At 42.6% G+C, this 286,026-nt stretch overlaps 6 protein-coding genes and 1 long non-coding RNA gene across 22 annotated transcripts; 3 read left to right on the forward strand and 4 right to left on the reverse strand.

Annotated features, from left to right (window-relative positions):
- Nucleotides 1–2,380: 2,380 nt before the first annotated feature.
- ARNT2 (aryl hydrocarbon receptor nuclear translocator 2) lies at nt 2,381–98,602 on the reverse strand. 6 transcript variants are annotated; one of them, XR_009208280.1, is made up of 21 exons: nt 98,474–98,602; nt 74,085–74,196; nt 68,380–68,427; nt 65,329–65,373; nt 62,564–62,777; nt 60,414–60,627; nt 43,119–43,221; nt 41,064–41,129; nt 40,583–40,668; nt 33,385–33,461; nt 31,306–31,440; nt 30,472–30,546; nt 26,313–26,464; nt 20,469–20,541; nt 20,188–20,311; nt 16,164–16,263; nt 13,507–13,645; nt 12,963–13,128; nt 10,365–10,501; nt 4,888–8,095; nt 2,381–4,475 (listed from the first exon to the last, which is right to left on the reverse strand). XR_009208280.1 is itself a non-coding variant. In XM_040077155.2 (20 exons), exons 1-20 carry the CDS (start codon nt 98,502–98,504, stop codon nt 7,997–7,999), a joined length of 2,196 nt encoding a protein of 731 aa, XP_039933089.1. In that variant the 5' UTR covers nt 98,505–98,602; the 3' UTR covers nt 2,381–7,996. The 6 variants fall into 6 exon arrangements, 3 of the variants coding, with proteins under 3 accessions (XP_039933089.1, XP_039933090.1, XP_039933091.1); XR_009208282.1 differs by having other exon boundaries at nt 2,381–3,995; nt 4,521–8,095; XR_009208281.1 differs by having other exon boundaries at nt 2,381–3,990; nt 4,357–8,095.
- Nucleotides 98,603–108,632: 10,030 nt separating this feature from the next.
- On the reverse strand, nt 108,633–113,809 carry LOC120758929 (uncharacterized). Its single transcript, XR_005703069.2, has 4 exons — nt 113,682–113,809; nt 111,277–111,376; nt 110,396–110,512; nt 108,633–108,694 (listed from the first exon to the last, which is right to left on the reverse strand). It is a non-coding gene; the product is annotated as an uncharacterized LOC120758929 (long non-coding RNA).
- A 1,085-nt stretch (nt 113,810–114,894) lies between these two features.
- CTXND1 (cortexin domain containing 1) lies at nt 114,895–160,504 on the forward strand. Of its 5 annotated transcripts, none has more exons than XM_040077693.1 (4): nt 114,895–114,945; nt 115,065–115,123; nt 151,879–152,053; nt 156,832–160,454. In XM_040077693.1, the coding sequence occupies exon 4, from the start codon at nt 156,886–156,888 to the stop codon at nt 157,063–157,065; it is 180 nt and encodes a 59-aa protein (XP_039933627.1). In that variant the 5' UTR covers nt 114,895–114,945; nt 115,065–115,123; nt 151,879–152,053; nt 156,832–156,885; the 3' UTR covers nt 157,066–160,454. The 5 variants fall into 5 exon arrangements, 4 of the variants coding, with proteins under 4 accessions (XP_039933627.1, XP_058278398.1, XP_039933622.1 ...); XR_009208307.1 differs by lacking the exon at nt 114,895–114,945 and adding an exon at nt 133,650–133,838 and having other exon boundaries at nt 115,016–115,123; nt 156,832–160,504; XM_040077688.2 differs by lacking the exons at nt 114,895–114,945; nt 115,065–115,123 and adding exons at nt 125,019–125,512; nt 133,650–133,838.
- A 6,145-nt stretch (nt 160,505–166,649) lies between these two features.
- Nucleotides 166,650–184,405, reverse strand: FAH (fumarylacetoacetate hydrolase). Its single transcript, XM_040077043.1, has 14 exons — nt 183,798–184,405; nt 181,463–181,573; nt 180,762–180,883; nt 178,991–179,040; nt 177,404–177,494; nt 176,773–176,870; nt 176,485–176,537; nt 174,972–175,071; nt 174,164–174,294; nt 173,334–173,409; nt 172,719–172,765; nt 171,623–171,724; nt 170,508–170,625; nt 166,650–166,866 (listed from the first exon to the last, which is right to left on the reverse strand). Exons 1-14 carry the CDS (start codon nt 183,984–183,986, stop codon nt 166,787–166,789), a joined length of 1,368 nt encoding a protein of 455 aa, XP_039932977.1. The 5' UTR covers nt 183,987–184,405; the 3' UTR covers nt 166,650–166,786.
- Nucleotides 184,406–186,660: 2,255 nt separating this feature from the next.
- ZFAND6 (zinc finger AN1-type containing 6) lies at nt 186,661–223,024 on the reverse strand. Of its 5 annotated transcripts, none has more exons than XM_040077045.2 (7): nt 222,844–222,984; nt 220,019–220,109; nt 197,945–198,114; nt 196,777–196,888; nt 194,596–194,696; nt 188,216–188,329; nt 186,661–187,624 (listed from the first exon to the last, which is right to left on the reverse strand). In XM_040077045.2, the coding sequence occupies exons 3-7, from the start codon at nt 198,093–198,095 to the stop codon at nt 187,476–187,478; spliced, it is 627 nt and encodes a 208-aa protein (XP_039932979.1). In that variant the 5' UTR covers nt 198,096–198,114; nt 220,019–220,109; nt 222,844–222,984; the 3' UTR covers nt 186,661–187,475. The 5 variants fall into 5 exon arrangements, with proteins under 5 accessions (XP_039932979.1, XP_039932980.1, XP_039932981.1 ...); XM_040077046.2 differs by lacking the exon at nt 222,844–222,984 and adding an exon at nt 222,372–222,405; XM_040077047.2 differs by lacking the exon at nt 220,019–220,109 and having other exon boundaries at nt 222,844–223,024.
- A 27,520-nt stretch (nt 223,025–250,544) lies between these two features.
- On the forward strand, nt 250,545–252,553 carry BCL2A1 (BCL2 related protein A1). Its single transcript, XM_040077642.1, has 2 exons — nt 250,545–250,964; nt 252,449–252,553. The coding sequence occupies exons 1-2, from the start codon at nt 250,545–250,547 to the stop codon at nt 252,551–252,553; spliced, it is 525 nt and encodes a 174-aa protein (XP_039933576.1).
- A 3,208-nt stretch (nt 252,554–255,761) lies between these two features.
- On the forward strand, nt 255,762–279,784 carry MTHFS (methenyltetrahydrofolate synthetase). Of its 3 annotated transcripts, none has more exons than XM_040077398.2 (4): nt 255,762–255,902; nt 259,711–259,975; nt 278,518–278,784; nt 279,631–279,784. In XM_040077398.2, the coding sequence occupies exons 1-3, from the start codon at nt 255,762–255,764 to the stop codon at nt 278,739–278,741; spliced, it is 630 nt and encodes a 209-aa protein (XP_039933332.1). In that variant the 3' UTR covers nt 278,742–278,784; nt 279,631–279,784. The 3 variants fall into 3 exon arrangements, with proteins under 3 accessions (XP_039933332.1, XP_039933331.1, XP_039933333.1); XM_040077399.2 differs by adding an exon at nt 258,843–258,948 and having other exon boundaries at nt 255,875–255,902; nt 278,518–279,784; XM_040077397.2 differs by having other exon boundaries at nt 278,518–279,784.
- Nucleotides 279,785–286,026: the final 6,242 nt, after the last annotated feature.

Genomic DNA, 286,026 nt, shown 5'->3' on the forward strand with positions numbered 1-286,026 from the left:
TCAGCAATTCCAGTGCTAAATGGAAAATAACTGTCCTGTGATTTTATTTTGTAGACTGAAGCCGCTTCCCATCAGGGCCACACACAGAACTGCACTGAGCTCCAAGGGAAGGATCATCAGCCACGACTGGGGGAAGGCTCTGAGAGCCACCCAGAACATGCTTGGGATGACAGAGTGCACCAAAGCAGTTCAGCCTTGCACTGCTTCGTGTTTTTAAAAACGTTGCAAGTATTTGAAACCTCACCTTCCTAACTGAAAAGAGGCACTTGTTATTTTTAACAGGCAGCAGGACACCAAAGTGTTGGGGGATCTCTAACAAGGGGTGTGTGTACTGGGGAAAGCTCCAAAGCTGCAGGTGGGGCTGTCTTCTGTCCCCAGGCTCTGTCTGCACAGTCGTCACTGCAGTGGTGTGTGTGCAGCCCTTATACTTTTGTCTGCTAAAGCCATGGCAATGCACTTCTGCACTGCTGCATTGTCCAGGGTGAGCCTACCAGTGACATTTTTTCCAACTGGGTCCCAAATGGCACATTTTGTATATGAATATTTAGTGCCAGTCTATAAATAGAAGATAATTTTTTCCAGAGCTAATGAAAAGATGCCCTAGCAACCCCTGGATATGATCCCAAATCCATTAATACAGCTCAAGCAACTCCATTTCATTTTATGTGGGACAGACCACGAAGTTTGAAGAAAGATGCTGCCAAATATTTTCAACCAGGAATATGCTGAAACTTGGTAAAAAAGGATGGAAGAATTCATCCTGTATCTGTCCTTGTTATATACAACTTGGAGAGAAACTGGGAAAATTAAATGAGCAATATTTCCTGAACCATGATGGTATTTTGATAGAAGTGTGGCTAAGAAATAGCTCCCATGGAAAAATAAGGAAAAATGTATTTCTATCATCATAATGAAAACCTGACCTGTTGTTATGATTCATTAGTGCCAGCTGATAGAGGCAAAGATGGTGAGTGTGGCAACACAGTGAGCCTTAGCTGCATTTTTTCCCTGCCTGCCAGCCTGGCTGGATTTCTAGCACAGTGTCCTACTGAGACCACCAATGACCATCAGTCACCAAACACGTGGCTCCATTCCACATCCAGCATCTGCAAACCCGGATTCCACACCAAAATCAGAATCTCCCAGCACTCCCACACCCAGCTGTCACCACGGTGCCCAGAAGTACACTTGGTTTAGCACGTGAGAGCACAGCTCATGATGACCCACATGAAAGGAGTGCTAGGAGGGATCTTAAAACAGCCCAACCACACTGTACCCTGCTTGGCATGGGTGCAATGTGCCTTTCTGTTTGGACTACGTTCTTCAAAAGCAACTACAAGCCTATTAAAAAGCACCGGAAAAGCAGCAAAGAGCTGCCAGGGTGAAAGCGGCTGCAGTTCCAAACGGGGCTCAAGGTCTGGCACATGCCCGTGCATCAAAGATGTTCACCAGCACTTGAGCAAATGCCAGAAGAACATCACTTCATTGAAAACCCAATTTTCACAGCGAAACAGCAAGAATGGCCTATTTTGCCTGACCAACCTGTGTCTCTGGGATGAGCACACACTGAGCAGAGCCCAGCAGAGCAGGGGGGCTGGCGGCTGCGTCTGATTAATCCCATCCCAGTGCCCCAGTTCCCTGCCACGTCCCAGCAGAGCCCACGCCTCTTCTCCACAGGCAGAGCCCTAAAAATGGAGTATGAGCTGTGGAAACACCACCTACCCCGTGCCAGGAATGCAGGCCCTGGAGCACAGTGTCCTCAGCTCCTGCCATGGCACAGTCACCAGCTTTTTGGATTTATGAACAAGGTAAATCCCGCTCGCAAAGTATCAAGTCAGGAAAGAAATAACAATATAAATGCAATAAAGACCCAAACTGAAAGGCAAATGTGCCTTATGTAGCCAACCTGAAAAGGTCACCAGGATGTTTGTGGCAAGGATACAAGTATTTTTAAACAATGAGACCAAAAGGTAGACAAGGAAACCACCTTGATACCACCCCAGGGAGTGAATAAATACTGCCCCAGACCATGAATTAGCTCTAAACCAATTGTGTTCTAATGAAACCCTCTACAATACAGACAGCAATTCACACACCTCAGCGTCATGATTAGAACAGGCTGTTAATTAATGTTTTTCTGGAGCACTTTTAAAAGTTGAGCTCTCAAACTATTATTCCTCACCTGCTCCCTCTGGACAGGCTTTACAAGACAGATAAAAGGGGAACATCCTGTCCCCAACCACACAGCACTGGAGGAGATTTCAAAGACAAACATCAATGCCTCATCTTCTGATTTTTGGCATGGATCTTGTAATTCAGCGTTATTTCTTACTTGACAATTCCCAACAGTGTATTTTACTTATTTACAGAAAGCCAGGAATTAACAACAGCTCATGACATTTTTATTTTAATGAAATTTAAAAAGGCAGTTATTAGTTATACATACACACAACTGATTCTGTACTTGTTAGTCATAAATATAGAACATTCAGAAGTACAAAATACACTTTATCCACAGCACAATTTCACATCAATATGAAGAGTTTAAACAGATACGTAACCAAGTGCCTAACAATGACAGAAGCCCATTTTTGGAGTTGTTTTCTTTTTTCCCCTTTCCCCTTCTTTTTTAAAGACCATTAATCTACACAAAGTAATCAGTGCCCACAGTCATCAGTTTCATGAAATGCACTCTAATGGTTTAGAGTGGGAAAAGACTGACCTTTTAAAGACAATTAGATGCCATCACCTTTTCTTTGCTCCATTAACAGCAACAAGCCCCAGCCCACATTCTCTTCTTCTCACAGTTAACAACTGTGAAAAATGGGGCTCTGGCAAAAATCACCTGAAGCCAAACTTGAGCACTGCCAGGAAGAGAGAAAATATCTGAACTAGAAATTAGTCCACTCGATACCTTGCAAACAAAGAGCAACAGCAGTATGACACCAGTAAGGCATTAATGACAAAATGGCTGTATTATTCTCGAAAAAAGAGTACACCTATGTATAAAAATATATGTCATAGCAATTGGTAAATCCAACACTATTTAACACTGTGCCAAAAGTAATTACGAGTTAAAAAGGCAGTTCTGCAAGAAGTATTTACAGTTTCATACTGTACTTCAAAAGAAAAGGCAACAAAGCTACAAATGGAACTATCTGGTTAAAGCATCACTGCAGGTACTGCCAGTAGCACTTGTACAAGTAATGTGATGGAGTCTCAGATTGTTTGACTGAATAAATGAATACAAATATTTTAGTATCTAAAACTGTCTCAGTCTACATGTCTGCTCCTTGAAATAACTAACCCAGACCATCTTTTGCAGTTTCCTGCTCCATTAGTTTAAAACCCAAAAGATTCAGTTTCAAGAAACACTGTGTTTGCAACAGTTCAATCAGAAATCACAGCTTTATTTCCAGCTTAGGAAAAAAACCACAAAAGGAATGATAAATCCACCACCTACGAAGTTCTGGAAACTGGAAGCCAAAGTGCCAACAAAGCTACACTGACAGCACGTAATAAAAACATCAGCATTCCCAATGCACCTTATTAACTGCAGCTATAGGATAAGCAAAGTCGCTTTAGTAACCCAACACAAGGTACAGCACAGCCAAGGCTACACAGCTCTGTCAGCCACAAGACGTGGGGTGGTGTTGGGGAGCAGCAGCACAGACACAGCGGGGCTGGGCAGCGCCAGCAGCACCAGCAAAGCCTCACCTGCAGTGCCAGCAAAGCCTCACCTGCAGTACCAGCAAAGCCTCACCTGCAGCGCCAGCAAAACCTCACCTGCAGCGCCAGCAAAGCCTCACCTGCAGCACCAGCAAAGCCTCACCTGCAGTACCAGCAAAGCCTCACCTGCAGCACCAGCAAAGCCTCACCTGCAGTGCCAGCAAAGCCTCACCTGCAGCGCCAGCAAAACCTCACCTGCAGCACCAGCAAAGTTTCACCTGCAGCACCAGCAAAGCCCCTCACCTGCAGTGCCAGCAAAGCCTCACCTGCAGTGCCAGCAAAGCCTCACCTGCAGCACCAGCAAAGCCCCTCACCTGCAGTGCCAGCAAAGCTTCAACTGCAGCACCAGCAAACCTCACCTGCAGCACCAGCAAAGCTTCACCTGCAGCACCAGCAAAGCCCCTCACCTGCAGCACCAGCAAAGCCTCACCTGCAGTACCAGCAAAACCTCACCTGCAGCACCAGCAAAGCCTCACCTGCAGTGCCAGCAAACCTCACCTGCAGTGCCAGCAACCCTCACCTGCAGCACCAGCAAACCTCACCTGCAGCGCCAGCAAAGCCTCACCTGCAGCACCAGCAAAGCCTCACCTGCAGCACCAGCAAACCTCACCTGCAGCACCAGCAAACCTCACCTGCAGCACCAGCAAAGCCTCACCTGCAGTGCCAGCAAAGCCTCACCTGCAGTGCCAGCAAAGCCTCACCTGCAGTGCCAGCAAAGCCTCACCTGCAGTACCAGCAAACCTCACCTGCAGCACCAGCAACCCTCCCCTGCAGCACCAGCAAAGCCTCACCTGCAGCACCAGCAAAGCCTCACCTGCAGTGCCAGCAAAGCCTCACCTGCAGTGCCAGCAAAGCCTCACCTGCAGCGCCAGCAAAGCCTCACCTGCAGCACCAGCAAAGCCCCTCACCTGCAGCACCAGCAAAGCTTCACCTGCAGTGCCAGCAACCCTCATCTGCAGTACCAGCAAACCTCACCTGCAGCACCAGCAAAGCTTCACCTGCAGCACCAGCAAAGCCTCACCTGCAGCACCAGCAAAGCTTCACCTGCAGCACCAGCAAAGCCTCACCTGCAGCACCAGCAAAGCCTCACCTGCAGCACCAGCAAACCTCACCTGCAGCACCAGCAAAGCCTCACCTGCAGCACCAGCAAAGCTTCACCTGCAGCACCAGCAACCCTCCCCTGCAGTACCAGCAAACCTCCCCTGCAGCGCCCGCTGGCTCAGAAGCACAAAGCCGCCAAACTCGTTGGCTGCTCCCTCCTCACTGGCTCGGGCACAGCAGCCCAACGCCGTGGCCAGCAATGGGAGAGGAGCAGGGCAAGGGGGGAGCTGCCAAGAGTAAAGCGCTGGCTTGGGATGGCACAACAGGAACGGCTCACAAGGAAAAACCCAAACCTGGCCCTATCCAGACTGGCCCTAAGAGAGCAGCCATCACCTTTCCCAACCAGAAAAGCAGGAGGAGTCCACAAGGTGAGAAGCTGTCTGTGCTCTGATCCCTCAGGCGTACTGACTTCAAAAAACAACAAGAAAAAGAGAGATGTGCTTAAATTTTTCTAACAGCGCACTTTGAACTGCAGTACACGGGAAGCCTTCTCCAGTAGTAAAAAACCCACAACACACTGAGGAAGTTATCATTGCTGACGTCAGGAGAAAGAAAATAACTGTAAAAACCTTATTTTTAAATTGAATTCAGGAAGTAAAATAAACTATAAATATACTTAGAGCAGATTGTTGGGTAAAATAAAACACAGGAACAGCACTTTTTTGCTGAATTCATTATTCACTTTATGGAAAAATTTATAAAAATTTCAGAAGAACTGACATTTATTGTGTTGAGCACCTTATGTGCAGAGACACAAACTGCTCACCTACTGCTCCCTCCCTCACAAGCAGCCCCTTTCAAAACCCTGCACAGACACTGAGCAGCTCACTCACTGGGGCAGCATCCAGGCACCTCTTAGAGACACCAGTGAACTTTACTCTGAGGCTGCAGAGCTTTCCCTTTCCAATTCCATGAGCAGTCATTCATTTGAGCAGCGTGAGGGGAAAGGGAGATGGCTCCAGGAGAATAAACATCCATGTATTTAAAAGAAAAGTGCATAAGCACATGGCTTGCTCACCTAAGATGGTATTTTCCTGATCTCTGAGGGAGAAGAGATAGGAGGCTTTTTGTTCGTTCTCTGTGATTTGGTGAGGCAAGTGCAGACCAGGAGATCCGAGGCCCCTCTAACACCACATCTAGAGATATACAAAACTGTCCTAAAAAAAAAAGACTCCCTAGCCCTACTCGCACGTAGGGCAGAGATTGGTCCCAGATTTAGTAAGAGAAATAGTAAGAAGGACTCTTGCTGGCTCCTGAACACCACATGCTGATCTGGGAGAAGGCTGGGACAGCAGTGTCAGATGGGCACAGCCCCACCCGTGCCAGCCGTGTCCCTGGGCCAGGCTCACCTGAAACCTGCATGGCCAGAGCGGGCTGTGGGGCAGGGCCTGCCTGCTCTCCAGGATGTTATCCCAAAACCACGGGCTGTGGTGGTGTGCACCGTGTCCCTACTCAGAGACACCCCGGAATTCGAGAGGGGCTATGAGAAGACAAAGCTTAATCCTGTGAAGGTTGAGAATTGCTGCACACACTGAGATTTTCTGGATGGGGGCTATGCCCTGGGGCTGCTCTTTCAAGGCCCCTGAATGTCCAAAAGCTGAGGGAATCTGCCTCCTCCTCCTCTGCAGGGGCTGCCTACCAACAGCCAACCTCAAATGTTATGAACAACCTGCATGCAGGACCTTGGGATTTTGTGAGTGATTCCTTCTCTTCCCATCCCAGAAGAAACAATCAGGATCCAATCCTTACAATCCAACCTCTGTAACTCATCATGCATATGAAATACTGAACAAAAAGATTCCTACCGCATCTCTGATGAAGACATATGGCAGGAGATTTGCCCAAGAGGAAGAACTTACCTCTGTGGAAAGCCAAAATGCAATGTGGCATTCCGAGCAGTCAAGAGTCCTCAACAAACATGGTAAGCTGAAAATCCCATATTTAACGGAACAGGGTTAACAGGGTTGAACAGAAGCATTTGCTTGGGAATCCAAGCAAAAATTCAAGTTATCACTCTGTATGCAGTGGACAATAGTCCAGTCAGTATCTATTACCAACTCACTCTAAAAAAATTATACACTACAAAACCATCTCACTGCTCCCAGCAAATGAGCTTGAATGATTTCCTAGTAACAGGCCACCACCTTGCACTGTTAAAATGTGAGGTTTCACAGTATAAAAAAGTACTTCACAGAAAGGTAATGCAGCTAAAATAGAAAATGCAATCTCAATGTGTTTACAGTAATTTTTTAAGAGGCAATTTTTTTGGGAAAGCAAGAACAATAATAATTAAAGCAGCCAGTGAGAAATGTACAAGGTTATAGGCCTCAATTCAGTGCAAAACCAGACTAATAGCTTATGTAAGTAAATGTTTGTTCTGAATAGAGAACCACCTGAATTAAAAGTAAGAACACCTATGTGAAGTGATGGAGACTCCCACGATATTCAAATCCTTCACATACATCATCAGCCTGTTCAGTACACTCCAGAATGGACCCTTTGTAAAGGCAAAAGAAACCAGTACAGGAAATCACTTCATACAGCACAAGATATACATAAAGTACCAAAATGTACACACATTCAAGTTTAAGTTAGAAAAGGCAGAGCTGAATCCTCTGGTGCGAGAGGCCTACATTATGTTGCTTAATCTCAACATTTAAAGTGACCTAAAACCTACAAGAATCAAAGAAAACAGAATATTGTGTCTGCTTTCACAAACTTAAGCTTAAAGCAAGGCATCAAAATTGCGTGGTAGGCACTGTAACGAGACATGACCTTACCTTTTCTCTGTTAGTCTTTGTTACTTTATCTACTGAAAAATTACCATTCAAAGGAAATATTATGTACCATTCACATTCAAATATTTGAGACTCAGAGATTTTTTTTTAAAACAAGCAAAATTTTTATCTCTGAGGTAGATGACAATAAAATAAAATAAAATTAAAAAAATTGATCTGTCAATGAACACTAACAAGTGCTGGAGCTCCTCTGTTGGCACTGATGCACCCCAAGGAGGAGAGAGCAAGCCCTACACTTACTACCTGAAATGTGAGAAATGTGTCTTCTGGTTTAGTAGCTTCTACAGGAACGCAACACAGAAAAAGCAGCGCCAAAATTACACTGAAATGGCCTTGGAGAAGAAGAACTTCCATTTCTGCTTTGCAAGCTACTCGGAAAATGGTGGAAACATGCCCAGGTCAGCAAAATCTTCGATGTTGTAATTGCCAGTACCCTGTGTTGGATCCCCCGGCATCGGCAGCATGTCCTGCACGATAAGGAAAAATCAAAGTGAAGTCTCACTTGCCAGCACATTATCCAGACACAAACTGTTTCCTGTTCATCTTTTCAGTGTAAAACCAGAAAAGGCCAAGTTTAGATAAATAAGGTGAAAACCAGACCTGTGCAGAGGGCTGGGCTCAGGTCTATGGTCTTTTTATGTTTTGCTGGAGTGTTTCCGAACAAGAGGTGGGACTTAAGCAGGGAAGAAGTTCTGGATTGCTCCTCTGAAATAAAACACATTTGAGCTGCCTCTCACTCCTCCCAGACTGAAACAGCTCCCCTTGGAATGGGGGCTACATACGGAGAGGAGCAAACTCTCTGGTTTTACTGCATGGGGAGTATACAACATCTCACACACTGAACCTCCAGCTGTGTCAGGATGGATTTGGGCAAGGTCTCACTTCCTTGCCAGCACTCTCTAGGTGAACACTTCTCTAGGAAACGCTCAAGGCTGGACATCCACCCCAGCTAACAAGGTGCCCAAGCAGCTTTCATGAATGTACGGAGGCAGAGGAAATTGCAGGAACATCTCAGGAGAAATGGGATTTTGTGGTAATTGCTCTCACGTGTCTTGAGCCAAGTGAGGTCTCTGCAGGAGGCTTCAAAAAACACTCATCCGGAGACTGAAGCCACAGGGAAAAGATATCCCTTGCTGGGAAAACCAGAGTTTATGCTTGCTTTTCCTGTCAGTCCTTACAATAATAAGCTCTTACCACAAAGCCAAGTCTTGCCAGGGATGGCTCATTATCCTCACAATAAAACAGAACCAAAAAAACAAATAAGAAAGCTCATGGGATCTGCTCTGTGAAAGAACTGAGAGCTGCTGCATACTGGGAAGTTCCTCCAAAATAAAGACCAATTAAAATCCATCTGAAATCTTCACAGCATCCTTGTCAGTGTGGTGAGAGAGACTATGAACACAACCGGCAGTGTCTGAGCTGCCAGGGCCAGCCTTCATTTTCTGACCAAACCTTGGACTTATCTGACGTTTTCCCACATTTTCTCCCAGCCAAAGGGAAGCCTATCTGCCTCCTCCTTCTACATTTCCATCTCTGAAGGCATTTCTGATGCTGGGGCCTCTGTGGCAAAGTCTCCTCAGGCACAGATCCAGCAAGGTCTCCTCTTGAGTCTGCCTCTCTCCTTAAGCCCAGCTAACCCAGGGCTGACTTGGAGCACAATCCAAGCAACTTCTTGGAGGCCTTTAAACTCATCAAAGTTTCTAATCCCATCCAGCTATTATTCTAATTCCTAAATGCACACTCATCTCCAAGAGCTCTGCAGATGAGCCCAGCTCTCCTTTTATCCCATGGTCCTCCTTTCCACTAACTTCATGAGAAGTTAAGAAACAAGCAAGACACTGCTTGGAGCCCCAGGTCTCTGCTGGCCACCAAACCATGGTGTCACCAGCTCCACTGGAACTACCCTGAATATCCCCTTGGATAGCAATTAACCTTTGCTAACACAAAGAGATGCAACAGACCAATCTTGCCTGGGCCATGGGCTAAGAGCACGCAGACAGGCAGTTATTCCAGATGAAGTGCTGGTGTTTGATCTTGTGTGAAAGCCATGGTCCATCCACACAGGAATATTCCCATGCTCACAGCTCTTCTGCAGCGCTCTTGCGAGTGGCTGCACACGAGCCCAGCCTTGCAGGTGAATTTAGTTTCCAAAAGACAAGGACGCACCCCACTTCTAAACCTTGCCTGGGGCTTGAACTGTCTTTCCTGCATTTATCTGCATTGTTTTCTTGAAAACTGTATTCTTCATCTAATTTAAAAACCAGTTATACAAGGACAGATATGTTATTAGGCAACTTGACTTTGCCACCTGTAGTCAAGACTCAGAATTATAGGTAATTAGGTAGTTGAAGATGGTTGTTTACCATCAATCTGATTAAACTTTGAAAGATCATTGTTCACTGTCTTCTGTGCAGTATCAGACTCCTTTCCTGCTTGAACTGTCAAAGAGAATGACACTGATATCTAATAGAACTTGAGATGTCAGAGGCCAACACCAAGATAAGGAAGACACTCCACTTGGGAATGCTTCATGGCTACAGAACACGAAAGCCCTAAGAAGAGGGTGCAGGGAGAAGGGAAAAGAGCGTTCTACATCAGTGAAGATGCTGTTGTGTGGCAGAAACCCAAAGCACCTCAGTAGCTAAGGGCAGCTAAGAGCAGTGCAGGCCCTGCTGCAGCCTGACTCAGAACTGAGGGGTCATCAGAGGGACGGTGGGCTCCCTGACCCCTGCTCACCTGGAACACCTCGGTCTGGTTGGGCTGTGGGTGTGAGTGCTGGTCCCCGCTCTGCTGGTTGTGGTGTTGGCTCTGCCACTGCGACCACACTTCGGAAGGTCTCCCCTGGAACTGCCCGCTGCTCTGGCCACCCTCAGCTGGATGGGGGAAGAAAAGGCACAAGTCAGAGAGCAGCTCCTCCAAACATCTGCCTGCCTTGGGGCAGCCTCCATCAGTGCCTGCATTTGCAAAGGAGCCTTGGAGAAAGGTCTGAGTGACACCAGCCCTGGGAGGGGGAGGCTGGAGGGAGCTTCCGCCCCAGAGAGAAGCTCAGGGCCACGGCTGCACAGCCATGAACCGCCCAGAGCAAAATGCGGTAACAGTGAGTCAGGCACTGGAAGACAATTTTTAAGCATCCCCCCTTCATTATTAAATCAATAATAATGAGTATTTTTCATTTCATTTAAAAACCAAACTTCACTATCTGAATGCTGTTTCTCTTCAAAACACTGAATTCTTGTGGAGCAGTGGGTGCAAAGTTTGCTACTCATCTAAGAAGCATGTAAGCAGACCCAGGATTTTTTCCAGCAGATGTAGAAACAGTATGATCAACAGACAACAGCCTTGCTGATTAGACACAGGCATAGCTGGACTGTCTTGTCCTCCAGTGATACATCTGCAAAGTGATTTATTTAATATGCAGTTCATAGCAAATTATTATCCTGTCAATATGGTGATACTTTCCTAAAAGTCTCAGGCCATTTACATTTGACAGAGTAACATGAATGGAAAAGCTTAATTGCAAATACACTTAAAATGATGATTTCAAGGAGATTAATGTCTTCTAAATGGTGTACCAGGAAAAAAACATGTTGCCACACATTAATTTGGTTACCTATTACACATACATTTTTCATGAGTACAGTAACAGATTAGCATTTTAGAATTAGCATTTTAGAACGCTTGCCGTCAGGCTTATGCTTTTCCTCCAAACATTTCTTTCTCTTTTTTCTAGTTAATGTTTTTCTCTATAACTGCTCCAGCTATTTTTGCCTGTTTCCCCCCCACAGCAGAGGATCAAGCTGTGCATGTCTGGTTCTTCCTGATCACCAGCATCCTCTGTCAAGGGTGCCAAATTTCCTGTGCCAAACTTCCACACCTGTGCTAGGCCAAGTCTTTGATAGCCAGGCTCAATCATGTCAAATCAGCCACTACTCACACTCATGACTTCAGAAAATACAGACACACATATTTAACCAAATCCCTTTGGCTATGAGCTAAGCCATGCAAAACAGATAAAGGGAAGGTTTTACAGGAAAATAAACGGGCTGTAGTGATGCATTTCTATCACATCTGTAGTAGATGATTACAGTTCTTCCCTCACTGACATTACTACAACCAGTAATTCAGCTGACTCAAAAACCCTGCAGACATTTTAAGAGCCAAAATAAAATTAATCTAAGTTACCCTTTAAAAGCAAGCTGCAAGTTTGTTTTGTTTTTCTCTTCCCCCCAGAACAACACATTGAAGTTAGCTGAGCGAAGCAAACGATGCTTCTTTTCAGCAGAACAGCTCCTGCCAGCCGGCGGTCGAAGCCGTTCCTCTCCATGAAGGCTGGGTTATTAATAGCACCCAAACTGATGTAGGTCAGGAGATGTTTCTCATTAAGTGAAAGGGCTCTTGCCAAGTAGCTTAAGCCTGAAACACAAGGCTGTCTCATAAACAAATGTACAATGCCTGGTGGAAATGGAGGGAGGGATAAGCTGTGTGGGAAGAGCTCCACCTCAATGCCCCTTTTTCTAGGCACAGGTCAGCGCTGGCGGGGCCCGTGTGCCACAGGGCTGTGCCAGATCTGCTCCCCAGGGAGAGGGGCAAACAACACACACTAGCACACTGCTACCCGTGCTTTTTGGGGTTGCACGTTATTGTCACCCAGTGACATTTTTCATGGAATCCATTATAGTTTTCACTCTTGAATGTTATTCTTCGGGTGGAGCGCAGAAAACTTACTGAAGGGTTACCTATCAGGTCACAGTCTGAAAGCAACCAAATCAGAATGTAATAGGAAAAGAAAACCATTTCAAAACATGGCACCTACTCTGACTAGGTTAGTAACACTGAGCGTACAAAATAAAACCTGTTTTCAGCCAAACTCCAACATGCAATCTCAGTGCAAGAGGACACCACCATGAAGAAGAAGATAAATGAAAAGAAAAATGGAAATTTGTGCCTTTTAGGTGTTCTCCTGAGAAGTAAAAAGAAATTGAACCAGCTGACTACAATTTGGGAGGATGGTTATTGGTGATATAAGCCAATTTTCAATTTTTCAGGACACCATTTAGTGGGGAAAAAATGAAAAAGTTACCATAAAATGATAATATTCTGAAGCGTGTTGGATGTGGACGAGATGCAGCATGGAGGGAACAGGTCAGTTCTGTCCTCTCTAAACAGTAGCCAAAAGCAAAACCCTTTCACACCACCTGGGCTTCCCAACTGACCCACCAAAAGAACAATAAAAGCCAATTTTTACTGATTAAATATTGGAAGATTTTTAATGACGTTAATGCTGAAGAGTTTCATTTCTACGTGCATCTCTGCATTACACCACTTAAAACTCACCAAAGCCTGCACTTCGGTTTGCTAAGCTGGAGTAGGCATTCCCACTTGGAGAAGAGGTGGCTGGGCTGGACAGGGGGCTGTATGACGATGGATCAGCTGGGTAGGTGTGACTTGTTCCAATGCCAAAGGGGGACGACTGAGCCTTGCCAGACTGAGATGGAATTTGCTGAGGAATAAAGCGTGAAAGAAGGAAGAAGTTTTATTGTTGGGGAACAGCACAGCAAAATCACTTTTTACAACATAAAACAAAGAGTAAATAAACTCTGTGGATGACAACAGGCACGTTTCTGCTGTCTCAGCTGTATTTCATTTCTGTCCAAGCCAGCTTAATGCTGCAGAAGGAACAGACTACAAACCAACACCTTATAAACCAAGGACCACCATCCCAAACCAAGTGCAGTTACACAGGGGGCAGCTGCTCACACTGCCACAGCTCCACCCCAACCACAGATTAATTACATAAATGCGTTTACTAACACTTTTCTGAAAAGCACAGAGTGCAGATTTTTCATGACTGTGAAAATAAAGCACTTGAGACCAGTACCTGTCCTGGGAACGGTGGGCGATTTCCTGTCCAGGCCACCTGGCTCTGGTTGAGCTGCCGGGATATCTGTGTCAGGTTCTGGCCGGTGGAGGAGGAAGACTGGATGTCGTTGACACCAGGCACGTGCACCACAGATGAACTAAGGGTTCAGAAGAGACAGAGCCTCATTTGTAGGGCGTGTTCTCAATGTACAAATTGTATCCCAGATAAAGAAATACTGACAATACAGTAAAACTAATTATTCAATCTGTCTCGGTAAGAGAAATTACTGAAAACCATCACAAAACTATGAAACATACCGGCATTCTAAATGTCAGTCCTAAGAGACACAGCAGGCAAAATTATTTTGAATTACACTTCAGTAATCTTTTGGAAAAGGCTTCTAAGAATAAAAACAGTCTCACACATGGTGCATACACACTTAGCCCCACACCAGTTTAACATTTAAAGCGTTACAAATCCGGCTTACAGAGAGTATTCAAGCAGGTACTTCATCACAGATTTGTGATTAAAGACAACAGCATTTAAGCATTTGTTTAAATGCCATTCTAAATTAAGATGGGCACAAAATATGATACTTTTAAGCACTTCCTTATTTGTTTCCTGCCTGGGAAATGAAGAATTATGTGCTACATATTTGAAATAAAGACTTTTAATGTCTTTTTTCACCAACTGATAAAAGAACAGTTATATATGCAGGCAAAAGAATAATCAAGACAGAAAGCTAAACTCACGTAGTAACTTTGAAACACTAATAATAATAAATAAATAATATTTTTAAGGAACTTTTTTATATGTTAGGTGTTTTCCACTTACTGAATTTCACTACAGAGAAATACCCAGAAATTCCTAATTATAAGAAAAACTTTAAGAAGGAACTGCTCCACTTCACCATTTTATTCTCATGGAAGTCTATACAACCACAAATTGTGACTGTACTTTTATATATAAAACCATATTTTTTACACGTCACATATAAATGAATAGAAATGAAGACAGCACACAAAACTACTTTTGTGGATCCACTGAAACAGCTTGTTCTTTTCTCCAATCCCTTCCCTATTGTTTATTTTCACAATCTTACAGAGAGAGAAGAGAGCAGATTGGGAAAAGAAGTAAACAAGGCTGAGCGGAGAGAAAGCAGGAATCTGAATCCTGGGGAAAGTTTGACAGAATCCCTCCCAGAGTGTAAGCAAAACGTGGCAGGCATTTGAATATGGGAGTTGTTATTCTGGATTTCTTACTGCCTAAAAGCAAAGTGTTTGTGTAGAAATTCTTTGTAGAGCTTTCTAGTTTTTTATAACTATGTTTTATTTTTATTTTATACTATCACGGAGTCTCCAAAGAGGGAAATGTAGACCAGAAAGTCTATCTAAATCTGGCAGGAGCACACAGCAGCTGCTGGGGAGGGCTGGCACCACTGCCAACACCTTCTCAGCTGGACTGGAAAGTCCCATCATCTAAGGAGCCTGGTCTGTATCTGGAACTGTACTTTGAAAAGAAGATTCTGCAGAACAGTGCCTAGAGGCTGCCCAGGCTGTGACTGAACGGGCCAGGCTGGAGGCTGTACAGAGGACAGCTCACCGAGAGTGGAAGTGCTGGCAGAAATGCAAGCCATTCCTTGATGTAGCAGAATAGCAGTAGGAAAAAAGCTACAGTTAAACATCAGGAATTAGCAAAGGAAATTAAGAGAACACAAGCCAAATCCTCCGATGGCAAGTCAGTCACCCAGTAATACACAATATCCAATTAAAAGACAATTTAATTTACTGTCATATCTCCCCAAGTTATACTTGGTTTTAATTTGACAATTTTTGAAAGCACACTCACATGGATCTTATTTCTCTTCACTGAGATTATTAGCAATTACAACTTTAAGAGCATTGGTTTAAATAAAATCAGTTTGCCAATGTTTTCTGTCAGAACTGAGTGGCTGTTCCTTCATTTTCAGAGCCTTGGCTGGTTTGAACAGGAGACTGAAACTCCAGTAAGACAATGGCGAGCTCACAAGGCATAAGGTAAACATGATTGCTGTACCACTCTCCAAAAGCAACTGGAATATGTATTGCCAGCTGGTAGGCAATGACACACACTTAGAATAACTCAAAAATGCCTTGGAACATGCCAGACCACCACCTCACATGGATTTGGAAACTGCCTTAGAAGAGTATTCATGCCCCTGTTCCAGTCCTCACCTGGGACTATGGAGGCAGCATCCCTCTGCTCCTTTGATACCCACATCAGTGCCCTTCAAGGCAGCCTGCAGGAGCAGTCACAGCTCTAAGTACAAAACAAATCTTTGCACCTTCCTAGCTTGGTTGAATGTTCCTCAGATCTCTGACCCTGTCCTGTCACTTCTCAGAGTTATTTCCCTTCAGAATTTGTTGCTGTTTCTTAGCTTTTTCCAATTACAATATCACAGCAAAAAGGACCTACTTGCCAGCCAGTATTTTTAAGAGAGATACCCAAATCACCTCAGCTTGTAAACCCAGTGTAAGTGCTGAAACATCACCAGCAGTGAAGTGTACACAAAGTAAAATTCATTAACGTAAAGAAAGCTCTTGCACATTGGCTTAGTCTTGTTTCCACCATACCGAAGGGGGACAGTCCCCCTCTCTCAGACAGAAACTGATACATTCAGGATCTGCACTAAATACCTGAAAGTCTTTCCCGAGTGTCCTGGCTGAAATGGGCTTCCCTGTGAGTAAAGCTGCTGGTTTCCTGCTGTGGATGCAGAGGCCATCATTTTTTTATCTGCTACAAGAGAAAAACAAATCACAAAAAAAGAATTAATCTAGGGGATGAGATAATGAAGGAAAAAAATATTTAAAGACAATTGCAATGTTTGTTTTCTTCCCTTCCTCAAGCTTCATGAAGCAGCCCTGTGGAACACATTAGGAACGACACAAAATGACAATTCAGTGTGAAACCAGAGGTACAGCTGGTTTGTGTCTCCTCTATACTCTCCTCACAGGCTGTGCCACTGTTTGCATGGAGCGCTGTGCTGGTTGTGCCCTCTGTGCCCACACAGCCCAGACCTGCTGGAAGCTGCTCCTGCTGGGACAGAGCACAGCTCCAGCGAGGTGGGGAGTGAGGGGTGTCCCCAAGCACAGACTGGAGAGGGGAATAAAGCTTTTCTGGCAGAAAGGTGTGAAGGTCTGCCCAGGGGATGGAGGGCCGGCACATAAAAGGAGACTGGTCTGAAGGGGGTGTGATGCTCAGGTGAAGATACACTCCTGGCACCAGGGAGAAGTCCTCCAGCCCCCCTGCTTTTAGCACAGACTGCACTGAGAGGGCAGCTGAGGGCCCCCACCCTGCTGGGTTAGAGAACCCAAGGAAGGGTGTCCAAGAGCTCTCTTCTGACCAGCTGACAATCTGCTTCCTGGGACAGCCCAAGGAGCACCCACCTCCCCGACAGCCTGGTGGCACTGCCTGCTCATCTCGGGGTGACAACATGCATATCTGAGTTGTGCCAAGGCAAAACACAGGTCTGTTGTGGCATTTCCTGACCTCATGTGGCTTGGGGGAGCCAGGAAATAGGATGGAAACATCCCAGAGGGTGGAAGACAAATGAGTGTGGTGAGTAACTTGCACAAAGAGATGCAATTAGCTTTGATAGCCTACCCTTAATGTGGCAACTGGAGATCAATCTCTAACTGAATGAAACGAGATCGGGTGAACAACATCTACTGGTCTCTTAATTTAATTTTCTGGTACTGGATTATTCCAAAGCCCAGGAAAATTTCACTACTACTTCTCTAAAAATAATTTCCAAGTCTGCTACACCACTCTTTTTTCACTTTCTCTATCTCCCTTCCAAGTGCAAAACACCCCGCAACTCACTGCTGGTTTTGCAACCATTTGCTGCTACTTACCTGACAGGGCTAGAAATCAAGTCTGCCCCCTCATTTTCCTTTTTGCTCTTTTCAGATTCCCACTCACTTCACAAGATGCTCTCTTGGACAAAAGGCCCACTCAAACCGCAAATAACAAGTATTTCTTAGGTGTTCAAAAATTTTTTAGCTTTCCGTAGCTTTTAGAGACCTTCTGAGTGTGACTCACCAAATACCTCCAACACACGCCAGCTCTTCTCTGTCACCTAAGTTGTTCTTACTTCATTTCCTATCAAGAACCTAAGCTTGCCTCTCAAAAGAAAAAAGTCACCTCAAATTTCTTCACAGGAGCTTCAGAGAGAGAGCGTGGATGCCACTGATAAAAACTGGAATTACTTGTCCTTTGTAATGCAGAAATTTGTAGAAATTCCTCCCTGGCTGCCTACTGCCCAGCACAGAAACCAAGGTTGGGCTGCAAAACTATGCTCTCATATTTAACAGAAAACAACAGGGAGTAATGGGGACAAGGTATAGAGAAGGTTGTGTTTGTACTAGGAAGAATTGAGAATGGGTTGGCAAATCTCTGAGAAGGAGGACAGATGAATTGTCTTTTTCTGCAGTAATTGCAGTTGTTCTTGCATGAGTTGCCCCATTTTCTAAGGCCACCCTTTGCAGGGACACCGAACTCTCAGGGCTGGAAGAGACTGAGCCAAAATCCTGCGGGTGCTTTAGATATTTGAGAACAATTCATCAGAAAAACTGAGAGTGCCCCAAATGAACTGGAATTCCTCAAGTGCAGCAGAGTTGCCATGGCAGCTACCAGGGTCTGTGCCACAGGATGAGGCCAAGACAAAGGGAACAGCTAAATTAATAGCAAGCAGCTAATTCTCCTTCCTGAGTTACCCTGAATGCTCTTTAGCCTCTGAATCTGGCCCACATCTCTCCCTGCTGTATTCCTACCCAGGATTTTTCACACAATTCTCTGCTCTCACCTTTGGTACAGCACTGGGGTGGTTTTTTTGGTGAATTTTATGTGTTTCTCTCTAAACTCTACCACTGTACCTGTCAATGATGTCCCTTACCCCAGCAGGACCGGGATTTCCAATGTTTCTGCCTCTTGACTGAATCTCTCTCTAAGAACTGCATCATCCCATGCTTCAAATCACTTGCATGAAGTGGTAAAGCCAAGCTTCCTCTCCCAACTTCTGGGGTTTTAATTAAGTGTGGCCACTACATAGCAGCAATCTCCCTGTGTCAGCCCATGCCTTAGAGAATGAGATCGGGTATCAACATCACGCAAATGTCTGGCAGGCAGCACGCAGGCTTGTCAATATTGGTTTTGGACAGGGTATCTCATCCCTAACTGGGAACCATCCTTTATCATTCAGAGGAGACCTTGATCACAGCCCCCATGAGAAATTCAGAGAGGGAGAATGTCCCAAAAAAAGCACAGCCTGTAAATGGATAACAATGAAAAGAGAAATGGCATTTCCAAGAACATAACCTCCCAGCTACCTCACAGCTTGTGACATCCTTAACCCTAACCCCTCCCCACAAACAGCTGAGAGCTGCCTGAAGAACAGCCAGTAAGGCAGCCAAAAAGCAAGATGCTCTTGTTTGGAAAAACACATTCTGCTGTTTAGGGCTGGAGTCTTGCTACCTTCTAATGGACCCCTTTTATGGCCTCAGCTGTTGACACTGTTCGAGTAAACAGACAAGGACGAACAGGAATAGCAGAGAAGTTCTAGCAACAGGAGGACAGATTATCAAGTACATATTACAGTTACAGTGTCTTCTCCAATTGAAAAAGCCAATCCAGACATAAGAAACCAACAGTGAGGTCACCTTCCATCACCCCTGGAGTCAAACCCTGTGGGTCATTTCCTCCGTGCACTGCATGATACTTGCGTTTTGATTTATTTAAAACAAATGTAAAAATTCCTCTTTTTCAGTGAGGACAGTTAAGAACAATAAACAATCAATGAGCTCTTCCACAAGTCATGGCATTGACGAGTCTGGTTTCCTACAGGTATATTTCAGATGCTCCCTTCAGCTGCCAGTCTTAGTGGTTTCTGTCTGTTAGGGCAACAGGCAGCACAGGCTGGGTTTGCTTTGAGATAGCTCCATCTCTCTGACTGACAAATTGGCTGTTACCTCTTAGAACAGGGCTGGGAAATCCTTTGGTGAGGGCATCAGTACAGACTCTGTCCTAACTGTAATTTCCAAGGAATACAGAACAACACATTGTTTCTGAGATGCCTATCACTCTTAGAAGAACTTGCTAACAAGTTTAAAAATTTGTGGGAAAAAGAGCAAGGACTCCTCACAACCAGGTAACATGACTGGAGATGCTTCAACTGACCAGAGAACAAATATATTGTTGGCAGCATATGACTGAAAGCATCGATACAAAAGCTGGTGATTTGATAAAAAACTGCAGCCTTTCTTAAGACTATACAGTAACTTTCTTGTCTTTGGAGAAATATGCCCCTATTCAGAGAAATAAATTTACACATGCTGTTTAAGAAAGAAAATATACACTTAGAAATGGAATGTTCTGCTCAGTATATTTAAGCACTGCCTAAGGTGTCCCTGTGAAATGAAAAGAGAATCAAAACCAGGCAGCTCTGCTGACACAAAGCCATCCTTCCCTCTGAATTTACTCCTGTCATCTTTAGGGGAAACACCAACTAATGACAAATGCTAGGAAATGTCCCAAAGATTGATGCTGCTTAGAAAATTCTCTGCCATGCAGCAGCTTCTCTTCATTCTCTTGAAGCTGTGCTCTACATCATGTAACCAAGCTTAACACAGTATTATAAATAAAACATCAGGGACATTCACTTACAAGCAGTTATTCCAGCAAACATCTCAGCAAATCTAGGATCTCTCTCTTGGGAGAAGATAGCATCAGGCTTTTCCACAGACTTTCCACCCTCGTGAACATTAGCTGGTATACTTGGAACAGGCACCTGTGGAGATACACAGAGGAAGGTAATTCCCTCTGCTGTGTTTGACAAAAAGGAATTCAGCGACAGTCACAATGTGCTTTTAGTTTTGCTGAAATCTGCTGTTGTTTTACATCTGAAATGATCAGAGGCACAGAAAGAAAAATCTGAGAAATTTCACCTGAGATAAGTCATAGGATGACAGCCCATCTCTTTGATGCACTTCGAGTTCTGCTTGCTGTTGCTGAAGTTGTCTGCAAGGGAGACAAAATGACTTTCTTACAAAAACCAATTAAGATACAAAAAGGAATAGTCATGGTCTCCTATTTTACACTCCCAGTGAAACGTGTCTCAGATGATTTACCAGATCCTTTCCTGTGAGATCCATCTGTTTTTACAGCTTTCTCATTGAGAAAACCTGCACCACAGGAACGCAACAGGGCACAGGAAGAATTCTGCTGTGACAGCACAGAAGTGTAGGTGGGTAAGGAATGGAGGATGGAACACAATCTCTTTATAAAGGATTTAAAAATTCACTATTCTTAATTCATGGTCTTCCTCATGTTGATGATGAACACACCACACGCCCTCCTCTGATTCTGCTGAAGGAAAGGGAAGATACCTCATGACAGCACACCTCAGCAGCTGGAATGTTATCCAGATGTTTTCCACCTCTGATTAACAGTCACTTTCTGTTGCTTGGTCACAAGCAAGAAAACTTCTGGCCTGGAGATGTATGTGTAGAACACTCATTTTTGTGAGGCTCTTGGCTCAGTTAGCAATGAAGATATAAACCCCCACAATTATGCCAGAGCTCAGAGATTAGAATAGGATTGGAGTTGAACTGACAAAATACTTGGATTTGATACTTGTAAATGATCCTTGACAGTGGTCACAGTTTGTGTATGTTTCTGGCTTCTTTCTGGAGGAAAAATCACCCAGAAAACGGGAAATTACAAACCATGTGTGTCTTTCCCCAGAGACATACTTGGACAGGCAGGAATAGATGAGATTTTGCAAAACACCAAGATCATAGATTTGAAACTCTGGAAAATTTAAATGTATTTTTAGCCATAGGCTTAAATTTTAGATTTTCCTCCAAATCTTTTAAATTTTTAATAGATTCAAATGCCAAGGGACTGAGATACAAACTTGCTGACAAAGTCAAATGACAAATTAGACACAAACTGGTGTAAAAGTGAGGAATCACTCAAACAATCTACTGAAGCAAGTAACAGATTTTATTATCCCTTTTGAAGCAAGTAACAGATTTTTCTATTAAAGCTTTTCCAGAAGACACTCTGGTCAGTTTTTATGCTCCGTGACAAAAATCTGTGTCCTGCAAGAAACAGTAGGTCAGATAAAGTGGCCAAAAGCCTTCTGCAAGCCTTAAGGTGTGAGAACACATAATACAGGGAATAACTTTTGTCCTAGCAGTAACATGGAAAAAAGGCAGTCCTCCATGCCACTAGAGAGCCATGGATTTTCCGTATTATTTTAGCGAACAGAAAATTCCTAAAAATTACCTCTGGAATGCAAAGACATTCTTTGTTCACAAGCATAAAATGCAAACTTTTCCAAGAGAACTACAGGAGGCAATTTAATCGTGGGGAAGTCTATGGGGAAGTTTCTAAATATCACCCCACGGACAATAAACACCCATTAAATCCCGTTGTTAACGTGAAAGCTCATTACACTGTTCCATTTGTTTTTATTACCACCGACTTGGTGTGTGTGTCAATAAACAGCACATTAGGTTCTCCTCTGTTCCTTATAAAGAATGTTTTCTTGATTCAGCCCTATATGTACAAATGAGCCAAGCCAAACAGCACGCTCCCTCGTTATTTGTTTTGTAGGCACTTCTCTAACTTAGTGCTCCTTTGCCCCTCTCTATCTTTCATCTCTAATACTCATTAAGCTGCAGTACAATATAAACACCACATTGCGTTAACAGCACTGAACTTTGGGAACAACCTCCCCAAATCCATTTCCTATAAAATCCAAATAGTTGCGTGTATCTTTACTGAACTCTGTGCAAGTTATGCTGCACTTAATTAAGATCGAAACGCAAAGCCAGGGTAGCATCTTCTGTTGTTGTTGGCTGCTACTGCATAAATAATTTAAATGGTGCTTGAAACCTGAAAGAAACTGTGCAGCAATTCATGGAGCAGCTGACCAGGGAGAGCTCAGCGCTGCTGCTGTGGCTGCTTCAGACCCTGCCATCTCACCAGCCCTTCTCACAGCCAACACAGGCAGGTCCCTTCAGTCACCCAACTGCTGCACAGCACAAATGAAACACAACAAGGGATGATCATCAGTTTAGGCAAAACTCAAAGTTGCCTTCTAGCTTTGAATCCAAAAATTGTCCTTGGTTTCACTTTCATTTTCAGGGGTTCAAGGAGTAAATGAACAATTTCTTGGCACTGCAGGATACCCAACACAGCAAGTGAGGCACTGCCTGGGTCAACACTGGATTCTGTCTGTACTGACCCATGGGTTCAGTATGAAATTGGGAAAGCACTTGGCTTGGACAAGGAATGGTTCAGCAAATCTGAAGGCTTGGACAGTTACTTCAAATTTACTTTAGTAAATATGCATGGAGGAAAAAGGAAGATAGAGCGAAGCTCTTCTGACATTTGAGAGGATGTTAAACTCTCTCTATGAAAACTGAAGTCACTGGTTCCCTTTCCAGGCATCAAAGTAAACAAAAAATGATCTGAACTTTAAAATTAACAAGCTCTTTGGTGGGAGAGAAACAACAGTACTGCACCCCTACCAAGCTATTTTTATATAATACAGGCACATGTGCTTCCCGTGTCTGGTTTGGACAAAAGCAGAGCAGCAAATCCTTGGGGCTGTGGTTGTAAAATCCTCTTCAGAAATTGTCAGCATCTCCCTCTTTTAGCCTAGAGCTTCAACTCAGCCCTGCAAAAGGGTCTGTCTAACACCAGTATCAGACAGACCACAGATGACACGGGGAACACAAGAAAGTCTTTACCATCACTACCACCAACTGGAATTTCATCAGGAGAGCTGATCTCTTTAGTGTTTTGGCCCAGGAGACTCAAGAGCAGAAAGCATCTCTCCCACAGGCTGATTCATGCAGCAGGCTGCTTCCAGCAGTGACCTGTGCCAGCTCTCTCCAACACAAAAAGTCTCGAGACTCAGTACAACCACAGGACTCATAAATTCACACAGTGCAGCACAGGATTTGCGGCTTCCAAAAGTGAAACATCAGATATTCCACACAAGACAGAAAAATACATCTCTTCTTTGTTTTGATGTATATACATATAAATATATATACATATGAGACCTTTATATAACCTGCCATCACAACATTATTTTATTCAAACACTGCTCTATCTGTGTAATAAATAAACACTGATAACAATTTTTTTTTTCTCTTTGGATATCAAACAGTCCCAACTACACAGGAAGACGTGGTCAAACAGAGGACTCTTCAGCCCAACGCAGCACAAATGTGAAATGTTAAATGCTTCATTTCTCCAGGAAGTTTCTCTTGGATGACTACACCCAAGTGAAACTGAGAGAAGTTTTCTTTTTTTTTTTTTTTCCCTAAGAACTAAACGAACATTTGAACCTAATGTTTCCTTATCCTTCTGTACCTAAAGCAAGTTTGCACATTTGACTGTCTGAAGCTCCAAAGGAGAATCTTAATTTAAAAAAAAAAAAAAAAAAAAAAAAAAAGAAAGAAAGAAATGGAACAACCAAACCAAGCCAATGAGTAACAGTAAAAATCAATGAATCCCTCCACAACTGGAATCATCACTGCCCTCTACAGTCCTTTGGGAAAATGCTGTTCACTGAACAACTGAGCTATTCCATTAACGGATGCAAGCAGATGTGTATGTACTGTGGCTTGAAACTATCCTCAGTTAAAAACTGATTTAAACCCAGACTTTTTGGCTACATTGCCTTTACAATTTCATTGCTGAATTTTTAACTACTTCAAGCCTGTTTTTATGGGGCTGCCTAGGTTACCACAGTGATAGGCAGATCAAATCTGCCTCTGTGCCTTCAGCTGGGCAGAGCAAGGCATCCCTGCCTGGTCTCCATGGGAAGCACCTTGCAGGAGCCAGAGCACCTTCCAGGAACACATAAGGATGGCCACATACACCAGGGCTGGTGCCAAACCACCAGTCCCAGCAGAAGCTTAATGAGAAGTTGGAAATCACCAGCTACGCCATGACGTACAACTCTTCAAGGCAGCTAGGAAATCAGGAATCAAAACATGACCCCAAGTGTGGGGGAAAAAAAGAAAAAAAAAAAAAAAAAAAGCCATAAACAGGCAGGAAGTGCAGTACTTTAGTACTTTACAGTAAGTCCTCTTTGGAAATCTGAGAACTGGGAGAGAATAAGGGGAAAAACAAAACTGGTCTGAATAATGCATTCTTTCTACTATTCAAAAGCAGGAGTATAATGGGCTGTATCTTGCCCATTTCAGAACATTTTCAACATGACAGGAAAGAGGGAACATCCTCTGTCAAAGTAGCAGCAGGCAACTTCCATATTAGGTCAGCATTTCTGGGTTGCTATTCAAACCTAGCAAGAGAGATGGAAGCAAAGCCAGGAGCTGGCACAGTCCAGTTCATCACAGCGGTGCCAAGCTGAACTGTACAGTGCAGGCTCAGAAAAAAAACATTCCCAGAGTCAACACAACATAAGCTCCAGGTCCACTTTTTCATCCCTGGCCTCTCGGGAACAAATCACAATTAAGCCAGCCTGGGACAAACCTCAGAAGATGTTTTTTACTTTGCAGCCTGTTTTTGTATACACAAATTATTTGGAGAAGTATTGTGGAACAGCAGAAATGTGGAAATAGCTATTTTGATGCACAGTGCAGACAAGCTGTCTGACTTCAAGACACATTTGCCTGTTTTCAATGAGCTTTACTATTCAGTTTAAGCCCAACTTTTTGGGTAAGCAGAAAAAAAAAAAAAAGAGGAAAACAATTGTGACGCTGGGTTTCATGTAAGTGAATGTACAGGCCCTTCCAGGTATGTGCCATGTCCAAAGAAACAAGACAAGGAACACCCAGAGGCACTTCCAAGCTCCAATGCCAAAGCCCCAGGGGCTTGGTTTTGCAGTGGAGCTCTCAGCAGGCACCTCCAGCAGCAGACTGCTCGTTCAGCATTTCCGACACATGGTCTAACAGGCTGAGATCTCAAACCCAGTAATTTCCTCTCAGCTAAACACTTGGCAAAAAATCTCTGGTCAGACCAGAAGCAGATTTAGTTTTAAGAACAGATTAAGTTTATACTGAAAGAAGAAACATTTATTATCTCACTATATAAAGGAATCAAGGCCAGATTAGGTTCTGCAGTTACTGGCTGAGGCTCCAAAAGCATCTCTGCTCAGTCCACAGAGAACAACCTCCATCATACTCTGAGTGTGACCTCCTCCTAAGAGGCCAAATGAAAGATTTTATTAATTCCAAGGCAGGATGATTTCCTTTCCCTCTTAAGATAAGGAGTTGGATCACCCCCTTACTTGGGGATATTCTATCAAATCCAAGCTATCAGGAACCCTTCCCAATCAAACCCACTAGGAAATAATTCTGCCAGCTTCATTAGGTCACAAGAGTAGACACAGCTCAAGCAGAAGAGCCCAGAACTACAGAATGGTATGATCACAATGAACATGGACACGGAATTTTCTTTTGGCTCAGGAGTCAGGCTAACCTTCCTCCAGTATCAGGACAGCTGTTGTGCTGCTGGAAGCTCTGCACTAGTTCAAGGCAGCCTGGACCGAGATCAATGGCCTTGTCTAATGACATAACAGATAAGTGACGTTTCCCCCCAGCGCAGCCAGGCCCTGGAAGCATCACAGGAAAATGACACGGAGAAACAGCTACACTGGGAGATCTCCTGATGCAGCAAAATCCTGTTACAGCCTACACTGTTACAGAGAAACAAAAGGTAGCTCTTAAAAAACTGGGATGTGCTTTACAGCAAAAAAGAATGGTTACAATTCCTTCAAAACCACTCAGGAAGGCACATACTTGACGTTAGTGTTGGTGCAGATGATGTATTCGATCTCATCAGAATAAGGATTCTGAAATGTGAAGCTGCTGGTTCTGATCAGCATCCACTCCCGGTTTTTGGTGCGAAAACGATACATCACAGACAGGACTTGACCTTTCAGTTTCACCACCTGCAAAGCCATTTGGAAAGGTTAATAACAGGAGATTGCTATCTGCTGTGCACATGAATAGTCAACAGCAGCAACTGGTGCATTTTAAACCTGAATTCCAGAAAGCTACGGGCACAGCAGAGGAATTTTTAATTTGGAGAGAATACGCAGAATCCTATCCATGTTTACAGTTATCTCCTCCAGAATGAAATCCTCATACTTTGTCATGTAAAATGCCAACTTCCAGCCTGCTTATAGAAAAAATACAGATTCAGGACAATCATCAGGTTATGCTGTTATCCCAATACAGAAACTTTAAGAATGTTTTAATGTGAAATACTTACAGAGAGATTGACAGAAATCAAACTGAGGATCTTTTAAATGTTTATATGTAAACCATAAACCAATCACTGCAGCTAAACAAAAGCCTAAAAGAAAAGCCATTTTGAGGTTGACTGCTTTTCTGCTTGGATACCCAGCTATGCAACTAATATACATGATAAACCAGCATCAAAATTTAGGACAATACTTAAATACTCAGGTGTTTATTTTTTGTTTTTAGAAGCCACCAGAGGTTGGTTCCCCCTCACACCAAAGGAGGAAGACTCTCTAGGACGGCAAATTGCTAACAACAAACACTTGCTTCTGGCTTTCAGAAGAAAAAAGAGTGAGCCATGTTTGAAAGGAGAGAATGCCACTGCCCATTTCAATAGTATAAACTCCTTGCTTGCACAAGTTATTTGTTTCGTAACTAATAATTCAGATGTCTGGGTTTGGTAGCTGAAGTTTTGTTCAAGTCAACAGTTGGGCACCAAGTGAGGATGAAGAAGCAGGCAACTAAAGTACACTCAACGCAATCTTCTCACACTGCCCTGCAACTGCATTTCACGTGTTATCCAACAATCTGGGGTTAACCCAGAAAAAAACTTTCATGGTTTTAAGTCATTCAGCTGGCACTTACCTGGCCTATCTCTGTTTATATTTTACAGCTTTTCCACCACACTATCTCAGGGCTGCCTCAAGGAAGGAAAGGGAAGGTCTACTGCAAATAAATGCCACATCTTGTGGATTCTTAATCATTAACATCTGGAATTTACTTTTTATTAGCTATTTACAGCCTATATTCTCTAAAAGTAGAAGTTCCACTATTTACCCTCTGTCTTTATTGACAAGCAATTAGATTAAGAAAAATGTTCCAATCCTGTTTTTTCAGAGGTTTGCACTTCAAATTAACCAAGTGGATATAGGACTAAATGGAAAGAATGCAAATAGAAGACACAACAAGCTTTACTAAAGCCCAGGGAAGTTCAAAATCTTACTGAAGTAAATGACTTTTGGTCAGTTTTGTTGGGGTTTTTTTAAATGCTTTTACAGGGTTTTTCTGAGCTCACTGAGCAACATTCTTTTATCAGCAATTTTCTACCACCACACCCAGGGCAGAAACCAGAGAGCTGGTGGAGAGTGTGCAATCTGAATAGCATCCTACTGGGTATCCAATAGCCGTATGCTGGACCCTTTGAAATGAACCTGGATTTGTTGGTCTTAGCCTTGAGACTATCTTATTCTAGCCTGATTTTTCCCACCCTGATGAATGAATTTATCTTCCCAAGGAAATAAAGCTCTGAGATAGATACTGGCAACTGACCAAAAATTGCAAAACCCACCCTCCCTCCCTCTTCTGTTATGCACCAGCCTGGCTCTGATACTGTCAGCAAATCAGAAGTGTCAAGTTTTCAGGTTTTAGGAAAAAAAGAAAAAGGAGTTTATTTGAAATCACAGTTACCTTTTTAATTAAGAGATTTCTAAGTCTGAACTAACAATAATAAAACAAACTGCAGTGATCTATTACCCTGAAACCCTGATTAAGCAAACAGTAATTCTTTAATAATATATAAAGCAGAGAGATTGCTGGTGGGAAAATCCTGAACTGTCTTAAGACAGAGCACACAAACAAACCAGCACAAAAAAATTCAAAGCTAATGATTAAACTCTACTTTCTTATATTCTTTGGAAATAAAAACCACCTGGTGCAACGCTTAACTGTTTACTTCAGTCTTTTACTGCATGATGGGAATAACAGCCCCAACCACACTGCTACTGTACTGAACAAAAATACTCCCAAGAAGGCATTGCCTGCTAAGGAAACAACACAGTATTTTCATAGATTGGACATAGATTGAGCGAGCAGGAACATTCACTTCTAATTGCATTTTCCCCTGCTGTTTTTCTGTATGACCTTAAGCAAATCATGCAGGTCCCTGATCCAGCAAATCACTTATGCACATGCTGACAGTGGAGTCCCCAGCAGCTGAGTTCAGGGACACACTGGCAGCCTCCCACAGCCTGATGTCCCTCCAGTGAACACAGGGAGGACCAAGTCATTAACTGCAATATTTGCCAGTCAGCCCTGCTGAGAGCCAGGCAATCCCTGGATGGATTCACTGCACAAGCATCCTTGACGGGCCATTATCCAGCAGCTCTCTGTCACTGTCTCTTGGACAGATGAGTGGAATCAATCATTTGGGCACCACTGAAAAACAGCATATGTGTTCTCACCACCCCTGCGCCGCTGACAGCATCAGGCACCAGCGCAGGGAGCTGAAGCAGCCCCACGCTGGAAGTCTCATGCAAGAGGAATTAGTGCCTCAGTTTCCCAGCAAGTCCATCCGTGCCAGCACCACAGCAGCAGGAAGGTGGGGACAAGGGCAGGCAGGAGAGAAGAGGGGAAGCAGGAACTGACTCCTGGTAACAGAGCTCTATCAGGAGGATTCAGCTGCAGCATCACATCCCCGTCCAAGGTGGGGCAGAGGAGATGTTCTGGGTGTGGTGACCTGTTTAAAGCACTGAACTCTCACCGCCTGTGAACCAACATCTCCAATTTAAAAAGGTTGCTGTCTGCACTCAGTCTGTGCAAGGGGACTGAAGTGGAGGCACAGTTAGCCACGGGGCTGGTAGTTTCTCTTGAAGGGAGGGGATGGTGAGAAACAGCTTAGGAGGACTGATATCTTACACTATCTCCAATGCTTCTGCAGAGACCATAACCTCAGTTTCACAATCTGTTCTAGGGACACACCATTTAGCTGTTGCTCCCCAAAGGCTCTGTCTGTGCGTGCCATGCCTGAACAAACAGTTTGCCATACAAATTATTTAGAATCACTTCATATCCACATTTCACAGCTGAAAATACATCTCAGCATCCAACTCAAGATGGATCAACACAACTTGGTTGGCCATTGGCTGCTGTTAGAAAATCTGGAACGACTTAGATCAATTGAGCCTCAGCAATTTGTCAAACATCCAGTGCTGGGTGTTTGGTAGAGCAGGAAAGGCACTGAAAAGCCCAGCAATAAGGAGGCAGCTCAGGGAAAGCCCTGCTAATGCAAGTCCCAAACCAAGCTGAAACAGCAAGCTCTGCAATGGAATAAATGTCACTGATTCAGCTGATGTAAATGGTAAAAATGCATCCAAATGCATCCAAAACAGTATCTCTTCCTTTATCTTGTATTTCTTTTGTTACTTCCATACTTATCCATTTCAATTTCTAATAGAGAAAAAGGGCCAAATTACATGTTGATGTAAAGTGGTGTAACTCCATTAAAGTACATGAAAAAGCAAATCATCTAGGCTAGCACAGAACTCAGTTACAAACAATCCAGTGTCACAGAAGGGTGTAACTACTTGCAAATCAACAACCCATCTTGGAAGGTAAATCAGTTTGGTTACCACCTAACATAGTGGGGTCACTACAGGCATCTCCAAAACAGTTCACCCTGTGCAACAACAACAACAAAAAATACAACTAGAAGATTTATTTCTGAAAATACTGTCAACCCATACTGCAGTTTAAGTCACCATTTATTATGCAGTTTAAACCACTGATAATTGACCAACAAATTGTTTTGCATCTTGCTACTCCTTCTCCTGCATAACAGAACAAAATACCTTGAACTATAAAATAAAAAGTACTTCTGTGGTCAAAATAGTAACAAAATGATAAAGTGTGGAACAAAAAAAGCAGGACACGGCACCTGTTGGAAACTCTCTCGCAAATGGCTTTGATCTTCAGGATGGCAGAATTCTAAAATATCTTTCCCCAGAAGATCCTAGAATAAAACATAAAGCTATGTAAAAAACCCAAACCACAACACAAATCTACGTGCAGACCTGCAAGTAATTCTTGCAAACACAAGATCTATCACACTTAATGGGAATACTCAGTTAATCAGGGATGAACCACACAAACAAGGTTTGTAGGCATCATGTCCCATTCTTTTACAAAAAAGTTTAAGTGGTTTTCTAACACCTGTGAAATGGTGTCTTGAAAAGGTTAGTGTCATTTTATGGCACTAATTTTTGTAAAAATACAATAAAGCAATTAAAAAATTATTAATAAGAAAATGAACAAGGAACTACTTTTGCCTCTAAATTGCAACTGTTGAAGTTATCTGAGGGAGAGTTGTGGTTCATTTACTATTCTACTCAGCTCTGTACTAGCCTCCTGTTAAGAAGAGCAGATGAAAGCCTAAAGGAAAATAGATGCTGCAAATTATGTTTGCTTACTGTTCAAGAGATTGGCAGAATCAAAAGTCTATGAGACTAAAACTCTCCAAGCACTGTTAACTTTCTATCACAGAAATGTCTTTGCTGGAAAGCTGTGCACGGTTCAGAGCACTCTGCTGTTAGAATTTGAATCAGATCTAAAGGTATAAAAAGATAAGTCACACAGAGGCACGGACAGCAAAGAAAAACGAGCAGCATTTAGTGCACAACATATGAATTATCAGCTACAAATACTTCATGTTTGCAAATGGGATTTTCTGCATTAGCTCAACCCATTCTCCACATTCCCAGTGGCCACGGACCTGGGGCTGGTAGCCAATGACACTGATGCACCTTGGGTCCACAAAGGTGATGACTCCATCGGAGTTGTGCCTGGACAGGAACTCCGTGGGGACCGACATGCCATTCATGTCCATGCACACGGGAGAGCTGGTCACCTAGGGACAAGCAAGTCCACACCACAGTCACCTCGGGCCAAATCTGACCCCACAGCTAAAGAACACAATCTGCTGGCAGACTGCTAACAGCTGAAGGAAGTAAAATAAAACCACAGCACAGATACATGACAGAACAGCCTTTAGCCCAGTTTGCAGGGCAAATATCTCACCCCATGACATCTATAGAGGCTTAACAGCACAGCAGAGAAATAAACACACCAGAAGTTCCCAAGAAGGTGGGATACAGTGAGGATGTAAGTCCAGCTGGATTCATCTCACTATGCAGCACATCAGGCATCACAGTTCCTATCTCTAGCAATGAAGAATGAATGACTTGCAGAGGACAATGCAGTCCATTCATTTTAGGATAGGAAACAAACCCATTGTCTGTAGACCTAACCAACAGGACTGCTCAGACTAAACACTCACGTTTCAGGTGACATGAACGTCACCTGAATCACCTGCAGGACCTGAACAAAGTCCTCCAGAGGCTGAAGTAGGGGATATTAGACCAGCAAGTGGCTGTTCATAATGAAAAACACAGTTCTCTAAATACTTCTCAAATCTCACCCTATGTGTTTTCAGCTCTCTGCCTGAAATCTGTGCTATCAGGCCACTTCATATCCATTCTTTCCCACTGGAGGTACAAAGGAGACCATTGATTTTCTTACAACTTCCAGAGCTATCTCTGCTAACAATGCAAAATGAGCGAAATCTCATTTTTTTGCTACCTTGGAGCTGATTAGCCAGTTAACCATGTGCAAGATTTCAACTTGCTGTTACAGAGCAAGAGTTTTGAATTTGTGCACCCTGACCCCTTTCTGATTTAACCCACCACAGAGCTTCCTCTTGCCCTCCCTCACATACCACAATGGCTCTTCTAATATAACAGATACTTTGACATTACTTGGAAATAGTTTCTCGTTGGAAGCTGTAACACACGAACCCCCATAACTTCCTTCTTTCCATTAGTGGAATATATTCCTCTTGATTACGAAGGCATGATTAACTGGAAACCCATTCTGCAGTACTTCTGTAGCTCTGCCATGCCATGGAGAGCCACTCTGCAGTGCTAACACTTGCTGTTCACCTCGGGTAAGATGGGTTTGGCACCTGGGAAAGGGTCATTCCACCTTGTCAGGAGGAGTGATCCCCTCCGAGCAGATGGCAGCGAGTGCAGGGGATCATGCAAGAGGCTCAAATATGTTCACCCATGGCAGAATTCCCAGACCAGGAAGATAAAAACTGTACTCCCTGCTGTGGTGAAGGAGATTCACCATGACTGCTTTAGCTCAGAGCTCTGAACTCAGCTCAGCAATGCACAAAGGAGGAAATGCACTACAACAATTGCAACCGCCTGCACAAAAAGGAAGAAAAATTTTATTCTCCCAGTTCCTCCAGCTCACATCTCATCTGAATGCATAACATAATACATGCTGAGAATAAAGCTATGATTTCTGAAGTGCCTCTTGACGGCTTTATCTTTAACATTTTCAGAATAACTCCTGCAATCAGAGTTTTTCAAGTAGTTGATTAGTCAGAGAGTGAATGACTGGAAAAATGGCAGGGAATGTATCACTGGCTTTGGGGGTCACTTTAACCCGCCACCTGCAGCACCTGTACTGCCACGTTTCTCATCACCTCCAACACCCCAGTCCTACGCACCCTAAAGAATGGCAGGTCTGTGCACATTCATCTTCAGGAGCATCTCTGCTGTTGTTACTGGATTAAATACACGTATGCACCAAAATTACACTTTCATTTTGCTCTGCTGAGAAGTTCTAGACAAGTCATTGACTGCACAGACATCAAGGCACTTTTTAAACTGGAGGCATGTTAAAAGTTACAGTCTAGTAGCAAAACAGTGTGCAAATCTTTTGCAACCACACCAGAACAATGATCACGCTTTCAGAAACAGCTTGTACATGGAAAGACTGGCATTACCTGAAGCCTTCCTATTGCCACGAGGCAGTATTTACTACCTTGTCCCACATCAGCATCTTCTTCTGGTATAGTCATTCCTGGAGTAAATGATAACAAATACTGTTATAATTAGGAAATTGGGATAAACAGATGCTGCTGTCCTAGCTCTGTACTTTTCTAGATGCTCTAAATCATACAGAATAACCACATTTTGTTCTCTAAGATTCAGTCATTATTTTTGGGTTCAGATCAGATGATCCTTCTCAGTTGTGCTCATTCCTACATACCTCACATGTATACAAAGTACCCATAGCAGCAATTTTGGCTGCTGAAGACAAAGCAGATACTAAAATTCCATTATACACCAAGATGGACAGTAACATTTCCATGAGTTCAGCTCCACCTGTATATTATGAAACCATGGGGTCACTTAATATGGTCAGTGAATGTTCAGTTTTCTTTGTGAATAATATTTTATAATGAGCCTTAAAAACAAGGCACAGCCTAAATTAATCACTAATTCTGTGCTCATATTTAACAGCTGGTTTTACTTTTTTCTATAATGGACTAAACCTGCGTCGCTACGTTGAAAGACTGAAAAAAATGCGGATGCTTTGCTAACACTGCTTGTTCCAGTTGTGTAACAGGAGTAACTACTATAAACACAGCAATAGTTTCAAAACATACATGTGTACTATTTTCCATCGCAGTGTTTCACAAATAGGAACATTCAGATTAGCGTTGTTTATTTGCTTGCTGGCTAAGCCTTGAGTTAAGGCTATTTCCCAACTCCAGTACTGAGATATCAAGTTCCTATAAAACACTTGAAAAAACGTCTTCCAGGAGTGACACCACTGACCTAATTTAAGTGATCTGTAAACTCTTTCACAAGGATTTTTAAGGAATTCAGTCATAACAGGCAGTGAATCACTTAAAAGGCCCTTAAAAGCATTAATGAAATCAATTGCAAAGCAGCTACCATTTCTGAAACAACAGCTACTTTAGTTTTTAAATTTATAATCCCCAATGTAAATCAATCTTTGGACAGTCCAGAGGATGACAGCACACCACGTTCATAAATGACACCTCTGAAAAACAACTAAAAATGCTGCTGAATGAACTGCAGTCATCTCTAAGGATGTTTTTTTTGTATCAAAACAGCTGAATCTTATCTGTCAATCCATTCCAAACAGCACTTTACAGGTATTTTTTGGTCCTCACTGAACTATACAACAAAGTAAAATACACCAAGTATGAAAGAATGCCCCTCCCGCCACGTTTTTGTATAATATATTGGCACTTGTCCTACAATAATTTCACAATCTGGGGTGCACAATATTCTTTGCAGCCCCCTACTGAAAACTAGAATTTTATCAAGGGGTCTCAAGAGCTTTACAAAGGAGGAACATTATTGTCTCATCTAATAAGTGCTGTTTCAAGCACATAATTCTAAGCATTCTAGTTGGATAACCTTAACCAAAAGGTCCCTTTCAAATGGAGTTTTCCATTTGAGAAGGACACATTGAAAGTATATTCCCTTGACTTCAAAAGCTTTTCCAATCATTTCCTTAGTGGCACAGATTATTGCAAAAGACAGCAAAGATACAGCTGGACAGCTTCCACTTTGCATAACCTTTTTTTTCTCTGTAGCTTTCAACAATGCTTTCCTTTTTAGGAACTTGGTCCATGCTTGCTACTGCTCAAACAAAATCAAAGTAACATAAACAACCTCCAAAATTAAACCTAGCTAAGAAACATTATTTCTGACGTCACTCTGTTGACAAAGGGAGGCTGTTGTTCTAATTTTCCTCTATTTTTTTTTTTCCCCTTTTGCCCAAGATGGATTACATTGGGTCTGTATAGCACAATGGAAAATGTCTTAGTTGGGTTATGCCACAAGACACTCTGTGAATAAAAACCAACCTGCCTGGAATTAATCAATACATGACCCAGTGGATTGCTAACCCTTTCCCAAAGTGCCTAGGAAAAAAAAAAAAAATTGACAAAAAGATTGTCAGCTTCTCTGCAATGTAGGTGCTATTACTGGCAGCATTCCATAAAGAGAAATTATTTTCCTTATTCTTCAGCTGATTTTGCCAAAGATTCAACTCTGGGTATCTTTATATGTGAGGGTGCATCTGTAGATGAGATTTACTTCTGCTTTAGCACATTTCCTGTTGGACGCACTCCAGTATGGACAGGTAAATAAAGATGTGCACTGCACTTTCTACAGGTTTTTCCAGCTCTTAACACAATGTAATATTGCTCCTTAACGTCACCGTGCACCATCATTATCTCTAAAAAAAGTTATAAGAGCTTGGCAGAAAGCAGCCACGAAATCTTTAGGGGGCATCAACAAAATAAACATACTTTAGACATTCACATTCTTTATGTGTAACCCTGGGAGAAGGTTTATTTCTCAACACCAAATATACACCCCTCTCAAATAATAAATACAGTGCTGTGCTTGCCTGAGTTCATATCAACAACTGGCAGAGCTAAGCTGCAACTGAGCATCACAAATAGAACGCTGTGCCGTCAGAGGTTATATTCAATTTCCAAGTGTCTTTCATACCAGCAAACAGCTTCCCACAGGGCAACAGCATGTTGGTGTGGACATAAGGAACTTTTAATTTTCCCAAGGAGCTCCCAGGTGGCTCTAACAAGAGAAAAGCTTAATTTTCTGCTTTCTTTCTCTACCCTTCTGCCCCACATTTTCTGCAAGACACAGAACAGCGTTAGTGGATTTATGGTTTTATTTCACTAAGTTAAAAATAAATTATTTATAATTCTTTAGAAAGATGGGATTTAAGTGTCCAGTGGTCACTAGAATCCTCTTATGCCTGCCACTATTAGAATCATTTCTGATAGTTACTTGCCAGGGAAGGAGCTACACTCCGTGACTTTATCTCTCATACAAAACAATGGAAAAAGGCTTTCACAAAGAAGGCTGTGGAGAGCATACTAAGGATAAAAATCTCGTGAAGAATCCCAATAAAACTAATTTAACCATTCTTTAAAAAAAATAAATAAAGCCTTGAAAATGACAGCACTGCAAGGAATATTCAAGCAACTATTTTGTTTTGTATTGGAAGAGGGAGTACTTTGCACAAACGTCCAGATTCTGGCCAAAACTTTAAAATAACCTAACAGCTTTGGCATGCTGTGGTTTAGATGTTACCGTAAGTCTGACTTGGAAGACTAAAATGTTTCTTTTTTAACTAAGGAGAAGAAAAAGATTTCAACATTATCTGATTTTAACATCATTCTGTGACTCCTTATTTGAAGTTTTCAAAATTGTATCTATCTCTTTTCTTTACTATGTGCTTTTCTGCAGATCCTGGCTTTGATTTACAGAAAACTACCAACATCCTGACAGACTTTATCTTCTCTCTCCACCAAATCTTATGGCATGAAAAAAAGGCAAAACAAACCTATTAGGAAAATATCATATGCACCACAGAAGACTCATTTCCTTCCAGGAATGAGATATTCAGAGGGGGAAAAAAAATAGAAGAAAAGCAAATCTTGCTTAAGTTGAAAATGGGAAAAAAACACCCAGGAGAAGGTCAGCACTTCTCAGTTTTATGACTGGCTATGAACCTGAAGCACTGTCTAGGCTGAGGATCACAAGTTCCATCTATGCTGCTTTGCTGAGAACAGAGGGACAAAGGCTGGGATTGCTGCTCAGCCAGTTTCAAATAAGGGGTCCTTTAACCTCATTCAAAAGAACCCAACACCACGCTCTCATTATTTAACCAAACATACAACATGACTGCCTGGAACATCCATCTGAAATATCTGACTCCTTTTTCCTTTGTCTTCCACACCAAGTTTACATCCTGATTACCTGATTACCCATGGGGACAGAAATGTGCAGGTATCACATGCCTGGTTTTGCACCTGATCTTAATTTTACCTTTTTAGGCACAGTGGAGGAAAATGAACAGACCATTAACACACAGCCTGAACAGAGGGTGAGGCATGATGCTTCCTCTGTTTTCTCTCCCCTTTCTCAGTGAAGAAGGGGTTGAAGACAGTCTGCCACTACATGAGCCTTGCTGCCCCACACAAGTGAGAAAAACCACAAAGGAAGGCTGGATGTGCCAAGGTGTTTTCATGCTGAACACAGACCTCAGCCGTAACACAACAAACCCAGTCCTTAAAATATGCCACCAGCTGTCTGTAGCTTTTTCATTTTCATCTGTTTGAAGTACTCATATCACTTCAGATTTGCACAGACTCCTCCTTGCAGCAGCCCTGTCAAATAGTCTTATCACACCAAAAATTACCACAAAGCAGTTCTTTTCTCGATATTTCTGTATCAACACTGATTATTTTATTCAGTGTGAGACTGAAAAACTGAACAGTGGCCACAGACAATACAATTTAACCCAGAAAGAGAACATACCAAGTGCTAAACAAATGAGACTAAGTACAGACTATGGGCATTTGATAACATTGGTTCTTTTGCTTATGAAAGCACACTTCGTATTGAACATTAGGTGTATAGTGCAAATGTCACACGGCATGCTTCCAAAGAAAAGGATCCGGAGTTTATACCAGTGTCCACTTGGCAAATGAAAAATAAATGAAGATTATCTTTTTGACTGCTGAAATTTTAAACAGCTGTGATTTAGCACAAGCTCATTTATTCCCAAGAATCCAGAGACCATGCAGAGCTTGCTGATTTGAACAAAGTAATGTTATTACAGAGTAGAGAAGCCTTGGCAAATTCTATTACTGCTGTAGTTATCTCATTTGCTTTGCAGATTATGGTTGGATTACCACTGGAAATGAGAACAGATACAGTGAAGTTGTCACTTATTTACTCAAATATATAGGGGGATTCAGCCCATGGATGTTCCCATTCAACTTTGAAAGGCAATGGATACATGACGATCACCAACACAAAGCAGGGAAGACTGGGAGGGCAAAGAAACACTCATGAAAAGGGCCCCGATTCAGTTCTGTGTGCCCTGAAAAAGGCACTCAGACGTGACTAATAGAAGTAACAATTTGGATGGTAACATAGAAGACCAATGAAATTCCACACAAGGCTGTCAAAATCAAAAACATCCCTTAGGATTTGCTATAGTTTGGAGGCACTAACATTGTGGAGGAGCTGGGATATCATAAGGGAGAACCATGTGATTTTGAGGAGTGGAGTAATAGAAATGGGATGAAATCCAACATTACTAAATGCATAAGCATGCACTTGGGGAACAGTAACAGTCATAAGCTAAAGCAACAGAAATAGGATGGAACTTGATATTACTAATTGAAACATCACACAATTCAAAGCAAGACTTTCAGTTGACAAGTGAGAAAAAGGCAACGTGGAAGACATAAATTTACATCAGATGTCTTAGGATGCCTGCAGGATCCTAAGAGAAGGATGCTGTATCCTACGCTGCCAGGCAAGACAGGTAATATTGTTTGTTTTATCCATCACTGCAATCTAATCTGAAATAAGAATGCATCGTGCCAGTGACCTACATTTTGAGAAGTGAAGTGAAAATATGGACAACAGCAGAGAAAAGTCACAAGGGTAAAGGGAATACATTCTGAGAATGGAAAGTAGAAGTGGGGTGGATTGTCTTTGCAAAGTGCAGCCTGACAGGCTGATATAACCTCCTTCTGAAAACACACCAGAACACTGGAGAGACACAGAGGCACAAGGCAGGAAAACTCCCATTTCACCTTCAGCGAAATAAAAACTACCCATAAAGTAATGAGGACTGAAAACTAAAGAGGCTGTTGGGCATGGGAAAGCAGCAAGTCTTTGGAAGAGTTGAGATGGGGAGAAGACCTCACTAATGCCACCTGGGATTTGCTATGTGATTGATACTTGGCCACTGGGCACTCAAAGACCCACAAGACACTTTTAATCCCATGCTGCTGTCCTGAAGAACAGGTGGCTGAAGGACACACACTGCCAACATCAGGACCCAGTGCTGACATGAGTTCATGCATCTGTAGCTCTGCATCAGCAACATACACCCCTGCAGAGTCAGATCACTTTAAACATCCTATAACATGTAGCAAGGCTCTCATTCAAGCAAAACAAAATCTTATTTGACATACACCTTCTTGAGGAGACATCCCATATATCAAGGTTGAATTCAATTACATTTACAATTACTAACAGAAAAGTTACTAACAGAAAATTACTTCTTTTTGTAGAAGAAAACAAAACAGAAAAAAAAAATCCATTTGCAGAGTGTTTTAAAAACACTGTGCTCTCACACAAAGATAGATTGAGACAGAAGCAAAATTGAAGCATCTTGACTCCTATTAAATCCTATTAGTAACAAGAGGGGCAGTTTTCCTCTGCTTCTGAAACCGCATTTCAGCAGGAAACCAACAAGAAGTTCACATCTGCATGCTGGTGTCTGCACTCATTTGGTACAAATCACATTTTAGGACTCATAATCCCCGGATCAATGTGATTTATGGCCGTGGCATACAACCACAACAGGGCAGGACAGCTCCTGGTTTGATTCATGCCAGCAGGCGCTGTCACATTGCAAACAAACTCATCAACTCCTGCAAACGCCAAGGTCAAGTAACCCTGCTCATAATGAGGTCTGGATGAGCTCCACTGACTCCTCTTGGAATTTTTCAAAGGTGAATATTCCCATATGTAATACTGAGTTCCAGCAGGTAAATGTTTTTCTCCGTAGATCAAAGTGGTATGCCAAGACTTGATTCCCAGAAAAACAGCCTCAAAACAGAATTTATCACAAATACTGAACATTCTCAAGTAACACCATTGCTGAGAACATCCATGTGTCTTGAGCGAAATTACATGTTTTAGGTGCTTGAAATTAAGTACCTAAGTATAACCCATTACTTTGTGTTTTCTAGAGGTACACAATCCTCTGCATCCACCTTCTGAAAATGAGACCATTTTTATGTTGGTTTATCAACGCAAGTTGAAAACTTGTGGCCCCAGTTTCTGGAACCCTGCATCACTGGCAATTCCTACAGGTCCTTTATGACAATGAAATGGAGAAGGGTGTCACAGAAAACTGGGGATGCCCCCAGTGAGTAACAACAGCTGATTTCTTCTTATCAAAAGCTTCTCAAGGAGAGTTTTAATCAGTTACCTCATTAAAATTCTCCCTGATTTTCTAGCAGTAAGGAAACCTGAGCCATGTTTTCAGCTGTCCTAAGGACAGCTTGGTGTACATCACCTTCCACAAGGGATACAAACCTGCTGGTGGCCAAGCCTTGATATAGCCAGTGCAGTGAACAACAGCATATTGTGCTTCACCCTCTTTCACTGGGCCCAGGCCATTCCTGAATGAACAAGAAACACAAAAACATCACATTGATCGACATGCAGAATAGCTTTATCCTTTCAAACTATGACTACTAATGATTTACCAGTCTTTGTAAGTTATGCTGGAAACACCCAAGAATCAGCCTAGGGTTCTGCACACGGCCAGCTCGGTTGCTACTCAAGCTGTACCTGTTTTCTGTAATATTTCTCTGAGAAAGATATTGAAGATTGATTCAGAGATGGAGCTGGTGTAAAACAAAGAATCTGAGTGACACATGCAGAGAGATTTTGCTTGCAAAGGATCCAGAGTGTGCAGGACCAGGTAACACTCCTGAAGCAGGCATTAACCCAGCGGCAAATGAGGGGGCTTAGGGCAACTACAGCTGCTTTGTGGTAAATTAAGTAATGGTACCTGTATCTTTTTCTCATGGTGGTTATTCTGTTCAGGGGTAAATGATCCAGAGGAGCATTTCCACACCTAAAAGTAAATTAATATTTTAAAGGGCTCAAAAATGAATATAAATACACATGATGAAACTGCATTTTGAGATCTCTACTACCATATATAAATAGATAAGAATGGATACTTATTTTTGGCAAAAAGTTGCATTTTTGTATTTGCTCAGAATGTGCTGCTTTCACAGGCTGAGCTTTTTAGATGTGCAAAAAAAAAAATCTTCTTTATTTTAGAAAAATAAAAGAGACTAGAAAAATATACCCTTCCACACTCCCCCAGTATAAAGACTATTTGAAATTGATACCACAAGGGTCGCTAAAGAATAGAAACACCTCAAAATGCCATAAAACAGGGGTGAAAACTAGAAAAAATATGTTAGGCCCCCAAATATCCAGACAAATCAATCTCAGTGTTCCTGTAGCTTCCCTGAACAGAAAAATTCCACTGCCATACACCAGCTACAGTGTCTGTAGACATTAAGATAATGTTTGCAAGATCAAACTATTTACACTGTCAACTAACTTTGTTTAACACTTGTTCATGTGTTATTTTGTGATATTTATAAGTATGCCTAACTGTAAAATTTCAACAATCCATCAGAAACTGAGTAAACAGTTTGAAGGATGAAAGCAGTTCATTTTTAATGGAAAAATAATAACAACAATGAAAAGAAGCAACCACAAGGAAAGTTCACATTATCTGAGGCTCATCCTTCCCAGAAGATTTTCTTTCTATTCCTTTAACTTTTTTTTTTTTTAATCAGTCACTGCCAAGGAGAAGAAATGAACAACTAAAATAAGATTTAGAAATACAAAAACAGTGAGGTTAGAGGCATGTGCAAAATCACTCTCATGCACTGGAGTCTGCAGAATCAGGGTGCCAGGAAATAACTGCAATCTGAACTATTTTGAAAGCTGGGGAACAACTGCAAACAGGACACTCGGCCTGGTTTTCTTTGCTCAAACAAGTCCTCCTAACATGATGTGCATCTTGGAAGGAAGAAAAAGCAGTGTTCTCAGTGCTGCTCTGCTGGGCTGTATTTCTTCCCTCCCAGTTAAGGGGGGAAAAGGTTCTGTAGCTCTGAAGTCTGACTTCGCAGGTATAAAGCCTATAAACACCTTACAAAGGCACTCAAGAGCCACACATTCAGCACCCTCATAGGACTGGGAAAAAATCCACCACATTACCAAAGTACAGGTATCTGTACTTTATTATGTCAAATAATGTACTTTGCGTCTTTCATTCTGTAATGAATTTTACAGGGCTGTTACCAGCATTTATACTGGACATAACCTACGGATGCAATTATGTACTTTCCCTTCCTAACCACAGACAAAAACTTATTGCAATAGCAACAGGCATTTTAGCCTGTTAGCACTAAAACAAGAGAAGAGCTCACAAGCCCAAAAAAGCACTGGGAGGACAAAGCCCTTTAAAGAAGCCCAAACAATGCAAGAAGTTGGAAAATTGCAATTCAAAAACCGTCTAACAATTACTCATTTATCTAGCATCAGCCAGCTGACATCTGGTTAATTCATACCAGGCTTAGGTTAATTCCTACATAGCTGGCAGGTTTGCAACTGAATTGCTGTTTATTTTCAAGATTCTTTTAATATTCTTGGTTTGCTGAAAAAATACACAGAGCTGGGTGTTCATTACACTTGCGAAAGCTTTGTTCCCAAAGTATCGATTTGAGTAACCCTACTAGAAAAAGACAATGGCTAAAATTCCAGGGGTGAAGCTGTCATGAAGTTCTCTAGAAAAAGGAACCTACACTCCACACTGATGAGAATAACTACAGAAATCAGGTGCTGTTTTGTCACTAACTGTTAAGGAAGACTAGTTTCAGTTCCACTCCAGTTCCTAAAGCGAGGATTCTAGAAATACTTCACGGGAGTGTGTCAATGCAGCATTAGTTTGTAATCAAGGCCAAATTAGTGCAACAAAACGTCTGAAGTCTGAGCTGAGACAGGACTGGAACCAGCATGGGAATACAGGGTAAATGCATACCTCATCCTGCAAATGAAAGAGCGCCTGGATCCCATGCACATTCTCATCGAGGACTGCTGGCCTTCCTTCTTTACTGTCCCCGTCTTCAAGTCCAGGATTCGTCCTAGAAATGCCAGGGAGAGCAACTGGTGTTCAGTACACAAATTTAATCCCATTTACTAGCAATTAAGACAAGAAATTCATGAGCTGAATGCCATTAGCCCAGTTAGGGGAAAAACACCAACAACAACAACAAAAATCTTGATGCTGGTCTCACAGGGGAGGATCAGTTATGTGCTGGTTGAACTAAGGATTTCAGCAAAGCTGACTCTGAGTCTCAGGGTGATGGTTCTTTTCTTGGCTGGCCAAAGACCAGCTTCCAGGGCAGAGTCAGATGCCTGGAGGCAAACAAGGCAATGACAGCAGGCACAGCTTTTGACTTGATCTGCCTGCTCCACTCTTTACCAGAACTGTGGATAAAGCAACATTTATCAGTCCCCTGACAGCTGCTCCTCTTTCCCTGTGCTTGTGTCTATCCAAAACACTCTCACCACAGCACCACCTCAGTCAGAGCTGTCAGGATGGGGAGATGCACAAAAGACCAAGCTTTACTCTTTGATGATGAGATACAGGATTTATCACAACAGCCCTTGTGCTGGGGCCCTTTTAAAGTTGCTAAAAGACTGACATGTCAAGAGCATTTCTAAAGTGTATTTTCAGACAGATCAGCGAGATGATCTGATTCACCACACAGCAAAACAAGCCTGTGCAAAGTCCAGACCCTGCTCCCTACAACCCTCAAAAATCAAAGCTTGGAAAAGGGAGACAGTCACTAAATCAGCTCAAGAGAGGACAGGACAGAGGGAATGCATGCAAAGGTAGGAAGAGGCTAACAGATAAATTTTTTCATTTAAAACAGAAGACTGATTACTACAGACAGGTTCAGATCAGGGATTTCAGGACACTGGGTAGCACCCAGAATCTTTCTGCTTACCACCAAAAAAACTAACAGAATGGATTTTCACATCTACAGCTCAAGTGCTAGGAGATGACTACAAAACCTAGCACAGACTAGAAATGAATCACTGGACCAGATCCACAGTGCTTAAGGGCTGGATGCAGCCACAAAAGTGACAGTGGGCCAGAGAAATGCAGTGAAACAGCTGCCAGGCAATTAAATGACAGCCACCAGCACCGACAGCACATGGCCATGAGCAAATCCCATGTGTGAGGTGGGTATCTTTCAGTAACTAAAACTATACAAGCCTAAGTCTTCACTGTGGTGTAAGCAGCCAGGTTTACAGCAACATAAGGCACCCATTCTGTCCGTACTGCATTGAAGAAAACATGCAGAATACATTCAAAGTCTCCCTCGCCAGACTGACCTAAAAGTCCCTGTCCAAAAATTAAGTTCTGAAATAAACCTACTGCCAAAGACTAAGTTCAGAATTACTCTGCCTCTAAATATTTACTCCCATCCATGAATGGGAAAGAAATCATTATATTATAGTTTTAAGATAAGAAACTAGCCAGCAGCATTTTAGTTTTAAGGAATACTCCAGATAACTCCTCCTGGAGGAAAGCCACCCCTGCCAAGAGAAGGTCAGACTTCATGTGGTGTTATCTCCGAGGTGTATCTCAGATGGTTTAGAAGTCAGCAAGTCTGGGGAACAACTCCTAAAGGTGCTTCAATTTAAAACACTGGGCTATATGTTAATCCTGGTCTATGATTCAGGTGTGAGCTGGGAAGAAATCACACCGCATTTCCCAGCTCAGCTGTGCTGACCCCGGGATGTAGGATGGATCTGAAGCTCTACCACACTTAACTGCACTGGACAATCTGTTGCATTTTCTACAGCCAAAGCCACAGTCTATTTCCCCATCCCCACAAATAACCAGACAATTTAGAGAAATAAAATACCATCAGGCAGGAGGCAAACTCATTCACAAATGAAGGCATTGTACAATAAAGCACATAAAGACAGGATATATGTGCAGGATCCAATGGCAGGCCAGTCAAATCAATCCACTAAAAGCAATTTTCTCTTAGGGCAAAATAACTTTGTCATACACACAAACGAAAGGAAAGTTGTTTTCTGTGCACTTTCTTTTTTCATTCCAATACAAATTCTTGAAGATACACCAATATTCATCAAAAAGAACTGACAGTGAATGTAACTCCAACAGCTAATAGAAATTTCTCTGTTTTCATCATCCAAGAGCATCTATTTAAAAAAAAAAAAACAAAACCAAAGGTATTTCACAATTACGTGGCCACTAAGTCTAAAACTGCTGACACATGTTCCTTTGGCATGTCTGGAACCCCCAACAACAAAAGTCAAGAGTTCTTAAATTTAGCTTTTTGTTTGGCAGTGTCTTTGAAATATGTACCAGATAACAAATAAGAGTTCTAAATTTTGCCCTGACTTACAAAATCCCTGCAGGGGGTATGTGAGTCAGAGAAATGTTTGCTGTACTGATACTATGACAAAGCTCTCTCAGCAGCTTGTTTCAACAGTCCAGTATGCAGATGTCAACCTTACAGAGCTCCACCAATATACTACAGATTCTGAAATAGAACAAGCAGTTTGTGTCTCATCTGTTATTAGAGTCTTATGATCAAATTATATTAAAAAGAGGAAGAATTATACATCAATCATAGCCAAACACAGATATACAGAATTATGATTAATTATAGATTAATAGACTAAATCAAGCAAACTGGCATAAATTGCCCCTTAGTCACACTGGCAGCTCAGTTCAAGGAGGTGGCATGTCCTGATGATAGCTCTGTAGGATTCATTAAGTATTTCTGTCTCTGTCTGTTCCAGCATCCTTGGTCATAAATGCTCGTTTAGATTTCTCCATGGGACAAATACAAAGCACACCTGATGTTAAACTTGGAAATTATATTCTTATTAATAAGAAATATTCCAGGATGCTCTGACAACTTCTGTTAACTAAACAGTGCATGTGTGCATTTTTTTAAAATTTCTCCTAGTTTCTTCAGAAGAGCCATTTAACAGCACAGTGCCACCAGCAGCTGGATCCCTTATGAGCTTCCCCATAAACTGTTAATTGCATGTGGCTCATTTTCCTGCTAAACTCTTCCCCTCTCCGGCTCCAGACACAACCCTGGGATGCAGCAAGTGCAGGAGCACTGCTGTGACTGACACCGCTGTCTTATTGCCCTTTACAGCAGCTGCACAACCCAGAGGAAACGAGAGTTTGCTCTGCTGAGAAGGAGAAAGCAAACAAATGAGCACAATGCTGATTAAAATGGGCACATAAATCTCTCTGGCTGGTCTGGGGATAATTGATAATTTGTTGAAATCTCCCCACTATGGTCCCCATCCAGAAGGCAGTATTGCTTCAACCTGTAATAAACCAGTTGTTCTCTGAGCAGGAAACCACTGTGTGCTCCAGGACCCTGATGTCAGCTGCTGTGACAGAAAAGGGCTGGCACACAGAGGTGGGGACAATGGGCAAGTTCATTATCTGGGTAGAATTAGAAAAGCCACATAAAGCTCTTACCAGTAAAGAGATAACAGATTCAAGTACTGAGGACGCATACAGGGTGTTTTCAAAGATGCTCTAAAAACATTTTCATGAAGATCAAGGGGGCAAATGTTCACGTTGGCACTGATGTGCCCCTTGCATGTGCAAACAGCGACTGGATTATGCACAAACCTTCCCCTTTGGATCTCCAGTTGCTACTGAGAATGTTCAAACTTGTGTTCTGTGGTTGCAATGTTTTGAGATGAACCTAAGCCAAGGATTGGCCTGGCCCTACTGAAGTTCATGGGGTTTCAAATCTGGGAATTTGGCTCAAATCCACTTTCACACAATAGCACCAGACTGTCAGAAAATTTTCCTCCATGTTTACGCACTGCATGCTAAGGCTTATAGCCTGGTAATAAAACACAGTCTGTTCTTTTTACTTTTTCAGGGTTATTTTGGGCGATTTTTTGTGGGTTCTCTTTGGTGGTGGTTTATTATTTTTTTTGGTTTTGTTTGGTTTGGTTTTTTGCTCAAAACTCCATAAACATCAACACCTAATTCTACCACAAATGCTTTCTCTGCTGGATTCCCAGCTCCTGAAAATGCTGCAGTGTGTAACTAGAAAGAAGGATTGTTACATAAGGGAATTCTTCTTAAATTTCAGTGCAAGTTGAAATGGTTTGATCTAAAACAACCATACAGTGCCCACATCCAGTCTGCAGCATGGAAAAAACCCAGCTCATAGATCTCAGAAGAAATTTGGTTTGGCCTCATGCACACAAAAATACTGTTGGCAAAGTACATGATACAATTTTCCATTTCCCTCCAACTCATCAGTAGACGGACTCCTGTCTTGCACAGAATCACGGACCTGATAGGGAAACAGCCTGAATTAATATATGGACTCTCAATTTAACCTCAATACCTACAGCAACCCAGCAAGTTTCACCTTTTAGATGATAATGTCTTGTCTTACAAAGACAAAGCTAGATATTTCATAATTATTCTCAGCCACCGATTGTCCACATATTTCTTTCCAGGCAAAATAAAATAAAGGATAAACTAAGTTTGGTTTGGACAAGATAACAAAAGATGACTTTGTGCTCATCGAAAATACTCCACAGGCTGCTCAAGGAAGACAAACAGAACACAGGAATACTGCACGCAAAAATCCTTATGAAAACTAAAACCATCTTTATCTTACTATAAAACCGGAAAAAGCAAGACCAGGATGGAGGAAAACAAGAGGAAATAATTAAAAATATAAACAAAGTGATGATCAAGGTACTGTTGCTGCTGAACACGGTTCCAAATGTAAGCTCACCCTCAAACTGAAGGGTCAGAGAACAAAAGATTTCTGTAGTGATGCTCTGTATTAGAACATTAAGTCTTTAGAAATTAGCAGAAAAGATCAGTTTAAAAAATCTTTGAGTGTTCTACAGTTTGTAGAGAATCAAGATCCAGGTCACTGTTTGGGATAAACAGTCAAGTAGGAGAAAACAAGGTGAAACTTTTTGAAACTGCCATATATCATTTACACACATGCACTGACTACAGCTGAGCATTCAGCTTTACACAAGCTGAGGTGCTCAGCTGACAGACTTCCTCTTCAAAACAACAGATGCATTACAAATGCATAAACAAAATCTCTCCAATAAGACTAAATAGCCTAAATTTGATCAATTTATATTAAATTACTCTTGATAAGCTTATGCCAGAGCGATTATTCTGCATTAATTCAACAATTAAAACAAAATAAAAAAGCTTTACAGTTTATGCCTCACAACTGTAAAGGATACAATTTTATCTCATGTTTAGTGCATCTCAGCAAGTGCTTTAAGCTCTATTAAGTGTAATAAATATACATCCACCCTGTGGATTCCAATATAAAACAAATTACAGAACACATTAAGATTCACAACTGCCTTGCAAACACAGTATTTGAAGACTCTCCTTCCAGGAACTCACATTCACATAAACCAGAAGAAGTCTGCAATATACAAATAGAACAATATACATGTTAAACCACCCCCCCAAAATAAAACAAACAAACAAAACTCAAACCACATGGGCAGCCTTTTTTTAGCATTCTGGAGTTTATTATTTAAATAAAGTCAAGGCTCATAAAAGCAGAGACTTACCTACCACATAGCTAGCCATATCAGAGTACACACCAAACAACACAATGCTAATAAAGCTGTACTGACAAAAAGTGCATCCCTCTGCCCCTTCTCCAAGAGGAAAACAAACACGTGAGCAACAGGAACAGCATCAGGACTCAAAACACAGGTGAACTTAAGACCATCCTAACTTAAAATTACAAACTAAGGGCAGAACCACAAGGCTGGCAGCAGTTCCCCCGTGCACCCAGAGCCAGGGCTGATTTGCTGATTTTTACAGCCTGGCTCTCTCGCTCACATTAAGGCTACAGTGCAGTTCCCAAGCTGCTGTTTACTGTAACATTCCTCCTTCACATCCATCAAAGAGTGAATGCTCTGTTCTCCAGACTGTCTTCCCTGTGATGTAGGAGCCCCTGGTTCTGCCTGGAAGGTGTCTGGCAGCACAGGTCATCCCTTACTGGGACCACAGCCTTTATGGACCACAACCACCACCTCCATCCCTGGCTTATGGGAAACTGAGGACATGGCAGGGCTGAGGTGGGGGGACAATGACAAAAATGGACACATTCCTATCATGTGGAGATGGCTGACGCAACCTAATTCCTCCATGATATTGAAATCATGATTCTTTCAGAAATTTCAAGGACCAAGAAGCACTGAAGGTGGAAATAAGGTCTCTCCACGTATACTTCCCACTCTTGCTCCCCAGCTGGCCTGACTCTACAGAGAATGGGACCTGCCCCTATGGGATTGCACCCTACCAGCCTGCTGTACAGCAGCACTTAAACCTCTTCTCTGCCGTACAGGATTGTGTGCCTGGCAAATTCTCTGCAAGAACGAAGCCAAGGGGACACTGGCATACAAATATCCCTTGAGAATACAGTAAACTGTAAAATCAGTCAGCTCACACAGCCTGGAACAACATCAGGGACCACACAGGACTTCCCAGCTGTGATTATGCTGCACACATACCAACCAAGAAACTTGTGGGATGGCAGGGATAAAACGCAGTTGGCTCTTGCTCTTTGGCTCTTGCTCCAAAGCCAGCACTGCCTTCCACCCAAATGTTATGAGACTGCTTTAGATCTCCCAGGCTGGGGCTTCCCTGGCCTCAAGTGCTTGTTTTACCCTGCAGCAGGAAGCAGCCCCATAGCCCTGTCCCACTGCACACACCACTACATTGCAATACAGTGATAAATGTACCGACATACAAACTAAGTAACTGGCTTGGAGCACGTAATTTGCTGTTAGCAGACATCACAGCAACTTCCAGAGGACTTCCACACCTTTACTGTTATTTTAAAGGTGAGGACACTGAGCCCAAAGGGATGACTTCTCCTGCCTGCAGTCGGTCAGCAGCAGAGGTGCAGCCAGGAACAGGGTCCAAGCTCACACGACCAACAAGAGTTCCCAACGTGCTGTAGCTGTCAATAAAAATACCCAATAATATAATGCACAGTGATTCTCAGTAAGTCCATATAAATCTCGTGACACCTACATGCTTAACAGGGTACAGACAGCTCAAATTTATGCTTCCAAGAGAAGACTGAAGGCTGAGTGTCCTATTTATAGGCAGTGGTAGCCTCAGGATGCATCAGTATAAGACCTGAACCAAATTAGCCCAAAGGCCACGAAGCTGCTCAGAGGGCAGGAGCACCTTTGCTACAGAGACAGCCTGGGGGAGCTGGATTGCTCATCCTGCAGAAGAGAAGACTCTGGGGTGACCTTAGAGCCCCACCCCAGTACCTGAAGGGAGCCTCCAAGACAGATGGAGAGAGATTTTTTTACAAGGGCATGGAGTAAAAAGGACAAGGATAAATGGCCTTAAGCTGAAGAAGGGCAGGTTTAGATCAGACATGAGGATGAAATTCTTCACTCTGAGGGTGGTGAGGCACAGGCTGCCCAGAGAAGCTGTGGCTGCCCCTTTCCTGGAAGTGTCCAAGGCCAGGGTGGATGGAGCTCTGAGGAACTTGGTCTAGTGGAAGGTGTCCCTGTCCACGGCAGGGGGGAGCGTGGAACGAGACGTCTTTAAGGTCCTTTCCAAGCAAAACTATTCCATGATTATAAATATAAACCATCAAAGCTCACTCTCTTCACTAGCCTAGCTTCTCAGGGGGATTACTTGAACCTCTCTAAATATGTTAAGGTTTACATCATCTAATTGCAAAAGGCGTTGTATAAGCATTAGAGTCAAGTTATGACATTCCTACAATAGAATGAAGAGCTGATCCAATCAAGTGCAAAGCTAAAAAAAAAAAAAAAAAAGAAGTAATGCAATTGAAATGCACCTATTTTTAAATATCTGTCTGTTCCCTACTTACCAACTGGAGACACTGACCCACAAGGGGGAAATTGAAAATCTTTCTCACCCCCTCTTGTTTTTCAATAAGAAACCCCTCATGTTACACAGTTGTTTGCTTAATACAACTTGTTATTATAAAAGCTCACGAGGCCAAAAGGTCCCTGCTGTGTCTGCCTTCATGTTTGACTAACCAGACTGCATCATGTCATTCTCCACAGTGCTGGGCAAATACGCATCATTTTAATTAAATTAAAAAGGAAACTATGTGGGATTTTGAGCCTTGCTATTCAGTTAATTTTAAGGGACCATCAGAAGGGGTGGTGTTACAGATCACATGCAAGTCTCTCTGCTGATGGACCTGGAAAAACTGGACTTGAAACTGGAGCAAATAATTCAAAGCATATGTTGAAAGTTAAGTTAATAACACACACACACACACACCAAAAAAAAAAAACCCACCAAAAACCAAAAACTCAAAAAATCAACCCACAAAACACTAACAAAATGCACTGTGAACTTTCAAGAATGGTTTCTGAAAGTATGGGGCACATTTAGAATATTAAGTAAAACAGCTCACTGAAGCCCATACAGATGTGTAAGCTCTCCGTAGACATAAATACACAGCATCTATCTATGATCTCTGCAGGTGTTTTCATTTCCAAAACAAGTACCTATGACAAAGTCCATGGCTCCATGATTTGGGCAGTTGGGGCAGCCCTTCTGTCACAAAGATCAGATGTACCTGAAGGAAACCCTGACCTGGAGAAAACTATCACAGTAACACCTGCCAGTGATCCAAGGCACAAACAGCTCCTCAAAAGACAGTGAGACTTTCTAGAAAAAGGGAAGGAAACCCCAAATCTCCAAAGCACCATCAGCAGATACTCCCAGGACAGAGCAGCTATCCAAAATATCACTGGAATACGTAATTTATTCTTTTACCCTTCGCAGCTGCATAATAAATCAATACATAAAGGTTGTAAGTAGCTTCTAAACCAAACTATCTGTTTCACTTGGATGCTCAGCAAGAGGCTTTACTGAAAAGCCCTTTTGCCAAAAAAGCTTCAGCTCCCGGCATTCTATATTATTTGTACTTCATTATCAAACTCAAGTTACTGGGATTTATGCTTTGTTAGTAAATACTAGCATTGTCTGGTTCTGAAATGTGGCTGTGGTGACACACCATGCAATAGCTCATTAGAGGAAATAATGACCACAAGATGACCTTGTAAAGTACTTTGCTGTGGACAGAATTAAATTTAAACACATGAGAAGGAAAAGAGAAGGAGGAGAAAAAGGCTCAAGGATGCTGCCTGGCTGTTTTTACAGGCTATTTCTTTAGTTCAATTAAAATAAGGTGTGTGGGACAAAACATTCATTATCGGTTTTAATTCTCTTTTTGAAGACTCACAACACTTAAAAATCACATGCAAACGTCTTCACACTACAAATATAGCAAGAATGTTTGAAGATGTAAGTTCACATCCCAGGGACTGCAATAAAACAGATCAAACTGAAGAGCACTCCCCATGGGCCATGCTCCCACTCTGGTTGTGAGCTGTCACACCAGAGGCTGTTCCCCCCACGCAGCTCTGTGCAGGGTATCAGAGAGGAGCAAGTGGGAGCTGTGGTCTCAGCAAACTGGTGGAAGGCTAGGGAAGGATCAAAGATCAAGAAGTGCTGTCTTTGCTGCCGCAGAGCTGAGGATGGAGAGATGACAGCAGCATGGGATAAATCAATTATGGGTGAAATACTACTGCACACAAGGCACCCGTCCCCTCCACGCCTCCCTAGGCTGCTACTGCAACTCATCACCAATAATACAATATTTTAGTGCCTTGTATTGACTTCACTGAGACAACAAAACATTCAAAGCTCCTGTTCCACAAGGCAGATGTTAAGGCTGCATCCTCCCAGCATCTGCAGCCGTCAAAGCACTGAAGCACCTGAAGGGTTACGAGTTTGCCAGTGCCAAAACCCTCCAGACACACTCAGACTGTTTTATTGCCAATGTGTTAACCAAAGAAGTTGTTGGGGTATTTGTAAAGCACCAGTATTTCTGAAAGGGGGGAAAGCCCCACTAACTCCATATAGCTCATGGTGTTTAACAAAACAGAGGAGGTTGAGGAAATATTGAGCAATAAAGAAGTACCCACCACCCCTGAAAACCAGCAAGTGAAAGTGATCCAGTCCAACATCTGTGATAACAGACTCAAGAATGCAGCAGTTTCCCAGTGGGAAACTCAAGGTGAAGACTGAATAGAAACAGCAACCACAAAACCCACCTGCATGTGCATGGCCAAACACCTGAAAATTCACCCTAAAAGCATTCCCTAATGCTAGTCAGATGTAGTAAGGTTTGTCTCAGGAGTACTAGGCTAAAGTTGTCTCCTTGTTTCAGTAAAAGCATGTACTGACCTCTTTAAACCGCCATTATAATTACCAAAGTAATTTTATTTTAAAATGCTCTTTATTATCACTGGTTTTCCCTCCAGTACTATCCACCCAAATGGAATGTGTCAGCAGCAGGGAGACCACTGGGTCACTGTGTTTGTGTAGGAGTTGCTTTTGAACTGCTTTATACATAGTTGGCTTCTCCCAGTATTTTGGATTTTTCTTCCCCCTCCAGAAACAGTCCTACAGACCAAAGGAAAACAAAATTCTCTTGGAATGCTTGAGAGATTAAATGTACCATACATTTAAAAGTACAAATTTTTTGAGAGCAGACTGTGTTTTTTCTTATTTCTGTGTTACTGTCTAGCGTGTCAAAGGGCAGGAAAGGCACTCTAGGATGCCCTACAGTCACAGGTTGCTTATTCTGCACTAATTCATTTACTTGCAAGCTGAATGGGCATTGAAGAAGCAGGACATTCATTTCCTCCTTCCTGCATGTAAAAATCCTGCAGGCTAAACAGACTAAAGCCGAAAATCCACAAATTCCTATGCTTGGCACTGCCCAAGTTCTAAGGGCATCTCTGGCTGGTGCTGTGACTCTCCTGCTATGAGAAAAAACAGTCCACAAAAATGTGGGCAGGTCTTTTTCTCTGGAACAGCACAGCAATGGGCTAGTGTGGAAGGAAAGTCTCACATCTGAAACATCCTCCTCACTCTCCACAATGCCAGTGGGACCACATAACTCTACTGAAAAACAGGTATCACATGATGATTTGGTAGTTGTCAACAACAAGGCAAATCTCTTTCCAGACTTCACACTTAAAAGACAAAAAGATGCCTTGCCAAAATGGGCTTTTTCTACAGTAAAAACAGACTGGAACCTGAAATATGCTGCTCACATCAATCACTCATATACATTCTATACATTGCAGTGTGTTTCAAGAGTTGTCCCTTCTTTCTCAGGGCAACCAGAGTGTTGAAGCATCCATTTTCAGAAATCTCTCTGTTACCTTCCATGGCAGGTACAATAATCCTGACATAGTCTCCAGCCTCCAGCCCTCCAAGGAATAAAGTGGGGGCTGTGTGGGTACGTGTGGGTGGGTGGAAAATCCCATAAAAAACTGAGTCAAGTCTTGGACAGTTCTGCAAAGACATAAAAGAATTCAGGACATATCATGTCTATGGAAACTTTCTCTCCTCCCCATCCCACCAGTTTTGCCGTGTTGTTTACTGGGTGTCTGCTTGTCTTCACTTTACAGGTTGTGATGTTTCGTGGACATTCAGCGAAAACCTCCGTTTTATCCTGGGATAAAAACCACAAGTAGCTATTAACTCTCTATAAACAAAGTATTATAAAACTCATTCCCCACCTGCCCAGAGGCAACAGCCTTACTGGATCAGTCATCCTGTACTAAGATGTTAAAATCAAAAATGCTGGGATCTGGTTTTAATTCTCTGTTCTCTGACTTCCTAATCTTCTGGGCTGGGCACGTTTCAGAGACAGATGGCTCTTTAGGGTTCATGTACTTAAAAGAGCTCACAGACAGAAGTAAAAAAATAATAATAATAAAGAAATCAAGTGCTGTCAGTTGAAACAGCCCTTCACACGCAGAGTACCTTTCTGATGCATAAACCTCTGACAAATGTGCTCTTCAGAACCAAAGGCTACAGAACAAAGTCCCAAAGGAGCTCTACGACAGCTTCTTGTTTAGTCAACTGTCTCAGTAAAAATAAGCTTCTCTGAAAAAAGGGATTTTTTATTTCTCTTCTTTTTTTTTTTTTTTTTTCCCAGGGAGTGTTAAGAGCTCTGAGAAGAAAAGTATCCATCTTTGACAAGTATCTTAATGTCTACAAAAGACAGAGGAAAGAGAGATCTTCTGACAATATATATTTTGGTATAGAACCTCTGGCACAAATACCTGCAATTGACTTTTTTACCCCTTTTTAAAAAAATAAATAGGCTGATTCTATTTTTAACTGGATGATACAGCAGTTTGCCAATAGAGTGCAGAACTCAACCCATACACTGTTTTGATAATATATTACTTTTCCATTGGACATGAGTTTTACTATCACTGATGATGACAATTAAGGCAGAACAGGATTGTATTTGCCAGGACTGTGTTTTCTTGTCATGCCTCAACTCAGTCTTTGAATTTCTTTGGAGAACTTTTTATGCAAGCCAAATAGGAGTCTCATCCAACTCTTCTCTATATCAGCTGGAGCTCTAAATAATTCATGGAAAGTCAGAGTTCAAAACACATTTGCATTCACTTGGCTGGTTGTCAATATGAGAACCACCCCCTCCCTTCTAAGAAAGATCATGCAGAAATCAGAGCTGGAAAACAGACATGGCAGCCCACAGCACAAAAAACCCTGTGACGATTTTCAGGAAGATTGTGTGTTGAGAACAAAAATTATCCCTAATCTTCTCTTTCACATGGTTATTTATCATCTTTTCAGTGCTGTGGAATGCCTTACTCTGCTCCTCCACTGGTGAGCCCCTCGTCTTTGGCACTTCCCTCTTTCAAGCTGAACACTAGTTTTTTCATTTTTACAATTTGACTCTAACTACAACATCTGGATTTTGTGTCTACAAACTGCTTGGTAACAAGGGTTTGTAGCTGGATAGAAAGCTGCCTAAGCTGAAATCATCACTGGAAGACAACATGTTATTAGAAGGTTCTGGGAGACAGATCCCCCAGTGCAAATCTATGGTTGTACAACATGGAGTGATGCTTCCCTAATATACACAAACCAGAGAAAATTGTCACACAATGCTCTTTTCTTCTCAAGGGATACCTATCAGCTCAACTTTATCTGTGGTCAGTCACCATTTCCATCATACAGCTCTACTTTGTTGCACTTAGAAAATACGGCAATAAAAGATCATGCCAAGATTAAACTTGGCATGCAAGCTCTGTCCAGAAGTAACCTCAACTCATCTTTGTCAGCTAGCAAGTGAAGTGGCTTAGTAATTTTTAAATCACTTGAAAATGAAAGCTGTTCATTTTCTGGTTCTGGTTCTCATCATTTTCTCGCAGTCACTGCCCTGCACTTTCAGCACCCCCCAACTGTTCAGCTGGAACAGTGTGCAAGGACTGCTGAGGAGCCTTTGTGCCATGGCTGGGATGACATCTGCTGCTCCCTGCCTCGCCCAAGCAGCGAGGGTGAGGCTGAAGGGAGATGTTATAGCTGATTTCTATGTGCCCTGCTGCCTGCAGCCCAGGATTGAAGATAACAAAGCTGAGTGTTTCCCTTCTGCACTACTGGAGATGCTGGGTGCAGGAACAGGGATCTTACAGCCCTGACAAGCACATCTCAGACACATCATGGAATCACTGGGAGTATTTCCAGGCAGCCATACAGAAGTGTCTCTATTCTTTCATGAAATGCTTATGGAGAACTAGATTGTAGAAATCAGTCTTGCAAAGTGCTCTGGAACACCGCATTTTAACAGGACAGTCTACTACAATACTTGCTCAGTCATTTTTTTGAAAGCTAACGTAGCAGAGGGATTCTTTAAAGGAGTTTTTTTCTCTGCACTTCAATCTAAGTTCTGTCTGTTCCCTGTACCATTAGAGATTTGCTGTCTGCTCTCACTTGCACTGGGAGTGAGCCTGCACCTGAACCCAACATCCACCAAGTTCCACCAGTGCCCCCTAAGCACAAAGAGGTCTTTGCTAATGGATCCTCCCGTGGGAGCTGATCTTCATCCATATTTGAAGTGATTCATTTTGACATCTGCAGATTTTCAAGAACAAAGAGGGAAAATGAATTATCACCCTGAATATCTGCCCCATTCTGATTAATCATGCACATGACGCACATAAAGAATTCTTGGGAGCTCAATTTTTTGCCATCATCACGGCTCAGCTGCTCTTTTCTAGATCACTTCTAACCATTCATACACTTCACAGTTCAGCTTTCCTGTTGCTACAATGTGTTAGCAATTAATGCACAATAAACAAGCAGACAATTGTTCCATTTCCAGGGAATAAAATCTCCAGGGACACAAAATTAAACAGAAACTATCCATCCTTCCCCATATTCTAAGATTTCAAGGAAGAGCAAGCAATTAACTCCCCAAACACACCACGTGGTTGAGGCCACTGTTAACAGGCACTTCAATCTGACATACATTTTACACCTTCTGAAGTCCTGTCTCCTCCTAACTCTTCACTTTCTGCTTCTCCTTGGTGTCAGCACCCAGAAGAGCTTGAGAAACCTCATGATAAGGTGGGCCAAGGAGTTGTCTCTACCAAAACCAAGGGGTTTTAGCTTAGCCTAGCCTTCAGCAGGTCAAGCCCTTGATGTGACTCATATGTAGTACCACAGAAATGCCAGAGGAGGAGAGGGTGAAATGAGGTGAGGATTGCATAAGCTGTGTGACTGCCAAAGAAATGCTCATGTGAGCACAGCCCCAGTCCCAGCCTTATTCCTGGGGGCAGAAATGTGAGCGGGAGCCTGCTTCCTCCACTGGCTTGTTCTCTGTCCCTCCCCATTGGCAGTGGCAGCCTCCCAAGTTCTCAGGGTCTGGAGCAGCATCTCTGGGTAGCAGGACTGCTAAGAGGTGCTGGGAAAGTCCCAGCAATACCACACCAATGATCAGCACTTGTAAAAGACAATTACAACCAAGCGACACTGCTCGGATCTGCTGCAGGACTAGTGAAGTTTCTCCTTAGTCAAAATGCTGTCACTGCTTTGCCAGCTCAAGGGCTGAAGGGGGAGGTTATAGCATTGAGTAAATGGACCCTGAGAAAATGAGGAAGAGAGCAAAATTAAAAATCATAGCATACTGTTACACTTTCACTTGAAAATCTTCTCCCTAAGCAGATCCTGTACTCAACAGCCAGATGTCACTAAAAGATGAGGATGTTCCTACTGCCTGAAGTGAACTTCACTTGGAGCAAAAAATATTTCAGATACAGCTGACAGGCTTGTGGTTTCCATCACTTTCAAGCTCTACATTGCCCTTTGTTCTGCATGAAACATGCATTTGGAAAGCCAAGGAAAACTTGGTTCAATAAACACCAAATTAGAGGAAATGCGTTTGCCTCCTTGACATCTTTTAAAATGTCACTAAGACACACATTATTTCAGGTCACTGCAAGATTTCATTCAGTACTTGTTGCAAAGCTGCTGCTCTCAATATGGCCTGTGTTACAGCAAGGGAAATGTACCTGGCTGAATGGACTCTAGAATCACCTTTCTCCTAGAAAGGTATCCCAAAGGAGCCAGAGTGATGGTGCTGAAGTCCTGCTGCCCCCTGCTAATAAACAAACTGAGGCTGGACTGACAGTCCATATAGAAGACTGCTTCTCTTATTCCACAGCACCTTGTGAAGTCGAGGAAATAGAAGTTTAAAATAATAAATCTAGAACTTTCCCGTTATCTATATGCTCCACAAACTGACAGAACAACTTGCATACAAGATTACTGTACTTCACCAGCCACACCTTTAAAACAAAAGTACTCAAAAAGCTGAGCAGGCTTTCCTCGTGCTGGGAAAAAGTTCAGCTGGCCATGTGCACCAGATTTACAGGCCTTCTGTGTCAATCTGACAGCCCCAAAAGATTCAGCCAGGGAAAAGATTTAGCTCTATAAATACTAGTGAACTTCTCTTTCCATTGGCTACAGATCAATTCAGTGCAGAAGAAAAGCCCCTAGCTAAGGCAGGAAAAAATTCAGAGTTGGGTTTTCAGAAGTGCTCTGCATTTGTCCAGTCCAGCTCTAGTTTGAGCAGGTTAAGCCCCATAACTGAGCACTTTTGGAAGTCAAAACATGATTGTTCTCTGAGGCTCTGGAGTAATTGCTTCTTGGATAAGACAGTCAGTATGTTAAAATGTATTACAGGCTACATAATAAAAACAGAGGTTGTGCTCTTTTGCAAGTCTCGTGGTATGAAACTCAGCTGTTTTGCCCTGCACAGGTTCCCTTAACTGTTCACTTGGTTTCTATCCATCTGGATTTTCACCACAGAATTTTGCTTTGAGCTTCCAATTTGAATACATGAAAGCTCTGCCAAAACCACATCACATTCAAACCACAGGAAATCATGAATTTGGCCCTGTTTTGACATGGAAGCTGTAAACAGTGTGCAGGTTCACTCAAAACTGGATCACTGTCCTTTGAGTTATGAAACACAACAAAACTTCCAGCAAACCAGGTCAGAAATCTTAACTACCAAAGCAAAGAGAAATTATGTGACTTTTGCAAGGATCAGGCTTTTTTTGCATATTATCCCCTACATTTTTTCCTTCAGTTATAAACATAATACACAAAGAATAAAAAGGGAAGTTAAGTTTCATCCTTTCCAAGTTTGAGTTACAACAGGATTTAGCTAATTCTCACAGCTCTAACATACGCATATCCTATTAAAGACAAGGTAGTTTCCTATTGGCAGCTTTGAGCGTGAATAACTGTAAAAGCCAGAGTTAGAGAGGAAATATGAATATGGTTTAGTTTTATGTGCAACATGATAGGGAATCAACTTACAGGTAACTTACACTACTGCACAGGAGCCTCATGACTAAAATCCAGTATATTTTCAGCTGCCAAATTTTTTCCCCACAAGATTCCAATTAGCAAACCACAAGGAACTTGTATGAAAACAGAAAAGTCTAAAGTATGATTTTTGACTTCAAATTAAACACTGCTCTAAAGAAACACATACTTGCAAAGAAGTCACGAGTTCACTGAGGATGAAATTAAAACAATCTAGATTTCCAGACCAAGTCTGAGAAGAGTCCAGATACCAAACCAGTCCAGTCTGAATGCAGAGCGACATGAAAGTGGTTTGACTGAAGTCAAATGAATAGGAAGCAAAATGCAGTCACTCAAAAGAAGATTTATATTACTGCACTGCCTGCAAGAAAACAACAGTTTAATCTTGCTGAGTTTCACTTTAAGCAGATTTTTACACCATGCATTTTGAATGTCAGAAAAAGCTCTCCAGGGATCCTGAACACACAGAACCATACATCAGACATATCTGACCTGTCATAGAGTTTTCAGATGTACACAGTTGCTCTCGCAGCTTTTCCACGTCGTCTGGATGAACCTGCTCGTACAAAGTGCTGCCAAACCATTCAGACTGAGGCTGGTTTAGCACAGGAGTCACAGAGTCTGATACGTAGATCACTCTTCCCGTCTCAGCTGCAACTACGAACAGGAACCCATCTGCAGCCTCCAGGATAAGGTGTTTCAGTTCCTTCCAAAGAAAGGATTTGATTAGAATGCCAGCAAGGAAAGGGAATTAAATACATCTGTCACTGTTAGAGAATATTGTTTTCTTGTGATCTTAGTAGCTGATCAAAACCTAGACAGAAATTTTCACTGATGTAACAATACAACCAAACTTGCAGTAAGGCATAAATGGCCCATCTCAATAATAAATGTTTTATTTTCCATTATTGCCTTTCATCTGGTGATCTCCATGCACTTTAGGAAAATAAACAACTGATACTCACTGCATAATCTGTGATAGGCATCTAACATTAAAAAAATAAATAGACATTTCAGAGTACAGAAGAAAGGAACAGTTCTAACTCATGGCAAACTCATCTCTTAATTAAACGTTCTGAATAATTTAATTGGAGAGAAACCAATAAGACTTCAGTTTAGTTTGGTTCCCTGTGGCCCTGCTCAGGATTAGCTCTGTGAATTAAACAGTCATTGGACAAAAGGAAGAAAGTGTAATGGGAATGAGGAGAGAATCCCCAGCCCCTTCTTCCATTAGTAGCCGCTACACAAGAAGGTTCTATTGCTTTTTGCTTTATTTTGCCAGCCTGTGAGTATGAAGCCTCAGCATCACCCAGAAATACTCCCTTTCCTTAACAGAGCCTGAAAAACCTCTCATGGCAAAGGATGACAACTATCACTCCAATTCACACACAGAATCACAGAATGTGTAGGTTGGAAGAGACATTCAAGATCATCGAATTCCTGGAAAAGAAGCTTGAACAGCCTTTGGTGTCTCCAGTGACCACCAGAGCTTGTTAAGATACTCCACCTGGAACTCAAACAAAAAGCTCTGGACAACCTGAGTCCCATTCCAGCTGAGACAGCTCAGCAGGGTTAGTGTACGAGTGGTAGATACAACCTGATGAGGTGAGGATAAAAATCTGGCCAACTACTGAGGAATGGATAACTCATCTCAAGAAACAGACTGTCAACTTCTGCTGCTTTGTTATAGAGAAAGCACACTGATCCTGAACTACTGACTAAACAAAAAACCTCATAGCACAGCTGGCCACACTATACTGAGGATAACATAACCAGTTTTGCACGTTATTAAAAAAGATGAAAACAAAACTCTGTAATTCTGCAAGATTAAAAAAAAAAAAAAATTGCAATGAGAAGTGACTAGGGTGTGCCACCAGCAGGATGGCACAGTCCCCCCAGAAACACACTCCAGGAGAGCTGGAATAAGCAGTCATGAGCACTTAGGGGTCAGCAGCAGCTGCTGTTTTTCTGAGAAAGAAGTATTGCCTCCAGCCATAACTTCCATGTGTAAGTGCTTAAGTTCACTTCAGACCACAAAAATGAACATACACCCACTGGCCTTCTAAAACAATGAAGGTGGTAGGAATTTTCAACGTGCTCAGTAAACACAGTTTTCCTTCAAGCACTGGGTGCATCTTCCTTCTTCCATCAAGTATGTAACCAAGGAAATAAATACCAGTACTGATGGGATTCACCTCTGCCCAGTTCAGCTGCTGGGAACTCCAGCATTAAGACTAAACGATGTTTTCAACCTTCCTCTAATCCCCAGAGACAGAGACAGGTATTTCCAGACACATTTTTACTTATTTTAGAGAATCTTTGTTAGGATGGGAAGAACTCAGATCTGGAGGTGAAAATTCCTTTCTGCGAGGCAGTGAGTGACTTGTTTTCCAGGTGGACAGACCTGAAAAATTCAACTCTAAAAATGCTAATTTGCTTCTCCAAAAAGAAAGATCTGTCATAGTGTTAAGATCAAGACCAGTCACAAAAATCTGTCAGTATTCACACCTTGGATATGCAGCTAGTACCAGCTGCTACACTACAGTGAAGAATCAAGCTGAGGCTCTGCTTCTCTCAGCATTTCCTCACCCCTTTTAAGACCAAAAAAACCCACGGAAAACCAACATTTTTGTATGTTCTACCTGTTCTGTAAGAAAGGAAGGCTTGTAAGCTCCATCAGTAGATTTGTTTCCAGTGCCCCTCATGGATTTCATGTGGGAAACAGCCATGCGCAGAATGGTCAGCTTGTCAGGCTTACGAGCCAGGGCGCTGCACGTGGGCACCATGTCCGACAGCTCCGTGATGTACTGGGTCATCTTATTCCTCCTGCGCCTCTCGATCTCACTGTGATTCTCCCTGAGCATTTAAAGAAACACCAAAGCAACAGAAAAGAGATGTGAGCAGTGTAAGAATCTGAAGTGGAGGCAATGAATCACAATACTTTGTGCTTCTTTTGCTGTTTGCACCCCAGGAGAGCAAAGTGCTTTACAAAGCCAACCACTGTTATCCCTCAGTTTACAGACAGAAAAATCCAGGCCACAGACAGATAAATATGATTTGCCTATAGCTGTGAAAAGGACCTGTATTTCCTCTTATTGGCTTGGGGCCTTAATCTCTTAACCAGTTTAATCTTCTTTGGTTTAAGCACAAAAATGAAGTAGAAATATGTGAGGAGCTAACATCTGCCAACTCCAGTCAAGCTCCCAAATTTGTTGTGATGTATCTCTCAGCTGCTTATGAAAGGTGTCCTTTAGAGGAAACCTCTCACTAACAACTGGATCAGGTCAGCAGGAAACATCAGCACTGATTTATTAAAAATAATGCAGAGTGACAACACAGATCCCAAACAATGCTGTTTGGAACACCCACATCCCTGCAGGGAGTCACTACATGCCTGCAGGATCAGACTGCAGCACTGGGAACACGTATGGGATAACAGCACATATCAAAAAAGAAATCCCAATAAATAAATAAAATGAGTACGAAAGACAGCAAGTAAACATCTGGCTTGTCAGACATAGACTGGAATTTATGTTCAGGGACAATTTAGCACAGCAGGGAAGCAACAATGACAGTACTTGATGCTGCCCCAAGTTGGGCTAGGCTGCAATGCTCTCATCTTTTAGAGGAATTATATGGCTGAAGGGGTGAGTCAAATTTGAGAAATCCCAAAATGGACACCCAACCAAAATCTTTCAGAAATAAACATCTCAGAGTTCAGTTTTCCCATTCTGGAAATCACCATTGCTTGACTGGCACTAAGGAATCACACCAATATATACATCTGAAATGGTCCAAAAGGACCTAGAATGCTTCAGTGCCCAGCACTTATTCTTCTCATACTGTACCTGTCAGGTGGCAGCTAAATACAAGTACACGAGAGGTAGATGATGCTTCAGCTGTCAAAGCAGCATCTTCCACTGATTTCAATGAGGAGTGCATGGCATTGTCTTGTGGGATCGCTGGCTGATCCAACAAGATGTGAGAGGTGATCACTTGGAGAGTCCACCAGCACTGACTGATGTGATAACACAACATTAAAAGAAACTGCAACATTCTTTGGAGCTGACTGTTATGAAGGCTGACCATGAAAGCAGAAGCTAGGCTTGGCACACTTTTTGGATACTTTTAGGAATTAAGCCTTTTTTTAAAGTGCAGGAAAGAACTGTATGCTGCTTCCTGAAATAAAAGGAATTCAAGGGCTTGCCCTGCTTTGGGTATCCTGCCCCTGCACGTACAGGTGTTACACACATGAGGCACTGTCTGCAGAAACACCACTTGTTAGGACTACATGCAGAGATATTATTCTTGTGCTTATTGTGTGATATGCAGAAAATCCAGCTATGACAGCCCACGGCTGCTCAGTAAATTACAGCCAAGCCTTTCTTGAGGTCACTGTCTAGGGCACTGTAATTGTGAACTTTTCATTTCACCTGGCTGAGGACCAGCCCTTGTGTGGCTGTGCACAGATGTAGGAGGGAACAAGGGGAGTTGGATCATACCCACACCCAGCAGAACAGCTGGTGTGACAGTGCACATGTACACAGAGCACAGTGTGTACATGCCAGCTGGTACATGCAGAAATATATGGACACAGGGAAGATAAAAGCACTTTTACATGATGAAAGCTTGCTCTAAGTTCAGCACTTTCACAGAAGCGGTGGTAAGGAAAAAAAGAGAGAGAGACAAAGAACAGACATATTCAACATACATTTCACACTTACAAGTACATAATACATTTTCTACCACTCAAGTATTTTAGTACTTCTGGACATTGAAAACAGCCATTATAGAGAATAAACAGAGAGACTTTAATATTCCCTGAGAGAAAAAGAGTATCCCAAAAGTCCATTTAATTTATGATCTTAAAAGCTAGAAAGTAACAGCATGTTTATCTACTGGCTGTGGTAATGTTCAAGCAGACGATACCCCAAAAGTTTCCTGAAACTAGTTCAAATTTAAATCCTTAAAAGAAAAAGAGGGGCTGTGCACCTCTCCCAAAGTGTGTGTCCCAGGAACCCTGGCATTCACAAACTTGTGCAGAATGATGTCCTAATTCTGTCATTTCTGACCTTGTCTTTATACAGAAATTAAGAAGGGACATTAAATTTTGGGATACGGGGGAGCTGATCCAAAACCACTATGGGTTTGTATTTGTGACTTCAAGCAGTTTTGGAACCGCCAAAAGATCAGTACAAACAGCATCATATAAAAGAAAAATGGGGACAAACCATATTTGACTTCCCTTTTTCCTACCTTTCCCTTCTGTGTCAGCAGTACTTTGATCATCATCCAACCTAAAACAAAATAACCATCTTTCTAAGCTAAAGCACACGTACTGAGATTTTTTGGACACGAACATCCCCCTCTTTTCTCTCAGCAGAAGAGCTCTGCAGGACACGCCTACCTTGCAAACTTTTCCTTATCACCAGTGATTTGATCACCATCATACCTAGAAACAAAAGATAGTACATCAGTCAAGAGCGCTTATGCACTGCATGATAGCCAACACACAGCAGAAAGCAAAAAAATTTGCAACTGCAAACCACTACAAGTAACAGCAAGAAAAACAAGGGAATGAGAATGAAACAGCAAAGAAAACACAGAGTCTGATGATACTCCCAAGCCATGCTGATTCAGAAACTTAATTTGTATATTTAAAAAAACAGAAGACACATTTCAGTGGATTTAAGCAAACACTTTGACATACACTGATTTCTTGGGAAACTGAACAAGCAGCACCAGTACAGAAAACACCAGTGAGCTTTTATCCACAGCAGGCCATGAAATATTCATTGCTGTGCTGGAAGTGAACGGGATGTATCCGTTCCAGCTTGCAACCACAGCTCCCTCCATTCAGCAGAGGGCACTGATGGTCTACAGATAACATGGGAGGGCAGAGACACGGCTGAAGGGTGATGCCTTATGTAAGGGAGCCTTCAGGAGAAAAGTTCTGTAGGTACAGACACTGTACTGACTGTCATGGAGGCTGGCAAAAGGCAGGCAGGCAGGCGAAACTGCTGGGTAAACAGAAGTGAAATTTAAACTGGCTTAATTCCCTAGAAGTAAACAGGTACCTCATTCCTACTCAAATCAACAGAAGGTGGATGCCCAGCCAGGTATGTGTGGTGTTCGAGCAGCACCTTTATGGAGCAAATCCAGACCAATGGGACTAAAGCTTCCCTATTTCTGAAGCACTGTCCCAAAGATAGGCAGCAATGTGACATTTCAGTAAAAAATTACATGCTGCTCGTCCTTCTCTTTCCTAAAAAATGCACTAATCATTTGAAATTGGGTTTTGCTAGCATAGATACAAAAAGACACGTTTGTTTGAAACCAAACTGCTAGTTCCAAACCACAAAATGTATGTTTTGGAAGACACAAAAAAAAGGTAATGGTTTTTCTAGAAGTGAAGATTATAGCTGCTCAAGAACAGTTAAATGAGATTTTGTATTAGAATTACACCTTTCCAAAATGCAATTTATTACAACAGACAGCCTATGAAGGTCCCATGTATTAGCTAAAAAAGTAATACAGCCTAAATAAGCATGCTTTTCCTCTTCTAACAAAACAATAATGAACTTCTTTTTTTCTGTCTGAAATGAATTAAAACTAATTTCAAGTAATCCACCTACTCAAGTTCCTCTCAAACACTGAAGACCAAGCTTAAGCAAGTCTTGAGCCGTATTTCTTTATGTTGTGCTCAACACCAGCACCCTCAAAACATTCAAGTGACAACTTTATTCTCCCCTGGACTCTGCCCGGAGAACAGACTGAGTCCAAGTAATTGTCAGCAAAAAGACCAATCGAATGAGGAATGGGCACATTCCAGGGGAAGCACATGCACAGGCTGTGTGTGAGGATGAGGTGTCATGCAGGGATACCTGAGCTGAGCTGGAAGCCCTGAGAAGCAGAGTGTTACCTCCCATGGAGCACGGTGCTAGCACCACTACTGTGCTCCCACGAGCCTGGGGCTTGGCTGCTCGTTCTCTGCTTGACTGGGCTGAAGATGTTATTGCCTCCAACCACTGGATTTTCCCTCCCAGTCTCCCAGCTGACCTCTGCACACATGCTCCTTCAGGCACCTCAGTCAAAGCCAGCTGGGTTAGCTTCAACGCTTAAACAGCAGCTCTTTGATAACTAAATCATTTTGACTGAAACAAGCTAGGAATAAGTCATGTGAGCAATCTGGAGAAGGGAACAACTAGAAGAGGATGTCTGAACAGAGCCCTGGGTGTCCCTGCGTGGTTTTTCTGTACTCTCTAAAAGCAGAACAATCTGGGGTCTATACAGCATTTAAGGCTTAATATCAGATTTTGATCTGATACTGAAAATTAACTGAGTCTAAGCACAGCATAACATGCCTCTCCATTAAAAGCAATGGAATTACTGGCTCAACCCACCACGAAACTTTGAAAAAAACAGAATGGGGAAGGACCAACACATGAGTATCAGTGTGCCCAGAAACCCTGATGCTTGTGCAGGCACAAATCAGGTCCCATTCCTCACAAATCTTGTTCCCTTAACACGTGTCTTCTAGCAAATATTAGGACTAAGCCCTCAAATCATTAATTTTAACATGTGGGACTGGTTCTGTAAATGACATCAACCAAACAGGAGCGCTGCAGGTCTTGTGCAGTAAATTATAATATGGTGTCACAGTGTATCTTCAGCACATTTCTCTTTGGACTGACTGGAATAACCCTGTTAAACCCTACACTGACAGCTGTGTTTCAACACGGATGCTGCTACAGAGCTGCAATTACAATTTAGATAATCAGCAGTTATCCACAGGCCTCAAAGTATCTACACCCCTCACTGCAGCTGCTTGGTTTCTAATGAAAAAATGCAAATAGTGTGACCAGGGAAAAAAAAAAAAAAAAAAAAAAAAGGAAAAGTGAAAAAATGGCAATGGGGCTTTACTGTTTATTTCTAGCTTTGAATATTCCATGTTAATTAACATTTTTTGTCAGTTTTTACTATTCACTTACACCTAATAGTACATAATATAAAGCTCATTAATTTTAAAAAACAATCCACTTCTAGGATCTGTCAAACTGTCTTCACAAGCAATTAACATCTGAAATAAACTGGAAATGAAATTTCATTTTCAGTGGTCGAAAGACAACCTCAGCAATGTCAAATAACTGAAGTTCATCTACAGCAGTTGAAATAATAAGCTAAAAATTACAAGTTCTCTCATTTGATATAGCCGCAGAGTAAAATTGTGATACACATGCTGTCAGCTTTATAACCCAATAACTGTATTAGGCAGATTTCTGCCAGAATGCCTAATTTTCAGAGGAAGCTGATTAAACGAGTAACTACTGTTTGGGTCAGGCTGTTGGCAAGTTCTTCACCCATATTTATCTTGATTTTAAAACATCAGTAATGAGACAGTTGTCTTTCCCCACTGAAAGAAGTCAGTGATTTGGCCAACTCTTTTGTAAATGCTCACCTTGAAAATTTGCTGGGCCCCTCCCCATCTTCATCATCAAAGTCCATTCTGTAAAAGCAAGATTTCCAAATCAGCAACCAAGGCATTGGCAATGGTGGTGTGAACATTCAAGCCAGCTGTTCTCAACGTTGTTAGATCTGTGTTTCCCCTAGAGTTAACGACTGAGGATTCCAGTCTCACTCATCCTCTCCAGACCTAGGAGCAGCTCATCAGCTGATTTACATCCCAGACCTTCTTAGGGCTGTGGAAGAGACGAGTTCTTCCTTGGTCCAAATCCCAGCCTGCCAGTTTGCCTCCCCCAGGGAGCCACAAAAAGCAGAAACCTCTTTCTTCACTACTTACACAGACAGACTAGGAAGATTATCTTCCTAATTTAGACATCTGATTCCTGTATTAGCAGTGTGATTGTGTCATAGATATTATCACTATAAAGTTATACAATAATATAATTTACAAACCATTTCAGACATTTTTATACCTCTGGATAAATATTTATATCCCCAATTATAAGGATGTCACTCTGCCATTAAACATTAGACAATCAAGCTGATATAAAACTGTCATATACAATTATTTTATTAGTGTATTTACTTTAATAAATAAAACATTATTATGATATACACACCTTGATCAATCACTTTTAATTTGTGCAGATAGGAAATTATAGGTTTTTTTGGCAAATATTTTCTCAGATGTCTTTAACATTCTAGGCTTTCTAACCACTCAGTGTAGTAAAACTTCATCCAACTACAGATTCCAGGTCTCTCTCACTGTTCAAATTAACAGGTATAAGTCCTGTTAAAGACAAAAACCCTTCAAAGTGACAATGATATTTATCTCAGTATTAAAAAGATTCCTACCAATGACAAATTGAGATTTGTATGTCCAGAGTGCGGGAACAAAGAAGCAAAAACAGTCTCTAAAACTACATCAGCATAGAGAAGAAGTGCCAGCCAGGCACTGCCTTCCTTCTTAAATTCTGATAACCAAGAAACACTGATCCATAAAAGACATGTCTGAGTCACAGCAAGCTCTGTACAATTGGAATGAGGGCACCAAGCGAGCACAGGAATTGGACATGGCATTGGAAAGGTTACAATAATATTTTCCAGATGGTAACAGTGATTATTCATTACTGGAAGGAAGCAAAGAGAAAACCCTTTTCCCCAAAGAGCTTTAAGAAAAGCTGTGTATTTAACTTGCTTAACTTTGATGCAATCACTGTTTTCACTATAAATTGCGTCCTTGCTCACCTAATTACCACCAAATCCAGTTCCAGGGTCCGGGATCCCTCAGCTGCCTCCTGCAGAACAGCACTGACCCCCAGCAGACAGTGCCCTCACCTCTGGTACAGGGCTGCAGCCAAAGCAGGACCTGCTGGCACCCCAAATGTGGCCATCAGGGCAGCACCAGCAGCCTGAATCCCCCCTGACCTGCAGCACTCCCAGAAATTTAACATTTACACACCGTGGTATAGCCCAGGGTCTGTTCCCACATACCTGCTTCCACCCCACGTGTAATAACGTGCCTGCAGGTGACATTCCAGAAAAACCTCCTCAGTTATTTGAACTGGAATGTTTCTACCTGCACTGAAAATGTGAGTGTCAATGATTAACAGCCAATGAAATGGGAGAGCTGTTTCTTTACAAGTGGAGGGCAGCACCGGGACGGCTCCACCTGAAGCCACTCACAAAAGCATCACATCAGGTACATCCTTACTTGGTTTCACTGGCAGCTGAAAAACATCTGAGAGAAACACCCAGTTTCAAACTGGAGGAAAAGGGCTGCAGAAAAAAATTATACACCTGGGGGGGAAAACCTTTTCTTCAGGGATTTGATGAGACACTGCTTTAATCTGGGAGAGATTAATTTTGTAACTCTTTCCTTTCCAGTACACTGAGATCACACACCACAGTGGATATGTTTCTATGATTTATTTAGCCTCCAGCCAAGTACTCCAGCTAAGTGCTACGGGATGGGTTTTCCCCAAAATCAAGAATTAGCTGTACTGCAGTTAATCTAGTTTATTATTCCTGGAATACAATGCAGAGAATTAGAGATGATGATAACAGTTTAAAGCTTGACGTTGCTGCCTGCACTGTATCACCACCTCAGAGGGAGTAAGGGGGACTAACACACCTATTTACTTAGATGGTTGGATATCAGCTTCTTACTTTAGAAGATTCTTGATGGGTTAATATCCACAGGTAACACCTCCCACATTTACAGTGGGCTCATCACAGCAGAACCTGAATGCACAGGGTGTAACATTAGTCTGCACCAGACAAAGTCTTTAAATAATGCCTTTCCTTTGTTAAACTCCTTTATTTCACACGGAAATTGAACATAAATTACATTTAAAATCTCAATACTTAAAAAAATACAACAGCAAATGTATCTTTGTTCCATCTTTGTTAATAACACATTTCCTAATTTCACTGTGCAAAATGAAAAAACTCTTTGAAACATTAAAAAAAAACCCTCAGGTATAAAGTCATTGATTCCAGTGTCCTGCCTGATCCACCGTGTCTGCTTTACAGTGAGGCAAAGATAGTGAATCAGTTGTTACCCTTAGCAGAACACAACAGAACATGTAAAAATAATATTCCATCAACCTCCTCACACCCTGACAGATAAGATCTTCTGTTTAGATAGAATATACTGCACATTAGCAAAACAGTAGCAGCAGCCTCCCAGAAGACAAATGACATCATTTCAGAAGATTCAGAAAGACTATCTTTTATCTTCATTTAAAATTCCCATTAAAAAGAGGCTTTAAAAAAGAGCTGCACTATGCTCTTTTGTTTTGAAGAGACAGCATAAATCTTGTTTTCCCTCTTTCACACTGTTCACATCAATCGTGAAAAGGCCTGATGCATGAGGCACTTACTAAAATGTATTTTCCTTAAAAGATGTGGGGCTACCATAAATACAACGATAAAAACACTTTAAAAAATTTAATTATTCTCAATTAGAAACATTTTCATAAAAAAACCCCAACAAACCAAACCCAAAGTTCCTCCAACAAGGTGGCCCTGCGCAGGTTAAAAAAATTGACATGCAAGAGGATTTCAACACTGCAACAAAATTACTGTGTAAAATTCCCAATGTCAAAAATGTCAAAAGATGCTTGCCATGATTACAGTGTAGGAAGAGGGCAGGCAGGAATGGTGAAGAGCAAATGCAGCTGAGAAGCAGACAGGAATCTGTATTACAGCCTTTTAGCCAGCACTGGGGGGTAGAATGGCGGGATGAGGTCTCTTTTTCCCAGATTTTGATAGTTCTGGTTCAGAGAAAAGGCAAGACTACACCATGAACCAAACAAAACCAATGCAAGTGAAAGCAGCTCATCAAAAAAACCCCAACCCTCCCTGCCCAAGTACAGATAGTCCAGGGAGGTGAAAGAGCCCCTTATCCTCTAATACAGCAAAGCCTAAATTAAAACCACGTTAAATAAAGAACTGAGGGTGTATTAATCTAAGGTATTCATTGACCACTGCAGTGCATTATCTCATGCTGTCACTTTTTATCCTACGAAGTAGATGGTATAATTTATAGAAAGGAAAAATATTTTTCCAAGCTGTCAATGAAGCCAAATGCCGACACGGCAGAAACACTTTCTGGATAGCCAATGACTTTAAACTGATCTACATTCAAGTCCACACAGCAATTACTCTGCCAGCTTGCCTCAGCAATTATGAAAAAAGAAACAATTTTCAGAGATAACCAAAGCTGGGAAAGCTGGCTGTGTATGCTAGCTCCAGTCCTTTATGTTTGGCACAAAACACTCACTCCTAAAATGCCCAAGGATTGAGGTGTACGAGGATGTATCACCAGAACAGCAGTGAAAGGACCAAGTGTTAGTGGCAACTTTGTTCAAAGAGAAGCACAGAGGAATTAAACACAGCAGGCATTCTTTCCCTCAAGGTCTGAATACACAGAGAACATTTAAAAAAAAAAAAAAAAAAAAAAAAAAAAAAAGCACTCTCAGCTCAGGCTTGGAGAAAGGCTATTAGTTCAGAGCTATGGTGCACAGATGAAAATCACAATCCAGGTGTAAAAGCGAATCTATACTAATTTATTCACTGAATTAACATGTTAAAGACATTTAAAATAATTTGATTTTATGTTCCTTCCACCCTCCCCTCACTTCACCTTCTCACAAATGGATGACAATACTTAATATGCAACAGTTAAAGCATTTCAATTAATATCAAGTCAGTATTTAATATCAGAATATTTCACAGTCAGCAGCATCAAACCTTGGCAACAGTAAATTGCAAACTGATATTCAGAGCTGACATGGTTTGTGATCAAAAAAGAGATCAAATATCCTGCAACTCAAGTACAAAACCTTATCTATGTTAGGTAGCAATGAAAATATGTTTATGCTTTGTCTTTTCCTTTGAGTGCAAGCTTAAAAAGGTTTTCTCATTGAGCAGCTTGAAAGTAAAAATGTGATGGCTGTCAAAGACAGATTTGAGGAGTTTCTCAAACCAATTTCATAGAGTTAGCTCAGCATAAGAAGGGCACTCAGTGTGGGGAGATATTCAAACAGTTCTGTCCGAAGGAACATCCCTCAGAACAACCATCCAGAGGCTTCCAGCACACCAATCTCTCTCCACATTTGAGGCAGTCAACCTCCTCCCTTGTTAATTCACTCCAAGATTGAGACTCCAGCACTGTTACTGGAGCAGACACACAAACCTGGCAACGTACCTTGGTGAACAATCCCTAGAGCAGCTCTTACAAGGAATAATGTCTTCCTTAGGCCAGTGAAGGTTTTACTCACACTGTTGATCCTGTTAAGCCCCAGCAGTGCCTAATTTAGGACTAAATAGAAAATTAATCAATCTCTTCTGAAGAGACTCTCGGATCAGTTATCTCTGAGAAAGCATCACCCAAAGACCATTACTATTTGTGATCAACCTTTGATAAAAACAGGAGGGAGTTGTCAATACTAGAGAGTAGTTTTCTGTTCTTCTCAAGCTCTGGCTACACTTTCCTTCTAACACAGAGAATTACTCTGAGTTGCCACAGAGCAATCTGATGTGGGCAACCAGCCCTATACCACATTAGCATCTGATGCGAGATAAAACAATTTTTCTTCTTTAGCAGAACCCTCAAGCTTGTGTAAGGGCTGAACTTGATTCAGGCCCCTCTTCCAGAAGAAGACTGCTGCGCGGGGCGCTTCCCGCGAGACCTAAAATATTGTGGTCCACAATCTCTGTAGAGTGAGAGCTCACGCTATTTCTGTACCTGGAACTATAAAGAAAACATCTTTAACAGGCCTCTCTTTAAGAGATTCCAAGTGTAACCTTCAGATGAAGTTGAGTAAGTCTGCATGTGCAATCTTGCTACCTTTATTCACTTGATAAATCACTGTGAGATTAAACAGATACAGGCAATACACATTCATTACATCTACAACAGCTACAGGATCCAAACTCCATCCTGGATGCTTTGCCAAACCTGTAAATCTTTTGAAACCAGCAAAACAACAAGTCATACACTTATCAGCAAGTCTGATCTTGCAGGAAGAACAGATGCACTGAAGAGAAAAAACCATCAGTGACTAATGTCATAATGCAGTTTATGCAAATATAACATTACATAATAAACACACACATATACAGGTGCATTTTGAGTTTTACAATGCAAGTAATTTCCAGCTTCAGACCTGAAAAAAAGGGGAGATGGCTTACCCAGAGCGACGCTTTCCTCCTCTGGAAGGCATGGATCCTGCCATCCTCACTTGTCCACTCGCCATCGGAGCCACTGGCAAGGCCACTGAGCCAGGAATATCTGATGCCATTTCTGTAAGGCAGAGGTAGGGGAAAAGGTGGGGGAAATCCCTTAATCCATTACCTTTAACGAGAAAACACTGTTGGTAACATTAGAGACAGGCCCTCCCCAAAACAGAGAAAGCTTTCCTTTTTATTTCTAAGGAAAAGTAAAGCTCTCCTACTAAAAACCAGCAGATTGACAGATCCTTTAGAAACAGCCCAGCTATGTCAATAGACATTACAGTGCCTGGGAGACACAGAGAATTGCAGACAGGTATCTCTGTAATTCCACTGACCTAACGGTTCTCATTTTGAGGCTGTCAGATGAAGACCAACAACCTTTTACAACAGTTAAAGTGCCTTGTACAGAAATGCAGAGCTGAATTCCCAAGGCAAATGAAGGTGCAGATCATGGTACCAGGGTAGCAAGAAAAATAAAAGTTCAGAAACTCAGTTTGCCAGAGAGATCAGGAGTTGAGAGCAGAGATGAATTATCAGATAATACTGGTTTTTATTATTTCTATTCTGGAGGCATTCAGTGGGCCAGACTGAACTCAGAAGAGCTCAAAGGCTTCCTGCATTTCTGTGTGGTGTCTTTCAGAGCAGAACTGAGCCCAAAATCCAGGCTGATATTCATCCCTCTGCCAGGGCTCGAGGTATAGCCACAGGTTAATGAGATCCTCAAACCTCAAAACTTTGATGTGAGAAACCGCAAAAGCTCACCTTATGCAATGGTTTTCAGACTGCTAATGGCAGTTACTTCTAGAGTCTATTAATAACTGTTCATTACACTCCAAAAAAGAAAAGTGGAACATAACATATTTATACCCTTTCCCTCTATCCCATTATTAAGCATGGGATTAAAAGTGTTTTTCTTCTGTATAAGTCTTATAAACTATATGAGCAATTAAAACTAATGCACACATACTTTATTCACTCTGGAGGCAAAATCTACAGTCAAAACATTTAATTATCTTGAAAGAAAATGCATCTTCCTTCCAACTTAAAAAAAAAAAAAAAAAGCTTGGCAAGGTATCAGGAGCTACAGCTAAATATAATTACTAATGGAAAGCAAATCTGTTTAAAAAATCCTGCTATTTTTTCCCCAACAGATAAGTATGAAATAACTTCAATTACGGAAACAGGAATCCATGTTCTTTCATTATGTCTGGAGAGCACTTCCATCTCTGCCACACTTTATACACATCCATTATGCAACATTATGCATTTTAAATAATAACATTTTATCTGTTCACTGATTTCATGAATTTCTTCTAGTACATTTAGTTTTATTAACTCCTTTTCAACTAAAAAGCAACAGAGCAATCCAATATTTTTTAACAAAGTCTGCAAGGCCAAACAATGGGACCTATGCCTACACCCCCACACCACAGAAAGTTCCACAGTGGCTAAAGCTGCAGCTATGTGGAAACACAACATTAATGCACATTAGCATATCTCCAGACAAATAAAAGCATCAGCATGCAAACAACTGGTAAATCACTATTTCCAGAATAAGTACCCTCAGCTGTCTCATGCCCATAATTCACTCAGAACATCCAGACTCATCTCTCATGGATAGAACCGAAGGTCATTTTGAAATGCTCTGCTCACTCCTTTATTAAAGCAGATGGTAAAAACCATAATAAATCTACCTCCAAAGTGTCCCCGTCATTCAGAAACTCATTTCAGTATAGATCATCAAGGAGATCAGATTTTTTTAAAGTAGTAACTGTAATAAATTTCAGGTCATCTCTCAGCAGTATTTCAAGAGTAAGAACGATACTGTATTGTGATGAGAAACTCTTGTAACCTCATTTTCCTCAATCTAAACCAAAGATGATGAAAAAACACGCCAAGGATTGTATTACTCTACTTTTAAAAGTCCAAAAGCCAAAACTAATTGTTTAATGTACCTTTACAGCTCATCAAAAACATGAAACAAAGCCCCCTTGCTCTCCTTTACGCATTCCATGCTTAAAGGTGCATCCAAAACAGGTTGAGCAAACCTCATTCTGTAGAGCCCTTGCTCTCGTCACTGACAAGTCAGGGAGACCTAAACAGATAGCTTTGATCATTGTCCAATTTAGGTGGCTGTGGACAGGCAGAACGAGTTGTTTTTCTGCACTTACGTTCAGCCTTACATGTATGGCATTACAAGAAGCAAGGGCAGCTAGCAAGATTCAAGTAGAAAGGACAAACAGAACTGTGTATTTTTTTTATAAGGGGGGGGGAAAAGGTAAAAGGAATGGCCAGGCCAGAGGTTCAGTTATGTCAGTGCCCAAAAACACGGGAAAGAAAACATTTCACAACAAAGAGATCATCTGTCTCTCAGGGTATGAGCTAAAGAATTACTGGGTAGGTATCTTGATTCTACAGAAATGGCACATCAAAGACAGCACAATAAAGAAAGTAACTTCTTAGACAAATCAGCCTTCAGAGGTATCTTTACAGTCCTGGGACTGTGAAACCAAGCTCATTGGGCTGACTACTCTAAAAAGAGGCCTTCAAAAGTTTCCATTTCCAAAATATGACCAAAAGAAGAAAAAAAAAATTCATCAGGGGACGCATTGACACTCATCCACATGAAAATACAGCTAAGAGGGAGGAAAGCCCTTCAAATCACCAGACTTCCCATTCTGCAGCAGTGTGGTGAAGTTGTGACAGACCTGCACATATATCAGTGCGCAAGACACCCAATTTACCCTTCCATTTCAGAGCTTCCCACGTCAGAGACATCGCCCATGGTGTGAGCCTCTGCAGCTCTCGTGAGGTGCTCGAGGTGCACATGCACTGCTGACAAAAGCAGTCAGCTTGCCAGGCTCTCTCTCCTGACACAAGAATGAAGAGCTCCGCAGATGGAGAAACCAAGAGGCTTTGGTCTCCCTCAAACCACACAGCAAAGAAAACAACTCCAAGGACAACAGCACCACAGAGCATGAACACCCCAAACCTGACCCAGCCAGGGCAGCAGTGGAGCTCCTCACACACTTCCTTGGCGTACCAACAGTGACACCAGAGCACAACAAGATGACTTCAGGGACAGAGATGACAAAGTGATCTCAGTGCTCAGCTGCAGCCAGCTGGGTGTCAGGAGCTCTCTCCAAGCTGGATGGATGCTCAGAAATGTAAACAATAGATGGTGGCTGTAAAAACTCACAAGAGCTGAATGCTGCAAGAACATCTGGATAGAAGAAGGAATGGATCTGAACTGCTTCTCAAATTACTTTCATCTCTACTCTTTCATGAGAATATAAAAAAAGAAGTAGATCTTGATGATATTTTTACATTTATAAAATATGCCTGGTGAGGAAAGTAAAAACATCGACGTGTTATCTCAAAAAAAAGGGCCAAGCTGGGAAGGCAAAGCCAAAAGCAAAATCTCATGGAACAATCAGCGGCTTCTCTGACTAAACATCTGTGAAGTTACCTGTCTATGTATGACCTGGAAAGAAAACAAGAGAGAGAAGAAAAATGACACTCATAAACTGGAGTCTCAGATGGAAATACTGTGGTAGAGAAACATTCCAAGGAGCCTATTAGCATAAACAAAGAAAACAGAAAGAAGAAGCATGCATCAGACACAGCCCAAAAGAAAAAAATAACATAAGATAATCTTAAGAGTGTATAGTTATATAAATTTAGAGCAGTCCCAGTTACTTGTTGGAGCATAAATTAGTATGGAAACACAGACCTGCAGCATCAAGTTGGTTACAGATACATTTAAAAAAACAAAGACATGCTGGGTCAACAATCATAAAGATCATGTTTTCAGGCTTATCTAAACCCATGTCCAGATTCATATTAACACTGATGTTCACAGAAGAGTTTCAGCAGCAACAAGTGCTGGGAAGCAAGGTGTGCACTTTATGAGATTCAATGTTCAAAGAGTGGACTTCCCTTCTGCCAATGGAAATAAAACAAGTGTTGCATACTCTACCCAAAACTGAAACACGAACATAAGGGTATAATTCTCAGGAAGTGAAACAAGGTCAAGCTGAACATTCATTAAAATCATCTGTAACCATCAAAGCAGCGATCTGAACAAATTTCTTTAAAATCTTTAAAAGGTGTTTGTTAGTGTCAAATAGTAGTAATTCTTTTGCTGAAAAGATGTGTGCCGTATTTCATTTGGAGGTTAGAGAGTTCCTAGAGATCTGCCAAGGAACACAGATATGTTATTAGAACAAAACCCAGCACAACACTCACAATCTTTAGTGAACATTCCTCCAGCTGGACAACATTTAACAGTTCTTGTCTTATCACTGTCATGTCTGGGAGCAGGCCAGATCCTGCCACTACTATTTGTATTTATCTTGGGGATCCTTGAGGAGCCACATTAATCCAGGAACAACAAAAAAGCAGAATTAATCCCTCCATTTCTGTCCAGACTTCATTTCACTGCTGAACATTTGAAGTTTGGACATTACACTTTTACTTTAGTGCCACATTTAGGTCAATCCCAAAATATTCACAGATGTTTCTGAAATAAAAGATAACCTGCAAATGTACGTTAAAATACTGTGATAAAATACAGGGATTTATTCCCAAAAATCCACGTTCATCTCAAGCTGTTACATAGATCTGCAAAAGGAATAGCTGCTCTGTGTTTCACAAAGCAAAGCACAAAGAGCAAAGCACAAGCAAAATACAAGGATAACATAAAAGTGCACAGGAACCCCAGTCAGAGCAAGAATTACTGAAAAGTGCAGTGCACCAGGATGAACCTGGACTTCTCATTTTTGCTAGGGAATTATTAAATGACAGCTCTCGAGCCCAAACCTTAAATCTTGAGTCCCACCCCAGTTCCACTGCCTGAAATGCAGCTCTATCTTGTCTGTCTCTGACTCAAATTTGTGACTTGCTGAGGTATCTCCCAGAGAAGGGCAGCTCTCTTTGGCCACGTATCCTCACAGGGAGCATCACACAGCTCCAGAGATGGAGATGGAGCTCCTGCTCTGCTCCTCTCCACAAATCACAGCCATGCATCCTCCTGGGAAGCGTTGAAATGCTGTGCATGACAAGACTTTCTAAATCCATCTTACAAAAGGTCCTGCTAACTACACTATTTTCAGCCACTCGAGCTACAGTCCCCTCACCTAAATACAGCAGACATGGACAGGGTCATACAGCAGACATGGACAGGGTCATACAGCAGACATGGACAGGGTCAAGTTGAAACCCAAAACCTACTGGAGAAATGGCTTTGTCAACTCCCAGAGACTTTGAATCCCTGACATTAGCTGTGAGGACCAGTTCCAGGTTTGCTGTTCCATGTCAGGTACCATGGAGCATGCTCTCCACAGGGCTCCTTTATCCTTCAGTGTCTACTGTAATAAACATGACTAAAGTCAGATACCAACATCTGACTAAACGAGGAAATTCTACTTTTATCAATACAAATGGGACAGATTTCCAGCCACTAATCCATAGAACGGCTGAGATGTCAATCACCTCCAAGTAAATGTGGATCTAAGGCTAAACACAGAATTACAAATGTGCCCAATCCCATCAACAGCATCATAAACAGTGACTTCAAAATGTTCTTTTAAATATTCTAAGAAAGCAGATTTCAAAAACTTCTTTAGAAACTATATTTTTCATTACTCTGAAGTCATAAGGGAGTTAGATGCATCTCAGCTAAATGGTTTTGATTGCAGTCAATTGCAAGGGGGATTTTGTGCCTAGCACAGAGACATTTAAGAATAAACTATATCATAGCACTTACTTTAGAATATGCCAACACAAATACAGAGCCATCATGTAGTCAAAAACATTTCACAGAAACACTAACGTTAAAAATCTAGCTGTATATTCAGTCATTGCTTTTATGTGTTAACTACAGAGATTATAAAACAGAGCTCACTCTCAAAGAACATTTAAAAAAAACCCATTTTTCATTGTTCCTGATAACTCTGTTAATAATGTTTTACTTGCATTTCATTGCCAGACACTTTAAATAGACTCCACATCAAAAACATCTACTGTACAGACAAGAGACACAGAAAAGCAGAAACATTCTTTGCCATGCTCTCGACAGAATTACAATTACAAATAAATCACAAAATATAAGAAATCCCACCTTTTAGGACGACTCTTACAAAGATGCTATTTCTTTCCTGTGAACAAAACCTTCTCGGAGAGAAATTTTATCCGCATATAAGAAGAGTCAGAAACCTCTGGGAAGAAATGTAACAGCATTGGTATTCTGCTCAGAAAATGTCATCACAGATCTGTTTACCTTAACTGTGGACCATGATTCAGCCGGTGACAACCGTCTTGCATACTGATCAATTTATTTGCAGCAAAATTACTAACATTTTCTACTTTAACCATTTAGGTTCTGGAAAGAGCTACTGAGCCAGGAATAATATAAAAATCCTAATTAACTAAAAACATTCCCCTCCACCACAATGCCCTGTGCTTTGGGGTGTGTGGGGAGCCCACCCCTAATCTTGAAGATAAATTAGGGCATGTGGTGAGCAGTTACTAGAGAAACGTTCTCTTTTTCAAAATGAAGATAAGAGCTTTATCCTCTGCCTGCATCACAGGTGAATGTTAAGCACACTGGAAGCGGGGGGAGATGATGAGATTGAGCTGCTCAGTTGGAGGGGCACTGTCTGTTCAGCAGAGACTGGGACCAAGCATTTAAGAGAGTGGCCTAACTGGTGTTCCAAAGGCCAAATCAAGTTACCTCTCTCTCTGCCTTCTCTGCTGTGACTCTGGAGGAGATGCCAGAGGCAGTGACACACATAAGAGGTATCTACCATATGCCCCACCAGTAGACTGGAAGAGCAAGTTTTGAAGTCAAAGAGGTGAAACCCTCCAGAGTGCCTCCACACTTGACTGTTGTGTTCACACAAGCCATCCATGCCCACATGGATGCCCTGGAACCTCACTGCAATCCACACGCTTTTGTGTGCCCCACAGTTCATCAACACCACCTGGAAGTGCAAAAGAAGGTGGGATGCAGAGAACTGGCAGTAAACAGTGACAAAAGAGAGTTTTGGTCTACTTTAGGGGAATTCTTGTTGCAAGTGCTCAGCTTGAGGGCCTAAATGACCCTAAATGACCAACACAACCCATATATGACTGGACAAACTCAGAATGCCCTTTAGCACAATCCCAAAAAAGAAAGGAGTCACACCTCTGCACCGACCACAGAAAGTTATAGACTAAAAATTAAACCTGAAGCACGGACAGAAGATGCACTTGGCTACTTAAAGTTAGGCTGGGAAGAAGGGAAAGGGTAGCTTCTTCTTCATTCCTATCTTCTTGACAAATGGCATGGTGCCTTATGCCCCTGCATTTTTCCCTGGCTATTTTTCCACTTCTTATTCATAATGACCTGCTCAGCCTCTGACTGAGGCGAACTATTTCTTGTACTCTCTTTAATAAGCCAATACATCCAACTGCTGATAGGTCCTGCCAAACTATGACCATTTCCCCCAAAAGAGGTTGCTGAAATTCAAAACAGGGAGCAAAGGTTAAAAAAGAAGCCTTAATGGCTCCTGTTCTGAAAGCATGTCTCTAGCCTTGGAAAACAAAAAACCCTCTCAGAACTGAAACAAGGCTTGTATCTGCACTGTAGAATGAATGTGAAAACTGACCTGAACCTAAGCACCTGGTCTACCTCTAAAATTTAATAATCTTTCCCCCTGCACAAGCGGGGGCTTAAACTCAAGCAGAAAAGCACCCAGATCTCCACCATGGTTATGATGGACTGACACATTAGAAGAAAAGTAATTCTTACATCCAAAGTCTGGAAGTGCATGAAGGAGTGAGCCAGAAGCAAATCCAAGGACTTGGGATAGACTCACACCGAAAACACAACCTGAGCCTCCAACACTTGGCAAATGTCTCAGATATAAATAGTTACAAGTGGGAAAGTGCACATGCAAATCGGGCAGGGAAGTAGGGCAGCTACTGTAAAAGGCCAGAGGGGATGAAAATCTGACTTTGAGAGGCTATTTCAGGATTGATGTAAACATTATTAAAAGAAGAGAGGCAGGTGCTTAGCTTACATGAAGGGTCACAGTAAAACAGCAGACAACAGCAGCCGGTGCTTGAACGTGACCCTACCTGGTCTTCAGCCACTACAGACATGATATCATGCTATCATACAACATAATTCCCCATTTATCAGTCTCTGCATTAATTTGTCCTGGTTTTATTTGCATTTTGGCTGATATTACTGACATGTGGCAAAAGTACCATGCAAATCACCAAAAAACAAGGCTCCCCAAACTGTGCATCATTTCCATCTGAAATGAATGGTGATTCTCCCTCCTTCTCTGACATTTTGTATTTGCCAAAAGTAACTGCATAATTATAAGTTACGTGCAAGAAACAGAAGGTAACATTCAGCGTTATTTTCCATACTTTTTACTGAGTAGCAGACCTAGCAAATAGCATATATGGCTGTTCTGTTATGTACAACTACCCACAGCTGACCCATTAATGAACTCGCAAAAACTGTGCAAGCACACACCCAGCCTGGGCAAACAAACACGAGGAAAAAATAATAAACTCTAAGGACTTTAAAGTTTCTCAGAGTCAGATCATGCTCAGTACATTAATTCTTCATTTAACAAGTCTGTTTCATTTAGCTTGTTTTGGTTGGCATTCAATTAGAAATTCATGTACAGGACAATTTTTTCCCTTTTTAAAACAGAACACTTGCTGTATTTCATCCAGTAAAACATCAGGAGGTAAAGTGGAAGCTGCAAGACCAGCTAAAGCTACACTAAAGCCAGGCACAATAATACTGAATTAGGCAAAACACCTGCACACAGCCCTGCCCACAGTGTTAAAAGGGCCTGGTAAAATTTGTTGCTCAGTAAATAAGCGAAGAGAACAAATTCAGAGTTGCCCAGTTGGCAAGTGCAAGCTACAATAAAATTAACCCTCACGGCCAGACTATCAGTCTTTACTGTGACTGCAGTTATGGATGTGTTTTGTCATATCTGCCTCTACATTCTTAAGATTTACTGAGACTCGACTTCTGTCTACACAGAAAGAAAAGCCCTCCCATCCAACCATTCCTCATCTCCTGCCTTGCACAGCATCCAATTTCTGCTGGCTGCTCTCATGACTACATATACCTACCTACATACATGCATATACATACACACAGATACAGATTTAGATATATGTACACATACACAAATATATATATATATATATATATAAACCAGATGAGTTAAGCCTGGATTCCTTCTCCCATGACATTGCTTGCTCCCTCCTGGGGGTCCCCCTGAGCCAATCCACTCCCCAAAGGCAATGTCAGAGTGTTTCAGCCACTGTCACACGATCCTACAAACACCTCCTTCTCACCTTTCTTACCTGCCCACACCCTTAGTATTTTTGCCAAGCTTTCCTGACAGCTATCTCTGGATGCCCCAAGCTCCCTACAATGGGCCTCTGTGGATGCCAAAAAAAACTATAAAGGTTTTATGTAGACCCTGTCCAAAACCGTGCAAAAGAAATTCACTGAGCTCTACGACAAGAAGCCCCATGGCTGGAGGGTGGGACAGGAGCCAGGGGAAGCACCACACATGCTAACTCTCATTTTATACTCCTTCAAGCACCTGCTTTTGGTCAGTGCTAGAAAAGATATGCTGGGCTTGAAAAATTTTACTTTCAGGACAAACCGGCATGTTTTTACATCAGGAGCAGCAGACGTAGCATTTCTTAAGTGTGTTTCTTTCACAAAGATAAGAAAAATAGGGAATTAGCCAATTTCCGCTATTACTTTATTTCATTAACAACGAAATCAAGCATTTTCCATTGTACGTCCTTGCTCTGGATCACTGATTATTAGTTTTATACCATGACTGCTATTTGTTCTTTCCTAAACTCATTTTGTTTCCTTTCCCTTTTCTGTAATTGTCAAAAAAATATTTGCAAGCAAATTTCCTTTTATAAATTCCTATGTAACTGTTTCACAATAAAGAAATACTAGCCGTAAACTGCTCAATAGTTTATCTGCACTATGTCATTATTTGAGGCTTCATTTCTGTTCATTCATCTTCAAATTATTTCTTTTAAAATAATATTTCCACAATCTTCTATCAAGTACTCTGGCTTCTTACTACCTATCTTGCAATTATTTTCCAGCAACAGAGGCTGGTTTAGATTTCAAGCATTTTCAGTGTTTGGTCACAAATCTATTTTGTTGATGTACAAGTTAAACTGCCAATTTGTGGAAATTATTTGAAGCTGCTATTAAAATACTCGCAATGGTATACATAAGAAAAAAACTCACTGAGATCAATACTGTGGCTCTCCAGAGTTTACATCATAACAAGATGACAGCGCTCTAAACTCCTATCAATTACATAAAACATAGTCAATAGCTGTATAAATGTAAAGAAATAAAGCTAATTGGTAATAAATCTGTCCAGAACATTCACCAAAATGGATTTTAACTAAATGCAGATCAGGGGCAGCCTAGCTTTCCCAGAAATCCAATGCCCTCTCTCAACTATTTCATTTTTTCCTCTACCCAGAAATGCACAGAATTCACATGAAAGTCATTGCCAATATCACTTGTGCATATTTTCTGTTATTACAGAAGAAATCAGCAATCAGATTCTGTGAGCATGAGAGGCAGTATTTATGACTATAACTTCTGGTTCACATTTGAAGAAATCTAACAACACATTTCCTAAATAATGAGCAGAAACGTTCAAGCGAATTAATAATTTCTTGGTCTCCTCTTGTAGTTGTTTCATAAAAATATCCTTATAACACATTTTCACTGAGAAAGCACTGTTCTAAGTTCACAGGTGCAAGTAGCTGTATAATTTATCCGAAATGTAAAAATTTGAAAATGCATGGAGGCAGACCAAAAGAGAAGTGTTACCCTGCCCCTGACCTGCCTACAGCAGGAATCTCCACTGAGCCAACTCACCGAGGGGCTGGCAAGGGAGACCATGAAAGCTTTGTGCATCCTCTGTCTGAGGAAATGGTGACTGCCAAACTCCATCCCACCAAACCCAGCGCCACAGCTCTGGTGGTGGCCCATGGGCTGCCCTGCAAGGCACTGACCACGCTGGGGTGACAGACTGAGATCTTTGACGTGTTCCCACCACACCAGACCGACACGTTCGCTCCCCATCAGCTGCAGAAAGCTTGGGAGCAACGCAGTCCAATGACCGAGAGGTAAAACGTGGACCACTCTGATTCAAATTATTCACTGAAAATTACTGACTTGTGTCCTTCAAATGCCTTTATTTATTACAAAGATTTTTAAGTGTGCCTCAGAAGGGTATGTTAATTTTAAATTTCATTCAGAACAGCAACTTGCACTACCAAATACTTAATTATCAGTAAATTTACAGTGTCCTTGGGCACTGTTGGGTAATCAGAATGCTATTGTTTTCATTAAATAGCATTCTATTGATAGCACTAATGACTTCAGTTCTGCTTGATCAACAAGCAAATGATGCTTATTTGATGTTATGATAATTAATTGGCCTTTCAGGTGTTTTCACACCCCAATTCATTACTAAGAATAAAAATTTTTATGTGAAACACCTTAAAAAGAATATCAGTACTTGTCAAAAACACATTCTAAAAATAGGGTGTGGTTTAGTACTTCATCCTTTTCTCACGATTTCTAATACAACATTCTCTGCCTAAAAACTGCAGGGAAAAAAAAAAAACCCTAACATTTAACTCCTTCTCAAAATCCCAGCCTGAGCCTGATCACTGTAAATATTCAGGTCATTTTATGCCTGTCTAAAATTCTTTTAAGTCAAAGGAGAATTTCTGATTTTTTTTTTTTTTCTCTAAAGATTGACAAAAACAGCCAACCTCACTTTCCCACAGTAGCAAGAAGGATCAAAAAATATGACTCAAATGGGGTGTAAAAATGAACAGGCTGCTAGTGTGCTCCAGCTATTAATTCTCAAACTCCTTGCCCAGTTTATGAAATACTGTAGTCCAGCCTTCAGACCATGGAAGAGGGCTATGGATAAGAAAATTCCAGATTCAAACTGAACTGAGTCTTGAAAAGCTACCTGAAAAGAGTGCACCAATCTTCCCCCAATGTTCATCTGGCACCTGTCACCAATCTGGATGTGTTCAGTTTAACCTACCAACAAGGACAATCTTCAGAACATCTTCTGATGTCTTAACTAATCTGATACATCAGCCCACACTAGCAGTTACCCTCCTCTCTGCAAGGTGAGTTTCCCTTACCCTGAATTTTTCTGCAAGCTAAAAAACCCCAACACTTCAAATAAAGGTCTCAGTGATTTTTCTAGTTGTCACTGCCCCTTTACTTCACTAAATGTTTTTTAGATTATTCTTCCTTTCAGGTAATTTCACGTATATATAATTTATTTTATTTATTATTAATATTTAATTATTATATAATTTAAATTATATAATATATATATTATATATATTATATATATATTATATATATATTGCATATATATATATATGCAAATTAAAAAAATCATACAAGCTCACAAGCTTTTGGGTGCTCAAAGGTAACTGTATTTGCTGTTGTTGCTACTTTCTAGAATTTTTCATTCCCACAAATGTTCTAAATGGCACACTGCAATGTTAGGGCATAAGGGAAACCTTCATGGGCATGTAGAAAATACAAAATACTACAAAGCTCTGCTGCAGAATATTCCTTAATGTTACTTTTAGTTTCCAACACTCCCAAGAATTCATTTGTCATGAATTTTGGAACACCTTTTTTTCTGCTTAACTTCTTCCCAGAGCTTCTTTCTGAACGTATTTCATAAAACTGAACCTCAGGCTTTCTTTTTAAAATTACCAGTTTTAACGTAAAAAAAAATGCTGCTTCCATGTAGGCTGTGCTAGATTTTCAGAAGTTATTAGCAGTAATAGCCATGCTCTTACTTGCTCTTTCAGAATTACAGAATACAAGATTTCCTGGATGTTCTACCAGCGAACCACTAAGCAAGAAAAAAAACAAAACAAAACAAAACCCATACAACAAGAAAGCATTATTTTTTCTATGTCCCTATATTCACATTAAACATGATCTGACATCCATTACAAGCCACTTGTTCCCAAAAGCATACAGACAGTTCTGTGCATATATCAAATGCAGAAGCCAAGAATGATACTGAAAAACCCCTCACTGTAAACAACTGGATGTTTGTCAAAAAACAAGCTGATGTTTGTCTATAAATATTGACCAAAGTAAGGTTTTTAGCTTTGTTATTTGCTGACTGAAGAGCAGCACAGGCAAGTACACAGGACACACAAGATTAGTCTGAATTCCAAACCTGGCAATCAGGTCCCAGCTACCACAGGGACTCTATGCAACAAAGCAAACAACCAGTGGCAGCCACATGCATTTACCAAGAAATCACTACAAATACTTTATCCTAACATTTCAACATTAGAAAGAATCATGATTTCATTTCTGAAAATGTATCTACTTCCAGGGACAGCTCACTGATTAAAAGAACAGTTTGAGTTAACCCACTAACCATGTACCCCCGTATAATACATTTTCCTACTTTTTAACTTGCAAATGCAAAACAAACACTTGAAAATTATCTCATAATTTTCACTTGGTGCAATTGTGTTTTTCATATAGCTTGATCATCTCTTTGGTGTATAAGCAATGTACATTTTGCTCTCAATCTTAATACAAACTGTAACTGGATGAGAATAATGCATTTTCAAAGGCAAATTTAAGTGTGAAAAGCAGCCATAAGACAACAAGATATGAAGTTGTAAAACCTATATTAGTACTTTAAAGCTAGGTGGATTGTTGCTAGTTCAGCATTGAAATAACTATCTATCATGTGTATATTCTGCCAAGACACTTAAAAAGCACATTATCCAAATATCCTACCTCCTCTGTAAAGAAAATACAAATTAATGGTTATTCATGTGCCTGGAATAAATAATAACTGCTGTTTCCAGAGAGAAAGAAGCTGTATATTTTCCTTTTTTCTCTGTTTCCTCCCAAAGGGAGGAAAATTTTTTGCTAATCCAACATAAACGTGGAAATAAAAGTCTATTAATAAAACATTATCAATTAGCACATCACTATGGAAGACATTCTCTGCTTGTGCCAGCACAGGCATCTTACAAATATGTCATTTTTACAACCGACACATATGAAAAAAGCATCTCAAATTACGCAGTCTTATGAACAGGACTTGCAAACTGGTGGTAAGATAAATGAAAACAAAAGTCAGATGACTTAATTGTGGCATGTAAATGTCATTTGTCAGTGATTCAGTAGAAAGCCTGTAGTAAAGCTGAACCCTGTCCCACGAGCCTGCCTCCTTGCCCTGGTCGACTCTCAGACATTCTCAGTCAGCCAGTGATACACGAGAAATGTGCAGCCAGCGTGCCACAGCCAGGAATCTTCCTGCACAGCGACATTTTACTGCTCTCTGAAATACTTATTCATAATTACCACGTTCATTTTAAATTTAGAAATGACGAAAGGGTATTCTGTCCTTAGGACCACCCCTGACAAACCAAGAGAGGGGCGTAGGTGGAGACACAACGAACCCCGGAGCCGAACTTGGGTACACCATCAGTAACCTCCACACGTAACAGTCAGAGACGGAGCCAAGGCTCCTCAAACCATGAACCATTTGCCACATGCATGCCCTTCCTAGAGCAAAGTGAGGATTGGCACGCTGCCTCTGTCTCAGTCGGTTCTGCCAAGGGCAGAAAGGCTCTTGCACGCCAGAAGATGAGGCAGAACCAATTCCTTAATGTCATATCAACCTTTTCATCAGTCGTCAGATACTACTTTAGAGAAGGCATAAAGAGCCATGTGCCAGCTATGAGACTAATGAATAACTTTCCTGCAGCAAAACATAATTCAGCATGAACTCCACGTTACTGTTCTTTCCACCCACTCACACATCTCCAACTGATAGTACTCAACCAAAATGCTGACAAGTAAAACCACACACCTTTTAATTCAGCTGTTGTACACCAGCACTAAGATTTCATTTCACAGCACCATCCTATAGCTGCCTAACCTCAAATATTGTTGACATATTTACGCGACTCCTCTTTTTAAAACATGCGTGGAACCTTGAGGGAGAAACACAGGTGACAAAAGGGAACACTTTGGAGAGCAAAGATATTGAGACTGGCAGCTTCCTCTACATTATAAGCCTCAGTCCCATTTACAGTTCAGAACCAAAGAGTTCTGCAGCAGGAGAGGACACCACTAAAAGAAAATATGATTAAGTCTTGAGTCAGGAATCACTTTGGAAATGTATAATGTTAGCTTGTCTGAAGAGTGAAAGAGTATCAAGATATATTTAACCAGAAGACTAACACATCTCAGAAAGGCACATGCTCACAGAGTGTATCAGAAACAGATCAGAGAGTACAGAAAGTCCAGGAACACTCGGGTTTTATTTAGAAGAAAAACAATCCAGCATCTGTGATCATTCAAGAACCAAGTCTCAAGTATGAATAAACTACAAGGAGCCCAAAGACTCAGACACCCAAGTACTTCACAGTGATCATCAACAACAAAGAGTGAAGAAAAATTCCCTATTGCTGTCTTATTCTGTAACTATCCATAATGGAAATTTTACACTTTATTATTAAGTGTCAGTAATGGGCTTTTTTTGGTGGGGTTCCATGTAGTGTGATCTAGAACATTCTGTTCTAGTGACAATCCAGTTCCAGAGAAACAGTTTCACTTGGATCAACCCTAACTCACAGATGGCAGAGAATCCACAGAGACATTACACATTTTTAAGAACTTGTTCCAGAAAACTGTGAAATTTGGATTCTGTAGGCCTCAACACTTGGCATTTGGGGAAGATTGTTATGTTCACTTAAGATTCTTTATTCCAATAGTACTGCCCCCTCTGCTAGAGATGCAGCTAGAAAGTATTCTTATTCTTCAGTCCTCATAAGAGAGTTTGAAAATGCTCCTATACTTTTCTTAGTGATGCTTCATTTACTTTAATTTCAACAATGAAAATGCATATTTCAAACCTTCACTGGTAAGCAAAAATACACTGCAACTCCCGTTCCCACAAACCTTACTGCACACCAAATAAATTTACTTTTTTTCCTTAAACCAGAATTATTGCCTACTTTAGATGAAAATATAAAAAGCTTAGCAGAGGTACTATTATCTCCAAAACACTCAAATCTTGACATAGCTCCAATAATTTGCCATTATATTCTTATACACTGAAAATCTCATTACAATAAAAGGAAGTTTTAATTATGCACCCTTGTTTTCTACTGGTCAAAGCACTGCTTATTACAGAAGGTGCAAAACATTTTCAGGCTTGGACATCTATATGCAGAGGGCCAGGGTATCCCTTAAAGATGCTTTAAAAAAAATTAAATCCAAGGAGAACACTGGTGTCCCATACACTATGACATGAATATGACTCACAGGAGTAGCCAACAGACCACTCTTATCCCAAACTCTCTCACAGCAATCCCCATGGACTGATGCTAAATGGGCCACCTCTCAGTGACTGGCAACACAAGAATTTATCATTTCAAACTAAGCTTTTCTAGCTATCATTACTTTGAGTGTTTAAAGCCGGGCTCAAAACTGATCTAGGAACCTTGCTAGCAACTTTAGTGGACACAACACAATGGAAATCCAGCTCAGCCACAGCCTGGCATTACTAACAGCTTTTGGTCCATGAAAGGATGAAACATGAGGCAGAGGGTCACAGTAGCCAGTGCCTTTTAATAGCTAATTTTATGGCTATAATCCACTTCCCACAGCTCCTATTACAATCAGCACCTCATTTCAGGGGCTGACTTCTGCCACATGTAAGGGGTCACTGTGTGTTGGGCTGATTAACCCACATTCCCTGCGGCAGAAGCTCAGCAAATTAAAATACCAGCCTATGCTCACATACTGTAGCAGCCTGGCGCTCTTCAGGACACTACTGGATGACTTGGAGACACACCAGACACAGCCTGGGTTTACTTATTGCAATTGTATGTGGAGACTGGGGAAGGAACTCTGCAAAGCACAGTTCAGAAAACAAGAGACAATCTCTGTTCTCAAAAAAATTTAACAGTAAGTTGAGTAAGATCTGGGACTACTCCTGTGATCTATTCGTAAGTTACTTTAACTCTTCTTGCATTCAAAATAATCAGTTCTATCCCAAGTTCTAAAAGCATTTCCAGTTCAGTTTGAATTTTCCATCCAGATATTATAAGCAATACAGTTTTAAAAGATAGGCATTTCAAGGGCATTTAACAGCACCCAGACGTCCACCTACCTTCACTAATAGAAACAGCCAGCAGTTACAAGTTCCTAAAATTACCTACTTGTATGGAATTGTGTTCTGGGTTAGTACTAGGAAAGTATCAGAGACCATTTTTCAAAATCAGACCTGTGGGTTCCTCAGAAACAGGTTTTGCTTTTACCTCTGAGGAATACAAATATGCAGTGTTTTTGTTCTTCGCAGCTCAGTGATTTACTGGCATGCCTCTTCCCATAAAATATTTGCATATATCTGAGAGTCAAACTGTTCTGATACATTCTCTGTTTGCCAGGAAGTGAATGCTTCAATTCAGTATAAGTGAACATTTAAAGAACGACAGGCACCAGGACAAATGGCAGCGTAATTAACATACCAATGAAGAGCCAGTTGTTAATTACTATCCATTTTAGGCATTTTGTATGAGCAACTTACCTGAAAAACCTTTCCATCTGCATGCTGGCAAAGCCAGTAATAAACAATTGAACACCCCTTGTGCTTGATTAGAGAAAAAAAAAATTACAATTATTTTATATTATTCAACTTGTCACACGCAGTTGACATTTAGATGAGAAAAACCTGCAGCAGCCCAGATCTAAGCATTTGAAATGAACACTGTGAGCTGTTCTTGAACAAAACAACGCACACACATCCAGGGCAGATGCAAGCTAATAGAGGCTCCTAATTTGACCCAGTTGATCACACCTCACAGCACCTGCTGGGCTGCAGGGAAGGCAGCACAGTTGCTACTTGGAACAGAAAAAGTACCACTTTTCTCTAAGGGGAACTTCAGATGCTCCCTACAGAATGGCATCTGAATTTATAAGCTGTTGAAAGACTTGGGAGTAGCACCAGCACAATGCCAAGATTCATTTACATTTCAACAACACTGAGAAGTCAATACAAAGCACAGCACACAGAAAATACAGGAGTTGTGAGAAAGGTAGAGACACCTAAGTGTGAAAAGCAGGATTGAAACCACAGGACAGAAATACCCAAGATAAGCAAAATGGAAACAAATACTGACAAAAGAGAGACAGAAAGCAGAAATTTTAGAAACATTCATCAATATGTAGAGTATCCAAAAGAAAGGATTTCTCTTTCTCCCTGTGCAGATGGCTTCGCTCAAGGAAGCTCAGTGTGCTTTGGGTACAAAAAAAAGGAAATTAGATTGATCTTGAAAACAGCTTCTAATTTGTTACACATCCCATGACTACGGCCACTAATCCATGCCAATAATAAAACTGAGATCCATTTGAAATTCTGACTATCCAAAATAAACTCTGAATTAGCTCTTGCTAAAAAATCGTCATTCTCCGTTTCATCCTGCATTTTCAAACCATGTAATTTCTGCACATTAAAGGCCAGATCTTGCCAAAATCCTGTAACATTTTGTGACAAAGTAGTTCTTCCCTGAACAGACAGAAAGTGCATGGTCCAGGGGGCTTTATTCCACCAATTAATTTTCATGTGGATTTTTATTTGAAACAATGAAAAATGATTAGGGATTATTTTTCTGAAGCTTTTTCTTTGCATGTATCTTACTTGGGTTATAATCAGAAGGCAAATAAAATGTACAAATGCAGCCTCATAAAATTTTTCTTTTCTTCACTTGACAGAATGATTGATACAGATGGGGTGACAGGAAATGCTTTAGAGCTGAACAAAGAAAATACTGTCAGCAAGAAGTAAACTGTACCAATGTTTTCCAGAGCAAGCACCCACCCACAATCTCTGGAATGTCACATTTTTGCCTGTGTTGTCCAGCAATTGTAACATTTCGCATGAAATATGTTGCAGAATGGTGAAGGAGCACCTATGACTTTGTAGATTTCTTTCCCACATAACCTTTACTGAGCACATCCCTACGGTCAGAGAAGCAGCTGGGGTCGGTGTCTGCACACTTCTGCACCCAGGGGAGCATCCCTGCTCTCCCCAGAGCTGGCGAGACAGAACAGCTCACCCTGAGCTGATTCATCCATCTCGAAACACTGCTGGCCAGAGACACTTTGCTATAGATAGCCTGGAAAATCTGCCAGAGATCTACAACAAGAGCCACGATCTAAATTCCCATCTCTTAAACTCAAGCCCCCTCTTTCTCTTTTCTACTGCAAATTTTAATAACATTGTAATTTCTGCAGGTAGCACGGAATTAACACATTTTCCATTCTTGCTTGTCAGTTACGAAGCAGTAAGCCCCCCAAAATTGCTCTGAACGACACACATATCTGATCTTCACAACCATTTAAGCATAATCTCTGAATACATCTTCATAATGACAGCCCCATTTCTGTCCTCTTAATAACAATAATCACTACATCAACAGGGTTATTTTGCCTTGACTGTTTTGAAAAGGCTATTTTTTTTTCTTTTCCACCTAATCTCTATAGCAATTTTCCTTACTGCTAAGAAATACCAGCAACACCATATGGTATTACAGAAATCAGCAATATCTCTTTTGTTTTGCATTTTTATTAAAGGAATAGGGAAACATCATTCTATTGGAAAAAATATTTGGAACTAACCACAAGCTACAAATTTTAAATAACTATTTTGTGATAGAAGAGATAAAATCTTTTCTATGCCCTATACCTATATATTAGAAATATAAAAATAATGGCATTTCTTCAATGCCAGTTACTGTTCAGTACACAGTCCTGAAGGACAAAACATTATCACAGAACAATTCAAGAGGCATTGGCATCTCATACCACAGTTTAACTGAATTAAGGACCAATTCTGCAGTACAAGAGCTGTAAAAATACAGGAAGAAAAAGATCTGCAACGTAAACCTCCCATTACCTAATGAGTGCTCTAATTTTGAAGCCCTTATTTTTAAACTTTATCTTAGAATGATGACTACTTTTTTGCATACCAGAAACATCAGAGCTCATTATAGCCTCCATCTCTACAACACTCCAGGATGCTGTTAAATTGATTTTTTTAGTTTACTGGATAGTCTGTATTGTAATGAAGGGCAGAGCAGCAGCAATAAAACACTACTGTGGGGCTTTGAGTTGAATGATTTTGAAATCTAAAACAGTGAAGTAGATTCTTTTTTTTAATCATCAATTTCAAAGCTGTTTGAAATCCAAAGAAAAGAATGACCAGATTGTCAGAAAGCCAGTTCTTTTCGGGAATATGAACTGGGCAGCATCGAAAAAATTCTTCCACAGCACTCAACATCTTAGTAACTTCAGCCCAAATGTAGGACTGGCTAACAAATAATTGGGTTCTTGGAATATCTAGTTCAAATAGAAGAATGATTTATCCCCACTTAACTCCCAAGTCAAACAAACACATAGAAACCAAAACCACCTCCCAGAACCCAACGCACTTACCTAAACCAAGAGCCCAGATGCAGGGCTGAGTTACAAGTCTTTATGAATATGACAGAAAATTTGCTGTTAACTCATTACAAACTGAAAGTAAAGAGAGCTTATTTTAAAATCTTCCTTTAAATTAAAATGCCATTTTTTAAAATGTTGGATCAGCCATAGGCTGAAAGTACCTCTCACAAGCTGCTACAGTTGCAGCAGTAACGTCCTAAGCCCCAGCAACTCCTTCTCTCAAGTCAGAGCACCTCTTTCTAGACATTTCTAGCAATGTCCTTTTGAGGACGTGTTGTTCTCCATACCCTTGTATTTGGGGCTCTCTGCTTAAAAAGAAATCACTAAAAGGAGATTTAGGGATTACATGAACAACTCAGTTACTTTTTTTTTTTTTTTTTTTAATTAAATATAAAAATACAACCCTGAGGATTCATAAAATCATAAAATGTAGCCAAGAATGCATCCTGTGGGATCTTCCCTCTAAAGTAACTCTAGATAAGCTTCAAAATCTCATGATTTCTTTTGACTTGACTTACGAGTTTGCGGCAAGGAAGCCTTTCAGTTCATTTCTCATCACCTGACCACAGCAGAAAGTTGCTGCTCACCCATCAGACTGAGCCAGACTGGAACTCATCACCCCAAACCAGGTGATGTCTCAGGAAAAAAAAATTCTAAACTCATGAAGAGCTTTATGTTTTCGTCCCACCCTGGCTAATACAAGAATCACCACTTCATGTATTGCACTCAAGTTAAGTAAAATCTGAACCCAAAGTAGCAGTAGTTACGGACAAAGCTTGCATTCCAAAAATAATACGTTTAAAACAGACAAGGCACTAAGTTACTTTGCTGCAAGCGGTAATTTACGAAATGCTTGTTACACCTCCACAGTTTTTTTGTTCTTAAATCCCATTTAATATGCCAATCTTATTTCAGGAGGAAATAAATTAACTGTGATGCTTTGTGCCAATGCAGATGAGCTTCCCACACACCTGTATTGTTTCACACTTCAGTTCGTCATCCAGAGTACGAGAAACCAACACAGTACTCCCAACCAGACCCGCTCCAAGGCTGAGCATGTGCCAAGAGGAAGCAGCTTATCCCACACAGCCCCTCAGCTGTGTCAGGGTGATGTCCAGCTATGCACAAACAACTTCACCAAAAAGAACTATCAGTGGACATCTAGAACAGTCCAGGAAGCTCACAGAGGCAGCCTTACTCCCACCACAAATCTGGTCCCTGACACTGCAGTTCCCGTGAGTCTCAGATGGGAAAGGATGCAAACCGCTCCCACTCCCATGAGCTTCCCTAACTGAAACCCTCCATTAAAACCAGATCAGTGGGAAAAAGGGTAAATCTGCATCTAACACAAGAGAAGATGCTGCCACAGAGCAGTACAAGGTTCTGCAGCAAGAGACCCCATGTTGAAAGATCTTCACGTGGTTAGAGAACACCCAGCTTTTCTCGCTCTGCTAATCCCCATGCCACTATCTAGAATATGACTAAAACCACATGTATTTGTATTGTGGTAGCTGCAAATTAATGTCCTGCCTAAATTACCAACTGTTATTAGTACCCCAGACAATTGCTCAATAAAAATTTAATCATACTGTAATTTCTAATCATCATTAAAGACGCTTAACAAGTTAATCTTCTATTGTGCTCCCCTAACATTGCAGATCAGGAAGTCAACTGGCACAAGGTGGCACAACTCCACCAATACTAATAGGGCTACTATCATTTTACTCCAGCTAAGGATCTATCCCCAGGATTAAAATAATTTCACTACAGATTTTGACTGTTTCACTGTTTCTCTGCCTTGCTTTGCAGTTACTTATTAAAAAAAAAAAAAAAAAAAAAAAAAAAAAAAAAAAAAAAAAAAAAAAAAAAAAAAAACCAGCAACAAATTATCATTCTAAAAAGCCACAGTTCAAGTCCAGGTTTTTCACACAGCTCTATCTTCTGCTGTCCATGGTAGAGCAAAGGCAGCACTATGCGACAGATCGAGGGCATCCTTCCCTCAAAGCTCCCCACCCCGACCTCGCCCCTGGTGTCTGACAACGCCCACACAGAAGACGCGGGAGGATCATTAACAGGCAGCGAGCTTGTCTTTCAGCTCAGATTGCTCCAGCTGCCCAGACAGGAGCGGAGCTCTGTAACCTCAGCCTTGCAGAAGGTGATCTCGGTTCACTTCAGGAAACCAACATGTTTCCTCATCCTTCCCCCGGACCAGCAATCTGTGCTTCAGAGTTTGAAGACCACACTCTAAGTCAACTTTGTGTCACACGCACGGAGACGCACACAGACAACACACTTGGCTCTTCTTTCCCTTTTTTTTTTTTAATGTTCCCTCAACAATCCCTTCACACCCTCTCAATTCACAAAGTGCACAGGCAGGTGGCTACAGAAAGTGGAAAAGGTTGGTGTGAGAGGGGCACTGGGCTCTGCTGTAACTCAGCAGTTTGAGCACTGACCTCTAAGCGGACAGGGCTGTTCCTTCAGTGTGTAGCCTGGAGAGACAACCAGAGAATGGCAAACCAAACCCATGTCAAAAAATTGTGTTTGTATCCTTCTCTGTCCGAAAAAACTGATTGTAGCTGTGAGTGCACGCAGTGAAACTCTCTGTTATGATGCACAATATGGTACCCTGGAAGCTAAATGCTATTAATTTCATAACCTTCCTTTAAATATTGATTTTCATTTAGTATGTAGAATTCTGATTCTAAAACCTAATCTGACTGACAAATATCAGTTTCTGCTTACTGTATTGGTGCTTACTGAACTAAATTCATTGTTTATATCATAATATTTACTTCCAGCATGACAACTACACTACCAACTACAGCAGGATTTAATCTAATGAACAAGCTTTAAACATTAGCTGGCATTTACTCAAGCAAGCCTTTAACTGTCAGAACTCAACCTGACACCACAAAAAATGATACAAAGCAAGCACATATTAAAACAAGTAAAACTGGAGTTGACCTTTAATAGCGATACTCTTCCTTAGTACTGAGCCCAGTACAAGATCCCTTGTTCCACTTATTTTTAATGTCAGGTACTTGTTGATCCAAACCAAGCTGACCCAAGTACATCTCCAAAATACTACTCTGTCCTTTCATCCAAACGCACCTTATTCCATCACGCAGTGAACAAAATAGATGTTACATCTCACAAACATGTAACGAAACGTCAGGGAACGCCTTCTCTCACGAAAAAACTCAATGGGAAAAATGTTTGTAAGTTTCTTTTGCCAATTTCTTAAGTACTAACAGCAAATGTTTACCGCATCCTTTGGAAAGAAAACAAACACAGGGCACATGCCCTCGGTCAGTTTCAACACTCTGGCTTCACGAGCCGACAATAAAGCTGACAAACGTGGAGGCAGGGACAGCCAATGTTCCTACTCATCCCCAGGGCAGGCGCGGGTCTGCACGGTGCCGCACCGCCCGTCCCCGCTGCTCTGCCGCCCCACGCCCGCGAATGCTTATGCACAACTGTTCATTCCTGCGGGGCTGCACCGAGCGCCGGCAGCCGGGGCCAGAGCGCCGGCGTGTCCCGGGGAACCCCCACGGGCTCCCGGCTCCGCTGGCCCGGCTCTGCCCGGCCCGGGGCCCCGCGGGGGCGGCGGGAGGAGCGGCGGGACCGCCCCGGGGCTGCGGGGACCGCGCCGGGCCGGGCGGGGAGAGCCGGCGGCGGGGGCGTGTTGTGCGGCGGGGCCACTTGGGGCGAGACGGCAGCTACTCACCGGGAGGGTTTACCGCCGCCGGCGTTGCCATCTTGTCTCTGAGAAGAATTAAGACAAATGCAAGAGGGGCGGAGGGATGCTCGGGGCAGCCCGGGGAAGGCGCGGGAGGGGCAGGCAGCCGGCGCCAGGGCGGGCGGGCCGGGCAGGCGCGGGGGCGGCGGCTGCTCCCGCCCCGGGACCGGCGGCGCTGCCCGCTCCGTGCGGGGCGGCCCAAGATGTCCGATGGCCCCGCGCCGGCTCTGCTCATGCGCCGCGCTCAGTGAGCATGTGCCGGGCGGCCGCACATGTGCGCTGGGCCCGCGGTCGCCGCTGCCCGGCCGGGACCCCCCGCAAGAACCGGCGGGGGCGGCCCCGGCACGGCCCCGCATCGGCCGCCCCCCTCGGGGCTCGAACCCGCGGCCCCGGGGCGCGAACTTCCCTGAGCCAGGGGCGGCCAGCGGGCCCTGGGGCGCGGGGCCGTGGGTGGGTGCGGCCCACCGCCCCCAAAACCTGCGGGGAAATGGGGTGATGTCCGCGACCTCCGGCAGTGGGCAGGAAGATTGGGGTGCTCTGCATCACTCTTAAACTGAGGGAGAAGATTGCGGTGATGTCCGCGACCTCCGGCAGTGGGCAGGAAGATTGGAGTGCTCTGTATCATCCTTAAATTGATGGAGAAGATTGGGGTGATGTCTGCGACCTCCGGCAGTGGGCAGGAAGATTGGGGTGCTCTGCATCACCCTTAAACTGATGGAGAAGATTGCGGTGATGTCCGCGACCTCCGGCAGTGGACGGGAAGATTGGGGTGCTCTGCATCATCCTTAAACTGAGGGAGAAGATTGGGGTGATGTCCGTGACCTCTGGCACTGAGCGGGAAGGTTGGGGTGCTCTGCATCACCCTTAAATGTGTGTGAAATACTAGGGAAAAAAAGAAGAATCTTGCTGCCTTTGTCATCCCCTGGAATGCTGCAAAGGCTTGTTAATCTTTAAATGCCTGCCCATGGCTGTGCTCAGTTGTCCTGAACAGCCCTGCAGAAGTTGATGGAAGCAGTCAAAATGAAAAGTTGCAAACCAATCCCTTGCTTTGCCAAATGAGTAACCTGAACCAGTTTATCCATTAAGATGTAAATTTGCAGGAAGGCAGGGAAAGCATGGAGGCTGTGTTTACTCATTTCCTGTAGAGGAGTTTAATCAGAATAGCACTAAATGCTCCTTGTTATCTAGAAAGTTTACTTTATCTTTGATTTGTTGTGCTTTTCCCTATCAGATGTGGAGCTGTTTTTCCAAGTGTCTTACCGCTTTAGTGCCTGTTGATGATGTAGAGTTTTGGATGCTCAGCAGGCAATCTTAATTCTTATCTCAAGGCATTTATCATACTAATACTAGACTGTTAATATCAGCAATTTTGCAAATGCAACTTTTTTCTGTTCAGACAAAGCACTGTGATTTGAGGGAATCTTGGTCCCTTTTCTAGACCCTTTTTCTAGACCTTTACCTTTTATGAGGAAGGCAAAATTTGGAGTGATTTGCCCTGCTGCAGTGTCATAGCTCAATTCCTTTAGATTTCTGCAAAGTCTGGTGTTCAGATTGCACAGGTAATGCTCATCATGACAGCTTTTCCGTGAGCCTCCATTATGTCAGGTTATGTATGTACATAAAGGTTAAAAGGTCAGATTCCTAATACTCTAATGATAGTAAAATACCTTATAAAGCCAGAATTTATAGCATTAGGCACTTCTGAAATGTCCTCTGAAGACCTTTGCAAGTGTTCAGAGGTTACACCTTATCTCCCTCTTTCCAGAAAAGCACTAATATTTCTTATTTCCTTCCTATTTTAGAGATAAGGAAGCCACCCTAAAAAAACTGGAGAGATCTGACAGTGCACTGTCGTAGCTTTCAGCAGACAGATGGAATAAGTCCTACAAAGACTGAATATAAACCAACAAACCCACTCAACTGCCTCTGCTGTCCCCTTGCGTGATATCCTGTGAGATGTTAGATTAGCCCAGAAAAAAACACATTACAGGGTATTTCATATTGTACTCTGCCTAAATAAGACCTTAGGGCTTAGAATGGAACAGGTTCTGTCAAATCTTCTGTGATTCAGACACAATTATGCAAAATAAAGCTGCTTTTCTTTTTTTGTTTGGTGTGAGCTTTGTTGACACGCTCTGTTCAGTTTCACACGCAATTCTTTGTTCATTTAAATAGATTGAAAAATGAATTGATTTTCTCTCCTCCCTGTCTTCTCTATCTTAGTAGCCAGTATTAGTGGAGTCTTTCAGAATCCCTGAAACAATCCATAAATGAATAGAATTCTTCTGTTTATCTATAATACACTACTTCCTTGCTATCTCGTCCTGAGCCTTTCCAGATCTGTGGGGAGATCCATTGCACTGGCAACTGGGGAGAGAAACCGTCACTCCTCGTAAAACTGTTCTGGTTGTGCTGGAAATGCTCTGTGTTTTACCTTCACTGTCATTTAAGGAACACGTATGCACCAAAGCAGGAAATCAATTTAGTTACCGAATGAATTCATGTTTTGTTAAATTCATGCTGAGCTATGTACCTTGAAAACCTAAACCCTACAGATTGGGGCTCCTCACAACAAAAGCAGGGACAGGGTGGGACTCTACCCTGGCACTTGCAGAGAGATTAAGCAGGGCTGTATCAATATCAAGCAGAAAATATGATGGCTATGCAAGATAGCAAAATGCAAACTTTTCACCGTTCCTGCATCACAACAGGGGGTGCATCACCATTTTAATAAAATTACAAACAAGTGTTGACATCATGTGTAGCAACAGGAAAATAAACGAATTAAGAAAAGTGATTTTTATCTCAATCTTGTTATTATGTACCAGAGAATGTCTGTTAGGCGCCTTTACAATGATTGTTTCCAATTTAAAGGGCTATTACCACTGATAGCGGCGCTCAGAATTCGTGTGTATTCTGTCTCTTGGCTGGAGAGGCAGCAATAGATCAGCTGAACGCTGCAGCACACAGAAACTGCTCCCCATTAACACCCTTCCTTGGAAAGCTCAGCACTGCTCTGCCATTGGAAAAAACCTGGACTTCTTACACTTCTGTGTGTTCATCCAATGATGCAAACTAGTGATTTCTAAATTATTTTATTTCTTTTAAATAGATGGAAAGGAGGACAGGTTTTATTATCATTTCCTTTGAAAAAACTGAAGTCTTTCCGAGATGGATGTGAATGAGTAAAAGCCAGAAACAAAAAATAAAAAACGAAGAAGGAAACAAATTGAGGCAAATGAGAATATATATTCAGTGTCAGAAATTAATAAAAAAAAAAAAAATCTTTGGTGTTTTTTACCAATTTATGAAAAGTCCACTTTAATAACACTGAGAAACAAAGTCTGAGACCGTGAACTTAGAGTTACCCAGCAGAATTTTCTTTTCTGGGGACATGAAGAAGTTAAGTGAAATTTCAGACACTTTAATCCTGTATAATCAAAATCAGTGACATTTTAATGAAGTCTCATACTTTAATAAGACCTCCCAGCTACATTCTTTGATCTGTGTTTCCATTGTAATTGAGTTAATATATTGCACCCAATTCATCCAAAGGTCTTTGATAGCTTAGAAGAGTATGATATATGTATATTAAGCAACCCCATCCACCCAAGTACTTGAAACTGGAACATTATGTGCCCTTTTTAATTTGTTTCGTCACGTATGGGTGGCTACACTTGCCTAAATAAGCTATAGAGACAATGATGAAATTTAAAACATGAACTATCATTGGAAGGTCTTAAAAGCATTTGTTAAGGAAATTACAGCCTTGTTCTTTAAACTATCCCATATAATTTAACAGAAAATTGTATTCTTCCTATAAAATGCAATAAAACACCTCAATAGAAATGTGTAAGTTATATTAATCTCTATTCAGTCCTGCAGGTATAGAAATGTAATTTCTATGATGTTCTCTACAGCTATTGCCGTTAAATTCTGCAGTGGTTTTCCTTTAGGGAAAATGACATTGAGTATTAGAGAAACCATTCTAAAGGTGAAATGTATGTGGCAGATGTCTCTTACCTAAGAAATTCAGCTGAGATCAGACAAGTGTTCCTATGTTTGTGGAAGTATGGACTAGGAGCCAAACACCTGACAAACATTTTTTATCTCTTAATTTCAGCTCTATCATTTTGAGCTTCTTCAAAGTTTGTATAAATTTAACCATGTATGAACAATCAAAATTTAAACAACAAAATTTGAAAAGAAAGCCTCAGAGAGGCATAGCTGGTGCAAGCACATTAAGACATAACCTGTTTTCTTTGCAGTGTTTACTAAGCAGATTTTATTTTATTTCCTGACATTAACCTCACTCTCAGGCAGAAGCACTGCCAACAGTAGACATCATTAAGCTGAGAGAAGCTGCTGGTGGTTACCTCAGGCAGAGCTGACCACAGAGCATCTGGGAATACACTTTTCCCTTTGCATACGTAATTATATCCCTGAAATCCCTGAAACCATTCTGTAAAGCAGATGGGTAAGAAACTGAAATGTTATAGACAATACTGGTCTACTTACATAAACCCAAGACATGAATAAAAAGATATATCCCAGCACTGAATCAGCAGGTAGGATCAGAACTATGCAAGTCAAGCCTTTTTACCCCAAATGCCATATACCTCATGTTGAACTAAAAGCTTTTTCTTCTGAAGGGATGTGTTGCTGGTATACTTTGATCAAGATACAATGATTTAAAGCATGAAGACCTATTGGAGACACAGAAATGGAGTTCCACATCAGGAGAGAATCTTGAACGTCTTTACTTCTTTTGACCTTCAGAAATAAGAAACTAAATTCTGCAGAAACGAAAACGTGCACATCAATAGTAGCTCCAATAAGGTGAAGGCTTTTTCTTCATCAATTTTGCCCCTGACAAAGGGTGTGACATCATCCTACTCACTGGTGCTATAATACTAGCTGGACTAAAACATCAGTCAGTTTAGTAAAAATGAGCATTAAAACCAGATCTGGGCTTTTGCAGGGAAAGGAGCTTTTTCTCTCTCACTGCTCAGTGTGGGACCAAAGAGCCATTTTCCCAGATTGCTGCTGCCCCATCTGCTCTATTGCAAAGTCTGTGAATGAAGTAAAATCTAAAGGTTCAACTAATGCAACATCCACACTAAACATCTTGAAAAAAGTATTTCTTTCTTTTTTTTTTTTTTTTTTTTTTTTTTGGTTTGTGATTTCTAACTTTTTAATATTTCTAGACTTGACCTATTTGTAACCAACAAAAGATTGATATGTTCTGACATACACTAAAACCACTGGTAGGACCAGGACACCTTTACATTTATGGCAATGCAGTTTGAAAAACATATTTTAGGAACACAGTACATTAGAAAAATACTGCTGCTAACTTAAGGGACATCTTTGCCTTGTTTGAAGTGAGAATTTATGAAGAGTGTTTCAGTAAGTTTTATAAACAACATTCTATCCTCTTTGCAGTGTTTTCTTTGTGCCATCAGAGAGATTTAATGAATATCATAAGCTGCGTAGAGAGTACAATGGCAGAAAATCTCTCACAAACTAAAATGGAAGAAAATCTCTCACAGTTAATTGCAGCAAAACCATCTGAGTCCCATGAGACATAGAAAGCAACTTCTGTCCTAAGGAAAATAAGAAATTCTGAGGAATGTGGAGCATGCTGTGCTATTTCAGTTGAGCTCAGGACAGCTAGAAAAAACAAATATGTGGAGGAAGTGACTGTCTGATATTTGCCCTCTGTTCTAATGCTAATTCTATTCTAATTCTTCTCTCCTTCCTTTAGCCCCTCTCTCTCCAGCTATACAAGATAATGATTTCCAAGAACCATAAAAGAGAAGAGAAACACATGCATTTAATTGTCCTATAAATTGAATTATGATTTATGACAGTTTTTACATTTCACAAGTAAGATATTATGCAAATTTTCAGCAGACCTTTTTATTTAAAGAGCTTGCACAAGGTATTTGTGGTAGCTCGCTATTTGATTTTATTTCTGAAACACAAACTGAACACATGTACCTGTGTCTCAAACACCAGGCAGTACATGCTTAATTATGTTCAAAAATCTATTCCCTGAATTATGGAATGCAGTGCAATTAATTTCTGCATTAGGAAAATGTTCTTTAAAAGTGATGGAGCGTCCCTTACCATATGCTTTATGGTTCTTGCAGTTGCAATAACAAGGAGGACCAACCATCTTGAATAGCTGGATATATAACCATAGATAATTTTTCTTTCTTATCTATTCTTCCAGATGACCTTGAATGTAATAAAATCCTTTTCCCATACCTGCTAATATATAGAAGTAAGATCGTATCAGTATATACTTATATTAATAACAGTGGCCACGTATAACGAATAATCAGACCAAAGATCCAGCTGGCCGAGCATTTTGTTTCTGACAATGTCCACTAATTCTGCAAAAATTGAGGCAAGAAGGCAGAGACAAGGCAAATACTGAGCTATACTTCCCTCTGCTGTACTTTTGGAGCTTCCAGCAAACTGCAACTACAAGAATTCATGCAGAAGGAGCTTTCATTTGCAAAATAAATCCACTCTGAGCATTAGCCCAATGCTCTGTATTTATTGTAAAATGTCACATCAATTAATTCCTGTCCATCCAGGCCAAATCATGTATTGATTCCTCTCAAACAGGAGGCTGAGTGTCAGGATTTTAAGCAGTGGAGTGATAGAGTTGGCACCCAGATTCCTGTTTTTTAGCTGCATCTTTTGGGGTAGAAAGTAATGGTACAGTACAAATAGCACTGCAAGGCAACTGAGATGAATGCTTATAAAGAAAAGACTGTGGAATAACAATGCCTGAGGTATGTGCTTTGAACTGGACAAAGTAGTGAAAAAAATTGTCGCTAAATATCCTGGGTGTCCAGAGGTTGAAATGAATTTTTACTGTGTTCATCTCATCTGAGTTCACAATGTCAGTGTACACAGCCACAGAGTTTTGAGGCTAAGGCTCCCTGACAATATTAGGCTAATGAATTTTGGGTGTTTGGAAGCTGGAAAATCAGCGTCTTCTTTTCCCACTCATGCTGGTCTAAGAAAACAAGAATAAAAAGTAATAAGATGTTTCACAATTGTCTCCATATTTCAAAATGGAACGTGATAAGGGCTGGGAAATTGTGTTGGGCTTCTCCTGTTTGGCTCATGGGACAATTCACACTTCTGGAACAGCCACTTACTGCAGCATCTTTCCCTGAGTGTACATGGATTTCACTGCAGCGCTGCATGCTCACAGCTAAGTTGGAAAGGACATAGCTTTAAAGCTTTGCTGGTAAGGGGTAAGCAGGACACTAGTTTTTTCATACTGCCTCTTTCATGGTGTATTTTATTCTGCCCATCGGTGTGAGGCAGAAAGACAAAGCCAAAAAGCCCAGAAGAATGGTGGGTTGGGGTCTGATTCCTCAGAGCCTGAGCTACTTTTTTGTAATGTGATGTTTACAGGTTTTGTCAGATATTTCCAATTCTTAGCACGTTGTGCTTCACCTCAAAGTTATCATCTATCAATTAGAGTATTGAACGGTGATGGAAGGCAAAATCAGAGAAGAGGATTTTCCAGCAATGCCCTTGGTGCATTGGAGCTACAGAGGACCACAGAGATTATGCTAATTCCCAACTCCCAGGAGGGAGGGTGTTAAGGCTCTGCAGCTCTGTCTGTGTGGACAGGGCCACATTTCCTCCCGTGTTACACTTAAATGGGCAGAGCCCGTGGAAGTGTCTGTGCACGATGGAGACAGAGCAGAGCACTGAGCAGGTGCAGGCAGGAGCTGGGAAATGTGGTCAGTCAGGGCACAAGCAATAAGATGGGATCACAGGAAGGTGCTTCCCCCACGGCTTCCAGCTGGAATGGTGCTGCTCCTTGTCTAAATTTGCCTTTAATCATGCTCAGCATCAGTCTAATGTGTCCTTCTGCTGCTCCTGTTGCCTGAAGCAGATTATTTCTGTGGAGAACAGTAAGACTTCCCAGTCATCATCTGACTGCCCGAAAGCTGCTGAATGTCACAGAGGCACGTGGCTGGAGTCACCTCTGGAATGGTCAAGGTCTTGGAATGGAAGTTAGTTCAGACATTTTCCAATGCCAAAATTGTGGATTGTCTAAGTTCTGCATCCCCCTATTGATCCTCAGACACCTTACTGGATTTATGATCTTCAAAAGGCCTGAGCAAATCCGCTCTTTGTGAATCTCCTCCTGAAATGAGAGGCAGACATTAAAAATGGGATTCAATACTCTGTGTCTCATTCCCAATGAACACATCCTTCAGTATGTGTTTGAGATATTCGTTGTCCCTCTCACTGCCTTACCCTCTGAGCGCAGGTGATTGAATAGTAGGAATGTGTCCTGAAGACCAGAATCTGCAAAATGCATCTTTTCTTGCTGTATTTCCCATGGGGGGAAAAAAAAAAAAAATTGACACAATGTTTTCATACTACCATGACTAATAACAAGTGCTGTTCTCAGACATTTTTCAAATACTTTTAAAAAAGGGAATGAACTTCTATTACTACCATATGGAATCAGATTAGCCCTGCTGTTAAGGTATTCACAAAGAAGGCAAATCCTTCTATTTTCTCCTGCCCAAAGCAACAGCAAAATAGAAATAAGCTGTGTGATTACCAGTCTGTGGGTGATGGAGTTCAAGGTCATGTTGTATTACTAATCATCTAAGCATCTCTTGGAGCACAAAGTTGCACATGCAAAGCCAACTCTGCTGAGTTGTGCTACAACACCATGGAGGTAACAGGGAAGAAAAATAATTTCTTAAAATACCAATGATTTTCTGGCACTCACACTGTATATACCTCACATTTTTATCTACAGATTAAATTTTCTGGTTTTCTGTATTGTATCTTCAGAAACAAAACTCTGCCACAGTCAAATGAAAGTTTAAGTACTCACAATTCAAAGGCGTGATTCAGTGTTTTTAAATTCTTGAGTGTGATGCTGTGGGTCATGTCACAGGATTTAAATAGAGGAGAGCTAATCAGTAACTGCTCATTTATTCCTGTCTTCACTGCCAGGCAGCAGAAATAACACTCAGAAAATTCCTCTTTCCCTCACCACAGGATCACAAGGGGTTGGAGCCTTGCTCCCAAATCGCCTGACAACCATTGCACAGCTCATCAGCATCATCATTTTCATCTCAAGGAGCACAGGAACATGTTCTCTACCCACCTGGGCTTTCTGCTAATGCTTGGGGCTGTTACAGTCTAAGATTAATGAACTCTGAGCTTCTGTTCTACCAGGATTTGGATGCTGGACATGTGCCTCCTGCTAGCGAGGTGTGACCATTCTCAGGAATGGTTTTAAGGGACTCCTTTGGCATCCAGTCCTGTATAGGGCTGCCCTGGGTCCATCACTTTCCAGGCACATGTGCCCACATAAAGAATGAGAATTTGAGTGCCAATTAACAGCTAATATCAAGTACTTGGCATGGTGCCACAGACTTTTACCGTGTTAGAGTTCCAGTGTTTTCCGAAATTAAATTCCCTTTAAAAAAATATATCACTAGTCCTTCTTGATTACAAGTGTTAGCTTTTGTATTCATTAAACTGCCTGAATGTGCCCCAAGGTAGAGGCTGATGACATTTCTTCAAGGCAACAGCTTTTTCCAGTATCTGCAAATCTGCAATTTCATCGAAGTATTCCTTTGGAACATGCTTGCTTTTTTTTTTTTTTTTTTTTTTTTTTTTTTTTTTTTTTTTTTTTTTTTTTTACCTCTCCCAAAAAAAGGGTTTTGCAAAAAGGTGGAAGCATTTTTTACTCACAAATTTTTTTCCAGTCCTATCAAAATCATTAGTTTCAAAAGTCAGCATGAAACCTTTCTGTCCTGTTAAATGAAGCAAGTCCTGAGAGCTTTCTGGACTTGAACTCATTTTTGCCACACAAGCCCCTCACCTAAAAGTTAGGGGTTTTACACTGATGCTGAGGAAAGTCCTAGAGATGCTACAATGCCCTAAGGAACTGCAATTTTATTTTATAATCAGCTTTTTGAAAATAATACTTTGGATATGATTCCAAGTGTCTGTATTTGGAATTGATAGTGTGGTTGAATTGTTGACAGTATTGACATTTCTCATTAGTACCATTAGGTTTCAGAGTAAACAATTAAATTGCTGTTATTTTCAACAGGTTTACCTGGCTGCTCTGCTTGTCCAATGGTCCCAAGTGCCTCCAAACTCTGTCTAATTGCAGAGAAACTGCAGACATTCCTGAGACAACAGAAAAAGGATCAACAGAAATAATCAATATGAAGACCTGAACAATAATGAGATGCTGAGATCATAACAATAGCAGTAAAAAATTTAAAAAGTAAAATGAAAGTGCAAGTGCAGTATATGCATTACATCATTCATCTGCATTCAGTGAGATTCTCAGTTTTAAATATATATTAAGCTACTGCACAATTTCCTTTTTACCAGAGCAGATTGTGAAAGAACATCTAAATTCTTCTGCAAAATTTACGTTTCATTCTGCTGCAGAGCACAAAGTGCTCCCATGCACAGCACACAAATTGTCATGTTCTTGTCTGGGGAACAGGCTTGAACTCATTAGTCAGTTTGCCAGCATAAGGAACATTACACAGAACCTGTGAGATGTATATGACAACATCTTAGAGTCTTATGAACAATCTGGTTTTTGTAACAGTTTGTGAATACATCTAAAGTAAATTAGATCTATTAATCTATCTGAATTTGGATTTTTTTTTTTTTTTTATTCTCATGTCGAATGTTTTCTTGCAGATTTGGATGTTTTCCATTTTAAACATATGATCTGTGATTAGAGTACCATAGTGATGCAGATCATTAAAAAAAATTTACCATCTTAAACTGTTATTGTTGGGTTTGGTGCATATCTGGCCATTTTAATGTGTTCCCCTTAAAGGGAGATAACTTACTTCATTTTCCTGGCATGGTCCAGTCTGGTTTTGAGAAAGCCTTGCTTCAAAGCTGCCTATGCTCTCTGCTTGGGTCTCACAATGTTGTTATTTCTGTGTTTTGGTTTGGCAGAGTCCATCTCCAGGAGGCAACTTTTGCTCTGGAAGAAGACTGACACGTGGCACGCTGCAGGGAAACGTGCACCTTGCCAGAAAGGCCAAGTCCCACAAGAAAAATTGTTTATGTAAAAGCGTGCAGCACAGCTTTCATTTGCTCTAATTAAAGCATAAATGTCATTGTTCTCAGGTTCCTTAAATTAGGTTTATGTGTCTATGCCACATTTTGGAATGCAATTAACGTGTGCCTAAGCTTTCCATTTCCTTTAATGTCACAGGGGATGTATTTGATATAATAATGTTATTTAATATTTTAACAGAAGCTAAAGAAAGTGAGTTTAGGCAAGTTTGCTATAAATTAAAAGCCAAATAGATCTCAGTGAATCAATCTTTTCTCTGGCAAGAGTAATTTATTCTGCATGTTATATTCCTTCTATATATAACTAACATTTCAGAATCCTATCCCTGACATCAAGGATTTATACACAGTTCACTCAGTTTATGGGCAAGATAATTTTTGCTGGTAATTACATGAACACTAGCATTCACACAAGGGTCATGGAGGTTATTTAAATTATACAGGTGTCATACAGATGTAAATGAATGCCCAGATGCTGCTTTCATTGTGCAGGTTAGACTGTTTATTAGTGCACCAGCTGAGCACTGGAATGGAGGTAGTACTCTGAACACCAGGTGTAAATGCTTAAGTAGAAGAATCGGGTCCCAGAAAATTGCATAGATTTGTCATTTTAAAGGACTAACTAAGAAGACCTCATAGAGCAGTTTTAGAGCAGGTTAGTATGAGTGCTTGCAGGATCCCATGCCATGAAATGCTTTCATTAAAAGTAAAATGTAAGGATGAAATGCCAAACTGTACCATGACAGGCTGGGGTGTGGCTCTCCCAAGGTTCGCTCTCACCTGTGGGCAGCAGCAGGGTGGAATTGGGGCTCACAGCAGCACTGGACAGACTCCAAGTCCCTCACTGATGGGAACAAGGAGGCCTCCAGGATCAGTTCCTTTGGACTGCCAAGAGTTCTGAGAAAACCAAATTACCCGAAGATAATATTGCATCAGTTTTTGTACCATTGGAACAAAGGATGAATACAAGGCAAATAAAAGAACTAAGCTGCAAAGGTAAATACAGTCCCAGTGCAAAGATTTCCCACTGATCACTAATTCGTATTTCTAGTGAAAAAGAGTTTTGAATCCACAAAAGTAAATTCTGGCATTAGCTATGTCACCTCTCTTATGCTTCTTGGAGACAAATATCTGCCTGTTAGTAAGAGCTTGCTGAACCAGTGATCCCTAACTATGAGGAATGCACAGACAGTGGTATTGTTGTATCACTGTTTTATCTGGAAAAAGAAAGAAGTCATGTCTACCCAGACATGAATTTGGCTTTGACACACAACTGCACAAAGACAAAAAATATTTTTTCCAGTCCAATGGAATTACATCTGACCAACATTTCCAGAAATGCCTTCTAAAAATCCCCTAATAAACTCAGTGGGTTATGAAGTAATGTCGAATAGTGGACACAGAACAGCAAGAAGTAATAATATTCATTGCTGGGTTTATTTACTTATCACACAGGATTACTGGAATATGTGCTGGGAGAAGAAAAGGCAGGGACAGATACAGAGACATTGTGTTTCTATCCTGTGGATCGTGTTAGAACAATCTGGGGATAAAACAGGGAGCCAGACTGTCAAAGTAGTGTAAGTGGATGAAAGCAATTGCTTTCTGTGAGTAGCTTCTTCGAGACAGACTTTCAGGAGACAGAGGAAATACAATTTTACCTTGATATTCAGTGACTGTGTGTCTTATTAGATAACTGTGTGAAACGATATTCCAGAATTTCATGGGAGCAGCCTTCCACAGGGCAGCCTTCCCTCTGTCCTGCAGAAAAATTAGAGATAAAAATGAAGAAATGTTAGTTTCATACAGGTCAAGGTGCTATGTTTAGTGTGGCAAATAAACATAAAAGTAGACTGTCCTAATCATGTGCTGTCTCCTGGACAAAATATTGTTCCTCTTACCAAAATCTAAAATTAAATTTTTGAGTGAATTTAGAGTCTTAAATATCTTCAGCAAGCTGTTTTGGAGTTCCTGATAACTCATCCTACCTATTTAAGCATATTAGCATTATTTTATCTCTTTAGATAATTATTTAACCTTTATCGTGGTCTCCCATGTTCTATGTTACTTTTCAACAAGACACAGATTTTTTTTAAAAAGTATATTTAACCATTATGCATAACTTCCTGTCCTTTATCCAGCTATAAATGATACCAGTGTCAATGGGAAGATTCCTAATGACATCAGTCAGAGATCCTGATCATTTTTGATGATTAAGAATGTTTCATTATTTATTTATAATTCCTTTTTTTTTTTTCCCTGGGAAGTAGGTGGTGAGTTTGAATAATTCATTGCTTTTGAAAATGAAACACAATACTTAGTCCTGTTATATAGAATAAGAGTAGGAAAAAAGCAAGAGAATTCATGGGAAAGGGTCAAGAGCTGGAGCCAAAGCAAAATTGCAGCAGAAATCCTGAAAATCACTATTGGTAGAACACAATGAACTGCCCTGAAAGCAGATGTGCTGCTCCCAGTTCCCCGAGCCCTGAAGTGACCCCATTGGTGCTGCAGAGGACATTCCCATGTTTGCAGAGGTGTTCAGAGGACATTCCCATATTTGCAGAAGTGTTCAGAGGACATTCCCATGTTTGCAGAGGTGTTCAGAGGACATTCCCATGTTTGCAGAAGTGTTCAGAGGACATTCCCATGTTTGCAGAGGTGTTCAGAGGACATTCCCATGTTTGCAGAAGTGTTCTGTCTTCGTGGGCAAAGGTCCCTGAGCCCCATGGCTGCTTCAGGGCATTTGAGGACTAAAGTACCGAGGTCGCAGGTGGCTCCACAGCCCCAGCCCATCACTGCACACCCTGGGCAGGTGTCAGAGAAGCTCCTCCTCTCTCTCTCTCTCTCTCTCTCTCTCTCTCGGTACTGTGCAGAGCCACAGCCACTCATAACATCGCTTTTTTCCAGTCACCTTTCAAGGCTCACTTTTTCCAAGTCCACGTTTCTTCCAGTTTCTTCCTGTTGAGTAACAAATCAAAGCTGTAAATCTGTGATGATTTAAGACCTGGCCTTCCCGTGGGCTTCAGGAGGCTGTCAATGCCTGCACTGTGATGGCAGTTTCTTGGGAGCAGTCTTTGAGCCTTCCTTTTCCCTGCCCTGGGCTGAGAACATGCTCGGCCCTTAGCCAAGATGCAGAGAGTTGCTCAGGTGGATGTTAATTCTGAGGAGGCAGATGAACAAGGATAATTCATGGCTCTGAAAACTCAGTGGCACAGGATTCCTGATAGACTTTATAATCCCTTGCTGCACGAGCTGCACAGTTTTATCTTCAGTGGCAACTTTAGGCTGGTTCTCTACAGAGATGGAAAAACCCAAGCTCAGTGTTCCAGACTAACATTAATCCTGGGTGGACCTAGGCATGGTGATGACATTGGCACAAACTGGGGCAGGTGTTTGGCTCTAACACAACTCCACCCTCGAGGAGGAGAGGGGGAATGGACTCAGCTACACCATAAGGGCCGTGGGGGCAGCTGCACAACTGGGCTATTGGCGAGGTCCACAGGCAGAATTTTAAGCACCCATAAAAAGACAATGTTTATCCTAATATTCTTCAAATAATCAATATAAAATGCTGATCATTTGACACAGTTTAGCAGCATAACGTGAAAGTCACTATCTAGTAGCCCCTCTTATGCTGTGGGCTATGGCTGTTTACTGCAGAGGAATTTCCTCTCAGAAAATGTAATATTTTCCTGAAGTTCTGGACAAGGAATTCCAAATTCAAAAGCAATAACTCAATACTTAAGCGAATACCACTTGGATGAGCTGTTATTATTGTTTTATAGCAAATATTTTTGTAGCATGTAGCGGCCAGCTCATTGAAACATGAAGATAATGACAATCCACGGAGCCAAAAGCTTGGCTGACAAGCCATAACAGACAGACAACACAAATCTGTGGGATGGGGTGGGAGGCAGGCACGATGGGATTTCAAAAAAAAATCCCAAACAAACCCCCATCAGGGAAACAGCTTCCAAAATATTTATTAAGGTTTTCAAGGCTTCAAAGATAAAAGAGTCATTCCAAACATAAACTCTCATCCCACACAGACAGTGCTTGTACTTACATGCTGTTGTCTCAACAAGCTTTTGCTTTCAGTAGAAAACCTTATTGTTTCTGACTATAATTGCCAGGAGATGAATTTGGAGATGTGACACTGACTGCAGTGAAGTGCTGCGTGTGGATGATCACAATTTACCAGAGGGCTGAGTGTGGCTTGTCTTGGCCTGTACAGCATAGGAGCAGTGTTAGAGGAAGAAAAGAAGGAAAAAGAGGAAAAAGGGAGGGAAAAACAAAGTGTGTCACAATCGTGTTCAAACAAAATAAGTTATCTAGAGAAGTTCAGCTTAAAGGCACTCACTTCCTAGACAGATTCAACTAAATATTTTATTTTACTTACTTAATTTAAGTGTATCTTGAAGACTTTTGTTTTTCCAGTATTGGATAGAAACACCGGTTATTACTGCACCTCAGCCAACATGTGGTGGTTGGTGAACATCCCTTGGTGAACACAGATATTACCACTCTACAGATCCTTTTCAGTAGACAAGGAATTTCTCCTCCATGTGGAAACAACAGTCTCACTAGTTCAGTGAAATATTAGCACAAAAAGGTGAATTCCAAACTACAACAATTTCAACTCCAAAGTTCCGTTTTAGTTTGCCCTGTTCCACTGAAAACCAAACTCCATCACACCCCTGGTTATCAGTGCAAATCCCTGTGGTAGTAAGATATTTCTGGTTACTGTATGCCCAGGTGTGCTAGGACTTACTTTCACCTGCTGCTGAGATAAGTTTTCTGCAGGAGTGAGGTTTCAGCCCTCATTTTCCCTGTTTGTTCAGTTATCTGCATCTTTGGGCATCTTTGAGTGAGGTCTCAGCCCACGTTTTCCCTGGCTGTTTAGCTATCTGCATCTTTGGGCTCAGCTGCATTCCCTTCCTTTTTCAGACTCTTCCTCTCATCCCCAGACAGCTGCTCACAACTCACTCCTCCCTTTCTTGTTCCAACACAATCCTTTTAAGATTCCTACTCTTTTTGATCTCCAGGCTCTCAGACTTGGCAAGCCAGCTGTGTAACTGCCTGAGGCATGGAAAACAGCGTTTTCCCAACTGATTATTGAATTATTGTTATTATAACTCCCTTGAAGTTGTTTACCCCAGGTATCATGTCTTGATCGCTGTTTTGTTGACCATTGGTTTCCATCTTCTCCCAGACTAAATAGTTTTCTTGGACTTAACTCTGTAAATAATCTTCACATGCACAGGCTGAAGCACATAAACTCTTCATGAAGGCAGTACACTTAATTCCCCAGGTTCTCCAAACCACAGGAGGTAGGATTAGCTATCTGGAACGTTACACTGACAATTCCCAGATTTATAGGTTAGGTTAGTGGTGGGAAAGGCTTCTGTGCTGCAGAGTCTCCAGCTGCTGAATTTTCTCTCCTTTGTAGGTTTTCTCAGCTATTCACACGAATGGGGAAGTGAGGGAGTTGGTGAGTCGCCACCTGAGGTACTGTATGAATGAGTATCTTCCTTCCAAAAATTTCTAGCAACCAGATCTTTCATGCTTTGTACATCCACTTGCTAAAATTGTCCCTTTGTTTAATATTTTCTAGTTTTCCAACACTTCTGTTTCCTTATCTTTCTCCTCCCCTCCAACTCATATTTTCATACCACTTCTTTTTATAAACCATTTTATACAAGGAATGTTTTTGCAATATAGCCTGAGGGTTTCTTAATTTGTTTGTATCCCTTTTAAAAAGTGGTGGGAACTCCTAGGAGAAAATGGAAAATATTTTTCACAATTTCTTAAAATACACTGTTTGTGGGTAGAGCAATGCACTGAAAACAGAAAACACTGCATCTTACTTGTTTGCCCAATTCCCCACTTCTGCTAGTTACAATTAGAGCAGCATACACTTAAAACCTAAGGAAATGAGCATAAATGCCTGGAATAAGAAAAATAGCTTAAAAATCTATTTCCATTTTTCTGGAAAAGTTTAGTATCAATCAGTGTGTCATATTTATCAGCTGTCTTTTATCAGCCAGCTTGTATGGTGAACACCTCTGATATGATACTACAGAAAGCTGCAGTGGAAATGAAAGAGGAGATAAAGCTGCTCCCACTGTCATTGATTCCACCCTGTCCAGGTTCACACAATGCTGTATTAAAATTTTTTGTCTCTTTGGAAACCTTGATGATGCCTGTGTCCCCAAGCACTCTAACAGGGTGACGCTGAGAGAAAGCCTTCCTTAAGTAGCCTGGATCCATCCAGAATCAACTTCCTCTAATGCCTGGGGCTCTCTTCATACTCAGTGCAAGGGTAGCACTTTTCTCCAAATTTAGCACTGAGGTGGAATTGCAACAGCAGGAGTTTTGGGGCACTTTGTAAGAAACTTTTGAAGCCACTAAAAAATCCACCCAGACAAAGCGTTCAACTGCTAGATAAAATGCAGTATCCCACTGCAGGGCTGGGAAATGTTCCCTTGCAATGCAGGAAAAGCATTCAGAATACTGGTATTTGTGAACATCCCAGTCATGAGCTTCTGGAGAACACATTGTTTCCCGAGAGGAATATCAGTGTTAATCCACTGAGGAGCGAGTGGGTGAGTGCGAGACACGGCGTGAATGTGTGAGCACAGTGGCGTTTGGAGGGTTGGAGCCTGACCCTCCTGGTGGAGAGGGGATGAAGCTTGGCTCCCACACAGCAGCTGCCAGGGCTTGATCATCCTCTGGCCCCCATGAGGTCCAGCAGTGAATCCCTGGTGCTGGTACAGCTGGGAGCTAAGGGTGTTTGATGAGCTGGGCTGTCTTAATACAAAAGAGATGGATGAGAACTGCAGCGCTCACAGAGTTTCAGGACCATTTCTGTGCACTGATGCTGTGGCAGGGGAAAGTCCTCTTCCAGCCTTTGAAGGCTTTCTCTTGAGAAATGTTTGGGATAGGATTTTTTGGGATGCCCCAAAGTCTGTCCTCTGTCTTCAGGTTATCCTAGGCAATAGGACTCATTGAGAGAAACTCATTCTCTTTTCCCTGGGATATGATGATGAAAAAAATCCATCTTTGTGGGATGAGTAGCAGGAAGAATGTTACCCTGGTTTTTCTGAGTTTTTAAAAGCCTTTTGAATTCTCATAAAATGGACCTTTTAGCTACTGTACAATATTAGAAGCAGTTTCTACCTTTTTCTCACAGATGTAACATAAACAAATCCTTTGTTTTTCATTCTCTGTCCTTTGTTTGCATATTTCTAACCTGAAAACAATTGTAACTGACGGCTGGTCTGCCCAGTTGGCTTGAAAGGTGAAAATTCTAAAAGCCAATCTTCAGCCAGACCCACAAATGTATAAAAAGTAAGAAATAAACAAGGAGGCTCTCCCTCCGCCCTGACTCAGCCTTGAGCTGGGACGGAGGAACCTCTCTGCCCTGCGAAATTTCTCGTCTACGTGTGATTGCTTTGCCTATCACGATAACAGAAGAAGGAAAAGTTGTTATTATCAATGGGAAAGGCTCCTCCAGAAAGGTCAGAACAAGCTCTGATTCCCTTTTTAGTGGAATAGTGAATGGGAAAGTCCATGAAGGGATTCCCATGAAGATTTCCATCAGTCACACTGGAATGGCTACAGTGCTCACACTGAGATAGGACTCAGATTTTCTGGATTCTGTGTTTCCATTATACTGAGATATTTAGCAGCATTAAATAGATAACAAACATCGCTTATATTTTCAAATGTGGAAAAAGGTTACAGGTCACTAAAAATCTAAAATTTCAGAAGTTCTAAGAAACATTGTATTACAAGGCTGAGATTATTGAGGTTTGTTTTCTGGTCTTTCAACTTGTGGCAGAGATTTAAAAGCTATTTTAGTAAAGGACAGATAATTCCAATATGAGCAAAAATTAAAAGATATTTGTTCAGCACTGAGCCTTTCACAGACACTTGGTCGTAAAACAGCAAACAACTCGTCATTCTTAATGTTATTTTTCTCTAGGGAACAGAGTTTTTTGTTTGCTTTAATGAACTGTTATAACTGAGCTCAGTTTTACTGGAGCAGACCTTTTTTTCTAAAACAGAAAAGAGAGATGGAGATTTATTTTGATTTAAAAAGGTGGTTGCAACAGAATAAATATACAGGCAATATAACCAGGACTTTCTTAGTATGCAAAAAAACCTACAGTCGGTTAATTTTATTTTCTGTTTCATTTTTCAAGGAAAGGCATTTAATTTTCAATGCTGATATATGCTGGCATAGAAGATCAGCTGGCAGATATTATAATGAAGTGTTCTTTATTTACAGAAAAAAAAATTGTTTCATGATTTTTTAATAATGTTTGACAGTCTCATCAGAAAGAAATGGAGGTCTCAACTGGAACTGTTGTTTGTCGTGTGCCTGAGGCCTGAGGTTGATTTATTTTGTTCCCGAGCTGAGCCTATTTTATTTGAACTAATAACTGAAAGTTTTCTTGCATCTTTTGCTATGACAGTGCAATGAATGAAGTCCTAATGAATGAGCTGCATTTCTCAGAAAACTCCTCATTATCTTAATGCAGCTTTTCCCTACACTGCCTGGTAATTTTTAAGGCTGTAATGTTTTAGAAGGAGATACAGATAGTAGGTAAATCAAGATACAGAGGTAACTTTGCTCTTCCTTCTACATCTGCAGCTCTAATCAGAGTTGGTCATTTGTGCCAAATCAAGCACTGACTTATAGAACAGACTAATACATAATGGGCATAAGAGTGAAATAAAAACCCTATTCATGCAGCTTCATCTCAGGCCCACAGTGAGGTTTGTGGCATGGCTGGATAATAAGCCCACAGGTGCAATTAAAGTATCTTACCGAGCACATCAGCTAGAAAACCTCAGAGATAATAGTTCTTATCTAAATTGGGCTTGGCACATGGTTTTACTGCACCCCTTGGAAATCACAGAGGATGAGCCTGGAAAATTATTTTGTCTAATGAAAAAAGCTGGGAGCATTAAGTGCTGCCTTTTAGAGGACGAAAAAATGCTCTGCAGAACAAACAGGACTATGACAGTGAAACAGAGACATGTCCCACCCAAAGCCCATCACCTCTCAGCTCACTAACTCAAGGCCAGTTCCTGGCTTCAGTCCACTTCCAGAGGAGCATCCCATCCACTGCAGGGCATTCCAGAACAACCAGTCAGTTTGGGGTTTATGGTTTCTCCATTTGCATCCCAGGTTTTTAGATATTCCCTTTGACAATAGGACATACTGGAAGGGCTTCCTGCACAGAAACCCCGAAGCATCCATGGCAGGAATGCATGATTTGCTCTCTAGAAAAAAATCCAAAAAACAAACAGCTTGCATTTGGCATGATGAGCCATTTTGTGTTCCAAGTCCATATTTCCATTTTGGTTCTCCCGGTCATAAATGTCTTGTGATGCTGAGTAACAGCAACATAATGTGAAAATTATGCCCGGCTGAATGAGATCGTTCATAGCTGTTATTCCTCGTCTATGACTTACACATTCCAGATATGATGCATTTTTTTACCTGCATGCTGTTCCAAGGGATGCATGCCATGGACAATGGCAAACACTTGAAAGGGTCCTGGTGTAATGGCCCTATTACCCACAGTCTTATGATCCACCCTTTAATAACCAATTTTTGGTTTGAGATTCTTCCCATCTCTTAAGATGGTCTAACTTGCTGTAATTATATTTTGATTTAGTTTTTCTCCCTAGACACCTTAATTCACAAGTTTTAAGTTGTTGCTTAATACAAAGCATTAAAAACAGATTCACGCCCAACTCTTAACTACTTGATGTATTCAGACATTAGCTAATAAGTGAAAATTCACGTGTTGAAACAAATTCTAATAGTCAGTGTCTGCCCACAGACGCCATCCGAGATGACAGACGAGTCCTTCCCATCACTGAACCATCAAGTAAGTCCCAGGTCACCAACATCCTGGAGTAGGAACCACGCTCGTTTTGACTGTTCCGCTGAGAGATTGAGCACATTTTTTGCAAAGCAGCAGGAGCTCTCTGCTTTCATGAGGGCTCATTAACTCTGCTCAGTGCTCCCAGCCCCACCACACACAGATTGTAAAGACAGGAGCAGTCCAGTTCTGCCCTGGCTCAACACTGGGCTGTGAATGTAGCACACATATTACTTAAAAATATTTAAATGTATTATATAATATTATAATGATATAATTTTGTAGTTATATATATAAAATGTAAAATATAGAAATATTTCTTAGTAGATTCTTCAAAGCATTACTGGCACAAGACGACCATCAGCCATGTCAAACATCTTCAGAGAACATTGTGGACCCTCAGACCTCTCTGATCCCAGCTCCTGACTAAATTAAATTAGGAGAACATTAATGGGACAGCACAGGCACTGCATTTGCCTTTCTCTTTGTAGAAGATAGCTGCATAAACCCCCCATTTTTCTAACTCCTTCATTTTCAGCCAGATTGCTTTCTGTGCTATTGCAATCCTTTTGACCCAGGCTTTTGAATGCTTGACTTCAGCTCTGAGGAGAATAAGAATAAAGATGCACAGATAAAGAGCTCATCAGATCATACATTTCCCCAAAGACACAGGAGAAAGAGAATTTTTTTTTTTTTTTCAGAAGATCTCATTGAATTTTTATTCTCTTGGAGGCTTTTAGGGGCTGGCTACATAAAATAATTTGTTTTATTCCTCAGAATTTTCAATACCAAAGGAAGCTTGATAGGTAGAATTAATACTGTTCAAATGGGAAAGAAACTGCATTTTCTCTTACTGCTGTACAATGAACAACTATCACAGGAGAACAGTAAGAGCCCAGTGGCCTGTCCTGGCTTCATCCCATGACCTGTATCAGGGTTGAGGATTTCCAGCCTTCCTGGCACGGTCTGGGGTAGCTGGGGTTTGTTCACACACTCCAGGTCTGACTTTCCTTCTTATTTCAGCATATCCAGGGGCTAAACCACCCTCTTCCATACCCTCAGCCCTCTCCTCAGCTGCTGCTCAGGGCTCTCAGGAGCTCCAGTCTCTTGCCTCAACTGCCTCAAGTTCTCCTCCCCATGTTGGCAGAATCAAACCTGCACTATGTAACCCTCCCTTCATCCTATGACTGTGTCTTTTCAAGTCAAAACCACCTCCAGAATGAACACATGAGCCTGCAGAGTCAGCTCCCCAAAAATTCCAGTGGCGAGATCCAAATGCAAAATGTTTGGAGAAAAGACATCCTCTGATCTCATGGACAATCAGGGCTGTCTGCATACCTCTCTGTTCACATCATCTGCTTTCCTCAGTAACATTCTGCTCTTTTCCCTCTCATCCTGAGATACAAAACCACAGCTTCCCATGGCTCCAGAGCGCATATCTTCACCAAACGGAAGGATTTTTAAGGGCTGTGCCTCCCCTCTCATCAACTGGGAAGGATCTAATGCAGTTTTGGGCACAGAGACTACAATTTATGTAAATTGATCTTAAATATTCCATTAGCTCGGGTTCAAATTCCATGATCCCTCTTTTAGCTTTACTGGGGACATGCTTGGATTTGTGTGACAGGAGGATTTCTCCTAATTCTTGACCTGAGAGAGCGCATCTCTACAGAAAGAATAAGGAGAGTAAAGTTGAACTCATCTGTTTAACTGAAAAACATTATGGATGAAAGGTTGTGAATTAAATAATGCATTTTATTTGTACAGTACGAGTAAGAGCACCCAGAGAAACTAAAGAAGAAAAGCTGAAATAGATTATAAAAGAGTCTGGAATCTGCTAATTTAAGAGAAAAATATAAGCTAATTAAGATATTGATGCCCACAGTTAAGTGTCCCATTAAATTAGAAAGCACGTCTCTAATTCAAATGAGATGCTTTGCTGGCTAAATACTCAGTTCCTTTTTCTCCTCATCTTCAAGACCTGTAATATCTCAAATGGAATACAATTAAATCAGTTTAAGAAAGATTTGGGAATGTCCTGCTAGAGGAGACAAGCATCATTCCCATGCATTCACTTTTACAGTCTCACTATGTAGACATAGTCAGAAAAATTCATCTGAAATAAGTAGATTACTAAATTACTAGTTTGTAGCTATATGCTTATGTTGAAAATTAAGGTTTTTGTTATTCATCTTAGGTTAAATTTTTCTGGAATAATAAAATACAGATTATCAACACTAAATGTAGGAAATGGTGTCCCTCTCACACATTAAACACAATTTAACTGTGACAAGTTAATTCAGTGTGGATGCAAATCTGGCCTCACACATAAAAGAAACTAATATTGTCCTAACCCTTAATGTGCAAATATCTATTTTTTATAACTGTTTTTCTTTTAGGACCCAATATGAGGCAGATTTCCCTCTAATTACTGTCACGAGATGTGTAGGAACGCAGTTCTTATTCTAGTCCTTGATTTCTATCAGTTGCAGTGAGCAGCTGACCAAGGAGCCAGCTGAAAGATGACAAAGCAAGAGAATACCTCAAGTCTGAATTACAGAGTTTATTTAAATATCTAAGGAAAAAAGATGATCTCTCTCCTAACTTTGGAAGGAGGCACAGAACGCCCTTGGCTTTTTGTAACATGAAGTTGTGGTCTCTGAGTCCTCCGAAGGCTCAAGTGACTTGAGCAGCCTTTGCTTGTGCCTTTTCCCCCATTTTTCTCTTGCCCAGCTGAAAGAGGAGTGGCAAGGTGATCTTCCTGCAGAAACTGGCCTGCAGCTCAGCTTCCCCCTGTGCAGGCCATGCTCCTCACCCTGCTGTACAGTAACTACCACAGGTTGTCCCAGGATAATCCTGGGGCTATTCCATGCAGCCACAATTAACCTGTAACACTAATTTAGACTGTTCCCAAATTTTTTCAGGCATACAGAGCATGTTCTTGACACAGCTATACTGTTACTATATAGATATTTATATATTTATGGCAAATAGTGATTTTGTATCTGAACGGGTTTATTTTTCACCTGCACTGCATGCCTCTCTTCAATATTACATGTCCAGAGTCAATTATAAACCCTTTATATTTCTCTAGCAGGAAGGTTAAAATTCAATTCTCCTTTATTGCCGTTTGCAAATGCAATATACTCTCCAGCTGGCTTGGGAAAGCTCCTCAGTTAAATCATCTTGTGCAACACTGCTTCTTAGTCACTGGTACGTCCCTACACAACAACAACCTGACAGCCCCACACTTCCAGGCTATTTATTGGTCTGTCCTTTAATGGGAGAGTTATTTTACAACGTATTTGCTTCTTATTGAAATGACTGTAAGGACAGTTTTATGTTTCTTTTTGTCTTAAGGGGGTTTTGGGTGAGGGATCAACTATGCTTTTAGGTTTCCAATGTCTCCTAGAGTCTTTGAGTCCATGCTGCCATCCTTTGTGCTTCTCCCCAGTAAACCAGGTGCCTTTTCCTTGTTTTCAGGGTTTAAAATACTGCTACCAACAGAAAGTGAAGTGATGTGTTAACATAGCAGAATTCCTGCCTTATTGAACAGAGGCAAGGGGCCCAGAAAACCAAAGGAAAATGCTCCAGTGAAATCTATAATCTTTCCCTCCCCACAGGTCCAGAACATGAGATTATTATGCCTGTTAGAGTAACTACTTGTCTGCCCATGGCCAGGGCTGGCATTTCCTGGAATGTTGAGAAGGTCCACAACTAATTATGGTGCTGACTTGATTTTTTTTGTCCAACTCACACTTTAAAGAAATCCATTACTGCTTATCCCCCCATCAAGGAAAGTAAATGGGCTTACTCCAAGGATCAGTATACTCCAGAAGGATGAGGCAGGAATAAAGAGGAAAATTGGAGCATCTTTCTACAGGGTCCTCTAAAGGCTGGGAACCTTCTGTGGGAGTTAATTGTTCCTGCTACCAATACTGCAGCTCCCAGATCCATCCAGGTTTTCCTGCTTTGCTTGCAACAAGGCTGTCCCCTGGCAATCCTGGTGGTTTCGTCTGCATCATTTTGTCTGACTTGACTGGATACTCCCTGGGACAGGGGCTGTGCTGTCTCTGCATCTTAAAAGTAAAGACTCACCCATAATACATAATTACTGTACAAAACAACCTTAAAATTCAAGGCAGCTTTGTTGGTGTTTGCTTTCTATGACTCAACAAATTTGTTACCTTGAGGTGCTAAACACAGTTGTGAGCACAAGAGTGAGAAAAAAAGGTCAGTTTTGCTACTATAGAATTAGTCTTCTCATTTCATAGGAATCCACTGGTGCTGACACTGATATGTGCTGGTTTCCCCTCTCCTCCGAGGTGTTATTTTTGTGAAAGTGCAAAGCAGCACCTTCCCAGCAACATCGGTCAGCCAGGAAGACTGAGTATTTTTGGCATTTTCACAGGCAGAAATTATAGCACAGAAAACAATAGGTATAGGACCAACGATGCTGACAGGTCTCATAGAAAGCTGCATTTTTTATAGAAATTCCAGAAGAAATGGAAGTCCAGCTAATAAAACACTTTTCAAGGGCTCTTTCTAAGTGCCTGTCCTTGACTGCCCTTTTTTTAAAGAATCCAATTAATAATCCTGAAAAATTTATTAGCGACACTGTTTTGGTGGCTGGGATTTCCCTGTGCTATCTGAAAGGATAATCAGCCCCTGGGGATGCTCAAAGCCTTTGCTAAGGGGATCAAAACCTTCCCTCACCAACAAAAACTGCTGCTCTTCTCATGATATCTTAATGCCTCCATCAGTGGCAGAGAAAATCTCCCCTGCCCAAGAACCCTGGGTAATGAGTGAATCAACATCTTACATGGCACCTGGTCTTAGGAAATGTTTATTAATGGTTGCTGTGTTATCTATTGGGGGTGCCTAGGCGGAAAAAAATACATCCCCATTTTTGCCCGCAGGACTGCAATGTATTTGTTTTCACGGATTTGCCACACATGGTTAGGCACAATTAGCATTTACAGGAGGCCTAGGTAACAGGTAAGCACGGCCCTAGAATGGGGCTTTTCGCTTGGGAGCCCCTTTGAAGGTCAGGGTTGGAGCAGGAGGCGACTCAGCGTCGCAAATCCGCTCGCCCGTGCACCTCACTCCAGCTGCTTGTGGGGAGAGCAAGTGCAATTCCCCACGGCTTCCCAAAGGCACCAAGGTGAACATCTCAGTACAGGGAAAAAAAATAGGGTCCCTAACGAGAAATTAGTGGCACCATGGCTCTTGGTCATCCTGCCTTTTTATTATTACAATTCATTAATTCTGCCCCACCTGCATGCAGGAGCCCCCAGAAGTGACAGACACTCTGCAGACAAAGGACAAGGATGACAGACCCTCCTTCAGGACTAGAGCAGTGCTTGGAGCCTGTTAAATCTGGGATGCTAATCCATGAAGTTATAGACTACTACTTTTTGTCTGTATCCAGCAGGGCTGGTACAGTGCATTTCAGAGCTAGGAAACCCCTCCCCTTCACTTGTACTTCTGAAAAACAGAAGGTTTCGTTCAACTGACAGAGCGCGTCCCTCAACATTTAAAAATGCATCAGCTTGAATTTCTATCGCTAACCTGAGCTCTCTCTGAAAGGTATAAATTAGTGTTTGACTGAGAATTCCACTGTGAGTTGCAGAATACGACAACTTGCACGATACAGAACTGTAAAGCAAGATGAAGCATTCCCAGCCCCTTTGCCTTTAAAATGCCATGGAAGCACAGAGGCTCTCGGCAGAACACCTTATCAGCTCTCCAAGGCTGTGACTCTTCATCCTTTCCTTATGAAGACCCAGGGGATTGCTTACTTAGCATACACCAGAGGCAATGGATAGGGTGAGCAGCCACTGCAGCCAGAAACCCCCAGTAGCGAGCACGGGCAATTCCCCTCCACAGGCAGAGACTTTGGAGCTGAATTGTGCTGAGTAGAGAACCCTCCGGCTGAGCGAGCCATGTGTGCCCGGGAGGAGCAGCCCCTCTGGCTCCGCTGAAAAGCAATGCAGTAAGTGCTGGGATATTGCAGCAGGCACCGCTTCCCCCGGCTCATCGGCAGCTGAAGCCTTTGCAGCATCTGCCGGGAGAGACACAACCTCCAGCCCGGGAGCAGTGGCAGGGCTGCATGATTTCTGTTGTTGTTTCCGAAGGAAGTGAAGGGATGGGGTGGATTTGCAGCGACAGGGACGGTGTGGTTTGCTTTGTGTGGCTGTGCGGGTGTTGCAGGGGGGTGCTTGCTGTGTGTCCTGCGCTGAACTAGGACTGCTCGCTTTGGGGGGCTTTCTGTGGTCATCTTTTCAGTGTTTGAGCAGGGCTGGTGCTGGATAACTTAATGTCAGAGGGCATTTGTGTTCTCCTTAATCATGCAGCATGTGTCCTGTGCTTGGGCGCAAACTATTTTCTGTGCTAGTACTAGGTACTCTGATGCTGGATTTACAGGGGCTGTGCCTTTGGGTAATGAAGAACTCTAGATTGAAACTATGTGAATGAGTGCCCTGATGCTGGGTAATACTTTTATTTCACTTCAGCAGATATGGCTGATGTCTAGTTTGTGGTAAATTCTTCACTGTGGTCTGGAATTGCAGATGTTTTTTTCAGTAAATAAATGTTTGTAAGCAGTACTTTATCATAGCATAGCTGTGGCTTTCTTCAGATTCTGATGTTCTGTTTCTGTACTCTGCAGCAGCAGCTTTTTGTTTGCACTGAGTAGGAGAAGGAAAGCATGAGTTAAAGTTTGCTTTATATGAAGAGGGATTTTCACATAGTTTGAAAGTGTTTGCAAAATTAGCACTTGGGCAGTAATTGCAGGGCTTTGGAAAGATCTGTGCAGCATTTAAAGCAAATTTAACCATACAGTTTTTGTTCTGTTACTTAGAAACTAATACCAAGGTTCATTCCTCCGGTTTCTTGGTTCCGCTTCTTCAGTGACTTATGAGGTCTGGCTTTAGGATAACTGCCTGCCTTCAGCCTCACTGCCATTTTGGGCTTCAGGCATGCTTAACTCTTTAAGGCAATGTTTGTGAATTTTTTTTAAGAGAGCCATACGTGCAACTGCCAAAAGTTAGAGATTCTGCTTTTGCTGCTCAGTCAAATGTCGATAATAAATAGCCAATGGTCTCTTGTAAAGGAACGCTAATGAAACCATTCTTTGGTTTCCCCGCTCAATATTAGTTTATAAGTTGGGGTTTATTTGGTTCTTGTAAAATATTCACATAATGAAGAAAGAAATATTCCTCTGATGTATCTGTCATTTTCATTTTGAGCTAAATTCATAGCATCACTAATTTGAAGGGATAATTCTCAAAAATTAGGCAAATAAAGTTCAGCTTCTTCTAAAAGAGATTTTGCAGAGATGCTGCTGAAGATGTGTGTAATGTTTAGTCCCAGGCACAGCTGCTGAGACCGAAAAATACCCTGGAAGTTATGGTACCTTTACGCTACCGTGCAACATGCGTGTCTTGGAGTTTTCCCCTTGAGATTAATGCTCAGGGGCTGAAAAGAGATATTTCCTCTGGCACTGCAGTCAACAGAATTTCCCCCTTTTCATCTAAGAGAAGCCTTGTGACATATGGTGCTACTGAGTTGCAATTGCAAAGGTAATGCAAAATTAATAAGTGATAATTATTCTTCATTAGCTGTACAACTTTGAAGATGGACAAATCTACAAGGAGGGTGGATCACATCTGAATCTGATCTGCTCTCCCCTTCTCCCTTTCCCATCCCAACTTCTCTCCTGTTTATGAGCCTTTCACAGGTGCTACAGTTGCTCTCATTTAGGGACCTGAACCTAAGATCAGTGCAATTTTTCCAGTCACAGGTCCCCAGTCCGTTTCTGCCTCATCTGCCCCCATTTTCTCCATCTAGATTTCCAGCAAAGCCAGTAGCAAACTTGGACGATATGAGAATTTATTGTAAGATATCTCTGACTGAGCCTTATAAAGCTAGTGTTGGTTTATCTATCATGAGGAAAGAGCAGGGATTTTACCTGTAAGTAAAATGTGATCAGAACACACAGTTTTGATTACGTTATCATCAGATATTTTCAGGTAAACTTAGTCCGGTGATTAACCAAGCTACTGTTTTCAAATTATCTCCTCGGAGGCACAAAACAGAGGAGGGAAAGAAATGCAGAGAAAGAGTTGGATGTTGGAAAGTCACTGGATTCATAATGAGAATCACAAGACAAAAAGAAAGATTATGTGTGGTTTTATGCTTTCATGCAATTCTGAGTCTTTAATCAAAATGTGTTTCCTGAACTGGAAACTCAGAATTATTTGCCAAATATTATTGTTCATGTCAAATGTAAAATGGAGAACATTAGGTACAAAATCTAATTTCTCAGTCTAGAATAAGCATATTAGTAAACAAATGTTTTCACCTCATCTTGTCTGTAAGTAACCCTGGCAGGAGCCTTGCCTCAGAAGTCAAGTTCACTTTATTGCATTGCAACCTGAGAGTGAAACACTCAAAGAGAAGCTTACTAATTTTGTCCTACATTGCCAGTAATGAGCTGCAAGTCAATTTAATTAATGAAGAGTAGCTGCTCAACATTTGTAGTCACCTGAACTACTTTAATTTGCATCACTGTATTTGGACCAGTTTTTGACATGTAGAGGCACGGACAGCTCTCCCTGACAGTAAGAAATACGATTGTCATTTTAGTACCAGAGGCAAAACTTCCAGTACAAAACTGGATTAAAGAATATACAGTGGGTGGATAAACATGCTGCATAATTTCAAATCCCAGTGAAAGTGTGTGTCATTGTTGCACCAGGAACCAATGGCGCAGACGATGTCGCATTAAAAGACGCGATATTCGGCATGCTCTCAAAGAGACAAGTTTAGCTGTGTTTGTACAAGAGAAGGGGATTTTTGTACCATGTTGAGTAGAACTGTCACGTTTATAAAGAAATGCACCTTACAGCTAGTGACATCCAAAATGTGCCACATACATAGTCAATACTTTCTTTCTGACTGCAAAAGAAAGGACATTTTCTTGCTCCCTTGTTTTTCAAGGGTAGACTTTCTGATGGCGTCAACTACTTAGATATGCTGCATAATAATTATTTTATTCATATGTATGAAAGAAAATCTCTTAGAATCTCCATTATATTTATCTGCTGTGAGCATCAAGATTGAATTTAATTGGGATTTTTAGATATGTGCTTAGACAGTCCGTTTTCAACAACAAAATGAATATGTTATTATTTCCTACTATCACTTCTTTCCAAGGGCAATTACTTAATACTCTGTAATAGCTACAATTCAGGATACTTTGTTTGCCACAGTGACTCTCCTCACTTTGCACACCCACACAAACCCCAGGACCTACTGTGAGTGAGGCAGCAGTGCCGTAGCATTCAAGGAGGATTAAAGGACTAAGATTGAGCACTTCCTAAAGCCTGCAGCCTCAGCTGTCATTTAAAACAGGAGCAAAAATGATGAACCTGCCTTTCCCAAGTGCTATTCAAATGGTGCAGATATGCACACAAAAACCATGCAGAGTTAGAAAGATCACGTGCTATGTTTGGCAAAGTATCTCCAAAGAGCACCTGGTAAGGCAGGGCGACCTTCAGAAGGTGCAGAAGAGCTGGCCCAGGATTCTGTCACCTTCTGCATCCATTCCTTAAAGCTTTAGGCAAGAATTCTGGCATCTGGCTTTTTGGAGGATAATTCAAGACACTGAACTTTAGAAGAAGGCTGTGGAAGTCTGTTCTAAGAAACTTAGTCATGAGCAACAAACTGCAAATCAGTACCTGATTTTCACTGAAACATCTGGACAAAACTCCAAATGCCGTGTGCTCAGCTCTGAGTCTTCATGAGTTCACGGAACACTTAATGATATTTTCTTTCCTTTTGGACACAAAAGCAAAGGAAACAGCGTGTGAATTAAACAAGGGTTTGTTTGAATGGTGGCTGCAGAGACACACACCTCTTCTCAGCATTATTTTAGCATTTGAGTTTCAAATCTATTTCATCCATCCCTGGGGAGACTAATCCTCTGAGAGAATAAGCCTCAGGGGATCCTATCTGTGGATACTCAGAATTCATGGTAGTCAGCCAGGGAGATTCCTAGACAGGGAGAACATTGTATCCCCCAGTGTCAGCCAGGACTTTGTTCAGAGGGAAAGATGAGGAAATGAGACAGAAGGTTTCTGAAAACACAGATGCTCACATTTCTTCTGCTAGAAACAGGGAATGATTTATTTCTTTTTATCATAGCTCACAGTTTTTCTTTCAAGGCTTTGCTTAGATTTTCAATTGGAACTGATGGCTGTAAAGAATCACATGCCCAAGCAAATCTAAACTACCTGGTAGAAAAGCCTTCCATTCCTCTCCCTGCCTCATCTCATTGATTTCATGATTACTGGAGAATTTGCTGCTTCACATATTTAGATTGTGCTACAAACCGGTCCAAGGCAGCTGATGTCACCCATCCAATTTTTATTTTCATATTCAAATTCAAGCTCCCACTCCCTCTGTCAGCATTACCAATGTATCTATGACTTCTTACCAAATAACCATATCACACCATATGTTGCTGAATTGTTTTGGATTTTCACCAGTTTTGTTTCAAATTCAGTCCTCAGTCTGAGCATAATTCAGCTGGGAGGAGATCAATTACAGAATCACAGAGGGCTCTGGGTTGGAAGGGGCCCTAAAGCTCATCTGATTCCAACTCCCTGCCAGAGGCAAGAAATCTTCCACTAGACCAGGATGCTCCAATCTCTCCTCAAGCACTTCCAGAGAAATGATTTTCTAAAAGCCTGGTGAGAGCCATGAACCAAAAGCCACATCACTGATTATGAAAAATTGTGGGAATGAAAGGGAGAGGAGACCTCAGCTCTTGACACAGAGGGAGCCTAATTTTGTCAGTAAGATCTTGTCAGGAAGTTGTCTCCCACTATTAGAAGTCCAAATAATGATAATTCATAATTACTCAAAGTCAAAAAACCTCAAAATAACCAAACCAAAAAGACTGAACTCTGAAAAAACAAACATTGCATTTATTTTGTCTTCCATTTTGGGATATACTTAAGGATTTATGCTTCAAAGCTTTCATCTTCAAGCATATGAGAGCATTTTAGAAAAAAGAATTTTGTATCCTTGCAGAGTAACCTCAGCAGAGCTTCAAAAGCATCACCGCATATGAAAATCACGCAAGGTTAAAATTTAGATAATCTCTACATTGAGAATCACAACTTCACAAAACATTCCTTGCTTCTGTTTTGTTTTAATTTTCTTAAAAGGTTACATGACCATCTCTGTGTCTTACAGCCAGCAGAAGTATTTCCCAGGAAGAAAAATTAAGATTTTCTACCATCTAACCACCAGAAAATGGTGTTTTCTGGATTATATTCTGCCTCTGAGTTCACAGTATCATCACTGCACTTTTTCAAGTTGCAAGCAAAAGGCAGCCAGAAAGGAAATACCCAAGTAAAGCTCATCCCATTCTTGTTCAGCCGCAAAAGTATTCAGAGATATCTCTCCTTACTCTTTTCATGTGCTATATTTGGTCAGCACACTGAAGATGACTTGCATTATATTCTCTCCCGTTCAGACCCTGTCACACCATTACAGCACTGCCAGTTCTCATCTGCATGTTCACTATGGGTATTTTCTGGAAAGAAGAACATTCTCCTGTTTGGAAACACCTGCTTTCACTTCATATCATTTTCCTTCTGCCACGTCTTAGTAATGAGCTCTTTTAAGAATTGCCTGGAGAATGGGAACAGGTTGATAATAGCAAGTAAAAAAAAAAAAAAAAAAAAATCCCCCCCCAAACCAAAACAAACTCAGAATTGCATCTGTGAAGGTTTGTTTTTTTTTTCCCCAGCTGCCTTTTGCTTTGATTCTTGATCCCATATCCATGGGAGGCAATGAGGAGATTCCCTCTGACTGCATCAGAACCTAAAAGACTTCAGAGGGAGGTATATTGGGAGCATTTTTGGTGGTGTTTATGGTGCAGAAAAAAAGAAGTGCAGGAGCTCATAACCTTGCAAACCCTGGCCATGGTGAGCAGCAACACCCAGCTGCCCTCAGGGCCTTTATTTGCCTAAAGTCCCACACACATTAAACATTCAGAGCTGGGCTCTTACAGACAGTGAAATGTTGTGCCATTCGCCTGTTTTCTAATATTGTCTTGATTTAGATTATGTGTGGAACAAAGGAAATAATATTTTAGAAGAGGGATGGAAGTATAATACAGGCATGAAAAAATTTGGTTACAGATAGAGTTAAAGCAGATGGAGTAACTTTTATTATGAAGAAATACTGCACCTAGGAAGGGTGTTTTGTATAATACTCCACAGCTTGGGATTTGATTTAAAAAGCTTTTTGGACATCCTTAGATCTCAAAATGTAGAGAAAACTGGCAAGGGAATGTGTCTCTTTTTTTTAATATTTAAAGCATTTCCTTCGTATAATCCTTGTAAAACCGAGATTGTGGTGAGAAATAATAAGTGCATACAAATGAAGCAGATTCTCTGAAAGAGGCAATACTCAAAAATAAAAACCCAAACCCAAATAAATCCAGATCTGGAAAGAAAATGCAAGCAGCATATATTCCACAGTAGGTTTCCTTAAGCAATGTTTAGTGCTAAGGCACTTTCTGTCTGTGATGTAAGAGGAAAAGCAGCGGGTCCCAGCTGGATACCCCTGTCTCTCTTGACGAAGCAGCAGCCAAGGAAGGGCTGTGCTCATGTGCTGCCTCTTTTCGAGCTCACTGGACAGACTTGTACAGCAAACCTGTCAGGGAATGGCTGACATCAGTATTTGTCTCCAAAACAGCCCTGTGAGACTGGGATTGACTTAAAAGGATGCTACTGAGCTGTTAGGAAGCACAATCTGCACAGAAACAGTCACTGTCTGTAAGAGGAGGAGGCTGAGCAGCAGTAAAATACAGAGAGAGCATTTAATTTATAATTGTGTACAAGTATACGCAGATGCAAACCTTGGGGGTTCCCCTTTGGGGTTTCCACCAGCTGCTCCCTAAAAAGGGCTGCTAAGAAGGGCTTGGGAGCCACTGGAGCCAACAAACAACACAAGATTTTTGTGGCATTTGTCTAAGTTGTGAAGACAATATGCTAAGTTTCTCATGAAACAAAAGAAGCTCAGAGCTCTTCTATTCCTCTTTTTTGTTTTTAACATTGAGTTTCTTTCCCTGAGCCTGTAGACCTGAAGGAAAAGCACCTTACAAGCACTGCTCCCTAGCCCTGCCCCTGGGCAAGGGAGGCACAGATTAATACAGCAGAGATGGAGCTAAATGTGCTGTCTGACTCAACAGAGCAGATTTCTCGTTCCCTGCGCCTGAGATCTTGTTTTAAAAGTGATGTTATGCTTTCAGGTGAAATGTAATCCGTCACCATCCACAAGAAAGCACCTCAGCTGACTGCTAGGCTTTTTTTTCCTTTTAGTTAGCACTGAAGTGTCCTTCTGCTGACCGTAGATGATCACTTCTGTGATGCTTGCCTGGGTTTCAAATGTCTGGACATGCTGCAGGTGTGGTAGGTAAAACTTATCAGCCTACACATTGCAAATCCAAGGGAGCAGTCTCACCCTTTACCCTGCACTTAGCATTGGCTGTCATAGCAACTCGGCCCCATATATTCAAAGCTTAAGTGTGTATGCAAACCTGCTGCCCTCAAAATCATTTCTGTGTGCTCCAGTGACTCCACTGGGCAGGCTGGCAGCAGAGAACCACATTGAATTATTCTTAGTTAAAATTCACAGGGGCTATAGTTTAACACTGAAAGGGACAGACCGGCTGTGTGAAGGGACCACAGGAGCAACCAACCTAGGCTGAGGGTTTTTATGAACTCTGATTCAGTGATTTAAACTTATTTGGTTTTCTGAGATGGTCTAGAGCTCATAGGCAGTGCATTACTCTGTCTTGGCTGACAAGAGGTAACTTCTAAAGATGCATGACCTTGGTTTCTTGCTGTCTTGGAAACCCTACCACATTGGAAGTAATACTTTTTATTGAAGTTCCCTACCCCATCTGCAGTTATGGCCCTGTTATGTGCTATGCCACAGTAATAACAGGAACACACAGACATGAACCTTGCTGGAAATAGCTCTAGCACAGCTTTGAAAGCCATTTTTTTTTCGGGTGAATGAAGTAAAGAGAAACTTTTCATCTCCAGGAACATATGTGCCTTTCTAGTGCACTTCGAAGCTTGGCCAGCTGGAAGCAGGAGCTGTAGCAAACTGCTGTGGAGCCTGTTTGGAAGCTGACTCCAGCACAGGAATTGAAATAAATGAATTTGGCATCTAAAAGGAGGTTTTGTGGAGTCAACGCTTTGTAAGCAGAGGACGCAGCGAGATTTGGCAAGGTTGGTGCATACATTATTGACATTTTAGTGTCACAAAGGGGTAATCCCAGGTCTAACTCTGAGCCAGTTGAACTTGTGGTCCTGAAGCCCACCCTTCTCAGGAGTAGGGCTGAAGTGATGCTGAAGTGACAGCCTGTGTGGGCAGGGGAGTGTTACACACTGCTGAGAACGCGCACGTGCAAAATAAACTCCCCTTCCTTTCTGTACTAACCTGTGATTTTCTGCATTCCCCACTACCCACCCACCAAAGGTAAAGCTTTTATGTGGATAGCTGTCAGAGAATGAGCATAGGAATGTTGGGAAAAGATATAATTTATGCCTGATTTTGGTTGCTCAAACCAAAACACTTTTTTAAAGGAATCTTTCTGAAATGGAAATCAATGATGGTTGGCATCATTCTCAGAACATTGCCTTGGGACACTGAAGTGCACAAATGCTTTGGACACAGTGCAGAAGAATTTTCCAAGTGATTTTCCATTTCCCAGGAAAAAAAAATTATTGTATTTTCCTACTTGCATTTGGACAACTATTTGTATCTTAAAGCAAGTATCTCCAAGACATTCATGCTTGCAGCATTTTTAAAATTAATAGCAGAGAAGAAAATGACACTGGCAGTCTAGCAGAATTTTTTCTGTTGGATTTGGTGAGAACAGGATACTCTATGTAAAGAAAGTCTTGTTTCCTTATTTGTGTAGGGATCAGAGCCGTTGTCTTTGGCTTTATTTTCTCCTGACAATTTGTTCCTGTAATCTCCTTACGTTCTTACATCAAAACCTTTGGCTAAATTGAGAGATGGCTTAACTGACAATTTAAGCTACACATTAGTAAATATAACAGGAAGAGATGGAACAAGTCACCCAACAAAGAGAGAAAAACAGTGAGCAACAGGAATCTGTGCATCTGTGCTGCCTCACCTACTTTTTATTCCTTCTTAAAAAAAAAAAAAAAAAAAAAAAGTTTCCTGCAACAACACCTTTCTTCCTCCATTTGCAAGTTACATCTGCTCACACGAAGTTCGAGATATGCAAAATAGTTTGCACCATGGTTAGGTCTGTTCTAAGGAGATAATAATGGATAATTATCAGTGGCAAGCACAGGAACTGTGTGTCTGGAGGAGTCTGAGCACATCCCGGGGAGTGAAGTGGCAAGGTTTGAGATGGGCCCAGTGACCTTGTCTGGGGGCACATGGAGCTCCTCAAAATGGCTCAGCACCAGCTGAAAGCATCTTCTCCAAGAGCGAGGTGTGTGGTGTTAGAAACCCTAACTCAGAAATCACACAGCAGGCAATTCCAGGTCACCCTTCTCTGGAATGGGGGAGAAGGGGCAGAGGAGCTCTGAGAACATCTCAAAGAACATTGTCATCACTGTTTCTCTGAAAAGATTCATGGTCCATAAGCAGCACAGCAGATACAGTACTTCAAATCTGTTTTCTGCAAGAAAACCAGGACTGCCTCACCCAGAGCAGCACCATCAAGGTGCTCAGTTCTTCAGGGAGGAAGGGGCTTGTGGAAGGAATAATTCTAAAGCACCAAACTAGAGCCCCAGCTCCTTGGGTAGGATATTTCCTTGCTTTTCCCCCTCTTCCCCACATAATCCAAAGTGTCTCCCCCACTGACTGTCTGGGAAATGGGATAAGTTTGATCAGGAAAAGAAAAATTGCTCCCCCAGCTCTATTAAATTCTGTGGGTGTCCTGAGAGAGGATGATCTTTGGACAGCAGCAGAATAAATGATTGCAAGCAGACAGTAATTTTATTACATAACTGCCCAATAGCACTTCTCTGAAATATTTTGAAGTTCTATGGCATAGAGAAAGTCAGCATTTTTTAAAGCAGTTTAAACCATAAAACAGAGAGGTAACCAGCAGGGGGAAATAAGAATAGCTGCTCCTTCCGATTTTTTGAGTGATTAGACTAATTTTCAACCTTTCCTGTACATGATCTATTATTTTAATCTCCCACCTTACTTCATAGCAGCAAACAACAGTCTATTCTAAACCTCTGTTTTTCTTCCATTATTAAAGCATTACTCTCTAAAAGAATGGATTTTTGCAAGATTCTACTGTAAGAGAGGAGACAGCAGGAGAAATTCCAAAAAGCTTCAGATGGCTGTGCCAGTTCTGCTGCTGTGCCATGTCACTGCTGCTGTCAAGAATATGCCTCACCTTGAAAGCCAAATCAAAGAGAATTTTAAAATAAGGAGTAAAATTAGAAGATCAAACATGTAGAGGTGAGGAAAGAGGGATCTGGTCCAGTACTTACTATATTCTTTCCCATATTTGTGTTACCATGAAATAAAAATCAGTAAATTCTCTGACTGCAATTTATGTCAGAGTAAAAAGGAAAGGGGCAATCAAGTTTCTACTTTTTTTTTTTTACTTTTATCACATAACATGGGCTGACTACTGTGCTTTTTTTTCCCCACTTGATCTCTTTGTAAGGTTATCTTAAAGTTTCCTCCTGTTTTATTTGAAGAACTGAATACAAAGGATGAATTCTATTTCTAAACAGATTTGCTCAGCAAAATTTTCAGATTTCTTACAGTTTCTTAGCACTTTTTTTTTTTTTAATTTCCCCACACAGCTCTCGCTAATATAAACTTTCATTTACATGCTGCTTATTGGGCCCATTAACAAATTAACATGCAGAGTGTTAAATAATTAGTAAAGGTCTTGTACGAGTACGATTAGCAGGCGAAAATGTGTTTGAATGAATAATAATCACATCAAAGTAGCAAAGATGATTCCATACACCTCTTTCTTTTCGATATATATTTTAGATCTCTGTAACTTTCTGAGAAGCTGTGCTTAAAACACTGGTGTGAGTACAGAGCAGAAAACCTGGAGTCATTTACTTTCAATCCCTCTCAAAAATACTCTGCATTTGCTTGTGCAGCAAAACGACTCTGGGGAGGCTGAAAGGGTGCTGTGAAAATCACTGCTCCGTAAAGTCCTTGCTGGCTACTGTTTAGAAAAGGAATTTGTGAAGGAATAAAAGCACTTTTTCGCCAGGTCACAAAAAAAGAAGGAAGAAATAGTTTCCTGTTGCTGGAACTAAAAAAGGCAAGGAAGTGCAAGTGCACGCATAGAGGGAAAACCACAATTCTCCTTTGCAAAAAGGGTGGAATTATGTGTAAAAGGCGTTCAAGAAAATAATTCTACCCCAGCCACAGGAAAGATTTGTGTATAATCAACTTCTGTTTGCTGCAGAGCAGTTGCCGACATATTTTCATGCAAGCTGATGTTGTTTTCCCTGCTTGAGTGGCATAGCAATAATAAATGCATTTATTATTCATTAAATGCCTTCAAAATATTTTAATATGCCTCAGCATTTCTAAGGTGTTCAAATCACAGCAGTAAAACACCCTGCTCACACAATTTGCTGCCTTAACAACTGAATATTACAGTTTGTAGTTTAAAGTTTCTGCGTACATGTTTTCAGACAGAGTGGAGAATCACTTTAGGTATCTGGAGTCAAACTCTTGAAAAGAAGTTTTCTCTTAAAAATCACACCCCACCCACCCATGGCAGCTCAAAAAAAAGCTGGCATTACACACAGCTCAGTTCTCCCATATTTTAAAACAGGATTCATAAAATTCACCAAGGTCAGAGGTTGTCAAATGAGGAAAAAGATGGTTTTAAGGTAAAGGCAGACCAATAGATAGGCACTGTAGTACGTGTGTGCACTGTTTTGTGTAATTTGGTTTGACTGTTTCTTTTCTATACACAAAAAAACCCAACAACAACAAAAAAGCCCAAAAAACAAACAAATAACCAAAGCAGGAAAGGAATGAGGAATCAAGATTTAGTCTTATGCTTTTCTTTGCTTGCTGTTTGGAAATAAGTCTGCACATTTCTGACTTGACTGGCCACAGGGTCCCAGCCTAGATCTGCATGATGGAGAGCTCTGCATAGCATTTCCTGAGTGCCACTGCATGCCAAAGCAGATGGAAGGTGATTTATGGTCTTCCTTGTTCATGGGCATAAAGGAGGAGAGAATTATGCCTAGATCACTGTGTCCCAAATAATTCCTTAAGGTGATCAAGTTTGCACAACTCTCTCTTATATTACCTTTATGCCAGGGAATAAAAAATCAAATCAAAATAAGAGGAAGTAAACCACTGAAGCAGAATGTACAGGGAATGTACCAAAGCACACAGTGCTTATTTATCTACAGCTGAACCACATCAACCAGGGAGAAGTTTTATTCCCAGTCACTGCTCAGAGCTTCCAATGAAACACTCCCAGATTATATTATTGTCACCAATTCGGTGATTTTTATCTACAATTAGAGTCTGGAAATATATAGGTGGTAAGCAAATAAATCTGAAAGCTAAATAGTTTTTCTTCTTAAAAGATTATCACTTGAAACATCTAGCTGCAGTTACCAATGTTGTGTCCTGTGAAATACAGAGAGAGAAATCATTCAGAGACCTAAGGGCAGCCTGTGATACAATGAGCAATGACATGAGATACTCAACCCTTCCAGCAGCCTGGAGATGACTGCTGGAAAGGGTTCTTGGAAACCTTGGAAAGGGTTCAGAAACACTGGAGACCTGATCCTAACATGATTGGAACTGGCAGAAACCTCTCACCAAGATGCAAAATGAGGCTAAAAATGAATATGTGTTGGTGTTATATACTGCATGTCTCCCAAATGAAAATGGAACTCCAGGAATCCAGAGGATGTTTCCCAGAGGTCTGGCCTGTGCTGTCTTCTGGGTTCTGACAGTGACAGAACTGCCATTCATGAACTTTAGCACGTCCAGGAGCCAAGGCAGGTTTTGTCATTTGCTGACATCGCTGCAGTTTGAAACTTAAAATGGAGCTTGTTACAACCCTGGCCAAAGACTTACCACAGGGAGTTCTCTTTTTGCTACAAGAACTCTTGCTTTCATGTTAATAAAGTCAGGCATTGACAAATTTGCTGTTGTTTAAGGCAAATGCTGCTGCAGGGGTTATGTGAGGCTGTGGTCTCAGTCAGTGTGGTACAGGATTTCCCATTCGGTTCCAAAATGAAAAAGTGTGATTAAACGCTCTTGAAAATGTCCTGTGCTAGGAAGAAAAGCTTCCAAAATAGATTTCTTGGTCCAAGTCCATGGTTCTTTAGTGTTTCTGTAAGCAGTAATGGTTTTGTCCTGCAAGACAAATACCCATTGATTTGAGTTTCTAATGACTGCTAGGTCAGGTTTCCTATGTATTTGTTTAATTAATTTCTCTGACCTTCCTTCCATTTAATACTTGGGATGACAAATTTCCATTTTAGCAGCTGTGTGGATGTGAGTCTGAAGCACCCATGATGTCAAAGGCTTTGTATCTGTTTACTAACCAAGTTATTTTGAGCCTTTTTAAAAATAATATGCACAGTCAGCACAGATTTATGATTTTTTTTTTCATCTCAATCTCATATTACTTATCACATGTATTTAAATTAATTCATGCACATTAACCAACAGGAAAGAGATGGTTACGGTTTCTTGAGGTAGGAGGAAACCCTCTGAATTCCAGGGAGGATTCCGGATAAACGCATTAATTTTTAAAGTTGAAAAGTTCCTTCCTACTTTAATTAGCAATGCTTCAATTTTCTGCCTCAGCATTCAATAATAAAGCTGGAGACTGGGAGAAGTGCCATGTCCAGTACAGAGACCGCGATGTGCAGGCAATTCCAGGTGCCATCCAGCAATCCAAGCACATATTTTAATCTGACAGTATTAGCTGGACTTAGGTTAAAAGTCAAAGGCATAGGAATAAATTGGTTCTTGAATCCTTCCTAGAAACCCCTGTTCTCATCTTGGCCCAGTTGGTTTGAGCAGGGTGTTGGTAACACCAAAGTTGTGGGCTCAATCTCCATATGGACCATTTACTCAAGAGCTAGACTCAATAACCCCCATGGGTCCCTTCCAGCTCAGAACATTCTGTGAGTCTGTGAAGTGTTAAGCAAGTCTACAAGAAATTAGGAAGCTAAATGCAGTTATACATCTCATCCTCACTGCTTTGTTCTCAGGTCTGCCCTTAGTACTTATTTAAAGCCAAGCATGTGCTTAAGTCCTTGCATGAAAACTGCATTCAGATAAGTGATCTGAAATTAAAGTATCAGCCTGGCTCTTGTATACTTGCAAATCAGATTTATTTTGACAACAGGTTAACATAAGACACAGATGAGACATAGGGCCTAGAGCAAGATGAGTTGTGTGATTTAAGACTCTGCAACTAAAGACAAGGCCCAGAGACGTTGCCTTCAAATGTGGGTGTTCAGGTTCTGCCAGGACTCTGCTGTCTGCACGCCTGCCAGTGAACTGGAGCAGTTGCCTTGCTACTTCTTGGAAAATATTTATAAAGTCAGTGATTTATTTTGTCTGTTTAAAGAAGGTAGAATAAAACACTGGGATGGCCATAATGATTATGCTGTTGTTATTTCTTTTTTAATTAATATTGAGCAACCCATACTGCAGCCAACTTCAAGACAATTCAGAATTGCACTCCTCATTCTCTGGCTGGAGAACAAAAGCCTCGGTAGGATAAATAATGCTTTCATTCTAGGACCCTACAGAGAACTACTTTTTCTAGTACCTTCCTTGCACAGAGAGAGTGTCTTGATTTTCCTACCTCATCTTATAGGGAAAATACTCACCTTCCCCGCCTCCCCCATCTCTGAGATACAAAATAAGACTCAGAAAACAGATGCAGTCCCAGGTCTGAAGTTCCCACAGAGGAACTCAGTTTCCGTCTCACATGCTTCTTTAACTCAATGCAATATTTACCAGGACAGAGCCAGGCATGGTCCCCCTCACTCTGCTGGCCTGGGATAAATGATTTTTTCCACCTGTCCATCCCAAACCCTCCATCACTCTCCCCTCCCTGCAGTTTGCCAGTGTGGCTGATCCAGCTCTGCTGTGTGTTATTGAGGGGGAAGTTTATTAACACATTCAAACTGAAACACCACAGAGTTTTATATCAGAGATTTGCCATTGGGGTAGAGGGTAAGAAAAAAAGAAAAGAACAGCTGGGCACAATGCCTCCAACTCAGCACGTCTGACCACCAATCTCTGCTCATTTCTAGAAGCTGAATGTTATATTAACCACTGGGAAAGACTCTTTCAGGTTCCATGGGAGACTTCAGGGGTTTGGTGCTGATATGTTGCTCCTCTATTGAGGTCAGTGGGATGGAGGCAGGTAACTGTCAGTACCAAGTGATACTCTCTGAAGTGTGGAAAACCCTCTGACCCAGAGAAGAGAGACGTAGCTAATGCAAACTTATCCTGGTGCAATGGTATAATACCGTGTTGTGTTAAAGCCACAACAGAACAGCCTTCAGGAGCTATTTTAATCAATTAAGAACAGTTGGACCCTTTAGCACATAGTTACCATCATCTACTTATTATGCACTTAAAATGCAATTATAGACAGGAAAATAATGTTCATTTTCTATTGGCTTCGTTTTCCTTGAGTGAATTAAGTCTGCTTCTCATCTGCATTCACAGTCCCAGCTGCTTCCTGACTGAAGCAGATCCTGTCAGCTTTTTATATCCAGTAGCCATATGTAAGGCCAGGGTGTGTGTGGGAGCTAGGATATCTCCTGGCTCCTGAATTATTGGCCTGTTCCAAGTTCCAGTGCGGAATCATCCCCAGCGTGGTGATTCATGAGGTAGCAAAGAACCTAGACCCAGGTCCCAGGCTATGTTTTTTGGCTTAGAAAAGCAGTCTTGCTTCTCAGGCTGAAAGAAAACATAACAGAAAGGAAGATAGTTTTTTCGAGTCCATGCCTACAATAGAGCAGGTCTCTGAGGCTATTAATTATCCCAGACTGCTGGTGAAGTAGAAGAGGTGAATGTATAGCAAAAGAGTTTTCCTAAACATATATAAATAGCAAACCATTACACTTTCACTGGAAGAAGAAAAATTTGCAGACAAGGCAACACTCAAGAACTCCTAAGCCCACAAATGCTTGTGTTCCCTGAATGTCATTGATGCAAGTCACTTGCTGCCATAATTAGCTTTGTCAGAAGACCTGAAATAGAAGGGGGTGGAGAGGAGTCCCTGCAGTATAAACTGCACCATGTACCAGGGTGGTGTGTGGAGAGGATACCCCCAATTGCTGAAATCTGCTTCTCTTTACAGGGTCATTTGATGGACAGATATGCATAGGCTGGACATATTTCACCAGCAGATTGCTCCACAGTTTCAAGGTTATATTTATGAGAAACCTGCCAAACACTTTAATTGGTGTCCACTGCAGTAGGTCACCAAGGAAAAAAAAAAAAAAAAACCTATCAAAAAAACCAACCCCAGGGCAGAATCCAGGAAACTACTCCATAGGAGAAGTTTTAAGTTGTGACAAGACTGCCTATCACACTCCTGGAAGACTTACTTTAAACTACACCATCAGTAGGTGCCAAAGGAATAATTTGGACACCGTTCTTTGTGGTCAAAACAGTGGAGGTTTTTATGCTGCTATATAATATTTAAACACTTCCTATTAAATATTGCATATCAATAAAACTGGCAATATCAAACAGCAGATAATTGCTGGCACTTATTTTTCAAAGTCAAAACTCTGCTTGAAGTTCCCTTTGAGAAAATAAGGGTTTTATTAGCTGGCAGAGAAAGGGAAGTGATTCCAAGGGCAATTTGGCTTGGGAATGCAGTGTTCCCATCAGAGCATCCTTTCTGGCAGTAAGGCTTTCCTGAGAGAGAAAGTTCAGCAGGGTTTCCTGAGCTTCTCTTAGCTCTCAGACCTGATTTTACAGAGGCATTGGAAGATGTTGAGGTGGTACCTTCAGACATATGAACCCAAAAATGCACAAACCCCACTCTCTTTCTCACTGCAAAGTCAGTAGCGAGTCAGTGAACGGAATAAAAAAAGGTTGAGGGGGAGGAGGTCTAAAGTTTGTGTTTGTCATACCACTCCACAATATGGGAAATGCCAAGTGCAGGCTGCCAGCCTACACATCCCACTGATTTCATAGAGGTGTCTGGGAAGCTCAGAGTTTCACTGAGTATCACACTTTCCTCAGCCCTGAGCCACCAGATGTAAATAGCACTGCCCTTGATTTTCCTGCCCGTGAGGGACATTTACCACAACCACGATGGCATTTGTGTCTTGCTTAGCCCCAAAGCACTGGGTTAAAGTGAAGCAATCAGCAGTTTCTAGCTGCCCACAGTTTGCCTGGTTGAAGTCAAAGCAGTTTTTATGAGGCATTTTATTATTCAAAGAATTTCTCTAGAAATCAACCCTCCCACTGCCAGTCCAACATTGACCGAACTACTTTAGTTCAAGGGTGCTCGCAGTCACATAAATAGAAGCCAGACATTTTTCTCTGCTAGGGGAAAGTCATTCAAAGAGAGGTACCCAGCCATGTGCAGGGCATATTTTAGTGTGCTCATAAAGAGCTATTCCACAGCTGAGTGCTGTATATCTCACTGCTCTTGAATGGTGCCTGAGGCAGCCCTGCCACACGGGACCTTTATTTACTCCGTGTTATCACTCCAGGGCTGCTGACCCTGGTAACACCACACACAGGCCGTGTGTGAGCAGCCTCCCCAGCCTCCTTCCCATCCTCCATCCACTTCAGCCACCAGCCTGTGCGTGACTTTCCTACTGGAGGCTTGGTGTATTTACAAGAACTGAGTTTTAGAGCTCTCTCAGGCTGCTTTCCACTGCTCTCCCCCCTCAGAGCTGAGGGTGCAGTGGGGGCAGTCACATTAGACAGAGATGCTGGAGGAAATCCCCCTGTACAAAGCTCAGTTAGCAGAGCAGACCAAGAGAAGGCAAAGCCCAGATTTACAGGCTGGGGGCAGTGCTAGAGGTTTCTGCTGTTAAAAGAGCTTCCTTGTATCTTTGCTTAACATATTCTCAGTTAATTATTAATTTCAGTAATTCAGAAAAATAGAAGTCATAAGATTTTATTTTCCTTCTTTTGTAAGTGGTAGCTCCTAAACTCAGCTAAAATTGGGGTCTGTGCTTCGCTGTTACAGGTGACTTGAACCATCGTGCTCTAAACAGACAACTTGAACAAAACATGTCCCCTTGCCTTGTCCTGCCACAGATAATCCCTGTGACTGTGTTAGCTGCCCCTGCACAAACCCTGAGCATCTCACACACCTCTGCGTGCCAGGCTGTACCTACACAGAGGCTTCCACCCAAAAGAGAATGTCAGGGTTTTTAGTATAGAGGGAACCATGTTCCCCTAGCCACAGCATCCAGGTAATCCTTTGTGTTAACCTGCAGTGATATGGGAGAAGATTTGAGGCTTTTTTTCTGTGCATCAGAAACTCTGCAGAACTGGGTAAAACCAGTTGCCCTTGTTTGCCTTCTAAGAGAAGACCTGTGCTGAACCACGATGGAGTTATAAATCTCCTTCAGCTGCTTCACTCCCCCCTCCCCAGTCAAACCCCTGTTCCAGGAAGTCTGACTGTTGCTGGCACAATAGGAGCAGCTTCTGAGCACAGCACTGATGGAACAGCACCAGGCAGAATTGCAGCTGAGCAACTGAAAAGCAAGGGCTGCTTTTGAGCGCAGTGTCCCGTCCTTCCAGATGCTCCAGGCTCAGCTGCAGCACATTGAACCTGTGGGAGATCTGGAGTCATTTCCTACCATGATGCTTAGCATTAGAATCATCTAGAAGACCTTGCAGAGAAAACAGTCCAAGGGGAAACAAAGAATACTTAGCAGAACCCCCCCCCCCCCCAAAAAATTTAGTTCCAGATCTGCATTTGCACATATATAAAAATTTTCCTTAGAAAAATCTAGTTCTGTATTGAGTCATGACCGCAGTCCTGTTAGTTCCTAATAAATCTTCACACAGAAATACACTAAATGAGGCAGGAAAATATAGTTAATCCTAATGGTGTCATCATGTGGTGCTCCCTGCCCAGCTGTAAGGATCATTGGCTGGATGCTCAGTACGTGTCTGGTGAAATTGCTCAAAGGTAATTGCCTCTTCTTCAGCACACACAGATGTGGGGATGTAGCTCCTATGAGTTAGATGTATACCTGCTTCTGGCCCAAAGTCACCTGTACTGCAAAGCAACTCTCCACTGCCCGCATTTGCAATTAATTAAACTTCCAAGAGCATGGGCATAAAACGAGTCTGTGACAATGAAGAAACACCAGCCACGGTCAGGCAGGGACCCACTGGGACACATCTCACCTTATTATTCATAGGACTGAGCTGTTTGAGTTTAGTTTCTTTCCATGCATGAAGAGCTTTTGAGGAATCTCATTATTGCACTGAATATAAATATGTCCAGTAAATATAAAGAGACAGAGCTAAACTAGAAGCAAAGATCAGTGCCTGGTTTTAAAAGTATTAGAGCTGTATTACTTATAGATACAAATTGAGATTGAAGCTGAAATTACATCAGATCTTAAATATCTTCTCTTCTCTTAAAGGGACTTTCCAGAGGCAGCCCAAAATCTTTGGAAATCTGAGAAGTAAGAACATAAGAAACCTGATGGGGGGCAGCCCAGTGGTCTGAGGGGAGAGGCTCATTAGTGGCACTGTGCTGGCCGGGTCACATTTGGCAGCCAACACCCACAACTGCTGCATTAGGAAGTCATAGGGAAAACCTCTGATTAGTGGTTTCAGGGTCTATTTCTGGACCTGTTGCCTGTAATTCATCCAGTTCAAAAAGCCTGCTGATAGTCTCCAGTCCTCTGTGGTAGCCAGCTTGGGAAGTCACTACCTGCTGAATAAAGAAGTCCTTTTTTTCAATAACAAGCTGGTTGCCTACTAGTTCATTGAATGTCCCCAAGTTTACCTGTTTTGAAAACTGGTGATTTTTTTTTTTAATTGGGAGAAAACAGTTTTCCCACTTGCCTGACCTGTGATTTTTGTATAGCTCAAACACGATTCCTCAGCTACCTTTTCCCCATCTTCTTCAGACATTTATAAAGGAAATGATGACCCCTTTGACCATTTTAGTCTCCTAAAGAGAACTCCCTTATGGCAGGTGTCTATTCCTCAGCCCACTTCTCTGCTTTCAAACCACAGCGATCCCAGTCCATAAAAACCAAAATAAAAGATGGCTACAAGAGGTAAAAGAGTACTAAGGCATCTGGGCACATTCAAAAGTCAGTGTGATCCCTGCAAGGGAGGAAAGACTTTCCAAACTGCTGAGTCAGTTCAGGCAAACCCTCTTGGCTCCCTGTACGTTAGGTTCACTTAAAAATGTTCCTTGTGGGTAACGGTGCATTAATCAGGTATCGGCTGTCTGGGACTGTTGGGTGCTGTGCCAAAACCAGTCCTTTATAAATTGAACATGTACAGAGGTTCTGGCAGTCTGATTCCCAGTGACCCACTGACAAGCTACTGATCCAGCTGAAGATGTGGAGATGGGATGTAATTGCCCACAATCTTTTTAATCAAAGACTACGCTTCCATTAATCTGCTGCAGTGATGGAGAAAACAACATCAGGCTGTAACACACGTCTGGAATCAAAGCTCTTTTCTGTACAGTCTTAATTAAAGAGTGTTTCTGACTACAAGTTTTATACAAAAGTCAATGAGCTTCCAGCTGAGGAAAAGGACCTTTCTTGATGTGATGAAAAGGCTGCACGAGTTCTTAGAGAGTGTACAGGAGTACACTATCAGGAAAAAAGCCATGGAGGAACACAGGTAGCACCCAGGCCATGGGTTATACTTGAGGATATCTAAAATACAGATTGGGATGAGAGGGAAGGAGGGAATGAAAAAGCATCAGTCACCCCCAAAACCCCAAGCACAAACAAAGCATGGCCAAAGCCATCACTAGCACGGATCAGAGCTGCTGCAGGGAAGTTGAATTAGAGCCTGGCCTGGAGCAGCCCCCCAGGGCATGGGTACTTGAGGATTCACCTGAAGGTGATCCAGGTAACATGTGCCAGAAATGAGAACAACAACCAGGACAATAATCATGGGGTGGTTTTCACTCTTGGACAGTCTTCAGTGTCAGGCTGTGGTGGTGATCACTAAGGTGGTGTTCTGCCCACCTCCTGCCACCAAAGCCCAGTCAGAAAAAGGTAAAATTGTTCCATCATTCTCAGAGATAATTTTTGACTGTCCTCTGTCTTTGATTAAGCACAAACTACATTTTATACCCATCCATCTGGCACTTCTAATAAATAAATTCTGCAATTAAGAGATACTCAAAGTTTACAAGTTTTATTTATCCCTCTGTCAACATAATCTGTCACAGAGGCCAAGTTTAGCAGGATTTCATAGAATCACAGAATGGTTTGGGTTGGAAGGGACCTTTATAGGTCATCAAGCTTCAAGCCTGGAATGAGTTGGGAGATCTTTAATTAGATAAATTTGCTCAGAGCCCTATTCAACCTTAACTTGAATATTTCCAGAGATGGGGCATCCACTACCCTCTCCAGGTAACCTGTGCAAGTGTTTTACCATCCTCCTTTTAAAAATTTCCTTCCTTATATCAGACCTAAATAGATCTTGTTCTAGTTTAAAACCATTACCCCTTATCCTAACACAACAGGCCCTGCTAAAAAGTTTGTCCCCATTTGCACAGGCAGCTCTTTACCAGCCAGCCTTGATGCCAAAACCCAGCCTTGGACACGTTTGATTTACTACACTAGACATTGCCCACGTGTCCTGGGAAGGACAAGAGACAGAGACCATGAACAGCTGGGGCTCAGGCTCAGCATCCTGACTGATCCTCACTCGTCTCAGCAACGGGCCATTTATCCTTTCACCCAGCCTCGCTGGTGACACGCCAAATTTGGAGGCTGCTGCATTTGTTACCTACCTACAGAGCCATAGACTAGAGCTCAATTATCTTTAAATTCTTATCAGGAGCCTTCACTCCAGCCAGGGCTGTCATGGAAAATGTAATGCATGTCCTGACTCAAGGTTTTGGTTCATTTGTAATAAAAATCATCTGGCCTCTCTCTGAAGGAAGATGCAATCCATCCCTGTTGGGAGACAGTAGAAAATTTAGTTTATGTGGGTGCCAACTGGATCTCCATCAGAAAGAATCTTTTGTGCAGTGTTCCTGTGCAGAGCTGTGCAGAAAGGGGAGGAGGGTCTGAAAACAGGGAGATTTTTCTGTGCTGTTGAGCTGTTTGGCTGCTCACGCTGGTTCCAGATGGTGCTGGAGGCACTCAGTGCCTCTGAAAACCAGCCAACTTTCATTCTCCCATTTCTTATAGTAGCAAGAGAAAAACTGTTCTCTTGAGAAAAGAAAACAGGGAAAAACTAGTAATGATATTTCTGCTTCTCCTGTTGGCAAATTATAGCTGAAATTAGATAACATGCTGCAACAATTCTGGCTTTCCAGCTGGAGAGGGAGAGAAGCAGCGAGCTGCTGTGGGTGTCCCACGTAGCACAAGGCTCTGCTCCCTGAAACAGCCCTAACCCAAACTCACTGGGATCATCTGGGGCCCCCAGCTTTTCATTTCAGATCTTCAATTATTCTCTCCTCCCATTCCTCATAACCACAAGGAGAGATGAATCTGTTAAAGTAGGGCTGGGTTTGACTTTGTTTTCTAGGGGTTTCTCATCCTTTCCCAGCAACATTTCTGGGCTCTGGGGCTGCTCCTCCTGGGGCTCCATTTCTGCCCACTGACCTGGCAACAGATGCTGATGGTGTTTAACCTCATGTCCTGCTTTGCAGCCAGGTCCATATTTCAACCGCATCTCAAACTCATTCGTTCAGTCTTTAAGATTCTCCTGCAAGATTTTTTTTTTTTTTTCCAGTTTAATATAGGATGTGGTTCAGCTGGCATCACAGCCCTGGTTAGAACACCACAAAGCATCAGAGCAATAGCACAGGGGGTTTTGTGCGTGAGCACAAGCTGCAAACATCCATCCTCGCCCTCCCCTGCAGACCAGACTGGTTCAGAAAAGGGGCAGACAGGAGCAGTGCCTTTGATGGAAACCCTGTGTAAAGCCTGAGTCAGTTTGTCTTGTTTCGAGCCAAAACACACTCTGAACTTTGAGCTTTATTTCTGCTCATGTTTAATTGTTCAAATCCCTCTCCCCACAGATTTCTGAAGTATCTGAGAAAAGCCTGTATTAGGAAAAAACTATGAATTAGTTATCAGTATGGACTGAAGAGTACCTGAAGCTATTACAATGGCAAAGCCACCTGTAACTATTTTGGATGTTTTGCTGCTCATTTATTAAAACTTTCTTGACTAGAAGATACTTTCATTGGCAAGAATTTAACTTTTTATTTGAAGTAAGTGATTCAGAGATGAAGCAGGGCTATACAATTTCTTTCTGCCTATATTTGTGGCAATTCTACAGGCATAACGCATCTATTTTTGCTGAGAATTCATCCACAATACTTTTCCTCAATTGGGAAAATATTGATACAGCCTCAATCTCATCTGTATGTAGCGTTTCAAGATGAAAGGGGAAAAGATGCATCTCTGAGAAGTATGCTGCAAGTTAGAGAATGCTGGACATCACCACCACAAGGTAATATTTATGTAAAAAAAGGGTTGCTGTTCTACCTTGAAGTGAGCTTTTGTTTTTGTAAAAAAAAAAAAAAAAAAAATTAAAAATAAAATTCAGCACAGTACAGAAAAATATGGGTCGTTTTTCCTCTTTGTCAGCTTTGCTGCAGTGAAAAATTTCTCCACAGCTTTGCTTATAGTTTTCCTAGCTAACAGTCATTGTTTAATTTATAAAATAACTGCCAGGACCAACAGGCATGTTTGTCTCCTTTCAGAGGATTTAAACAGCAGAGAGTTTAAAAAGCAGATACTCCATTAAAATGAGTTTATATCATATCTATTCAGACCTTACAAGCCTTGTCTTAAAAGCCCAATCCATTTGTTTCTCTAAGGCTCCTTCACGTTTGCCTCTCACCCTGATGAAAGAGGATGCACTCAGTGCATCACAGCACTGATAAGGAAAGCAGCTTCAGCCCCCTTATCAAAATACACATGGAATGAAGGATGGTCCTGCTCAAACAAATGCTCCTTCTGGAGCACATCTAAACTTTTCATATCACAGGCATTGCTTTGCATTTTCTGGGCATTATCTACTAAAGGATGAACCAATGTTCCCAGCTGCCCCAGTACTGCAAGGAGGATGGGCTGGACGATCCCTGCAGCTCTCTCACCACAGCAAAAACACCAACAGGGAGCCAAAGGAACGTCCTTGCAGCACACACAGGAGTCACAGAGCTCCCCTCCCCAGGGATGAGCCTGCCCAGCCCAGGACAGTACCAGGGAGGGGAAGCAGAATCCCTCTCTGGGCTCTGAGGGAGCACTGGATTTTGGTTCTCCTCCTGCTCTCCTCTGGATTGCAAAGCAACTGATGCAAAGACAACATCACAACATCATCCTGCATTACCTGCCCTTGGTTATGGTACTGGAACCCTATCACTTCCCACCCTCGTGTCCAGCCAGCAACCCTTGAAGTGCACCACTGATCCTACCCCTCTTTTTTACCTCTGAATGACCACTTCCAGTCTCTAAGAAAGATTCTCAGACGTTTTCACCTCAGCAAAGTTTAATCAAGGATTTTTCACAAAAGTTGAGCTTTGGGAGGCTGGAAACACTTTTAATTCCAGATCCCAACTGTCCATCATTTCACTCAATAGTTCTGAACAGCGACTTGCTCCCAAGCACAACCATCTATTTTTTAATCTTTTGTTAATGAGTAATTTCACATGCTCCTTGAAGTAAATGAAAAATGATTATTTGATTTAGGACACTCTCAAATTATAAGCAGCCCACAGTTATTTTAAGTGTACGTTGCATCTTTTTCTCAATGAAGATTAATGCTATTCTTGCCATGGGGCTATGTAGGAAGGAAACATTTGTGCAACAGCAATTTTTAAAACTTTCCCCAGGCTGATTTATGTGTTTATTTGTTTTCAACTTTTGGGCTCTTATAAATGAGGTCTTTAGTCTTCTGATGGAATACTGGCATCCAGTGATTTACAGCTGGCTAAAAGCAAGTGTGTGGAGGGAAGATTATTTGTCTCTTGACCATAACTGAGGGCTAGATCAAACAAAGGAGTTTGCATAAACTAAGGTAAGCATAAAGATTTAAAGTCATTATGTAAAGCAAGAAATAAAATAGTCCAACAACCAAAACCAAATGCCACACCGTGAGTTCAAAACAAAGATTAAAGCTGCCTTCGGGTACACAGGAAAAATCAGGCTTCTAGGAGGGCAGAGTTACTGAAAGGAAGTATTGATTTTCTGCTGAAAGAATTGTAAGTATAAAAGGACAATTAATTTTTAGACTAAGCTAATGGTTGTATTATTGCACTCTGGGTGTAGCAAGAAGCTCATCTGTCATTATCTATCTATGGCATTTGACTCCTATGCTCAGAGGCAGTGAGTTTTTAAATCAAAACTAGGTTGTTAAGAATATTAGAGTGTGATCAAGTGTCCAGGTTATTCTTGTATAGATTTGAACCTCAAATTGAAGGTGGCTTCATTTGACAAACACACACAATACCTATCTGAAGCAGCACTTCACCTTCCTTCCTGGCACCTCACCTCTAGTCCCTTGTCTGAGTAGCACCCTGTCCTCTCACAAGGAACTGGGGTCCTCTTTTGGCTTGTTCTTCTCAGCCTTCCAATTCTACACCTCAGAACTCCTTTCCACAGCAATGGGTAAAAAGCCAGGTGTGTCATCCAGCAGGTGTTGCTGGTTGGAATTATTTCGTGTGCATGTAGAAAAGAATATGACCCCAAACAAAACAAAACAACAAAAAAAGAGGCAAATAATTAATAGTTTTTAAGTCCTAGTGTATCAGTTCCGATAAATCAAGAAGTTTTGTTTAAACAAACCATCCAGCCCTAAATAAATATGCAGGATCAATTCAAAGCTGGCTGATCTTTCACTATGATTTAAAAACAGGATTTTCTGCTCATTTAAGAAGGAATATTGACATGGCTTTAGGCTTGAGCATTGCTCTTCCTACCATAAATGTTCTCCTGGGGAATGTCTGACAAATGAATCCACCCTGTGTCTGATGGCCTCGGGCTGTGGCTGGAGCGATTCCCAACTGCTGAACGCCTCTGTCACACCCACATCCTGCCTGAGCAGCAATTGTCAATTATTATTTTCTTTTTTCAGAACACCCCGGTGAGAACTGCTTCCAGGTCTGGGTGGAGGTGAACCTGAGCGCAGCCCGGACGCCGCTGAAGCTCCCCCGACTGACAAAACTTTTAAAATATGACTGCAGGGAGGATTTTATCTGCACAATGCTGCTATGCTGGGATGTGACAGGCTTCCTACCCAGGTCTGGAAGGTATGGATCTGCTTGCATACATGAAATCTCATTTCCCTTCCCTTCCCTCCCTGTGCATCTCTTGTTTTGGGAAAGGAGTACAGAAGAAAGAAAGAAAAAATAACCCAAAAAACCCAACAAACCAAAGACAGAATCTGTGTTGAAATAAATCCTAAGGGTTGAGATGAGTTGAACCATGATTAACCAGCACAGGAATCAGCTCTCTGCAATGTATGTGGTACATTATTAGCTTATACTTAAAGTGACAGTGCCAAGATTGTCAGGTCAGGAAAAAAAACCCCAAAACATATCTTTAAAATTACTGTACATAGGTAGGGCTGATTGCAAAATTCAGGCACACAAGTATTACAGAGAGCCTGTAACAGAGCTGGAACACTAAGGAGGATGCCAACATCCTGCATAAGGTGATAAAAATTAAATATAATCTCTCCTCTGTGGCAATCCCTCATGAAAAGGGCACTGGGAAACAAAACAACCAACAAAGACCAAATGCTCAGGCTGGAATCTGTCACCGAGACACACAAAGCAATCACACGCAGACAAGAGATTTTTGCAGAGGTTCTTCTGATCTAGGTCCCAGCTGAAAGAGCCGAGAGAAGAGAGAGCCTCTTTGTTTATTTTTTACTTTCTATACATTTCTGGGTCTAGCAGAAGATTGGCTTTTTGGGGTTTCCACCCCTCAGCCTCAGTGGCCAGACCAATTGTCAGTTACAATTGTTTTCAGATTAGAAATATGCAAACAAAGGACAGAGAATGAAAAACAAAGGGTTTGTTTATGTTACATCTGTGGGAAAGGTAGAAAACTGCTCTTAATATTGTACAATAACTAAAAAGATCTGACTCCATTTAAGAAAATCAAAAGGCTCAGAAAAACCAGGGTAACAGGAATCCTCAGTGAGGTTCAGGGTTCTTGATCCCTGGGCCACATCTCTGACCCAGCTCCAGGGGCTCCTGACTGCCAGAACAGAGACAGAAACCAGCCCGGGGAGCAGGGCACCAAAACCCGAGGATGCCAACCCTTCTGTGGAGACACAGCTGCTGCCTGGTCCTGGCCCTCTGCCACCCTCAATTGCACAGGGTCAATTTTGGCGCTGAATTACTCACCCAGCACTGCTCCATCCCTGGGTCAGCCTGGCTGTGCACACACCTGCTCTCAGAGGAGTCACAGGGGGAGAGGCTGCGCCAAAACACGCAGGGATTTACAGGGTGACACTCGGGATGGCTGAACCGCCTGGTTTGAACCAGGGATTGTCCTTCCTCACCTTTTGGCTTTGCTTAGACCTAATTACGTTTTCAACCCATCTGAAGAAATTTTACAAAACACAATTCTACAGCTCATTTCTGTCAGGCTGGAGGAAAAAAAAAAAAAAAAAGTAATTTTCTACAATTCAGCTATTCAGAGAAAACTTGATCATTCAAGTGTGGAACTTTATAATTGTTTCTCCTGATTTTTTTTTTTTCCCCACACACACAATGCTGTCGACATCAACTCTGCTAGTAAACAAGAGCAAAACATCCAACCAACCAGTCTGTAGCTGGAGAGATAATTTCAACAGCACTAATGGATTTCACACACCAGACCAAGAAAAATGGACTGCAAAACCCTTCTGCTCACCTGCACAGCACATCCCCCAGGGCTGGAATGGAGGGCAGGACGTGCAGGCAGAGCATCCAGCATGGACCCAACCTGCTTCAGCCTGGGAGACACTTGTACAGCCCACTCCAAGCCTGGCTGCACTGCTGGGCACTGGGGAAGTGAGAAAGGGGAGTGGAGACACTGGCCAAGGAAATGGGAATTAAGCAGGACACGTTGTGCAGCTATTACTGAGCTGGAGGACCACCAGCACCTGGCAGACAGCAGGACACAGCATGTCCGTGGTGATATTTGGACTTTCCAAGGAGGAGCAGTCCTGGTGAACACATGCAAACACCTCGTTTTGCATTTGGGGACCGTCTGGTGCCGCTGCCCAGATGGCTGATCTAGAACAGCGATGTTTTCCAGCCACGATAAATTAATCTGGAGACAGCTGCCCCAGGCACTGCCCCGTTGCAGCACCCAGCTCTGTGCAGCACCAAGGACTCCCTGCCCTGCCAAGCCTGCTGGAATGCATTTTTAGTGGCTAACAGCATGGAACACCACCAAATGCCTGCTGGCACCAACCCTCCCACCACTCACACGAGAACTTTGACAGGCCAGGCCCGCAGAGGAGGGCTCCACTCTCACAGATGCAGGTGAGCAGCCAAGCTGAGTGAGGACAGCCCCTTGGAGAGCCAGATCCTTCTGGCCAGCCCCAAGAAACACACTGACCATCAGCAGTGACTTCATCAGAATAGTGCTCAGCATCAAAATGTTACCAAGTTTGTGGGGAGACCAGAAGGAGAGAAAATGTGATTTATACAACCTCAAGAATACAGCTTTTTTTGGAAAAAAAATATTTCTGGTCCCCCTGAAAATGTCTACTTTTGTCAAAAGAGATCAATATAAACCTGAAATCATTAGGTTCGAGCTGTCACCATAATTTAGTGTGCAAACTGCAGTTCAAATGCCACAGCCTTTCACTCTTCTCTCTGTGTAAAGCCTTCTACTGGCCCATCCTTTCCAAAGTGTGCTTTTCCCTTCCAGCAGGAGAGCAGAGGGATGCAGCACTTAAGGCAGACTCCTGTGAGACTGAGTGATGCCATTTGGAAGAGAAAAATCTTCAAGGGATAGATCTCTACTTGAAACCTCTGATCATTTTCTGAGTAAATTATTCATCTTTCCAAAGAAAGTACATTTGAGTGAAAATGCAGTTTTCCCTCCAAGATCAGAACTGATGGAAATTACCAGGCAGTTCTGCTATTCTGCAGGAGGTAACTTAGGGTGAAATAACCCCACGTGGTACAACAGCCAGACTGTCAGGAGGGGAAAAAATTGAAAAATCACTTCCATCCTTGTTGGACCCTCACAAGAGCACTACAGGAAAAGGCTGGGATACATTACCAGTTTTGATAACTTTTTTATTTTTTGTATTCATGAAGTATTCATACTTTAAACTCAGCTTTGCTGACAAACCTTTTTTTTCATCAAATGAAGTTGTTAACTGCAATGTAAGATCTCTTGGCTGGTGAAATAGAGTGGTAGCAGAGTCTCTTGGGAATATTACACCTCTGACCAGGCAAGGTGAGCATTACAAACCTGACCTCACTCCTCAGAGACTTCTTCATGAGCTCCTAAGGATGTGACTGGCAAATACATGAGATCATGAGATGTCTGCTTGGTTTCATTCACTTTGTGTCATCAGCTTCTTTCATTTCCCTGCTGCAGGAATGGCTGTCGCAGTAATTTCTATGCTTTCAGGAAATTTAAAAAAAAAAATCTGACATCCTTGTGCTTAAAATAGACTCAAGAGCCCAGGTGATTTGTACTTGCCTTGTGGGATCTAGGAGGTTGTGAGGCTGGAAAACTACCTGAAAAGGAGCAAATTATGAGAGAGGGAAGGAACTGTGAGTTTTAAAATAAAAGTCAGTTCACCCTGAGGAAGATTCGCAGGGCACAGGAGTTCAGGAGTCCCTGGGACTCCCCCTGGCAGCTGGAACAGCATGATGATGCAAGAACAAAATGCTCCAGCCAGATGTGTACCACCACTGCAATAACCCTGCCAGCAGCACCAGCTCACTGGAAACAACCAGGCAAACTTGTCTGTGTAATAAAACCTGGGATTTTCTCACTGTGTTAATTTAGTAACAGAGAGCAGCTGGGCTGTTTGATACCCCAGTTTCCCCAAATCCTCTCTGTAGCTCAATATCTTCTTGTTCCAATCTATCCTCTCCAGTTAAAGCAGGTAGCAGCTCTCAGATTGATTATGGCAATTTATGTGAATAGCCCTATTGTTTTGTTTGCTGTAAAGAGGCATTCCATATTCCTGATTTCTACACTGTTATCCCCCACACTTCTCCCTCCCCCTTGGCCAAACATGGATGTCAGGAGAAGTTTCCCCATCCCTGGGCAGTGACTCATTTCTATGTAAGGTCAATTCTTCTCCCTCAGCACAATTGTGCAAAGCAGTTTGTGTTATCAGCTGACGAACTATCCAGAATCAAACTTTCAGATGGATTCAATCACTGCTGAAGTCATTTTGGTTATGGATTCAGGTGAGGAGGCCAGAGAAGACCTTCAGCTCTGCAGACATCTGCAGTGAATAAGATAATCTTTGTTCTAATCGCATAATCACCTGTACCTCTCTGGTTGATAAAAAAATCCACTTAAAAATGATATTGCTCCTAAAAAATCGTCTGTTGCCTGGAGAACCTTGAGTACCAGAGATTAAAAGATTATGGAAAATAAGTATGCATAATTTTCACTTTGCTTTGTGCCAGTGAGAGACAGAGAATGTTTGGACAGAGAGGAAAATTGGGATAGAAACAGTCTGCTCTGCCATTTGTCTGATCTTTCACACTAGCAGAGGAATGGAAATATTTTTATGATTAGGAAATGATGAGACAAGAACAGAGTCTGTGCCTCTTCTAAGAGACGATATTTCAAGTGGATAGTGCTCATTCACTACTGCTCCTCTTTTTAGCGTCTAGTATTATAGCAAGAAGAATTTGTAGGCTAAATTAAGGTGGGGATGAGGTTTCTCATTCTCACAGCTCTCACTCAGCTGAGCTACAACCTTTCCATTGGGTTTATTTCCCTGCAGGAATTTATCAGACCTGTAACACACATCTGTGCCCGGTACAACCCCCGATTTTCCCCACGCCCAGGAGCAGCAGCGCCTGACGCCGTGTTTGTTTTGCAGGTGGTTGATGATGTTAGGAGTAAATTCAAACCCCGATGAAGAGCGGCCTGAGCAATGGAGGTGCCAACCCCAGAGCCCGTGTACGTCGACGTGGACAAGGGACTGACGTTAGCATGTTTTGTCTTCCTCTGCCTCTTCCTGATTGTGATGATCATTCGCTGTGCAAAAGTCATCATGGACCCTTACAGCGCCATCCCGACATCCACGTGGGAGGAGCAGCATCTCGACGACTGACAGGGATTCTCTGCCAGACAGAGCCATAGGATGCTCTGCTCCAGGAGGCCTTTTCCCATGGGAAGGCTGACATGCAAACAGCCATTTTAAGATATGCAAGGCAAAGGCAATATCTCCAAGAGCACATAGTGTAAATTCTTTTTTTTTTTTGCTCAACAGGTCAAGGTATCAGCAAGACTTTCTGGCAGCAGAGTTTACTACTATGCAGCAATTCTTATTTTACAGTTGTCATTTTAACTCAAGTAGCACAAGATTCTCCAGACTTTTCCTAATATAAATCTTGGTCTAGCACAGTTTGTCCCACCCTCATTACCACCCGCAAACCCAGGGTAACCATCAATACCATGAAAAAGCAACAGGAGTATTTTGTCTTTCCTGGAAACAGATTGCTTCAAATATTGATTGCTTCCTCGGTCATTATGGGTGCATTTTAGGAAAGGCCCAGTTTTTATATACCAGAGCATCACTAAGTAGAAGTGCCGAAGTACCTCTGGCTAAGTAGAGTTAAACAAGCAGATCTATTCCTGACTCATTTGGTTCTGCACACACCCTCCTTACCCCACTGCAGCCATATTTCCAGTGACTAGGATTCAGAAACACTCAGACTTAGGGGGTCCTGCACTGCTGTAGACCCCATAGCACCACTTTGCACCATCCTAGTCATGCAAAAACCAGGGATATCCTCTGTCATGGGACCTTGGATTAGCCAGGCCACTGACTCTGACACTGATCCCTGGAGCAGAGCCTGGGCACTGCTGATGTCAACCACATAGAACTTGCTGTGATTTTCAAAGAGTGATTTCACATGCAATTTCACCCATCTTTTGCTTCAGGTGTACTTCAGTGGGATGAGACAGGAGTAGAATGACAAGGACAATAAGCAGAGAGACTTTTCTCCTGGCTTTGTCATCCAGACTCCTCAGCATAACATTTACAGTAACACAAAATAATAAGCATTCTACCTCGGAGAAATTCAGCTCCTTCAAAGGAGGATTTTCCCCACGAATTTGTGAGGTACGTTTCCTTCTCTCAATTCATTAATACAGACATTATGCAAGAAGGCACAAGTGAACATGGGAGCCCTGGAGTTGTATTATTTACCTTTGAAGAGTGGGGACTGCAGCATTCCAAAGTTCTCTATTCCTCAGATTCTAAGGTTTGCTCATACCTGCCTTTTCTTTCATGGCTACATGTTCCACATACGGGATTGAAAGGAGCAATTCAGAGCAGGTACTGCAACCACAGCCAGCAGCACCAACAGACAAGGCTAGAAAGCACAAAACTTCAGGAAAGGCATTTCTCCTCCTCACCCTCCTGCCTGACACCCCCAGGTTCTTGCCATTAGACAACGCACAGAGGGTGAGAAAGGTGGAAGCAAAGGCTGTGACAAGAAAATTTGGACACAGACTTCATAAGGCACTGTTCCAGCTCTGACAGATTTGTTTGATGTTCACACAAGCCAATCTTTATGTGCCTCAGTCTACTCATCAGTGAAATGGGTGTAACAATTTCATCATGTCACACCTCATTTTGTCTGTCTAATAATACCAGAAAGCACCTGGAGAGCCTTAGATAGGGACACAGAAATGTTCTTACTTGCAACTCTTCCTGCTAAAACCAGTAGGGAAGGTCTGGATCTTGTTATACTTCAGGGCTGTTCTCCCCAGGCAGAGAACTTGTCCAGACCCCCATTTACCCTCTCATTGCAGTATTCTGGGCCAAGCCAAAAGGCACCTGGCTTTTTTACATAGCCCACTGATTTCTGAGGATGTAAGGTGCTCAACACTGCGAATACAGAGATCCCAGGCTATGAGGCATATGGAGACTTTTGCATGGATCTTTTGAACCACACAATTTTTGCCGATCTCCGTTGTAGGAGATTCCATTCCTGAGGCAGGAAATTCAAAAATTAGCTTTCCTCCTGATGTCCTCCAGCAAGAGACCCCCACTGCTCCCATTCCCCACTGCAGATTGCTCCTCAGGCTGTTATTTACCTTCAGCTTCTGCTAGCCAGGTAATCACCAGTAAGAGAGCACTTTTTTCAGGCTTGATTGTTAAATATTCATCATACTTGGAGCAAACCCACACTGTTCTCTCTTATTCGTGGATAAGTCCATCTGTGCCATAGGAATGGATGTCCTAGCTCCAAGAACAACACCTCTCTTCCTGGGCCAAACAGGTTCCTTTGGAACCTGTATTTTGTCATTAAATCTTGTATCCCTCAGGTGGGGCTATCTTCAAAATAAGCAAAATAACAAAATGATGCCCAGGCTAGGGACACTTTCAGTTTGCAGGTCACCTGGCTGAGTTCACAGCTGATGCAAAGCAAGGACAGAGCTTGTCCTCACACCTCTCAGTGCCAATACTCCACTCGGTGTTTATCTGCATGCCAGACTCTTTGGCATTGTCACATGTCACTGATAAGCCCCAGTTCAGCTAAGGACTCATTCAGGTGCTGAAGTTTAAGCCTCTGAGCAGGCTGCCCAACTGCAGAGACCAGGGCCAGGCCTGTGGCATGTTCCTGGCAGGGCAGGGACAGCAGCACAGAGTCCTTGCAGGAGCAAAGCCTGTCTGAGAATGAAGGGTTACAAATGCTGAGGGAACAAATTGACAGATCTGTTTTGCAAGGATGGTTGCCACTTTTTTGTCTCTTTGTCCAGCTGAACAAACCATTTTATGGATTTTCCTGAAAATCCTAATGAAAAGACCCCACTGGGTAGCTCTATTTTCTAATAAAAAGGCACTTGTCCTCCTGGCATTACCTGTCAAGTCCATCCTTCTGTTGACAAAAAATGGCTTTATAAAAATCTCGATATTCACACACATGACTGCATAAAAGTCAACGTGATTGTTTTTATAGAGAAAACGTAAATCTATTTATCTCTTCACTCTTGTGACCAGGAGCAGGACTTGAGGCTGTCTGAGCTCAAGGAGCCTTTGGACAACACCCTCAGGCACACAGTGGCATTTTTGGGATGTCCTGTGCCAGGCCAGGAGTCGGACTCAATGACCCCGATCGAGTTGGGGTCCCTCCCAACTCAGCACGTCCTAAATTCATTCTGATTTCCGCCTTTCCCCACCGGTTACAATCCCACAGCCTCACTCCTCTTTAACCAAAAGCAATACTGATCATCATGCCCAAGCCATGCCATGCTCCTTCCCCTGGCAGCCAGGGCTCCCCCACCCCAGGTGCGTCGCTGCAGCTCCGGCCCCGCCGGCAAATCCGTGCTCACGGCCAGGGAGGGGCTCTGCCAGCAGGACCTACATCACTGGGCTTGGTAGTAATTTCAGCTGCATGCAACAAGTGCCTCTGCTAGTTTCGGTTCTTTTTTAATCATTGTGCCGTACTACCAGCAACCGCACTCAGAGGATAGAAGTCAAAAACTTGTTGCAAGTGTATTTATCTAACATAATAAACAGCTTCGACATGGAAAACCTCCTTGCTGTCTCTGCTGTGATTCTCTTACCACTGCCAGGACACCTTTAAAAATACTCACAACACGACACGGTTTACAAGAAGGGCAGACATTCATGGCAGCCCTCCTCGGAGAGTGAGAGCAGAGAACTCCCTGTGTAGCTGCAGCACTACAGGTTTTTGGAGCTCAGGGCAGAGCTGACAGAGCCCCAGGTGTTCCTGTGGACCTTTGGAAGGTCATCCTTTCCAAAGGGGCTGTTTAAGGTACTCCCTTGGCCAGAAAGAGCACTCAGCAGAGCTTCAGCTCAGTGGGGGACCGCAGCATCTGTGTTTCAGCAATTCATTATCAGTAACAAATTGCATACCAAAAGAAACAGGGCCCCGGAGACCGAAATCCCTCCTGCCAGCCACTGAAAATGAAGAGCATGGAGCGTCTGTGGGGGTCTCTTTGAAGAAGCTCCAGAGTATGGGATATGCAGGGTAAAAAGCACCCAGGGAACTCCTCCTCTTGAAAAAGATGTAGAGATGAATTGCTAATTCTTTCATCTTGAAAAAGGGCTCTGTTGCCTGAAAGCTGGGTGCTTTATAGATCTGCTTGTCCCTGCAGCAAGTCCTCTGGCAGAAGGATCTTTGTGCCTGGAGCCCAGTTTGCCACAAAGACTAAACCCCAGTGGTGAATCATTGCTTCTCTCCCAGTCAGAGACAGGGGCTGGAGCCTTTACACTGATTTCAGTACAGCGACTCTGGCTAAGGTAAGAGCAGACCTGAACTGAGCCTGCAGCAGCTGAATTTGAGCAGACACCCTGGAAATGTTTTTTTTTTGTGAAAGAAACAGGGACTGATGGCAAGCCAGAAACCCACATGAGTGATACTGCTGCAGCCTGTCCTGGCCAAAGGTGTCCCCAGATTGCTGGGTCATTACAGTCTCAGCAGGCAGCTTCATCCCAAATTGCTTCAGCTCAGAAACCAACACAGGACTTGGATGGGGAAATGCTGTGCTCAGACTTCAGCCATCTCCTTCACATTTTTAAATTTTTTTAAATCCATTTTCATTAAAAATGGTCAATACCTTGCTAACCAGGAAGAAAACTCTGCTCACACACACATCTTTAAAGCAATAAACAATTTCAAAATCCTGGTTGCATTTACTCTCAGGTCATCATATATAATTCAATTCACAGCGGTGTTAAGAAACATTGAATGACAGAGCTCTCAGTTACAAAACTCTATGTTTTATACTGGAACCTAGCCAGGCAGCCCACACAGGGAAATCAGAAATCAAAAATGTATTAAAATTGCATTAAGTGTGCTGAAGCCATAAGCAGTGCAAAGTTTTTCAAAACTTATTTTATATTTAAGATGGATTGGATTTCTCCAGCAGCTGCTGTCTAGGCTCTGCAGATCAAAGGAAGCACCTGGTAGGGGCGAGCAGGAGCAGAGCTGGGCGCACTTCAGCCCCTGCAGCAGATCCCAGAGCCCCCAGACAGGGTCCCAGGACAGCTCCAGGGCATCCAGCAGGGCACTGGAGGTGCAGGGGCTGAGCCCTGAGCACATCTGCCCTGGGTGCAGTGCACAGCGAGGAGCGGGACAAGAAACCCGCCCTGTGCTTGCAGCTCCCAGGCAGTCCCTCAGTATTCAAGGACTGTTGATCCTCCAGGCTGACCCCAGGGATGCCCAGCTGCCACCAGGAGCTTCTGCTCCTGCAGCATTTCCCTTGGCTCTTCATTAACTGTGCTAATACCAGCTCCATTTCAGCTGCTTATGGAGCAAACAGTATCAGGCAAGCAGAGTAAAATCAGACAGGTCTGTAGTTAAAACTTCATGGAAAACCAAGCACATGTGCAACACAGAAAGAGCTGAGGTGAAGAAGTTCTTGGGAATGAGGGAAGATAAGAAGGAGGAACAGCTCACAGCAGATTTGTATGGAGCAGCATGCTGCCAGTACCTCAGCACGTCCCTCACGTACTTCCAAAGCCTTCAATCAATTTTAAAATCCCAGAAATGATCTCCTTCTTTCTCACTAAGCGGCAACTGTGTGGGCATTCTGAACAGAAGCAGCAATCAAACCTGAGAAATGGTCTCCTGCCTCACTGCTTAACGCCAAAAGCCATGTGAATATCACCTACCAGCTCTGTCCCTCTTCACAAAGTCCCTACCTTGACCCTGAACAGCTACTGAGAGAGTGTTTTACTTTGAGTTATTACTGTCTGGGTAATGAAAGAATTGTGAATATTGCTGACCCAAACGCTTACATCAAAACTAATTTTTTTCCCAAGTTATCTTATCCATTTCTAATTAGAATCCCTGCAGAAAATGACTTCAGGTAAAGAGTGCCTGCATTTCACAGCAAAAAGCCATTGGGTCCTTTAAATTCTGAAACACATTTTAGGGGTTTATTACTTTTTTTTTTTTGACACTTCATTATACCAACAGCACTATTATAAATTACACCCGAGTTTTTCGTCACGCACCAACCAGACGAGGTTTGATACGTAGGAAAATGGATCTCAAAGTACTAAACAGTGGCTGCCTTTAGTTTTGCTACCAGTAAAACAACAAAAATCAGGTGGAATAGTCTCAGGCAGGATGAGTTATCGCCTCTATGCCCACCCCGTGATAAAGCAGCACAACCCAGAAGCAGCTCCTGCACCCCTCCAAGAGCTCTCATCCAACACCCCGGCACTACTCACCCCTGGCATGGCTCCAGCTGCCGCTGGGAACTGCTGACCTCTGCTGAGTGGGAAGCACCAGGCAGGAGAAGGATGCTCCAAGCCAGCACAGGAGCTGTGGTTTCCCCTTAGACACTCATTTCCCTTTCCTCTGGTCGTGAGCGCAGTGTCTGTCTCTCCACACAACGTTGCATGACCCTGAAGGAGGCCTCTCAGGTGGCACACACAGCAGAAAGGTTTGACTTTTTCCTCCAGGTTTCTGAAGATCCAGGAAGGATTTTCTTGTTCTACACACAGGTTACAAACCCACAAACCTGGTGCTGTGACAGGGCAGTGAAAAAGGAGCTCTGAGTTTGTTGGTGGGTTTTTTCAACTTTTGTTCAAAGCCAAACTATAAGCAAACTGAGAAAGATACATCTAAAACAAATGAAAATTTTTAACTTCTAGAAGCAGAGACAGCTGTGCTCAACCCTAACTGAAACAAAATCTTCCAGAAGTGCATGGGAAGTTCTTTGCAGAGGCAATCCACCCAATTGAAACTGGCACTTCAAAAATAAACTTTTTCCAAGCACACAGTCCGCCTGTTGAACTGAGAGCACCCAGGCTAAGGCACCCTCTTGTTCCAAGAGCCTGCTCTCTTCACCTGTCTTCAACTTCCTCCAAAACCAGAAGGAAGCTCCTTGACCTTCATTTTAAAGGACAAGGCTGCAAACTGGTCCCAGCTGCCAGGGGAGGTGGAGCAAGTGGGAACACCTGTGTGTTTCCCAAAATTCGGGTCAGAGGCTGCTTTCCCCACAAGCAGTGGGTGCTGCTGGTCCCAGGCCAAAGCTATTTTGTGGGCAGCCCTGCAGGTTGCAGCACAGATGTGACCTTCACTCTCCCCTTGACACAGGGCACCCTGGCAGGGATGACAATCAGCAGTGCTGGTGGCTCCAGGCTTGCTGTGCTGGGTGAGGGCAGTGTGGGTGAGGTGTAATATTCCCAAGAGACTCTGCTACCACTCTATTTCACCAGCCAAGAGATCTTACATTGCAGTTAACAACTTCATTTGATGAAAAAAAAGGTTTGTCAGCAAAGCTGAGTTTAAAGTATGAATACTTCATGAATACAAAAAAAAAAAAAAAAGTTATCAAACCCTTTCTCCACAGTGCCCACCCAAAAAAAGCTCACTGCCTTCTTCTGGTGTGAAGAAAGTGGCCTTGGGCACACAGAAAAGTTTGTCTCCTTCTTTGTAGTCTCCTGGCATTTTGGCCCCAACCATGCAGCAGGCAGCAGATGACTGAACTCTGTCCTGAGAGAGGTTTTGGGCTTTGTCCAGCTCACCTCTGAAACCCACTGTGCCTGAGGTCCTTTCCAGAAATTACCCACCTTCTGGGAATCTGGAACTTCTCCAGATGTCCCCGGGCTAGAGAAGCTCAGCTCAGTCACCTTGGGGCTGCAGGGGCCCTTTCCTCCTCCCAGCCATGTCCAGTGTGGTGCAGGGGTGCTTGGCCCAGGGATGTACAGAGTGGCCACTGCACAGCCAGTGCCTGGTGCCTCCATCCTGGCTGGGTTTGGGGTCTCAGCACCGCTGACCTTCTGCCTGACCAGGCAACAAGCCCAATTCCCACTTGCTGGCAGGAATTGGTAGCTGGCTCTTTGGAGGAGGAATTCATTGGGTGTGTACAGAACTTGCCTTTACCTTGCTCAAAGTTCAGGAAGAGCACTATGGATTTACAGTTCCCCTAAGTACTCCTGCACCCAGAAAACCTTGACACCGCAGTCCTTCTTGGCTGGGCAGTGTCTTGCCTCAAGCTGATGACGAATGACACATTGCCCCAACATGAACTCTCTGTCTCTCCTCAGATGTTGCATTTCCAGAACATCAGATATGCCAAGGTGCACCATGGATGTTGCTTCTGCCGAGAAATTTCCCTACTGGATAAATGCTTTGTGTGTCCCACTGCTGCTGCCAGGAGCAATGCCAGGCTGTGCTCAGAGGAACAGGATGGGTTATTTCTAAATCCGAGAGAGAAGGTGTCAGCTCACAATTGTCCTTTGAGGTCAAAAGACAGCACAAAGCATCTATAAATTGGTGATCCAGTCAGAGTACATTAAATAAATACCTGCCTATTAGTTCAGCTCCATGAGCCTGAAGGCAAAATAGCTTTTCCTTGATAAACAACAATGAGCCAATATTTTCCTGGCCAGGTTATCCTTGATTTGGGGATGAACCTCCAAGTACCATTCTTTAAAGAACTATTATTGTTGCACACTTGAAGAGACCTCATTACAGTGCACATGCCCCATTAGCAGTGAGTTATTTGCACTGCCACATTTTTTCTTTAATTTTCATTTCAAATTCATTTTCATCTTCTGCATGGTGATAAGGTTCACATTCCTGGTCAGCCCCAGGAAGACATCAAATGTCCTCATGGCCCACACCAGCAAAACTACCTGGCAGAGCTTTGAAGCAGCAATGGGACAGCCTGGAAAAGCAGCAGCATGGGCTCATCCTGCTGTCACCACATGGAGCCAGCAGCCTCATCAGGTTCTTCACTTTGAGGACCAAGCAAATATTTAACAAGTTCCCCTTGCACTACACCACAGTTCATTATCCCGTCTCCCGAGCTCCTTCAGTCAGTAATATCCTCTAATTGATGTGATTTGGCACTTGGCCATGGAGTGAAATTGATTTGTAGGCCAGCAGGAGACAGCAGATGCCCTTTACACTTGAGGAAAGTGGCATGTGGCTTTGTTTACTGGCTGCTGCAAGGGGATGCTGTGGGACTAAGATGCTTTTTAAGGGTGCAGGAAGGGAGCTGGCCTGCTTGGTGTCCTCTGTCCACAACCCCTGTTGGGTGGCAGGGTGTGACTGCCACCAGTGAGTGCCTGGGGATCACCCCAGGGATGAAATTCCCCCTCCCTCCTTGACCCCAGAGATGCTGGTACACAGGGTGAGAGAGAAACAGGGAATTCCCTTCTCTAAACCGGGACAGGAGGCACAAGGGTGAACTTTGGAGGGGTGCCCCAACACAGTCTCCCATCTCTGGGCTGGAATCAACCTCTCCCTGGGGCAGGAGAGATGCCTCTGGTTGTGTAAGGGCAGGAGGAGCAAAAACATCCTGCCCATTGCCTTCAGTTGTGTTGATCATCACATTTCCAAATTGCTTTGTTGTGAATTACTTTAGGGCACAGTCATGAAACTCTTGCTCAGGAAGGTCTACAAGTTTTAACATCCATATGCAACTCGCCTTCAGGGTTTCACCTCCAGCATATTAACACTGTGAAAAAAAGGAAGTCAGCATGGAATCTCAGCTCTTATCATCAGCCTCGTACTCTGAATATTTAAGCTTACTTGAAAGCCTTTTTATAATTATGAAAAAAGCCCCATTAATATGGTAGAAGAGTGAAGAATCTCACTTTCCACCTCAATCACCTTATTCATATTCTGAGAATTTTAAGCTAGCCTTGAAATCCCTTTCTTGTCACACCAGAGAGCCACATTCACCTGTGTAAGATATTTATTGATCATTAAAAACAGTAAGATTACAATCACTCATATAAAAATAATAAATCTGAATAAATCTGAATAAAGCAGAATGACTGGCAGAGGTGGGGGGAGGGTTCCTCCCTGGATGTCACTTTACTCCAGTCCTCAGGGATGCGACAGGGCTGGAAGGATTTTTCCCGAGCACTGGCCAAATCCCACGCGGAAGCCGTCGCCCTGGCAGTAGCCTAGGGACAGAAAACAACACACAGCTTGTTGGATTTTGCCAGGAATGAAAGTGAATAAAGGCATAAAGGATTTTGGACAGCAGGATTTTGCCAGGAATAAAAGTGAATAAAGGCATAAAGAGACCGAAACCAAGTGAAAAACTTTCAGATATGCAATGAGGGGTAAAAAACGAACACCTGAAGAATTTAAGCCACCCAGGAATATGAGGAAAAAAAGCACGAGCTGTTAAACACAGCAAAATGCAAGTTCAGTGAATTGATCAAAGAACAAACAAGATGTGCCAGCAATATTTCTGTTTTTAAACCTAACCTGCAGCACCATCAATCTACCTGGCAAACTGATTCACTGCCTGGCCTAGCCCTGCAATTAATCAAATAAATCTGGATTCTCTTTCTGCAGCATCAGGCAGTCATTAAACCCCCTCAGACACCAGGACCTCCCCTTGCAGAAGCTGCAGAAGCAAGCTTTCCCTTGCTAAAGTCAAGTGGTTTAGTTCCATGAGAAATTCAGCATCTGGCTCCAAGCTCTCATTAATGCTCTGTTACATAAGAGGGCGTGGAAGCTCTGCTGGCGGCTGCTGCACAACTCTGGGGCTGTGACAGCATCTCTGACTATGGGATGACCCCGTGCCTCCCCACTCCTGTGTGGTGGGGGAGATGACATTGGGACAGGGGTGCTGCAGCTCCTCTTGCTGCCACGGGCTCCACAAACTGCAGCCAGCAGCAAAGCTGCAGGCAAAGCAGGGGAGAGGACTCAGCCAGGGCTTTGGGCCCATCTGAGAAATCTGTCCTGGCAAGAACAGCTGAGGAGACCTACTGTAGCTTCCTCCTGCTACAGCAGCTGATCAAAGGAGGGACAAGTGGCACATGCTGCCCTTTAAGGGCTGATTTCATAGTTAGAGATGGATTTTCCTGATGGAATACATCACCTGCATGTGATAAAAAACAGCTGCCTTCAAGAAGCCAAGAAGGAGTTCAACAGAATGGACCCTAATTCCCACCCTTGGCACAGCTCAGTGGAAAACTCCCTCCCTGAGGCAGAGAAAGGGTGAGCTCAGGCTGCAGGACAGTGAAAGTTACCGCAGCACAAAGAGAGACCCAGCCAGCTCTAACCCACAGTGCAGCTCTCCCAGCCAGGCTGAAATTAAGTTTTCCAAGGACAGTGGTGTCTCTCAGTGCTTGTGTAAAGCCACAGACACCATCCTGGCATCTGCCAGGTAATCCTCATCGTTTAGCAGCAGTGGAGTGAGGCACTGTAAGGCTCAGCTCAGCTTCCATTTGACTCATTAGGCTTCACTGCCAGCTTTCCTTTGAGCAGCAGCTGATTATTTCAGTCCAGTTTGGCTATCCCTGCTGTCAGGCACAATTTAGAGCAGCACCAAGGAGCAGCACACTGAACAAAGCAAGCCCTGTGCTGCCAGCAGCCCTGGCCTGAGCTCCATGTGTGCCAAGGGTTTTTGCAGGCAGCTGCCAGCACCACCAGGAGCCCTTCCCCTGCCACGCTCCCTCCCTGAGACACTTCTTGGGAGAAATATATTTCTCTCATTTTATGCGTTAGGTCTCCGAAATAGGTCCCGCATGGGAAGTGAGAATACAAAGTTGAAACAGGGAACAAGAAATGATGTGTTGAGCACTTGGCAAGAGCTAATGGCAGCGCCTTGGGAGAGGATGGAACAGCACCAGCCCTGCCCCGAGGGTGTCCTCAGGCCCTGGACCTGCCAAACATCACTAAATAAATAGGAGCAGGTCCCAAACTGTCCCAGCAGACAGCCCCAGCAGCCCTTGGCTCTTTGCAGTGCCCTGGTGCCCACTAGTGTGAAATAGCCCAGCAGATTGATTAACACGGGGCTGTCCCACTGCCATCCCCCAGCTCAGCTGCAATGCCATGGTGCCATCTTTGAACATCAAAGACATTCAGGATTCAGAGTGTTTAATGAATTACCACAGCTCGTCCTGGGCATGAGGAGCATGGCTCATGGGCTGGTCCCATTTGTCCCTGAGCTGGCTCCCCGTGCCAGCAGCTCCCAAAGTGCCAGGTGCTCCTTGCCAAAAGGGATATGGGTGTGTAACTCCACAGGGATGTTCATCATCCCTCTCTGTAGCCTAATTTAGGGCTCCTGGCATAGTTACTGCAGGGAGGCTGGGGACTCTGGAGGGCAGTGTGGCACTTTGAATTGCTGGAGGAGTCCCTGGGTGTGTGGGGAGCCTGCAGAGAGCAGTGTCAGATTCCTCCTGTTGCAGCATGAGCAGTCACTGGGCTGTTGGGAGGCTGAAGGATGTCAGAGGCACTGGGGACTCCTCAATTCATCACCTGTGGCTCTCTAGTACATCTCAACCTCCAGCTGTCTCAGCATTTTCCTCTGTCAAACTGGCAGCAGCTCACAGAAACACGATTTTCAAGGCTATTGGGTGAGCTGCCAGGCAGGAGGCACTGGGGCTCTGGCTGCAGCACCCCCAAAACCACTATGGAGTCATTGCCAGGGGACTGGAATACATACATTAATTTGTTTTTTAATCACAGAAAATTCTTGGCTTTTCTTATTTTTTTCCCCCAGAAAAAAAAAAAAAATAGATTACAATTTTAAACTGTTTTGTCAATAATCCTAGGAGTCCTGGTTGGATTGAGCAGGCCCAGGTAGGTAGGCACATATTAGCATCACACCACGAGGCAGCTGCCCAGGTGTTTGTCACTCACATTTTCTCTGCCCCCTGTCACACCTGTGGAGGTTTTTCCCATTGCTTGAGCCGTTTGTTCCTGTGCAGATATCTCTGATCACATCAGCAGGATGGAGCTGCTCAGAGCCAGGCGTGGCACTGGCTGGGTCCCAGCTGGTGACACACAACATCCCACAGGACATTCCCTAAATCCCAGTAGGTCACATAGCCAAGACATTGGAGGCATGAAACAAAAGTTCCTCCTGGCTGTTCTTGCCAAATACTTGCCACCCCAAAAGCCACAAAGGTGAGAGGAAAGGAAAAAAAATAGATTTGTTTTGCACTAGTCCTTGGGTTAAAAAGGAGTAGGAGTGGGATTCAGATCACAAAACACCATGGTAGTTTTTATTTCATAAAATCCTTAGATTATCAAGGTGAAAACTAAAACCATGTCTCAGCATGAAACAGCTCTCAAGCAGAGCCCTTTCCAGAGGGGAGCTGGTCAGCTGCTCTAGAAGGCTTCATGCTGTTTCCCACATACCTGATTTGCAACACACTTCATTGAATACACCTAGGTTACCAATGAAATATTATTTGAAAAATAACTTTTTTAGCATTTGCCAAGCCCTGCTCCACATGCAAACTTGGACTGTGGTGGAAACTGTTCATCAGCTGCTCCTGGTCCTGGGGTATTTTTACCCATAAAGGCAAACCCTACCTCTGTCATCTCCTTGCTGCTCATACAGTGGCATAGCAGGAGCTGTAAGGACTTAGCAAAGCAAATAATCTAAATCTAGAAAGCATTTATGGCAGGGAAATTTCCATCCACCTGCTTGAGCCTCCTCACAGGTAGGATGGAAGCAACTGTGCTTGCATGGCAGGTATGTATAGAATATCCCAGCTCCACAGCAGGTGCTTGTCCTGCTGGGACCAGCCTACGGAGATGTGTCCTTGCTGCAGTGTCAGAGCAGTTATCCAGCCATTACCTGTCAAAATGACTTCGTCTCCATCCTGCAGGAATTTACGAGACTGTCCACTGCCAAGAGGGATTTCTTTTGTTCCGTTCCAGGACAGCTCCAGCATGGAGCCAAAGCTCTCAGGCTCCTGCAGCAAGAGTTCATAAACAAATAAACAATTTTTTAGTGCCTTTCCTGCTGTTCAGCTTCTTGCTGCTGGGAGCAGACACACAAGTACGTTACCTTTACAGAATGGAGTTTTGCTGTTGATTTAATTCATTGATAAATTGGGTCTTTTTCCTGACTTTGCATTTTAATTTCTTGCTTGCTGTTAGCAGCGATGCTTACAGCTGTTATCTGGTGCATTTAACACAGTGTTCAACCTCTTAAAGCAGTTAGGGGGTGCCACAGCAAGAATGGAAACAAGTGGAGGCGACTTCTACAAATCCAGTGCTTTTATGTAGTCACGTTTCAGATTTTTAATTACTTTTTGTTCTTCAGAAGAGCAAAGCTGGTGTTTGTTAGTCTTTAATGTAGAGCACAATAATCTGAAGATTCAAAAAGCACCTCAGAAATGCTCAAAAGTGAAGTACAGGCATCCCAGCTTGCAAACAACTTACCTGAGGCTGTCTTTGTGACAGCATGTACAGGATTTGTGTCTGGCGATTCAGAAAGTGAGAGCTGCCCACATATTGCAGCCACTGTCCAAATGGCAGCTCAAGGGGAGTAACAGCTTGTGAAACTGGCTCCAAGTTCTTTGGAGAAACTAAAAGTTATACCCATACACCTTTTACATCCTTTTCAGAAATAAAAAGCTGCATTTTGTAGAGGGTAAATGGAATGTGAGGATGCTTCCATACAGAAGTTAATTTGCATCTGTTGTAAAATAGCTCTTAGGGAAAGAAGTACAGGAGAGATCAAAACCCCAGAACTCAAGAACATAAAAAAACCAGCCAAACAGAAGCCCTGCCCAAACCAAACCATTTCTCAGTGTGAATTTGGGGCTACCAAAGCAGCACCCCAGCGTGCCTGGGAAAGAACTGCAGGTGGTTTCGTGATGCTCAGATCAGGAAGGGCTCAGCCCCAAGCCCTGCTCTGTTGGTTTTGAGTTGCTGACCAGGGGCTGCCATTGTTTCAACACTTACAGGTCCACTGATGGTGCCAGAGGCCAGCAGGTCTCCAGGTCTGAGGTTGCAGCCATTGATGGAATGATGAGCCAGCTGCTGTTTCATGGTCCAGTACATGTGCTGGGGAAGGAGGAAGAGGGGCTAAAGCAAGGGAGCAACGAAGGACAAACTTCTCTGGTGGGCTGTGCAGAATGGAGTAACGTGGCCTGGCCCATGGCATCCATAAAACCCACACTCTAACATGCAATTTAATACTTTAATTTTTTTTTTATTTCAGCTGGATGTCATTTTTCCTCTTCTTTCTCTCTAAGACCAGTACTGCTGACCCAGGCCCCATGATTACACCCAGTATTTTAACAGCCTCACAGGAAAATCTACTTATTACTGATTTGCTGGCTACTTATTTACTGATTAAGGTAATTGCTATGCAAAGAGCCAAATGTGAATATGAAATTGATTGAGAATTGCTGCAGCTGGCACATAAATCTCCTGGCTTCAATCAGTGGGTGGAGGCAGAGCCACCATGCTGCCCATAGAGGGGATGGGGCAGACCCAGGCTGCAGCAGTGAGTGGCATCTAAATCAGAGCTGTGACTGCAGAGCTGTACTGCACGAGGCAATTCCCTCCCTGGAGTTCTCACAGCTCCCTGACAAATGGGCACAGAGCTGAGGATGCTTTGAGCACCCCAAACCAAGCAGAAGTAAGAGCTGTGTCCTTCATCAAACATTCAGGTGTTTCCACATCACAGGGGGAATTATCACCATCTTCCAATGGTGGAAACACTGAAATGTTTTTCATTTTTTGTTAAATTTCCCTCTGTCTCCTATGCAGACACTCAGATCTGAACTGGAGCAGACTGCTCAGGGAAGTGGTGGATTCACCATCCCTGGAAGTGTTCAAAAGGTGTGTGGATGTGAGTGACATGCTTTAGTCACAGGCTTGGCAGTGCTGGGTTAACGTTTGGACTTGATGATCTTGGAGGTCTTTTCCAACCCTAGTGATTCAATGATTCTATTCCATGAGTCTAATGCAAAAAACTGTGTTTGAAATTGCTTAGGCTGGAGCTGATGGCATCAGCAAGATTGCAAATAAACAAAAGATGCTGGAGTCTTACCTTGAAATTGGATCTGCATATAGTAGTTGGCGTGCTCATTCCTTCTCCTGCAGAAAATAAAGGATAAGAAAGAGAAAAGCAATTTGTTTGTGTTGGATGAATGATGTTGGAGACTTTTTATTTTACAGATGGATGGAGACCTCTTTTATCACTGTGATCCCTGGGGAGAAACCAGTAATAACATTTTCTCTTACTACAAAGACTGGGAATTCATAGAAAACAATTGTGTGGATTGCACTGGAGCAGCATCAAGCTGCCCATTTCCTACTCTCTGCTCTCCTAGGGGAGAAACACCTGGGCCTAGTGGTCAGCAGGGCCGTGAGGTGAGGGCTGAGCTGGGTTAACATCTGGATCCCACACAAACCTGCTCATTCCATGCCCCACGAGACCCCTCGGGGAGCCTCCCCAAGGGAAGCTGACCACCTGAGGGGCATTCCCTGCTTGGCACATTGCTGCACAGCCAGCTGGGTGCAGGAGGAGTTCTGCCTCTTTCTCTGACAGAGGCAAGCGGGGAAAAGCAGGAAAAGAAGGAGCCCAGAGCAAAATGCCTGAAAGTTGTGGTGGTGCCACAATATTTAGTTGGCAATTTCAGCTTTGCAACCCACTTTGCCGTACCTTTAATAGCAACAAAAAGCTTGATGTCAAAGGTGTAGGGTTCTTTATCCTGAAGGTAGGGCAGCGGCTTAGGATCCTAAAAGCACATAAAACACATCACAGTCTAAGCAAAAATAAATTTAAAAATCCACAAGACATTTCAGTGAGTATTGGTGCACCCAGCCTGTGCTGCACAACCCATTCACTTCACCATTGTTACTGCTCACATTATCACTTTGCTTGGTCTCATGCACACACTTTAAAGATCTTTCTGAACAGACATGATATCGATACAATCTAGTTCCTCTTTCTGCACAAGGTTTGTAAAAGCCATGCCCATCAATTCAGCGTGGATGTTAATCCAGCACAGAGTGCCAGCAGACCTTTGCTCTGTGCCCAGAGCAGAGAGAAGATGGTGAGGCCTCTGCAAGAATCTTATCTTTTCCAGTTTTAGCCACCTGCATAATGTAGACAACTGGAAATTCTTGAACAAAGTGTTCTGGCTTGACTCCACCCTCTCTCCACCACTTACTGGATGCTAAGTGCTACCAAAGACCCAGAAGAAGCTCTGATTAGTTTATTTTCCAGCTGTTTTAAAGATGATTTTTCTGCCCTGCTCAAGCAGGATGACAGCACAACATGTGCCAGGGCCAGTGACATCAATGAGCACTTGAACTCAGAGGGCTCTGGTTGCCCTCGTCTGCTCAGAAGCAGAACCACAGCTGTAAATTCCATGGAGACGATCCTTGGCATGAACGCAACTCAGTGATTTCTACTGATGGGAACTTCCAGCTCTGCTGGCATTTTTCTAGCACTGCTTTTCCTTTATTTCAACCTTTTCTCTTGCTGACCTGGACAGGGTTTGGCAACACAAATGGCATGAGAGCTTCCATGGTGACAACCCACGGAGAGATGGTTGTGCCAAGGCTTTTGCTCAGGAAAGGACCCAGAGGAACATATTCCCACTTCTGGATGTCACGGGCTGGGAAGAGAACATTCAAAGCAATGCAGTTAAACATATCCTAGGAATTGCATATCCATCAGACCCGTGAAAGAGTCACATGAATTGAAATTGCTGTCCCCAGCCTTTTCTAACTGTTGTGCACAAATCCTAATTTAAATCCATCCATTTTCGACCAAATTTTCTTAGATCAGCTAGATCAGGATGATAAATTCTCAATAAGTAAAACAAACCAGATCATCCCCATATAACCAGTATTTTTACCCCCACTTTAATTATTCCTTTTATACCCAGCTAATGGTCTTTGCCAGCCATAGGGAGAATTTCAACAAGTTAAATCTGTGCAGAGACTGAGGGATTTGTGATTGCCAAATCCTTCTCCTTTTCCTGACACTGAAATGAATCTCCATCCTTGCTAACACCATTCTTAGGACTCCTCCATCCTGCCAAGAAGAAACTAGACTGATATTAGCTCTTTCATAAGTAAATAAATCTTCATTAGGCAGCACTTTCTGGTTCTACTAATTGATTGAAGATGGATTGATACTGACACTGAAAAACACAGGCAACATTTCATTTTCACCCCTTTCAGCTGTATCCAGTGGTTTCAGTGATCAGCATTCTACTATTAAAATGTGTAACTGATCCTTCCCTAGGGTGTGACCCCCTCTCCAGGCAGACCCCACAGCGCCGGTTACCGCTCCAGTCGTTCATCAGGACCATCCCAAAGATGTGCTCCTGGGCTCTGCTGATGGGAATGGGCTCCCCATACTGGTTTCCAGGACCTACAAAGAATGCCTGAAATAGAAAAGCAGTGTGTTGGTTATGATTTTGAAGCTAAAAATCTTTACTGCACACAGTTACAGACAGCAGAAATCCAATCCTGGACAGGATGAGTTTTGCACCATTTCCCACACACATTTGGCCTACTCCCCTTTTCTTCCCCTCCATGAAGCTGGCAGGCTTGAATTGCTTAAGAGCTCTGTGTTGCTAAGAGACAGGCATTAAACAAGGGCACGATGTTGTCAAAACGCAGGAGGAAAAATGGTCCCTCCTAATTACAGCCCGGATGCAGAACAGGTTTGCCCACTGAAGGGACTGTTTGCTGCAGACAGTGAACAGGAAGGAGTTTAAAGTCATCCAAGGGGATACTGAACGTGGCTGAAGCCTGATGAGAAGAACAGGCAGGTGGAGAAATGTGCCCACTAAGTAAAGTCGGCCATGAACTGGGTGCCTGCACTCATTCCTTAGGAATCCACAGCCTGCACATGCACAGGGCTTTACAGAGAATCTCAGTTGTCTCTTTCTGTCCACAGTATGGAAGTTTTTCCTTCTTTTATTGCAGCAGCCAGCAGTAGAACTCAGGCTGGAAAGCAGAGTTATGGCAGCATCGTGGGAACCCCACTTTATGGGAACCCCACTCTATGAGAACCCCAATCTCTGGGACTGCATCTCCCCTTATAGTACTGATCATCGAAGTACACAGCATTAAAGACTTTAACTATATTTTTATAACCATTTCCATTAATATCACACTTCTTCCACAACCTTTTTTTTTGTTTTTTCCTTAGGGAAAAGGTTGGGAATAAAACGTACAAAAATTATATAAGCCATCAAGGTGATATAAATCTTAATACAATCCTATGAAACACTTCCTTCTGGACCACGCTAAGCCACAGCATGATGTGCCTTCCCACCATGTTTTTTTACAACACCCACAGCACAGGTTTTAACATTCCAGACAGGAGAATCAGGAGTTTGAATCCCACTGCCAAGAACGCAGGGCTTCCTCTGCTCTAGCAGGAGGTACAGCCAGCCTGGACTTCCCAAACCCCAGTGTCCATTGATAGATCCTGGCTGCAGAGCAGAGGTAACTGCTGACCAGGAAACAGGCTTGGTGGCTGATGAAAAGAATTCTGCTGCCTGACTGCACCACTGGTGCTCAGCTTTGGCCAGGTGAGCTTTTTCCAGCCTGAGAGCTGTAAATATATATGAGAGCAAACCTCCCAATGAGCCAAGGCATCCTGCTTCTCATCCAAAGCAGGGGTTTGTTCCACAGAAATCTTCACTGCCTGCAGCACAGACAGCTCAGAGAGGAACACAGGAATGGACCATTTGGGACACTCAGTTTAGAAGAAGTTAACCCATCCTTTCTTCCCTATTTCTACTTTAATATTTTTCAAGTCATAAGGGGAAAAAAACCCCTCTCACCATTTCTAACTCGATATCCAGACGTTTACAAGCACCAAACACTGGAGGTTTATCTGTGGGTAGAAAGAATATTTTACATCAGGAAGGCAGCTAGGAAAATAGAAGTAATGGCCAGAAGGAACAGCAGCTGGTGCTGCTTAAACCAGGGCTTTCTCCTGCCCTCACCCCGGGCTGGGCTTTAGGCAAGGTATCCCACTCCACTCTTTCACTCCACTACTTTATGACGTGGAGCAAAATTAAAGAATAAAAGAAATAAGAATCCCCATTAAAACCCTCCCAGAGTCTCACCATTGTCAGGTTTGGTTTGTCCCACAGGTCTCCGGATGGGCGTCCCAGACACCACGACAGACGATGCCCGGCCGTGGTAACCCACAGGTAAGTGCAGCCTTGAGAAAGAGCACCTGGGTTAGCTTTTGTGTGTGTGCCAGAGCAGCTTTTTGGAGTGGAAACACCACAGGAGTGTGAGGTACAAGGAGAAGAAGCTCTGTATGCATGGGCACAGACCTCAGCACCTCACTCTGATATAAGGGTGGAAGTGCAATAAGATCCAAAACCACGTTGCAGTCTTATTGCACTTCTGTGCCACTGCTCCAATTAACTCCTTGGATCTTAAACCCTGCTTTCTTGTCACCCAGCAAAACATAATTTTTTAGGTTTTGAACTTAATTTGTCTTTGAACTGGGTGGCTGCACAGTAACTGGTATGGTCACTGCAATGAAGGGCAGTGCAGATTCAGCTGAGGCTGGGGGCGTGTGGAGTTTGGTTCTGGTATTGAACTCTGGACAACACTGATTCCCATCTGCTAGGAACTGAAGCCGGTGTGATCCTGAAAAACTACTCATACCTTTAAAACATCATGTATGTGTACGGACGAGCCTGCAAAGCAATGCTGCACTAGAGAATAATCCAAGCCACCCACCAGTTCGGCATCAGAGCGTTCTCCTTCCCCCTGAACATGATTCCGACGTTTGTGGCATGTTGGCGTGAAGAATAGAAGTCAGTGTAATCTCCTGCACGAGGGAAAAAGCCATAAAATAGGGATCAGTGGCAGCAAAGTCCCTCATCTGCGGGGGCTGAAGCACATCACAGGCTGCTGGCAACGAAAGGAGCAGGAAAGGAGACAGCGAGAGCGCTCGGGGGATGTCCTTAATAGCGCAATGGGGTGATGAACAGTTCACCTATAAATTATGCAGGCAAAAATGTTTTTTTTTTGTTTTTTTTTTCTTTCTTTTTTTTTTTTTTTTTCTTTGTTGTTTTTTTTTTTTGTTTTTTTTTTTTTTTTTTTTTTTTTTTTTTTTTTAAAGTCTCCGGTAGAGAAGAGGAGGAAAAACGCAGGACATAAAGCAGCGCCCCCCTTTCCAGAGACAGGGCAATTCCCGGTGCTTTTCCTCCATCCGGCGGTACCCGGCTCAGGGATTCGCAGGACATCTGCTGCCCTCTGCTGCCATCCCTGCTAGCAGCTCCCACCCTCCGGATCCACGGGAAAACCGAGGCTGTGAGGGGAAAACAGACTGGGAGCTCAGTGAGTTATCCACAGCTCCAGCAGGTTCCAGCAGCAGGTGATCCCCTGCAGTTCCAGCCTCCCAGAGAGCTCAGGAGAAGCAGAAACCACACACAGGACAGAGCTGCACGTCAGTGCTGTGGAATCCTACGTGCCTTGTGTCTGTGTGATACAGCTCGGTCACACCAGGGCACTGCTCCCTTCCCAGCGCTCATGGCAGCCAGGAATTTTCTGCCAGGATATGCTCAGCCTGGAACTATCCTCAGGAAGGTGTCACACCTATGGAAATCCTCGTGGGACACAGGCTAGGCTTTGTCTCAAACCAGGGCTGTGCCCCGTGGGCGGCAAAAGCCAACTGAGAACAGAACGGGATAGAAAATGAGCAAGTTCACATCTCTGCCCTCATGGTCATGCCCTCAAGTGACTTTGATCAAGTTGGTTTGGGTCCAAACACAAACTCCTGCTAAAAACAGGAAATGCTTATATAGAGATATGAATATAGTAATCCCAAAGCAGTCCATGGCCTCATGGGAGTGGAGGAAAGATCTGGGATACAGAGTAACGGTCTGAAAGTGGAAACTCCTGCTTGTTAATGAGGCTGTGCTGGAGTATCTGCCTTGGAAATTTTGCAAGACCTGAATTATTTTCTGATGGCAAAAGGGGAAATTGTTGGAAACTGAACAAGTGTTTCTTTCCTGGCTCTAGTCACAAAGGCCTTCGGTGGTGCCAATCTGATGACAGGAGTTATGTACCGCCAGACACCCCTGATTTAGTGGAAATTGCATCCAGGAGTGCTCTGGCCGCTATTGAGCTTCCCCAGGCTTTTATTCTTGTGCCACAGACAGCACCTACCCTTCATTATGTACAATAATCTACTTCTGGCTGCTGCAAACCCCATTCCCTGTCACAGCTATGATCAGTCTGTCTGAGCAAGCTGGAAATAAAGCAGCAGCTCGGTGTGGGAGCAAAGAGCAGCGCCGAGGAGCCCTTGGCTGTGGGACTCACCGATGTGAGCGGGCAGGTGCATCGTGGCAGAAGCTTGAGGTACAAATGCCCTGAAATGAAAAATTATGCCTTCAGATATCGGAAAAGTTGCAGCTCCCACCCGTAAGGAGCATGGAAGAGGCTGACTTGCTCTCCCAGCTCCTTCCTTAATTTAGTTTGCAAAGCCTTGCAGAAAAAAAAACCCCAAACTGGCAGAAAAGGTGGTGACTGCACAGGCTGCTGTTACCAGGATGTCTGCACCAAAAGGAGCAGCTGTCAGGGTGGGAGTGGGGAGAGAGAGGACATCCCTGGGGCTGGCTGGATTCCCCCAGTGCCCGTGCCCAGGACACCGCTGCCTCTGCTGCGTGGGAGGGATGAGTTCATGGCATGTGGCTCCTGGGCTGATCTGAACTGCTGGCCCTGTTCAGGGAAGATCCATGTGGCAAGCAGCAGTTCAACCCCCCTCCTGCTCATGAGAGCCTAAATCCTCTCAATCCCCCTGGCAGGGTGGGGAGGAACAACTGCTTGCTGCCAGGGCAGGCACTTGTGGTGCTCAAAGCATCTCTCTGGACAAACAAGAGGTGTGGGATTAATGGACACATGCATTTCCCATCAGCACAGCACAGAGCACAGTCCTCCCCTCCTGCCCCTACACCGCTGCACGGCCCCAAATCTGAAGCCAATTTGTGACCACAGCTTTAGCAAAGTCGAGTGGCTGCTGAGGACAGTCTGGGGCTCTGCCCTTGCCCGCTGCAGTGTGACAGGCAGGGAGGGAGGCACTGGGGGAGGTGGAGAGCCTTGGAGCCGTGCGTGTCTCCAGGGGAGGCCGTGGTGGAGGGGCCGTGCGTGTCTCCATGGAAGGCCGTGGTGGAGGGGCTATGTGTGTCTCCATGGAAGGCCGTGGTGGAGGGGCCATGCGTGTCTCCAGGGAAGGCCATGGTGGAGGGGCTGTGCGTGTCTCCATGGAACGCCATGGTGGAGGGGCCGTGCGTGTCTCCATGGAACACCATGGTGGAGGGGCCGTGCGTGTCTCCATGGAACACCATGGTGGAGGGGCCGTGCGTGTCTCCATGGAACACCATGGTGGAGGGGCCGTGCGCGTCTCCATGGAACACCATGGTGGAGGGGCCGTGCGTGTCTCCATGGAACGCCATGGTGGAGGGGCCGTGCGTGTCTCCATGGAACACCATGGTGGAGGGGCCGTGCGTGTCTCCATGGAAGGCCATGGTGGAGGGGCCGTGCGTGTCTCCATGGAAGGCCGTGGTGGAGGGGCCGTGCATGTCTCCAGGGAAGGCCGTGGTGGAGGGGCCGTGCGTGTCTCCATGGAAGGCCGTGGTGGAGGGGCCGTGCATGTCTCCATGGAAGGCCATGGTGGAGGGGCCGTGCGTGTCTCCATGGAAGGCCGTGGTGGAGGGGCCGTGCATGTCTCCAGGGAAGGCCATGGTGGAGGGGCCATGCGTGTCTCCATGGAAGGCCGTGGTGGAGGGGCCGTGCTCGGGGCACCAGCCCAGCCCCACGGAGAGGCAGCACGTCTGGACACACCCCAGGGCAGAGCTCGCTGTTTCCAGGTGGAAGGTGACACCCTGGATCCGCGGGCAGTCACGGGATTAATCAGGGATTAATCTTTACGTAATTAAGAGAAGGAAGCACTCGATGTGCACAAACCCCAGCTAATTCCCACGTAGGAGGCAGGTGGCCACGTCAGGCTGCTGGTTCGGGTGCCCTGTCCCTCAGGTGACGCGGGGCATGGCCGACAGCTTCCTGTGCCTGCACACACCCACTGCTCCCTCACCTTCTCCGCAGCTCCGTGTTGTCCCTCAGGGTGGGCTCTCCAGCCGACAGCAGCTTTTGGAGGAAAGCCCTGGCCTCGCTCCACGCCGGCCGGCCCAGCCCCATGAAGGCATTCAGGGTGGGCTGACAGTGCCACAGACGTGGGGGGAAAGAAAAGACCACATTTTTCTCATCCTTCACGTGCAGGAAGATGTCCCACACTCTCATCCCACTTCTGGATGCCTGTGGCTGGGGTTATGCAGCCGTGGCTGCCCACAGCCCCATCCACACCCCACAAGTCCTCTGCAGGATTTGTTTTCATCACCCCATGATAACACACCACTGCAGGCCCCGCTGGCTTTGGTATCTCAACCAGCTGCAGCCAAAGGTGGTTTGTATTCACCTTTATCTTTAACAAAACCTCCTCATCATTAATATCCCATCCATGGAGTGTCGAAGGCACAAGCAGGAGTGAATTAACATTTTGGCTTCATGTCAGACACCTGCGTTGCCAAAGGCTGATGACACTTTCCTGGAGAATGACCTTTGGACCCCCAACGTCCCTGTTCTCCTTGCTATCACACCTGTGATGGTTTTTGCTCTACCAGAACCCACCTGACAACCTATTTCCAGATCATGTTCATTATCTCACCACAAGCTGCTAAAGTGCCCAATGGAATATTTTTAATATGCGTGTGGAAGTTAGAATAGGCTGATAAATACCTGGTCAAAGACGTGCTGGTGTTTGGCAAGAGCTGGTCCATTGAAAAGGTGTTTAATGGCGCTGAGATCCAAAATCTGGTCTCCAATTGCTACCCCAAGCCTGTGCCGAGGCTGCAAAGCAGCAAGAGGAGGGGGGAAGAGTAGAAGAGTTTATGCTTGTACCCAAAAAATGCCCCAAAGAGGGCATAGGGGAACACAGTGACCATAGATAGCTTAACCCATCCAGGACAAAGGTCTGGTACCACAGCAATGGACCATCAAGAGCCAGTCCGAGTCTGGCTGCTGAAAAGTGTTAGGTTCTATGGGCAGAGCATCACTGCAGACTCCCTGCAGACCCAGAGGGATGGAAAAGAGCCTCATCACCATCTTTAGGGGAAAGGAAAGCACAACAAGCAGAGGTTTCTCTCCCTGCCCTCTTTCCCCCAGAAAGAGGCTGACTTGCTCATTAACACCCCTCATTAACAACAAGCATTGCAGAATAAGCCCATACATCTGCAATATGCTGTGAAATAGGAAAACACTATTGCTCCTTCTACAAGAGAGGAACAGAAGCATAGAGAGGATAAAATCTATCCCTGTGAGCATGCCACTGGAGAAACAGGCATTTCTGCACCCCAGCTCCTCCCCAGAGGACCGAGGCTGCTCTGGACTCCCGTGGTGATACCAGGGAGCACATCATGCTCAGGCACATGATTTCTGTGTGGCTGAGGCTGCCCTACACCGCCCGGCACACGAGGAGCCCAGGACCCGCATGCTGAGCCCAGCCTGGATCCCTGCTGTATCCCACACATGGGGAAACGTGACAGATGCAGCCCAGGGGACAAAGCTCCTGTTGATGCCCTGGGTGCGTGTGGAGCTGGCGGCGATGGCGGGGCAGCAGCACCGACAGACCCAGGGCAGCTGCACGGGGCAAAACCACAGCACAGCCTCCATTATCTGTGTCTTCAGGCAAATATAGACAAACTATTGCAGGCACTCTGAAAAGCAGCTCACCAAAATAACCACCTTCAAAGATCCATGTTATTAAACCTATTTTTCAACCTTTAATTTCCAAACAAGATTCCAAATGTGGTAGTAAGTACTTATTCAGCAAACATTCCTGCAGAAAAAAAAAACAAACCAAAAACCCTAAAGGTCATGTCAGGTTAATTTGTAACTGGGATAGTCAGGAATGATACCAATTGTTATAGCCTGAAATCATTAAAACATTCAGCTACTATCAGAACATTATTCTCCTAAATAATTTCTGTAAGTCTTGCCTGTCATTTCACAGGGTTTGAGTGAAGTTGCTTTTTTCCGAGAACAGTTACTAAGGAAGGCAGAAAAATAATCCAAACTTGCTAGATAACAGCATGCACATCTAGGAATAGATTAAATGCACCATCTCGTTTTATCTTTGGAAAATACCGCATCAGAAAACACAACCTTCTGGTTTATTTTTTTTAACCTATATGGATAACTAGCAAAAACCAGGATACAATCATGAAGTTTCCATAAGCAAAGACAAATAAATTCTCCACATTTTCTTTCTGAGAGGCAGCTCTTGGCTTGCTTCCCTTTCTCCAGGACACACCTCTGGAGCTCCATCTTGTCAGGCACTCAGAGGTGTGAGTCTCAGCCTAGCTGGGCCCAATTCTCACAGAAACTGGGAACTGGGAGCAACCTCCTTGGCAGAAAGGTTGAGCCACATTTTCTTATGTGATCATAAAATAGAAAGCCTGGAGCTGGCTCAACCTGCAGGCTTTGGGCCCAGCCTTAAACATGACACATTTGCACACATTTAATGCAGCATTGCATAAACATGAACCCAACAGAACACATCAGGTCAGCTGCAAAAACAGGTAACACACACATTTCGTGCCCTGATTTAATGCTTTGGCACCCACCAACAAAACTCCCCACGAGCAGTGGTTAATGGGGCTTGTTAAGGGTGATGGTGTGATTACAGTCATAAAAAAAATTAAAGACTGAGTTAAAAACAAAAAAACTTCCAGTTGAGTGTGGAATGTGCCATGCCTCTACATAGGGAGGCATAGATTTAATGTCACAAAAATGATCAAAACCACACAAGAACTACTGTACATATTAGCCAAAGTACGTCTCATCCATATTAACACTTCTGACTGCTTTTGTGCAGTTTCAATGCAGCTGTAATCAAAATAAACCACACTAAAGAAAAAGATATTGTGGCAGCTACTGCTTTGCCATCAGGTCAAGAAGCCCATGAGTGCCTCAGGCTGGGAAGTTTTCCTTTATCCCACACTGCTGGGAAATTCTGCTCTCATAGCCCTGGAACAATTGCAACAGCCCCACAACAAAGTTTGCTGTTACTCACCTCCTCCTTTGTGGAGAAAACCCCATAGGGGAGGTTTTGGAGAGGAAAATCTGAGTCCTTGTCTACCCGGATGAAAGACATGCTGAACCCTGAACAGTCCCTGCTTACACACAGCTCCCACCTCCCAGGTGCTACGTGCCTTCCACAGAGGAAGACCCTCTCCAGGTGGTGTAACCCAGAGCAGAGCATCAGATCCCACCCTCTGCCCTCAGACACGAACCAATTGCCGCTCTGTCACCATCCCACCCCTCTGCCTGGTCCCTGGCAGTGGTTAATCAGTGCCAGAGGTCTGCCTGAGTCAGCAGCTGTTAACTGTTCCCAGCCAGGCAGTGACCCTGGTGAAATGGGGTCCTCCTGCTCACAGTTACCTTTCCTGGAGGTATTTAGCAGATGTGGAGATGTGGCACTTAATTTATGGGTAGACTTGGCAGTGCTGGGTTAGCAGTTGGGCTTGATGTTCTTGGAGGTCTTTTCCAATCTTAACACTTCCATGATTTTACAAACCCTCACATGAAATTCAGGCCTTCCTGTAACAGGTAACTCACAGGGGGTGAAGGATCCAGCAGCTCTAAGACCAAAGGTGCCCTGGATTAATTTTGGAGGGGCCACTTATGTGCCAGGGCCCTGGTGAAATGATTATGTCCACACTGATTCTCCCACCACAAGCTCAGCTGCCCGTGGGAAGTTGCACAATTCACACCTGAAACTGCACTTTCGTGGGTTTTGCAATGCTGCTGCACCTCATCAATTCTTCCATTTTCTCCAGATAGTTCCACCATCTTAAACCAGAGACAAACGTGCAACCAACCATGAAGAACAGGGAGGCTGGTGCTTCTGCTACCAGTCCCAGCTTTCTCCCACCTGCAGGACAAAATTCTCTCATTGTCAGAAGTGGAAACCAGTGAGGGAACATCCTTGAAATTAGAACTAAATCGCAAAGGCCACACCTTCCCAATAAAAACAGGAAGACGCTTGTAATTGCCAAGCCAAAGAATTTGTTTGCTGCTCAGCCTTTTTTTCTTTTGGCAGAGGAGGCATTAGAAGAAATGCAGCAAATGGTACAGCCAGAGATTCAGTGCAAGATGATACAACAGCATCATCTGTGACAGCTGCTCACTCGTTGAGACACAAGCTTACAAGGTGCTGTTTTAAACATCACGATGCCTAGCTTGCAGAAGATTTCCTGTAAATTTTCCCCTGACTGTTGGAAATGTTTTAAACACAGTGAAGATGTTTTGTGGACAGATTACAGGATCTAGGCTATAGAACCTGTTTATTCCAAAAGTGAAACAAAACTGTGTATGTAAAACCTGTTCCAATACAGTGTCCAATGTGAGGAGATACATTCACTCAAGCATTTTGCAGCACTGTGAATGTGTTGGTGTTAATTAAAACATTAATCTGTTAATCTCAAACTGATGACACAAAATACAGACTGGAAGTGCAGATCAAGCACCAGGATAAGGCAGGGCCACTGCCAAAGCAAACACAACACACAATTCTCAGGTGTCATGTAAAGGTGGACATCCAATCTAAATGTAAGCTTATACAACAGGACCATAAACACCTCCAATATTAACTCCCAGCCCCCTGCACAAGCCAGGCCATAAGAGGTTTTAGTAAGATGGCTTGGAGAAGGACAGGTGTGGAAGCAGAACTCCCCACTGTCGTTCTTCCTCACCGTGGGCACTGCCAGGTGAGGATCCTACTGTGTAATCAAGAGCCAGAGGAGCAGTTGCTTCAAATCACAAATGTAACAAGTTTTTCCCAGCCTTGTGAAATCTAGGGTGTCTTCTCTGTGCCTGGCCCAGGAGCATCACTGTCAGGTAAAGGCAAACTGGTCAGGAGGGCACATAGAAAAGGACATGCTTAGGAAAAGAAAGACCAGAAATAGGAAAAGAGGAAGGAATTAAAGCAAAAAGGACTAGAGAATAGGGAAGTAGCAGTAGAGGAAAGCAAACAGAAATACCCACCAAAGGTGACACTGCTGCTCTTCCATGCTTTGTGCTGTGTAAGGGGAAGTTTAGCAAATGCTTTGAGGAAATACAGGATCTCTGACCCGTGATAAGGCAGAGCATTACTGAAACTTGCCAGTAAGTTTATTCCTTCCTTCCTTTACTATAAATTCATGTGCTTCGTAGATTGTGGTTAGGCCATTTCTGCAAGCACAAGCTACTTCATTTATTACTTGGTCTTGCAGATTACTTTCTGTAACCACCAGAGAAAGCTCCTTCTGCTGCACAGTTTATATCCTAAATGTAGTGCTTCATCTACTAATTGCCAGCCATAGCTTTTAAAGAGCACTCCAAATTTTAAAGGATGGTGCTAGCTTTGATTAAAAATTTAATGTTTTAAATAAAGCTGTACAATCACATTTGTTTCACAAATACTCCAAAGCAGCAGCAAGTCACTCTGAGATTGCAACTGCAGATCAGGACCATCTGGAGAGGAGTTGGTGCTACTTTATTAGTGTTTCGTTTGGTGATAAGCAGCACTGGCTGAAGTTTCCACGGCACTGTATAAACCACCTTTAAGTTAGGGAGATGACCTGGGCTGAGGCACAGACTTTGATCTTTAGGTCTGGCCCATTGCCACAATGTCACAAATGCCTCCAATTCCTGCACATGAGAGATGTGCTGCACAGGAAGCATGGAGAGCTCTCAGGGCAGAATCAACAGATAAGGTCTGGAAACTGCCATGTCTCTGGTGGTTACAGGTGAAAAGAAAAAAACCCATCAGAATTTAGCTGGCATGGTAGACATGAATAAATACACTTTAAGTAAAGGAACCACCAATGGAAGGTCCCCATTAAAATAAAGCAAGAGAAATCCAACTTACATATGCCAGTGACAGCCACAGGGGCTTGGATTTTTTTAAATTTTATTTAATCAAAGTTAAGACGTGGATAAACATAAATACAGCACAGGTACTTCAGATCATTCTTCATATTTGTGTACAGACAAACTGATGGATGTAATCCCAATGAAAACTGCAGTCAATGAAGTGCATACAGCCTTCCCCCCACACACACAAAAACAAACCCCAATTAAAAAAAAAACAACAAAAAACCCCACACAATCTCAGCACACACTCTCATTACAAATGATTCATACATAAATAGGTAGAGGGTGCAAACAAGCTAATATGCGAACATGTATAACCTCTCGTTAATGGGAAAAAAAAAACCAGAAGCAGCCATAATGATTAAAATACATTCAGTTACTGATAACTAGTTGTGCCATACAAGGCATTATCAATAAAAAAAAAAAAGAAGGAAATTGTGCTGCAGAGAAAAGCTATATACAACAAGAAAATAAACTGCAAAGTTAACGCATGCATGTTTTATCCTGGAAAAGCACAGCCCTCCAATATTTTCTCCATGTTTGTTATAAAAGCCCTCTGCACTCAACTAAAATTAAAATGATCTTAAAGGATAATACTTGTAAAGTTTACTTAAGTCTTCAGCCACAGAAAACTGCAATGAAAATAATGTTCAGAGTCATTTTCAAAACAAAAAAAAAACTAAAACAAAAAAATCTATTCATCTGATGACATGCATGATTAAAAGGTCTAGGCAAGATACACTGCTCTATGTTCCTGATGACTAAGGAAAAAAGCTCAAGTCAATTTAATCTGCAGATGGTCAGAAGATTTTTGTATTCCAGCAGAAGCAGCAGTTCAGATCTTCTGGATCTTTTCCCCAACAACTACAGGATTCTCTTTTCTTATTTTCTCAGCAGCATCAGCTTTGTAATTGTAAGAGCAACTGTGTACATCTGAGTAACGGTGCATTCCACAGTAAACGTTCCCACACCGACATTCGAACCCTGTGGACAGAAACAGCAGCTTAGACATTTCAACATTCTTAATTACACTGGTTTTCTTTAAATCCTGAATGTGTTCACTCACTAGCAATAAATCTCAGTCACCAGTGTCAATCAATCAGCCAAAGAGCCTCTGCTGCAGAAAGCATAAAAATCACAAGTAATACATTTTTAAGTGATTACATCAAGATTTGACTTGACCATTCCTTCTTTTTTCATGACACTCTAGCACAGAACATTCCTAGAGAACTCCTGCTCTTTTGCTATGTTTATGAATCTTCACCCTCCAAAACTCAGGCCCTTTCACTGGACCACTGCAAAGCTGGTTAGTGAATGGCAGCAAGCTATCATCCAGTTCCTTAGCTAAGCAGACTTCCAAAAGGAAGTATTTGGAATTATGAACTTTGCTTTAAGACAGGAGGCTGAAAAACAAAATGATACACGAATGACTAATCTAATAAATCAGCTGAAAGCACCTTTGACTGTTATTTCAAATCAATGTCAAATGACCATGCCCCATTTTCCCTTTAAGATAAAATTTCAAAGAGCCAAAGCCTAAACAAGCCTAAGGAAACTGAAATCAGTATTTCTTACCAGTCAGTCCAACCTTCTTCCTGCACATGAAACAACGATTCTTTTTCTGTTTTGGTTTGTCAAGTGACTTGTCCTGTTCTTCAGGTGTAGGCTCTGCATTCTCTGACACTGAAGCTGACATTAAAAAAGTTAGTAAGAACAGTGGAGAAAAAATATCTGTCTCTCCCCTTTTAAGTCCTACAATAACCTAAAGCCCACGTTTGGGCCAACATTTGGACATTCTGCTGCAGCTTCCATATCTGAAGTACACTCTTCTCTCTGCAGCAACTGGAACTCTCTCCTTCTAAACCTTTGATATAATTTACGAAAGGAACTCACCAAATGCTTGAAAATGCCACAAAAAAACAACCAAAAGAATAGACATTAGGTTTAACAGCAAGATTCAGCACGGTCCGATCTGGGAAGAGGATCCAACAGCCAGGTGTCTGCCCACAGTGTTATCTGCCCAGTTCCCAAATCTGCTTGCAAGAAGCATTCTATGTAATAGGATCAGTTGAGCCAAACCCCCTCTTTCAAAACCTGAATCAACATTATTTTTGCTGAAGACTGCAACATGGAGGCCACGCAAAACACAGTGTTTCAGAACAACCTCTACCACTGTGATGCACACCTAGAAAAAGCCTACACAGGACATAGTCACTACCTGGGGTGAGAAACACCAGCTCAAGAGACCAGGCTTACACTGTCCTGGAGCCCAGAAGGAAGCAGGTAAAAACCCAGTTTTAAAGACATTTCTCCTAAGGCATCTTTCAACCTACTTTAGTGTTCTCTCACATCTAAAAGAAACAGGTTACAGGTTGTGTGGGAGAGCAAAAACAAGTAATAGTAGTATTTGCCTGAGTCAAGTAAAAATAGAAGTTGGCTGGTTTTCCTCAAGTATTTGCACATTCCTTACATTACAAAACAGAAATAGAAACAAAAAACCCAACTTCATTTCAAGAAGGGCAGAGAGCCAACCTCTGCCTACCAGACATAGCTAGACCACAGCAGGACAAGTCTCCAGTGAGTAAGATACACAGAAGCTAGGAGTATTTGCAGCAAAGAACAAAAGCAAGCCCCAGCTGGGAGGAAGGTGGATGGAAGCAGAGCTAGAACCAGTGCTGTAAAGAAGAGAATACAACAGCAAGCTCAGACATTTGTCAGAGAAAAAGCTGTAGGCATCTCTGTGCAGCTGGACGTTTGTTTGTCAGACTGTCAGATGCAGTTCTGTGCTAGCTCTTCACCAGCTGACAGCTCTTCTGCATGACAAATCCAGTGGGGTTTTTCATGTGCTGCTATTCTGATTTTTTTCTTTTTAAAGGAAAGGGCACTCATCACTTTTGCTATGTATCAAAACACTGTACTAAGCAATAGCAAGATACCTGATCACCAGCAAAGACTTTGCCTGAGGAGACAGTATATTCCACAGGTTAATCTAGCAAAGATACTATTATACATGGTCTATTAAATCCTTCCAAGTCACCATCTAGGTTACAAGCAGAGCTTTTCTTTGTCCTGAAATTTATAACAATTCATAGTTTGAAAATAAAAAAAAAAAAAAAAAAAAGGGCATTCAATGGCTTTAAATGGCTGTTAAAGGGCACATTTCTGAGTGGGCATAATATTAAAAGGATTGCAAGGTAAGAAGCAAAATCAGCAAGGACTAAGTACCAGAAGGGATAAGACTTGCACAACTGAACTTTCATAGTTTTACACAAAATAGATATTGCAGTGTTTATTAATTCATTAAGACATATTCACGCTATGAGCCAACACTCTCCAGCTTGCATTTCCTGTTGTAGCAAAATCCAGTTACCTCAATATAAGTTTCACTAAGAGCCTCTGTAACTATTAGCTAAATTTAGAAAAATCTGGCACTCTTCCCTGCGTAACAAGGCTCTTATACACCCTTACATACATTTTCTTTGTGCGTATGGCTCTCACATTAAAAAGGTTTAAAAATATTTAAAAGCTGCTGCTCAGTGTAGAACCAAGTGGGAAGATTCCTCTACTGCACCTCAAGTTCCTTTGTATCTACTGTAGTAACCATAAATTTTAGGTCTCAATTTGCTTTTGAATAGAAGTCAGATTTGGACCAAAATCCTCTATGATAATCACAAATATCCCAACCACTTTAGATAACCAAGTGCCAGTGTTCAGTCTATAAGCTACCTGTGATGACCACAGCAGAACAAAGCCAGGTAAGACGCAATACTGCCCAGCTTGGAGCTTGCAGGAAATATGTTGCAGCCACTCTTGACTGCTGGACTTCACCTTGATTCCAGGATGCTGTTGCTTGCTTTCCCTGAATCAAGTCCTCCCTTCTCCCATCCCTGCCTGCAGCCAAAGAACAGAAGCCTTGGCAGCACCAGTACAAACTGCCAACTAACCCAAAAGGAGTAAGGTATGAACACAGGCATATATATTTCTGGAGTTAACAAGTTGGGCTGGCCACTAGAAGTTCCCCGATTTACAGAACACGTTCCTAGCTAACCAAAACAAGCAGAGCCTGGATTTCCTCCTAAAGGCACCAGCTTTTCCTATTACTTTGCTTGTGCCAACCCCTGCCTGAGCTTTGGTGTGCTCTGACTGACCACAAAAACATGAGAAAATGCACTTCCAGCCTCTGCACCCCTGTAGGCACAACACAGCTCTGTGTGTGCAGCAAGACACCCAACGCCTCACCTGTTCTCTCACTGGATGTTTTACATTCATCACCCTTGCACTACTGGGCAGAGATTTTAAAAGAAAAAGGTTTCTCATTCCTACAGAAAAGCAGGAACAGCTACATTTATTCTTAAGGGCATTTCACTAGGCCTAGGAAGAAGAACCTGTGGAGCTCCAGAGGAGTGAAACATGAATTTAATCCAAAAGACAATATCACTACTTGTGAACATTTTAAACTGACATAATCAACCTAAAATACACTGTTTCAGTGTTAGGAAGTGGCAAATTAAGCAAGAGCACACTCACCCACAGAATTTAGTTATAAATCTTTCTGGTGAGTGTTTCCTCTCTCCCTGGAGCATTCACCCAGTATATCAGGGCATCCTGTATTATTTTATACACTTGTATCATAATCATACTCTATTTGAGTCCCTGGTACTATCACAAAAGTGAGAATTTTCCATCAATTCCTTTCTTGTACTGTCTACTGAGCCAACCCGGATAAAACCCACTGAAATTGAAGCCATTAATTCAACTGCATTCACCTTAGGTTGAATATACCTCCATATAAAATTCTGCAGCAACCTAAATATTTTAATTTCCTAGTTTTTTAAACTTAGTTTGAACTTAACTGTTTTACCTCACTAAAATCCAGATATGCACAAAATCAGGTGACTTCATTCAGAACAGTACATATCTTTTAGACAGTTAATCCAATCTAACTTTGTACTTTGGTTTTTCAAATAATAACCACACCACGTGGCACAAGTGATGGCATTTTGCAATGCTAACAGTACATGCTCCTCTCCAATTCATAACAAGCTTGAAAACCACAGAGGCTGTTTTCATTCTCAGAATGAAAGTTTCCAGCCTCAGAGGGGCTGAGAATCCATCCATTAGTTGGATTCATACTTTTAGCCCCACGTTCCCCAGCTCTACGAGCTCCATAATGTTTGTGGTGGAGTGCCTTCCATGACAAGCTTAGTTTACCTTTAAAATCCTACCTGAACTAGATGCATGAATCCTAACATGGATGGTTTTAACTCCTTTACCCCAAGGAAGTGAAGCACCTCTCTAACTGCTTGCAGGCTTGCCTGGAGGCAGCTCTGTTAATCCTCTGGCTAACAAATCAGGAATCCTGACTGGTTAATCCTAACAGGGTTGAGCAAAAGGCACAATAGCCCAGGAGGTAATTAAAATTACTTGGAGAGATGCTCAGAACAGAGGAAAGCTGCTAGAAAGTCTGGTCTTAATGAGTTTCATTTTAGGTCATCTTTAAAGGTATGTTAAAGGTATTTTAAGAACATTAAAGTTAAAAAAAATCTATTAGTCCCTATCTTAGAGAATCTGGGCTTTGGCACTGTTCCACTTGCATCATCATATAAACACTAGCTCTTAAGTCTACACTTATTAACATATTCTAGAGTTTTCCTCTATTTTTTCTGCAATGCATAAATCCAACAAAGAACAATCAGAATAGCTCTTTGGGAATTTTATCCCTTTGTAGTTTTAGTTTGACTGCAAACAGTAAGGACTGTGTTGCACACAGCTCAATTCTCATTTATCTGTCTGCTTTAGAAAAGTAATAATAGTAATCTAAGAAAGCTTAATTATTCACCCAGTCTTTCATTCAATGTTGCTGTAGCCTGGTAATTTTTGTTATATGGCAAGTTAAGGGGACCTCAGCTGAACACAACACATTAACTTACACCAGCAGCATGGAACAATTTGCCCCAGAACAGACACTCCCACAAAGCAAGATTTTATCAAAATAAATACTGACATTATTTCTCCCATTCTCTGCATTAACAGAAGCACTATTAGATGCACTTCACTCTGGGACCAACTAGCACACTGCTGTGACCTTATCTTTTTCTAAATGCTAGAAACTTAGAAAATGCTAAAAAAACACCACTTGGATTCACATGTTTGTATTATATGCTTGTCAGCAACCTAAAATTCAAATTCCAAAAAAAGAAACTTCAGTATGCACAAATGTGACAGCAATTCAGTGAAATCCCTCTCAGCATCCATTCTAAACTTATTTCCTTCCAAACCAAAATGCTTTAAAACTGGAAACACTACATTCCCTATGATTTTTAGTTAAGGGACAACACAGAAGGAACTCTTAAGGAAATAAGGCTGACCCTGCCAGAGAGTTATAAATAGGGATGGTAATTTAGAACTGCAGCTACATGCTGGTGATGTTCTTAGTTTAGAAACAAGCGTACAAAGAAAAGGACAGAGGACACAGCTGAGTAATCTAAACACCTGATATAAGCTGATCCTTGGAAAACATACTGTAAAACACAAATACACCCCTAAATTCAAAGCTTCTGGTTGAGAAACCTCTTATCTTCTCACAAGGAGAATGAGCTTAAGAGGTGGAGAATTAGTAGCAGTACAGATTTATCCAAATGAGTAAGAGAGAGACATGCCTCTGAAAACTTCCAGGGAAAAGTCTTTTCTCAGGCCCAAGTCACCTCACAGTGCAGGATCAATAAATTAAGTACCCTCTCTGCCTCCCAGTGAAAAGCCAGGTGATGCATTGTCAAAACTGAGACAAAAGCTCTCAGCTCCAGAACACAAGCTTCTTAACAGGCACAAAACTGCATCTCTAGAATGTATCTTTTCAAGAGTTAACATGTTTCTAACAACTGACACATCAAAGGCTAGTAAAAGTGGCAAAAAAAAAAAAGGAATTAAAAGCTTTTCTCCCAAGTTTATTAACCAAGGAGATGGCATTACGCAGCACAGTAGCTGACTAATGACTCATATTCCATCCTACAGAAAGGGACAGGTCAGATTTATCTCAAAAGCAAAACTTTGATAGCAGAGATACAGTCAAAGACCTAATATTTAGAATGTTTAAGTGGAATGACAAGTTGTATCTGTAAAGAACTTAACACTTCTTTGTTTAGACTAGTCCACAGAAAAATAATCCTCCCCACTAAAACCTAAACTGACTCAGCAGAAGGCAGAATACTTACTGACTTACCTTTAAATACCTTTTACAAAGCTTATAGGTTACTGAGTACATTTTGTATACTATCAGACATTTTTTTCATTTCCTAAGAAACATTATTAAATATTTTTTTTATTTTAAGCTCTGAAAGTCTGCACATAGAAAACAAGAAAAAAGTGAAAAGAAACTTCACATTGTACCAGCAAGAAGGATTTTAGGACAATATAGTTAACCCACTCAGACACTGTCCTTCAAGCAAACAGCCTGTGGTTTGGTAATTTTATACTTGATAAAGTAGTACAGAATCTCACACCACTACAGTTCATAGGTGAAAGGTTCTTTTATAGGTGTTTCCTGTTTATAAAAGATACTCACCCTGTTCTTGCAACGGCTATGTCAAACACCCTCTATCACAAATATGCTCATAAACATCTGATGTGCTGTAAATGGTTACTCTGAGAAGTAACAGATACTCAAAACTACTTAGATGTAATAGCCATTGCATAGAGACAGAACAGGATGTTGATTTATGATGTGCATTTCCAACACCAATTAACACACTTGTTTACAGCAGACACATCACCAATTAAACATAAGGTTTCAGTTTTACTTGCTGTTAAAAAACAAACTTCATCCTTATTTTACCTTCTGATTTCACAGAATATTTGGGTTTGAAAATCAGCCATGTCTTGAACTGGAGTGTATTAAGAACAGTCAGAGTTTAAAAAGCATTATTCATAAGTTCTGTCACTGGAAATCAGGCACTAACCTTGCAACCCTTCTGTCTCGGGTACTGTTTTGTCCACAGCCGTACTTTCCGGTTGGGATGATGCTACGGATTCTGTTAAAAGTGACTGACTTGACACAGGGCTGAGGGGCAAAAGAAGAAAGTTATGATTTTTATGATGCATGTCCACATTCTTTTCCTGTAAGAGATACATTAGGGCACCTCCTGATGAAAAGGTATCCCAGAACTTTTCACTCTGAAGTTGTTTCTCTAACCACTTAAAACTGCCACAATCTGAACTGACACAAAAGGTAAACATGTTTTTTAATTCATAGAGAATGCAACAAAACAGTTCCACTATAAAAAGGAAAAAATATTTTGGGTGATTTGGCACACCATCATTCCATACAGAAGCAACAATGCAACATTCAATATGCAAGGATCTTTATAACATAAGTCAGCAAGATAATTGTAGAGGAGATAGTTTCAGTGTTCTGGTGATATGAACAAGAAAATTGCAGCATGTCAATGTTTCCAGTAATAAAGCTGCAGCAGCTGCACAAAGAACCCCTCAGATTTTCAGTGTAAAGTGGTGCAGGCCAAACTCCCCAACCCTTTAACCATACTGCTAAATAACAGCATGGCTGAACACACCAATGAACACCCTGAGCAGCTGAGAGAGAGCAATTCAACACTAGCCATCACTCCCAGCCAAGCTGCTGATCCAGCAGCTCTCCCATGGAACAAGACAGAGCTCAAGTCCCAAGAAAGAGGTAGTACTACCTCATTTGCATTTCTTTTTCTTCCTTTCCACTGAGGATTCACTCTGAAAGCAAAAACCAGATTATCCAGCTGCCCATGAACCAGCACTCCATGGCACGACCAAAGCACTGGAGTTGCAATTTTAGGTCTTGAACTGCCTGTCTGGCCACCTACAGAAAGGCACTGTCAATTAATTTTATCTGTCCTCAGAGTATCATAAGTCTGAGGTATTACCAGAGACTGCTTTTTCTGCTTTTTCTTTTAAAAAAAAGAAACACACCACAAGCAAGTGACACTGATTTTTTTGAAGCACAACTCCAAGAGCAAACATCCACTCATTTCTCCTGCAGCCAGTAATCAAGCCAGTGATCAGTGAGGTACTACTTCTCTTTCATGGTTTTATTGAAGTTGTGAGAGAACAAAGGCAAGGCACTGTAATTGGTTCACATCTGTGCATTGACCTGGATGAACTTTTTTTTCTGCACACACCAGAAGAGTTGTTTCAGGGTAAGATATGTATTTTCTATCCCAACTAGAAACCTCAGAATGGAAAGACTAAATATAGCATCAATCATGGCACCTAGCTCTCAGTTCATATGTAGGATCCAAGCAGGAGATAACACCTCCTATAAAAAGCTAGGGAGCAAAAAACAGTCTGAGCAGAATAAGTCAGCAGTAAGTGATGAAACTGCCCTCAGCCTGTGTTCTACTACATTAATTTTTTTCATGAAAAGTTGAAATGAGTATTACTGCAAGTTTAGCTTCTATAGGATATAACACACTAACACTTTTCACTCAAAAAATTTCCAAAGCACTTAAGTTGCTGTTGGTTGTGTCACTCTAAACTGAAATGGAGCCACTAAATATAAACAAATATTTAGCTTTTACAAATGGAGAACACTTAGTAAGTCTGAGTGATTTACAAGAGAACATTATGTATCCTTGAATAATCCAGATGGAAATTACTTGTTTAATAAGAGATCAGTTCAGGAGCACAACTTGTACTAAGACTCCTGTCTTTACCCTGTTCTAGTACTCTCAACTCCTTGCAAAGCAAGGCTTGTTAACACATTATCATACATTTATTTATGAGAGCTCTAGTAAACAGCTCCCTGCCATTTTACAAAATCCTCAAATTTCTAGGACGAAAAGAGTTCTTTGGTAAGTGTACAACTGCAAGTTGTAGAAGCAGAACAGCCAGACAAATCTCTGCAGAACAGAAGCTGACACCTTATATTTGAGGCTAAATTCTAAAGGCAAATTTCCATTTGAATGCAAGATAAAGCACAGAGATCTGCTAGCATTCACTCTGAGATCCCATGCTTTAAAGTTAGCACTGAAATCTTACACCTCTTCCTAATCCTGGTTCCAGCATTTAATTATGCAGGATCAGCACACTTCATTTAATCATTTTGACACAGATTTTTCTGTAAAAACACGGAGCAGACCGAAGCACCTTACCTTGGCTGCATAGATGGAGTCGATGTAGAATCTAAAGTGGACTGAGTTTCCTGGGCACTGCCCTCTGTGCACGGGACCGGTAAGGACTCGGTGATACTACTGACAGAGGCTGCTGCAAGACACACCCAGGGAAAATGTGTTATGCTACTTCCCGGGATTACAGAAGTTACACATTTATTCTTCGATCCTGAAAACACCAGTCGGGAAAGTAAATCTCTGCCTAGACCACAATGAAATGTAATTTTACAAAAAAATAATTTGGCTGTATTTTGATCTCGTTCCAGCCCCAGGCCCCCTGAACTTACACTGCAGAAAATTGTGAAGCTAGAGTTTTAAAACAGTTACTATTTTTTGCTAATTAAAGCATCTATGAGCAGCTTTCACAGCATGAACTGCTGTACTCTGACATGAGAAGGTGGTGTCTTGTTCAAAAAAACAAGACAGATCTGTGAGGACGGCAGTATAGCATCCTAATGCCAATTCCAGATGCATTTTGAAGGTGTAGAACCCAGATCCCCAGATTTCAATAGAAACTGTTGCTTCAGTTTAAAAGGAAAGGCAACAGTACACAGGGTGCTGGGCCAAAAAGAACAGAAAGTATGTGAAGTTAAAGAGAAACTATTATTACCTTTTCCTAACCTGGAAATGAAACTCGAGATAGTTTTAGTAAGGAGGTAATATAAGAGCAGATCTTTATCTGAAGGCCTTCAGGGGCAGTTTTGGAAAGATGTACACAAAAGCCCCTGAAGGCTTTCAAAAGGAAAAGGCATCACTATCAAGTGTTTACAGATTAATCCCTCAGCATGAGGCCACAGAGATGAAATACCTGTACTTAAAATGCTTTTCACAAGCATTCACCAAGCTCAATCCTATCTCCATCAGTAAATTCAGCAAAAATATGTCGGTGCAGTGTTTTTTCTGCATTTTTATAATTTCAAATCAGAAACACTCGAAGGCAAAAGGAATTAGTGAGAGTCTACTTCTGAGCAGATTAGTGGCAGCACAATTACATTATAAGCATTCCATCCAAGCTCATTCCACAAGGTGAGGTGCTGGAATGAAATGGTTTGCACTAATGCTCCAACAATCAGTATCTGGACATGGCCAGGAAGCTGCTGCCCTCTGTGCCAGGCTGAGCTGTTGACACACACGTGTTGGGGTTACTTACCAGGAGGGCTAATTCTACCATTACTGTTCTGCCTTTGAAGGTGTTCTTTGTAGCACACTGAACACATGCCATTTGTGCGAGGATTCCCGTAAAATCCGCAGCCAGTGGAACAAAGCATAGGCACTTGGCTACGGTTAGTTTCTTGAGCCATTCTCCCTTCTTCTATAAACCTGAAATTGATACACACAACCCCGTATTTAGAGGCCCGAGAAAACCCTTCTTTTACAGCTGACATTTGAAAATCTGCAATTTCCTACAGCTCAGCAAAAAGGCCTTCCAGAAAAAATGCCTTGTGGGTAACGTGGTGCCCTTTCCCAAAAAGTCTATAAAGTCTGCCCAATAACACAAATACAGTTATATGTAGGCTTTGCATGACACACCCTCCCAGCCCCACCAATTTATTTCCAATATATACCCCACAAAGAAAAGTCATTTGAGCAAATATTGGAAGTATTACTGCTTCTGGCAGTTAGGTAAGGGGTGTAGGGGAAGGGAACACTTATGCTGAAACCTGAACACTTGACACTGTGCATGAGAACTGTAAAATCAGAGACAAGCATGATAACACAGGCTTACTTTGCTGCATAGTAATTATAATTAACGACAGTCACATGAATTCACATGTCACTGTTTAGTCACTGTGTCATTAGTGAAAGACGACAACTGTTTACCACAAACCCCATATTATGATTTTTCACACACTAAGAGAAAATCACCTGTACACTTAAAAAATATTAGACCACGTACACAACCTCCTATTTATAAATCCTGTGTGCAAATGTAATAAAAATGAGAAGTAAGAGATATATGATTCAAGAGGTATGTATGAGTTGCTGTATTATTTAACATCCTTAAATCTGGTTTTCATAAAAGCTGTATCCGTTTTTTCCCCCCGGCTTGTATTAATCAAGTTTACAGATATTTGCAAGGTAATACGAGAAAATTACAACAAATGATAATTTCCATCAGTGTTCTGAGGCTCCTAACTATTACCAAGTGGTCTAACTTGCAAATCATTTTTCACATGTCATTTAATGGGATAAAATTAATTTTCCATTTTTCCCCCCTCCACAAATATACAATGACACTTTTTTTTTTACTAATTTTGAAAGAAAAAACAGCTTCTCATTAAGAAGCTAGGTATATCAAGGTATCAATTACTTATATTTAATTCAAGATCAACTTAGGTCTGTCATTTCCTAGTTAAAAAGTAAGCTGAAGCATAGGTAATTTTAATTCTTGCAAGTCAAGCCAAAGATAAGCAATATTACTGGGAAAATAAAATCAATCTTGCAAGTAACATCAGTATACATTTCCAACAAAAAGAAAAAAATCCAGAGGGAAAGAGGTTTCAAGATACTTGAATACTTCACCAATTGCCATGTTGCAAAACTAGATTAAACCACAGTGAGAACTACTACAGTAAAAAATACTGCCTTTTACATAAGATGTATTTGAAGCCAAACAACTTTCCCATTATTTTGTTTCCAGAGAAATCTCATCTCCTCTCACACCCACATCCACTCCATTTTGTTTTTATTTCCCCAAAACATATGAAATTGATACCAAGAGCAAACCTCTGGGTTGCAAAGCCAAGAGCAACACAGAAACAAGTCAAGTCTTCTGCTCATAGCAACAAGGTACTCTACGCACAAGGAAGTATTCAAGATATAAGACCAGGAAAATCTGATAGTATCTTTCTCAGTTTCAACCTGCAATTAAGCTTATTTCAGCTGTTGACTACACTCCCCCACCCCAATAGAGAAGCACTTGCTTTCAACATACAAAGCCCCCATTGACCTCACACAACAACTAAATTTGATTTTTGCTGAAGTACTGTACTTGTAGCTGAAAGAGCACTTTCATTCCTGCTTTTCTCCAGACAGTCTTTCAGAATGAAACTGCAAGTAGTGCATGTGGAATTTAATTCTTATGCTGGGCCCAACATTTCAGAGAAACCATTTCAGGGAAGCGCAAAAAAATACGAGTTTGCTGTGCTTTGGTAACCAGAACCAATTTAAAGCTGAAACCTTATGCACGTCACTTTTGGCATAGAATGTTTAAGATTGAAAGACTAATTAAAAACATTTTCAACTGAATATTTCAAGAGCTAACAGAGATTCAATGTCACAATACAAGTACTAATCCTTTTAGCTTTAGGCAGCAGCATATTAAAGAATCCTACACTAACTTCCAGATTGTACCATGATTTTCTTTCTGTTCAATATTAGCTTCAAGCAGCACACAGGAACTCAGTAACTGCACCAGCCATCGCTAATATTCCCCAACACAAAGTTGCTGAAGGAAGCAGGTGCTAACGCAAACACAGAATAACAATCTCTAACGTGGATGTAAAAAAAAAAACTTCTGCTCCAATTCAATAAACAAACTGTGAAAGGTGTCCAAAGATGCCCAGACGAAAAACAAGAAAAGCTGGCCGGAGTTCCAGCTAAGCCAGTTCCCAAGTTCATTAACAAGTGGATCCTGTCACCAGTCAAAGCACAAGCCACTGGCATGAGGCTCCAGAATACTTCAGTCTCCAAGGGGAAGTGCCAGGGATTCTTCTGAAGAGTTTTAATAAGGGCCACAGGAAGTAGAAGATCTTTCATTGGTTGCTAATATTCAAGAAATACAATGAATAAGAGATAGGATCAACCTGATGCAACATTATGAAGTCAAAGGAGAACTTGCACCAAGACAACAGCTTGCTGGGTATGAAGGAGACAATTGGGGACAATCCCCCTCACCCAACACAACTACTGCTGTGAGCTATCAAAAAAACCCATCAGGAAAAGAAAGGACCATCACCAAAACAAAGTTTTCTGACAGGTCCGTGTGCTCAATCAGTTCACATGCAAAAAACACAAGTCCAACACAGGAGAGCCTCTGGAACTGATGTGAGGGGGGACATGTGACCAGGAGGGACGACGGGTTTTAGCAGCCTGTAAGCTCCTGGGACGGTTGTACTCATCTATTTGAACCCTAAAGCCACAGAATGCCAAACCAGTATAATAAGCTCACCATGCTTAGCCCTCCCTTTCAGCGCTCACATGCAGCAAAATGAAACAAGGAAATGATCAAACTTAAAAAAAAAATAAAAATCAATCATTCCACCTTCTGCCTGGTAGTTTCAACACAGATTGGTTTCTGGGCTCATTTGTCAAGCGTGTGCTATTTGGGCAGGAGAGAGGGCCCAGCTGCAGAAACGGGTGGAAACGCCTGTTTCAGCAGCAGAGCAGGGTTAAAGAATTAAGAGAATCACTAGCCAAAGCCAAGCATTGAAAACAGAACGCAAGAGACGCAAGTACCGGCAGTTCTTGCCGCTGCACGAAGCCGTGCCTCTCCTGTACACACGCTCTCCCGCGGGAGGGCAGGGGCCGGTGACACAGCACTGCCCTGGGCCGGCTCCTCCCCGCTGCCCCGGGCGAGCAGCGGCCAGCAGAGCAGCCGCACTCCGGCCCCATCGCAGCAAACACGAGCAGCGACACCGCTGGGCAGATGTTTTTGGGGGAGGGAAGGACCTCCCATCAGCCCAGTTCTTTGCTCAGCTTCAGATGATTTTTGTTTCAAAACTGTCCGTAAATCCTCACGCAGGAAGACCCACAGTATCACCGAGCCCAAACGTGCCGTAAAGCAGTGGAGGTGGGCAGTCACTGCTGAAACAGAGCTGTCAGAGGGGGGAGCCTGCTCCCAAAGCTCCGGCCACTGCTGCCCCCCTGTCCCTGCCTGCAGCCACATCAGCTCAGCCATCTCACGGAAACAACACAAATATTTGTTCTGGTGCACTGGAGAGCTTGCTGATCTGATAGATCAGCTCCAGAGAAATTACATACACTGCACAGGAAGTGACATGGCTAAAAATAGGACGACACTTTTTAGGGGCAGCAAGCCATTGCTGAGCATCAAGCCTACTGTAAAATAAATCCCAAGTGCATACACTGTCCATAATTTCAAAAATGGTCTCCTCTAGCTTGGCTTTGGTGTGACACTTGAGGCAGCTTCATAGCTGAAGTGACAGCAAGGTCTTGGGATCAACATGACTCCATGCATGCCCCCCTCAGTTTGAGGCGTCACAAAAAACGTGGAGCTTGTCAAGCTCCTGGAAATGCCTCTGGGCTCTGCCTGTTTCCCCTGAGCTGTGCCTGTATAGCATTCACAGGGTAATGCTATGAATTCTGAAGGTTATTCTGAATGCAGAATTGATTTATCTTAAAGAAAAAAACCAAAACCGAGCTCTTTACAATATTTTAAGAACATTCCCTGCTTTGCTTTACAATATAGTTGTATAACCAGTTGTACAAGCACTAATGAGAAGGAGCAGACTAGAAGGAAGTGCAAGAGCCTTCAACAACTCCTCTCAGTGCAACCCTAGAACATCTAATTCACTGAAGATTATGGAATAAACACCCTCTTTCTCTTTCTGTATTAGCTAAAAATTGCTAAGCTTTAGCTGAAATTTCCTCTGTTTTCTTAAAAGATATTTATTGCCACTAGAAGCATGGCAGCACACAGCTCAGCAGACTAAGTCCTCCTTCTCCTACAAATAAGATGCTTACAGTCTACCTGTTCCTGTTACTCCTGTAATACACAAATTCATTCATTTACTAATGCCCTCTTACTGCTGCTGCTACAGGTCCTACCTTTCCTCCCTCACCACAGCACATCCTGAGAGTAAATTCCTCTCTGTACTAAGCAAAAAATATGCAAAAAACATGCCTATAAAATGTATGGAGTTGAAGCTATAGCTTCAACTTCATACTAAAGCAGAGCAAATTTTCTGGACTTCAAGTTCTCTGGAGAAAGAGACATCTTCCAACACTCTGCAAAGCAAGTAACAAAATACTTGTGGACATCTCTTCCCCACAGAGCAGGCACTGTGATACTGGTCTTCTTCCCCACCCCCCCTTTCTTCTTTTCCTTTTAATTAAAATGTTTATATGCCACTAGTTTCAAATAACTGATACCCTAGCTTTACAGGCTTCAAATGTTAATCAGTAAGATCAGAGAGAGCAGCATTTAGCAGGATTAAACACACAAGGTTTAAGAATAATCTCTTTCACTCCCCTCCATTCTAGACAAGGGAAAAAAAAATCTGGCACAGAAGCCAGCTTTCTCTTCATATGTCTTCCCCAAAGAAAAAGGTCTCTTGAACACCAGTTACCCTCATACTTCAAGTTGTGGTAAGGAAAACAAGCAGATCCTCATATCCTGCAGTACAGACTTGTGTTCTGCAATCACTCCTAAAATCTGTGACTGGTATGGGAAGGATCCCTCCCAAAAGCTAATGCTGAGACCACCCAAACAGCATTGTGCCTCAGCAGCACAGCAGACACAGTTTGAACCATTCTGATGCCAGCTTCAGAACTGCTGCTCAAAGAGAAAGCAGAACACTAGTGTGAGCTACTCTTCGCTGTCAAAATTAGCACACTGACAGTTTTACCTGACACTCACCTTAAATGATAAATCCAATTTCAATAAGTGAATAAAATATTCCCCCCTCTATCATAATCACCTTTATAATGAAGCAGTTCAGCACTGACTGAAGTAGCACCAACCCTAATGGTCATGTTCTCTTTGTGCTAATGAAGCAAGGAAGAAGCTAAAGAAGTGGTAATGCGTGCTGCTTAAACATACAAAGCTTCAAGCCAGGCACAAATAAGACACAAAGGTGGGCACACAAAAATACACTTCATTTTGTAGAATGTACTGTGACAGATACCAATACCACCTGTACCACCATATGAAAAGGCATGCTGGTACAAAAAGCAATAAATAGGAAATGCATTTCTCTACAGGCTTTTCAAACCAAAGGGCAAATAAAAGCCCAAGAACAAAGTTCTCTTGCTGCAGAAGCTCCCAAAGCACCGGCTGTGATGGAGGATTTCAGTTCACAACAGCATTTGCTGCCCAGGTGTCCTGCTGGAAGCAGGACACTACTCAGGGCATGAAGCACTAGACTCACAAATTAACAGCAAGTTACAGAACAGTCCTGGTTTTTTCTACTCCATTGCTGTCTCCCAAAAGGCTCCAATTTACATTCACTGAGCAGTCATTTGTTGCTGCTTTAAGGCATTATCATGTCCCAGCAACTTGCTATGGAGCCAAGAAGAACTGGCAGATTTGAATAGGGGCCTCAGTCATTACAGCTCAGCCCAGCTTGCTGGTTGCAGTCAGACATGTCATTTCATCTTACAGCTCACCCCTGCTAAAGCACTGCAGCTGGTTCACATTTGCCAGCACAGCTACATGTGTAGTTACACTCTGACCCAGTTTCATCAGAATGCTTTGAGTTAAAAAAGTGAATATTGTTAAGGACCAGCTATGCAAGCAGATCCGTAAGGGCAGCGACCTCTTTGTTCCTGTAGCAGCAGAACACACAGCTGCTGCATTTTTCAAAACACAGGAGTTCCAACTTCCTCAGCACCAAGAGAATCCATGTATTTTAAAGCTTTCCACTCATTCCACTGAGCCTCCAGTTTTTTCCCTGCTCAAACAAAGCAAAGTTTTAAATTGCAATTTCAAGTAGAATTTATATGACTTCATAACAAAAACAAGACACTCATGCTAGTGACCAAAGACTTACATAAGGTGCTCTTTTAACTCACTTGACAAGTCATTTAATATCTACTATGTTCCTGTCTATTCCTGTTGAACAGCTTTTTATTTTTGTTTCATGCACAGACTTAATTTAGGCTAAAAATGAAGTACTTCTACTAGACACTCCTAGCAGAAACTACAAAAAGATAGAAAGAGTTAGAGAAGTCTATTCTTCACTTCCAATTTTAATAGTTAGCAAGTTTAAATCCTTCCATTCAAAAATTAAAATATAAATAAAATTTGAACTCCTAAAAAAGCTATATCTCAGATTTAAGATGTCAGAAAGACCGTGAAAGAATCACACTCGTGGAAAAGAGACACACGAGATAAAGTGCAAACTCAGAAGTGGCAGATGGACAGAAAAGACAGCTCAGGTTTTAGGAAGGGACAGAACATTAGCAACTTTTATAACTAATCTAAGCCAGAATATCAAACCCAGGAACACCTGGTACAGACAAAGCCTCCAGTGTTAAAGCATGGATGCTGTTAAGAACAGCTGACTGCTCTTGTACTCAAGGTTACAAGGAACAAGAGAACATTTCACTACAACTTCTCCACTCTTGCTAAGCAAGAACAAAGATGCACAGATTGTATACTGGTATCAAGGAGATCACTGATAATAAGGACTCAGTTTTCCATGCTTGTCTACATACACTATTAATAGATGTTACTTTGAAACTGTAATTACTACTTGTGACCACGCTTAACCTTTGCAAAGCATGGATTATCAGACCAAACGATTAACTTCTGTAAAAGTGGCACCTCAGACTCTCATTCACCTCATGCAAAAGCATCTAACTGCTTGCAGTGACCACTCAAAAGCCTACAAACAAAAACAAGTAAAAGCCAACTTTTCATATTTAATTTCCAAACTTCCTTGTACAGTCAACATACCAAATAAAAGGACAATTCCTAAACTTCATTACCAAAGATTAATTCTAAAAAAAAAAAACCCAACCCAATAATTAACAAGCAATGTAAGAGGCACATTTTATTACCTACTAGGAAGACTCATTTTATTTATTTTGGCTTTCAAAGAGCACAGACAAAAGGATTTGCATTGGAATTGCAGAAAACTGCCACACAAAGCCTACTGGTGTGATGCTGGGTTTTCTGCAGGAATGACCACTACTTTATGGGGCATCTGCTAATTGCTAAGACACCTAAAACATTAAGAGCAGCACTCTGTGTAAAGCCTTCAACACTCCTATTTATCATGCATTTCAATTTGAGCCTCAAGATAATACAAGTCAAGATGCCAAGGATTATCACTGTTTGTACATTTAAGCCTGTACATTGGGACTTAATACTTGTTCTACACTAATACTGCAGCACCACCAGACCCTTGCATAGACAGCACCCAAACTTCCTGAGATTCAAAGAAACATCATTTTTTCCTCTGACTTGGAAAACTTAAAAACCTCTTATTCCCCAACAGCACAAGACATTTGTAGGCAAGCCCAGTTCATCTAGCAAACTCCAGTCCAGAGGAACACAGAAACGCTTTCAGAAAGAGGCACAAGTTTCTGTCTCTCCAGTGATGACTATCAGAAAATCTAAACTGACAAAGCTGCCTTTTTGGAGAGGTCAACCTGAATTCAAATGAAAACAACAAAACAAAATCCACCCACACAACAAAACTCACTTCTTGGGTTCAAGAGAAAAAAAACAGCAAATAGCCCTTGGAGCTAGACACGCTTGTTTACAAGTGAGCCATGACACGAGCTTCAGTGAAGATAACTAGTTAAACTTTAAAAGCACTGAGAGCAACACAGTAACTATTACTTGTTCAGTACATAGTAAATAATTTCTAAATGAGTTACAGACAAAGAAAAGTGAACAGGAGAAAATAGTATATCATTTGTTTCAGGAAGCTGGTTTTGATCTGGCATCCCTGGGGGAGGCATGGTGAGAGAAGCTCAAGAGGTGCATCTGAGGAACTGAGAGGACACTGGCCAGCCACTCCACTGGCCATGCTGCGCCATCCAAAGCACTCTGTGCCCATACACAAGCCAGAGAAGAGTGTCCTCCCCTCCAAATATGAAGTTGTACTTACTCAGTTTAGCCTCCTCAGCTCACCCAAAATTTAAGGCAGACAGGCTGAGCAGGCCCATTTTTGGAAGATGGCTGTCTCTGACATAAGACTGACGCAGGAACCTTACATGAAGTTACACTTGCAACAGAACTTGTGCAGCTACTTTTAGAAGAGCACCCTTTTAGAGAGTGCTTGCTCTGGCATCACTGCTCAAGAGGAATAAAAATTCAGAAGTTACACCCATTAGAAAAACCAAACCATGTCAGTAATTGCTCATCAGCAGCTGGCTATGTCAGCTTGCACAGTTTCCATCATGTGTGGCTGACCTGGTGTCGAGCTGCACAAGTCACTGATATTGCTTGAGGAGCCCTTTTCTTGCCTCTAGAGTTTGTACCATCTCATACCTGTATTCTGGCATTCAGGTGCTGCAGGAATCCTTGAGTGGCCTTCATATTTCTACACAGCCCCATGAATTTAAGGTTTACTTGAAATCTGTCAGATTACAGAAATGCCTTCTTTTAAAAAGCTCTACAAAAGGTAAGAAAGCTACTCTGAAACAGACCAGACAGGGTTGCATTCTGCTTTCCCTGGTACCAGATGTTGAAGCTGGCCATTTCAGAAATCAGAGGCTGTATAAAATTAGAATTAGGAGATTCTAGAATTCTTTAAATTTCTTTAGAATACCAGGCCAAAAGGGATGCAGGACAACAACTCCATAAACTATCTTTGGTACTGTTATTTTAAAACAGGTTTGACTTTACACACTGATGAGAAATAATCTGTAAGAAGGATTCAAACACTTACAAGATTACCCTCATAATTACTGAAAGAATAAAGATTCAGTAATCGCTTCTTTTGAGCTTCAGTGAATAAGTAATCTTCCCTCAATACAGCATAAGTTTCACTTATTTTAAGCATATCAAAATCAGAAGAGATAAAAGCCGCTTCAACACAAGTTCCCAAAATAGACAGCTTCTTGTTAACAAAGCACCTGTTGCTGAGAACTGACAGTAAGCACAAAACACATTATAATTTGTTTTCATAAACAGCACTATGTAGAATTTTAATTCGCTTATAATGCCACAGTTCTACATGGGCCTAATGTTAAGGGAAGTCCTGCTCTAATATTAGAGTTCCTATGCATTAATAAATAAATTTTTTAAAAAAAAATCTGGCTAGGGCATCTTGAATTCAGCTTAACTTCCAAGAACACTGTGATTATCATGCGTGATGTTCTATTTAGAATTATGCACTATGTCTAATTTAAGTGTGCAAAATTATACAATACCCTTACTGTGGTTTGATGGGGAACTCAACCTAAAGCTGAAGCCTGACCAAAGAAAGAGGGTATGTAAGGACAAGCTTTCGGCAGAGGGATAAGTACAATGTTCCCTGAGGCAAAGCTGCATTCTTCGTCTCTTGCAATACACCTGAATTTAGGCAAGGGACTCAAAGGTATTACTTCGTTTTAACCTCAGTGCTATTGTGGGGGGTTGCTGCTTTTTTTATCCCTTAATTGTTATTTCAATCACCACTGAAGCCAGCTTACATGATCCCAGACAAATGATATGTACTATGTAGATGTCTACATACTAAAACTTATCACCCTGCACAAAGCATAGGAAAATATTACAGAGGTGATCAGCAGCTGCCATGTTGGACAACTGGTATTTATCCATCACTTTAAATACACTGTCAAGTTTCACTGAAGATATGAATAGACCAACTGGTCACGCTCTGAAGTTTTGCATCTTTCCTTAGTTTCCTCTCAGCTGTCACTTTACACTCCCTGAAACAATGGAACTTGTAAACATCCAACTGCAACCTATACACATTCATTCAATATCCATTCATGTGCAACTAATGCAATGGTTTCACGATGATATAGGTAATTTGGGGCTTTAGACACCTCTGTAACAGCATTGCTGGGAGAGGAACTGATCTACCCTGAAGAATTCATTCTTCAAAAGCTTGGATTGGCTCTTTTATATGGCGCAGCTCTGTGCCAGAAGAGTCGAAGTTAACAGTGCACAGCAGGAGGAAGGTGAACTTACCAAGTTAGTAGCAGAACTAAAATTTAAGGCATAGCCTCACTTACAGCTTAAGCCAAGGAAAAGGGCGCCCATCACTGGGAGGTCAGCGCGTGAATTAGTAAGAGTTGCCTTGTGTCAGCTTTAACTATCTAAGTGTCAAGTTCACAGATAAGGGGCTAGGGAATTACCAAAAATTTGCAACGAGACACACTCCTTTCTGAAGGTTTCCAAAAGTATACCACTTGCTCAGATGGAGAGGTCACTGCTTAAGAAAAGCTTAAAAAAATACTGGAAGCAACTTGATTGAGGACAACTGGCATTTCTTCCCCCAATGCCATCATGGAACAGAAAATAGTTTTTTTACACTTCTTCCCTAAGCCCTTACAGAACAGACTGCACATATTTCAGTTTCTCAACTGAAGAGAAAGCCAGAGCTGACAGCTCTCGAGTAAGAGCCTGCATTGCAAACACTGTGCTTTAATCACCAGGGCATCCTTTTAACCTACAAATACTCCAGTTACAACTCTGTGAACTGCCCTCCTGATAACCAAGCCTGCTATTCATTCTGTTTCCAGACAAGATTCCACTATGTGAGCACACATTTCTAGTACAATGTCTCCCCCAGTCACTGTCCAGAACACTTAGATCAGCAAGTTAAGAACACAATCACCTAAAAATAGCATGGCTGGATGCCACTGTCTCCCCACTTATTATTATGCTACCTTTGTACAGAGTTTTTTTCCTACAATTCTACATGGAAAAATAAAGCCATAAATGGCTTTACAGGAGGGACTTGTAACTAAAAAGGCCAAGCTGTTAAGTAGTGCCATAGGATTTCCCCTTTTTCCTCAAGTCACATAAACAGAAATCTACATTTTTAGAAGCATTTTGAACAATAACTCCTTCAGAAGATCCAATTCCTCTTTTTATCCTCTTGCCACAGTGATTGTATTCTGCCAGAGAACAGATTGACACATGACAAAGTAACAGCACTTTCTAGAGGAAAAAAAGGTTCATGATATAAAGGAAAAATAGACAAACATAGAAAAATGCAGGCCAAATCACCAACTATTTCACTTGGCATATTAAAGCCACTATCACACTTCAGAATGGATAAAAAGGGGGGGAAAAAAATCTGCTCAGAGGGTATTGAGCTTCAACTGTCAACAATGTGTGGCTGTCATGTTGCTCATTCCCTTCCATTCCAACAGGGCTTCTAACAGGAAAGAATGGAAAAAAGAAGGAAGTATTTTCCTTTTTAATATTGTACCAAGTCAGAAACAGGAGGGTTATCAGCAAGAACAAAGCCCTTTAGCTCGGCCTAAGGATGCAGTCCCAGGCACAGCAGCTTCAGCTACGCTGATTCCACAAGAGCAGCATCCTCGCTCTGGCTTGGAAAAAAGCCCAGTGCCCTTACACTGTCTCCCAGAAATCCCTTCTGTCTCACACCTCTTTTGTGAAGGCAAAAATCCCCACAATTGTTGAAGAATATTTGCATCCCTTACATTAAATGAAAAATTCATTTTAACCCATAATCCTAGATTTCAAAGACCAACCATTGTAAAACTTGATGCTGCTCAAGGAAATGCAGCAACATTGCAATGCACATTTTACACTGCACATGCCACCCTGTGTAAGTTCATCAGGCTGGGCTTTCAGGCCATCCAAAAAGAAGTTTCAATAAATTCTTCATTTCAGGCCTTGACAGTCTAAGAAAATAAGGTGTCAGAGCCACAGCAAGGACACAGGTATTATTCAGAGAAGACTGATGTTACAAGTATTCTGATTGTGTAGTGTGGGATCTGAGGTTGAAGACAGAAAGATAAGTAGGTAGCAACTAATCAGGGATTTATTTATATACAGAATGACTAGGTATAAACTTAAGACCATGGGTCACAGTCACATTATGACTTCGCAGAACAAGCTAACTCCTGCAGAAAGAAAGACCAGAGGCAACAGCTGAAAGTTTCACAGACATCAAGTAAGAGAAAAGCCAATGCAGGAAGGCAACAAAATTAACCAAGTGACCAGAGTGCAAAATTAGATTTTTTGGTTATACTTGAAGAAAAAAAATTAAAGCAAATTACTCCACTGCTATGTACAGAAATTTAAAATAATTTAAATGCACTCAAAGCACCAAGTTTGACTGGACTTATTAAGAAGGCAATAAAATCATGCCCAGCTACCAGACCATCCTACAAATCAAACACCTTTATCTCAGCACTAGTCTTAGCCCCTGCATGGTTTGTCACACACAGCTGACAATTGTTTGTTATGTAACTAATAATACACTTACCTTGACCTATTGTTACTAATGCTGCCTTCCTCCTCTCCAAGGATACTTTAAACAAACCTCATGAAAATATGTTGATACTCAAAACAATTCTACTGAGCCATTCAGAAATCTTTTCCCTAAAAAGTATTTCAGCAAAGTCCTACCATGTTGCCACATTTTTTTCTCTTTCTCTGTACATTAGTAATCAAATATTTTGGTATCATACAATACTAAAATAAATACTTTTCTTGTCACCTTTCACCTGGAAAACAACATTTGTTCGATAGCTAAATCTAATTAATACCTACAGAATCACTTAAGGACTTGACACCAATATCCAACAGCATGGCACACTAGCATGATATCTGTATAACAATCCCAACATGAGAAGTCTGATGAAATTCACTTAGAAAACTCTCCTGTATCAGCAACTAAGGCTACCTGATAAGCATCTTACCTGATTCTGAAGGAGCTGGGCCAGGAGAACAATCTCCAAACCTTTCAGTTTAACACTCACAACCACTTATTTTGCCCCTACCTTGATAATGATGCAGATCCCAATGCAAGGTCATCCTGTTGCACAGAAAACATTCTGGTACACGACAACACTGCATTGAGGACTTGACTGTATCTGATTTTAGAAAAACATGTCAAATTCATACAAAGGTCATATAGGGAGTAGTAGAGAAACAATTTTATCCTTCTTTGCAGTCTCGTATCTCCTCTGCCACCCCATCCTTGAAACCAGCATGATCAACAGCTCATTGAATGTTTTCTTCTGGCAAGCTAAATTAGAGATAGCCTTCTGTATAAAATGCACTAATGTGTCGAATTTAGGTACAAAATGCTCTATTTTTGCCTGAAAAAACAGTGGCTCTCTTGCCCCAAACACTATTTAAAACCTTAAGTGGAAAATACCTGCCTTCCTCATGCAATATTATGCTTTCATAAGCGCAACTTACTCCACTCCAAACCATCCAGCCTCCTGCCTTACTCAAATTAATGGTGAAAACTTCAGGCCTTTCTTAAAAATCCCATGCCATGCGAAATGTTTCAGTGAGCCCAAAAGACCTCACTTGCATCTCAGAAGTACCTCTCTTAAGCTCCCATTTTAATTTGATTATTAATTTTGTATTTGCCTCCCTAATCCTTCACATAGATGAAGATGCATTAGCATCATGAATTACAGCACACACTGGTGCAGTGCTGTCTTGAACCCTGGGCTAGTTAACTGCTGGGGTGGCTACCAGGGCCTGCCAAGCCAGCCACACTGTTTATAGTTTAGTTGTTCAGATACAGGATTATTACGTTTCAGACTGACAAATACCATATCCTGAAGGTTAGAGTCCTGTGACACAAACACATCCTGGCAGGGCAGAACAGCTGAGCAGGGGTGGTCTTCAGCACAGAGACAGTCTGAGCTCCTGCAAGATCGCTGAGGCATTAAGTTAAAGGAAGAACTGTGAGTTGAATAAAACTGCTTCTTAAAAAGGAGCTATTTTTAGGAAACACTCAAGTGAGTTTGTTCATTTGTCTAAGTAATACTCAAAATACTGTCTTAAGTTGATCTAAATGGAGCAGAAGATGGATCACGTTAGGATTTAACTCAGTTTATCTCTTAATGCATAATTTAATAGCCAAAAAAGTTACTTCTCAAATAAAAAAAACCCTCAGTTTCTTTCAACAGCTGGAGAATGGGAAAAAAACCCAACATGATTGAGGAGAAACAGTTTTTGCACTGTCAAAGCTTTGTTTTAGCTCATCTCTGTTTAGCTCAAAAGCCCTATAAACACACTTGGAAGAAGGGATCTGTTAAAAATATATCACCCCACCCCTTCAATTAAGGGCTGAGAAGCTTATGACACATCTGAGAGATCCAACAAGGGAAGAAAGACTTAATGTTCTTGATACTTCTAAAGGTTAAAAAAAAGAAGCAGGTTTAAAAAAAAATCCCAAACATGTTTCATGCCTCTGTTAAACAGATTTTAAACCAAGAACTGATCCCAACTATTTTTACTCCTTTATAGGTCACATGTAATTAACTGCTTATTTTCACAAAACCTTATTACAGTGTAAACATCACCGGGCAGATGATCCGCCCCACCCAGAGCCAGCTCCACACCACAGGAGGACACACAACTATCTCCTGAGGAGCCCTTGTATCAGCAGGAAAGGGCTGGTCCTCAGCACCAATCTGCCCTGCAACAGCACCCCTGTGCTGATCACACCTCCTCAGCTCACCCCTTTCCTAGAAACCACAAGAAAACCAGTTAGAGGCCAGACCTCACAGCTAAAACCAAGGGCAGGTGTCCCTTTTTGGGTATTGCTGACACGCTCTAGGATGACATTATTCGTCTCCCCACACACACAAGAGGGCCCAAAAATGGGATCCAAAGCCCACATTCCTGGTTTCAGGGAGGACATCAGCCCTCCCTAAGGCTCGGGGGTATTCTACAGAGGTTAGCCCATGGCAGGCACACAGCCTGCTCCAAGTAGCACTGAACAGAACCAGAGTGCAGGGTCACCAGCCCAGCTTGTGCTGGGCCACCCACCTCACACTGGGCAATGCCATCAGCAGCCAGTGGACTGACTGTAGGGCGCAGATGTGCTTTGTCTCAAAGAACAGGGATAAAATTTGGTCCTGCATTTTGTGCACAGGGTTACAGTGGATTTTAAGAATCTCTTATTCACATCAGAGATGCATATTCCATCCTGGCACAAGAAGCAGACACATAAATCCCACAGCACACAACACATTCACAGTGTTTAAGATCTGCAGATGGAGCATGTGCAAGAGAATGTTTTATGAACAAGAAATGCTGGAGCAACCAATCGTCGTGCAGGGACAACACAGGTCCTGCCAGCAACGGCTTTGAATGCAGGCAAGAAACATTTGCTGTAGCCTGAATACAGAAGTTGTACAGCTGTGCCAGCAAAGTGGTATGTTTATCCTTCAGGGCAGATTTGCTTTCTACAAACAGCCTGCATTAGAACTGTACACATGTGGCGAGAGAGTTAAGCATTTCACTCCTGTGCTGAATAAATCAGCAAAACTGGTCCCAGATAATTCATCTTTCTGAAGTTGGGGGCCAGAGGGTACCCAAGAAACATGGCTGCTCAGTGATCAAGCAACAGGAACCAAGTTGCCTCATGTATTCAGCTTTTATCTTGTTCTAAGCGAAACCAGCTTTTGGCTAAATGTAATATTTACTAGCACACAAATACTTTAGATGGCTTGTTTTAGTTTCAGTAATTCTAACAAACATAAGTTTAGAGAAATTACAAGTAACCCTAGTATTCTTCTTATCCTCACCTAATACACCTGACCTAATCACTTAGTCTGAGGCCTAGCATCATATGGAAGTTAAGAAATTAATAACCAGGTATTTAAACACTTACATATCCTTGTCTTAAACCCCGTACAGGAAACCTATCCCAACTCTCAGCTAAGAGACTATATATAGTCACTGCCCATTCTAAAACAGCATTTTCAGGGTTTAAATACAATGCAGGGCATTTAAAAATTGCATAAACTGATAAAGACAGCAAGAGAGAATTAGTAATTCAGACCTATAAGCCACTGGCCTATACCAAGACACCAGTGTGTCAAGACACTGATACATATACATAAAAAACAATCTATACACAGCATTTTGGGAGAAAACGGAATGGCTCAATGTAAAACTGCAAGAATGATGTATACTTTCAAAATAACACTTGTTTACATTCAGTAAAGGTCTGGGCAATTGCCTTCCATGGTCATTTGAAAGACCATTGCTCAATTTTTCACATCCATTCTTGTATCACCATGACTAATCATACTAAACCCATCAAACTTCTTAGACTCAACAAGTATTAGGGACATGAGTATTTCTTTCCAATTCTCAGGAGCGGCTGTGTATCAACCCAAATGATTTTATAAAAACAGGAAATATTTAGGGAAGTAAGAAAATAGATTTCCCAATCTGAAATCCTTGTTCTGTATGTGGCTTCATCTAATACAGAAAGGGTGACAATTAAAAGAAAGTCTTCATTCTCATTAGAACCCCCCCTGTTTCCTGCCTCACCACTTCCTGCTCTCCTCCCTCTCACCCTATCCCATGCCACCCATGGTAATTCATGCTTTTCCTGTTCCTGAAGCCCTTTCAGATGCACAAAGTGTCTCTAAAAATACTATATATAATATAACTGGTACAGAAACTGAAAATAATCTTCCCTTACATAAAACACCTGCTACCATTAGGCAACACAGGTTTCCAAAGAGATTCAGAACAATTACAAAGGGAAAAAAAAAATCCTCTCCCCCTTTTTTCCCCTTGGCTGGAAGGGTAATAGCTGCAACACAGAGCAGTAACACTTATTTTTTCCTGCCTGTGTTTGTCATCAGAGCTCTTACAAACCCAGACACCCTACAAAACTGATTAAAATTTTTAAAATTGCCACGTTTTACATAGTTTTTACATATCTTTGTTCTAAATGCTGAAGACCTGCGAGACATTCTTCTCATCAAGAACAAACACACAGACAACAGCACAGCAGCCTTCAGTGATACAACAAAGGACAATTTAAGACAAATGACTTGGAGCAAATGCTATCACTGAATAATCCCACAGCAGCTGTCATAATTAGTTACCTCCAATCTCATCAGAATCAGGGAAGTTAGAGTTAAAATCGAGCTCTCTTCCTGTAACATTGTGTAACTCCAAACCAGCAGCATTATCCTTGCTATTTTAGAATTAACATTTCTCCGTAAGATAACGTGGAGCCGCTCGATTCTTCCACGCCAGAACACCCGGTGCAAGCCGAGAGATGACAAAAGAAACTCGGTCAAGTTTGAGCTTCTCAGCACCTTATTTCCTGTCTAAAGAGCCCTTTTGTTCTGCTTCCCTGCATAAATGTTAATATCCTGCCATCATTAGAGAGCGAAACGACGAAGGAAAGCCCCACGCACATGAACTCCACTGCCCCGGAGGGCGGAACGACGCCACACGACGCGATTAGAACGGCAAAATTCCTACCAACACGATCTCCACAATTTTCTGTTCGCTTCACCCCAGATTAACTTCACTTGGAGCTGCACTTCGGCGCAACCTACCCTGGGCACGGGGCCCGCCCTCCCGCCCCCATTGGCCGGGGCATCGGAGGCCGGCCGCACCGGCCGGGCCGCGGCCGCTGATTGGTGGAGCGGGCTGTCCGTCACGTAAAGAACTTTTCCTCGCTAGCAGGTTCGGCTGGGCGGGCTCGGGCACCCTGGGCGCGCGCTCTTAAAGGGACCGTGCCCCGCTCCCGCCGTGACAAACCCGAGCCGCGGGCGGGCGCACCCCGGGACCGATGCCCGGGACGGGCCCCGGGCCCCGCGGGAAGCTCAACCCTCCCGGCACCTCGCTCTCGGATGGGGGGTCGGGGGTGGAAGAGAGGATGATACCCGAGCAGGCTGGGAACGCTTCTCCCGCGGCAATTACACAACTGCCGCTTGCTCCACTTATGGGATAAAATTAGCTGTGGGTTTGGAGCCCATCCGCGCTTTAAGGGTGAGTGGAGTTACCCCGGGAGGCCGAGCACACTATATAAATTAGTAACCCCGGCTAAAAATACATCGGGTTGCCGGTTCCAAAGACTTCCACCCATTTAAAGCATGAGTCAGCAGGAGCTCCGCAGGAAGTGACTGTCTCCATCCCACAAGGTACCACGGCTTCTGCCAGAAACTTTTTGTGCTTATTCAGGCTTCACCTGACTGAATAAATTTGAAGATCCTTGTCACGTTACGGAAACGGCGTTTCTCACAGCACAGCTTCCTCTCAGCACTACACAAACACCTGGATTTTAGATTAAAAGTGGCTCTTTTTGCTTCGTGCAAGCAAAGATGTGGTTCCCTACACATCTATCCAGTGGAAAGATGAGGAAAAACAAAACAATGCTTAACAAATATTTCACAAGTGCAGATACGACACCCAGTTCAAGACGAACCTTGCCCTATTCCTAACAAGCAACATAGGGAAGAGCCAGAACAGTCAGTGTTCCCTCCTGCACCCACAAGTATCACCATAATTAAACAAGACTTATCTGGGTAGCAAGGTTGCCTTACATAAAATATTTTCACGTGTTTAGTGTAAAATAACTAAAAATATTAAGCTAGAGGAAGATAAAGCACTTGTCAGCACAAGCACATTTGGGTTGTTTTTGTCGTGTGTGAAGGCAGAGAGGAAAAACTTGTTTCTGGTTCTCATCACCTTTCCTCTCCCAGTGCTGGAGCTGCCTGCCTTCCCTTACTTCACCCACCACCAATACCACAAAACAGGGAAGTTTTAACTTCCCTAATACAGATTAATAAAGTCCAAGGACGTCCAGCACATTGCTTTACTGCAAATACTACTCAGCATTAGGAAAGTATCTACAGCTAAGTGCTCCCTTGAGCTGTGATACACCAAAAAAATGCATTAAAAACACCTCCAGGAAGGACATTTACTTCTGCTAAAATGATGAAATAGCACATTTTGTTACCTGTTTTAAAGCAAGCTATCATGCCACAAAGCCAAGTATGACTGAAAAGCAGCAATTGGTTGTAAATTGATATGTATGAAACATACAAGAACAAAATTGACAAAATTCACGTAACTTCCCCCACAATACCTAAAATATAAACTGAAAGAATCAGACCTTAATCCTTGCATCTGAATTCAGTGACCTGTGAGAGCCAGCACTGGTGGAAGCTCATCTGGGGTCCCCTGAGGATAACTCATACTTGCATGACACTTCTTTTGACCAACCCTTATCTAAGCAATCAAAACCAAGAACACAGTTCACGCAAACAAAACAGACCAGTAAAGTGCCCCTCAAGTATCTCAGTAACCAATCTTGGAAAGCTTCAATTTAGAACACATTAACTTTAGGCCCATAAAAACATCAGCACAATTCACAAATCGTATCAACCAAACTCCCAAGTGCTAGAAGACACAGCAACCCTATAGTCAACATTGTTGCTGGGGTACTTTAAAAAGAAGAGGTGAAAAAACTCCAACCCAAATATACTACTCCAAAAGTCTCCAGCTCTATTTGCTACCACAGCAGTCTCACCACATAGTAATAGCAATGAAAAATAATTTTTATCATCAAACATCCCACAGTTCAGCCCATGCTTCTGTCACACAGGCAAATAGTAGCTCTTATCACTACAGGGGAGATGTTCCATCCCTTTTCCTCCCCACCTCTTTCCCCCACAAGCGTTGCAGTCTGGCCAACTCCTGAAACCAGCTCTGGTGCTAATCAGCCCCTTCCACCTGCCCTGAGTCTCTGAGCTGGCAGAAGTTTGGCCAACCTCTGATGAGCAAGAGTATGGCTTACCCAGAGCAAAAGGGGGATGGCAAAACAAACTCTCCTCTGCTCAGCACTGGCCTCCCAGATTTGCTTACCCCATCTCATCCAAAACCAAAACACACACACACACACCATAACTGTCCTAATAAGAAAGCTCCAAGAGTAATTTGCAATTCTCATGAAAGTGAAGATCCCCACGCTGTGAAGTGGGGTATCCAAACTAGATTTATGATCAACCCTAGGTCACTGGACTAGAAATCACAGGTAAACACATCTGTATCTAAATGTTGGGAATCCATGCATTAAGAAATTGCTATTCAAGTCATTATCCCATGCTGAAGGAAATTCAGTGAAACCAGATTTAAAAGCCTAATTTTTAGCCTCAGTTTCTGCAAAAAGCCATCTATTTTCCCTCTAAACACACATACATTCTGGAAAGATAGCACAGGCACATTTTAAGGTTCAGGCTCAAGTTAAGCCTTTGCTACTCTTACAGTATCTGTAGCAATGCTGAAAAAAAATGAAAAAAGCAGATTGCAGCTGTAAGAACACTAAGCAGGAAAGCTTTCACAGCAGTGTTAAAAAAAAAAAATCAGTTTGCTACCACCCAACTCCGCACTTGGACAGTAAGAGAGCACCTGACTCTCCTCTGACTATGGTAACCACAGAACAGCTAAAAGGCCACTTGTTTTGTAATCTTACACCTGCATAAGACAGCAAGTTTGGGAGACTTGACAGCTCAAGACATGAGGAACAGAGCCTTCCATCTGTAAGTCACCAGTTCAGAGACAAGAATAGTAGTGATCAAAAGCTACACGTGATGGCTGTTCAGGGATTAGATGAAGAGATGGTTACTCAATGTCCAGGTCCCAGCAAGTCAGTGTGAACCACAAGAGCTTTCTTCACTATTTTGCACCTGGTTTTCAGTCCTGAATCCATTACACCTCCTGGATTCTGTACATGTTAATAAGTAGCAAAGAAACTGATCTACTGCATACACACAGTGAACTGGCAATGGAGAAAAGGACTCTTTACCCTCTGGTTGTCAATGATGATAAGCATGTGCTTATTTTTTTATTTGTTACTATTATAGTTCAGACTTTTAGCTTTTCTTATTATTAGAGACAGATTTCAAAGTAATACTTAACTTCCCATGCCTTTCACACCCTCAAATGCTGTAACCCTGCTCATAAACAACAGTTGTCAAACTTGCTGTGTATTTCTGAAAATGTATCAATTCTAAAAGTACATCAGCATAGGAATTCCAGAACTTTAGCATTTAAGAAATGACTCTGAGACAGTATTACTAAATTTTTTATCAAACCTTAAAATATCATTATTTCACGAGGCCCATATCTACATAAAGGCAGCGGGGAAAAAATCCCTGTGTGAAGAAATGAACATTCCTTTTTCATATTACGCATTCTTCAATATATCAGTGTGCAATCTCTGCAAAGTCTGCTAGCTGTAGCTCCTTTCCAGCCTGACTTTAGTTTTGAAAGTCTGCAAAGTACCTGGAATTTCCAGGCTGGATAAGCAAGATGAAAACAAGTTCAGAGTGTATGTTGACTGAAGGTCCCCAGAGCTTGGGTTCATTGTCCTGCTTCAAACACCACTACCAAAAACAATCTTTTACAGAAGCCCAACAATACACAGTTCATAGTTCTTAGCAGCACATTACTTCCCGAGAATGAAATCGCTGATGAAAAGCCAAGATCCTAGAAACCTAGCAGGAAACTTATCCTTAGCTGTAACCAAGGAGGCAGTCACATACAAAGAATTCAACTTGCTATTCCAGGAGTTTGAAGAGAACAACATACCAGACTGATGAGATTTCAGTAATCTTGAACTTCTGAGATTCCTCTTGCTGCTTTCAATCCCTGATATACTACTGCACTGCAATAATCAGATCTGGAAACAACAAAGAGGTGCATGTGATAAATACAGAGAAGTCTGCTGAGCTGTCTGGACAGCAGTAGAGACACCAGACAGACACACTCCCCTGGATGTTTCAGCAGCTACCTCAAACCACCCAAAGCTAGCTGACCTGAGATATCACTAAAGTTCCAGCATGTTAAATCCCAACTCTTTCTATACAGGGAATAAGCCCTAACAGAATCATTTGTCCCTGGCCTGTAAAGCTGGACATTCCTAACAGGTCTCAATTTCTCAGCAGCTGCCATATTGGTTTGCTTTGGGGTGGTAGTAGGAGGTTTTTTCTTGGTTTTTTTTTGTGTTTGTTTGTTTTTTTGGGGGGAGGTATTATTTGGTTGGGGGTTTTTTTGGTTGGTTGGTTTTTTTTTTTTTTTTTTAATCAGAACATGGAATTGTATGCTGTACAGCTACACAACCAAGGTCTCTGGTGACTGAGGGCTACATCACCTGTTTCAGCCAAAGTCCTTGTAAAAGGATCTAGACATTTTAAAAGACACTTCCTTGATATCAGGTATCTCTTGGGTGGAGCAAAAATAAGTATGCTACAGTTTCCAGTGAATTCAGCACAGTCCAAGAGCAGTTATATGTAATCTATAATAATCTTTGTAGGTCAAATGATGAACCTGAATGAAAGTCACAGCCCATTCAGAATTAAAAAAAAAAAAAATAGCTGCCTAGCAATTAACTGCCAAGAAAATGGAGCCAGAAGTTTGTATACTTCCAATTTTCTCAGAAATCAGACTGATTAATAGAGCTGTTACAAAATTACACTTTCACAGAAACAGTGATTACCTTTATCTGTAACCATAGCAACTTTGTGTTAATGCCACTCTGTCTCTGATAACTTACCACTATCTCTTTCAAGCTATTTGAGAGGTTTTGAACATGCCATCTGAGACCACAAAGTAACAAGAAGTTGAAATGTAAACTTACATTCTTCACACTCCTGTGAGTATACTATGTCATATACAATGTTGGTAATTTTTGCCATAAATTCATGATTAGTCAAGAAGTTAAATAGTAACAGATTAAAATAAATTTAACATGATTCACAGGTTTTTAAGACATTTTAAGAGGTATTCTATGAAATATATACAGGAGACAGTGCTTCCAGTAATGAAGAACAGCTTCCTCTCTATTGGAAAAGCCATAAACCCAAGGAATTATGCCACTGACATGTCAGAGACTTTGTTATTCAGTACCATAAGGAACAAAAATCCTCCCATAATGCATTTATTTTGGCCTGAACAAATACAAGACAGATCAGAAAAGAGACTGTTCTCTTGTTCTAAGCTAGGTGATAGCAAAGAATAGGTGTAGGTACCTCAGCACTACAAAAACAAATCAGGTAAAATTCAAAGAGTAAAGCTGTAAAAGTTAGAGGACAGACAAGAGACAAAGGAAGGAACTGACTTATTTACTTCCTCAATTGTTGACTTACCATCATTCACAGTTCAGAAGAGGATTAGCACTCTGTGCAAAAAATTATTTAAGATGACACAAGACAAACAAAAACATTTACTTGTAAGTAGGAGGAGGAAGAAGAGAATAATTTCTTCTTTTTTTTTTTTTTTTTTTTTTTTTCTTTCCCTGAAGTTGACAGGGCAGCTTACCAAGCTGTGCCCTTCTCTTTTCAGTGTAGAGTTTGGCACAGTTAAGATGTGAGCAGAGAACCCTAGAAGAGTGAAGGAAACTCGGCACGCTCTTTGCTCCCCGTAACTCTTATGCAATGACACCTATTATAGGACAAGCCTGGACAAACACTCGGGAATGGACTTAGGAACACAACGGTACACTTGAAGTCAATCCGTGCAGGGGGTGAAGTAACTACCACGGTTTTGCTGAATGCCTCCACATTACGCCAGCATACACAGTGGAAGCTTCTGTATTTCGCTGTTGCTGCTGTTGTTATTAGCAGTAAGGTAACTGCCCTTTTTATTTTTTAAGGTTACCCAATCCTAACATCCTGTGGAAACACGAGTGGATGTTCACACCCCTTATCTATCACTCCAGGCTTTTGGCAAAGCCTAGGAGGCAAGTTGGGTTAAATCTCACAGGGCTCCTGGGCGAACACCAAAACAACAACAGTAACTTTTCACAAAGCAAAACGCCAAAGTACGACAGACTTCACAAGCATTAACCCTCGCTTTAACCAGAAGAGCGGTACAGCACAAAGTGCACGCTGATTCCCGAGCACCCCTGACCCCACACCAGCCAAACCCGCTACACTGGGCTCACCCGAGGGGCGGCGGGGTGGGGGAACCCTGGGGCCGGCAGGGCAGGGCCGCCGGCTCCGGCCCGCTCCCGAAGCCCCGCGGTCCGTGCGGAGGGCGCGGGGCCGGGCCCGGCCGGCGCAGGGCTGGCGGAGGGCCGGCTCTGCCTCTCCCTTCCACCCAAGGACACGAGTACAAACACCTCTGCCCCGGGATGGCTCCTGCGCACGCAGCCGCCCGCCGGGGGTGGGGAGAGGAGGACGGAACCACCAAAAAAGGCAGAGAAAGAGCCGCGGGCCCCGCGCCCGCCGTCGCCCCGCAGCCCCTCGCCCGCTGCGTGCGGGGCTCGGGACCACGAAGGGGGGACCCTCCCCACAGCCCTTCCGCCGCTCCCCGCGGCCGGTGGGCGGGCGGTCGCCCTCCCCCCGCCCCGTGGCGGTGCGGAGCCGCGGCCGCAGCCCCGGCCCGGCCGCCCCGGCCCCGCCGCGCTCCCTCACCTGCGCCGGGCCCGCCGCGCCCGCCGGCCCCGCTCGCTCCTCACCAAACTTTTTTTTCCCCTTTCTCCGTGTTTCGTTGCCCTCAGAGTGACGCGGGCGGGCGCTGATTGGCGGAGCCCAGGAAGGGAGGCAGCGGGGAGCGGGAGGCGGTGCTGCGGCCCGCGAGTAATTATTACACGGCGACGGCGGCGACGTGAACCACCGAATGCTATTTAAAGGGACAGCGGCCCGCCCCACGTCCTCCCCCGTCCGCAGGGTGACCTGAGGCGAACGTGGCGGCGGGAGGGCGAGCGGGCGGCGGCAGCTGGGGCGGCGGTGTCCGCCCTCCTGCCCCACAAATAAATTCGTGTTGCTGTAAAATAGCCGTGGATGCCCCTGTTGCCGCCCCCTCTGCCCTTCGGGGCGAAATGGGAGGTCTCTCCTAATGGCGTTCCCTGCGGGGCTCGGGGCGCTGTGTGGGGTCAGCCCCTCACAGCCCCCTCGCCTTCTGTGCCCTGTGGGAAGGCAGCGGTGGGCTTGGAGTCTCTAGTTATCTATAATGTCACCGGCTTGTTTGTGTTTTCTTCTCTCCTTGTGGGGCTCTGAGACAATCCTCTACACCATTTCCACCACACACCCGATATATGTGTGTATATTTACTTTTTTGTTTGTTTTTAATACACTCTCCACACTTGTCACAGCCGGCTGTAGCCATACCATGCAGGGAGGTTTTAAAGGTGAAATATAAGGATGATGAGGGACTCGATGGCTTGGAGCAGATAGGATTCCAGGGACATGAAACAAGCCAAATAAAAGGAGAATTTTATCTGTGGATAGGGGAGAGGAGCAGGCCAAGGCTAGAGCAGCTGCCAGGAGGGTGAGTGGAGTTTGCAGAAGGCTTTGGAGGAGGGAAGGAAAAATGTGTAATTGTGCAGCCAGAGAAGCTGAGGCTGGGTAAAACATGTTCCTGTTCCATACAATCACAGAATATACTGAGCTGGAATGGACCTATCAAGATCATTGACTTCCTATGGGTACTGTGAAGAGATTTAAAATCTGGGGTCTTTTTTTTTTTTTTTTTTTTTTTTTTTTTTTTTTTTTTTTTTTTTTTTCTGAGCAGAGGAAAGCATTGCAAGGGGGACACATTTCAGCAAAGATAAAATCCAAGCAGAGACTTCTCATTGCTAGGAGCTTGTTATCACCCACATAGAGAGCTGAGTAGGTAGATCCATAAATCTGGAAGAAGCACTAAAAGGGAAGAAAATACCTTATTTCTTTGTTTGTTTTGAATATCTGAGCTTGGATCAACACTAGAAAATGCTGGTACAACCAGCATGGAAGTGCTAGCATAGCTTTCCAGTTATTTTGGTAGAGATTATTCAGTCTTGCTGTCTTTGCTGATGCAATAGGTTTTCCAAATGCCAGGTTGCATGAGCAGAAGATGACCTGTATTGCATGTGGGTATCACAGCATTCACCACAACATTATTTGGAGCGCTTTCATGGTCTTGGCAGTAATCATAAGGAGCTGTGGGGAGTGATGATTACATTCCTCCCAGCCTCTCCATGATCATCTCTTTTTAATATGACTTTTTCAAACCTCGAAATGCCTCTATTTGTTCTTGGACTGCTTTCTTTGTGTCAAGTTTCATCTCACCGTTAGAAATATAAATGCAGAATAGTAACATCTTCAGTGTTTAAGAAAAGGCCAGCTGATTGTTCTGCAGTTGTGAGTGACCAGCACAGCAGCTGGCAGAACAGCAGCGTAAATACAAGGGAAATGCAAACAGTGAACAACACGGACACCTCCTGCCAGGAGTTACTGACCAGCAACACATGGTGCAACAAATGTTAAGTTGTGGCATCAGATGTCAAGGGGGAGCAGCAGAATGTTCAAATGCAATCTTACTCAAGTTGCGGATGACACTCCTCAGTTCTCATGTGGTGAAATGGGAAAACTCAGTTACAATAGTGCTGGAGTAAGAGGGTTTCTTGGAATCAATATGTTTAGTACAGTCAAAAGCTGCCATGACTTAGAAGAACCAAACAACCTCTAGGAAAATAGGGAACACAAAGTTTTATGCAATTCACATTTTAAAAAGCCAGTAGTCAAACTCTCTCTGAGGAAGAAAACTCCCAAACAAGATGGCCGGGTTTATTCTTGGGGTAGAATAAAGGATGCATTTAAAAACTAAATGTACATGTTGTTCCACTGTGAATGAAAAGCATAATATTGAAGAAATAGTGTTCAATTTTCTGATTTGAGGCTCTGATAGGGATTGATAGTCTGAAAAACCATGCTGAAGTCAAGAAGAATAAGGATTAAAAGGGAAGTGTATAATCAGAGAAATGGCTAAGGTGTTAACCACCCAGAGAAGGGCATTCTTGGATTTGAAATCAGCTGGAATCAAAAGTGATTCTGTCAGCAGCTGAAAACAGAAGCCTCTTTTCTGTGGACCACTACAGAGAAAGAGTTGGTGGCTATTGGTCCACCTTAAATTGATCAAAATAGTTTTTATTTCTAAGGGTGCACAAAGGTCCAGTAGGGCACAGGACTGCCTGATACATGGGGAGCCTGATATCCAGTGGGATGTTCTTCATGGAACAACTTCATTCAACCAGGCGTGATTTTGCTTGGACAGAGAAATCCAAAAGAAACTCCAAACAATTAGGCAGAGGTTCCCAGTCCAAACTGAAACACCCAGGAGAGAGGTGAAATGTTTCCCAGCTGTGGCAGTGATTTGATGATGTGTGGCAAAGTGGTGAGTGATAATCAGGGAACATTACTTCCTCTTCTGTAACGTCACAACTGGAACAGTGTTTGTTCTCCTTGACCTGCATTACTCAGATCTGTTTTCATATATTAATGCTCCCATCACCTTCATTCCCCAGCACAACTTTTTTCATGGTTTTAAGGGTTATCCATATACCTCTTTGGAAAATATGGACACAATTTTTCTGACAGAGAATTCTTCTGATTTTTACTCCCTTCTCCCAAATCCATTTAATCTATCTGCTAACACAGAGGACGTTTTCCTTTGGCTCCTTTTATGTTTGCTTCTGCTATATTGGCCTGTTATTTCTTTTGCTAAAGCTTTAGAAACCACTAGAGGAATATTAGTAATGTATTCATTTTGAGGTAGATTTATCTTCAGAGCTGGTAGATGGGAAGTCTCTTCTTCACCTCAGTGGGCTTTGGAACTGGTGTTAAGGGCTAACATCATTTCAGTTCTAATCTTGTTATTTGGGGCCCATGTGCAGCTTCTGACTCTGCTGAGATTTTCACCAAAGGTTTATTGAGAGCAGAACCAGCCCCTGCTTCCTGAGAGACAGCCTATAAAAATACAAAGGAAATAAGCACAAGGTTCTCTTGAACAAGTGAATCTTAAATTTTATTTTATTTGATTCTGAGTCTCACTGGATTTTTTTTTTTTTTTTAATTTTTTTAATCCACTGGTACTTTGACCCCTGTTCTATGCCTTATCCTAACAGGAAGAGCTGGAGTTTCAGCTACCCCAGCCTATTGGAAATTGGGCCCAGCAGTTATTTGGCAGTGGCCTTAATGAGCAGCAATGCCAGCTTTCCATTGCAATGCCCACATTCAGAGATTTGCAGAATTAGAGTCCAAATTCTGCTTGTAGTTGCAATCCCAGAATGCCACTGACTTCAAGGGGGTTGTAAGATTTTAGCCAAGAGCAGAAATTGGCCCAGGATTTTTTCAGACTCCCTCATGCTTCTGTTTATATGATATTACCATCAAGCTCTATTAGCATGCTCCATGATGCATTTTACTTTTAAATTACATAAAGGATATTTACTGTGCTGATGCTACATAGTTTGCAAGAAAGATGCACATATGGAAATGAAAAAACATCAATTACCATCAGGATTTCCAGCTTTCAGCATTCATTTTCCAAAACAACCCAGGGACTATTTCTCATTTAAAAAAAAAGCAGAAATGAAAATCCAATTTCTTGGCATTTATATATGGCATTCTGGAGCCTTACTCATCAAGCCTGTTGTGAAAATGGCTGGAATAAAAAAGCCTCATATTGTTCAAAACTTTAATACTCTGCTTTTATTTTCTGCATATTGGTTTCCTAATCAGAAACATGAGTCCATCCCTAAAAATAACGAAATGTTTTCCTGCCTCTCAGAGGACGGATGAAAAAAAAATATCAAATATCTAGTGAAAACTGAGTGATCACCAAGGATAATAGGTAAAAACACAGGTGGAAGTTGAAACTTATTGGATGAAACCTGAAAAGAGGCAAGTGGAATTTCAGGCATCGGACAATGCCCACCGCTGAGCCAGCTCAGTGCTGCCCTGCTCAGAGGGATGGCAGCGCTTCAGGGCCAGCAGCTCATGGGTGTCCTTGGAGCTGCCCCAGCCGAGAGCAAACCGGCTGCTCGGTGACTTTTCCTGGGCAGGGGCAGCGCCGGGAGGAGGGATTCCTCAGAACAGCGCTGCTCTGGTTCCAGTCGGAGCCACCGGGCAGCTCGGCATCTTTCGAAATGAGGCAGATTGTGTTGCCACATGGTTACAAATCTGGGAGCTTCCTTCTAGATAGCCTTGTGTAGAAATCTGGGCCGGGACCTGTTAAAGCCCTAACGATTCCCTACTTAAGCTTTTAATATCCATGTTAAATAGTTCATTGAGCATTCAGGAGAACAGTGTGCCATTGTGGGCTGATGAGTAACTTTAGGCAAAGAAGTCATTTTGTACCTCTGTGCTTTTTCTTCTCCCCATCTGCTTTGTCTGTGTAGATAGTAAAGTTTTCAGGGCAGGAGTGTCTCATGCTGTGCGTGTCTAGTCATCAACACAGCAAATCCAGTCTCACTGGGAGCCTCTCTGTGCTCCCCAGTCCTACCCATAACACAACCCTCTGAACACATCTGTCTATGCTTTGTATACGCTACAGGGTTTGAGTATTAATTACTATTAATAACTATTTAAAATCTGGACTCCTGAATTCTGTAACACTAAAGCAGCCGTATACCATATGCATAAACCCTTCCACAAATGGGTCACTGCACAGAAAGCCCAGGGGCTATCAACTGCTCTGGCGACCAGCTGTTAAATTGTGAGGACACGGGGACCAGAGATGCTCTAACGGGATGACTTTGGCCACTCAAGTCTCCATATACTCTGGAAAGCTGGCCCTACGTGTTTCTGCTCTAGTCCTTGAAGTTTAAGGGGAGCAAAGATCCCATTGTCAGGGCAGCACTGCTTGGTGATCCTTTAATAGCAGCGCTCCTTCAGAGACCTTTAAATCCAGCAGAATTTAATGCATCCCTGACGGTACTCTGAGCCAATTTTTACTTTTGCAATTTTTTTGTTGTCTCCACTGCATGTAGGAGAGCTCTTAGCTCATGCCGTGTTGCTGGATTCTTGGATTTAGAGGGTTGTTCTGGGTGAATAAACTCAGTGCCTGGACACATCCTGGTGTATAGAAAGCGAACAATATGCCTGAAGCGCCTGTCAAAGATCTAGATACAAATGTCCCAAATGACAAAAATGTCTGTTCAGCCATCTTCCCACCTGCTTAGGAATGCCAGGAGCACCAGACTACTACGGGTTTGGCACTCTTGTTTGTTCTGTTCCTGTCCATCTGACCTTGCTAGCTCAGGTAGGTTATTTGTCTATGCCAGAGAAATCTGCTGCAACAACAGAGCGAGTATCTGGTGTCAGTATTCTTCAGCTCCTTGAGGGAACCTCATCAGGGAAGCTAAAACATCTCTTTGATTGCTTAGAAGCAAATTATTTGTTTTGCAAAACTCTCCAAGCAGTTACTCACTTCTTGTAAAATTATAATGCCTGCAGTCTTTTTCTAAAGCAGTCTTGGATACTTGAATGGCTGGAAATTTGCAGGTGATAAAAAGTCTTCCAGCAAAGCAGATCTGATCAGTGTTTCCTTAAATTAGACAATTATTGTTCTCTGTCAAGATGTCATCAGATTTTGTTAGGCTTTTAAAAAATAAAATGTTCCACTGGAGAAAATTATAAAACAGAGCATTTCCATAGCTTCACAATCCTCAAAATGCATTTGAAATTTTGTATGCTTTCTTTAGGAAATTCGAAGCTGAGGCTTTTAATATACCTACAGCACATATTTTTGTCCTACACTATCCAAGTATTATGTCATAATCAGCTTTGATCTCTCTCATTAACTTTGGCAGAGGACCTCAAGCTGAGATGGGATGACTGCTGTCCTGGTATTCTCCCTCAGAAAAGAAGCCTTTTGGAAGATTGATAGCTGGGGCTGCCTTTGGGTAGTACCTTTCGTTCAAGGATTCTAAAGCAATCACAGAAATTCCCAAGTCTTCCGAGCCAGAATTTGGGCACAGCCTTCCTGCTTTTCTGCAGTGTACTTTGCTCATTGTATCACATCAGGAGGGACAGAGTCTATCCATCTCTCTCCTCTGTGCTGGCAGTTTCCCAGGGAACTGCTGGTGAACACAGATTACAGACCATGCTCCTTGCACTCTCCATCGGGAGAAGGAAGGTACAGAGAGGGAGAGGTGTTGTGTTCCTGTTCTCCTGTAACAGATTGAAATCCCTTGGGTAGTATCATGTTTGAGCAGCTCCTGCACAGCTGTAGCCTATGTGAGGACCACAGTGACAGAATCAGAGCAGAGGCCTGTCCATTCTCATTCCTACCATATCCTGATACATTTTATAAAAGTAGATCTGGTCCAGATGATATAGAGTATAATTTAACTTAATATGAAGAAACTCTGATGCCTGATTCCCCATACTGTCTTTTCATGTCTTGTGCACTGGCCAGGAGATATTAAAAAGCTGTACGAGCAACTTACCTGAGTTACACACAGGAAATGCCCAGTGGACTTCTGAGAAAAAGTACACACAGAACAAGATTAAGGATTTGGATCATTGACAGTTCTACAGTTGAAGAGCAATAAATCACACCTCTCTTCCAGCTTGCCTCTCTCTGCTTCCTTCTTACTTTTCTACTTCTCCTCTTCTAAATGAAAGGGGACATCTTACAGGCTTGCAAAATGTTCCCTCCTGTGGGAAATTGCTAATTATCAGAGTTGCCACAATAAAGAACATGTTCTGCAGAAAGAGAGCAGCATACCACACTAGAGCGCTGGAGTTTTTTGGGTTTTTTTTCCTTTTTACTTAAAAAACTCTGGTATTTCTCAAAGTCACACCTCCTAGAATATGGTGTCCTGCATGTGAAGGTATAGTGGGTTTCTACGCAGTTCAGCCATGAAAATTTTGGGGTGTGTAAGTAATGTAAGGTCTTTGTAAATACTGCCTTGTAAAATCTGCTTTATACTCTGCTTTCTTCTTTTATCTAGCATTCTCTAGAATGTGCTTGGGAATATTTCTTTTCCCTAATATTCTTTTCCTTAATGGAGGCAAAATATTTACACACCCCACACAAAGCTCAGTAGTTCTCACAAAGTATAGTGCTTAGTATACTGCTGTTGTTCATTTGCTGGCATACCTAATTATACCGTTGAAAATGTCAACATTAAGTTATGTCTGCATGGCAGGCAGTGATGTGGCTGTTATGTAACACAGGTGTGCTCAACCCACCTTCAGCCAAAGCTCAGGCTCTGCTACCAGCAGCCATCGCTGAGCCATGTGGGCTGCAAAGTAAGAACAATAATCATTGAGTCACTCACCCGTGCCAAACTCTGCCTTTAACAACTTGAATGCTACTGGTAATCAAGCCAGCTCATGGAGAGCTTGTCCAGTGTGTACCCACACAGCAATGATCACAGCCCTGGGTCACAACTCTCCAGATGAGCAGTGGTGGGCCTGGCCACAGAAGGATATGGTTCATCACCCCCCTCTGTCTGCATCTTTCCTCCCCGTGAGATGTTTCCACCTCTCTGGCAGGGATTGGAGAAGGGGATGGTGACCTAGTTTATAATTCAGCTGGTCCACCTCAAAGCTTAAGGCAGTGATGGAGATGCTTTGGTGCTAAAATGCTGGATTATACACTGTGGTACAGACACACAACCTTTTGTGCTATTTTATGCTACAATAGTGTCTTCTTCTACAATAGTAGAAAATACCAAGAGAAGCATTGATCATATACAAAACTACTGCTAGCTGCTGGAGCTGGGCTGCCAGAGCCCATACTACCAGAAGAGAGGAACTGGAAGAAACACAAACCATAAACCAGAAAGCTTTCTACTAACAAAACATCCCAGTGTAGTTCAAAATCAATATTAAGTCTTGAGTAAATCAGAGAAAAGCAGAGCAATAAGTAAAACAGGGTAAATAATGCCTAACAAAAAGTTACTTCTCTGGGATGTTTTTCTGAGTGCTACAACAGGTCTTCTGTATGATCACAAGCAAAATACATAATTTCTCTCTGCCATGATGTTAGATAATACTCCCTTACCTTATAATCCCTCATGCTGTGTGTTGCTGTGTGTCATAGAGTGCTCATTATCTAGGATTATATCAAGTCCTGAAGAAGGGAGAGGACCTGCAGGAGGCAGGTAAAAATGGGATGACTTTAGCTGTCCTTGAAGTAATCAGGAGCTGAGGGCATGGCAGATGCTCAGAAGCTCTCACGCTCAGTCTCTTGCTAAGGAAGCATTTCTCTAACAAGCATCCAGGGAGCAGATCTAGCATAGGGGCAAGTATTTACACTCAAAATACTCGGGAGACAACATAATTAATTGCCAAAAAATGTGGTTTGTTTTCTCATTGACACCACTTGTAGAAAATACTTCAGTGGAGTCAGGACTGATACTTCCTTTGAAGAATGAGCTCCTGGTAAGGTCTTGAGAAATGTCTGAGTAAATGTCTGGAGGAAGACAAAGGTGGGTGTTAGCAGGTGACTGGGCATGTTACCCCTTACAGTGTTAGATATATCAAATTGAGTAAGACACAATATGAAACACTGTAGAATGCCAGCATCTGGGAAGACATCAGTACCTGGAATTCATCTGATGGATAAAACAAGTGATATTCTTTATGACTGGGTTCTATACCCTTCAAAATAATTTCCACCTGTTAGCAGTGTAGTAACTACGGGCAGATGAGAACAAACCTCACTGGCCATTTTCGTGCACAGATCAGAATCTTCTACGTGCAGCTCAGTTCCCTTCCCTGCCTGTGGCTTTCACTGCCTTGTGTATAGCAGAGAATTAACACTTCAGTTTTGCAGCATCTTTTGTCATGCTCAGGTAATTAAAGGAACGCCACTGCACCTGACAGAACTATAAAAATATCCCTGTAAAAATCTCCACAGCATTTAATATTTAATTCATTGCTGTGTTGTTGTGTTTTGCCTCATGGAAGTGTGACAATACCACCGAAGACATATCTATTGCTGCAAGCAGGGAACCAGAAAAGGCAGTGCTGAAGCTTGAAGCTTTCATTCCTTTTCCATATGTGGAAAAGACTGTCTGAAAACTTTATTTCCCAGGGAAATATAGTCCACATTTTCATCCTGTAATGCCTGAATATTGCCCTGCATATAACACTATCTCCTGCTAGTGACTGAGGAACTAGAAGAAAAAATAGAACAAAGTTTAACGTATACAAAATAACATTGATAGCTTTAGTAGGGAAGGTGTAGGAAGCCAAACCACACAAGCACAGACACAGCTATTGAAGGAAAATTAGAAAGTTGTCAACACAAGCTGTTCAGAAACAATTTCAGGTCCCCCAAAGCCATGTGATTGGCTTGCAGACTTTCAGTCTTCAAAATACAGGTTCAGTGTGTTCTTATTTGTCTTCACTTTTTGATATGCTGGGGAATCACACAGAACCAACTTTATTTTATGAATGTGGAGGCTGAAAACGTTTTGCTCAATAGATTCTTGAGTGCTACCACAACTTCAGAATCCAAATATTTCAGAATGTCATTACCAAGGCCACATGGCCAGCAGTAACGTGCAACATGAGTCTATTTTTTCTAGCAAAAAACCTCATGTTCCACACATGCAGCTCCCTGTGGGCATGCTATGTTTTTTCCATTCAGCAACCTCATCTCAGAGAAAAAAGGGCTCTGTCTAGGATTTGCAGTCATCTTGTTGCACAAAGGGAAGCAAAAGCAAGTTGGGACATCACGAAATTCCCATTATGTTCTGTGTATGCTCAGACTGCCCATAAGTGCATATGCAGTATGTGTGACTCATCCCCAGATGCTGGATGTGAGTACAGGAGCCCCAGGTGGAGAGTGTGCCAACAGTGCAATAAGCAACATGACTAACATCTATCATATGTATTTTGTTTTCTCACCCTTTTTTTCAAGGGAGGGCCCACATGTCTTGGCAGGTACTATTAGTGCTCTCTTTGCATGCAAGAGCACAAGCTCTAGGAATTGCATCTCGCACAGGAAGCAGAAGGTGGTGATGTTTGCGATGGCCGTGAGCCCCTGAGGGAGCTCATTACTTATTTTGGGATGTGGCCTGTCCCCTGCCCAGACAAGCTGCATTGTCATTTTGCAGAATCCTGTTTACCTGAGGGACGTGGCTGTCAGCGAGGCGTTTCGTCTGAAGGTCTGGAGGATGGGATGTGCCAGGTCCACCCATTTGACCATCTTGCTATGTGATGTCCAAAATTTACAAGGAGAAAAATAAAATTAGTTTTCTCTTTTTTTTTTTTTTTAACTCATGTAAATTCAGAATGGTATTCAGTCTGAGTGTATGGAGCTGTGTGAAGCTGAAAAGGTGAAACAAATATGCCAAACCCAAACCAAATCAGTGGCACAGTCTACTATAGGCTGAAAGTGCAGAATCAGGAGACAGTCCACCCCACTGGGACTTTCATCCAACACCAACCCATTGATACAATTTTGTAAAAGCTTCAGCAAAAACAAGCTACACTTTCTCAAGTAGTTTGACATATCTGAACACTGAGACATTGTGCTGAAGTGAAAAGCAAAACCCTCATTCTAGATGGAAAGGAAAAAAATCACGCATTTAGTTTCAGTAAGTACATTCAGTGTCAGCACCAGTGCTGCCAAATCTGGCCATTAGGTCTTATAATATTTCCTGTTTTCCTGAAAACAAGAATTATGTGTAGCTCATGACAAATTAATACCCTGAATTTCTAGTCTTAATGGCTGCAAATCAGGGCTTGAAGACCTGAAATGGGCGTGCCTCACAACCTTAGAAAACCCAAGGGCAAATTGAAAATATGCATTTTATTGTTTTTGATCAACCTTGTGATTTTAAGTCATGCATGACTTTTCTTGGAGGCCTGACTCACAGCTTTTAAATGTTCATGTGGGGCAGCAGTGCCCTGCAAAGAATGAAATGCAGCTACAAGAGCTGTACCCAGATGACAGGTATGGGGCAACCAAACAAATATGTAACTTAGCAATTTTTGTCTCATGCTGGCAAACATGAGGAGTCTGACACTGGTGCTTTATGGGAAGAGAGAAATCTGAGGAAGAGCAAGGCAAGGAGAAGAAGGATTCCTGCCTAACTCAAAAAATAGGTGAAAGTTCGTCTTGAGAAAAATATATTAACTAAATCTAACTGCTACCGCTGTTTAAATGAAGGGTTGGGAAGGCAGAGAGGGAAGGCATGTGTTTATATCGCAGAGCTGGTAATAAGGGATCCTTCTCCCCCCGGTTCTGCCACTGACTCATCCGGCAGGGTTAGGCCTAAGTCAGTTCTCACTTCAGAGCAGATTAGACTTAACCATAGACCTGCTGCTGTCACATTTACTTGTGTTGAGTAACACTTTCTTCCCTGGTGACAATAGTTGTGATGGGAGAAACTCCACAGTTCACAGGGGGTGAATGACGGAGCCCCGTTGTAGTTACAGAGAAGCACCTGCAGCACAGAGGGCTCTAAGGCTTGATTAGCTCTATGCCTGAAGCATCTCTTCATTAACTGAGCCATATGTAGATATCAGGATCTGCTCCTCTCCAGGCTTTTCTTTAGGAAAAAACAATCAGGCGGTAAGGAAGATCTGTGAGCTGAGGTTTGCTCAGTTGGCAAGGCCACCCACTCTGCTGAGTAGCTGGCAAGATGAAGGATCACCTTGCTCTCTTCCATGCTCAACTGAACCAGCATCAGAAAGGCTGAAGATCACAATATATTCATGGAGATGCTCCTAAAAATCGTGGTACCTAAGCCTAAGATGCTCTGCTCCAGGACCGAGCTGAGTTTGGAGCCCAGTACAAGTCTCCTTTGTAGAATTTCTGCCAGCCTTGAGTGCACATAGCGTGCCAACACCTAAACCTGTTATCAATCACTGACAGCACAAGAGCACAACCCAGGAAACCCTTCCAGGGAGGTTTTCTTCATGTCAAACAAATGTTTGGTTGAAAAATAAAGTTTTAACAAGCAGCCACTTACATGGATCCCCAGGCATCATTTGTTCAGGAATTATTTGGTTAATAGTGATGAGTATTATCAACATTTATATATACATATATAGTTAAGAGGTGCCAATGAATATGATATATCTGCTTTTGTCAACGCTGGCACCCTGCCATCCTCATTCCCCCTTTGTGGAGTGGCTGCAGATTTGTTCATAAGCACTAGATGAGAAACTAAATCTCACAGAAACTACTTTGATTGTAATTGTATTATTATGGCTATATTGCTTAAATATCAAAGTGAAGATTTCTATGGATTGCTCCTCAGATATCAAACAAACCATGTGTGTAGTGAATTTAGGCCAATGCCTTATTTGTGCTCTTATGGAGGCCTGTACTTTTTATTTTTGATTTCCCTTTGCTCTTTCTCAAAGAAAACATCGCCTTACTATAGTTTCCAACTCTTACATTATCTGCTTCATCTTTATTGTTATCAGTCAGGTACACAAAAATCAGACTGAACAGCTAAAAACTGTGCAGTACTAAATGCACTCTTCAGGACTTACAGCTGCTGTAAACCCCTCACCTTTATGCTTACTGGCTCAAGAACTCCATGTTCCCCTTTTATTACACACCCATAACTTACAGCAGTATAAAAGCACATCATTGTTTTTCCTGATAATTTTGCCACCCTGCTATTTTATGAGCCAGCCGGTTGGTCTGCAAGTACATGCACCAGGTACTGTATCTCGATGAAGGAATTGGATTATTGCCAAATAAAACAGTCAGACTATTATTATGGCTAATACGCCCGAAGTGTTTGCAATGGGTTTTTAAATAATCCTCTACATTTATATTGCACTATTCATCCTGAAGAGATCCAAGGTGCTGGGGAAGGCTGATAATGGGTCGTTTTGCTCATTGCTAGAACGTGACTGCTGCTAAGCTGGAGAAATAGTGACCATCCTGCACAAACAGCATTAGTGAGCGCAGCAGGTAATGAAGCAAACAATAATATTGCCATTTGCAATTGCAAGGTAATTGCTTGATTTGGAATTTGATGAGGACATAAGAGCTGATATGCTGCTGCTTGTAAAAATATGCTCCGAAGTATTTTGTGGTCGTTTCATCACTTGTGAGTGATGATGGCACTTCCACAGGCATTAGGTTCCCTGTGACCATGCTCGGCACAAGATTTCCAACTGAGCTCAGGGACAAGGCTGTGACTTGGAAGGCCCATTTCTAGCAGTGCCTGAGTTCCTCTAAAATATTTTCTAAGCGGTTCAGTGACTTGTGAAGCCCAGCTCTCTGGCTCAGGACCTGCGCACACACAGCTTTACTCATTACAGCCCAAACATGTGATATGTGTGGGAAAGTGGATGACAGGCAGCCTTCAGCCAGGGATGTGTAGGTGCTTTGCTGATGTCTGACTTGTAATGCAGATAATACCACTTTATTTAACAGCAAATCTTTCCTAAGTGTAGTAGGAGGATATGTAGCATTCTACTGGACTTTGAGAGATGAGGCATCCTCAGTGTGTTCCCACAGTCTGCTCTAATTTCTGCTTTGGGGCTGGCTCTGCTGCATATACTTGAAGGATAAAATCAGAGCTGAAAATAGGGAAGGTGAGGAATTCTTCTATTATGTCACTTTAAAAAATTCACTGTGTTGCTATATGTGGTTATGAGAGGACTTAGTTATTACCTGAAATAGCAGATTGTTCCTAGCATATCATGCTGTCTGTATAACCTATCATTATATGAATGGAACTGTACCACAAGGAATGACAACTGATCAGACCTTCCCTTGAAAAATTATTGCCAAAGGCAGATGGGAAATACCAAAACAGCATACATCAAAGCTGAAATCTCACATACAGGAAAGATACAGGAAAAATTTACTGTAAAAGTAGTAGTTTATGTTCAAACTGGATACAATGCCAAATTCTTTGCAAATGAAAGGCTTCCTGGAGCTTACAGTTGAGTGCCATTTTTGAAGCCAGGAGCCTAAATCAGACAAGCATTACCCAACTGGACTCCTGGGACTGAGGGTAAGAAAGGTCCATCCCTCACAGCGGGATAAAAGCTGAACACAAAGCCTATGCCATGAATCCATTACAGTGTGCACTGATGTCCCAGAATATGCTTATCCTAAAGCCCATCTTCACCCCTCACTCCCAGTACTGGGAAGTGAGATACTCACACTGCAGTGCTGTTTTCTCTCTGGCTCCCATGCATCAAGCACTGTAAGTCAAACAGTTTCAGATGGTGCTTGTTTTTTGTGCTTAACTGAAATCATTAGGTAAATTATGTACCAGGGTGCACAGGGATTTAGCAGTAGGATTCCCATTAATATGGTCAGACATACATGGCTAAATTCTTGGCACTAAAATTTCCCTGCACGGTATTGCCTTAATAATACTTTTAACTTCAGCAGATTGTTCGGTCTATGCAGAGATGCTACAGACAAACTGAAAGTAAACTTTCGCAGATTTTAATCACTCCAATGTCAATATTCTCTTTCTTCAGTCTCTTCAAGCAAGAAGAAACCCTATGATGACAAAAGGACAATGTGCCAAATTAAAAGCACTGTAATTATTGAAACCAATTGCTATCATTTAGTTCTATGGAGGGTGACAGCTCAACTGCTCTCTAGAAATAAATTTCTACAAATTCCTTAGGAGTCAACACTGATGCAATCACTTATTCATAGTAAAAAGGCTGTGCTGACTCAGCATTCTTCTTCATCTAGTTATGTCAGAAGGTACCAAAATACCAAATTTTACCAAATGGGGAGATGGAGACTAGAGATATCAGCATTAGTTCATGTAGTTCATGTAATGATGACAGAATGTTTTGTCACCATGCTCTAATTCAAATAAGTAGAGGGATGTACAGAAACAGTCATAAAGACACCCCCAGTGAAGGTATTTAGCTTTAATGGTGAAATTCTTATCTATCTTTCTTGTTGTTTAACCATTGAACCCCCTGTAAAACTTATCACCGGTACAGAACAAACTTTGGCTGAATATCAAACAGGTGCCTCAGGGTAGAAAGAAGGTTTACAACTTTACTGCACCAACACTCAGGTAGCTCCAGAGCCAGAGCAAGAGCCAAGGGAGAATGCTCTGGGTGAAGAACCACAGCAGTTGTTGCAAGGCATGCATGAATTGGAGCATTCTGGAGTGTCACACCTCTGCAAAACCACTAAAAGGAATAAAATAAAATTGTGAGGGTTCATCTAGCTAGCAGAGCCTGTCTTAGCTCATTTACGAGCTGCACACAGAAAGTAATAACTGAAATCCTCTGCTCTGTGTTATCAAAGAGGCAGACTGGATGCTCCAGTTCCAGCAGGTGTACGTTTATCCGAAGGAAGGAATCTATTCTGACCTTTTTCACATCCAATTGCAACCTCCCTGTTGCAAATACAAAGCAGAGGTAAAACATCACCAAGTCATGACTACAACACCTACCTGGGGAAACAACTATATGGGCTGCAGAGCAACCAACCTAGAGCATAGGCCCTTCGTATGTCTGGCAGCTAAGAAATAAATATTGTACTTTTGCTTGTAAAATGCTTACATTTGGTCTGGACTCAGTGAGAGCAGCTTCCTGCAGCTTGGAGAAACATTTCTACCGAGTCACTTTTCACATCAGAACACAATTTTCAGTGTGTTATTGGGGATGTAAAGGTTTGTCTCAGCATTCTCATCTAGCTAGTATCGCCAGGAATTAGGCAGTATGTTTGCTGAAACTGATCCCTATTCAGGAGCAAGAGTTTCCAGGCCAGACTTTGTCACCCAGCCCTGCTTCCTCAGAAGTGCTCAGAACCCTTAAGAATCGAGATAGAAGCTGTTCAGGTGTGATCCTGCACTGTATTCTACCTCCCTCCATGCAGGGGGATGCCCATCAGCAGACCTTACACACGTGTGCGTGTGAGGCTGCAGGACAGGGCTGTAAATCCACAGGAAGGAGGAAAGGGGACAGGATAGCATGGATGTTTTAGGATGAAAACCATGCCTCAGAGAGAAAGAACAGCTAGAGGTCCCCAATGTATACCTAAAACGCCTCCTGATTTCTCACGAGGCCATGGCTAATGGAGGCAGCGTTGTTTGGCAAGGAATTGCTGCAATAAACCCCCAGACACTGTCTTTGTTGGGTATCCAGCTGGACACCACGAACAGAAAACTTGACTATGTCATGCAAGTGTGTTGTGTTTTTACCTTCCAGGGGAGATTAGTTTCCATTATATTACAAGTTAATTAACAATAAATGTAGCTTATTGTTATTGCAGTTGTTTCCAATTTGCCAAACATTACATACTAGCAAAACCATTTCTTTATTTTAAAATGAGATTTTTACCCTTTTATGAAATCTATAATTCTGAAGTATTTTGGAGAGCTACACAACAAATTAATTTAGTAGACTAAACACTAAAGAATCTGACCATGACCGAATAGAAATCCACTCACAAAGTGACTATCCAGAAAAAGTGATTAGCAAATAACAAAGGACAGAATACAAAAGAAATGCTGTTCTACATCAATTTCCAATTTCTACAAAAATAACTTCTATCTAAGTGGTTAAAAAGGAAAAATGTTTTCAGGAGCAAGTCCCTTAGATCAAAGATCAATGCACAAGAAAACAAATTGCCTCAGAGTGTGGTAACATAGTTTAATGGAATAATTTTACAGCTAGCAAGCCATATTGTGAAAGAAAAGTGATTTGAAAAGATGAACTTGATAAAACTGCCTTTCAGGTTGCCTCACTAGCACTCAGTCCTAGGTGACTGAATCAAAACCCATGTCCAAAGAATGACAAGCTCTACATCTTTGGCATCTCGAAGGCAGATCTAGCTGCTATCTACAATGTCATGTGGGAGAAAAATGGGATTCAAGGCATATACACACATACCTAGAAAAGCCAAACCCAGCCTCTACTCAGAATATGCTACATTAGGCTGTGTACTAAACCAGCACCTAGGCCTGGCCGAGATTAAGGTCCCAGCATGTCAACTGCTGCATAAATAAACAGCTCCACTGACTTCCAGCAAAGGATGGAAAACAAATATCCAGGCTCTGACTCACACACAGATGGCAAATGACTGGAGTGATGCACCTTTGAGTCAGCTCTTACCTGTTTCAGCTCCACTGAGCTTGTGCCTGTGGAATTATCATCATCAATAGCCTGAGCATGGTCCAGCCCAGCAGAGGCAGCACATACAGAACCCCCTTGCCCCAACACACCTCCTTGGGAAGGCTGCTAAATACAGGCAACAAGTACAACAGACCTGGCAAGTCTCAAATCTCCTGTCTTAGAAGCGGGGAACTGGGTCATAGAGACACCAATGGTTTTCTTGAAGGATGCGTAGGCATGACGAGAAAGTTAAGCAAATCTTTTGGAGAAGCCCATCCAATACACGGGGAAACCAAAACTCAGCAGGTTGAAGGGGTCTGCCACACCACAGGAACACCAAGTTTTACAGTGGATATAATGATTCCAGATTTTGTTATTTCCCACCTTTTGTAACAGATACTGGCCTCTGCTGATACACCCAGCAAACGACTGAGTTGTGCTCAAGTGAGACAACAACTCTCAATCCCCTGTAGGCAGCCAGAAAAATTAACTCCCTCTGGAACTGCAGTGGCCATTTATTAGCTCGGGAACATAAAGGAGAGACAAGTAAAGTAAACTAATTACATTTCATGGGGACTTTTTGGATCTGGGTTCTGAGTTACGAAATAGATTGGGAATGGCTGTTTATTGTCAAGCCTCCAAAAGGAGATTGAGGGCAAAGGAGAAACAAGGATGTTGCTATTATTTACGTTGCTTGAGAACTGGCCATTGGAAATGCGTTTCTCATTGAGTGATTAACAGTTATTCAGCACAAAGAGCAAATAAAAACCTTGTCTAATTCAGTCCGACCCATTCTCTCTGCCCTTACTTCATTAAATCACGTGCAACTGGCTGATTTATTTACTGTTGCTTCTTAATATCATTACTCTGCTGTGATACCATGTTTCAGAATCAGGAATAATTAAGAAAACATAAGAGATTTTTAACTAAAGTTCTTTGCTCTTGAAAATCAATAACTTTAGGCTTCATTTAGCTCCCTGTGGACAGATTCACATCCCTGCACAGATGAAGTTACCAAAATCAATACAGCTTTGCAGAGGCACAGGGGGTCAGTCTGTGCAGAGCTCCTCTGACTTCATGAGCAAAGCACTCGCTGCTGGGTCCAAGCTTCCATCTGCATTTGGGTTTTAAAAGATTTCTCAGCTCCAGAATACACTGTGGAAGCCCTTGATTAAGTCATTATGATGCATAATTCCCTGGCATGCCAAGAATCTAGTCCCAAATTGATACAAAGGCAAGTCTGCTGAGGATGAGTGGGTATTCTGGGGTTTTATTGTGAAAACTCAGAATTACATGCACTGAACTGCTGCTATGGAGTTTGCTTGCTCTTGCTACCGATAGCCATTAAAATGCCTCACAGATTAAACACAATCGCCCTCACCGTTGCCTAACGAAAGGCTATCAGAGTCCCAATTCTGCAGTTATGTGAGGCCAGTGGGGTTTGTGTTTGCTCCATGAGCTGGGGCAGGACACTCCTCCAGGCTTGGATGGATGAATTCCCATCACAGAACAACCCCCACTCCCAGCTGGGGCATTTCGGTGTTGCTTTGTTGCCCATAACAGCTGGCAAAAGTTGAGGTTACCTGGAAGGGTCTAAAAGAATTCAGCTTTCTTAAAGACAGAGCTTTTCAGGGCCTGAGCAGGCCCTGGGATCAATATCACTGCTAAGATGCTTACAGGCTTAATTCCCTCGATGACCCCAGGCTCTGTACACAGCCATGGCAATGAAGGTGGACAAATGTAATTCAAAGCACAGAGCCCTGAAAAGATCCATCATTAGGAACTGAGCTCAAAACAAATCTCTTTTTATTCTGCTTTGGTTAAAGAATGGCAGCACGTTTGGATAACTAGTCACGGTAGAATCAGCTTCCTTCACACTTACTTAACAGGACATAATTTCTCTCAAAAAAGATTGAGAGGACAGTGTTACATGCTCAGACAGCACAGCGATGAATGTGGTATAAATACCTGGGGAGACAGATTAGTTTGCTATTTCTGCTCACAGCCTTCTCCTAGGAGCACAGAAATGCCATCTCAGCATGCTTTTTGGAGGATTATAAAGTCATAATAAACACAAGGATAAAAATATGCCATGGGAGTTACAGCTAATTTCTTGCTATAATTTGCAGCAATTTACACATAATCATTTCAAAATACTGCAGAGTGCCAACAGCCGAGTGTCTGCTGCAATGGTGCAAATCAGGAAAATGAGAAATGCAGTTAGGGCTGAAGAACCCTCCAGAAGGGGCATTTGGGATATTAAGTTCACAAGCTCTTCCTTGCAGTTGAGTAATGAAGGAGATTGTATTCTACCAGTTTCTTAGGCTGTAGGTGGATGGAATGACCTTCATAACAACTGACTTTAGACTTCAGAAAAAGTCCTGCCAAACAGCAATGTAATCTGTGTATTTCTCTTCTACATGAAGGGGTTTTTAAAATTTTTATTTAAAAAGGAGGCTGCAAGCAGTAGGCACCAGCATCATGACATTTTCCTGCAAATATACGTTTACTACAATAAAACTGTAGTAAAATTACTGAATTGGGGTTCAGAAATGTATTTTAATATCAGTATATATTTTGAACATATGAAAATTACTGAAATCCCATTACACATTCATTTTCTAATCATAATTTCCATCCAAAGATCTGGTTTGATTATAAAAGAGGAAAATACCTATACACTGTACATTCGTATTTTTGTCTATTTTATGACATTAAATATTTCAAAGCAGTTTGAAAGGGGAATAAAAACAAATGTGGCTCCAGACCAGAACCCTGCACGTAAAACAAAATAAAGATGAGTTATGAACATCCATGAAGAGGAATTTATGGTAGAAATAGCAGTGTTGCTGCAACCCTCTTTCATAGGGTCATCAACAGAGAGGATATGAAAAAAGGGGGTTGAAATAACTTATTAAGAGAATGCATTTTCTTCTAAAGGAAAGATATTTAATCTGTGGATCACCAACACTTGACCCACAGTTACCAGTAGTACCAGAAGCAGATGCAGCCTTGATTTAAACAATGGAGAAGTGCAGGAACAGATGCAGGGCTGATTTAAAAGATGGAGAAGCACAGAAGGAAGCACGCTCCTGGGAGGGCTGATGTAGAGGACTGCAAAGCTCCAAGGCACCCAGGTAACCAGTAATTGGCAAGGTGAGCTTGAATTTTAAAGAGATTTATTTTAAAAACATGAGATACATAAGCTTCTCTTGGAAAAACACACAGCAAAGAATTTAAAAGCATGCCTAACTTTATCAGTAGCTTTAATGAATAGCTGTTTTGGTTTTGGTTGGTTTTTTTTTTTTGCAAAGACATCTGAAGGAACTGGGCACCTATATCTTATCTATGCTCAGTAGAAACTCTTTACCTAAATCCTGTTTGAATTTTGGAATTATGATTCAGTGGGACTCTCTGTGTGCTGAGCAAGGCTCAGATATGTCACTGAAATGCTTTCTCACCACATTTTGAGTATCACCAGTGTCTAAAATAGGTTTAGGTGTTGAATGCCTGTCTCTCCTGGCAGCATTATGTTGCTGAAAACCACAGATCTGAACAAAAGCTGCTGATCAGTCACAAATGACTGTGCACATGTTCATCTGCCCCAGGAGAATGAACCAACACTCAAGACCACCCCTGACTTGTGACACCCTTGACTCGTGGGTGCCAGGGACATGCAAAGTTTTGGTTATCATTTTAAGGCATGGGCTCTTGACTTCTTATTTCATGAATACTCCAAAGCAGATTTTTTTTTTTCCCCTTCTGGGAGCAGTATTTTCAACCATGAAGCTGACTCCAGTGTTTCTGCTGGCATCTGCAAGAACTTGCTAAGCTTCTACCAAGATTTGTTCATGCTCCATTGTCTGGGAAGCTTAGGGACCTTTACATTTCTGTGGCTCACTGCTGACAACAATGACTATGTGTTCAAATTCTCCTAATCCAAGATAAACATTTGGAAAGGCTAATGAGAATGCAGAGCATGCGTCTGCACACATGCACATGATGACACGTGACACATGCACAGTGCAGAAGTATGTTTGGCTGCTCCTTGACTCATGGTGACGACAGACCCGGGGATTCGGAAGAAAACAGGCTCTGACTTGAGATGAGTTACCAGGGGAAGTGACAAGGCAGCAGCTGAATCCTGAATAACACAGCCAAAGCTGGCCATTCCTACAGTTCCATTGGGTCTCTGGAGTGCTACAGTGGAGTCATAAGGGGAGTAAAAAGACTACCTTCTCATGTTTGAGCAATGGAGAACCATGCTGTGCAACTGCATTTGATCCATCCTCTCAGCCTTTCCTGTGTGGTATTTTGGGAGCAGAAGAGAGCTTCTGCCATATTGCTCAGCCCTCAATCATCCTTGATGGCACCACAGCTCAACAGTGAGCTGGAGTAGTTACTTACTTTGGTTTATGCCAAGTGGTGGGACCACTTTGGCTCTCCAATTAGCCCAGAATACCTCAGCTGGCCCAGAGGATGAAAAACCAGCTGTATCCTCCCATCATTTCTGAAGCTCATCTTCAGTACATGTCTGACACACAGAATGCAAGCTGGGTCAAAGTCTCTCTTTCAATTGGCACAGAATTTGAAACCTAGGATCCTGGTATTTTGTCTCCATCCTAGAAAGATTAGGAGATGCTCTTATATGTTTTAAAGTCAACTGCTCCCAAAGTTAATGAAGATGACCTTTCCATGCTTTGGGCAGGAGGTTTTGGTGTTTCCTGCCTGGCTGGCAGAATTCATAGAATCAGAGAATCTGAATAATCTGAGTTGGAAAGGACCTTAAAGGTCATCTAGTCCAAACCCCCTGATGTTGGCAAGGGCACCTTCTACTAGACCAAGCTGCTCAGAGCTCCATCCAACCTGGCCATGAACACTTCCAGGGATGGAGCAGCCACAACTTCTCTGGACTTGTCTCCTCACCACCCTCACAGTAACAATTTTTTGCCTAACTTCTAATCTACACCTATCCTCTTTCAGTTTGAAGCCATTCCCCCTTGTCCAGTCATCCGTGCCCCTGTAAACAGTGCCCCTCCATCTTTCCTGTAGGCGCCCCTCGGGCTGGACGAGGCTGGAATTAGGTCAACCCGAAGCCTTCTCCATTCCAGACCGAACCAGCCTTTGCTCAGAGGAAAGATGAGCCATCCATCTAATCAACTTAGTGTCCTCCTCTGGACCTGATCCAACAGCTCCATGTCCATCCTGCGCCGGGGGAGATGGACACAGCACTGCAGCGGAGTCCCAGGGACCGAGAGGGAGAGTCTGGGGGAGATGGACACAGCACTGCAGCGGGGTGCCAGGGACCGAGAGGGAGAGTCCGGGGGCGATGGACACAGCACTGCAGCGGGGTGCCAGGGCCCAGAGGGAGAGTCCGGGGGAGATGGACACAGCACTGCAGCGGGGTGCCAGGGCCCAGAGGGAGAGTCCGGGGGAGATGGACACAGCACTGCAGCGGGGTGCCAGGGCCCAGAGGGAGAGTCCGGGGGAGATGGACACAGCACTGCAGCGGGGTGCCAGGGCCCAGAGGGAGAGTCCGGGGGAGATGGACACAGCACTGCAGCGGGGTGCCAGGGCCGAGAGGGAGAGTCCGGGGGAGATGGACACAGCACTGCAGCGGGGTGCCAGGGCCGAGAGGGAGAGTCCGGGGGAGATGGACACAGCACTGCAGCGGGGTGCCAGGGCCCAGAGGGAGAGTCCGGGGGAGATGGACACAGCACTGCAGCGGGGTGCCAGGGCCCAGAGGGAGAGTCCGGGGGAGATGGACACAGCACTGCAGCGGGGTGCCAGGGCCGAGAGGGAGAGTCCGGGGGAGATGGACACAGCACTGCAGCGGGGTGCCAGGGCCCAGAGGGAGAGTCCGGGGGCGATGGACACAGCACTGCAGCAGAGTCCCAGGGACCGAGAGGGAGAGTCGGGGGAGATGGACACAGCACTGCAGCGGGGTGCCAGGGCCCAGAGGGAGAGTCCGGGGGAGATGGACACAGCACTGCAGCGGGGTGCCAGGGCCCAGAGGGAGAGTCCGGGGGAGATGGACACAGCACTGCAGCGGGGTGCCAGGGCCGAGAGGGAGAGTCCGGGGGAGATGGACACAGCACTGCAGCGGGGTGCCAGGGCCCAGAGGGAGAGTCCGGGGCCGATGGACACAGCACTGCAGCGGGGTGCCAGGGCCCAGAGGGAGAGTCCGGGGGAGATGGACACAGCACTGCAGCGGGGTCCCAGGGACCGAGAGGGAGAGTCCGGGGGCGATGGACACAGCACTGCAGCGGGGTGCCAGGGCCCAGAGGGAGAGTCCGGGGGAGATGGACACAGCACTGCAGCGGGGTGCCAGGGACCGAGAGGGAGAGTCCGGGGGAGATGGACACAGCACTGCAGCGGGGTGCCAGGGCCGAGAGGGAGAGTCCGGGGGCGATGGACACAGCACTGCAGCGGGGTCCCACGGCCGAGAGGGAGAATCCCCCCTCGCTCTGCCGCTGCTTCGGCTGCAGCCCGGGGCTTCGGGAAACCCAGAATCACTCATTAACTTAGCTCAGGAGCGGGGCTGCGTCCCAGCCCCGCGGGACCGGGGCTCTGCGCTGCACAGAGAGCCCCAAGTCCCGGCTGCGCGGCACAGCTCCCCCGGCGCTGCAGCGCGGCCGGCTGCGACTAGATGTCAGCACTCCACTGGGCAAGCGGCCCCGGCCAAACGCCAGCATCCGCGGCCGAGAAAAGCCAGCACACCTCCCCGAGTCTCGAACCAGGGCTGCGCAGGGCAGCCGCAAAGCTACGAGTGAACTGCGAGCTGTTCTTTCGCGATGAGATCCAATACCGCGCAAAACAAAACAAACCAACTAAACAAAACCTTCAAAACACCAAACCTCACCCCATTGCAGACCTCAAAAAGGGAAGAAAAGGAGAGGAAAAAAAAAAATCTTCAATCGTTTTCTTAGGGCCTTGGACTGTTCTTCCAGACCAAAAAAAAAAAAAAAAAAATCACAGTGACCTGGAACTGGAACAACTCTGGCAAGGCAGATGCAGCACGGATAGCTCAGCAAAGCTTTTGTTATTTGGCTTGGTTTTGTCTCAAATGCGATAACATCGTCTCTCACAAGTTTTATGAGGATCTGTCAACTCAGTCCCCATCTGTTCTGGAAAAATAAGCCTTTTCAGATTAGAGTAGGATGTGGATTCAAATCCACAGGACACAGATTTAAATCGAAGTATCTGTAGCCCCTTCCAACTGCCAAGCAATGAGAGGAGGGTTTGCATTTGATCTTCCCTGTCAAGCTTAGTTCATGTTTCAAGCCTTTTATTAACAATTAAGAGGTAAAGTATATCCAGCAAAGAGGAAAGCAAGGAAGAATCCATGCAGTGTATAAGAATGCTGTCTATGTAGCATTGGGGAGACAAAGCAGGTAGGAAACAACGTAGAGTTTCATTGATTCAGAGGTATTAACTTACAGCTACAAAATGAAAATAGAGTCTCCTAGAAGCAAGCAAGACACTGCCCAATGTAGAAAATGAGAATCAAAGCATTAGAGTGGCATGATGCAAGAGATCCCAAAGCTGATTTCTTAGAGTACTTGGAGTTGTGAGTTGTTATCACTTTTGTGTATGGACACATCAACTGTCACTGCTACTGAACATCTAACACTTGGAACTGCACCCTGCACTGCACACTATTGAAAACACTGAAGGAGAGAGACCTGGGGCATTTTCAACAGCTCCATCCTGAACCCTGGTCACCAGTGTCACAGCTGGCTGTTAGAGATGTCTGCTCAGATCTGCCACCCCATTCTGGGAGCTGAGCCCTCAGCTTCACCTCACAGCCCTTTAAGAAATCAAGAGACTGTAAGTAGCAGCATCTGCACTGAAATTGCCAAGATATTACATTGGTTTCTTTCAATAATGGTGGCATATTCATAGTCTTATTTCATCACCCTCCTCAGAATCCTAAATGCTTCACTAATGAAGAAATTTCTGCATCTGTCTGTGCTCTGCTACTGTCAATGGTGAAGAAAACAAAACTGGTCTCCTTATGTATTGTTCACTGTTGTCATATTCAACTATTATATTCTCAGAGAATAGAAAAAACTTTTCATTATTCAATTACTAAGAAATTCAGAAGCAAGCTATAATTTCACAGACGGTGCTATATAGGAAGACGATTCTTACGATGTCTGCTCCAGTACCTCTCTCAGCCCTGTTTACAGTAAACATCTGACAGAAGGGGAGCTGGCTGGATAAGCAATGACTTCCCTCTACACCAGAAATTCCTGTCCAGTTGGAAAGAGTTAGGGACTGTTACATCCATTTTTTTTTCTTTCTTTCTTTTTTTTTTTTTTTTTTTTCCCATTTGCATTCCTCATAAAATTATAGCATTTATGTTCAGAAATCACTGAACATAACAAGGGAAAAGTCAGCCTGACAGTTCTGCCAAAGCAACAGCTGCAGGTACTGAATAGGAAACACCTTTGAACTTTCAAAATGAGCTTTAGTAAGAGCATTTGTGTTTTGGTGTATGAAAGAGGGTAGATCCAGCTTTCCATGCCCGGCCCATTCCCAGTTCTGGCATCACATCCTTCCCTGGGGTAACATCCAACATTAGAGTTTCCAGCTCACACCGCCCTCTGAAACACATTCTCTCCCAAAGGTCAACACAACACTAAGCCCCTTCTCTCTTTGCTTCCAAGACAAAGTGAGGGAAATAATCCTGAAGTGCTGGAAGTTGTGCTGTGTTGGTTCCAGCTCGAGGTTTCAAGCCCTGCTGTGATGGAAGATCACTGCGTCACTCTCAGCCAGACTCACCACATACAGAAAAAACCTGAGCAGGAAATGGAAACTACCCTGGTCTACTCAGTGGGTTTCTGCAAAAACTGTGATGTCAGAGCAGCAGCACACGCATTCTGAGGGGCTGGCTAGGGTTAGCAGTGTGCTGACACCAGAACTGTTTCACAGTCCAGACAGGTTTTCCCAGTGTAATTAGGTGCCAGTGCTGTCCTGACATCTGAGACATCAGCTCTGCTTCTCTTCCATAGGTCTGAGCATCAAGAAGTGCCCACGAATGGAAACAGGCTCACAGCCACTCCTGGAACAAAGAAAAGCTGTTGGTGCAGGGTACTGGGAGTGTCTTTTGCTTTCAAAGGAGGAAGAGCAGTGAAAGAGAGGTGGGTAAAAAGTAGAGGGATAAAGAGAGATGGAGAAAGAGGGGGGTCTCCAGACATCAAACTGCTTGCTGCTCTTTGAAGCCTTTGCAATGGGGTGAAGTTCTCTACAGACACATCCTGGCCCTTTAGTAAGATCAAATTGCCTCAGGAGAAGGTGTTTATAAGGAAAAAGCTGGCTAGATACCCCTGCTTCTTCTCCCCAAAATAACAGCTTGACAGAAGATTTGAATCTCAGAGCAGCTGTAGGTATCATGATACTTCTTTGTTACCTGTCCTGAAAGATTCAGGTGGTATCACACATCACTGGCCCCATATTTTCTATCTCATGTTCTGACATGCTGTCTGCATTAGCCTTGTCTTTTATACTTAAAATGTCCTTTACAGCACAACTCCCCATGGGCGAAAGGAATCTTTGAAGCTTCCCATTCAAATCTTCAAAGAAGGACCTTGAAGAGCACTCAGAGAGAGTGTGAGAAAGTCTGGAACAGGGATAATGCTATAAAGCTGACATTCCACTTTGTCCATCCATAATTTTACCACTCTTATGCTCCCACTTTTTGCACTTCTTTAAAACTCCCTGAGTGCTGAAGAAAGTTTATCCATTCTTCCATCCTGTTGGGAATGTCTACCACTTTCTTCACAAAGTTGTGACCAGAAATAACCCATAGACCTGCAATACAGATTGCAGCTTTAACCCTGGCACTGAGGAAATTGAACTGGCAGTGCTGGGGGCTGCATCTCCAGCAGCATGCACTTCTTGGGCATGTTTTTTCAAGCCAAATGCCTAACCTTTGCTAGCACACACCATTCTTGGAATTTTGCAAGCCAAATGCCAAACCCTTGCTAGTGGTATGTAGCAAAAGTCCCTAGAAAATGCCAATTTATGCTGCTAATGAATGTGGTAAAATCTGGCCAATTTTAGATGCGGAATCTCACTATTTGGAGAAATAAATCACTCAAGACATAAAAGGAGACACTTTTTCTTTCATTTCCTCTATGACATATTCTCCAACGCATACCATTAAGTCACTGCCTCTTACAGGAAATTCTGTAGTGAAACCAGAAAGATTCCATCAAAGCCAGACGAAACAAAACCGTGTGCATGTCCTGTGCCTGCTCACTGCCGACCCTGACTAAGAGCAGTGAACTGCTCTCTGCATTTTGTATTGAATGGAAACTGCTGAGTTCTATTACGTTTATTACTTAGCTCAGGATTATCTGCAGTATGTGCTCCAGGAATCCCACCTCGGACCAGCCCAGACCAGGGTTGCTCATGTCTTGCGAACCATTGCATCTTCCCTGCAAGACCAAACCGAGGAGGCTCTCAGGCCGCTCCTGGACAGGATTGACATCACCTCTGTAGCTGTTGCCAAAAGAATTTTCAATGGAGTCATGGATGAGAAGTTTGCTGATGGAAATACTAACTGGGGACGAATCATGACAATATTTACGTTTGGAGGTCTCCTCACCAAGAAGCTTCAAGAGCATGGGGTTCAGCTGACTGCAGAGGAGAAGGAGGAGATCTCTTATTTCATCACAGAGTACATCATAAACAACAAAGCTGAATGGATTGATGCGAATGGTGGCTGGGTGAGTTTCTCATTTTCTGACAAAGTCCAGATTAGGAGATTTCATTAATTATTGTAATAGACACTGTCAAAACCATTTTATTTAGAGTTTCATGTGGTGGTTTAATATTTGGTGTCTGGAATGTCTCATTGAGGCTGACAGTGAGAGCTTTGTTTCTGCTTTAAACAGAACAGTGATAAAAGACAATTTTCTTTTTAAGAGGCACTTACCAATTTTGAATAATAGGATCATACCATAATTCAGTTTGAGAATGACCTTAGAAAACCATTTGGTCCAGTCTCCCATTCAAAGCAGTTTAAACCACACATACCCTGAAATTTCTATTATTAAATGTAAAATTAAGTGGCATCCTAAGGTCAGCACAGCAATTTTTATTTCATAGAGGAGTTGGTCCAAAAATGCTTAAGTTCAAGGTAAGGAAAGAATACACAGGTGTGATTCTCACAAATGAAGTCAGCACTTTTGCTGTGGATTTCAACAAAGCCATTATTTAATCCCCCAAATCAGTTTTACTTACAACAAACATACAGGTAAGTACAACTGGCATTAAATCTTTTCTATTTGGACTGAGATAATCCTAGAACTTCCATCTCTGAATGGTCAGTGCTGAGAAAAATACTTGTTACTAAGTGGACTGTCTTGCCAAGCTGCTGAAATTCCCATTCTGCCAGTGAAAGGAAATTGCCAGTGAAAGGAAATATCCTTTTGCTCTGCAAATATTCATCACACCAAACTTTTTTTTTCTTTTTTTTTTTTTTTCTCCCCACCCCCCCCGCAGTTAGGGGAATCTGAGAATCAATGATACCGGTGTCAGTTATTTCCTTGGTACTTTTTTCCTTTACTTATATGTAAATGTTACTTTCTCTTTCCACCCCCTCTCATCCCACTTCTCTCATATTTCCTACTACTTTTTTTTTTTTTTTTTTTTTTTTTTTTTTTTTTTTTTTTTTTTTTCCCTTTCTGCTTTTTTTTAATCTTTCTCTGGAGCAGCAAAATGGGTGATAGTGACTCATGGCCCCTTGATGCATCAGATTTATTATAAAGGCTTCTCTTTCCATCTCTTTCAAATAGAGTCAATTTTATTTCAGAGAAGTATCAACTCTTGGCAACATTCTGTCACAATAGGTGGCTCATCATAGTAGAATAAGGAAGCTTAAAGGAAGGTATTTCTGACTGCATTACTACATCAGAAACATAGTACTTGTACCTTCCTGGAAGATCCTCAGATGATAGAGTTCATGTTTGTTTTCTATTTACACAGGGAAGGCATAGTCTTGACTTGGAGATAAAACAAATATTCAGCAAAGTGCAGCTATTTTCAGCTACTATTTTTAAAGCCCTATTCATCTTTTGGAGGTAGAGCTCTGAAAAGCTGTCCCTCACTGCACTGTGCTGCAGCACTGTTAATCTGACACAGAGAGTGGTGTGGTTTCCCTGCATGTCATTTTTAAGCTGTCCCTAACTGTGCATGTTCTTTTCCACAGGAAAATGGCTTCCTAACAAAGTTTGAAAGAAGATCACTACTGTCTTTCTCCAAAATTGCAGCCCTGTTCATAGCTGTTGTTTCCTTGTTCAGAGAGTACTACTGAAGCAAAAGGATCTGCCATTCACGTGTAATCTAGATATTGTCACAAGCTTCACTTCTCAGCCTTCCTCCAAGCAATATCAACAACAGAATAATTTCCTTCCATAATTTGTTGTTAATTTATTTGTATTTATTTTGACTAAATACAATGTTTAACATGCTATCCTAATTACCAAATCTGAAGATGAGATCCTTCCGACAGGGAATCTGCACAACATCATGCAGCAATTCAAGTCCACCTTTCCAGGCGGGATTGCTCTGAGATAGTTTTCCACATCCACACAGCTCTTGGAATCTCTCTTGCATCTCCATGAAAGGACATTGTCTTAGTGAAATACAATCCAATGGGTTAAGAAACAAGTTTTTATATCATTTGTTTTGTAAATGAAATACTACTGTAATGCATTTTATTGCAACCACTGTAAAAAAAAAAAAAAAAAAAAAAAAAAAGGTGTGTGGGGGGGATTTTTGTGAAGAAAAAAGAAACGGGAACTCCAATATAGAAGTGGGTAGAAGTTACTGACACAGACTAAGCAATTTTTATGAAGAACTGTTTGTGGAAGCTAGCAATTAAAAATGTGCACTCACTTACTGTTACAGCAATGGTATGTGTTTCTGTGCTGTAATTTTTTAATCGCTCACATCTACAATGAATGTTCTTTTCTATTTCTGTAGTCATCTGGCTGAATGTTTTTTAAACTAGATGTTTAAAAACAGGCAGGTACAAAGCATTTTTTTTAATTAGAAATTTGTGTAAATACACTAATATTTTAAGAAAATACATTAAAATATCTATTTTAAAGCCTTAAGATTGGTCTCATTTTTTTTCCAGAAAAATTGGAGCATGGGAAAAGTGCCTGAGTAAGATATCTTTAGAAGGGTTATCATAATGGTGCTGGAAAATCCAAGTAGTTTATGAGTTTGACCTGATGTCCATAGATATCAAGACTTTCATTTTCTGCAGTACTTTTTAGGCAGTATCTGGTAGCTCATATAAGAAACAGATATCTTGTGGGAAAATAAATGAACTGGATCAGTTCTGATGACACTAGTAAGTGTTTTGGTATACATCATAAAACTCAGCAAATTCAGAGAGCAATGCAAGAGACTTCCAGGATTTTACAGTCCGGGGCAATTCACATTTTTACTCAAATTCCATTTGCTTTCAAAGGTTAAACAGTAGTTCCTCAAGAATTCATTCTAGGAGGGTTTTCTTCAGCTGTAGTGACTTTCCATTAGGGAACTAAGGCTGGGTGTAAGCACCCTTCTTCTTTTTTCAGATGTGTTGGGAGGTGAACCAAACTGAGGCAGCACCTGCCTGTGGCACACAACACCACTGTTCTCTGAAGCAGATCCTCTAGAAAATCCAGCTTTGTGACACAGAGAACAAATCAGCCTCTTCTGGTAATGGGCTCTCCATCTTTCATCTCAACATAAGACCTTTTTTTTTTTTTTTTTTTTTTGCAGTAAGAGCAATTGTTTACTGGAACAACTTGCTCAGGGATGTGGTAGAGTTTTCAGGATACAACTGAACAGGGCACTAGATAGTTCCATGCAGGCTCCCTTTTCCAGGAAAGGTTGGACCACATGAGGATTCAATGTCCCTTGCAGCCTGGGTTGTTCAGTGATTCCATGGTCTAACATGGTGGGTTTAACCACAGAACACAAACAGATGTTAATGTTTGTTAGAACACTTATTTCTCCCTCTCCCTCCCCAGTGAAAACAAGAAACATTATTTAGCATGCAGGCAGGATTTGTGATGTAAACTTTGTTGCTGTTGAAGAAAATATGGCAGTGCTCAGAGAGCAAGGGGCAGCTAAAGGAAAATGCCCACCACCAGAACAGCTATGGCAGCACTTGTCAGAATTGACATTTTAAGGCATGTTATGACATATAGGTGTTTTATTAGCAGCCTAAGTCTTCATGGCAAGAACAGTAATTCTTACTCAGTTCCTTTTTGAGCACTGCTGCAAGCACGTATTACAGTGGCTAACACTGATCTATTAATACCGCATCCACTTCCTTTTACACTGATCTAGTAACCCATTTTATACTCAGAAGTACGATTTTTTTACTTAAATATAAAGGGCAACTGTGTATTTTCAAAATGCAGGTGATAAAATAATTTTTGAAGTTGCTTTTGTGGTAAGAGCAGGGTTTAAACAAAAGAAGCCTGGGTCATTAATGGTCCGGTGGGCTCCAGGTTAACTTCACCAGGACAAAACCTCCATTTTTCAGTGCAGAGCAAGAAAAGCAGTGATAAGGTGTACCAACCCAATTCTAAGCATAGTGAAACACCTGAAAACAGCAGGGCTATTAACTAAGTTTTAAAAAATAGTGTAGATGCAAGTGTCATGAAGTTATCAATACATAACAGGTATGGCCAGGTCCTGGGCACTGTTTAAGGGATCCTTGGATTTGCCAGAGGAGAACAAAGTGCTGCTTCTAGAACAAAAGGTGAGGCCAAAGAGCTGCACAGTGGGACAGCTGATGACTTCATGGACGCACACAGCAGCTAAATTGAGATGTCATCAAAAGCCACACAGAAGAGATTTATGAAAACAGCTGTTCTCTTATAGAAATGTCTCTTTCTGTGCCTAAAATCACAGAATCATTTAGGCTGGAAAAAACCTCTGAGGTCATTGAGTCCAACCTCTGACAAGTCACCACCTTGTCAAGTGGACCATGGCACTAAGTGCCACATCCAGTCATTTCTTAAACACTTCCAGGGACGGTGACTCCACCACCTCCCTGGGCAGTTAAAGGTGTTTTGGACCCAAAGGCCTCCCTTGGGACGTGGCCGGCACATCTTCCCTGTGGGCAGCGCTCCTGGACACCGATGACCATCCGAGCCACAGGCACGGCGCTGTCCTTCACACCCTCCGCAGAGCCCACGGCCACCGCCGGATGCCACAGGGATATGAAACTGCTTGGCAGACGGGGCTAAAACATCCCGCCGAAATGTACTTTCCCTTCCTACAGCAAAATTAGAGAAGGGGAAATTCTCTGCGATCTGCGCCAGGAAGAGGGAGAAGAGAAAAAAAAATAATGATTAAAAAAAAAAAAAAATCGGCTGGTGTCTGGTGTTGACAGGGACACTCCAGCACCGTGGGGCCGGTGCCGCCCGTGCTCGGAGCAGCGACCGGGCGGTCCCGGGCCGCCCCCGCGGCCCTGCCCGGCTCCGCCGCGGGCCCGCCCGGCGCACTGGCGCATGGAGCGGGCCGGGAACGGCGGCGAGATGGCGGCGGCGCTGAGGGCGGCCAAGCGGCAGCTGCGGCAGGAGCTGCGGCAGCGCCTGCGGGCGCTCGGCGCGGCCGAGAAGCAGCGGCAGTCCCGCCTGCTGGGGCGCAAGGTGGGTGCGGACACCCGGGCACGGCCCAGAGCCGGGCTCGGCTGGCCGGGAGGCACGGCCGGGACTTTCCAGGCCCAGCCGGTGAGACCGAAACCGTGACTCAGGGGCCCTTCCGCCGAGGAGGGGGGTGAGCTCCGCCTCGGAGCCTTCCGTCTTCCCTTCCTCGGCAGTGCCGGGGAGCGGGGCTGGTGGCGCCGGTGTGACAGGAACTGCCGGCAGCACCGCCTAAAGCGGGTGATCGCCCTTCACCCCTGGGGTGCTGGGGACACTGCTCCCGTGGGGCGGTGCGCAGCTTCAGCCCTGGAATGGTGATCATCTTTTAGCCCTGGAACGGGCATCATCCTTCCCCCGTGGGGTGGTGATCATCCTTCAGCCCTGGAATGGAAATAATCCTTCCCCTGTGGGGCAGTGGTCACATTTCAGCCCTGGAAATGGTGATCATCCTTCCCCCGTGGGGCAGTGGTCACACTATAGCCCTGGAATGGAGATCATCCTTCCCCCGTGGGGCAGTGGTCACACTTCAGCCCTGGAATGGAGATCATCCTTCCCCCGTGGGGCAGTGGTCACACTTCAGCCCTGGAATGGAGATCATCCTTTCCCCGTGGGGCAGTGGTCACACTTCAGCCCTGGAATGGAGATCATCCTTCCCCCGTGGGGCAGTGGTCACACTTCAGCCCTGGAATGGAGATCATCCTTCCCCCGTGGATTTTGGGGGCAGTGGGAGCAGACTGCCACACACCCCAAGCAGGGCTCCTCGGGCGTGGTGGCGGGTGTTTATCTCAGATATTTCACACCAGCCTGGCTCTGGCCGTACATACAAAACCCAGCCACTGCCTGATTTGGCCTCTTGTTTTACGCGCTGTCATCTCCCTTCTGTATCTTCCAGCGGTGTTTCTTCCACACAATTTTATTTCTAATATAATTTTTACACTCAAAGATATCAAGCAGGGTTTGTCTAACTGGTATCCTACCACAGAGTGATATGGGTATGTACTTTTGGAATGTCCTGTTTGTGTTTGGATTACACAGTTTTTATATAGATGTATTTTATCATTTTAATAAACATAATAAAATTTTATTTTGCAGTCACTGCATGTAATAGAGCACAGTCCTCATTTTTTTTGCAGCACCAGCGGGTACTTCTAGTTGATCTACATTTATATGGTTATTTTCCTGCCAGAGGATCTCAAATCATTTTATAGACTTCATTTACTACTAATGTGTAGCCACTTCATGAGTGGGTTGTGGCAGCACAGAAACTTTAGGCTGTAGAAAGTTTTAACTGAAACTTACATAACCTTTTTTACATTGGGGATGCTTTTCAAAAACATATCCATATGCAGTGTCCTACTGCACGATAATGCATTTTAGTAATTATGCATCCTAGACTTAAATCTCTCCATTTTAGCAGCTACTAGCATGCATCCTCTTAAAAAATTCAGAGTCCTGAGCCAACTTTTAAACACCTAGCCCATATAGTAATGAATTTTTAGGAGCCCTCAACCTTTGTCTAGCTGCTGCTGATAAACACAGCAGCAGAGCACTCATTTCTTCTAGTGAGCACACTAAAAGATACAGCCTTTGTTTTGCTTAAAAGAAGGCATCAGGAAATATGACATAGATTGATGTTATCTTGCCGTTTTAATAATCTGACAAAAACTGAAAATCCTGGGCTTGCTTGAGACAGAGTGTCTCTGTGCAAGTGGCAGAAAGTAGAGTTGGCTTCCTCATGGGGTTGGGTAATACAGCAGGCATGGAGAAATTTTGGAAAAGGCTGAGAAAATATTTGGGATGATATAAAGCCAAAAGTGTAACTTTGCAACATACATCAGTGCTTGTCGCTAATAAAAGTGAGCAGGTTTATTTTATACCACCTGAGTAATATTTTTAGTAGCAAAATCTCATTTCAAAATAATCTTTAAATTCAAAGTGAAATAGCTTCACAGCCCGACCAAGCCACCAGTATTTAATTAGCTTCTGGATGATTATTCTTTTTTAATGCTTACGTTCATGATTAAAGTCATGCTATTTGCATGCTCTGATTCTGCAAGAATTGCCATCAGCTGGTGAACAAAGGGCAGATAATATTTGTGAAGCGTGGAAATTCTTTTAGTCTTCTCAGAAACTGCTCCGAGTCATAGCAGGAGCATCTACACAATTCTGAGAACATCTGAAATTATGTCTTCCTTCTCACACGTGGGTTAACATCTTCAACCTCATTTTTGTTCCTATACAGCCTAATTAATGTGTCACTGGATACCTCCGAGCGGATGGGACCTGTGTGGTGCCCACAGCACACAGCCCTTGTCTGAAAGTGTCTCAGCGTCTCAGTTTCTCTCTTCACCAAACCCATGAGAAGTTTTGGCTCTGGAGGCCCTCAACATGACCCACAGCCATTTTCTGGAGTCTACAGTTTGACTAAATAGTCTGCTTTTTGCAGCAAAAGCTACTATGCACATTCTGTTCTTTTAAGACCTTAATCCTGTGGAAAAATCCATGCGTAGGGTTGGGCAGATAGAAAAAGAGATAAAATATGGGTTTGAATCGTTAAGATGTTTCTGTGGCCAAGCAACACATACACCATCACTTAGTCTGGAGTGTTTCTTTTTTTTTTCCTCACAAAATTATATCCATCTTCTGAATATTTCACCTGGGTTTTTAACTGCTGGGATGGAAAGAAAATAAAGAATGTAGTGGGAGCCATATAATGACTCAGATATGGGCATTTGCATCTCAAAACAAGGCCAGAGCAAAGGCTAAAGCTCAGAAGAGTGAGTTACCCTGCAGTTATACAAACACTGAGCAGGAGATTTGGTGATCTCTCTTCTGTAGATATTAGACAGTTTCTCAATTATCTGATATTTCTAACAGATTTTTGTAAGTGTGCAGAATAAATCTCATTTAAATGATTAGGGACACATTTATATCTGCTTTGTCCAGATGTAAGTGACAAAATATATAAGCTGCGAGAGAACGGGAAGACAAGCTTTTAAAAGCCTCCTTTCAAATTTTAATGTGGAATTCAGTCTGGAATGGGCAGAGACAGGTGAGGTATGAGTCTGCTAACGCTTTTTCACCATATAAGCATTTTTTATTTTCCTTCTTATACTCAGCCTTTTATAAGCCCAGCACAGAGTCTCATGAAAAGCAAAAAATGGCAAGGCCATCTTTCCTTCAAGCTCTGAAAAATGTGCAGTAATAAGATCACCTGTTAGAATCCGGCGATGTTTGAAGTCATATATCTCATCTTGCTGGAGGGAAGACATTCAGGGTAACAAAAAAAAGAGGGGCCTGGTCTTGGAAGGCTTTGTGCTCCACACTCGTCTGCTCTGGTGCTGATTTTCTTTTGAGTTATTATTGAGGTTCTTCCTGTTCCATCTAGGCCCCAATGGAAGGTGCAGCCTGTAAAAAGGATGGGAGAAAAGGAATGCTAAACCCTCATGGCTTGCATAAGCTGGCAGTTCTGGTCTGCTGGATCATTCTGCAGTGATGTTGGGCATTTGAGGAAGTCTGCACTGTATGGCACAGATCTTTAGGGGATTGGAAGATTGTCTGCAAAATTGTTTTTTGCTGGCCCAAACCTTGCTGGCCCGAACCTTGCAGTGTTTAAAAAACTTGCCTATTTTGATTTTGCTGATGGTAGAAATGTTGGAATAGGCAACAAAGTAAATTTATTCTCTTTATGATGCATCAAAGTTTGTATCTCTACCCTTTTAAATGAATATTGTGCTCCAGTTTTGTGTTAAATTAAAGTAAGTTGATCTCTCCAAAAACTTTCCTAAACCGATCACGTCCATTTCCCATGTAGGTGATTGCCCATCCCAAGTACCAAGAATCCAAAAGAATTGCAATCTTCCTGAGCATGCCAGATGAAGTCCAGACAGAAGAAATTATTAAGGACATTTTTAAGCAAGGCAAAGAGTGTTTCATCCCCCGTTACAAACCTCAGAGCAATCACATGGACATGCTGAAGTTATCATCAGCTGAAGACATTTCTTCACTTGATTTGACATCCTGGAATATTCTTCAGCCCAGTGATGATGACACTGCAAGAGAGGAAGCTCTTGCTGGTGGTGAGTATTTTCTTGCTGCATCACGGGATTGTTGAGCAGAAATAGCCCAGAGATCAGTAGGAAATAGTCTGATAGCAAGAATAAAATGAAATGTTACACCTTGGTTTTATACCTTGTAAAGAGATGCTCCTTTCTCTTGCCTGTTTTTCTCTACCCTGTGACACGCCAGCAGAGTCGGGACAAGAGTGCACTGATCCAACTGAAAGAAAACTCAACCCTCCACATAAATCATCTTCTTGCTCTGATCCATGAACATCCTCAGCACAATCTCAGCCAGCATGGTATAGAGGCTTGTAAAGGAGAGAGGGGCTAGTTGGGGGTAGCTTAAGCTACCACTGAAACACGGGGCTCCAGGTTTAGAGTGTACTCTGAGAACTTTGGTCTGTGCTGCCTGAAAGGTTGGGAGCTTCTCAGGCGATGCCCATAGACTGAGAATTTTCTGAAATCTTTGATCCTGTGAATTATGTTGCATGGATGAATCACAGTGCTAATGTGGAGCCTGCCCTTGTAGAACAGTTCTCTGGACTGAGGCCTTAGACTGAAAAGAAAAGGACTTGCTTGTAGGCCTGCATGAATATTACAGTCTTTTCCAGCATTATTCTCTAATATTTTTATTTTGATCTTACAATGCCGTCTCAGACGCTGGATTCTTCATAGTGTTGAGATTGTACAAGTTCATTAAGATCAAACTTGTGTATTTGTGTTTTGATCCCCAAATAACCTCTCGTTAACCTAAAATTCCCCAGCTCCTACTTGTAAACAAGTTTACTTTTTGTGTCTTTGCGTTCATTATTTGCATTCTTTTTGTAAACACTTTAATGTCTTCCCCAAACATCTGCAGAATGTTTAATCATATTAATGGAAAACTCATGTTGAGCTTGTGCTTGAAACCTCAGCCTGGGAATGTTTTCTCCAGGTTGAAATTCACCATGCAGACAGCCTCCACTTCTCACACACTTGCCAGCTTTTTAGTGCTTGATAAAGGAACATAACGTTTGTATGACTCTGTTTGATTGAACTTGGGCTTGTATTTGCTTTGGGATGCCAATGTACTTTCCCAGAATGCTTAACCATGTTTTTTTTTCTCTTTTATTTTCAGTCATTACCTCTTCTGTAATTCAGAATCCTTTCTGTGTCTACATTTTAGCTAGAAAGGGATTTCACTGCCTCATACAATCATCTTCTTTACATTTAATATTTAGCACTGTTCATATTTTTTCTAACATTTGTCAAAAAATTGTGTATATTGGTGGGATTTAGGGACTTTTGAAGGTAACCTAAAACAAAATCCAGAGTTCTATTGACTGAACTTAGTTCAGGCACTCTCGACAAGCTTTTGTACTACTGATGAGCTGCTGTTAATTGAATTTAACAAGTCTGTTGCAGACATCACAAAGTAAACACATAATTTGAACTACGATGGGAGCAAGGACTTCCAGGTACGGAGTGCACTGAGATGTACTTGGGTGCCAGACAGTGAAAGATGGGGAAGGCAGGAACACACATTGGTACTGGCTAGTTCTGGAGCTGCTGCTTCCTTCTCTGCACCAGGCTATGGATAGAGAGCAAGAAGAGCTACTGTTTTCTACAGAGAGGTGCCAAGACACCAGTTATAAGAACTGATGTGTGTCTGTGTCAGATTCATTCTGCCTGAAACTCAATATTAGTCTCTTTGTACTGTTTGTACAGTAATTTTTGAATAATGCCATTTGGATTGCAAGTCAGACCTTGGTCCTTTATCCTAGAACAGTTTTTGTAAATTACGGAGTAAGTTTAGTGTTTTTCCACTGTTGCAGCATAAGACACACATTCCTAATCTGTCCCCACAGAAACACACACTTCATCTCAATATGTCTTTATATTGCTTTTGCTATATTTTTGGTCACCTATTATATTTTTTGAACTTTAGTACATTTGCAAGAATGCAGATTGCCTTGCTACTGCATCGATCCTCCATTGTTGAAATGGATGGCATGTTTATCTCAGAGATGTTATCAAATACTTGGGTGATCTGAGGCATTTACATTGTTATAAGGAGATAACATGGTGTCACATTAGTCATGTTCCCGTGGCTGGCATAAATTATTTTGTAATTTCCAAGAAATAGCCTGTAGGTACATAAATAAGCCACATCATTTCTGAGTGCATTCCTTTTGCATGGCAAAAAGCTTAAATCCACACTGTCCTTAAAAGTTCAGGCATGGTAACTGTTAAGAATAGCTCAAATGTAAGACTGGGTATAATTTTTTGCATAGTTTTGCAGTTTTTGGCAGCTCTCATGGGCAGCGTTGAATAGACACGAGCCACTCCTTTTGAAGATGATCCTCTTTTCTGGTGGACCAGGGTTTACCTCTTTTCATCTTGGTAGTACTCACATCACACCGTGTTGGCATAAACAAAGATCACTGCTTTTGTGGTAGGAGAAAGTCTGATCTTCTCTATCATGTCTGGGTGACTCACTGGCATGTGAAAAGTTGGTTTCTTTAAGCTAAATGGACACAATAACAGAAAGAACAAAGGTGGAAGAAGGTCATATATTTTGGAGTAGGGTGTGTGTAGGTGCATGACCTGGTTCACTTCCAGCTATATCTATTGAAAAGACTTCAACAACTTCTGGGCAAGCTAGTGGTGCATTTTCCTAATAGCTATCAATTCCCATTTTTATCCTTGTCCATCAGAGCCGTAAATGTGCACTGGTATTGGGTTTTACCCAAGGTAATACTGCTGATGAAAGTCCAGGCAGGTTGCAGTATTTGTTTACAGAAGTGTAGAAACCTTGCACAACTTTGGAAGGAATAAATCAGATAAAACTGTACGCCCTGTTTGCTTTTTATCACTACTCCTACAGAAGTTTAAAGAACACTTTGCCAGCAGCTTCATTTTCAGTGTGGTTTAGGGAGGTGTTGTGATTCTGGACATGGGTTTCCTCATTTGTAATGTTATTCATTATTACTTATTCTTGCACTGAGAGCTATGAGGGAAAGGCTAAGTTATTCCTCTGAAAAAGAGATTATCCTTACTGGGACACAAAAAAAAAAAAAAAAAAAAAAAAGACTAGGTTGAGTGTTTCCATATGGTAAAATTCTTGGAGACTGCTTTGAAGGGAGGCACCTGGCCAGGGATCTCAGCTGGAAGGCTTGGACCTGAGCAAATATGCTTAACTGTTTATAACTGAACTACTGACTGGTAGCTGAAGGTGTGCAGTAAATTAAAAACAGTTTTTCCAACATTCACCTGCATGATGGAGAGAGGGGGTTTGGCCTAAATATTTTTCTTGGCCAAAAAATGAAGTGTTATTAGAAATTACGGCTCTGAATCTTCTAACTAATGGATTGGGATGTGCTTTTCTAAGAAATGCAAGAAATGGGATTATGCGTACAGACTTAATTCAGCCTCTTAATCACTGTCAATTCTGCCCTGGTGTCACAGTACATTATTACTCGGCCCTTGTCTCTCAGGTGTGAACTCCCTGAAAGATGAACACAGATGAAATGGTCTGGGCTCTTTCAAAGAGACAGAAGATGAACACTGCTTGCTGTTAATGATTGCTATTTACAAGTATCTGCTCAGTTGTTTGCTTACTCCCTGCTCAGGTTAGAGCTCCAGGCCCCTTTTACTGTGCATTATTCAAACCTCAGGATGGAGATGGGGATCTTCATTTCTGTATGGGCTCTTCCTCACTAGACCATCCAGTGACTTAAAGGTATTAAGTGGTATTTACTGATGGAGAAGCAGCAGAGGCTCAGGATTCTGTTGCAGCCTGAGTTGTGCAGGGGAGCTGCCCCCAGTGAATACAGACTCTTCTGCTTGTTTTTCCAACATTAAGTTTTCTTCTCTGTTCCCTTCAAACAATGATTTCTCAGATTTGTCTCAGCCTTTGACTAGACCTCCTTTTCCAAGGTTTAATTTCTCTGCAACCATAATGTCCCTTTCCATCTTTCTGCTTTTTGCCCGGCCTCTCTGAAACTCTCTCCACAAGTGTCCTTCTCTGGCCTTTCTCACTGTATTCCCCACTGTCTCCTGCTCTCAGACCCAGGCTGTCCCAGCCTGGCCCAGCTGGGCCAGCATAAATAGCTCATCCCTGCCAAAAGAGAGGAGATCCTGTGTTTTGTCTTCTTTCACTTGTCTGCTTCCAGACATACAAGATTCTCTTGTCCCACTTTACTCATTTCCTTCCCCGCTGTGCTGGCTTCTTTCTCTTTTTCCTTGGCTTAGAAAAACTTCACTTTTTAATAGTACTTTTTTTTACTCAATAGTACAAGAGACAGAGTTTTTTGATTGTTTCTTTTGGGCAGTACCTGATTAAATAAGCTGCTGCCATTTCTCCTCCCCTTAGTCCCCACCCCTCATGTCCTGTGCCAGTGCACATGGCTCTGCAGCCAGGTTGGGACCTATACTGGGAAACCAGTCTTGGTTAGGAGCAAGCCAGCACTGGAAGAAGTCTTTCTCAGAACCACCACACAGGTTTGGACTGATGCTACTGAAGGGTTGGTAGGAAGCTGATGGTGAGGGGTTGTGAAAATGGGTGTTATGCCAAAAAAAGTCTCAGTGAAACTTCAGTCATCATTTCCTTCCATGTTTCAGTTCCTGGTCTTGCCCCAGGCAGCAGGAGTAGGAGCAGCCAGTGAAATGAAAGTCCTTCAGAGTCCTCACAGCTGAGATGGGTCTGGCAGGAGGAGCTGAGCCTGCAGCTCCATGTGCTCCAGCTCTGCACCAATACCAGCTTAAGGAGTTTACCTTCCTTGTGTTTTCAGCCTATTCCTGCCTCTCTGGTAAGCTGGATCATCCTGCTGCTCGGGGTGAAGATTATTTCCCGCCTTTCCCCTCTCTGTTTTCTTTGGGAGTTTTTGAACCCAGAAGAGTGGATTCAGTTTACCATGTGGCTGGGCCAGTGCCATGTGTGTGGGGAGGAGAGAATGAGGAGCCAGGTCCACAGGGAACGTCCCCTGTGGCACAGGTTCCTAGAGAGAGTCATGGTGCCATCCATGCAGATGTGACTCCAGTGGTGGTACAGGGAGAGGGGCATCTTCAGAGAGCCCCAGAGCTCACCCTGACACATCTCTCCTAAGCCTGTGCCAATGGCAGTTTTGCAAACATTAGGAGCACTGCATAAGCCTGGCTCAAATGGCTTTGAACAGGGCTAAAGCCGCATCATCACCAGTGAGGGTACTACAAGCAAGATTTCAAGTTCTTGTCACAAGGCATGAAGCAACAGAGCTTCTCTCCTATATATATATATATATTTTTTTTTTTTTTTTTTTAACTAGCTCTGATCTTGGAAACCAGTGAACCATTTTCCAGGAATAAAACAAACGTTACCCCCCCCCCACCCCCACCTCAGTTTGGCATAAGTAGCCAAGCTGAAAAATGTCAGCATTTGACAAAATATCATCTTCTATGTAATGGGGAATGCTGAATAACCTGCTGCTACTCAGCTAGAGCATAATGCATTTTTGCTTTAAGAAATTAACATATTAAGAACTTGAGTTGTATTTTGTAATTTAGCTTGGAGACTTCTGGCATTTTCAGCACTGAAAACTTCTGTGGCCTACTGATCACAGCATTTGTGTTGTAACTTCATGATAATTAGTGAAATATTAACTAGATAATCCCTGCTTTCAATAATGGTGAAAAATTACCATGAATAAAAAGAAAATATCTAAATTTGAAATAAAATAAGGAAATAGTAACGTATGTCTAGCAGCAACTCCTTGCAGCTTTGTTTTCACATAACCTTTTGAGTGTTAGCTTTTAAGGTTAAGGTAATTTTATCTTTCTGCCCTTTTAACTTCCCAGAACACTTTGAGACTTTCTGTAGCATAAATTAGAACAACCTGCTGGTAGCAGAAACAGACAGGGACATCTTACCTGTGTGGTGGTATTTGGTTTATAGGGGCTGTTTATGCCAGGGAATATGATCTCTTGCAAGGAAACTGTTGGCTACCTCAAGGCTGGAGTTCCAACCTCGAGTAGTTTGAAATTATTCCTGAATGACCATTAACCCTGTTTGAAACTTTGCCATCGGGATTTGCCCTGCAGAAGCATTTTTGTCTGCAGAAACGCTTTTTCACCTGTCTTTAAATTCCTGCTATTTATTCATGCATTCAAAGATTCTGCATTTGCTGCCAGGACTGATGGCCTTGTGATGCCATCAGTATTCTTAGTTATTCCAAATTTTAGCACAGTTCTTCAGAAGTGTGACTGAATTGATGGCAGCACAGTCTTAAGAGGAATAAGTTTGACTTAGAACTGCAAAATAAGATGGGATTTTAAAAAAGGGTAATGGGTTCCTCCCCCACCCCCCAAAAATAATGCACCAGAAGTGACAGGATTTTGAAAGATGAGGCACATTAGAGTTTAGAAATAAAAAACACTTGTGAGTAGAAAATGTGGCTTGAAGCATAGGGAAGGTCTAATATCCTGCTTCAGCTGCATTAGATGTTGTACGGCTGTCCATGAAGGCGTAATGGGACCGTACAAAATGATGCTAATCATTCTGAAAAAAAGATATGCAGTAAATAATGCTCAGAGGTAACTTGGAATATTTAAATGAGCTATATGCAGATAGGAATGTATCTGGAATAAATGAAATATGGGCACATGAAAAGCAGAGATGTTAAATGTTTCTGCTTAGGAAAAAAAAAAACCCAAAAATAAATATCCCAAACAAGACTGTAAAGTGATTGAAGGTACTATTAGATTTCTTTTCCTCTGGGAGACTTGATTAAAACTTGCAGTACAAAATATGTCAAGGGATAGATTATAATTTAAAATCTTTTTACACTGGTCATAAAAAGAAAACCTGAGAGCGTGGCACAATACAAAATTGAAAATCAAGGCTTAGCTGCTAATGTAATTTATTTTTTAATGAAATGATTTAAAGTTTGGAATGAACTTCTGTTTGGAGACAATGATCCATAGTATTTTTGCTATGCAAAAGAAGAGCAAAACTCAGTGCAAATGAGGCATTAACATTCTGATCATGAATCTTGCTGTGGAGAGAGGATTCTTCCCCTCACAGTGCAGGATCTGGACATGCAACACAGCATCACATGTTTTACAAGAGCCAGGAAATCTCACAACTTGTAGCTGTGTAGCAATAACTGAAGGATCTTCCTACCTCTGCAACTGCAGTCCCCAGATTATTGCCTTACAAACAGGTTCTGGTTTCTCTTTCCAGCAGGCATTTGGAACATTCCTCTAAGCATCTAATTTTATTTGTATTAAGCCCTTGGCTCTGCTGCCTTCTGACAGCTGTGAGCTGTACTGGTTAGTTAGTTGTAATGTGAAATATTATGTTCCTTATTATGTTAATATTATATTATACTCCTGTGACATGTGAAATATTATGTTCCTTGTATTCATTTTAAATTTGCTGCTTTCAGTTCAAGGGATACTTCATTTTTCTATGATGAGAAGTAAATGAGAATGTTTGAGTTACATTCTTTTTATTATTCATTGTTTAGTTAAACCTGTACTATATCTATTGTGTTCTTTTCTATCAAACTTTGACTGTTTTATTTTTCTTGGAGAGAAGCTTTTCTGTAGGAGTTCCAGCCATTGCTCTTTCAGCCTTTGCAATCTCTCCGATGTTATTCTGGAAGAAAAGATGCCTGGGAGAAAATTTTATTCCCAGGTAAAGAAATACTGTGAAATACATGTAGTGGTACTGGAGATGTTAATTCTTTCTGTATATGCCATAACACTGCTCTTCAAATCAGCTCACTGGACAGATCTCTTACTGGTTTCCACTCCAGTGTTCCCCAATGACACATCATTACAAATGGGTCTGTTCCACTAGTAAAAATCTATAAAATTTATATTATTCCATCTACCTTGTTCTTAGTAGGTAGAGATAGGAAAATATGTTCTTGGAGAGAAAATATTTCAAGTGATAGCAAGTTTCCCTCTGGGTTTTTCTGCATCCCAACGTTCAGCTGAAAGATGTGTGACTCCATCCCAGTGCTGGGGTTACTCTCCCCTGGAGCTGGTCTCAGCCCTTCCCTTGAGGTCTGCACCAGCTTCCAGAACTCTCTGAGGCAGCTCAACACTCAACACTTAATTTGCTAAGTGAAGGCAGAAACTTGTAGCTGAGTTTCTCCCAGTGCTTCAGTTCAGAAACAAGTATGACACAGTTACAACGATTTCTTTTAAAAGGCTTTTGAAAAAGTGCTCTGAAATGCAAAGTTTGTGTTGTTATATGGTGTTGCTTTGTAAATCACTTTGGTGTCCTTATGTCCTGCATTTCCCTTGTGCAGACTAAGCCACAAGCACCGTGTGGTTTAATTTTAATGCCATCCATGCCAGGGTGTCCTGCAGTGAACCTGAAAGGCTGAGAGCTCTGGAACACTATAATTTTTTCCTTTCCTTAAGTTCATTAAGGCTTTAAAGAAGTGTTTTTCCTTGTAATCATCTTAAGTGTCACATCCACGTTTGCCTTCTTGCAGGAAACTCATCAAAACAACTGAAAAGATTACTTCTGCTGTAATCAATTTAAGTCTGAAGAGAAGTGAAAGCAACATGGGCAAGAGCCTTGAAGTCACTGCAAGTGACTCTCGAGGGTTTTGTTTCAAAGAGGGCTAATTTTGCTCCAGCGAGTGTGAACAGTAGTATTGTCATTTTTTTCATACAGTTTCCTAGAGACAGGAGTCTTTGAAAGGCAGATAAGAGGTGAAATTCATTTTTGGAGTGTGGCAGGAGTCTGTACAACTCATGCAGGGGAGAAGCCAATGTGCAAGTATCTCTGGCTGCAGTAATTAATCCAGACATCTTTGTCTCCCTTTATTTTCATGTTTTGGAAAGGAAGACCCAAGCTCATCTCCATGCCTTTTTGCACACAATCTGGGGACCAGGAGAGGAAGCTTTTCCCTGCTGCCCACCTGTGAGGGGAATGTGGGTCAAAGATGTTTGGTGAGACAGCTGAGCCCTCCTTTGCAGCTGCCTGGTGCCAGAGGGGACAGTCCTGCTGCCTTTTCCTTGTGCCCAGCTCTGTGCTCCCCTCATCCTCTCATCCCAGGTACCATCTCTAGTACTTGCTGCCGAGCAGATTCAGCTCATGAATCTGGCAGAGATTTGTAACTTTTTTCCATTCTTTTTCCTGGGATTGGTATTCTGCCAGCTTAGTGGGCTATTAAATCAGGTCAGCACTTTTTCAGCTACAAAAGATTTGTTTTTCTGGCACAGCTAATCCCTGCTGGTTTTGCTGAGATTCAAAATACACAGTTTTTCCCCTGGATGGTGGGAAGCTCCTTGGACTGGCCCAGAGATACTGGCTTTCAGGGAGCAGGAGATTCATGCTGCTGTAAGGATAGCTCTAGATCTTCATGTTTGGTGTCATGCTGAACTCAGTCTCTCCTTGGGCTGGCTGTTTTGCGTGTGAGATGGGAATGAGTTTTTGGGATGTAGATAAGGGCAGATTCCTGTCCAGGAGTGACATGAAGCCTTTTGCCGGCAGGTGTCAGCATTCCATACATTTGCCATGGAGCATTGGTGTCATTTCAGCTGTTTTACTATAATTAAAATCTCATCCAGGCATTGCACTCACACACACACAGGAGAACAAATGCTCCAGCCTAATTTCCCATAGAAGTAAGGGATTGAAGTGAGGGAGGGATAGGATTCCAGGGAGAACCAGATTTTTTAAACTGTGCAAGCTTAAAAAGATAAAAGAAAATCTTGTCATGGAAGAAGCAGGATTTCTCAGCTGTTGTGGTGTTAACACATTTGCAGCAACTGTGAAGGTGCCATCACCTCCCAGCCAGCTAACTCTGCATGTACAGTAAACCCTGCCTGTAAGCAGCCTGATATTCCCATCAAGTGGTGTCACTGCTTACAGGAGCCAGGTTTATGCACTGACTTGGAAGTTGTTGTCTTACCTGTTTATATTTCATGAGCAATTCTGCGTAGTTTACGATAGACTATCTGCTGAGTGAGTCAAAGGGTATTGGAAATATTGATAGTGATGCAGAAACTATTGAGAAAATCCCAGATGATTCACCTCTGTCTTACTTTGACTTAAAAATACCCAGACAGACGTATGCAAAAGAGGACCAAGAGTGATGACATGCACGTGTATCCAGTGGGAGTATTTAAATGAATGCTCAGGCAAAAACACCATGGAAGTGTAGCTGATAAGACCATAAAGAAATTCCCATAAAAACACATGAAGATACACGAAGATCCCTGTATTTTAGGCTGCAGCAGTATCCCCACATAAACAGTTCAAGCATCAATGCCTTGTGAGTTTCTCTAAAGAAGCAGATTTGCAGTCAGCATTTGCTGATTTAACAAGATATGTTGATGTGTTGTAAAGTGGCTCTAATGCCATTTCTCCTCTCTTTGGAATTGCTCCTTGGTACATCTAGTTTCAGAGTATTTTAGTGGTTTAAAATCATGGGAGAATCCAGGTGCAAGCCTTGGAACCAAACAGTTTTGATTGCCCATGTTTTACCAATCAGTGCTCACATATATGAATATCAGAAACTGATTAAGTAATTTTTCACAGACTGATAACTGAAAAGTCCTAAGCTATTTTTTCCTTTACTCTGAATTTGCAAAACCAGACATTTTGTGGGTGGCATTGAGTGATCATGTTTTATTTACAGAGCTTACGCAGGCTCGATGAATAATAGCGAAATAGAAAAATACCTTTCAAATTTTCTTTTAGGTGGAACTCTGAAAATGAGACTCCAGTCCCCATCTTACTGTAAGTTAAACCTCAGGGGAAATGAGTGTGATGGTTATAGCCTCACACATTGTGAAACCAGCCAGAAATACAAGTCTGAGCCTTGTAGAGTAGCTTCTTTAGTGAAACATGAAAGGATATTTGTCTGTGGAGCAGGATAGGTTTGTTTGAGCAGAGCTGACAAACTCCAGCTGATGTTGTGCTGTGAACTTCGCTTTTCAGATGCATTGGCACTAAACCTGCAAGATTTTGGTTTAAACTAGTTCAAAATCAGAGGTATTTACTTGAGCACAGCTCAGTAGCAGAGGAGCTGATCAAGCAGGTTCATTATGTGTTTTTGAGGTTTAATAACGGGCGAGTGGCTGCCACTCAGTTGTTTTAAACCTTTATGACTGATGGCTATCATGTAGCTTCTCAGGGAGGCGGATAAATATTTTATTATGCTGTAGTTCAGCAGGGCAAGTGTGAACTGTGAAGACCAATGTTTCATGCTGACACAAAGCACTGACATGGATGAGTAGACAGATAAACGCTGAGTTGCTCAGCGCTTGTTTGTAGATTCTGCTGATGGTTCTATTTTCTGCAAAATATTTTATTGAAGTAATAACAGAAGCTGTCTCTGTCATGCCAGCAGCTGGGGCGCCGGGAGTGCAGAGGAGATAGTCTGCTTGGCATCTTTTTGGCTGTAAAAGGTGGGTTATGGGTGTGCAAAATCTTCTTTAGGGGACAAAAGGAGACAAAACCTTCCCAGTGCCTGCGATTCCCATACACAAGAATGAAAATAAAGCAATTACCCCTGATGTTAAGAGCATTTCTCCCTGAAGGAGGCTTTCAGCACCTAATGGGTGTGTCCCATCGCAGGAGGCCATGGATGGAGCCTGTGAGATCTGGATGTGATACTTCGACTTTTGATTCCTATGCTGGGTTGAAGTGAGTATCTCTCAAGCTCCTTGTGAAGCAACACCCTGAGATGAGCTCAGTTGGTCAGAGCATGGTGACTGTGATGCCAAGGTTGTGCACTCAATCCCTGTGTGGGCTGCTCATTTAAGAGTTGGGTTCAATAATCCTGATGAGTCCTTTCCAACTCAGAGTACTCTGTGATTCTGTGATGACAGGTGTCAGTGAATAGGTAGAAAACAGTATGTCCTGCTGAAGTGATGTGGTAGTGCATAATTAAAGATGTTCTCACAGGGGAAACACCTGGAGGAAAAGCTACTGACTGTTTAAAATGAGCTGTTTTTTTACTCTAATATGAAACACAACTTTTAGTCCTGTTAGGTATCTGTTTGGGATCTTAAGGAGGCTACAGAGTGAGCACTCAAGGAGAGTTTTTTTAGGAACAACCAACACCACATACCTACAAGAGAAAAGAATTCATTCTTCTCAAACTCATGTCAGTAATGGGGGGGGAGGGGGGGGTGTTATCTAGTTCTGAAGGTGGGTGCAGAGAGGAGTTCAATGGGGCAATGTCCATTTAGAGCAACTGAGGATGTGGTCCTTCATGTTGTGACTTGGGTTTCCATGGAGACGAGAAGTCACACTGAGCTTCTGACAATGTATCATGTTAGCAAATAAGAATTATCAGTTAAAAGTTTCCTTTCTTTTTAAGGGATTTAAGCAGACTGCTTTTTAGCAGACTGGCTGGGGTCAAGGCAAGCAATGTTGCTGTTTATGTCTGCAGTCCTCAGTGTTACTGGATGTGCACCTCATTGGGTTTGGATTAATGCATTTTCCTGAAATGTTTATGAGTTGCAGCAAAGGATAATGTTTTAGTCTCCTTGGGCATATAACAGTGTCTGTCTTCTTCAGGGATTTGTGGGGAAAAGAGTTTGTTTCCTCTGGAAGCAATCCCATCCCTTTGGGAACCATGCATCTCGTCAGGGTCTGGATCGGGTCTGCGGTGAACAGATCTGGCATTTCCCTTTCTGATCTTATACCAAGGGATGTGTAAGAGCAGATATGCTGTGCTCGAAACCCAGGGCAGGTTTTTTCCAAAGGGCAGAAACCTTTTTATCTGGAAGGAAACTGTAAGCGTTGGTAACCTCAGGAGTGGTGCTGGGGCACCCAGGGTGTTCTAGGAGAAACCATAAAGGGGAAGGGATTTGTTTTGCTGCAATATAAGTGAAATATTTTTGTGGAGTTGTTTTCCCCAAGATCAACTCAGACCACAGTGTCAGGTGCTGTGTAAATACAGAAGATGGTGATCTGTGCCCTATAGAGTATATATTGAAAGCAAACACCCACCCAAAAGGCCTAACTATGCTAATGCTGACAGTAATTAAAGTTGCAGTGACGACGCTGTCATAAATTAGAAATTTCTGAGTTATTCCAATTCATTGGCTCATACCCTGCATGTCACCAAGACTGATACTTAAATATTAGGATCAAGTGATTGAGTTATTTTTTTCCTCTCTGCTGGGGTAGCAGATACAGGGGCAGTAGATGGTTACTGCACTCTCTTTATTCTGAAAAGTAAGGTTTTCCTGAAACAGGGTTTGCCTTTTAATCCATTGTGGTCTTTGCTAGGTCAGAAAAGGACCAAAGTAAGCTTTCATTCCTCGTAATCAACAGCTTTCAATTACTTGTGAGCTCAGCAGAGGTTTTGCACAGATCTGACATTGTTTATAGTGTGTATAGCAACATGAACATTCCTCTCCTGTTCTTGGCCTGGTTCTTCTGCTCCTGCACCTTATATAATCATTTACATCTGAGCAAAGCACGAGCGAGGTGCGCATGGAACAAGACCAACCACTGGAAAACTCATCCTTGCCTGAGGTACTAGATTGTGAGGATCCAGCCATCCTTGTGGTGATGGAGTAAGCAATGCACAAACTTCTGCCCTTCAGGGGAAGCTCAAACTCCACAGCTGCTACTGTGAGAAGCAGCAGCAGTGACACGGAGCTGATCACTGTTGACCTTTTGTAGGCTCAGATGGCGTCTGTGCTGTGAGCATGGTTTGTGTGAGCACGTTGTCATTCTTCGCAGGCACACGGGAGTTCAGGAGTTGCTCCAGCTCAGCCTCTGCCCTATCCTCTGTCAGTGTTTCTGAGGAGAGAGGATCAAAAGAGTCCTAGCTCCCACTTTGACAGGTCCCAGGCGCTTTGCTGTGCACACAAAGCATGTGGCAGCAAGGGATGAGAAGGTGGGATGACAGAGTATTTCGGTTTCAGCTTCCATTAGGACTGTCAAGCTGTGCAGGGGGAGATGAGTGACCCCACACAGTGGGTGACAACGGGCTGGCAGAGCCCCTTTGAACCCGGGAGGAGATAGGCCGTGCTGGCTGCTCCTTCTGAGGGCAGAACATGTCCCCAGCAGTCTTTACATGACCTGTATCTGTGCAGTTTGATGGACCCTTCTATAATTAACTATTGTCAAGAACACTTCTGAAAATGCCGGCTGGCATTTCAAATAGGAACATCAGATTAAGGAGAAGAGAGGTAATGAGGTGCAAGGAGAAAATCCTTCCCTGGGGAACAAATCAAACCTGATACCATCATGAAAGGTAATGAGAAATGCACTGCCAAACTGAGGTTCACTGTGGCTGCCTAGAGGAAACGAAACCATGTATTCTTATTTAAAACTGAGAGGGGATGCTAATGCTTTGGTCTGCTGCCTAAGTCTGGGCATGTGCAGCTTGCACACCTGCCTCTTGAATGTAGTTTTGCCACGTTTCTTGAGTCCTTGGGCCAGTCATTTCATTTCTCTGTGACATAAGGTCATTGTAAGGGAGTCAATGCAAACAGAGTGTGCCTGTACACCCACAGGACAGGTTCAGAAGCTGTGACTGCATCTACTCCACCAAACAACACAGATAAGTCCTGTCCACACTACATAGAACTTGGCCTCTCTTCTTTTGTCTAGGGCAGCCAGACCTGTACCCTTCTGTCTTTACTGCACATGGCAGTCTTGTCCCCTGGAGCAGTCATGGGTGTCACCTGGTCCAGTAGTGCCAGACACTGTGCTGACAGTTAAGGTATTGACCACCTGTGATCCTGTAAATCAATTTGTCTTCTGGCTGTGCTGCATTTAGCAGTATAAATGAAGCCTGTGTGGCTGTATGCCCACACTGATAGATAAGTCAGGGTGTGTTATTTCACGCATGGCACTGCACAGTTGAAGGAGGTGCAGCCACAAGAGCTTATGCCGTAGATACACTGAGTATTAGGTGACTGTCATCATAATTACTAAGCTTACTGGTATACCTAGTAGATTAAAGGATGCAAGAACCATGGATATTCTCTGCATAGAAGCTGGAGTAAAATGTTGTTCCTTGAGACAGTGTTTTCAGCCTTTGGCGATTTGCAGACCACATGCAAGTTTTCCAGGAGAAGCACAGCTTACCTGTAACACAACTCCTGACTGTGGATGTGCTTTCCTGGGCTCCTGGTGTGTGATCACAGGACCCTTGGCGATGCAAGAACCACCAGTTAATGCCTACAGACACATTGGAGACAGTGGACTTTATAAGGAGATGGGCAGATGTCAAATGTGAGACTTCTCTCAACATGTTTTATGAGGCACTAAAACACCTGATGTGGTGTTTGATTTTCAAATACCTGCTCTGTCTTCTCAGGGACTAGGATGCCATTTCACACATTGGGCTGTAAGAGCAAGGGCAGCAGGATGTAAGGACAGAGCAAGCCGCAGTCCTGGGTGGCAGACAGAAATCCTGCAGGGCTGGGAGAGCTGGGGGGCATGAGGACCCCTTGCCACAAGGGCCATGTTCTTATCCTCAGCTGCCATCCTGTTGATGCACCCTCAGTGCTGATTGCAATCTTAAGTGTCTGCAATCTTGGTCTCATCTGTGTGTCACCTCTCTTCCTGTGACATCTCTTCCCCCACACTGCCACAGACACCACAAGAGGTTTTGTTGCTCCCCAAGTTACATGTCAGGGAAACATTTACTCCATGCAGCTCTCTGCCATCCATTCTAGATCCTGATACAGGATTTTGACTAATGCTGCTTGAGCTGCCCTTGGGCTTCTTGCAGGGTTAGTTGTGTAATTTTTTTCTACCAAGGGTCTTGAAAGACATTTACTTAAATCTTGTGCCGTGTGAGTTGCGTGGATATCAGAGAACATGTTGTGAGTCAGAGCAAGGCAGTCGGCATTGTTGTGCTCCACGGAAAAAAAATATAAGGGTAACTGTTACAGTATTTACAGCGTAATTTTTCATGTTGAATTTGCATAAGCTTGTTTGAGTTCTTCAGCATAAAACTCCCATGATTATAGAGGAGCCAACTTGTTAAAAGAGTCCCTGTTTCTCCAGAGAACCCAGAGGAAAGCAGTGCTTTAATACATCTAAATTCAGTTGAGGTGCCTGATGCTATCAGTTAAATTCCACAGAAAATATATTTCTTCCCTTCACTGTTTTTGCCTTTTCCCTCTTTCCCTAGTGTTTCCCCTGAATTGTCTTCTTCGTGTCTCTAACACAAATGTAAGGAGAAATGGCACCTTTTTGCTCTGCAGATTTGCCCCCTGTGTGCATTCTTCCTGCTAGCAGCAGACTGCAAATGTTTCCTGCTTTTTGTCTTGAGAGGCACCTGGAGTGAAAACGGCTGAAACAGACTGTGAGACAGAGTGTGTTTAGTTCTGTGCATCGTGACTGATTGGTACTTACTGGTTTCTGGGCCACCTGAGTACCTACACAAGGCAGATGTAATGCAGGGTGTGGAGAGGATAAGAAGGAGTAACTTGGAGAGGATTTGACCTGCAGAATCTATTCCTGGCCTTGCTAACAAGGGAGGTGGTTTCTAGGTCCTAGTCCATAGGCCTGACAATTGACAAGAGCAAACTGAGGGGATGTAACATAGTTATGTCCAGTATGATGTACATGGTGGTACCATGAAAACGGCATCTCTTTTCAGGGAGACCATACTTCTGCCTTTGGGTCTCTTTTTGTTTGGTGTTTGCTATTTCACTCATTTCATTGTCCTGTGAGTCAAAAGTTGACTGCAGTGTGGTAAAACACCCTGACTCCTTTTTAATCCAACCAGTATTACTCTGTGGTCTGTCCTTTGGCTAATTCTCTCCCCTTACTCCCCTGACCTCCTTATAAAGGCTGTGCTTCTTGGCTGTGCCATGCTGGATTTGCAAGATTGATGTTCTCTAAGCATTTTGCACTTGTTGCCTTGCATATTTTATATCAGTGTTCTAATTAAGACATCAGATCATGATGCATGAGCGTTCATGTCAGTGACTCTTCTCTGAACAATGAAGAGTGGAAGGAAATCTCCAGAAGCCTGGGAAGTGTGTGCAAATGAGTTGGTCTTGTGTGAACTGTTAACATGTTCTTCCTGGCAGAGTTTGGAATTGATATGTGATCTCAGATGGGATTCCCTCTAACTGAAAAAACTCTGCTTTGCGCTGGCTTCTCCAATACATGATTCCACACATCTCCTTCAATGGTGGGCATCATCCCTCAGATGTAGTAAAAGCAACTCAGCCCAAAATGGCAAGAAGGACTAGGTGTGGACATGGAAAAAGCAGAAAAATACCTGACCAGGTCCAAGCTCTGGTGAAGGAGCAGAACCCAGTCACAGAAAAGCTGCTCAAGGCTAAGCACTGAGCCTGTAAGAAGGCAGAAGCAGTGGACTGAGACTCTGTATTTACTTCCTTTCCAGGCTTGTGTCAGCTGTCTTTTAGTCTGTGCTGCCTTTCCACTCCCTGCCCTTCTCTCCTTAAGTGTCTGTCTGCTACAGGAGCAAGAAATAAAAGACTTTCTTAGCATTATGAAAGGAGTAAGTGGGATGTTCCTGGGTTCAGGGGTCAGCACCAGGCCAGTCCAGCTCATTTGTTTGGAGGATGTCTGTGCAAGACTGCTCACACTGAGCGTACCAGCCTTGCAGAAGTGACAGGGATGTGCAGCAGCCTCCGTGCCTGGTGGTCACTCCTCGTGGCAGGCTGCTTCAGTGATGAGAATCAGCTCCTGAAACAAGTGTGCAGCCATGTGTAAATTGGAGCTGGCTCCCTGGCATGGGGCTGATCCACATTCCCTTACAGAGTATGAGCAAAGCAAGAAGCATTGCCTTTTTATCTGGAGCTGGTTGGTGGGGTCTTCTGTTGGAGTTTCACCAGCCAGTCCAGGTGATTAGCAGCTTATGCATCTTCTTTCAGTTTTTTAACTGATTTTGTCTTCTGATCAAGTGCAATCTCACAAGAATCCTGGAAGGAGGGTATTTAGGGCAGGGAAGTAGAATGCTTGTGTGTGCTGCCAGAACACTGAAAATTGCTGGAGGCTGAGAAGGAAAATCCTTTGGGACAAAAGGAACCTGACACCATGAAGGGACAAGCCTTCAAATCTTCATCTTGATATAAGAGGGCAAATTACCACTTTCAGAATATATTGTATTCAAGGCTTTTTGGGTTGGGAAAGTCAAGAGAAGGTTCATGGCATCTTACAGTGGTGTCAAGAAGATGTCTCCCCTCTCTTTCACGTCTTCTTTTCATTATTTTTTTCCTTTTCTATTTTTGTGTCTGATGTTGAAGTTCATTTGATTTTCTGATTCCTCCTGCATTTAATTTCCCTGAGTTCAGTCTCTGTCTGGATTTAGAGTCATAATCATTTGTATTTGGAAGTGTGGGGTTAAAATGATAAAATAAATTTGTTAAAATGCAGGGGTTTTTTTCCCATCCAGATTTTAAAGATCTAATTATTTTTCAGCTGAACTAGTTTGCAGTTGATAAGATGAAAATGTAAATTTACAGGTTTAGTATTCAAAGTATTTTTCGCCTGATCAAAGAAAGGGAAGCATTTTACAATGCCTGTGTTCTTGCAAATGTCTGAAGTTATGTGGTTGTGTTCAAGCCATCAGGAAATCCACAGGGCATCCACTAATGCTTATTTCATTTTTCTGCAGGAGGTCTTGACCTTATCTTCATGCCAGGCCTTGGGTTTGACAAAAAAGGCAACAGATTGGGAAGAGGGAAAGGATATTATGATACCTATCTTGAAAGATGTATGAAACATCCCTGCGGAAAGCCTTACACGATTGCTTTGGCTTTTAGAGAACAGATTTGTGAATCAGTGCCTGTGACAGAAAATGATGTTCCAATAGATGAAATCCTTTATGAAGACTGCTGAAAGTGTTGTGATACCAACCCACCTCCAGAGCAAGCAACCAAAGGTGTCATATCCATCAATGTTTGGGGATTTTTTCCTAATTGTCATATATGACTTTGGGACCAATAAAATACACTATTTGTGTTTGGGGACAAAAGCCTCCAAAAACAGTGTAACTGGTAATAGTAGTGAGGATTGTGTTGATTTGCTTCTAATTAGCAAATGTCTGGGGTGAATTCTTATTCTAGAATCAATACAAACAAGAATGAATGACTGTTTATTACAGTAAGGACCATTTCTTCTCATAACATTTTTGAGGTACAAGCTTCTTGATACTTAATAATTTTATTATTCTGGTTTAAAAATGAACTGTCTAATAATGACAGTTCTTGATCCATTCTTGAATTTGACACTTGTAATGGTAAAAGTCCTTAGTACTTAAATATTGTGTTCATCCATGAGCAAAACAAGAAATTGATGGAGATGTCTTAGAGTAAGGTGGGAAAAAATGGTGATGGGAAAAAAGCCTTAATTAATTTTAGTGTAAGTAGTAATTTTTGACTGTTTCCTTGGCTCCTTGCCGTTGTCTTGAAATAAAGGGGGTACCTGTTAATAAGAAAAGGTTGATGTCCAGAACTTTGGTATGTTCTTTCCTTTATCCGAATACAAGATTGGAATGGGGTCTAAAATGTAGTCAAGGAGTTCTCTATATGGAGCCAGCTCTTTTTTGGTAAAATAATATTCAAAGTTACTTTAAGTTCCCTAATTTTGTACATAAGCCATTCATAATGCCCCAAAATACTGTGTGGTGCTATGTTAAAAAAAGAGAGATGCTGAGAATTGCAGAGAGCAGATTTTATGGATGGAATAAATTTTTGTGTGGAATGCTGATTGTTCTCTGCTTCTCTAGACAGTCATGGAAGTCCAGAAGAAGACAGTGAGTTTCCTCTGCACACTGTCCTTGTAGTATAAGAACACAATGTTTCCAGTCAGGATCAATCAAACTGTCAGAATTTTGTGTTCCTTCTTCAATGTAACTTCATTTTTTCTATGCATGTTTAACTCTCCCCTCAATCAATAAATCAGTGTGTTTATTTTCACCAAACTACTCTGTGTCATCATTAAAAAATCCATACATTCTAAAGGACCAGCTCCAGAGTGGAATGACCTTAAGGCTTCCTCACCAACAGCTGGTTTTGAGAACAAAACCATGCCTGCAGTACCTGTGAACCTTTTCTTCTCAGAGTGCTTGTATTCAGTGCTGTTTCCATTCTGCTAGTACAGGAACTATTTAAACCCTCTGGCTCTGGGGTGAACATAAGCTTAGCAGCTGAAGTCTCTCTGGCCTGCGCTCCCTGGTGCTTCTCCATCCTGTGTTAACCAAGGTCCATCTGGCCGGGCTGCAGATCCCTCTGGTGTTGGCCTGCTGGGCATCCCACCCGTGTGTGCGGGGAAGCTGCAGCCTGGGCAGGGCAGCTGGCACTGCAGCGTGGGCTGCTGAGCAAAACTGTGGTGATCAGAGCTGGCCTTCCATCCCTTCCTTATCACACTGTCACCCCTGCAAATGAAGGGGGTGTCCGTGGCTGCACAAAGGGTGGTGCAAGCAGAAATCGAGGTGGCAGCATCGGCGCTGGTGCTGTTGTTGGGATGTCCCCCAGGTCCTCTCAGCTATGAGTACTGCCAGCTGTACTGCCTCGCATGAGGGAGACAGAGCCCTACCATTCCAGACCTTTGGGGAGTAAAAGGGATGAGAAAATCAGACCTTTTTTTTTTTCTAACAATCTCTGTCATGTCAGTATTTTAATCCCTTCTTCATATCTGAACTTCTGCTAGCGTATGGAGAGCAACAAAACGAACCAGTGGGGCAGGTTTTGTGTGTGGCAGGCCTGTTTCTGGGTTTGTCTGCAAAGCTGCTTGAGTTCACCCACCACATTAGGCTCAGCACTGTGCCATATGGCACGGCCTGCCACCAGCGTCAGCAGAGCCAACGCTGAAGCCAGTGCTTGTCACAGCAGAAACCTGGAACCTGCATCTGATACATGTTTTAAAGGCATATATTAGGTCCAACACTGTGAGGCCCTTTGGCTTAGCTTTTGATCCTGCTGTCTGAATTTTGATTTATTCACTAGAATAAAGGCTGCTTGGCTTATAGGTATTTCACAATGGATGATACCAGGTGAACAACCGTGTACAGAAAGGCCAGCATATGGGGAAGAGGCTTCAGAGCCAGCAGTAGCAGCTGTACAGAAACAAAGGGCTGAGAGACAAGGACTTGGTTTTGTTGTGTGAGAGTTCACAATAGGAGGGGGGAAATGAAAGATGAGATTTTGGATGCAAAATACATGCCCTGATCCAGCACAGCCACAGATAGACACCTAACTTTGTCCTTGTGGGCTCACTGGAGTTGCTGGAATTAATTGGTGTAGAAAAAGCAAGCAAGCTTTGAGGTTTTCAGGACTTGAGGCAATGAGTGTCCCCAGACTTCTTATGTCTCAGATCACTTTCCAGTACCTCATGCAGCCATTCTCTCCCACTTTTACTCCAAGCTGCCCTTTTGGCTGCAGCTGCAGCGGGAAGGGATGAGGAGACTATTTAATGTACTGTATCATTGGGAACAAGAGGAACTGGTGCTTTGTTCCTTGCCAGCCTCTCCTGAGTAAGGAGCTGATCATTACAGGCTGCTCTCCTACCGGGGAGCTGCGGGACCCTGGCTGATGCAGATAGCTCTTAACATTTAGCTGGTGGGGATGGTAAAACGATATTTATGTATATTGTCTTGAGAATCACGGAGCTAAATAAATGTGACAGTTTTCATTTGGCATCCCCAGCCTTGCTGCTGTCGCTCAGGGTTTTTCTCTTTGCCACAGAACATGAAATCACTGTCAGTTTGATAGTATATAGCAGTGTTCCTGAAGCACAAAGGTTAGGGGGGTGGGAAGCGCGTCAGGATTATTTACGTTTGCTATGCATGAAGTGGCACTCGGGGAGCGAGGCAGGCTGCCAAGACGGAGAGGAATCGGGGCTGTCTGGTTGCTCTCTTGTATCTCTCCATGCTGGATTGTCAGGGTAGGATTTATAAAAATTGCTTCAAAACAGTATCATCTTTCCTCAAATGGACGTGCCCCCGTCTGGCGCAGCGATTGCCATTATTGCTATTCTCATGACAAAGCGTCTATCAATCTCCACTTTGTTTATAAACAAATCTGCCTGCCCTGCATAAGAAACAGATAGACTAAGGGAAAAAACACCATTACCAAAGGAATAAGTTAATTATATTTCAGGATCTCAGCGGGGAATGCTATCTCAGACTATTCAGTAAGATCTGACCAGTGGAGTTATAATTAAAAAATGTCCCCAGGGAGGAACTTGTAAATTATTTACTGTAAGGGGCTTTTCCAGGCTCTTTTAGTTTAATTACACACTCTGGAAGAGAAAGGACTCAGAACTAAATTAACTAAGATGTTGAAATGGCTTTGTTAAAATTGTGTTTACAGCTAAGCAAGTGAGTGACTGTGAGCAAGGTTCAAATATGGGACAAATCTTTGAAAGCTGATGTTACTCATGGTTTAAAAATTATATGGAAAGCACCCAAAAGTCTGTGCATAGAAAATGCAATTGCTGGTTTTGTCCAGCGTTCCCATTGACCTCAGAAGGCTTAGATCTGACAGAGCCTCATGGCCTTTCCTTTGTGGGAAGGGAACTGACTTCTGTGGGATTTTCCATAGGGTACAGAGGAAACTGGTCGGACTTGATGATCTCACAGGTCTTTTCCCACTTAAACGATTCTATCAGTCCATGATTCTAAGTCCTCGCAGAGGGAGATGAAAGATTAGAGGTGATGGAGAGGCAGAAGAAGAGGATTCTGGGACAGTCTGAATTTTCTATCACTCTTTCACCATCTAGGACATTTTAACTCAAAACAGGCTGGTTAACCCCTAGTGGAAGGTGGGCTGAGTGTGTCCCTTGGTGCTGAGGGACAGGCAGATGTTGTGACCTTTTCAAATGCATGGATGTAGACAGCTGGCGTGATCTCTGGTCATATGTGGAGAATGGAAGTCAAGAAAGCTCCCCCCTCGTGTCAACCCCTGACTCATTGCTTGGCCAAGAAGGAGGCATTATCTAATATCTGTTTGCTAAGGCAGCCAGGAATCCTCTATCTGCCTGCCTGTTGATGCCAAATTTGATGTATGTAATTGCCTTTCAGCTGTAGTTGCCCTTGAATTTGTTTCTTTCCGAAAAGCCCCACGTCTGCTGTGGCACCTTCACCACAGAGCCAAGGACTGCACAGAGCAGCCAGCCAGGCACGGCTGCTGGGGCCCATATACATCTATGGGCACTTCTCTTTACCCTGGGTCTCCTTTTTCTTTCAGATTTATTGCACTTACATGTACTGCTTAGATGGAAACTGCCCCAGAGTTACAGACCTCTCTACCCCCTGTGTGTGTACAGCCTTCAGCAGCTGCCATGTGATTGTAGCCTGAGGGTTCCTTCATCACATCCTAAGCAATAAGTTCTCCACCTTCAGGCAAGCTATCTGCAAATCTGGAGATGAAAGCTGCTTTAGTCGTTCATCAGGCAGATGAGATCTCTGCTTTTATTTTGTTATACTGTAAATCTGCTACTTAGTTTTCTAGTCTCTCTGCAAACTACTGAATCATAAAAATGTTTGTAGCAAATGCCAGCTTGTCTGTCACCAGTATAATGCATTTTAAATGGCTTATCAGCTCCAAGAGAAGACTACAATACTTTGGAGATGATTTGGATATATAGTTAGGGAACAAAATATGTTGTCTGCTTTTGAATTGTCTTGATCGGTAGATTTTATTTTGTATTTTACATAGTGTATCCAGTAGTACTTTGGGAGGAAAGAGACAATAGCCCTAAATTTCTGCAAATGTAGCCTTTGGATGGAGAAAACCGCAGGAGAGGAGTGGAGTAGGACAGAATGAAACCAAAGGATTCTTCTTGAAAGGGCAGGACTCTAAGGTTCTAATACTCTGTGCAGAAGAACTGCCATTTAATTATTAGGAGTGGTGAGTCCATATTAACCTTTATGGGAAAGTACTGTAGGCTATAATAAATCTGAATACCTTTCTGTAGCCTTTTGTTATCACCTTGTCAAATTTAATAAAATATGACTAACAAAAAAGTTCTATTAGGATGGCTAAAAAAAGTACTGGAAGGGATCATTTCCTATTAAATAGTTTGGATTCACCATTTTCCCCCCCAGTATACAAATGTCTAAGTGGTGGAGCAGGTCACTGATCATTTCCCCTTGAATTATGGGGACTCCATTCTGCTCCTTATCCCTGTTTTCCAGCTCAGGGGCCTGGGTACCTGCTGAACAACTGGTCTCACTCTTAGAGACCAAGGCAAAGAAGGTATTAAGTACCTCAGCTTTTTCTTCATCCTCTGTCACTAAGTTTCTCCTCACATCCAGTAAAGGAGGGACACTCTCCTAAGCCCTTCTTTTATTTGTAATGTATTTATAGAAACATTTTATAGCACCTTCCACAGCAATAGCCATGTTAAGCTCTAGTTGGGCTTTGGCCCCTCTAATTTTTTCCCTCTATAACCTCACGACTTCCTTGTGGTTCAGCCAGGCCAGTTTTCCCTGCTGGCTCATCTTTTGGCACATGGAGATGGCCTGTTCCTTCCTGGACTCTTCTGCCCCTCAGCAGCTGCCTCCCAAGGGACTCCATCAGCCTGGCTCCTAAAAACAGACCTGAGTCCAAGGCAGCCATTCTGCTGACCCTGCTCTTTCCCCAAGAATTAGGAAACTATTAATAATTTTCAGATCACTGTGCCCAAGGAAGCTTTGAACCATCAAATCACCACTTCTGTAATTCCTGGTGTGGGAAAAACCCATGGTCCCCTGGGAACACCACCTTTGGAACCTACCAACCCTTTAATACAGGCAAAAGTGGAAAACGTAGCAAGAAAAAGCAGGTAAATTTAACAGAAAGCTGGAGCTGAGGTGGGAATTTGGGGAGGTTTAGATACAATCAAGTCATGCTGAAAAAAGGGAAAAAGAGATTACCCTCTAAGAACTGGATTGCAATGACTTGGTGGGAGATGAAAGGGCTTAGCTCGGACTTTAGCAGTTTTGCAGCCACCCTCCTGGGGACACCTTGCAGGAGTCAGTGACCGGATGCAAACTGCCCCTTTACAGCCCTGATAAATGCTCTGCAAAGGCTAAAAAAACCCCACAACCTCCACTTTACAAAGGCTGAAAAACCAACTTTGCAGCTTGTTAGCTGGGAGACGCTTGCTTCTCTGAGACTTCTCCTGCCTGGACTGGCAGGACTTTGACAGACCCAGTGCTGTAACGCTGCCGGCCGCGCTGCCGTGTCCCGAAGACGGGACACTCACGTATGAACACCTTTGTTATCATCAATTAAGAGTGCTGCGAAAGGCCTGGAAGTTGGCCATAAATCTGGTGGTAAGCGCCGGCGAGCAGCAGGGGCTGGGCTGTACATCATTAATAAAGATGTTGAAGAGGCACAGGCGCTGTGCTGCTGTGGATGTTGTTGCTCAGGGCTCCACCGCGGCACAGCTGAGGTTTGATGCGCACAGGGCTATCAGTCAAAGGCTCTTTGCTGGCTTAAAAACCATCCAAGTTACTGTTGGTAGAAGCTGTCCTTGGTGATGAGGTTCTTGTTTTGCTTTTATTTAAAGGAAGGAAAAAAGTCTGTCTCCATTTCTCAACATAACACAAATTCCTGATGGAATTCCCCAGCTTATTCAACAGTGCTGTGAACACTTTGTTTTGAATAATTTGTGCCAAAATTAAAGTGAAGTTTAAAGCTCTCTGTGACACTGGTCTTGGCTTTGCAAGCACAATCTTCAGCACAACAGGCCTCTGGCTGAGATTAGTCCCAGCACAATGCAGATTATTCAAGAGGAAGAATAAAGAGGTAAAAGGAGGGGATTATAGTGCAATAGGCTTAAATCTGGTTTTGCGTAAGGGCTGGGGAGCAGCAGCAGGACCAGCCAGGCTATTTTCTCACCACTTGAATACCTCAAATCCAGTCTGGATGTATAATTTTCTGGCTTTGCCTCAATTTTCCCTGAGGGGTATACGAATTTTTGGAATAAGCGTCCTCCTTCAACATTTATAGGACACTCTGTGGTGCATGGGCAGAGGCCATAAGGGGCACGGCAGCTGTCTAGCTTATTGTGGCACCCAGAAATGAAATGTTTCTCCCTGAGGACAGCAGGGAGAGGGCTGCAGCTCTCTGGGCGTCATGGAGGAGTGGGAAGAGGAGCAGAAAGGGTGAATGGCCGAGGAGGAGGGAAGGGAGCA

Source organism: Hirundo rustica, chromosome 13, assembly GCF_015227805.2.
Source record: "Hirundo rustica isolate bHirRus1 chromosome 13, bHirRus1.pri.v3, whole genome shotgun sequence".
Taxonomy (NCBI): Eukaryota; Metazoa; Chordata; class Aves; order Passeriformes; family Hirundinidae; genus Hirundo; species Hirundo rustica.

Bases quoted from the DNA above. Each gene is read 5' to 3' on its own strand.
- ARNT2 (XM_040077155.2), bottom strand. From the start codon at position 98,504: ATGGCAACGCCGGCGGCGGTAAACCCTCCCG. The intron at 68,428-74,084 runs GTAAGCCATCTC...TTGCTTTTACAG, and splicing joins GGAGGAAAGCGTCGCTCTGG to AATGGACTTTGATGATGAAG. The intron at 31,441-33,384 runs GTAATGCCAGTC...GCTTGTCCCTAG, and splicing joins TGGCAATAGGAAGGCTTCAG to GTGACCAGCTCTCCCGTGTG.
- CTXND1 (XM_040077693.1), top strand. From the start codon at position 156,886: ATGGAGGTGCCAACCCCAGAGCCCGTGTACGTCGACGTGGACAAGGGA.
- FAH (XM_040077043.1), bottom strand. From the start codon at position 183,986: ATGCTCTGCTCTGGGTTACACCACCTGGAGAGGGTCTTCCTCTGTGGA. The intron at 180,884-181,462 runs GTATTTATCAGC...TGGCACTGTCAG, and splicing joins ACCAGCACGTCTTTGACCAG to CCCACCCTGAATGCCTTCAT. The intron at 173,410-174,163 runs GTCAGCAAGAGA...ATGTGCTTTTAG, and splicing joins TGTTGCCAAACCCTGTCCAG to GATCCTAAGCCGCTGCCCTA.
- ZFAND6 (XM_040077044.2), bottom strand. The intron at 196,889-197,944 runs GTAAGTAACCCC...TGTGTCTTGCAG, and splicing joins TGGTAGAATTAGCCCTCCTG to CAGCCTCTGTCAGTAGTATC. The intron at 188,330-194,595 runs GTTAGTGCCTGA...TTTTAATGTCAG, and splicing joins CGAGACAGAAGGGTTGCAAG to CTTCAGTGTCAGAGAATGCA.
- BCL2A1 (XM_040077642.1), top strand. From the start codon at position 250,545: ATGGAAACTGCTGAGTTCTATTACGTTTATTACTTAGCTCAGGATTAT. The intron at 250,965-252,448 runs GTGAGTTTCTCA...TCTTTTCCACAG, and splicing joins TTGATGCGAATGGTGGCTGG to GAAAATGGCTTCCTAACAAA.
- MTHFS (XM_040077397.2), top strand. From the start codon at position 255,762: ATGGAGCGGGCCGGGAACGGCGGCGAGATGGCGGCGGCGCTGAGGGCG. The intron at 255,903-259,710 runs GTGGGTGCGGAC...TTTCCCATGTAG, and splicing joins CCCGCCTGCTGGGGCGCAAG to GTGATTGCCCATCCCAAGTA. The intron at 259,976-278,517 runs GTGAGTATTTTC...ATTTTTCTGCAG, and splicing joins AGAGGAAGCTCTTGCTGGTG to GAGGTCTTGACCTTATCTTC.